The sequence below is a fragment of the Heterodontus francisci genome, chromosome 17 (genome assembly GCF_036365525.1).
Source record: "Heterodontus francisci isolate sHetFra1 chromosome 17, sHetFra1.hap1, whole genome shotgun sequence".
NCBI lineage: Eukaryota > Metazoa > Chordata > Chondrichthyes > Heterodontiformes > Heterodontidae > Heterodontus > Heterodontus francisci.
Window position 1 is genome coordinate 27,118,249 of NC_090387.1, and position 215,595 is coordinate 27,333,843.

Here is a 215,595-nt window from a genome sequence, read left to right on the forward strand (position 1 = left end):
TGGGTGCAGCTCCAACAACACTCAAGAAGCTCGACATCATCCAGGACAAAGCAGCCCACTTGACTGGCACACCATCCACAAACATTCACTCCCTCCACCACCGATGCACAGTGACAGCAGTGTGTACCATCTACAAGACGCACTGCAGCAATGCACCAAGGCTCCCGAGACCACACCTTCCAAACCCACGATCTCAACCAACTAGAAGGGCAAGGGCAGCAAATTTATGGGAACACCACCACCTGCAAGTTCCCCTCCAAGGCACACACCATCCTGACTTGGAACTCTATCGCCGTTCCTTCACTGTCGCTGAGTCAAAATCCTGGAACTCCCATCCTAACAGCAGTGTGTGTGTACCTACCTCACATGGACTGCAGTGGTTCAAGGCGGCAACTCACCACCATCTTCTCAAGGGCAATTAGGGATGGGCAACAAATGCAGGCCTGGCCAGCGACGCCCAAAGTCCATGAATGAATAAAAGAAAATCAAAGAATTTAAAATAATAAAGGGATTTAATAGGGTAGATACAAAAAAATCTATTTTATTTGGTGAGGGAAATCAGAACAAGAGGGCATAATCTTATTAGAGTAAGGCTGTTTAGGGGTGAAATGAAGAGGCTGTTTTTCACAAAAAAGCTAACAGAAATTTGAAACTCGCTTTCCCAAATGTCAGCGGGAAATTTTCAAAACTGAAATTGACAGATGTCTGTTAGGCAAAAGTATCAAGGGATTATGGAACAAAGGTAGGTAAATGGAGTTGAGGTGTAGATCAGCCATGATCTAATTGAATGGCCGACTCCTCCATTCTTTTAGATATAAGGAAAGGGACAAATAATTTACCTTATAGCAGTTTATTAGAGAGTGTGGTATTTGTGCAGGGCTCTTAAGTGCAACTTAATAGTTTAATAGTAAACATTTTTGTGAAGCCCAGCAATGTCTTGGGAATAACCCTATATGTTAATGGACAATTTTTAGGTATTTCATTTTAATGCAGAGATTTTACTATGGTATCCATCTAATTAACAAATGACCTTTATTGCTATGACAAATACAATCCTTACTTTCTAGATTGGAAAGTCTCCATCCCCCGGATTTGCATTCTGTTGCATTTTTGGAAAACGCAGAGATTCTTTAAACTTCCTTAATTGAAGGGAACATCGACAATTCTACAAGATACTCAGTTTCCATCTATCGTGATCAGTGTTTAATCAAAAAAATTGATTTATAATACAGCACAATTCTGTCTGAAGACATATACGGTTTACTCTGCACAATCCCCACTGCCCTTTCAATACAGAAATGCATTTCCTTTATTAAGCAAATATGTTGACGTGCGAGCAACTACATACTTTGTGGGACAAAACTGGATACCCTCATCAGTTTGTCACAGCAAATTAATGCAAATCCCACAAAACTGGGCACCTGTGGACAGCTGGCATACATTTAGGTTAATTCAACAGTAACCAACTCCTGTGCAGAAACACTTTTGCACATTTCTGATCTTTATTATGGATATTATTTCGAATCCTAGATTTAAAATCTCAAATAGTGGAAATTGTATGTTTAATACCTATTTGTGCACACACATCTCCCCTCCTCCCCCATGCAAAAAAAACCTGAGGATTTCAGTTTTCATATGCCAAATGAGTAATATTCTGGCTGTAGTTATTCTATCTGCAGAATCAACCTTACAATATGGAGCAGTCCTACTTCTTTATTCTGGAACAAAGCCTATCAAACTCTTCATTTGACATTTTAAATGAAAAGCAAAAATCATATCTCGAAACATGGAAATGAGATACAAATCATAATAAAATTGCTGTACATATTGTAATTACCCACATACTATATGTTACTTGTGTAATTCTCTATAAACATTTGTAATCTCAAAATGGCAGATATCCAAATTGGCACTTTACAAATATGAAGTATTGCATTATAGAAACTGAATGAACCAAGACCATTTACCTTTATAAAATCAACAAGTGTAGACTTTGTATTAACTATACAATGTAGGTAGAACCACAAAATACAACAGCTGAGGGGTTTTCCAGTTAGGTCAGTTTTATTATCAATTAGCCGCCCATCATTAAATTGTGGTTTAATCTGTAGAAAAATAGCTACAACTGAGGCCATTTTAAAAGTGAATGTCATGGCTTTCAAGAGAACAAAATAACCTGAAAATAAAAAAAACTTCACAACATAATATCATTGGTCAAAAACAGACCTTGTCATGATTTCAATGCCATAGTGACCAACTTTATACATTATTGACTAGTTCCATTGTATCAAGTAAAAATTTGAACTTCATTACAACCTATTGTCGAGTGTTAAAAATTTACGGCCAATATAGTGTTCATCTTTCAATTGCCGAGATATTGCAAAACCAGGAGGATTGTGTAGGTTAATTGTCATTGTAAGAAATCTCATCTATTTCCATTATGACTAATTTAAGAGGATCACATTGGACTGCACTCCTTATAAATTTCATTTGCTTGTTAAACCAGAAGTCTCGGTACACAACCCATCACTCTCACTGCTATAGTACACAGGAACAGACGTGTAATATTTATTGCTAGGAATGAAGAGTGGCTCAATCTTCAATGGACTTTAGGAATTTCTCATAACCCTCTTCATCCATCAGTTCATCAACTTCAGCAGGATTATCAATTGTCATTTTTATAAGCCAACCTGTCAAGAAAAACCGCCAGGTCACGACATGAAAAATTTTACACAGGTTGCTATTTTCACAATAAAAAAAGCCTCATATAAAAATGAAATATGCAGTTAGTAATATTAGTAATATCCAGACATTTCACTTCCTAAGTTACTTGAGAGCTGGATGTTAAGGAGATTTTGGAATTTTTGTGAAAGAAATACCAAAGGGATCAAGGGATATGGGGAGAAAGCAGGAACAGGGTACTGAATTAGACAATCAGCCATGATCTTTTTTGAATGGCAGTGCAGGCCTGAAGGGCTGAATAGCCTACTCCTGCTCCTATTTTTTATGTTTCCATGTAAATTTAGGGATTTAAATTAGATTAACTTCAGATCTATTTAAATCAAATACTTTTTTTCTTGCAGAAAATATGTTTTAAGAGTCCCCAAAATGATTGTTAAGGAAAAGAATATTCATTCAATTTCTTGTAAATAAAATACAGACCAAAATCTGGAGTTACTTGAAAGACTTATCTACAAAAATAAGCACTTTTAATACTGCATGGTTACACTATTTTTCTGAAACAATCCCATCTAATCTGGCTGAAAAAAAACATTTAAGTTGTTCTGGGGAGATCAATGTCTACAGGAATCACTTTTATTCATTACCAATGTGCTGTTTTACAACTACTGGATTATAGGCTTCTCTAGTTCCTACTTTTGTCTGACGTTTTATTAGTATCAATAAATAATTCATTAGGGTGATAATATATTAGAAAAACATATAACTTACATCTTTATAGCATTACTCAAACAGAACAAGGAGAGTACTTTACGGGGGTAGAAAATACAAGCAGTCTTCAGATAAGAGAAACAAATAAAGTAGCAAGACAAGGGACTTTGGGGAGGGAGCTTTAGATGGCAGGGACAGTGTAGCTGAAAAACAGGCTTCTGAAGGTGCAGCAGGGAGCAAAGAGTAAGTTAGTGTTGCACAGTGGAGGTTACATCCAGAAACAGCCAATAGAGGAAATCACTGAGCCGAAGACTGGAGCATTGGGATTCTGAAATCAATTTAGCAGGGCACAGGGAACCAATGGAGCTCAGCAAAAATCAGGATGATGGGAGTGTGGGATTTTGTGCAGGTGAACATATGGGTTATAGAATTCTGAATGAGTTGGAGTTTGGGGAGGGTAGAGGTTGAGAGATCAAAGAAAGCAGAGCAAATCATGGAATGATGACATGATGATTAAGGGGACAGTGGGGCAAAGAGGTACAGCAGAGAAAGACAGTCTTTTGGAGGTAGAATGGGATTGGATATGGGTTGAGCAATGTGTCAAGGTTCTACATCTCAGGCAGTCAGGGATGTTAAGGAGACAAGTTGAAGGCATGTGGATGCTGGTAGAATCTGAAGGGGATAGAGTTAGGCAAGTCATTATTAAGCTGAAGGAAATTTCAGCTCACGCAGGATTGAATCTTGATTAGGTAGTTAGAGTGTAGCTACAGCTTTGGGATTGATAGAGGAGGCAGCAAGATAGACAGGAGTCACCATATGTATGGAAGCTGATCCTCTGCTTCGTGGATGGAAAACATAAATGATAGAAAAAAGGGATCAAGTATGGAACCCCAAATTATGCAAGAGATTACCACGCGCAGTGAAATAGTAGCCAATTTCTCTAGTTTGCGTGACTGGTGAAGGGGTCTTCCACATTCATCATGCATAATGGGAAATAGTAGGCATGCTTGTCCATTAAGCCTCCCCGCCAATTACAGGAATTCAGAAAATTATCCCTAAACTGCTTACAATGAGTTATAAATACAGCCTTGAGAAAATAATTTATATAGCGCCTTTAATGTAATAAAATGTTCCAAGGCACTTCACAGGAGCATTATAAAACAAAGTATGACACCGAGCTACAAAAGGAGAGAATAGGTCAAATGACCAAAAGCTTGGTCAAAGAAATAGATTTTAAGGAGTGTCTTATAACAAGAACGCAAGGAGAGAGGTATAGGGAGGGTATTCCAGAGCTTGGAGCCTATACAATTGAAGGCGCAGCCACCAATGGTGGCGCGATTAAATTCAGAAATGCACAAGTGGCCAAAATTAGAGAAGCGCAGATATCTTGGAGGGTTGTGCAAGAGAGTACAGAGATAGGGAAGAGAAAGGCTATGGAGGGATTTGAAAACAAGGATGAGAATTTTCAAATCAAGACAGTGCTTGAGTGGGAGCCAACGTTGGCCAGCGAGCACAGGCGTGATAGGGGAACAGGATTTGGTGAGAGTGAAGACATAGATAGCAGAGTTTTGGATGACAAGTTTAAGAGGAGTGTAATGTGGGAGACCAGCCAGCAGCACATTGGAAGAGTCAAGTCTAGGGGATACTAAGGCATGAATGAAGATTTCAGCAGATGGGCTGAGACGGGGTGAAGTCAGGAGACGTTACAGAGGTGGAACTAGGCGGTCTTAGTCATGGCATGAATGAGGTCAGAAGCTCATCTCGGGGTCAAATGTGATACCAAGTTGTAAACAGATTGACTTGACCTCAGACTGTTGCAAGGGAGAGGGATGGAATCAGTTGCTATGGAATGGAGTTTGAAGCAGCGACTGAAAACAATGGCTTCAGTCTTCCCAATATTTAATTGGAGGACATTTCTGCGCATCCAGCACTAGATGTCGGATAAGCAGTCTGATAATTTACCAACAGTAGAGGGGTTGGAGAAGTAGTGGTGAGGTAGAGCTGAGTGTCATTTGCATGCATGTCAAAACTAAGGCCGAGCTTTCAGATGATGTCAACGAGGGGCAGCATATAGACAAGAAATAGGAGGGGGCCAAGCATAGAGCCTTGGAGGACACCAGAGGTAACGATGCAGGAGCAGGAAGAGATGCCATTGCAAGTGATTCTCTGGCTACGACTGGACGACAGTGGAGATGCGTTGGAGGGTTTCGGTGTAGTCAACCGTGTCAAAAACTGCAGTCAGGTCTAGGAGGAGTAACAGAGGATGTCATTTGTGACTTCCATAAGAGCTGTTTCAGTAATGTGGCAGGGGCGGAAACCCAATTGGAGGGATTCAACCAGAGTTCTGGGAAAGATAGGATTTGGGAGGTGACAACACATTCAAGGACTTTGGAGAAGGGAGATTGGAGACGATTTGCAAGGGTGATGGGGTCAAGGGTTGATTTTTTGAGGAAAGGGCTAATGATGGCAGATTTAAATGAGAGAGGAGTAACACCTGAAGAGTGAGAACCATTTACGATATCAGATAACATGGGGACCAGAAGGAGAGGTTGGTGATGAGCAGTTTAGTGGGAATAGGATCAAGGGAGCAGGAGGTGGGTCTAATGGACAAGATGAGCTCAGAGAGGGCATGAGGGGAGATAGGAGAGAAACTACAGAAAGATGTGAGCTCAGGGTCTGGGCAGGGGGGAGCATTATAGGAAGTTTGGTCAGGGAGGCTTGTCAGGGAGAGACGCATCAGAGACAATTTTGTCATCTCGATCTTAGTGACAAAGGAGTCCATGAGTTCCTCTCCTTATTGTTGGAGGTCAAGGTGGAGGGGACAGGAGAGAGGGGTTTAGGAAGATAGTCTGCAGTAGAGGAAAGAAGCTGGGGGTTATCTTTGCATTCCAAGTTGATCCTAGAATAGTAAGCAGTTTTAACAGAAGAGAGCAGGACCTGTTAGTGTTTTATGTGATCCAGCAAGATCTGAAGGTGGATGGCTAAATTAGTTGTCCAGCATATCCATTCAAGTCTTTGTCCCTTGGACTTAAGGGAGCAGTAATGAGGGCTGTACCGGGGCAAGAGCCAGGGTGAGAGAGACTGATTTTTTTTAATGGGGATTAGGGCAAAGATGGCAGTGAGGGTGCGGTTGAACAAATCAGTAACTGCAGAAATGCTGTGGCAAACGGAGGGTTAAAGACTAGATGGCTGAGATTTTGTAGTTGTAAGTGAATTGGGAGTTTTATTCTCCAGGGACGGACACCAAATGAGGTAGGGTTGGGACATGGAAGAGTATTTGGGTGCAGAGTGACACGTGGTCAGAAATGGCCTTATCTGTAATTGATATGGTGGACTAGCAAGACCACGTTAAGTGGCAAGAATGGCCATGAATATGGGTTGGGGAGTTTACATGCATGGAGAAATTTAGGGAGGATAAGAAGGCAGGGAACTCAGAGGAGAGGGGAACATGAGTTGAGATGGAGATTGCAATTACAGAGAATGAGAAGTCGTTCAGTGCAGAGGCTGAGGGAGGAAAGCAGTGACGATATCTCCGTGATAAAATTTTTATCGTACTTGGGAGGGCGATAGCAGATAATAATTTTGAATGGGAGATGAGGGGGTGGAACAAGGTGGGATGCTTGAAGGAGGAGAAAGTGCCAGAGGAGTAGAGGGTCAGGCCAAAGTGAGATCTGGTGATAAGCGTCACACCGCCACCACAATGGTCCTGGACAGGCGAGTGATGATCGATGTAGCCAAACAGGGAGGCTTCATTAAGTGGCAAGGTGTCATTACTCTTCAGCCAGGTTTCCATTAAAGGCATGATGTCGATGCAATCATTCACATATGTTCACTGATGGCAAGGGCCTTGGTCACAAGTGAATGGACTTTCTTGAGACAATAGAAGTGAACTGTAGGGGGGATTTGAGTGATTGATAGTCCCAAAGGCAGCAGAAAATGTTTAAACCTCCATGCTTCTGAAAGCTTATTGCAAAAATTCACATACCTTCACCATAGCAAGATTTATTGACAAGTCCTGGATTGTCACCAAGAGCCTTATTTACATCAGTTACTTCTCCAGTCAGGGGTGAATACAATTCACTAGCAGCTTTCACACTTTCCAGAGCACCAAACTCATCTGAGAAAAGAATGTTTAATATATAAAGAAACTTCCACACACTAAACTCAGTACTGTAGTGACAGCTGCTTCTGAAAACATTCAACTCTAACAACTGACAACTATCAGCAATAACTTTGTATCAAGCTAAAAAGTTCAACATTTTATTTGTGTCATGGAAGTGGCTGGCAATAATACTTATTAGTTTGAGTAAAACGCTTTGACTTCATGCTTACTTGGAGTGAATGGAAGGCTATCTTGGTATCTGCACAATGGAGAAAGGATGAAAACAATACATGGCTGCTACATGACTGTGAATTAAAGCTGCTTTCATCATGCTGACTGGACTGTTTACCTTGTACAATAAAAAATATTGGTTCAGTCCTCATTCAACATAGGTTGAATACTGATTTGTTTGTCAAGAAGGTGTAATAATCTTACACAACAGTTGTATAAAGCCACTCGCATTTCCTCTGTTAATATCAAAGCAAAATATATTAGTATGCTATAAATTTCCAGCACCTGGACAATTTACTTCAACGAGTACTTGTTTCAAGGAAGTGCAGATTATGTTTGACAATGCATTCCGACAAATGCGACTGCATCTGTTTACTGATAGCTTCCTTTGGTTACACCGTCTAGTTACAATCACTTGATACTAACTCGATGTGCCAACTCATTATTGATTACTCGTGCCTTGTATATTCAATAAAATGGCAGTCAACGTAAAACAGAACCCAAACATCATCTACTGGTATCTAAATAGTAAGTGAATAGCAAGAGGAGGAGTGGGGCCCATTAGGGACAGAGAGGGTAACAGATGCCAAGAGACACAGGGCAAGGCTAATATACTTAATTAGTATTTTGTATCAACATTTACTAAGGAAATGGAGGCTGACAAAATAAGAAGCAGAGTAGAGGCAATGGATAGGATAAAAATCGACAGGGGGGAGGTACTAAAAAAGGTTGGCTATGCTTAGGGTTGATAAGTCACCTTGTCCGGATGGTTTGCATCCCAAGTTGCTAAAGGAAGTGGGGATGGAGATAGCAGATGGGCTTGCCATAACCTTCCAATCTTCCCTGGATATGGGGGAGGTGCCAGAGGATTGGAGAGTGGCAAATGCAACACCCTTATTCAAGAAAGGGTGTAAGGACAGTCCGAGCAACTATAGTCCAGTTAGTTTAACATTAGTGGTGTGCAAGGGTTTGGAAATAATAATCAGGGAAAATATCAACGGACACTTAGAAAGGTTCAATTTAATTAAGGATAGCCAGTATGGATTTGTAAAAAATTTGATGAAGGGAATGCAGTGGATGTTGTTCACATGGATTTGAAGGAAGCATTTGATAAGGTACCACAAAAAAAAGGCTGGTTAGCAGAATTGAGGCTCATGGAATAGGAGTGTCAGTGTCCAATTGGACAAAAAAATTGGCTTAAGGTCAGAAAACAGCAAGTCGTAGCAAATGGTTGCTTTTCAGACTGGAGGATGGTAGACAGTGGTGTTCCTCGAGGGTCAATACTGGGTGGCACCAGTGCTTTATCTGCGATATTTAAATGACTTGGATCTTAAAATACAGAGTAGAATCTCAAAATTTGCTGACGACACCAGCGACAAACAGTAAGGATCATATGAATCACCTGCAACAGGACATAGCAGAATGGGCAGAGAGGTGGCAGATGGAATTTAATACTGACAAACGTGAGTTGATGCATTTTGGCAGAATAGGGATTGGTAATATATACTTAACGGCACAGTTCTAAAGAGTGTGCAGGAACAGAGGGTCCTGGCTTTGCATGTGCATCAATCTTTGAAGGTGGCGGGACATACTGAGAGAGTGGTTAGTAAAGCATATGGGATCTTGGGCTTCATAAATAGAGGCATAAGAGTACAAAAGCAGGGAAGTTATGCTGAACCTTGATAAAGCTCTGCTTAGGCTCCAACTGGAGTATTGCGTCCTGTTCTGGTCACCACACTTCAGGAAGGATGTGTGTGTCCTTGAGAGGGTGCAGAGGAGATTTACCAGAATGATTCCAATGATGGACGATTTTAGTTGCAAGGTTAGGTTGAAAAGGCTGGGTTTGTTCTCCTCAGAACAAAGGAGATTGAGGGGAGATTTAGTAGAAGCGTACATGATTATGATAGGCTTAATTAAGTTAGACAATAAAAAACTGCTCCTATTAACAAATTGAAATAGGACAAGGAGACCAATTGAAAAATTTTGGGCAAAAGATGCAGGGGGAATAAGAGGAAGCACTTTTTTTGTTTCTACGCAGCAGGTGGTAATGACCTGGAACTCACTGCTCACAAGGGTGGTGGAAGCAGAGATGATCAAGGACTTCAAGAGGAAGTTAGATGACCAACTGACAGAAATAGACTTGCAGGGTTACGGGGATCAAGCCGGTGAGTAAGACTGACTGCATAGCTCTGTGGAGAGCTGGCATGGACTTGATGAGCCGAATGGCCTCTTTCCTTGCTATAAATTACTGTTATATTCCTTTCAAACAGGCTTCCTATGCCATGCACCTGCCACAAGCCAAGGGGAGAGACCAAAGATGTTTTGCCAAGCCTCTATCAATGTTGCTTTTGAATCAGACAGTCAGACGTGCTAGAGCGCACTCCAGAATGACTGGCCGAGTGCCTTGCTTGGTACGGGCAATGCTCCACATTCATCCAACCCAATCAATTGATTTTTTTAAAAAAACAAATTTGTTCAGATTATGCGCTTAAGATAATGTAAAATAAAGTCAAGACTCACCCAATTGGTTCAACTTTGTGCCAATCTCTGGCAATCCACAATATACAACATCTCCTAATGCTTCCTAAAGACAAAAACAATCTGAATTACTGTACATCAAGATCTTGAGCACTCATTTCGTAATGTTAATCCTCAATTGTTCAACAGGCTGACAGATGCACTTCTGTAACTTCAGAACTGTAGAGCATGAAAATATTTCAAAAAATATCTAATATTAAAAATCTTACACCTTTCAACATTTTCTGTCAATATCTTCCATCATAAATTCCTACGTGCACAGTTAATGAAAATAGCCTATGTAAACTGGTTACACTAATTGCACTCTTCAATCAATGGAGATGCCTCATTCCAACAATGGCAAACACGAGAATGAAAATTTTAAATTGGAGGCGTTGGAGGGCTGGGAGCTTATGTACATCATCAAGGACAGGAGTGATGGTTGAGCAAGACTAGGTACAGGATTGGATATTGCAGAGTTTTGGATGAGCTACAATTTACAGGCCTTGGAGGATCAAAGGTTGACCAGGAAAACATTACAGTAATAGTCTGGAGATGACAAAGCCAAAAAATGTATGACAGTTTCAGCAAAAGATGGCTTAAGCAGGGGAGGAGAGGAGCAGGCATGGTTAGAGATGCAAGTAAGTGGTCTTAGCAATGGAAATTATATGGGGTCAGAAGCTCAACTCGGGGTCAAATAAGATACCAAGGTTCAGATGTCTGGTTTGACCAAAGATAGAAGCCATGGAAAGGGAATGGAATTAGTTCCCACGGAACTGAATTTGTGGGGGAACCAAAGAGAATGGCTTCGATCTTCCCAATGTTTAACTGGAAAAAATTGAAGCTCGTTCAACACAGTATGTTGGCCAAGCTGCAGAGGCATTGTGGGATGTTACAAAGTAAAATTAAAGTTATTGATGCTGCCAATATTGCCAAGAGATTCAAACATGAAGATAAGGGGAAGATGGGAGGAGACAAGTTCAAGGACTTCAGAGGAAAACGATTGGGGATGGGGCAGTGATTTGAAAGGACAAAGGCATCAATGGTGGTTTTTTTTGAGGAATGTGATGATGGTGGATTTGAAAGAGAAGGGGTACAGCGCCTGGGGAAAAGGGAACCATTTACAATGTTAGCGAAGATGGGAGCCAGTAAGGCAGATTGGGTGGTTAGCAATTTAGTGGGAAAGGGGTTTAAAGAGCAAAGGGTAATCTTACGGACAAGATGAACTCAAGAGAGGGCATGAAGCGAACGGAGGGGAAACTGGAGAAAGAAGCAGCTTCAGGGCTAAGGCAGCAGAGAGCCTGGGGGGGGGGGGGGGGGGGGAGAGGGGAAATGGGAGTGTGTAAATGGTTTTACTGAGAATAAGTGCATCAATGGTGGACATGAGGGAGTGACAGAGCAGATCCAGTTAGCACAAATCAGTGAATAATAAGCGATCATAGAAACTTGTGTGTCTGATTTTAAACACCCAGATCCATGACCAAAACCCAATAATATTTGAACAGGTATTTTGCAAAGCATATACCCCATAGCATACATTTGAGAATATTTACTGATACATAGACCAACCACTAAAAGTAAAACATTTGGAGAATTCAATATATCAAACTGAGAATTAAAAGTACAATATACAATACAAAGTTTCTTTCCAAGTTCATCTAAATATGTAGCTAGGCACAGATGGCAAACAACATAATGAATATTGAAGTACCCTTTGCATTTCATTAATATATATGAAACAAAGGAAAAATATATTATTTGTATAAACAGGCATTCTGGACCAAATGACCACCATGTGCTGTCATTTCACTTAATCAATGGCAAATGCAACAACTAACTACAAGTATAATAAAACCCCTCCTTGTTTGTAGTTAAAACAGCAATCACTGTAAAACATCTTCGATAAAAAATCTGGGTGTTTGATTTCAAAATAGAAATGAGCACAAAGTCCTGCACACAACCCAAATCTAAAATCAAGATCCAGGAACAAAGTCTTTAGCTATTTAAAATGCCCTGCTTTAGATACTACTGCTTTTAACATACCTGTGCCCAACAAAAAGCACATTTTTCATTGTTTTACTTTGCTGTCCAAAGTTAAGCTTTAAGTCAACAGTCAGAACCTGGCTCTGTTCCTCCATAATCACAAAAAAACCCAACATTAATTGCCCACCCCTAATTGCCATTGAGAAGGTGGTGTTGAGCTACCCTCTCAAACTGCTGCAGTTCATGTGGTGTAGGTGCCGCCATAACACTGTTAGGTAGGGAGTTCCACGATTTTGACCCAGGAACGATGAAGGAACAGCGATACGTTTCCAAGTCAGGGGTGTGATTTGGGATGGGGAACTTGCAGGTGGTGGTGTTTCCTTGCACCTGCTGCCCTGGTCCTTTTACAAGAGGTTGCGGGTTTGTTTAGTTTTTAGTTTAGAGATACAGCACTGAAACAGGCCCTTCGGCCCACCGAGTCTGTGCCGACCATCAACCACCCATTTTTATACTAATCCTACACTAATTCCATATCCCTACCACATCCCCACCTGTCCCTATATTTCCCTACCACCTACCTATACTAGGGGCAATTTATAATGGCCAATTTACCTATCAACCAGCAAGTCTTTGGCATGAGAGAGGAAACCAGAGCACCCGGAGGAAACCCACGCAGACACAGGGAGAACTTGCAAACTCCACACAGGCAGTACCCAGAATTGAACCCGGGTCACTGGAGCTGTGAGGCGGCGGTGCTAACCACTGCGCCGCCCTTTTTTGGGAACAGCTGTTGAAGAAGCCTTGACAAAGTGCTGCAGTGCTTCTTGTAAATGGTACACAGCGCATCAGTGGTGGAGGGAGTAAATGTTTCAGGTGCTGAATAGGGTGCCAATCAAGAGTGATGCTTTGTCTTGCATGGTGTCAAGCTTCGTTCAGTGGAATAGCTGACTTGCTGTACTGTGCTATACTTAATGCCATGTTTAAAACTTTGGTGTTGAAGGTATAAATTTTTCCATCCTAGATATTTTTGCAGCTGAGTGATAAGATCCACCTTGCAAAACTAATTTTTTGAAGTCACATATTGTTTTAAATAGAGTGCTCATATAGGCGCAATATTTAACACAACGAAACTGATGCAAGAAATTCAGATTTCAACCACCCATAAATAAAGATCATAGAATTTTTGCAAAAACATAAACTTTAAAAAAGTTCAGCAAGTCTGATTTTTATTTTTTAAGGATTACAGTGCTTGCCCACATTCATGTGTTCATGCCAACAAAGTTTATTCAGTGTTTTCCCACATTCATGCCAACAGGGTTTATTCACAATGGCCAATTACAACAATTTTACTTGTAAGAGCCACAAAAGCTTATACCACTGATACTGAAGTGAACCTTGGTCCCATTGATAATAAACACCAGGACTAAAACTTGATTAGGAAAAGCTGATCCTGCAACACCAAACTGAACAATGGACTAAGTCCAAGAACATTCAAGCAGAGCTTGTGCACTTAAAACCACCACAGCTAACATCACCGAGTTCAAAAGTGATGGACCAATACAAGAATTATACTCAGTAACAAAAAAAAGTACCCACCTGAGCGTAATTGCTAATGCCCACTGTACCAATTCCATTTTCAACTGTTACCCATTCATGTTTGTCTGTAAACTTGCGAGCTGGAATACATTATCAACCAACATCAAATATGATTAAAATATTTTAATGTTTGTCAATCTATATAACACTGATGTTTACATATCACATACAACTTGATCCTTATTAAAGCTACAAACTCCTGAGCAAGAAATCTACCTCAAATACTGCTACATATCTAATAATGCATAAATTAAAGTAGTTAAATGGTGCTACACATTAGCCTAGTGGCAGGGCTGAAATAAAAGTACATTTTCTTTTACACAAGAAAAAAACTTCTCAATGTCCTTGATTTGCTTGCATATGTTTAATAAGTGTGACATTTTTAGCCCCGTATATGTAAATGCTCCTTGGTTCCATAGTCCCATTCTGGAATTTACATCCATCAAAACTCAACTCCCAAACTGCAGAATGGCATTGCAATGTAACAGTTGAGGTATTATGTTAACAAGTACAAAACACCATTAATCCCAATAAGCAGGGGCAATGAACATAGACAGGACTATCAATTACTTTTAAAAAGTAGTGTCCACTTATCAGATGTGATTTGAATTTAGCTTTTGCTCTTCCTTCATTCTTAATGTAATCATTTCTATTTTAAAACAGAAAAAGGTAACCTAGATTACATAATGCCCAGCAAGTTACAACAGGTTATGATGGATTCAAAGACAATGTGAAATTGATTAACACAAGACAAATTATATTATGTACACAGTAGGAACGTTTTCAACCCTTAGCCTTCAGCATATGCTCCAATATTCACTGTGCACATCCTCATATTCAATACACTCCTGATTAGAGAAAACAGACCATTTCTAATTCTTGATTCATTTTTAATGTATGGATGAACAGCAGTCACAATATATAAAGACCCCTGAAGGCATTATATGCAATTAGGTATTCTTATTACATTTCTTGCATCTTAAGCTGGTGAACCAGAGTTGCTAGTTTGATTAGCATAACCTGAAAGCCCTCAATGAACAACAAAGAACAGTACAGCACAGGAACAGGCCATTCGGCCCTCCAAGCCTGCACCGATCTTGATGCCTGCCTCAACTAAAACCTTCTGCACTTCCGGGGACCGTATCCCTCTATTCCCATCCAATTCATGTATTTGTCAAGATGCCTCTTAAACGTCATTATCATACCTGCTTCCACCACCTCCCCCGGCAGCAAGTTCCAGGCACTCACCACCCTCTGTGTAAAAAACTTGCCTCGCACATCCCCTCTAAACTTTGCCCCTCTCACCTTAAACCTATGTCCCCTAGTAACTGACTCTTCCACCCTGGGAAAAAGCTTCTGACTATCCACTCTGTCCATGCCTCTCATAACTTTGTAAACCTCTATCATGTCACCCCTCCACCTCCGTCGTTCCAGTGAAAACAATCCGAATTTATCCAACCTCTTCTCATAGCTAATGCCCTCCAGACCAGGCAACATCCTGGTAAACCTCTTCTGTACCCTCTCCAAAGCCTCCACGTCCTTCTGGTAGTGTGGCGACCAGAATTGCACGCAATATTCTAAGTGTGGCCTAACTAAAGTTCTGTACAGCTGCAGCATGACTTGCCAATTTTTATACACTATGCCCCGACCGATGAAGGTAAGCATGCCGTATGCCTTCTTGACTACCTTATCCACCTGCGTTGCCACTTTCAGTGACCTGTGGACCTGTACGCCCAGATCTCTCTGCCTGTCAATACTCCAAAGGGTTCTGCCATTTACTGTATACCTCCCACCTGCATTAGATCTTCCAAAATGCATTACCTCACATTTGTCCAGATTAAACTCCATCTGCCATTTCTCCGCCCAAGTCTCCAACCGATCTATATCCTGCTGTATCCTCTGACAATCCTCATCACTGTCCGCAACTCCACCAACCTTTGTGTCATCCGCAAACTTACTAATCAGACCAGCTACATTTTCCTCCAAATCATTTATATATACTACAAACAGCAAAGGTCCCAGCACTGATCCCTGCGGAACACCACTAGTCACATCCCTCCATTCAGAAAAGCACCCTTCCACTGCTACCCTCTGTCTTCTATGACAGAGCCAGTTCTGTATCCATCTTGCCAGCTCACCTCTGATCCCGTGTGACTTCACCTTTTGTACCAGTCTGCCATGAGGGACCTTGTCAAAGGCCTTACTGAAGTCCATATAGATAACATCCACTGCCCTTCCTTCATCAATCATCTTCGTCACTTCCTCAAAAAACTCAATCAAATTAGTGAGACACGACCTCCCCTTCACAAAACCATGCTGCCTCTCGCTAATCAGTTTGTTTGTTTCCAAATGGGAGTAAATCCTGTCCCGAAGAATCCTCTCTAATAGTTTCCCTACCACTGACGTAAGGCTCGCCGGCCTATAATTTCCTGGATTATCCTTGCTACCCTTCTCAAACAAAGGAACAACATTGGCTATTCTCCAGTCCTCTGGGACCTCACCTGTAGCCAATGAGGATGAAAAGATTTCTGTCAAGGCCCCAGCAATTGCCTTAGTATTCTGGGGTAGATCCCATCAGGCCCTGGGGACTTATCTACCTTAATGCTTTGCAAGACACCCAACACCTCCTCCTTTTTGATAATGAGATGACTGAGACTATCTACACTCCCTTCCCTAGGCTCATCATCCACGAAGTCCTTCTCTTTGGTGAATACTGATGCAAAGTACTCATTTAGCACCTCACCCATTTCCTCTGGCTCCATGCATAGATTCCCTTCTCTGTCCTTGAGCGGGCCAACCCTTTCCCTAGTTACCCTCTTGCTCTTTATATATGTATAAAAAGTCTTGGGATTATCCTTAATTCTGTTTGCCAATGACTTTTCATGACCCCTTTTAGCCCTCCTGACTCCTTGCTTAAGTTCCTTTGTACTGTCTTTATATTCCTCAAGGGATTCGTCTGTTCCTAGCCTTCCAGCCCGTACAAATGCAGCAACTTAATTGGGGTCCCCGCATTTATGTATCTGTCTCTGTGTTCTTAACTGTCTTTCTATATTTTGTTTATTAACTGCACCACTGTCAACACTTTTTGTCTATCCTACAGCTATCTTTTTTGCTTAATGTTTCCATTTCTCCTCTGTAGCTCTTTTCTCTTCCGGTATTTGACTATTGGCCTTCTATCCAGATAAGTAGTTTTACCACTTTGGGGCCAACATCTATTCAGAAACATCAGAAGCAGTACTCCTGCAGACCTAGTGAAATTTCCCTCTATGTTTTTCCACCAACTGACCCAAGGATCTAGTTCCAGTGGGTGGCCATTCAGTAATATAACACTTTTTATCGTTATTTTTTCAAACACACAGGTTTGTTCAGAAATAATGACATATGATTTGAATATACTTGCCCGACCACCCCCACCACCCCCCTCCAATCCCTATCAAACCTCCTCTGCTGTCTTGATCACCTGGCAGTGTCCCAGACTTCAGTTTCCTTTGAAATAAGCCCACTGCTCCTCCCTTGCATCTCCCAGCATTCTTCAATAGGTACCCACTGAGTAGCAACCCTAACCACATTTTTCTCCTCTTTCAAGCGCATCAACCTGTTCAGTAATCCAGAGGCTCAGGCTCATGTCCTGGGGACACGGGTTCAAATGCCACCATGGCAGCTGGTGGAATTTAGATTCAAATAATTAATAAATACAGTTAATTAAATAAAAACCTTGAATTGAAAGCTAGCTTCATGGCACCATAGATCGTCATAAAAAACAAACCCAACTGGTTCACTAATGTCCTTTAGGGAAGGAAATCTGCTGTCTTTACTCAGTCATGTGACTCCAGACCCACAGCAATGTGGTTGACTCTTAACTGCCCTCTGAAATGGCCTAGCAAGCCATGCAGTTAAGGGCAATTAAGGATGGGCCAGAAATTCTGGCCTTGCCAGCGATGCCCACATTCCATGCAAGAATCAAAAAAACTTTCATCTTTCCTTTCAAATACCAGTTTGTCCACCCCACCTAGCAAGCCTCAGCCAAGTTTCTCACTAAGTTCTGTACATTAATGAAATTCTTGTTGCCAGAATATATGCGACTACTTAGGAAAGGCTAATGCATTTAATGTACAAACATTTACCGTTTATCGTTCTGTTTCTTTCGACTAATAGCAGTAATGGTGGCTTCGTGTTCCACGTGGAATTGGAATAGGATGCACAGACATGCTCGTTGATAACTGGTTAAACTACAGTTAATGGTTTCGGTGTTTGCTTAGGCCAGAATGTTGACAAGAGTAACTGGTACCCTATCCATGGCAGGACACAAGGACACCATTATTGTCTAGGATTACATTTCAGACATTTATATATCCATTTATTATTACAACTGCACATACCTCCTACTATCATTTTCCATTAGAAACTCCCATATCTACATTTAAAATGGAGATGGTCTATGTAAGCTTGCCATATTAGAATTGCACATTCCCTGTAGTAGAGGCACTGGAGCATCACCACTGATGAGAAGGCATCATTACCATGCGAGTAAGTTTACATCAACAGCTTCCATTATAAATGTGGATGCAGCAATTTATATTTCCATAGTACACACTTTCAGAAAATGTCAAACTCAGTTCCCATCACTTACATTCTTCAGAAATCATACTTTACTGCATCCTCTGACAATCAATACCACCACGAGAGATCTGCTAGTTATGCATAAGAGGTGCACAAGTACTTTATGTAAATATCACACTTATTACTGTAGCATTTTCTCAACATGCTTACTTGTCCTAATTAAACCTGGCCTATGTATGCCCACCTCATTCAGTCCTTGCAGATCAGTTTCTAAACTGGATGCCATTTTTCTCCAGTGCCATTCACTTAGCGACTCACCTCTTACCCTGCCTCGGATTTCCTTCCCACTCTTGCAGAAAAAAAATCAATGTCTTTGCCAGTCAATTCTTTGGCATTCTGGCCCCTTCTCCGATGCTCCCAATACCACTTCCAACACGAAGACACCTCTGCCACTTGCCCACATTCCTACTCACCTCCAACCCCTAGTTACAAGCTGGAACATCTTCCAATACAACAGATAATAGATAGATGGTTCTGATCATTGTTATTTACATGCTTATCCTCTGACTCAGTGAGCAATGCAACAGGATAGCTATTAATATGGCATTTAGGCTACCTCAGTCTGAAGGTTGCATCAGCTTTAAAAATCACATCCTTTGTTAGCTCATCAACAAGTGGAAATTATTCAATTTGTCTGTCTCCGCAATTTAACAAAGGCTTCACAATTCATTCTCCAGCAATTGTGTGGTCCTCCAACAAGGACGTTAAACAACTCGTGAGTAAACATGCATGCTATCATCCAAATGATCAGATCCTTATTTAAAATGGACAGCACCTTACAGACTATTAGTGACACTGAACACACTAAAAAGACTTGCTGAGACATGGAAATGTTTGAGCTTTATCCCTACTATAGCAGGACATCCAAAACTCCTCATACTAAGTTCCCAATTTTATTTATACAACTGTGAGGAATTACTGGGCAGAGGCCAGTCATCGCCACAAAATGATGCAAGGAAAAATTGGAGGAAGGCTGCTCTTAAACAGCACCCAACAGGTGGGTTAGCACAGACCTTGGAGCAGATCATGCACCTGCTCCCTCAACCAATGACAATAAATGGCACAGAAAACCCAAGCAAATGACTCAAGAAACTATCTAAGACAGCTTCGTCACGCACAAATAGAGCATATGGTCAAAATCAAAAGAGGGAGAAATGCACCAACAAACAGCAAGCAGATTAGAGACACGATCACATTTTATTCATCAGATCAAGTGGGCACCCAATAGGAACATAGGACTTAGGAGCAGGAGTAGGCTATTCAGCTCTTTGAGCCTGCTCCACCATTCGATAAGATCATGGCTGATCTAGTAGTGGTCTCATCTCCACTTTCCCGTCTGCCCCCCATAATGCTTGACTCTCTTGTCTATCAAAAATCTATCTAACTCAGCCTTGAATAAATTCAATGACCCAGCCTCCATTGCTTTCTGGGGAAGAGAATTCCATAGACTAACAACCCTTTGAAGAAAAAAAATCTCCTTATTTTCATCTTAAAAGGGAGACCTCTTATTCTTAAATTGTGTCCCCTAGTCCTAGTCTCCCCCACAACAGGAATCATCCTCCCAGTATCCACTCTATCAAGTCCCCTCAGGATCTTATGTTTCAATAAGATCACCTCTAATTCTTCTGAACTCCAACAGATAAAGGCCCAACCTGTTCAATCCTTCTTCATAAGAGAAGCCTTTCATCCCCAGAATCAGTCAAGTAAACCTTTTGAACTGCTTCTAATGCAATTATATCCTTTTTCAAATAAGGAGACCAAAACTGTGCAGTACTCCAAGGTCCTGTACACTACAGTAAAACTGTCCTACTTTTATACTCTATTCCCCTTGCAATAAATGTCAACATTCCAGTTGCCTTTCTAATACTTAGGTTATACTATACCACTGATCCCAGATACTTTCCCAAAAAATTGTACATTTGGACCAGAATCTCAAATTGGTGAACTACCTCCAGTAACAATCTCCAACTAGTTGCTAAACTAATCAAGATTGATTTGCCCAATCATTTCCTCTCCTGTCCACTGCTGCTTTTCTGAAATTCCCAAGTTACTACTTTCCTTATGAATTAGGATGCATCTATATTCTACCAAGATCATTGCAGCATCAAGCTATACTGTCGCACCACTTGAAGTCAGACGTTTGAGGTTAGGATCAGGATATTTGTGCTCAAGAGCTAGCATCAGGAATTCTACATAATACAACTGAAAGGGAATTACTTTGATACATTTTACATATTTATCTAAAGTAAACAGTATTTTCTTTCTCCAGCATGTTTAAAGAAAATAAGTCATTTCTATCGACTGTGGGTTGCACCACTTGTGTTAATTTAAATCATTTTCACAATAAAAGATGTCAGGATAGACCTTTAATAGAGGACTGTAACATTCTGTTATGTCATGCTCAATGTATTATTCTGCTATTAAAGCACAGCAGTGTGTAGCTAAGAATGTCACTATCATATGGCATCATTGCTGTATCCTTCCTGGGTCATTAGAAACTCATTACATGTCGACAGATCAATTAGAGGTTAGAGCAAAAATATTTTTTTTAAAATGTGCAAATCCTAATTTAGTCAGAAAGTACTTGTTCGCAAAATTTCTTTATACTTTGGTCACAACCTCTCAAAACTTTTGCTAAATATCCCAGTGCTTTAATACGAAACTTCCATTTTCACACCAATCACACAAGGTACAAATAAAAAGTGTTATTAAAATACGCCGGGTGTGAAAGTCCATGCAACTGTGGAGGGAGGGATCTAGACTGAAGGAGGCATTCGGATCAGAGGGCAATTGGAAGGACACAGTGCGTAACAATCCTTTAGAGGGTAACGTAGCAAGCAAACTGCCTTAAAAGTACACATTAAAGTCGATGACATTTGATTTTAAAAAATGCATTTCAACAAACTCTTCCCTAGGTCACAGAAAATTTTATGTGAGAAGCATTACGATACGTTTACTTGTAAAAAAAAATTAAACATAGCAGCAAACAGCCCCAACCTGGCCAACAGCGTCTGACCTTTTAGTTGCTCCTCACCTTAATCCTTCTGGTCGCTCACCAGCTCTAATTAGGAAAACCGCTCCAACCATTTACACATGAAATAAAAAGACATTAAACCAGGACCGGCTTATTGCAAATATAGAGCTGTCGGTTTATGATTTTAAAACGCTAATTGCTGTGTTGCATTCAATGACCTGAAGCTGACTTTGCTCTCAAAAACCGTTGCTCTGCTCAACTTACTGTTGCCCTCTCACCCAACACCCCCCCTCCCCACAAAACAGAGGCTTGCATGAGGCAGACGCACCGGAGAGGGCCGGTCTGCCGGTGTTCAGGCTCCGCAGCGGCCAGATGATCCGTAGCGTCCTGTGCGGAGACCGCCAGGTGGCTGGGGAGTGGAGACAGAGTGAAGCCGCCACTCGCAAGTTGGACACGGTGCACCTCCACGCCATCTTTACAAAGCAGCAAGTAAGCGCGAGCGGATGGGGCGGCGCGAGAGGAAGTGCCCGGGAGCCGGCACAGCTGTCACTCAGCGAGGAGAGAATCGAACGGTGCCCGGGAGCTGCGCCGCGAGGGCGGAGCTCTCACTCAGAAAGGGGAGAATGGAACGGTCCCCGAGAGCCGGCGCGCGAGGGTACAGCTGTCACTCAGAAAGGGGAGAATGGAACGGTCCCTGAGAGCCGGCGCGAGGGTAAAGCTGTCACTCAGAAAGGGGATAATGGAACGCTTCCCAGGAGCCGGAGCTGTCACTCAGCGGGAGGGAGAATGGCTAGGTGCCCCGGCACTCTGGCAGTATGGTTGGCTGCCCTTATTGGGTAGGGAGGGGTAAATGCACTGCTGGGACTGTCAGTACTGCTGGGTAGGGTGCATTAGGATGCGACCACCTCTCACCACTCCTCCACTGTTGCTAAATTATCAGACTGCTTATCCCACATCCAGTCCTGGATAAGCAGAAATTTCGTCCAGTTAAGTACTGGAAAGACTAAAGTCTTGTTTTTGGTCCCGGAACCAAAATCCATTCCCTAGCTACCGACTCCATCCCTTGCCCTGGCAAAATTCTGAGATTAAGCCAGTCTATTAGCAGTCTTGGTGTTGCATTTGGCCTAAGATAAGCTTCCAACCTCATATTCATGCCATCACGAAGACCATCTGTTTCCACCTCCGTAACATCAACCAACTTCATCTTGTCCCAGCTCATTTGCTGCTGAAACACTCATTCATGCCTCCCTTACTTTGAAGACTTGGCTATGCTGGTGCACTCCTGGCTGCTGTCCCATATTCTACCCTCCGTAACCTTGAGATCATCCAAAACTCTGCTGTCGATGTCTTAACTCATGCCTAGTCCTGTTCACCCCGTGCTCACTGACCTACACTTGCTTTCGGTCAAGAAATGTCTTAATATTAAATTATTAATCTTATTAACATTTTCATTCTTGTTTTAAAATGCCCGCACCCTCTAAGATAGCTGTGCTCCTCTAATTCTGGCCTCTTGAACATCCCCGGTTTTATTCACTGCACCAATGGTGGCCGTGCCTTCTGTTGCTTTGGTCCTAAGCTCTGGAAGACCCTACCTACACCTCTCCAGCTCACTTTCCTCCTTTAAGACCCTGCTTAAAACCTGCCTCTTTGACTAAGGTCATCTGACCTAATATCTCCTTATATGGCTCAGTGTCATTTTATTTAAAATACTCCTGTGAAGTGCCTTGGGACGTTTTATTACGTTAAAGGTGCTATATAAATATAAGTTGTTACATGTGGGGCAGTGGTCCCCCTGCATTGGGACTCAGTGAGTGGGATGCTGTTGCTGCACACTGAGACTGGATGGGGTTTCAGTCCGCAATACACAGATTTAAGCACACAATCAAGCACATTTCAATGCTGTACTGAGGGAGAGCTGCTCTGTGTGTGGTGCTGTGTTTCGGATGAGATGTTAAAGAGATTTTTCTTCTATTTGAAGAAGAAGAGGGGAGTTGATTCCTGCGTCCTGGCCGATATTTATCACTCAACCAATTGATTATAAAATTGCAGTTTGTGGGACCTTGCTGTGTACAAATTGGCTGCCTCACTTTAAGGGTTGGAACAGTACTGGGAGGAATGCTGGGCTTGGAAGTAGGGTTGCCAATTCTGGTTGGCCATATTCTCAGAGGTGTCATCATATGACTTCCTGCCACCAGTCATCACCCTATGCTCCTGCTATTCGTCACCCGACACGTCCATCCTCACAGTGATCCATCTTCACAAACCATTTGGAAAGCGAATAGACTCTTGGTTACCCTATTGGATGATTGTGGAATGTCATCAAACAGCCTTTTTTCCACATGTCTATTGTTTTTATAATTAGTAAAGAAGAGTTTTCAAAGAAAATTTAAAAAAAAAATTGTTTTAATGCCTGTGTGATTTTTCTGCAGTGCAGCAGTGTCCTGGAGATTACTGTTTGGTTCCTGGAGATTCTAAGGCAATCCTGAAGGGTTGGTAACCCTAGATGGAAGACTGAAGAACTTGGAGGAAGGGGGGTGGGGGTGACATCAAAGGCAGAACCAGGAGAGCCGTTGAGCTGGTAAACAGGGGCATAGATAAGTGTGTTAGTCAGGATTTTGAAGGAGGTGGATATCTTTACCAGGAGCAAAAGTTGACGGTGCTACGGAGAAGGGCAGAGAGATGTAGATAGTGAGGCAGGTAAAAAAATAATCTGAAGCCTTGTCAATGACAAAAAACTCAGAGGTTGATTGAGTGGTAATAGGTGTAGGTGGGAAGAAAACGCACACAATAAGGCATTTTGAGAATAGGCAAATCAAAGGAGAAGGGCCAGTGAATTTAGTTGAAGATTTAGATCATTGAGGATGAAAAATCATTTGGTGCAAAGGCTAAAGGGAAGAGAGGAAAAGCACATTGAGGCTTGGCAGGGTGGTTTGGGAAGAGGGGTACTGGAAAAAGAAAGAGAAGGTTACAGAGATTAACCCCTGGGGAATGAATATTTGCCAGCTGAGGGGGATGAGGCAGTTGGGGTTGTTGTTGTGGGATACCCAGCAATGGGTGAAACAAAGCATACTTAAGGTGGATCAGAGGGATAGGCTCATCCACTAAGGGCTGATGGAAGGAGATAAGTCAGCTGGGGATTAGCATCAGGTGTGGTGGGAACCTGAGAGGGATGTGTTGCTGTAGATGGGGAGTAGGGGTGTCAGTGGCTGAACCTGATAGGTGCTGAAGAGAGAGTGGAGTAGGGCTTGGTGGTGGCTGACAATAGGAGTGTTTGGGTGTGGAGTCCATACATGCATGATCAACAACGTAAAGGCGGACTGTAAAAGTGACTTTAGGTCTGTGAAAAGGAAACGATTAGCAAGGACGAATGTGGGTCCATTGCAGGCTGACACAGGAGAGTCTGTGGTGGAGAACTAAACAATTACTTTGTGTTGTTCTTCACAGAGGAAGACACAGAAAATCTCCCAGAAATACTAGGGAACCAGGGGACTTGTAAAAATGAGGAACTGAAAGTAATTAGTATCAATAAAGAGGTAGTACTCGAAAAATTAATTGGATTGAAAGTTGATAAATGCCCTGGACCAGATGAGCTACATCCCAGAGTATTGAAGGAGATGGCTATCGAGATAGTGGATGCTTTGGTGATTAGCTTTAAAATTTCTATAGATTCTGGAAGGGTTCCTGCAGACTGAAAAGCAGCAAATGCAACCCCACTATTTAAGAAGGGAGCGAGAGAGAAAAATGAGAACTACAGACCTGTTAGTTTGACATCAGTAGTAGGGAAAATGTTAGAATCTATTATAAAGGATGAGATAACTGGACACTTGGAAAATAATGATATGATCGGGCAGAGTCAACATGGATTTGTGAAAGGGAAATCATGTTTGACAAACCTGTTGGAGCTTTCTGAGGATGTTACTTTTAGCATAGATAAAGGAGAACCAGTGGATGTGGTGTATTTGGATTTACAGAAGGCTTTTGAGAAGGTTAGGAAATAAAATTAGAGCACATGGAATTGGGAGTAATTTACTGCAATGGATTGAGAATTGGTTAACAGACAGAAAGCAGAGAGTAGGAATAAATGGGTCATTCTCAGGATGGCAGGCTGCTACCAGTGGGGTGCTGCAAGGATCAGTGCTTGGGTCATAGCTGTTTACAATCTATATAAATGATTTGGATATGGGGACCAAATGTAATATTTCCAGATTTGTGGATGACACAAAACTAGGAGGGAATGTAAATTGTGAGGAGGATGCAAGGTGGCTTTAAGGGGATTTGGACAGACTAAGTGAGAGCAAGAACGTGGCAGATGGAATACAATGTTTGAAGTGATCCACTTTGGTAGAAAAAACAGAAAGGCAGAGTATTTCTTAAATGGTGAGAGGTAGGGAAGTGTTGATGTCCAAAGAGACCTGGGTGTCCTTGTTCATGAGTCACGAAAAGCTAGTATGCAGGTGTAGCAAGCAATTAAGAAGGCAAATGGTATGTTGGCCTTCATTGCAAGCGGATTTGAGTGCAGGAGTAAAGATGTATTGCTTCAATTGTGTAAAGCCTTGGTGAGACCACACCTGGAGTATTGTGTACAATTTTGGTCTCCTTATCTAAGAAAGGATATACTTGCCATAGGGGGAGTGCAATAGAGGTTCACCAGACTATCCCTGGGATGGCGGGATTGTTTTATGAGGAGAGATAGCAGAAACTGGGCACTTATTCTGTAGAGTTTCGAAGAATGAGAGGTGATCTCATTGAAACTTATAAAATTCTTACAGGGCGTGACAGGGTAGATGTGGATAAGATGGTTCCCCTGGCTGGTGAGGCTAGAACAAGAGGACAGTCTCAGAATAAGGGGCAGCCCATTTAAGACTGAGATGAGGAAGAATTTCTTTATTCAGAGGGTGATGAACTTGTGGAATTCTATAGCCCAGTGGGCTGTGGAAGCTCAAGCATTGAGCATGTTCAAGACAGAAATCAATAGATTTCTGAATACTAACAGCATCAAGGGATATGGGTATAGTGGAGAAAAATGGCATAGAGGTAGATGATTAGCCATGATCTGTTTGAATAGAAGAGCAGGCTCGATGGGCCGAATGGCCTACTCCTACTTCCTATGATCCTATGAACAGAGAAAAGCTTTGTTTTCTTTGAAGTCACAGAAAAGGCTAAATAGATGCTTTGGAATGTCCTGAGATTGTGAAAAGCACTATATAAAATACGTTCTTCACTTTCTATTTTCCACACCAGCATCTTTATGGACTCAGTGAGATTGAGACAAATGGTGGACTGTTTTGTGTTCAAGATGTGTTGCTACTAATAACTGGTTTAGGACCCAGTGAAGGTTCTGGAGTGGATTTGAGCACTACTGGAGAAAGGATTATGTTTTAATCTAACCCGTCACCTAGTTCCCAGTAGTAAATGCTGTAAGCATGCAACAATAATTAGCATGACACATAGAAAGTAGGAATAATAAAGCCTACGCTAGATGATTGAATGCTTTTCATTATACTTTATTTAGGCACACTGATGCAATACAGCAAAACTAACATGCAGAGGAGCCAGTTTACTTCGAATAATAAGTGGTAATATGCCATGTTACATTTACTTATATTGACATTCTTAAAATCAATCTACTGTATTACTCATTACCAAAGAAATTGCACACTGTAGAATGTCAACTGCTATTAGCTGCTAGGTAGCAATCAAAGGCATTGGCTTGAATCAACCTCCTGACTGGCAGGAACCCTTCTTATTTTTAATCCCCAAGAAGCTGCACAATTTTGTCAGCATTAGATCAACTATTTCTTCCTCTTCGGAAGCCTGAAAGGAAAAAACATAAATGTTCCTTATTACATTCAAATATTTTCCTAAAAATATTCTCTTAAATCAACTTAACTTTTAATTTGAAAGAGAGTTTTAACTCACTCAGTTTGCATTTTCACAGTACAAAATCAAACATTTAGAACTTTCTAGGTCAGCTGCGAAACCTTTTAAGAATCAATATTGTTGTGGTCTGCCTGCAATGGGGTCAAGAAGAGCGAAGCAGCCAAGTTTAAGCTCTAAATACATTGTCCATTTACATAATCAAACTGAGCAGAAAGTTTGATTTAAAAGTTCAAATCCACAGCAGAATCTCCGTTGTATCCTAACTAGTTTTTAGTGTACTACTGTTACGACCAAGGTGGGAGGAGTGCACTCTTTTCCAGTCCACTTCTCCACAGGTCACAACATATATTTAAATGTTTATCCAGTTACTGATATGGTCAATCATATACTTTACTCTTTATCCCAGAATAAAATATACCAACCAGGTTTCTTTAGTAAACAAAAAAATTATCAGATATTATGAAACAAGGCTTATCCAGTAATGATGCAAAGAATTAACGCACAGATTGAAATATGAAAGTTCCCTTTTTAAATACCTTAACCCCACACACACACACACACACTGGTTAACTGAAACGGCTTGTACTTTGCCCGTGTGATGCTAGGTATATAGGCCGTACATCCCAAAGACTGGCGGATTGTATCAAACAACATGTCCCTTCCGCTGTTTGCAACAGGCAAGGTACAAGCCGTACCCAACCAGCTCGTGCTTGCAATATTCAAAACAGTGTCAAACGTTAGATGTGATTCCGCGATTGGACAATACTTGCTAAATAATCCTCAGTGTGCTAAGAACTATACTGACAACCAATTTAAGATTGTCAGTCGGGCTTGCAGTATGGCACATTTGCGCGTACTGGAAGCTACATATATTGATACACAGAGCCCTGTTCCTTGCCGACAGAAAGAACATGTACACACATTGCGCCTGTTTCAGCTAAACAAAATAAGTGACAGCCATTCGCTGGTTCCACAGGGCAATGCCTTGATCAATCAGAGTCAAGCTGCCTGGGTTAGATTTCAAATAAAGCTTGGCAGTTAACTGTCAGTCACCATAAAGTGGTGCATTCTCCATGGCAATATCTCGACCAATCAGAGTCCACTTGCCAAATAATCAGCACTCTCTTCTCATGCAGTATAAATTTGTTGCTTCTCTTACATTGGTATTCTTGTGAATTGTTCCGATGAGTGCAAGACGAAAAGCTTCGACAAAATGTCTCTGTTTTGAGCAATACTCAAGTCGTTGTTAATTTTGAAGAAAAAAGAGAAGATATGGAGGGATGTCAGTTGTCCCTTTTGGTCTGGCATCCGGGTATGCAGAGACAGATCTTTTCTGGAGCAGTTCATTCTGACCATGTCAAGAAGTAGCCTGGCAGGCTTTCCAGGAGAATTGTGGCATCATGGGTTTCAGTTATCCCACTTTGGATTCGTAGGTTTTTCAAAGAGGTAGAGAAACAGGAGCTGACACACTGGATTTCTCTGGGTGTCTTAGAGAGGTGCAGGAAAGATGAGCTGGGTGGTTCTCCCTTGGCAGATTGATCTCCAACTGCTTTTCAACACAGTCCAAACCCCAACCAGAAAGTCAAAACAATATCTCAGAAGTGAAACAAACTCCTCCCTCATTAATCTTGTCATGTCGCTTCTCTGTAAACAATTTCCCAAGTCACTATGGTTGTTTATTGAGCTTAAGGCATGTGACAGCCAGGAAAGGTTTGTTTTCAAACAAGACCTCTCAGTGATCCTTGTAAAAAAAAAATTATTGGAGTCTTTTCAGTTTTCCCAAATAAACCAATGTCCATGATTCTAAAATAGGAATCCTCTAAAAAAAAATTTAAAAATAGAAACACTTTCATAACACCTCCATCCTTGGTGGAATGAAACACCATTTTTAAATGTGTTTCATTCCAAAGTATTGAAAAACAGAAGATGAAAAAATATTCAAACACATTAACACACTCATTCTCATTCGCTCTTTACCTGTTGCTGATACAGTTCTGCTTTGTACCATCTTTGCACTTAAGATAACTCAAAGTAGATTTAAATCCTAGACAAAGCATCTGCAATTACATTATGTTGCCCGGCAATGTGGGTAATCTTTAAGTTACAAGGTTGCAATAGTAAACTCCATTGGAATAGTCTGGGATTCTGGTTTTTGAATTTTTCTACAAAGGCTAGGGGGGTTATGATCAGTATATACCAATGTGTCTCTGTACTCATGGTGGACATGTACTTCAAAATGCTTAAGAGCTAGTAATAAGCCCCTGGTTTCTTTTTCCACTGTTGAGCATCTCTTTTGGTGTCGATTTAGCTTTTTGAAAAAGTATTCCACTGGCCTTCCTATGAGTGATTCATCATCTTGTAACAGGACTGCACCAGCCCCCAGGTCACTAGCATCAATTGCTACCTTTAAGGGCTTCGTGAAATCTGGGCAGCCAACACTGGTTCATTAATCAAAATGGATTTCAGCCTCTCAAAAGATGTTTGGCACACCCCTGACCACACGACTTTGTTTATTTTTATTTGTAGAAAATCTGTCAGTGGAGGAATTATAGAATTAAAATTTGGTACAAACTTGTGGTAGAAACCACATATCCGCAAAAACCTCATGATTTCTCACTTGGTCTTAGGGGTAGGGAAATCCATCAATGCTTGTACTTTTGCTGTTCTTGGCAACACTTGTCTTTGCCCTACTATATGCACAAGGTAGGTTACCCTCACTTTTGCGAATTCCCTTTTGACCAGGTTTATCAGTAAATCAGCCAATTGTAATTTTCTAAACAGAATTTCTAGTTGTTCCAAGTGGTCCTTCCAAATGTCACTTTATACCAGCACATCATCAAGATAAACCACACAGTTGGGAACACTGGCTATCACTTGCTTCATTAGCCTCTGAAAAGTGGCTGGGGCATTTTTTTTTAGCTCGAATGGCATCACTCGGCATTGGAAAAGACTGTCTGGTGTGACAAAGGCCGATATTTCTTTAGCTCAGCATGTTAAAGGAATCTGCCAGTATCCCTTTAACAAATCTATTTTTGTAAGAAACGTGGCACTGTCCACTCTGTCAAATATAGACTTCCAAGCGAGGAATTGGGTAGGAGTTTGCCTTTGTTACTGCATTCTGTAGTCTGTCCAAAATCTAGTTGAACCGTCAGGTTTAGGCACTAACTTGACTGGGGAACTCCAGCTGTTTTGACTGGGTTCAATTAGGTGGTTTTCCAATATGTTTTGGATTTCTGCTTCTCCCTGGGCCTGTTTCTCTGGACTGAAGCAATAAGGATGCTGTTTTATCGGAAAGGATTCCCCTACATCCACATCATGTATGGCTAAGGTTGTACATCTTGGTTTGTCCCTACAGGCTCCTTTAAATGCTGTGAGTAGCCTTGTTAGGTCTTCTCATTGCTCTGCAACTAAGTATGAAAGCTAACCGGATAGTAGGAGGTTCAAGTTGAGAATTGTCTAGGTCTCCTTCTGCCTCATCCTCACTACCCCTTTCATCCTTCACTGTCCCGACTGCCTGACATACCTGTGTTTGCTTATCCTCCTCCTGGCAATGATATTTCAACATATTGATATGACACAGCCGATTCTTTTTCCAGCGATTTGGGGTGTCAAGCATTTGTAACAAGATAATGAGTTGACGGCACAAATAGAAATAAATGAATATGACTTGATAGCTATTACAGATACGTGGTTGCAGGGTGACCAAAACTGGGAACTCAATATTCAAGGGTATTCGACGTTCCGGAAAAATAGGCAAAAAGGAAAAGGAGGTGGGGTAGCTTTGTTAATAAAGGAAGGTAACAGTGCAGTGATGAGTAGTGATATAGGTGCAATAGATCATGATGTGGAATCAGTTTGGGTGGAAATAAGGAATAGCAAGCGGAAGAAGTCATGGGTGGGAGTCGTCTCTAGGCCCCCAAAGAGTTCCTCATTGTAGGACAAAGTATAAATCGAGAAATAATGGAGGCGTGTAAGAAGAGCGCTATAATTGTCATGGGTGATTTTAATCTGCATATTGACTGGACAAATCAGATTTACAGAGGTAACATGGAAGACAAATTTGTAGAGTGCATCAGGGTTTGTTACTTAGAGCAATACGTTGCAGAACCTACCCGGGAACAGGCTATTTTAGATCTAATAATGTGTAATGAGGTAGGATTAATAAGAGATATTGTAGTTAAGGAACCTCAAGGGGGTAGCGATCACAGCATGGTAGAATTTCAAATTCAGTTTGAGGGCGAGCAACTCGGGCCTCAAACCAGTGTCCTCAACTTAAACAAGGGCAATTACAGAGGTATGAAGAAAGAGTTGTCTAAAACGGGCTGGGAAGATAGACTAAAGGGAAGGTCAGTGGATGAGCAGTGGCAAACATTTAAGCAGATCTTTCACAACACTCAGCAAAAATTTATCCCGGTCAAAAAGAAAGATTCGATGAGAAGGATGAACCACCCGTGGTTAACAAAGGCTGTCAAGGAGAGTATCCAATCAAAAACTGAGGCATACAAAATGGCGAAAACTAGTGGTAGGCCAGAGGATTGGGAATTTTTTTTAGCAACCAGCAGCAGATGACTAAAAAGCTAATAAAGAGGGAGAAAGTTGATTATGAAAGTAAATTGGCAAGAAATATAAAATCAAACAGCAAGAGCTTCTACAGGTATATAAAAAGGAGAGTAGCTAAAGTGAGCATGGCACCCTTGGAGGATGCGACTGGAGAATTGATAACGGGGAACAGGGAAATGGCAGAAAAATTCAACCAATATTTTGCATTGGTCTTCACGGTGGAGGACACTATAAACATCCCACAGATATCAGATAAGCAGGGAGCTAATGGGAGGAAAGATCTTGTAACAATCTCTATCACGAGGGACAAAGTATTTGACAAACTAATGGGACTAAAGGCAGAGAAGTCACCAGGACCTGTTGGCCTACATCCAAAGGTGATAAAGGAAGTGGCTGAAGAGATAGTGGAGGCATTGGTCGAAATATTCCAGAACTCACTGGATTCTGGGAGGGTCCCAGCAGATTGGAAAACGACTAATGTGACGCCCCTGTTCAAGAGGGCAAAGAGACAAAAAGTAGGAAACTATATGCCTGTCAGCCTAACATCGGTCATTGGGAAAATAATAGTCCATTATTAAGGAAGAAATAGCAGGAACATATAGAAAAGCATAATGCAATCAAACAGAGTCAACATGGTTTTGTGAAAGGGAAATCATGTTTGACAAATTTGCTAGAGTTCTTTGAGGATATAACAAGCAGAGTTGATAAAGGGGAACCGGTAGATGTAGTGTATTTGGATTTCTAGAAGGCATTCGATAAGGTGCCACATAAAAGATTATTGCACAAGATAGGAGCTCACGGTATTGGGGGTAATGTATTAGCATGGATTGAGGATTGGTTAACACACAGAAGATAGAGAGTTGGGATTAATGGGTCTTTTTCAGGTTGGAAAGATGTATCTAGTGGAGTGCCACAAGGATCAGTGCTAGGGACTCAATTCTTTACTATCTATATTAATGACTTGAAGGAAGGGGCAGAGTGTAATATATCCAAATTTGCTGATGATACAAAAATAGGTGAGAGGGCACGTTGTGATGAGGACATAAGGAATCTGTAAGGGGATATAGATTGGTTGAGTGAGTGGGCAAAAACTGGGCAGATGGAGTTTAATGTAGGAAAGTGTGAGGTCATGCACTTTGGTAGGAAGAATCAAAAGGCAGACTATTATTTAAATGGAGAGAGACTCCAGAAAAGTGCAGCACAGAGGGATCTGGGTGTTGTTGTGCATGAAACACAAAACGTTAGCATGCAGGTGCAGCAAGTAATTAAGAAGGCAAATGGAATTTTGGCCTTTATTGCTAGGGGGTTGGAGTTTAAAAATAGGGAAGTCTTGTTACAACTATACAGGGTGTTGGTGAGGCCATACCTGGAGTACTGTGTACCGTTCTGGTCCCCATATTTAAGAAAGGATATACTGGCATTGGAGGCAGTTCAAAAGAGATTCACTAGGCTGATTCCTGGGATGAAGGGGTTGACTTATCAAGAACGGCTAAACAGGTTAGGCCTTTAATCATTAGGGTTTAGAAGAATGAGGGGTGATCTTATTGAAACGTACAAGATTCTGAGGGGGCTTGACAGGGTAGATGTTGAGAAGATGTTCCCACTAGTGGGGGAATCTCGAACTAGGAACATAGTTACAGAATAATGGGACACTCATTTAAAACTGAGATGCAAAGGAATTTCTTCTCTCAGAGGGTAGTGAATGTCTGGAATTCTCTACCCCAGAGAGTTGTGGAGGCTAGATTCACTGAAAGTATTTAAAGAGGGGGTAGATAGATTTTTGAAATATCGGGGAATTGAGGGCTGTGAGGAGCTGGTACGAAAGAGGAGTTGAGGTCTGGCGCAGATCAGCCATGATTTTATTGAATGGCGGGGCAGGCGTGAGCAGCCGAATGGCTTACTCCTGCTCCTATTTCTTATGTTCTTATGTAATGAAATAATTTACTTTACCAATTCTTTTGACCATTTTATATGGACCACTGAACCGTGCCTTCAGCAGTTTACCCTGTAAAGGGAATAATACTAACACCTTACCCCCCTGGTTGAAATGTTCGGTTCTTGGACTGCTTGTTGCCCATTTCTTCATGGTTATTTGGGAAGCTTTCAGGTGTTCCTGAGCCACTTTGCAGGCTCTCGTGAGCTGCTCCCGGAATACAGATATATAATCTAAAACAGAAAATTTGTCCCTCTATTCTAAAAACGTTTCTTTGATTAGTTTTAAAGGTCCTCTTATCTCCTGTCCATAAACTAATTCAAAAGGACTAAAACCAGTAGATTCATTAGGTGAATCCCTAGTGGCAAACAAAAGAAATTCTAGCCCTTTATGCCAATCATGGGAATATTCAGGACAATATGCCCTGATCATCGTTTCTAAAGCTCCTTGTGTCTGTGGGTGGTATACTGAACACTTTAACTGTTATACCCAAATTACCCAAAACTTGCTGAAAAATTTTAGACATAAAATTGGAACCTTGATCTGACTGAATCTCAATCGGTAATCCATATCTAGTGAAGAACTGGGTTAACTTCTCTACCACTACCTTAGCAGAAATTGTTCTCAAGGAATGACCTCTGGGAACTGTATAGCCATATCCATGGTAGTGAGTATATATTGTTGTCCCGCTTTTGTCTTCGGTAAAGGTCCCACAGAGTCTTCCAACACCCTACTGAATGGTTCCCCAAAAACTGGTATGGCAATCAGAGGTGCCAGTTTATGGCAGGTTGTGGTTTTCCCACAATCTGGCAGATATGGCATGTTTTACAAAACTGCACCACATCTTTGGAAAGACCTGGCCAGTAAAAATGTCGACTTTTGTGTGATTTGGTCTTTCGGATCCCCACATGGCCTGCCAGAGGAATTTCATGGGCTATCCTTAATATTTACCAGTGGTACCACTATCTGGTGAACAACCCTCCAGTCTTCGTCCACAGGTCTGTGAGGAGGTCTCCACTTCCTCATCAGAATCCCATTTTTAATATAGTAGCCTTCTGGAACTCCCTTTGCCTCAGCTTCAGTTACAGCTGATTGTGCCTCTTTACTTAACTCTGGATCGGCTTGCTGAGTCTTGACAGGAGAAGTCTTACTGAACATTTCCTTTGGATTATCCAAATCCCCAAAGAAAGTTTCAGATATTCGGCTATCTGTCTGTGGTGCCAATCTGACCTCCAACAATGGAACTTGTTTAGTCACTGTTCGGGTCACTACACATGAAGGAAGGTTGGGCACTGAGGACCATCAGTGCATAAACCGAGAGGAGGAGCAAAGGCAAAGATGCCAGAGCTTTGTGGACCCCTGTGGCATAATGTAGTGCCACCGATGGAGGGAGGGCCAAGAGGCAAGGGGCAGTCTTATACTTACTGCTTCCACCCACCATACTTGTCTCTCAGAGTGAAAGCAATAAAAACTTACCTAAAAGCATTCAGTTTGTCGCCTCCTTTCTGTTAAGGTCCCGTATCAAGCACCCAGATCACACTCGCGCTCTGGCACATCAGAGGCATTTATCAAAGCAGGGTTGAGCCTAAATTATTCTCCAAATAAAAGGTGTTGCTATGTGTACCTGCAGAATCCTAGTTATGACTGTCTTTTTGTGGGATATGTGGAATATCCCTTGTTCCAGTCCTACTCAGGCCCCCTCCTTCAACTCTTTTTCCGATACATTGATGACTGTATCATTGCTGTTTCCTGCTCTCGCTTGAAACTGGAAAACTTCATCAACTTTGCTTCCAATTTCCACTCTTCTCTTACCTTTACATGGCCCATCTCCGACACTTCCATTCACTTCTTTGACTTCTCTGTCTCCATTTCTCAGGATAGGCTGTCTACTAATATTCATTATAAACCCACCGATTCCCACAGCTACCTCAAATAAACTTCCATACACCCTGCCTCCTGTAAGGACTCCATTCCATTCTCCCAGTTTCTCCACCTCCATCATATCTGCTCCACAACATGTCTTCCTTTTTCCTCAACCAAAGATTCTCCCCCACTGTGGTTGACAGGGCCTTCGACTGTGTCCAACCTATTTCCTTCACTTCTGGTTTTACCCCTTCCCCTCCCTCTCAGAACCCCGATAGGGTTCTCCTTGTCCTCAATTTCCACCCCACCAGCCTCTACATCCAAAGGATCATCCTCTGCTATTACTGCCAACTCCAACATGATGCTACCACCAAACACATCTTCCCCTCCCCTCCCCGTCAGCATTCTGAAGGAATCATTCCCTCCGCGCCACCCTGGTCCACTCCTCCATCACCCCCGATACCTCGTCCCCTTCCCACGGCACCTTCCTATGCAATCACAGGAGGTGCAACACCTGCCCTTTTACCCCCTCTCTCTTCACCATCCAAGGCCCCAATCACTCCTTCCTGGTGAAGCAGCGATTTACTTGTTCTTCTTTCAATTTAGTATATTGTATTCAGTGCTTACAATGTGGTCTCCTCTACATTGGGGAGATCAAACGCAGATTGGGTGACCGTTTCGCAGAACAGCTCCGCTCGGTTCACAAGCATGACCCCGAGCTTCTGGTTGCTTGCCATTTTAATTCACCACGTTGCTCTCAGGCCCACATTTCTGTCCTTGGCCTGGCTGCAGTGTTCTAGTGAAGCTCAATGCTAGCTCGAGGAACAGCACCTCATCTTCTGATTAGGCACTTTGCAGGCTGCTGGACTCAACCATGATCTCCATCTTGATAGTAAAAAACATAATGTGCCAGTCTTATACCTGTTTTTCATGATTTTGCTTTCAGACAAAGCTGTTCATTATTTTGGCATTTACACTCTCTCTTGACAAATGCCTTGTCTTTTACTACAACTATTACCACTCCCTTTGACTTTTATTTCCTGACATCTTTGTCATTTAATCTTTCCTGCCCTCCAGCCCTATCACAGTCCTTCCGTTTTGTTCTTCTTCGCCCTTCCCCCCTTTCAGTTGCTCAAAACATTTCTAACCTTTGCCAATTCTGATGAAGAGTCGTCAACCTGGAATCTTAACTCTATTTCTCTCTCATAGATGCTGCCAGACCTGCTGAGTATTTCCAACACTTTCTGTGTCTATTTCAGATTTCCAGCATCTGCAATATTTTTCTTCTATTATTAGGGCTGAGCCTAGACTGGCAGCCCACTATGGAAAAAGGGTGAAGTCAAAATCTTACAATAAGACATGAAGAAATAAGCATTGTCCACAATGAATGTTAACTTCAAAAACAAATAAACTTTGTAGCAGGAAACAGATGGCAAATTGCAAGCACTTGTGAAAACGCAAACATGCCCAAGTGTTTTTTTTTTAAAACACATTTTTGAGTGCTTCTATGCAGCGTGATCCCTGTGCTAGCAGCTGGGCTGCAGACAGGCTGATGATCCTTTGGGATGATTTCGGCAGGCGTCCTCTGGCTGTCTGAGGTCTGGAGGGCCCCGTCTTGCTTGAGGATTTTCTGCACTGATGCTGGACTCTCCTCAGGCATCGCAGCTGCTGGAGCTAGGCTCACTGGTGGAGGGGCCGAGGAGCTGCTGTCCACACTCAGACCACCCTGAGGGAAGCCCCCTGCTGTGGAGATCAGCCTCTCCTCCTCCCTTTCAAGGCTCACTTGAACCTCCCTGCTCGCCAGAAGAGGATTTGGACCTGGAGAAGACTCCAAGCGCCTTGACCCTCTCTTCCCTTGCCACTGCTGCGGCAAGGCAATGGTGCACCAGTCTGCATGCATCTGTGGGATCTGGCTCTCCATGAGGGTCACCAAACTCACAATGGAGGACACTATGCTCACATGCTTGAGACGTGGCAGCACTCATGGCATGGATGGATTCCACCATTGTTCGCTTATGGCTGTGCATGGCCTCTGGCAGCTCCGCCTGGGTCCCCGCCACCTCCAGTGCTTCACTCTCAGCTGCTGAGAGAGGCTGTATGTCAGCAATTCCTCCACCAGTCCACGTGGTCTCCCTGTTATTATGGGCCCGCTTGTCCTGCAAGTGGAAAGAGGTAGCTAGTCATATTTCACAGGAAGAGCTACAGGACAGGTGGCTAATGGCAGCCCCTTGTCCCCTGTGGGGGTTTCCTATGTGGCTCATCCACACGTAAGCTCTCAAGGGAGGTAATGGGGATGATCTGGGAAGGAAGGTGGCCTGTGACTGAAATACTGCCATTCATCTGGCAAGATGTGTTGATGCCTAACCCTCTTTGTGGTTTTTCCCTTCCCATGTTGTGCACCCTCCCACGTATCACATGCAATTCCCAAAAAGGAGAGTGGTATGTAGCACTAACCTTGGCAGACCGAATGAGGTCGCTGACTCTCTTCCTGCACAGGACCCATGTTTGGTGGGGGTGGGGTGGGGGGGCGTGGTGATCTCACAGCTGCTGATCTCCTCAGCGATCTCCATCCAGACTTGCTTGGTCAGGCGGGAGGACCTCTTCTTGAGATCACTGGGAGAATCTCCAGGGAGGCATCGCTAAACCGAGGGGCCACCCAGTGTGTTGCCTGAGCCATCCTGCAGTTTCCTTGACAGAGAGCTGGGGGATCCATGAGTTACTGCAATACCAGTCTCAGCAGCAAATAATGATTGACTCTAAGGCAGTAATGAAAGCAGGGCTGGCAGGGCTTTAAATATGGTGCCAGCTCCTGCTCCAGAGTCATCTGATGCTGCATTTGATGCCTCGAATTGGCAGGGTCCCGCGCCTCCATTATTATAATTGCACGCCCACCATGTGATTGCAGTGGGCTGGCCACACACATGCTGAGCAGCGACAGTGCCCACTTCCAGGTTTACAATCAGAAGCTGTGATGCGAACATTAAATCCTGCCCAAGGAGTGCACTTGCCACTGCTGGCTGAAGTCAGGGCCTATGAGAGCCAGCACTGAAGTCAGTAGCAAGGAGAATGCTTGCAGATCAGCATTTAATAGGGATGTGACACTTTTGTTGAGCCAAACCAATGCAGACAATACAGCTCTGCTAGTGCCAAGTTAGGAGAGAGGAGCAGAAGTAGGGAATGCACACTGAACAGGAATTAAAAACTGATACAAAAAGGGGAATGGCATAAGAAATCAGCCATAGCATATCACCAGTGGTTCTGATGAAACCTCAGGTGGAAATGCTACCTCCAAATATCGCTGCTTTTTAATGTCGCATGTTACTCGTATTGCTGCCACCAATCTCATACAAAGGAAGGGAAGAAATACCAAGCTCTTTTTTTTACTTCTTTTCTCCCCTTTTTTTGCCAAGAATATCCACTTCACTTCGTACAACAAAAACAGCTTGTATTTATAAAGAGCCTTAAACGTACTAAAACATCCCAAGACACTTCACAGCGATAATATAAAATAAACAATGACACCAAGCCATATAACAACACATAAATACAATGCACTGGTTAACAAAATGTTCAAACGGAACCAAATTGCATCACGAGCCCTAGCTTGTAAAGCATCCAAAGAATTCAGCTGCACACAGCCATTAGCACTGCACACAAAAACATTTGGTTATTTCCTGCTTAATATGGCCCAAAAGCCCCATCTAACGTGCCCATAAAGCTTTAGCGCCCCCCCCACCCCCCAACCCTTGCAGCCGACTCTCTCTACACATTTTGCATTTAACTTCAGTTATGCTATTTTTCCCAGGGAATAGTGAGTCTCTGGGTTAGGTTGCCAGCTGGTGTGCTGGATGCTGACTCTCTGCATGTGTTCGCAAGGCAGCTGGACTGGTTCTTGACTGGGGCAGCAATCACATCATACAAAAGGTAAGTATCTTTATAGATCACACTTGGTCCAAGTGTTTAGTCATGATGTTCCAAACAGAATGAGGTAAGGGGCAGACTGTGATCGGCCACAAAAGTCACCCGTTGATCCGTGGAAGGCCCCACGAGCAAAAGAAATTGAGTGCAGCAGTAACCTTGAGGGCAACTGGCATGGGATTCTCACCAAACACATGACATCCTTAGGTGTCTCTGACATTGCCTCTCTGACATTTGAAGGTAATTTGTCCTTGTCCTGAGGATGCGATGCCGTTCCTGGATGTTATCATTCTGATAATCCTCACCTCCTTGTTCTGCCTGTTGCTGGTGTTCTGGCATCATGCATTGAGGGAAAAGAGCCCTCCTTAGTCGCTCCCTCTGCTCTTCTTCCCATGGTAGTAGACAAATTGGGTGTATGAGACACATGTCATTGCAGCTTTGAAAATAATGAAATGAGCAGAGCGTTCTACTTCATTTTTCTGTTGCCAGTCAGCTGAACCATCGGGGCAATGAACAGTTCACTTTTATGTGCCTTAAAATTGCATCCAGCAGGAAATCCCACCCACCATAATTGGTCTCCTCCCACACGACTTGCAATCCTTGCGTGGCTATGTGGTTTGCATTATTGTTCAAGAAAATGGTGCATGTACAATTTAAGGCAAGTTTCCCCACCTTCCAACCTCCTCCTGCCACCTTCCAGCCTGTACCCATCACCCTTGATCCACCCAATGTAACCTTACACCTTCCCTCTGTTAACATTGAATCTTCCCCCATTATCTTGGACAGCGTCACAATCAATTTATTCATGCCATCCATCCCTGTTCCTACTTCTGTTACCATCCAAATGCTGACTCTGACCCTTGAGCCTCCTCAAGTCCACCTTAATGTTATTGCCGAGTCCCGTTCCCATCCCTATGATGCCATTGAGAACTTGACCCTAAGTCTCGACCTGCTCCCCTACAGAATCCAATTGGCTCCCTCTGCCAAACAGTACCCTGAATTCGTCCCACAGGCTCCCAATGTTGACAGTGCTCATCCCTCCCTTTAGGCCGCTCATGACCTCATTGACTGTAATGCTCAAATCAACCCCCCACGCCCGCAGCCACCCACAGCCAACTTCAGCAGCAACAAGAAACACTACACACCCTGTCCACCCTTCCTCCCTTCTCTGCTCCTCCCTGCACCCAATAACCCCATCATGTCCTCCCCTCCTCCCTCCCCTGCTCCTCCATGCAAAGCCCCCATGCCTGCGCTGCCATCCCCTGAGAAGAATTGTCCTTGCTGGTGCCAAGCCTGAAGCCAAACATCCATTCTAATGTTGGCCTTCCTTGTGCCGATGAGTTCAAGACATGCAACCACTACACAAAGCTGACTGGTGTATGCCACATTTAAACCAACGTGAACTGGGTGGCATGGGAAAACCGCTCGCCATTAACTAGCAGATAGGACTTACTTTGAACGAAGTGCAGGTTAATGAGTATTCATGGTATGGAAAAGAATGCAAAGCTGCAATCCACCGCAAACATGCTGCTGACTTAATTGTGATAAAAAACGCCACTGTCGGAAATCCAAAAAATAACTTACGCCTAATTAAATCGAACTGCATGCCACTCTTGCAGGCCACATAAAATCCCACCCCACCCAACCTGTTTAAATTTGGCATGATTGTCTGTTTGGAAAGGTCTGTTCTCACAGTTCCTCTCACATGGTTAGATAAATCTCAAATCCTTTCCAAACCAACCAGTTTGAACAGCTGATTCCAAGCAGCTAAATTTAAGTGGATCCAGTGGCCAAATTCAAACTGGGAAATCCAATGGCGTTAAAACCTCCTGAAATTTGGCTTGTGGTCTGCCTATTTAGATTGGTGTATGTTGCATCTCCCAAATTAAGTGGGAGATCAGGCTAATCCCTGATGCACCCATGGCTGAATAGATGACCCACAATCACTGTCTATGTTCACACATGCAGAATAGCCACATGTGTAAAGTGCAGGGAGAAACCCTCTTGTTGCCCATAGAACTGAGCCCTTCAGGAAAGGAGAGGGAATTGGCAAAACAAATCCTGAGTCAAGCATAAACAGTCCACAGTGATTTAGTGGAAAAAAATATTGTAAGTAAAAGCAAAGCATCAATTTATTGAATAATTGAAGTTATTAAAATATTTTAATATACTAAAATACTGCCAAATCTTCATGTAATTGAAGAATAGTATAGAGATGAATAAAATAAGCTTAAGAGGAATTATAATGCAAACCTTGTAATTCTTCTGCTCCTCACTAAATGCCACAAGTATAACAGAAATGAAGAGGTTCAGGACAACAAATGTCATAAAAATGATGCATGACCCAATCAGAAATGAACCCAGAATCGGATTATAGTCCAATACCTGCTCAAGTAAAGACAAAAATATGTTCAAATCCAACTAAGCTATTTCATAAATAGATTTAACTGACTTATGTTAAACAATTAACTATTTGTGAAAATGGTCAAAATTAAAAGATCATTTGACAAGCGCTGATTGTGTGCGAGTCCCCACTTGGGTGACACAGGGCCTCACAAAATATACCTCTTATATCCAGACTTAAAAAAAAATGATTTTTGATTCTTTTATCATTATAGCCATAGTGGATGATTATTTAATGCAATGTTATGTAGAAGTGAATCTAGAACCACACTGATGGGAAAGGTCTTTGTGTTAAATGGAATGCAGCCATAGCTATTGTATTCAAGGGTTTAAAATGATGATAGTTAAACTGTTTTCTCAAACAAGCTGTCTGAAGAATGCCATTGCCACTATTAAGGTATGAATTGAAAGGTGCAGCTATACTGTCACTTTTGTGTTGCAATTTTCACTTCACAGCAATAAAATTGTGATAGTATAACTCTAGGGTCAGACAATAATATCAAGCTGGATTGCAGTGTGATGATACCCCCTTGGGGAGGCTATTCCAAATGATTTGGATTCTATACTACATGAGGTATAGTGTTAAACCAGTCTTTAAAATATCAGGCAATGCCATATTGAGCAGATTTAAAATGTGTTCAGCATGTTTGTTGGCACTTCTTATACTGAAACAAAACTCTTTTCTAACTCTTGATGCTCCCAATCAACTCTCAAAAGATTCAAAAATGTCCCACAAGGAGCAGATAAATGTGCATGCATGCATGTAAGCACACATGCACAGAGTTATCTGGTCACCAGCAGTACAATCCACAGCTGTAGTAGTCTAAAGTATGACACAGATGTTGCTGGTTTGCGAATTATACCAGGCAGCTCCTTGGCTCAAACGGGTAATGCAGTATAACCACACCTTGCACATTTACAACTGTTTTAGGAAACTAGACTTTTTAACTAACAAGTCAGAAGATTTTTTGTTAATTTGTACTTTCTTGTTTTGTTCAAACACGGAAAAACAAATAAAATGCTATAATGTCTGTGCTTTATTTTGTAAATATGGATTGGAATAGCAGAATGTGTCCATTTTCTGTTCAACGGCATCTAAAATTTAGATTTGTGTTCAACATACAAAATGAAGGTGTTATGCGTTAATTGAATTTGGGTGGATTTGGTCCAAACTGTACTCCATTTCAATAATATTACATAAAGAGTTCCCAGAAACAGTCACTTAATGCTATCGTGATGTATATAGCACAATGTTATGGCATATAAGAAACGGGTCTATGTATTATCTCAAATCGGTGTAGAACTGCACTGAAAAGTAGATTAAAATGTATGCACCCATATGAAGTAGTATAAAACCATTGGCTGCTCTAGTTTTCTTTGAAACCTGAAGTGCTGCTGCATGTGTACAAACCTATACATGCAACATCTCTGTGCCTGGGTCATGGTACCAAAGGAAATCAAATTATCATCTCTGCCAAATATAACCTACCAACATGAATGAGGCACCTTACTTATTCCAATGCCAATGGGTGGTTTATTCCAACAGGTGGCTCAGCTGCACAGGAGGGGAGGAAAAGGAGCGGAAGAGCTAGAGTGATAGGGGATTCTATCGTAAGGGGTACAGATAGATGTTTCTGTGGCCTCAAATGTGACTCCAGGATGGTATATTGCCTCCCTGGTGCTAGGGTCAAGGATGTCATGGAGCAGCTGCAGGACATTCTGAAGGGGGAGGGTGAACAGTCAGAGGTCGTGGTACACATTGGTACCAATGACAGTTAGAAAGAGGGATGAGGTCCTGCAACAAGAATTTAGGGAGTTAGGTAGCAGATTAAAAAGCAGGACCTCAAAGGTTGTAATCTCTGGATTACTCCCGGTGCCACGTGCTAGTGAGTATAGGAATAGGAGGATAGAGCAGATGAATGCGTGGCTGCAGAGATGGTGCAGGAGGGAGGGCTTTAGTCTCCTGGATCACTAGGTCTGTTTCTGGCAAAGGTGGGACCTGTACAAGTTGGACGGGTTGCACCTGAACCGGAACGGGACCAACATCCTTGCTGGGAGGTTTGTTAGCTCTGTTGGGGGGGGGGGGGGGGGGGGTTTAAACTAATTTGGCAAGGGGATGGGATACAGAGTGGAGGTACAGTAGGGGTGATGCAGAGTCAAATATAGAAGAGAAATTGAGTCAGTCTGGAAGGCAGAGCTATTAACGCACAAGTGAAAAATGCAAGGCTGGATTGCATCTATTTTAATGCAAGGAGTCTTACTAGTAAGGCAGATGAATTGAGGGTTTTGATTAGCACATGGGATTATGATATTATTGCTATCACAGAGATATGGTTGAGGGAGGGGCAGGACTGGCAGCTCAATATTCCAGGGTATAGAATCTTCAGGCGAGACAGGAGAGGGGATAAAAGAGGAGGTGGCATTGCACTGTTGATCAAGGAGTCAATTACTGCAGTAAGGAAGGATGATATCTTAGAAGGTTCCTCAAATGAGGCCATATGGGTAGAACATAAAAATAAAAAGGGGGCTATCACTTGGCTGGGAGTGTACTACAGGTCTCCAAACAGTATGACAGGATATGATAAAACATGATCTGGCTAAAGTGGACTGGGAGCAGCTACTTGTAGGAAAGTCTACATCAGACCAGTGGGACACATTCAAAGAGGAAATAATAAGAGTTCAGAGCCAACATGTGCCCGTTAAGGTGAAGGGTAGGACCAACAAGTCCAGGGAAACCTGGATATCAAGGGATATCGAGGATTGGATCAGAACAAAAGAGGCTTATGGCAGATTCAGAGCGCTGAAAACAGCGGAGGCCCTAGAGGAGTATAGAAAGTGTAGGGGAGTACTTAAAAAGGTAATTAGGAGACTGAAGAGGGGACATGAAAAAACACTGGCGGGCAAGATAAAGGAAAATCCTGAGGCATTTTATAAGTATATTAAGAGCAAGAGGATAACCAGGGAAAGAGTAGGGCCCATGAAGGACCAAAGTGGCAATCTGTGTGTGGAGCCGGAGGACATAGGTGAGGTTTTAAATGATTACTTTTTATCTGTGTTCACTATGGAGAAGGACGATGTAGGTGTAGAGATCAGGGAGGAGGATTGTGGTATACTGGAACATATTAGCATTGAAAGGGAGGAAGTATTGGCTGTATTAGCGGGTTTAAAAGTGGATAAATCCCCAGGCCCAGATGAAATGTATCCCAGGCTGTTATGTCAGGCAAGGGAGGAGATAGCAGGGGCTCTGACATAAATTTCCAAATCCTCTCTGGCCACAGGAGAGGTAGCAGAGGATTGGAGGACAGCGAATGTGATACCATTATTCAAGAAGGGTAGCAGGGATAAACCAGGTAATTATAGGCCGGTGAGTCTAACATCAGTGGTTGGGAAACTATTGGAAAAAATTCTGAGGGACAGGATTAATCTCCACTTGGAGAGGCAGGGATTAATCAGGGATAGTCAGCATGGCTTTGTCAGGGGGAGATCGTGTCTAACTAACTTGATTGAATTTTTCGAGGTGGTGCCTAAATGTGTCGATGAGGGTAAAGCAGTTGATGTAGTCCACAAGGACTTCAGTAAGGCTTTTGATAAGGTCCCGCATGGGAGATTGGTTAAGAAGGTAAGAGCCCATGGGATCCAGGGCAATTTGGCAAATTGGATCCAAAATTGGCTTAGTGGCAGGTAGCAGAGGGTAATGGTGGAGGGTTGTTTTTGCGATTGGAAGCCTGTGACCAGTGGTATCCCGCAGGGATCGGTGCTGGGACCCTTGCTAATTGTAGTGTACATTGATGATTTAGATGTGAATATAGGAGGTATGATCAGTAAGTTCGCAGAAGACACGAAAATTGGTGGTGTCGTAAATAGTGAGGAGGAAAGCCTTAGATTACAGGGTGATATAGATGGGCTGGTAAGATGGACGGAGCAGTGGCAAATGGAATTAATCCTGAGAAGTGTGAGGTGAAGCATTTTGGGAGGACTAACAAGGCAAGGGAATATACAATGGTTGGTAGAACCCTAGGAAGTACACAGGGTCAGAGGGACCTTGGTGTACTTGTCCATAAATCACTGAAGGCAGCAGCACAGGTAGGTAAGGTGGTTAGGAAGACAAATGGGATACTTGCCTTTATTAGCCGAGGCAGAGAGTATAAGAACAGGGAGGTTATGATGGAGCTGTATAAAATGCTGATTAGGCCACAGCTGGAGTACTGTGTACAGTTCTGGGCACCACACTATAGGAAGGACGTGATTGCACTGGAGAGGGTGCAGAGGAGATTCACCAGGATGTTGCCTGGGCTGCAGCATTTCAGCTATGAAGAGAAACTGAAAAGGCTAGGGTTGTTTTCCTTGGAACAGAGAAGGCTGAGGGGGGACATGATTGAGGTACACAAAATTATGAGGGGTATTGATAGGTTAGATAGGAAGAAACTTTTTCCCTTAGCAGACGGGTCAATACCCAGGGGGCATAGATTTAAGGTAAGGGGCAGGAGGTTTAGACGGGATGAGGAAAAGTTTTTTCACTCAGAGGATGGTTGGAATCTGGAACGCACTGCCTGAAAACGTGGTAGGGACAGGAACCCTCACAACATTTAAGAAGTATTTAGATGAGGACTTGAGACACCATAGCATACAAGGCTATGGGCCAAGTGCTGGAAAATGGGATTAGAATAGATAGTGCTTGATTGCCGGCACTGACACGATGGGCCGAAGGGCCTGTTTCTGTGCTGTATAACTCTATGACTCTATGACTCAATGCCTGCAATGTAACTACAGCAATAAACTGTGTATCCTGCTGGAGCAGGTTTAAACACATCAGCTATAAATTAGATAAAAATCAAACTCCTGTTCTGAAGAGTTATTCTTGCAATAAGCTTTTGCTTTCCTTACCTCTTCGTAGTTGAAGATCCCCAATTGAAGACTGACCATTGTCTCTGCAGCATCAAATATGGTTTTATAAGAGGACATACTCCAGCCAAACATTATATTTGTCTGTAGACAGAGATACAGTTGCATTAATGATGATTTTCTAATTAAAGGTACTGGATACTGGATTAAATGATCAACTTTGGAAGTCCAAGGAATCCTGAAAGCTAAATCTGCTTTCACATCATTTAAAGGATAATTGGGGAAGACTATTAAAAACCTGAAAATACAATGGTTCAGGTTGATGGAACACAAAGCCAAAAAGTGGTGTTAAAATTATGATGCAGCATTATTGCCGAAGATAATATCCTTCTGCATCCAAGACTTATGCAAGTGATCAGTCAAACAGGTAGAGAATGTTAATGGAAATTGTACCAATGGTGTCTTCAGAGTGTTCAACTTGTCTCGCTCTCTCCCTTTTGAGTTCACTACCCTCCTTTCTTCCCTATATCTCTCCTTTCCATATTCACGGCCAACCCCTTGACCTCACCATTTCACATGGCCTCGCTACTCCCATCGGCACTATTAAAGTTAAGGCCATCTCTGATCACTCCCTTATTTCGTTCTCCATCTACATCCCCATTCCCCCTCCCAACGCATTTCCTTCCATCTCCACTCCCGAAAAAATTCTCCCTCAAGTCACTTACCATAGCACTTTCAAATTCCCAAACTACCTGGACTTTGACTCTATTCATCATGACTTACGACCAGGTGAGAAAGGTGTCTAACTGTCTTCTGCTGGTCTTAGAATTAGAATTAGAATTAGAATTAGAATTAGAATTAGAACATTACAGCGCAGTACAGGCCCTTCGGCCCTCGATGTTGCGCCGACCATCTGACCTACACTATTCCATTTTCATCCATATGTCTATCCAATGACCACTTAAATGCCCTTAAAGTTGGCGAGTCTACTACTGTTGCAGGCAGGGCGTTCCACGCCCCTACTACTCTCTGCGTAAAGAAACTACCTCTGACATCTGTCCTATATCTTTCACCACTCAACTTAAAGCTATGTCCCCTCGTGTTTGCCATTATCATCCGAGGAAAAAGACTCTCACTATCCACCCTATCTAACCCTCTGATTATCTTGTATGTCTCTATTAAGTCACCTCTCCTCCTCTTTCTCTCTAACGAAAACAACCCCAAGTCCCTCAGCCTTTCCTCGTAAGACCTTCCCTCCATACCAGGCAACATCCTAGTAAATCTCCTCTGCACCCTTTCCAAAGCTTCCACATCCTTCCTATAATGCGGTGACCAGAACTGCACGCAATACTCAAGGTGCGGCCTCACCAGAGTTTTGTACAGCTGCATCATGACCTCGTGGCTCCGAAACTCGATCCCCCTACTAATAAAAGCTAACACACCATATGCCTTCTTAACAGCCCTATTAACCTGGGTAGCAACTTTCAGGGATTTATGTACCTGGACACCAAGATCTTTCTGCTCATCTACACTACCAAGAATCTTCCCATTAGCCCAGTACTCTGCATTCCTGTTACTCCTTCCAAAGTGAATCACCTCACACTTCTCCGCATTAAACTCCATTTGCCATCTCTCAGCCCAGCTCTGCAGCCTATCTATGTCCCTCTGTACCCTACAACACCCTTCGACACTATCCACAACTCCACCGACCTTCGTGTCATCCGCAAATTTACTAACCCACCCTTCTACACCCTCATCCAGGTCATTTATAAAAATGACAAACAGCAGTGGCCCCAAAACAGAACCTTGCGGTACACCACTAGTAACTAAACTCCAGGATGAACATTTGCCATCAACCACCACCCTCTGTCTTCTTTCAGCTAGCCAATTTCTGATCCAAAGCTCTAAATCACCTTCAACCCCATACTTCCTTATTTTCTGCAATAGCCTACCGTGGGGAACCTTATCAAACGCCTTACTGAAATCCATATACACCACATCCACGGCTTTACCCTCACCCACCTGTTTGGTCACCTTCTCGAAAAACTCAATAAGGTTTGTGAGGCACGACCTACCTTTCACAAAACCGTGCTGACTATCGCAAATGAACTTATTCTTTTCAAGATGATTATAAATCCTATCTCTTATAACCTTTTCCAACATTTTACCCACAACCGAAGTAAGGCTCACAGGTCTATAATTACCAGGGCTGTCTCTACTCCCCTTCTTGAACAAGGGGACAACATTTGCTATCCTCCAGTCTTCCGGCACTACTCCTGTTGACAATGACGACATAAAGATCAACAACAACGGCTCTGCAATCTCCTCCCTGGCTTCCCAGAGAATCCCAGGATAAATCCCATCTGGCCCAGGGGACTTATCTATTTTCACTCTTTCCAAAATTGCTAACACCTCCTCCTTGTGAATCTCAATCCCATCTAGCCTAGTAGGCTGTATCTCAGTAATCTCCTCGACAACATTTTCTTTCTCTACTGTAAATACTGACGAAAAATATTCATTTAACGCTTCCCCTATCTCCTCTGATTCCGCACACAACTTCCCACTACTATCCTTGATTGGCCCTGTTCTAACTCTTATCATTCTTTTATTCCTGATATACCTATAGAAAGCCTTAGGGTTTTCTTTGATCCTATCCGCCAATGACTTCTCGTGTCCTCTCCTTGCTCTTCTTAGCCCTCCCTTTAGATCCTTCCTGGCTAGCTTGTAACTCTCAAGCGCCCTAACTGAGCCTTCACGTCTCATCCTAACATAAGCCGCCCTCTTCCTCTTGACAAGCGCTTCAACTTCTTGAGTAAACCACGGCTCCCTCACTCGACAACTTCCTCCCTGCCTGACAGGTACATACTTATCAAGGACACGCATTAGCTGCTCCTTGAATAAGCTCCACATTTCGTTTGTGCCCATCCCCTGCAGTTTCCTTCCCCATCCTACACATCCTAAATCTTGCCTAATCGCGTCATAATTTCCTTTTCCCCAGCTATAATTCTTGCCCTGCGGTATATACCTGTCCCTGCCCATCGCTAAGGTAAACCTAACCGAATTGTGATCACTATCGCCAAAGTGCTCACCTACATCTAAATCAAACACCTGGCCGGGTTCATTACCCAGTACCAAATCCAATGTGGCATCGCCCCTGGTTGGCCTGTCCACATACTGTGTCAGAAAACCCTCCTGCACACACTGGACAAAAACAGACCCATCTAAAGTACTCGAACTATAGTATTTCCAGTCAATATTTGGAAAGTTAAAGTCCCCCATAACCACTACCCTGTTACTCTCGCTCCTGTCGAGAATCATCTTCGCTATCCTTTCCTCTACATCTCTGGAACTATTCGGAGGTCTATAGAAAACTCCCAACAGGGTGACCTCTCCTCTCCTGTTTCTAACCTCGGCCCAGACTACCTCAGTAGTATTATTGTAATGGTTTAATTTTAAACACACTGTGTTTTGAGCTCCCCATTTGGTGAATCCTTCTTCACCACTTTCCAATTATAAGGCGAAGAAATGAGCATAAACAGGCTTTCCTAGGTTTAAAGAAGTAAAGTAAAATTTATTAAACCTTAAATTTAAACTCTAATAAGGTTAACGCCTATGGATATATGCTGCACCCCATGCTATACGCATATGCAAATAGAGACAGAAAAAGAGAAAAAAAATAAAATGGAGAGGTGTGAGGCAATATCAGAAGAGTTTCTTGTTTACTGTGCTTCGAGCTCACTGTAGTCCTTTTGCAGGTAGGTCTTGCTTTTTGTTGGGGCCCAATATTCTTCTTTAACCTTTTTCACTGCAGGAGACTTTTCTCTCTTGTGGTTCATGTGTCTTCAATGGTTCCCGAAGCTGCTGAGAGCGAAATGAGAGCAGACAGGAGAGAGGTCTTTTCCAGTCCAGGAGCAATCAGCTTTCTGATTTCAAATTCCTTGTCGGACACCATTTCTGCTTCTTCAGATTCAAGGAAAAAATGATTGGCCACTAGCCGTAGGAATTCAGACTTCCTAGTCTTTCCACGTACAGTGATCCCACACTGCTCAGCCATTTTCCTCAACTCCTCCATAGACAGTTCTTTCAACTTATCCCAAGTTACTTCACCCTGGCTTGGAGAGCTACTCGCTTCAGTTGCAGACATGTTAATATTCAATCACACACAACCACAAGAAAACCTGTATTAATCTTGCTCTTTTTTGATTGGGAACAATTTGGCTTCCCACTTCCAATTTCTTTTGTTCGTCTGTGGGTAAAATTCCAGATGCTAGCACCCAAATTTCAATTACGACCAAGTGAGAAAGGTATCTAGGGGTCTTTTACTGTCTTCACTTGGTCTTATTGTAACAGGGTTTAATGTTAAACACACTGGGCTAAATTTTATCGGGACGCCGTGCTCCACGGTGGCACCCTTTGAACTTGGCAGCACGGCTGCATTTGCCGGCCGCCACCGAGCCCTCACAATATTAATCGTGGGGGCTCATTTCCATAGAGGCCACGCACCGCAACCCCGCTCCCCCCCTCCCCCCGCATATTACATGGGGAGATGCAGGACATTTGGCGCAGAGAGAGAGTTTTTGACAGTTGTGTAGCAGGTGTTGGGGCCCTATTTTAAGCGCCCCAGCTTCCTGCTTCCTGACAGCCGTCAAAGAATACTTACCTGACTGCTGAAGCGTGGGGCTGCTGTCAATCTGACAGCAAAGCAGAAAGTGCTGCAGAAATCCAGCAGGTCAGGTAGCATCTGTGGAGAGACAAGAGTTAACTTGTCCAAGTTCAAAGACCTGAAAGTTAACTCTGCTTTGTGACCCCAGCACTTTCTGCTTTGCTGCCACCTAATTACCCTGCTGTGTCCCAGTGTGGCATCAGGTGGCAGGACCGTATCTCCAACACAGAATCCCTCGAGGCGGCCAACATCCCCAGCTTATACACACTGCTGAGTCAGCGGCGCTTGAGATGGCTTGGCCATGTGAGCCGCATGGAAGATGGCAGGATCCCCAAAGACACATTGTACAGCGAGCTCGCCACTATTATCAGACCCACCGGCCGTACATGTCTCCGCTTTAAAGACATCTGCAAACGCGACATGAAGTCCTGTGACATTGATCACAAGTCGTGGGAGTCATTTGCCACCGTTCGCCAGAGCTGGCGGGCAGCCATAAAGGCGGGGCTAAAGTGTGGCGAGTCGAAGAGACTTAGCAGTTGGCAGGAAAAAAGACAAAAGCGCAAGGGGAGAGCCAACTGTGTAACAGCCCCGACAAACAAACTTTTCTGCAGTGCCTGTGGAAGAGCCTGTCACTCTAGAATTGGCCTTTATAGCCACTCCAGGCGCTGCTCCACACATCACTGACCACCTCCAGGCACTTACCCATTGTTTAGAGATACAGCACTTTAACAGGCCCTTCGGCCCACCGAGTCTGTGCCGACCATCAACCACCCATTTATACTAATCCTACACTAATCCCGTATTCCTATCACATCCCCACCTGTCCCTATATATTTCCCTACCACCTACCTATACTAGGGGCAATTTATGATGGCCAATTAACCTATCAACCTGCAAGTCTTTGGCATGTGGGAGGAAACCGGAGCACCCGGAGGAAACCCACACAGACACAGGGAGAACTTGCAAACTCCGCACAGGCAGTACCCAGAATCGAACCAGGGTCCCTGGAGCTGTGAGGCTGCGGTGCTAACCACTGCGCCAATGTGCTCTCGAGATAAGGAGGCCAAAGGAGACTGCAGATGTGGACTGGTGCAGAGCAGGCGAGTGAGAGTGATGTGTCGCTTGCAGGGCTTATGTCGGTTCCTTTGGTACAGAGAGCCTTTGTCTGATAAGCCACTTCCGTACAACCCTAGCTCACTGCTAGCCCTGCATGGAGAGCCTGGGTGCCATCTGCCCTCCCAGGCGTCTTTCATGTTGTAGGTCATCAGCATCCTCATTGTCTGAGGAGGAATCCTGTTGACGTCTCTTCTCATCATGCCAGGCCTGGTCCCTATTGGGTGTGTAGTTTTGCAGAGCAGCAAAGAAAGGAGCTGGCCTTTTTGGGCCGTAGTACAGTGCATCACACTATCCATACAGACATTGGAGGCGTGTTTTCAGCAGCTCGACCTCCTGCTCAATGGTGGCTCATGTAGCTCAGTGGCTGGCATATCTCTCCTCTGCAGCAGTGGTGGGGTCTCTCACTGGTGGCGGCAGCCATGTCTGCAAAGGATAGCCCTTATCTCCAAGAAGCCACCCCTCCATCTGAGCCAGTTCAATGAACAGCGTTGGCAGCCAGGATTGGCACAAGACCCAGGTGTCATGGCAGCTGCCTGAGAAGCGGTCACACATTCGCAGCAAGCATCTGCGGTGATCATATACCAGCTTCACCTAGATTGAGAGGGCTCCTTTAATGGTGACGTCTGTAGGTGGTAGCCTGGCGAGAATGGCCACATGATTGCAGTCTATGAACATTACAACCTATGGTTCTCCGACAATGGTGCCAGAACCAAAGGCCCTCTGGGCCTGGCTGTGAGAGCCTGTTCTAAAGCGGACATCCTCAATGGTCCTCCGGTGCAGGGCATTGGTGACCTCCCTGATGCAGCGGTGCACTGCTGACTGTGTGACCCCACAAGGTCTCTGGTGGGCCACTAAAAAGGTGCAGAGGCGTCAGGCTTGAGAACCGCTGCCACTATGAGGAACAAAGGCATGGGATGTCCACCAGAGCCCACGGGCTGCAGGTCATCCTTGAGCAGGGCACAGAGACGTATCACCACCCTCACTACATGCACAATCCCCTCTGACACTGGTGCTCTGACATCTGGTGGCATGTTATGTGGGGACTGTAGATGCAAGGCAAACGTAATGGCGAGCTCCCCTTGGGGGCTGCTGCTCATGACCAGGAGCCTCTACGTGGATTGCACCTGCTTGTTGATATTGCCTCTGGCGCATATGGATCCTCACGAGCAGAGGATCACACAATGTAGGATCAGCCATACCTATTTCCATGTGATAAATAAAGTTGAACCCTTCATGTATTCCAAGTTTGGTGTTGATGGGTACATCAACTGCTTTCCTGGATCAACTATGTGGCGTGCCATGGCATTGCCCATCTTGGCCAACATTCAGAGTGGCACAGCATGACCACATCAAGAACCTACCAGCTGAATCGATTGCCTCCACCATCCATATAACCTTAATACCCTCCCCACACACATGGTGCCTAGTGTGCCATTGCTCCCTCACAAACACGAACAAACACAGAGCGTACACTGTTAATGGAAGGATGGTACACAGTACCTCCCTTCCTGTCAACAGAGCTTGCCCACCAGTAATCCCAGACCCCTTCCCTTTAAGAATGCAGAGTGAGACCCCTGTAATGCCCCCTCCCTCCTCCCTTTAGGAATGCAGAGTGAGACCCCTGAAAAGAAACTTACCTTCTGCTGCGAAACCTTCTGCCTCTGTGGACCCGTCGGCTTTTCCAATCTTGAACGGGACAGCACGTGATGGCTGCCCGTTCATCGAAAAATCTGGAAGTGTCAGTGGAGAGGTGGCGGGCCGCATAATCAGCAAAGGTAAGTACTGTTTACCATATGCTAATTGTGGTGCAGCCGCCGTGCGGTGGGTGGGCCGCATTGAGGTCCTGCCGCTGTGCAGCGGGGAGACCGCATTGAGGACCCGCCATCACCAACAATATGTGGCGGGCCCTTCGCGACGTCACGGGTCGAGGCAGGCCACTTCCTGCAGCATTTTACTGGCCCCCGCGCCGCGACCCACGGCGTGGAGGGGCTGGTAAAATTCAGCCCACAGTGTTTTGAGCTCCCCCTTTGATGAATCCTTGTTCACCACTTTCCAGTTATAAGACAAAGAAATGAGCATAAACAGGCTTTCTTAGGTTTAAAGAAGAAAAGTGAAATTTATTAAACCTTAAATTTAAACTCTAATACAGTTAACGCCTATGGATATACCCCACGCTAGCATGCATACATGATACACACATGCAAATAGGGACTGAAAAGAGAAAAAAATAAAATTGAGAGGTGTGAGGCAATATCAGAAGAGTTTCTTGTTTACTGTGCTTCGAGCTCACTGTAGTCCTTTTGTATGTAGTCTTGCTTTTCATTGGGCCCAGTATTCTTCTTAAACCTTGTTCACTGCAGGAGACTTTTCTCTCTTGGAGTTCATGTGACTTCAATGGTTCCCGAAGCTGCTGAGAGCAAGATGAGAGTAGACAGGAGAGAGGTCTTTTCCAGTCCAGGAGCAATCAGTTTTCTGATTTCAAATTCCTTGTTGGAAGTTCAAATTCAAAAAAACTCCAACAGTCAGTTGGTGTTGTGACCCAAACTGGTCCGCCATGTGTATTTGTGTATTCGGCCATCTTAGCAGTTAACTTGGAATGCTAACATTTCCACCTTCAACGTCTGGTAATCAAAAGTCCATTGTGGATTAATTTGGAGCAGGGAATAGCTCCTTTGTCCTTTGAAGTACTGTCTGTTGATATGGAACTGTCTCCCACCAGCCAAAGTCTCCAATTGTTTTTTTAAAAACAAGGTCTTTCTTCAACAACTGTTTAAAATTAATGTTCATGTGACAAAATTAATTTTCTTCAATCTTGGCAGGTGGGGGGCTTGCCTGACAATGACGTTGCTTCAGCTACCGATCTGCTCAATCTTCCATCTTTGATGCTCTTGTCCCTATTAAAATCATTGGTCTCTCTCACATTATTTCCCTAATATACCCCTCATATCTGCTTCCATAAGTCCAAGGAATACAGATTTTAATGTCTATCGCAGACAACTGGTTTAACACTCCATCACCAGAGCTGATTTGGACCACATAAAACACGATCAGGTCCTGCTCTCCCTTGCTAAACCGCTCATTATTCAAAAATCATCCTGGAATGCAAAGATAACTCCCAGCTTCTCTTCTCCACCACAAACTATTTTCTTAAAACGCCTTCCCATGCCTCCTCTATCCTCATCTCCAATAACCAGTACAATGAGCTCATGGACTTCTTTGTTCCCTCTCCTCAGGTATGGTCCCCCTCCTCAGATACTGTCCCCCTCCCCTTTAAAATTTCCATCACCCTCCCTCCCTCAAAAAACAGCTCTTGACACCAACATCCTTGTAAACTAACCAATATCTGGTTATGGACAAGATGAAAATTATAAGAAGTAGAGGTGTCTTTTGATTCAAATACTCTGTGGAACCCAATACAGGTGGCACTAGAGGGATAATACCTGTACAAATGGTCAGAGTTGAATTATGTGAATTGCAATATTAGAGTGATAGTTCATCATTTTCCTACTTTATGTCACAGGGATTAGAGCTTTTATCTTCGGGAAGTTCTACCTTTGGAGACTCATGGTGTAAGTAAAACATTTATTTGTATCGCCACACCGTATGTACGTATAAATATATAGCTTGCCAGACTGGGAATGCAGGTCAGTGAGCACAAGGGTGACGGGTGAACAGGACTTACATAGAATTACATAGAGTGTACGACACAGTAACAGGCCATTCAGGCCAACTCATCTATGCCGGCATTTATGCTCCACACGAATCTGCTCCCAGGCTCCCACCCCTCTTCATCTAGTGCTATCAGCATATCCTTCTATTTCTTTCTCTCTCATGTACTTATCTAGCTTTCCCTTAAATGTACCTATGCTATTTGCCTCAACTACTCCATAAGGTAGTGAGTTCCACATTCTCACCACTCTTTGGTAAAGAAGTTTCTCCTGAATCCCTATTGGTGCAAATTAGCATACGGACAGCAGAGTTTTGGATGAGCTGAGGTTTATGGGGGTTGGAAGGTGCGAGGCCTAGAGGACTCTAGAAACTAGGGCCAGAGGATATAAATGGGAATGATTACAAAGTAAATTTAAAGCAGATGTTATGAAAAATATATTTATTCATAGAATAATAAATGTTTGGAATAATCTAAATGACCAGAAAAACTAGTCCTATAATTCTTTTTACACCATAAACTTCATATGAACTTGGGCTAAAAGTCTATGAGGTATATACTTTAAAGGAACAAGTTGAGGAAAAATGCACTATTATTAAATATTTATTAAAAAAATGGCACATTAGCAATATATTGTGTTACTCTATCAATAGTAACCACTTACTGCAATAGAATAGGCCAGAAACATGATTAAAATGACAGTCAGAAAGCCTGAGATGTCACCCCATGCCCTTCTTAAGGTAGACGTAATCATGTTGAGCTTGGGGTTAAGGCGCAGCAGATGCCAAAGTTTGATGGTTGCTAGGAGAACCAAGAAGGCAATCAGGTAGCCCATGATTGCATCTGCCATTGCAGTCTCATAGAAACTTACAAACCTGTAAGAAACACAGCAAATTGGAGATGAAACATCTCCTCATTAACAATGCTTATCAATACAAATGTCATTATTTTAGTCATGGTTGTGTCATTTTGTGTTCAGATATACTAAGGTTCTCAGAAAATGATCAGAATTTTACTGTAAACTGTATATTATTTCAGTATTCTCTTGGTAGTTAGAGAGTGGTTTCATCTGTGGTCAGGATGGAAAATTCTGCTTCATCGCTTTCATAACTCAGCCTCACCAAGAAGAATCGGGTGAATCAATGACTGTATGTGGGCACGCTGGTAACAGGTAGAATATGAAGCTGTGTTTCAGAGAGAGAGAGAGAATGGGGCCATATACCATGATGAAAGAGGAATTGAAAACTGAATTGGAAAATTGCATAGAAAATACACAGCAAAACTTTGGGGAGTAGCAGTATGTAGGTACATGTTATTTATATATATATATATATATATATATATATATATGTGTGTGTACATATAATGATGGAGCATAATTGCTATCTTGGAGTCACTCAAGATGACAAACCATGACTGCAGTGCTTTAGTGGCTTATATCTGGCACCTGAACCTCAAGATTAACTACGAGGACTGATACTGCTCTGTCGTATCTATTATTTATTATAATACTCGTGTACATTTGTATTCAGGTGCTGAGCTTTTGTGTCTGTTTTACTGATTGCCAATTCACTCTCTGCCCTGAATGCATGTTAATGTCCACAGGTTATTATTAATTTGATGCCGGTGTGCTGAGAAATAATCGACAGTTGATACTAGAAAATCATGTGGGTCCAGAATGTATATTAATACAGTAATTAAAAGCTTCTGCTTTTTATAAATTATCAATGCTAAACTATGGAGTACCCCTTTCTGTGATTTTGATAGTATTCGATGTCTCGCTTTCCCAGAATGGTTCTCTTTATGAATACAGAAAGTGTGCTCCAACTGATCATTATAATGGCTGTCTCCAGAAGATTCCATTTGCTTTTGAAATAATTCCATTTCTGCTCCTTCAATAGTTTTCCCTGGGAAAGACATACAAAGTAAATTATAAATAAAAGAGGAAAAACATCACAAATGCTGGAAGCCTGAAATTAAAATAGAAAAACCTGGAGCTATGCAACAAGTCAGTCAGCACCTGTAAAAAGAAAACATAGGTCTTCGATGAACCTTCATATTTGGGCTTTAGAATACTTAACTTACTGGATCTTATAATCAGAAGAAGGGAGTTGGTGTGAGGAGTATTGGACGGGAAACCCGGACTTATGAGTTTCCTGAATGTTCTCTTAACTGCAGAACATCTTTTAATTTTTTTCTGCAGGTTTTCTGCCTGGCAGCCAGCCTGATTGACAAGCTGGTTGACTGTTAGGCAGGAAAGCCTGCAGCAGAAAGACACAGCAGAGCAGCAGGTAGGGTGAGATTGCTGTCTAGTGGCTGGGTGGGAAAGAACAGGGATGGATCCACTCGCAGGGTCAGGGGAGATGGATATTGGGGATTCCGATCAGGAGGGAGCTGATGGTAGGCGGGGGAAAGCAAATGGTGGTGAGGTCTGATGATGGGGTGGGGTGAGGAGGGGGTGAAGCAGACTGATCATGGGTGGGATATTTCCTGGGTAGCTTGTTGGACCTGAAGGAAACAATCCTCCTCCTCCTGACAGTGTAATAAAGGCACTTACTGTAATGAGAAGCTTTTTAAGTTGTTTGTTGCAGCATAAATGAGATGTGTGGAGTTCAGTTGATTAAAGATCTCAAACAGGTTTATTAACAGCTAACAAGTATATACAGTGCAGAGCTAACTATTTACAGGACTTGCCTCTTGGTTTTACAGTTACAGAGTACGACTGGCAAGTAGTCACATGACTACATCCTGGTACTTGGCTCATTAGCATACTAAGATGTTAAAGGGATATCACTCTTAAAGGCAATCACACAACACTTATCTTATGGATTCAGCGCTTCTAGTCTCCTTTTACCCGCTGGGTTTCCCAAGACCTAAAATCACTATTAAAATGAAGTTATGCAGCTTCCTTAAAAGGTTTCAACGTCCGACCTGCCTGCAAGTGGATTGGCTGCCTGCTACGCATCCCGCCTGCATTAAAACCACAAGTGGGCATGTTCAGGTCCTTGTGCGGAAGTAAATTTGTAATGGAGTAGGTCTACCAGCCTCCAGCATTCTCCCATCACATCCAAGACTTTTTGGAAGTAACATGGGACGTGGCATTTCAATGAGACGCAAGTGGTGTGAATATGCTACATGATATACTTTGCATTATAGCAGCCCTAGGCACTGCAATGCATTCCGAGCAACCAGGGTTGCTAAAGACATGGGAGAAAGGTGATCAGTGTGTTCCTGATATCCAGGGTTTGTGTGGGTTGGAGGAAGTTATTTATTACATAGGCTAAGACAGTGTTTTTAACGAATTTAAAAATAGCTATGGGGACTGGAGTTTATTGCCATTCTGGAATGGGAATTTTACCAGAGTGCTACTGACAATATACTGAGTAACCTTACATTGGAAAATCAGTTGGGGTCACAAGTAGAACAGTACAGCAGGAGGATCTACTGTCCTGCCAACTATATCATAGGGTTCCAGCAGAGCAGAAAATCCAAGCCCACTAGTTCAGTTTTGCTGCCTAGCATTTCACAAAGACAGCGCCAGTTACTTGTTGAAGTAGTCACAGCTGGAGTACTGGCTGCTGTTGCACCAATTATGTGAATAGGCTGGAAAAGCTGGGGTTGTTCTCCTTCGGGCAGAGAAGGTTAAGATGAGATTTGATAGAGCTGTTCAAAATCATGAATGGTTCCGATATGGAGAAACTGTTTCCACTGGTAGGAGGATCAGTTAACCAGAGGACACAGATTTAAGGTGATTGGCAAAGGAACCAGAGACGTCATGGGGAAACTGTTTTTAATGCTGCCTGATGAGGTGGTGTAAAGCCGATTCAATTGTTAATCAATTAAAAGAGAACTGTATACATATTTGAAGAGAAAAAAATTACAGGGTTATGAGGAACGAGCAGGGGACTAGGGTTAATTAGATAGCTCTGCCAAAGAGCCAGCACAGGCATGGTGGACTAAATGACCTCCGTCTGTTGAGTCCCACTTAATTTTTGCCTCACACCAGTGAACGTATTTTTTGTGATTATAGCACCACAAATCTTTAGTTATGTTTGTGTGGGTGTCAGAATGCAGAGTAAGAACAAAATCTTCGCCTATTGTGTGATTAAATTTTACGAGAACAGTGGCCGGGATGTCACATTGGGCGGGTGGGAGCCGGCCACCGACTGAAAATTTGGTGGCGCAACCGGTTCTGCCTTGCTTGGGGATCCGACCCGCATTTTACAGGTCCCCAGACTTTAACTGTTCCGAGGCAGGACTTACACCCGCTTGAGGGAGGAAATCCCGCCTCATTGCGCTGCCGGCCAATCAGTGGGCCGGCAGCTCTTCGTCCCAGCAGCACCACTGGGAGCAGTGGTCATTGCTGGGACTGCAGTCGAGCCGAAGACATGGAGCCGGGAAGACAGGTATGTTTTGGTTCCCTCACCGGGGGGTAATTGGTCGGGCCCCGACGAGGCAAGGGTGGTCGGTTGGGGGAAAGGAGGGCATGTTGTGTGCTGGGGGCGGTTAGGGTAGTGGGGGCGGCCCTCCATCGGACACCCTGTGCCCGATGATCAGGCGTTCTTTCCGGCTCCAGGACACCCGCTTGTCATGCGTAAAATCTGCGTGGACGCAGGCGAAGGCCCTTAAGTGGCCATTAAGTGGCCAATTAAGGGCCTTGATTGCCCTGGGGCAGTCGAGCTATTTTTCGCCCCCCCCCCCCCCCCCGCCCTACGTAAAGTGGGGTGGAGGCGGGAGCGGGTTGGGAAACCCTCCGGAGCCTCCCACTCCATTTTATGCCACCCCCCCCCCGCCACCATCCGACTTGTTGGGATGGCGTAAAACTCCGGCCAGTGTTTCTTAATCCTGGTCGTTCGTCACTTATTTCACAGTTTCTAGTAATGTTTACTTTCCTGCAGACTTACTTGAATCACCATGTAATAAATGAGGAAGAGGAAGTATGCCACTTCAGCTGCAACAACAAAAATGTGTAGCCCATCTGTGTACTGATAGAGAAGGATACTCTGAAGAATAGCGTGTGTAAAGAAGGCCCCTGCAAAATATAATAGTAAACAGTGAGTTGCTTGACAGGACACTTGCATTTTAATGGTAGTGCAGTTGAGCGCAAGGGAATGCAGACATGGGCTCGGATGCCTGTCTCTGTTTATAGACTCGGGTCTAGAAATTGCTGGGACCCTACTCAGCCAGCAGGAAGCACCATGCGCCCATGCTCAAGGCCAGAGACCCCATCCCAAAATCCAGGGAAAAAGTCATTTGCATAGCTGGGGTCGGCAGCTAAAACCTACAAGAGTATATCAGTGGCAGCTTTCCCTACCCAAGCAGGCCAAACCCAACCCACACATGGCCTCGTTTTCTCCCCCATATTGAAAGGAGAATACTGATTTCAAATCCAGTTTGTTTCATTGCGAGATTCAACATTTTTTATTCTTTCACAGGATGTGGACGTCACTGACAAAGCCAGCATTTGTTGTCCATCCCTAACTGTCCTTGACAACTGAGTGGCTTGCTGGACCATTTCAGAGGGCAGTTAAGAATCAACCACATTGCTATAGGTCTGGAGTCACATGTAGGCCAGACCAGGAGAGGATGGCAGATTTCCTTCCCTAAAGGAGATTAGTGAACCAGATGGGGCTTTAATGACAATCAATGACACCATTACCGAGACTAGCTTTCAATTCCAGATTTTTATTAATCATTGAATTTAAACTCCATCAGCTGCCATTGTGGGATTTGAACTTGTGTCCCCAGGGCGTTAGCCTGGGCCTCTGGATTACTAGTTCAGTGACATTACCACTGCGCCACCCTCTCCCCAAACTAACTTTAGTTGAAATTGAATATGTGCATTTAATATGAGAAAAAGTGTCAGGCGAATGAGCAACTCAGCTGCAGTCCTTTAACAGCCAATAGTGCAGAACATCTTCTCCCAAGTGGTTGTATAATATAAATATTTAGCTTATTGCTGTTTGCCTCCAGCTGTTACTTCTCATATTGTCACCAATCTGACAAGAGAAAAGGAAAAGCAGTAGGTCCAGGTACCAGTGCCTCCCAGGTGCCAGATGTGGGATGTTACAATAACCTTCATGCACCAATCTCCCTCACTTATAACACTTGCCTGGTAACATTCTTCACAGGCCATAGTGAAATATAGAAACGTCACCCAATGTTCATAATGGATATCAGATTTCGACTGACAACATTACAAAATAATTGTCACCTGTGGATTTTCTGAACCATTAAGTCTTGTAAACTGCTTTTAATTCCACCATTTTAAAGAAGTTTTTTTCCTTAAGTTTCCGCTCAAACTCATTTGTATATTGCAGAACGCAAAATCGGCCGCAATCGAGCAGTGTTTTAATAAATAATTTTTTATAAATTGCTTGAAGAAATATTACTTGATATATTTAAGTGTGCAAACTTATAATTCTCTGCAGTTTGATTAATACAGCTGAAAATGGGTTTATCGCAGCAAAATCAGCATTTTTAATCACGGTGCCGATCCACCACCAGTGAGTCACCCAATTTTAAATTACTGAAAATGATTTTTAAAAAATGTACGGACACATTTGCTAGTTTTAGTGGTGTACCACAGTCAGTTTCTTTGTAATTTTTAAAAGAAAACATTCAAAAGTTTATAAAATTTGCCTGTTTGTATCCTTGTCCCAAAAGAATCAGGCATGCAAACGAGCGCAATTAGTGAAATCTCCCAATGCCAAGTCACTTGATCTGGAGGTGTGGCCTGTTTTGTGGGCAGGGCCAGCTTCCAGCATGGTTTCTTTTTTAAACTAGTACAAAAGATCACGGAAACTCAATTTGTGCTGAATACAATTTGCTCTGAAAATTCTGCCATCTTTTGCGTTGGTTACACCAATTTCAGGCAAGTTGCAATGAAAAAAGCGGAGTAACTGAGGGGAAACTCTGCACCAGTATTCTAAATAAGACTAACCAAGGTCGAACAAGAACAAAATAGTATGTCTCATTTTAAATTGATTAATTCTGTGAATACAGCCTCATATCTGAATTACTTTATCACTTTGGTGAAAACCTACGCCATTGATCATGAACCTTTGAGAATTATGACTGTGGTACCAAGATTTTTTTCTTGCTTCAAGCTTCAGTTTGTTTGCTGTAGGGTATATGTACACTTAGCATTGGTCCTACTCACGAGCATCACAATGCATTTATCCATGTTAAGTGCCATTTGCCAAGCACAGGCTGACTCCCCGATACATTGAGAGCTTCTTGTCGTAATTTACTCTCTGTCATAGTGCTAACAGTTGCACAAATTATGGATCGCTCTCCAAACACCTACATCTACTTCATTAACAAACATTGTAACACTGATCCCTGTGGGATACCACTTATACCTCCCAGTTGTCAGAAGTGGTATGTTAAAACAATCTGCATGTGCCAACTCGCTGGTGGCAGAACTCTGGACCCACAATAAAATTGGGTCTATGTTACTGATGAAAGACTGTAGCCTGAGCTGTTTATATTAGCGAGTCCTGTCAGTAACTGAGATATACAATATCTTTAATACTAGCACAGGTTTCCTTTTTGTAAGTCAGGGGCATAACTAGAAGATGCAGCTGGAGACAACGGTAAGTTAATAACCAATTTATATTGTAGAACCCACTTGAAATGTTTGCATTTTTGATGCTGATGACTTTCCAACAAGGTAACAATAGGCCTCTATTCTTACCTACAGCATTACTTTCTAAAATTAGCGTGGCAATACAGAAAAGATTCACATTTGCATTATAGACTGTGAATTCCACAAAAATGGCTCTAGTGTAAGTGTCCAGCCAAGTGTTGTCAAATATATATTGGAGAACTCTGTAGAAAGAAGGAAAAAAAAGTCACTGAATATGTCATGTAACGGCACTGGTTGTTACATATCCCACTCACATAATTTAAACTGCCTTGGTGAAAAGGTGATCCATTCGTTTATTTAATTTATTTGTTACATGGGATGTGGGCATCGCTGGCAAGGACAGCATTTGTTACCCATCCCTAATTGCCCATGACAACTGAATTCAGAGGACAGTTAAGAGTCAACCACATTGCTGTGGGTCTGGCATCACATGTAGTCCAGACCAGGTAAGGATGGCAGATTTCCTTTCCTAAAGGGATATTAGTGAACCAGATGGGTTTTTACAACAATCAATGGTAGTTTCATGATCACCATTACTGAAGCTAGCTTTCAATTTTAGATTTTTAAAATTAGTTGATTGAATTTAAATTCCACCAGCTGCCATGGTGGGATTTGAACTCACGTCCCCAGAGTATTAGCTTGGGTCTCTGGATTACTAGTTCAGTGACATTACCACGATGCCACCATCTCCCCATTGCAGTCAGTGCATCCAGAAATATTCCTTGATATATTTAAGTGTGCTAACTTATAATTCTCTGCAGTTTGATTAATACAGCTGAAAATGGGTTTATCACAAAAAAATCATTTTTAATCACGGTGTCAATCCACCACCTGTGAATAACCCAATTTTAAATGACTGAAAATGATTTTAAAAAAATGTACAGACACATTTGCTAGTTTTAGTGGTGTGCCGCAGTTAATTTCTTGGTACTTTTTTCAGAAAAATACATTCAAAAGCTTATAAAATGTGCCTATTCATATCCTTGTCCCAAAAAAATCAGGCCTGCAAACAAGTGCAATTAGCAAAAACTCCCAATGGCAAGTCATTTGATCTGGAGGCGTGGTCTGTTTTGTGGGCAGAGCCAGCTTCTAGCATGGTGTTTTAAACTAGTGCAAAGGATCACGGAAACTCGATTTGCGCTGAATGCAATTTGCTCTGATCTCATCTCCTCTGGATATCTTCCCTCCATGGCCTCCAATCTCATAGTTCCCCAATCCCATAGAGCACGCTTCTACCTCCTTCTAAAATCCACAAACAGGACTGCCCTGGAAGACCCATCATTTCAGCCTGTTCCTGCCCACTGAACTGATTTCTTCCTATCGTGACTGTATTTTTTCTCCCTTATCCAGTCTCTTCCCACCTACATCCGTGACTCTTCCAGTGCTCTCCGTCACTTCAACAGTTTCCAGTTACCTGGCCCTCAGCATCTCCTTTAGATATTCCAATCCCTTTGCACATCCATCCCCCACCAAGATGATCTGAGAGCTCTCCACTTCTTCCTTGAACAGAGGCCCAGCCAGTCCCCATCCATCACCACCCTCCTCTGCCTGGCTGAATTTGTTCTCACTTCTCCTTCAACTCCACTCACTTCCTCCAAATAAAAGGTGGTGATATGGGTACCTGCATGGGTCCTAGCTATACCTGCCTTTTTGTGGGATACGTGGAACATTTCTTGTTCCAGTCCTACTCAGGCGCCCCCTCCCTCACCTCTTCTTTCAATACGTTGATGACTGTATCGGTGCTGCTTCCTGCTCTTGCCCTAAACTGGAAAATTTCATTGACTTGAAAAAAGCAATGATAGAAACACCCAATGAAAAGGTGAGAAAACGGAAGAAATTGAAAAAACAGAAAGCCTGCAAATCAGGTCTGAAAACAGAAAATGTTGGCAAAACACAGGATTCTCCACCCCAGTGCCCTGTTGAATATCAACAGTGCACACTGGGAAATCTCACACTTCGAGCCTGCGACCACATGAAAACACGGAATTGCTGGATGAGGAAAGTCTAAGGTCCATCGAGTTCACCTTCTGCAATCCTGGCAGTTGTATGGTACAACAAAAATGGCTGATCATGACTAGTCACGGCAATCAATCTCTGTTAGTCAATAATCACTAATTCAAAAGGTTGGAAAATCATGGGCCACTAACACATGGCAGAAACACTGAAGTGAAAAACAACAACTGGTTGTTTAAGGGATATATTTTGGCCATGACAATGGGTAGAACTCCTCTGATCTTCTTCACATAGTACCAAGGGATCATTTACATCCAGCTGAGACAGCAGAGGAGGCCCTTAGTTTAATGTCTCATCTGAAAGACAGCATCTCTGAAAATGCAGCACTCCTTCATTATACGTACAGAAACCAGGTAATGAAATGACGTGAAATAAATTAATTTCAGAACCATACAGTTACAACTAGAAAATGGTTGACTTTCTTAAACATAGTAGCTACTCTGAAAATGTAGATTATGTTGCAGTGGAGAGGCTCTGACTGAAGAGAAGGTGCTTCAAGGAGGGCCTGGGTTGTAGGGAAAGGAGAAGCTGGAGTGAAAACTGGAGGGCAAGTCAAATTATATATTTCTTCACAAATTTCACGCATTTACCACACTTCCCAGCAACTGAGTCTTAGGCACTTTTGGCAGATGTTTTGTTACAGGTCACCGCACCTAACCTTTCAATGAGAAAATTGTGCATGGTGCTTTAGAGGGGGCTTAAATATAAGGAAGAAAACAATGTACAAAATGAATAAAAACCAAATAAGCTGCATTATTGTATGAATGCTTAGAGTGTGAGTATCACACGCTAAGTATCAAACTTCTCTCTCTGTTAAGTTAGCTTCTACCAGCCCCAAGTCCTCCGAGCAGCATTATCCCCTCACTCAGTATCTCTGCAATCCATTATAATCTATATTTTCAGTGACTATTTTGATTAAGAAAAGTAACCATTTTTTATGATAGCTGTAATAACACATTAAATATGAGAACAGTAATATCTATATTCATATCTTTAATTGCGATCTGAGTATCAGAATTGAACATTAGCACTGTACACTGGAGCTCCAACAAGCTTCACCACTGAGCACCACCTGCAACTCTCTGCAATGGTGCGACTGCAATTTTAGCTGTGCTGCCTTGAGGAGAAATAGACCTTAAATAACCTCAACTCCATCCATGCCAAAATTACACCAAAACTTACACCAGTTTCTATGCCAATCTTGCCCACCAGAACTTACGTGCCAATTTCCTGTGGGACTCATTAGCCTACCCCAGAATATAAAAATCAGTGAACAGGAAGCACGATTACAACACCACCAATGAACTAATAGTGATTTTGCTGTTGCCTTCTGCCATGGCACCTCACACTCAGAGCCTCTTAACTTTATACTTCTCTTCTCCTTCCATTATTCCGCAGAATAGTCCATTGGAAGGCCATTCCAGCTCTTAATCCATCTGAAAGCATGTGGGGGAGTTGTGGGGGAGTTGGGGGGTGGGGGTGGTGGTTTCTGAAAAATTTCAATGCACTGAAGCTGACAGTACTTTGGTTAAGCATAGTGCAGGTCTCAAAACAATTTAAAAAAACCACAAAAAAGTTACCAAAATTACCATGAAACTCCAGAAATCTCAGGTAGGCTGATATCAGGGACATTAGTGAACCAGATGAGTTTTTACAATGGTTTCATGGTCACCATTAGACTAGCTTTTAATTCCAGGCTTTTATTAATTGAATTCAAATTTCACCATCTGCCGTGTCCCCAGAGCATCAGCCTAGGCATCTGGATTACTAGTCCAGTGACATTACCACTATACCATCACCTCCCTAATGCTCCCATCTACATGATTTAATATACCATCAATCTTTATGTCATTGGGAAACTTGGATATATAGCTCTCTATTGCGTTATCTAAGACATTAATAAATCTAGTGAATAGTTGAGGCTGACTTACTACATTGATGGCTCAGTATGGTTACCTAAGGAACAGCAGAGCTATGTAAGCCATAGAAATTCAGGTGTAATGCCTAGCTTATGTTGAGTTAGCTGAACTCAGTTGCACAGCGACATGGTAGAACAACTGACGCTGATGCATTTTGGTTGGGGCAGGGAAATGAACCAATGTTCCATCTGTTGACTTCTACTGTCCTTGCATATAATGGAATTGTACATGTGAAAGCAGAATCAAGTTCAGTTTTGGTGCTCACAATACAGCAGTCTGCAAACGCTCACTGTCCACAATCATAGGTGGACATAAGTTACATGCCCAGGCTACTTCTCATACTCCCTGTAGAAATACCCAGTTGATAGCACACTCAGCCTCTCTTAGAAGCATGCATGTTCAAGTGTCATTCTAGGACTTCAGCATGTAATCTAGGCTCACACTTATTATTAATGGAGGTGTAATTATTTGGATGAGATGGTAAACTGGGAGACCGAGAGCAGCGACACGTTCAACGCACTCCAGTTCCAGGAAGCTGGGAGCAGCAACATCCTCGAGGAGGAACAGAGGGGAAAGACACCACCAGCAGAGGACAGTCCAAACCTTGCTGCCGACAAGATCCTCCCGATATCATCCCAGTAGATCAAAGCCCCCATGAGTGACCAGAAAGGTTATCTGTTCCCAACTACTGTGCAACAGCTTGTGCACACTAAGGGTATGCAGGAAAATATCCAAGGACTGGGACTAGTTCGGACACCTGGTGTGGTAAGCATCACCCAACTTTAAAATGGGTATAAAGATTGCTTCCATTAACGTCCGTAGCGTTAAATCCACTACGCGATGTGTTTCGAACTAGGATTACCTTGCCAAGGTCAAAGTTGACCTACTGTTTCTGCAGGAGTGTGGGATACCGCACTTTAGCAGTTACAGGCAATGGTCGCGATGGTGGTCTCACAGCCCATCAATCTGGTCAGGGGGAATTGATTCCTGTTCCTCTGGTCTGGGTATTCTTCTGCAAGGAGGCAACTTCACCATTTCCGAAGTTAAGGAGGTGGTGGGCGGTCGCCTCCTCGTAGCAGATGTAATGTCCATACAGTCATAGAGTTTTACAGCACAGAAACAGGCCCTTCAGCTCATCGTGTCTGTGCCGGCCATCCAGCATGCCTTGTATGCTATAGCATTTCAAGTGCTCATCTAAATACTTCTTAAATATTGTTAGGATTCCTCCCACCACCACCTCTTCAGGCAATGCATTTCAGATTCCAACCACCCGCTGGGTGAAAAACTTTTCCTCAAATCCCCTCTAAACCTCCTACCCCTTACCCTAAATGTATGCCCCCTGGTTCATGACCCCTCCGCTAAGGGAAAAAGTTTCCTCTGATCTAACCTATCAACGTCCCTCATAATTTTGTATACCTCAATAATCTCCCCCACAGCCTTCACTGCTCCAAGGAAAACAATCCTAGCCTTTTCAGTCTCTCTTCATAGCTGAAATGCTCCAGCCCAGGCAACATCCTGGTGAATCTCCTCTGCACCCTCTCCAGTGCAATCACATCCTTCCTATTGTGTGGTGCCCAGAACTGTACACAGTACTCCAGCTGTGGCCTAAGCAGCATTTTATACAGCTCCATCATAACCTCCCTGTTCTTATATTCTATGCCTCGGCTAATAAAGGCAAGTATTCCATTTTCCTTCCTAATCACCTTATCTACCTGTGCTGCTGCCTTCAGTGATTTATGAACAAGTACACCAAGGTCCCTCTGACCCTCTGTACTTCCGAGAGTCCTACCATCCATTGTATATTCCCTTGCCTTGTTAGTCCTCCCAAAATGCTTCACCTCACACTTCTCAGGATTAATTCCATTTGCCACTGCTCCGCCCATCTTACCAGCCCATCTATATCATCCTGTAATCTAAGGCTTTCCTCCTCACTATTTACGACACCACCAATTTTCGTGTCTTCTGCGAACTTACTGATCATACCTCCGATATTCACGCCTAAATCATTAATGTACACTCCAAACAACAAGGGTCCCAGCACCAATCCCTGTGGTACACTACTGGTCACAGGCTTCCACTCGCAAAAACAACCCTCGACCATCACCCTCTGCCTCCTGCCACTAAGCCAATTTTGGATCCCTGCTCTTATATTCTATGTTTCAGTTAATAAAGGCAAGTATCCCATATGCCTTCCTAACCACCTTATCTACCTGTGCTGCTGCCTTCAGTGATCTACAACAATGCTCCGCTCCAGTTAATCAACGTGTATGCCCCGATCCAATACAGCGAGCGGCTGACTGTCCTCCAGCAGCTCCCACTGCTGCTGGTGATGTTCAGGCTGGTCATTCAATGTGGTGATTTCAACTGCATCATTGATACAGCTGGACGATCCAGCAGTGACGACAGCAAACTGGACGCTACGCCCAGATTCCTAATGGAAACAGTAAAAGATGCCAAGCTGCACGACGTCTTCAGCAACCCTGCAGATGGAGCGCAGCATAGATACACCTGGTCAAGACTGGACGGGTCTGCCTGTTCCAGGATTGATTTCCTGTTTGTGTCCCGTGCTTTCAAGATCAGACCCACTGATGTCAAGCCAGTGTTCTTCTCTGACCACTGCCTCCTACTAGCTGACTGTCACTTACAGGATGACCAGTGAGTTGGCAGGGGGACATTGAAGCTGAATATAAAACTGCTGACCCCAGAGAGCATTGAGGAACTCAAAAGGGATTACAAAGGTTGGAGAACCGTGAAACCCCTCTTTGAGTCTCCGGTGCACTGGTGGGAAGTGATTACGGGGAACATCAAGAGGTTCTTTATCCTCAAAAGTGTTCAGAAGGCGAGAGAGAGAGACAGAGAGAAATGTCCCGACTTCAGAAAAGAATGCAAAATCTGCTCCGGCTGCAGTCGATGGGGGTCGAGGTCAAGGAGGATCTGCAAGAGGTGAAGAGCCAGCAGGTCTCGCTCTTTGCCACGGAGGCCTCCAAGATCATCTTCCAGTCCAGAGTCCGCTCCGTTGAACAAGATGCGATGTGCTCGTGTTTCTTCTTCCAAAAGGTACACAGAGAAAGCTCTGCGATCAGCAACCTGAAGGAAGAGGACAGCTCGGTAACGCCATCGCAGTCTGATATACTAAGGATTAGCAAATCTATTTATGCTGGGCTGTATGACGTGAAGCCCATGGACAGCACGGCCTCCCAGTCCTTCCTGTCGTCTATCACGGAGGTCTTAGATGACAGTACGCGGGAGAGTCTGGACAAACTGCTAACTCTGGACGAGCTGACAAAGGCCGTCAGGTCCTTTGAGACGAGTAAAGCTCCCGGAAGCGACGGCTTACCGGTTGAGTTGTCTTCGACGCTGCGGGAATGGATCAGCGCAGATGTGCTAGAAGTGTATGCTTCTGGCCAGCAGCATGTCTGAATCCATGAGGAAAGGCATCATCATCCTCATCGACAAGTGGAAGGGGAAGAGGGCGGAAATCATAAATCGGCAGCCCATTTCACTGCTTAATGTAGGCTACAAAATTCTGTCCAAGTCATCACTGGTCGGATCAAGTCTGCTCTGGAGTGATTCACCCTGACCAGACCTGCACTGTACCTGGCAGGAAGATCTCTGATAGCCTCGCGCTACTCAGGGATACGATCGCCTATGTGCAGGACACGGGGGGTGGACACCTGCCTCATCAGCTTGGACCAGGAGAAGGCTTTTGACAGGATATTGCACACCTATATGATAGACGTGCTTTCCAAAATGGGGTTTGGGGACAGAATCTGCAATTGGATCCAACTGCTGTACACAAACATCAGTAGCGCAGTCTCAATCAATGGGTGGGAATCAGAAAGTTTCCCGATCAAATTTAGAGTCAGGCAGGGCTGTCCTTTCTCCCTTGTGTTGTTTGTTTGCTGGATCGAACCCTTTGCTTTGTCTATCAGGAAGGATGCAGGCATAAGAGGGCTAACATTCCGAGGCAACGGAGGCACTTGGGTCAAAGCCTCCCTTACATGGACGACATCGCCATTTTCTGCTTGGATCCACTGTCCATTCCCAGGCTGACGAGCATCTGCGACCAGTTCGATCTGGCCTCGGGGGCCAAAGTAAATCAAGGCAAGAGCGTAGCCATGTAAAGGCCTGCTCGGTTCTCCAAAAAAAACCCGACCTGAGCCCGACAAAACCACATCCGACCCGAGCCCGACCCGACACTTGTCCTTCCATTTTTACCCGCGCCCAACCCGACCATCAGTTAACTTAGCTTCTGTTTTTCACTTTGTTGCTGATCTGCACAAGCTTAAAATAACTGTAACAAAATCAAGTTTCTAGTCCAAAAATTAAATTAACATTGGAGCCACTTACCTGTGATAGAGCGTGTCTGACCCGGCCCGACCTGAGCCCGAATACCAGACCCGGAAGTGCAACCCGACCCGAACCAAACCCTGGGTCCTGTCAGGTTTGGGTCGGGTAGCAGGCCTTTAAGGCCATGTTCTTTGGTAAGTGGGCTGACCGATCCTTTGTTGCCTTCACCATCAGGTCAGACTACCTGAATGTGCTGGGGATATGGTTCAGAGGGGCCGCGGCGTGCGCCAAAAACTGGAAGGTGCGTACAGCCAGGGTAAAACATAAACTGAGCATGTGGGAGCAGGGTTCTCTCTCCATTGTGGGGAAGAACCTGGTCATCAGATGTGAGGTGCTCACGTTGTTTCTGTACGTGGCGCAGGTCTGGCCCATACCCCACTCCTGCTCCATGGCGGTCACCCGAGCCATCTTCCACTTTATCTGGAGATCCAAAATGGATCGTGTCCGGAGGGACACGATGTTCAAACCTCTGGATAGAGGTGAAAAAATGTACCCAACGTCGCCCTCATCCTGATGGCCACTTTTGTGCGCGCGGCTGCATCAAGCTGTGCATAGAACCCCAGTACGCAAACACCAAGTGTCACTACATGCTGAGGTTCTATCTGTCTCCAGTGTTGTGAAGATGGGTCTGGCCACATTGCCGCAGAATGCTCTATCCAGTTGGACTGTGCTGTACCACCTATCCTTCGTGGAAAGGTTTGTGCAGAAAAACACCTTTGACCACCAATCCAACAAGCAGTGGTCTGCACAGAATTTCCTATGGGAAAAGGAAATGGTGGATCCTGTCAGATGGTTCCCTGAGCAGACTGCCAAAGTCATTTGGCAGAATGCCTCATCACCAGATCTTTCAAACAAGCACTAAGACATAACTTGGCTGGTGGTGAGATCCTTCCTGCATGCCTGGAATGTCACCGCCTCAGCACACTGCCCTCGAGGTGGCTGTGTGGAGAAGAGACTGTTGCCCACTTCCTTCTGGAATGTGCCTTTGCAAAGCAGGTGTGGAAAGAGATGCAGTGGTTTTTGTCGAGGTTCATCCTGAGCAGCTCAGTAACACAGGAATCTGTGCTCGATAGGCTGTTCCCAGGAATGCACACAGAGATAAACATCAACTATTGCTGGAGGACCATCAACTCGGTGAAGGACGCACTTTGGTCTGCCCGAAACCTGCTGGTCTTCCAGTGCAAAGAGTTGTCCATGACTGAGTGTTGCAGACTGGCACATTTCAAAGTCCAGGACTACATGCTGAGGGACGTACTAAAGCTTGGGGCAGCCCCTGCAAAGGCTCAATGGGGAAAGACCACTAGGTAAGGTCTTCCCGCCATAGTGAACCGAGGGACTGGAACCCTTCGGGCTTTATGCACGAAAATGTTTCTTTACTATGTAATGCTAATGTCCATTGCATTTAAAATGGAAAGGCAAGAATTGTGAGGCACTTCATGTTTTCTGTATCGAAGAAATCTGATCTCTATTGTACTTCCCGAAATGTGAAATTTTAAGTTTTGAACTATTTTGTAATGTAATTTTTGCAAATTTTTATGAATAAAGCATATTTTTGAAAAAAAAAAATGAGATGGTAAACCATGTCTGTTCAAGTGGGAAAAAAAATCCCAAGGCACTATTTGAAGAAAGGTAGGGAGCTCTTCCAGTGCCCTGACCATGTTTCTCCTGCAAGCAATATCAGTAATAACAAATTAACTGGCCATTCATCTGATGCTATTTGTGAGATATTGATGTTCGCAAATTGGTTGCCATTGTGCAAAGTTGATTAATTGGATGTTCAGAGGAAGATAAAACTTTTACTGGTGACAGCTGTGAGTGTTGCAGCGTGAATAAAACTAAGTTCAGCAGGTCTAATCATTCACAAAATTGAATGAAGAAATGATAATGAAAAAACAGATTTCTATTCCATTGATAAGGTACCTTATCATTTCACGGTTTCACCCAAATTTTCTCATAATGCTTTTATACTTGAAAGTACCTCAATGCTGTCCTTTTAAAATTCCCTCCTATTTCAGGAGACAGTCAGAGCAAATTACTGAACACCGTTAAACGTTAAAATTCTTGCAGTTATTTGGTATGATCTGTAAACATGTTGTACACAGTAAAGGAAATGGCACCTGAAGAGTTCAAAGCAGTCAATTAAAGCCAGTCACCTGTAAGCATCCTGCGCATCTGTACCCAACTCTGCAATATAGCCACCTCCTCTGTACATGGCAAGTTTGCCCCAGATGGGATAACTACGCAATTTAATTTGGCTCTGGTATTGCCAGACGTAATCCAGGTCTGAGGAATTCTGAGACTCAGTCAAATTCCACTGAGGACTGTAGTCAGAGAGGTCTTCATTATCCAAGGAATACTGAACATGGCATTCTTTTATGGAACTCCTCAGCTTTGTTGGTATGTGACAAATATTGTTCTTTACTCTCAGTTGTCGAATACGGGCAGACCCAACCAGCTTAGAGTTGCCATCAGTGACAAAGCCTGAAATTTAAGACAAATATTTATCTGCTTACGATTTAATCTTATCGCTTCTTTCCAACAATAATAAATATACCTTGCATGAATTGCCTGTTCGTCTCCTCACAGCGTGCTTCAGATTAGGTGGAATGGGGTGTGAGAGAGAGGGACATAACGAGGAGAATTTTAACCCAAAAATGGGTGGTTTTGGGTCAGGTGGGATGTTAAAATTTTAAAAATCTCAAATCCAAACCCAACCCGGTTTTAAACGAGGTGGGACAGGGGTGGAATGAGGGGGCAGGCAACCAACCCACTCCCAGGAGCCATGCTCCATGCCTCATAGTTTATCTCTCGTCCACAGTTAAACCTTGCCGGCCGAGTTTTGTGGGCCTCGGGAAACCTGGCAGCTAAATGGAGGTGACAACTGTGTGTGGAAGGGGTAAATACTTTTTCAGCACTACTTGTGGTTCAGAAGGAACAGAAATGCTTCCTCCTGGCTCTCCAAGCTAATCTGCTTCCTTCCCTGCAATTGGAACCCACCCTCCTGTGATTGAACCCCCTCTCAAATGATTGATCACACCTGTCTACAATCGGATTCCCCCCCCACCCACCCCCAACTCTGTCATTGCCCTTCCAGCTACCCCTGATCTGTTTCCATACCACTGGGATCACACCCTGCCCCTCCAAGCCATGCTGTCCCCACCCACTCTACCTCGCGATCACTACCCCACAATCTCTATCCAGAAACAGGAAACCTGCCTGCTCTGGGGCTGCAGTCCCTTCTGTAGCATTCCCCCCAACCCCCCACCCCAGCATGGAGCCCAACCTGTCAGTCAGGCTGCTTTCTGGGTGGGAATCCTGTTGAAAAAAAACATGCAGGCTGTGGTATGGAGATCGTAACTCCATTCCCCCACCATCCACGTGAAAATCTCGTCCTAGTAAAGTTCAAGGCCTACAGATCACAAACTTCTTCACATCCATTACTATTACTTTTGCTAAACTGTGCAGCTGAAAGAAGGTACTTTTTTACTAAGGAAAATGGGCAAATCTAATTTTATCTTCCTTCATGGGTAAAATAGTTATGGTCATGACTTGTTCTACCCATTGGCTTAGCATTAACCTCACAGACTTCCCTGAAAGTTGTGTTACAATTTGAATATACCTCACTCAGGATTGCTTGATGCTGACACATGGTTAAAAAAAAGGAAAAATGTTCTAATTCCAACCTTTATCACCAGAAAAGAAAAAGTGCTATTTAAAGAAAAATGCCACATGTTCATTTTCAGCTGCTGATTTCTCCATAAACGTTATTGATGGCATTCAGTTATCTGATGCTGTGTGGTTTAATTCAGGCAGTGAGAGTTTTAATAAATTTAGTCTTTCTGTTCACTATGGGCAGAAAAGAAGATATTAATGTTTCTATATTTTGGAACATGTACTGTTTGCCTCACCTGGGTAGAAGCCAAATAAATTTGAGATAAGCGTACTGTTTGCCCATTTGAAGAAATCATTGTAACCCAAGATGTCATCAAAACCATTGGTGAAGCTGTTTTCAATGGCTTTATTTAGATAATAGGAATTTGGATCACGTTGACCATAAGCAACCAGCAGCAACATCCACAGAAATCCCAAATAGGCTGCAACAAACAAAATCTAATATCAAAACAGTAAAAATGTGGCATTGAGCTATTGTTGTCGGCAAACATCACAGATAATTTAAATTTGTTAAAACATCAATTAATCAAATCAAGAATTATAGAAATACAATGTAAAAATGTGGCTATTTACATAATACTCCTTATTTGATTATTGTCTGTATTGGATTCTATCAAGTACATTTGCGTCATATATCACACTGTCTTGATTATACTGTTACGACCAAGGCAGGAGTAATGCACTGTTAATTCAGTCCCGTTACTCCACTGGTCACAGTATATCAAGAAAGATTCCCACCTAGCGAAGAATAGACAAATTGGCCACTCGATTTGTCCCCTAGAATAAAGCACACCAAACCAGGTTTCTTTAAACAACAACAACATTAACTATTTATTAGAAAAGAAATAATAAGTCTTAACTACTAACGAGATAAATCTGTATTTATGGAAAGCTCCTGAGTTCCTTAGCCCTCAAGCACACATAAAAAAAAAACGGTTAACCGGGGAAAAGGATTTTGGTTTACAGCTGTTTCTTGGGAATAAAAAGGAAAAAATAAAATGATTGAGATTAGCATGTTCTGGTAAGGCGTTTTTGGTATGGTGAGGTGTCCCAGAGTCGAATAGTCAGATGCCACTCAAAGTCTCTCCAGGGGAGGCTGATGAACAGTCTGTGATGGGTAGGCATTCAAGGCGATTTGTCTGTTGCAGGCGTCACACAGGTCTTTCAGCAGAGGTGCAGCAACTGGTCTGCTCAGTACTCATAGCAGCAACACAGCAGTAGATGCTTTCTGTAGGTTCCAGGATGCAGGAATTCTTCATAGACAGGAGGCAATAGGAATATGCCACCTTTCAAATGCAGGATTTCTTTTCAAAAATGCAGGTTTCCTTTACAGAGAGAGACCTTTTTCTCTAGTTTCCAGGCAGGCCACAGCCAAATTTCAAATGCCTACTCCTTGTCCAACTCACTGGTCCTTTTCAATCCAAAAGTGAAACTAACTTCAACAAGTAAGTCACATGAGAACCATAAATCTTGACCTGTCATTCCCCTGCTGTTTGGAAACAGGTGCCTTGCAGTCTGCGTATTTCATTCAGTCCAAACCCCAAAGTTTCAGCAATCCAAATCTACAGAAAAATCTTTTCCTCAGTTTTTAAAAACACACAGAATTCTAAGTTTTCAATGCAAAAACAAACCACTTGTAACAATACATAGTTAAAAAAAAGAGAAACAATTGGGAATATTAAACAGAAAATGATCCTATTTCGGAAGTAAAGAATATAATAGGTAAATGTTGATTAATTTTGTATTTGTGGGGGACCTTTATCAAAAAGTAAAATCCAGAAAACGAATAGGACAATATAACAGTAATATATAATCATTAACACTTTGACTGAGTACACTGGTAATGTTGGAGGAGTAATTTCACATTGTATTGCCCTTTTTACCAATATAAAATAAACACAACAATGTTGAATGTAGCAGTGTGATGGCCCACAGCGAATCTGTATATTTGAAGGGCTGCTAAATTTGTCAGGGCCTTTTTTGAGGTGACTCTGGTAGCCACCTAAAATGGACGTGAGCCCACTTGAATACATTAATGAGGAACATAACGCCTGTTTAAAGACTCCTTGGAGAAATTGGTCAGTGGTGAGTGGAGCAAGCACCATTCCTGCTCTGCCCAGGATTTCAGCAGTTTTCTGCAGCCTAACTGATTTTAATGTGGAGCCAGGAGAAACAGGAGTGTTATGCTAAGATAGGTAGGTCTGTTTGGTCGATCCAAATGCAAGACTTAGGCTGAGCCAAATAGTAATTTCCTGTTCCTAACATTTCTATTATTTCAAATATGATATGAAACTAAAACAATGTGATGACTGAATCATAAGATGTTAAAAGCTAATTTAAAAGTTTCTGCATCACTGATTCAATCCATGATAAAACCATGTCATCTCCATTAATTATAGGATCTTCACTTGGGAACATCCTGACAGAGCCGCAGTTAACATTAAAAACATTTAAAAATAAGTAACTTTTTAGCTTAATGGTGTATATCTTTTGACTGCTGACTTCAGAATATCAGAAAAGTAGTTTTTTATCAACCTTGTTTATTATGCATCTGAACTGATTTTTTTCATAATTCTCCTTTCTAGGGATGCTACACTCCATAGCGTTGTGATTCAATGAGGACAGGAGCCAGGCAAATCAGATTTCTACACATCTTGGATTCTAGTGCCCTGCTGGCTCTGTTAACAGAAGGTACAATTACTGCAGACCAGTCAATTTGTTCCTTTTCTTGTTACAGTCATCTTATCCTTAACACTTCAGAGAAAATTGAGATGATAGAACAAATAGCACTTGAGAGGTTATTCGCTTACCAAGTATTTCCCTGATCAAGCCAAATACTTTCTGCTCTTTTATGAAATTTTTCTTCATACGCTCGACTTCGATTCGAGGTGGCGGCTGGTAGATATTGCTGCTGCTGTCCCTACGTGTTGCTAGCAGAGTGTTGGGGTCTCCTGCAGAAAACCATAAGTTATAAAAATGTATCTGATTGGGAATGTAGATTTGAAGACATTTTTGCCATCTTTGCGATGCCTATTACCTTCTTCTAATATCTTTCCACCTGCACCCTGCCCTCCCTCAGCTGCAATGATGTAAGCCACAGACTCCAACATACCAGATCTATGAAACTGCATTTGGCATGAGGAAGGGCACTTTGTTCCCCTTCCCCTTTAAAACAAAATTCTCTGCTACTGAGAAACGGTCCATCAAATAGCCAAGTTGAGGAAAGGTGAAATATATCTAAAAGACATAAGAAGAGTAGCTATTTTCTTTCTTTTGCTGATTTTACTAAAAGGTATAGAAGGTCACATTGACCTTTTAGTTTTAGATGTGATTGTGTCTCTATGAATGATATATTTCCATGAAGCACTGGAATTACAGAATAAATCTAAAATATATATGCCTCGTCTTGTGGCTGAGACATTTAAGCCTTGATTTTGTGAGACTCATTTGAACAAGCCAGATCATAAAATTGATCATGGACCATTTTATATTGCTGAGCGCAGCCATATAAAAGAGAGAGGAAAAAATTAGGTATTTGCCTATTTTTAATGATGTTTCACCTGACATGCAGCACAGCCTCTCCCACAACCATAAAGCAAGGTGCATCTTTCCCTCAAGCACCAGTACTGTGGGTGTACCAATACCACATGGACTGTAGCAGTTCAAGAAGGTAGCTCACTACGACCTTCTCAAGGGCAATGCAGGCCCGGCAACAAATGCTGGCCATACCAGCACTGCTCACATCCCTTGAGTGAACAAAAAAAAATGGCATGTAGGCCCATTTTTTATGATTTGATTTGCATGCTGGAAGGGGAGCCTGGTAAAATCAGTTCTGTAGTATCAAAAGTCCGAGTGTATCAAGCCTGTGTCCTCAGTACCTTGCTCTATGGCAGCGAGGCCTGGACAACATATGTCAGCCAAGAGCGACGTCTCAACTCATTCCATCTTCGCTTCCTCCTGAGAATACTTGGCATCAAGTGGCAGGACCGTATCTCCAACACAGAAGTCCTCGAGGTGGCCAACATCCCCAGCTTATACACACTACTGAGTCAGCGGCGCTTGAGATGGCTTGGCCATGTGAGCCGCATGGAAGATGGCAGGATCCCCAAAGACACATTGTACAGCGAGCTCTCCACTGGTATCAGACCCACCGGCCGTCCATGTCTCCACTTTAAAGATGTCTGCAAACGCGACATGAAGTCCTGTGACATTGATCACAAGTCGTGGGAGTCAGTTGCCAGCGTTCGCCAGAGCTGGCGGGCAGCCATAAAGGCGGGGCTAAAGTGTGGCGAGTCGAAGCACTTAGCAGTTGGCAGGAAAAAAGACAGAGGCGCAAGGGGAAAGCCAACTGTGTAACAGCCCCGACAAACAAATTTTTCTGCAGCACCTGTGGAAGAGCTTGTCACTCTAGAATTGGCCTTTATAGCCACTCCAGGCGCTGCTCCACACACCACTGACCACATCCAGGCGCTTACCCATTGTCTCTCGAGATAAGGAGGCCAAAGAAGTATCAATATAGTACACAAAAGTTCAAAGGGAAAGAGAAGACGACTGAACCACACATTTAGATTAGAGAAGTCACCTGAAGTAGATAATGAGCTGTCAATTGGACCTTCCCCATCATCTTCCTGTTCTACTTTCTTTAAAACCAAAGCAAAGAAAGCAGCAAAACCCAACACCTGAAAAGGCAAATAAAAAGTTTTATAGAAAGAAAAACATTTATTCCTGTCTACTGATTATTTTTAACTACGAACTGAACCTTTTGCTTTGATTATGTATTGCAATGCGTTCACAATTTCAGTTAAGTTCAGCTGTGCTCTACATTTCTAGAGCTAGTAAATCTTTCCTAAATATTCAAAAATTAAGTTAGGAAAAGAAAGACTTGCATTTATAAAATGCTTTTCATGACCACCAGATGTCTTAAAGTGTACTTTCATGCAGTGTAGTCACTGTTGTAATGTAGGACATGTGGCAACCAATTTGCACACAGCAAGATCCCACAAATGGCAATGTGATAATAACCAGATAATCTATTTTTTTGTGATGTTAATTGAGGGATGAATATTGGCCAGGATACTGGGGATAACTTCCCTCTTCTTCCTTGAAATAGCGCCATGGGATCTTTTCCAATGACCTGAGAGGGCACACAGGACTTCGGTTTAGTAATAGAGAGTCATAGAGTCACTACGACACAGAAGGAGGCCATTTGGTTCTTCAAGTCTTTACCAGCTCTCTGTAGAGTGATCTAGTCAGTCTCATTCCTCTGCTCCATCCCCGGAGACATGGTTGCAAAATGACCAAGGATGGGAACGGAACTGAACATCCAGGGGTATTCAATATTTAGGAAGGACAGGCAAAAAAGGAAAGGAGGTGGAGTAGCGTTATTAGTAAAAGCGGAAATCAATACAATAGTGAGGAAGGATATTAGCTCAGAGAATCCTGATGTGGAATCTGTATGGGTGGAGCTTAGAAACACCAAGAGGCAGAAAACATTGGTGGGGGTTGTATATAGACCCCAAACAGCAGTGGTGATGTAGAGGATGGCATTAAACAGGAAATTAGATAAGCATGCAATAAGGGTGCAACTGTAATTATGGGTGAGTTTAATCAACATATAGATTGGGCAAACCAAATTAGCAATAATACTGTAGAGGAGGAATTCCTGGAATGCATACGTGATGGTTTTTTGGACTAATACGTTGAGGAACCAACTAGAGAACAGGCCATCCTAGATTGGGTATTGTGTAATGAGAAAGGATTAGTTAACAATCTTGTTGTGCGGGATCCTTTGGGGAAGAGTGACCATAACATGATAGAATTCTTCATTAAGATGGAGAGTGAGAGAGTTGATTGAGAGACTAGGGTCCTGAGTCTAAATAAAGCAAACTATGAAGGTATGAGGTGCGAGTTGGCTATGATAGATTGGGGAATTTTACTTAAAGGGTTGACAGTGGATAGACAATGGCTAGCATTTAAAGAGTGCATGGATGAATTACAACAATTTGTTCATTCCTGTCTGGCACAAAAATAAAACAGGAAGGGTGGCTCAACCGTGACTTACAAAAGAAATTCGGGATAGTGTTAGATCCAAGGAGCAGAAATATAAAATGGCCAGAACAAGCAGCAAACCTGAGGATTGGGAGCAGTTTAGAATTAAGCAAAGGAGGACAAAGGGGTTGATTAAGAAGGGGAAAATAGAGTATGAGAGTAAGCTTGCAGAGAACATAAAAACTGACTGTAAAAGCTTCTATAGATATGTGAAGAGAAAAAGATTAGTGAAGACAAACGGGGAAATTTATAATGAGGAACAAAGAAATGGTAGACCGATTAATTACATACTTTGGTTCTGTCTTCACAAAGGAGGACACAAATTACCTCCTAGAAATGTTGGGGAACATGGAGTCTAGTGAGAAGGAGAAACTGTATGAAATCAGTATTTGTAGGGAAATGGTGTTAGGGAAATTGATGGGATTGAAGGACGATAAATCCCCAGGGCCTGATAATCTATATCCCAGAGTACTTAAGGAAGTGGCCCTAGAAATAGTAGATGCATTGCTGGTCATTTTTCAAAATTCTATAGATTCTTGAACGGTTCCAATGGATTGGAGGGTAGCTAATGTAACCCCACTATTTAAAAAAGGAGGCAGAGGGAAAACAAGGAATTATAGACCAGTTAGCCTGACATCAGTAATGGAGAAAATGCTAGAGTCCATTATAAAAGGTGTAGTCGAGCACTTGGAAAACAATGACAGGATCGGACAAAGCCAACATGGATTTACGAAAGGGAAATCATGCTTGACAAATCTACTGGAATTTTTTGTGGATTTAACTAGTAGAATAGATAAGGGAGAACCAGTGGATGTGGTGTATTTGGACTTTCAGAAGGCTTTCGATAAGATCCAACATAAGAGATTAGCATGCAAAATTAAAGCACATGGGATTGGGGGTAAGGTACTGACATGGATAGAGAATTGGTAGGCAGACAGGAAACAAAGAGTAGGAATAAACGGATCTTTTTCCAAGTGGCAGGCAGTGACTAGTGGGGTACCGCAGGGATCAGTGCTAGGACCCCAGCTATTCACAATATATATTAATGATATAGATGAGGGAATTAAATGTAATATATCCAAGTTTGCAGATGACACAAAGCTGGGTGGGAGTGTGAGCTGTGAGGAGGATGCAGAGAAGCTCCAGTGTAATTTGGACTGGTTGAGTGAGTGGGCAAATACATGGCAGATGCAGTATAACATGGATAAATGTAAGGTTATCCATTCTGGTGGCAAAAACAGAAAGGCAGATTATTATCTGAACGGCGATAGATTGGGAAAGGGGGAGGTGCAGCGAGACCTGGGTGTCCTTGTACACCCGTCGCTGAAAGTAAGCATGCAGGTGCAGCAGGATGTTAAGAAGGTAAATGGTATGTTGGCCTTCATAGTGAGAGGATTCGAGTACAGGAGCAAGGATGTCTTGCTGCAATTATACAAGGCCTTGGTGAGACCACATCTGGAATATTGTGTGCAGTTTTGGTCTCCTTATCTGAGGAAGGATGTGCTTGCTCTAGAGGGAGTGCAGCGAAGGTTCACCAGACTGATTCCTTGGGATGGCAGGACTGATGTATGAAGAGAGATTGGGTCGATTAGGCTTGTATTCACTAGAGTTTAGAAGAATGAGAGGGGATCGCATAGAAACCTACAAAATTCTAACAGGACTGGAGACTAGATGCAGGAAGGATGGTGGGGGAGTCCAGGACAGGGGGGGTCACAATCTAAGGATAAGGGGTAAGCCATTTAGGGCTGAGATGAAGAGGGATTTCTTCACCCAGAGAGCGGTGAACCTGTGGAATTCTCTACCACGGAAAGCAGTTGAGGCCAAATCATTAAATATATTCAATAAAGAGTTAGATATAGTTCTTAGGGCTAAAGGGGTCAAGGGATACGGGGAGAAAGCGGGAACAAGGTACTGAGTTTGGATAATCAGCCATGATTGTATTGAATGGTGGTGTAGGCTCAAAGGGCCGAATGGCCTACTCCTGCTCCTATTTTCTATGTTTCTCTAGCCTGCAAGTTTAATTCACTCAAGTGCCTATCCAATTTCTTTTTGAAATCATCGATTATTTCTGCTTTTACCACCTGAGTAGGCAACCAGTTCCAGGTCATTACCACGCACTGTGTAAAAAAGTTTTTCCTCACATCATCCCCATATCTTTTACCCAAAATCTTATATCTGTGCCCCCTAGTCCTTGTACCATCAGCCAATGGGAACAGTTTGTCTTTGTCTACCTTACCTAAACCTGTCATCATCTTGCACACCTCTGTCAAATCTCCTGTCAATCTCCTTTGCTCCAAGAACAACCCCAAGTTCTCCAACCTAACCTTGCAGCCAAATTCCCTCATTCCAGGAACCATTCTGGTAAATCTCCTCTGCACTCTCTCAAGGATCCTTACATCCTTCCTAAAATGTGGTGACCAGAACTGGATGCAGTACTCTAGTGCGGTCTAGCCAGAGCTTTATAAAGCATAACTTCCCTGCTTTTATACTCAATACCTCTATTTATGAAGCCCAAGATCCCATATGCTTTGCTAACTATGCTAACTATGCTCTCAGTATGTCCCACCCCCTCAAAGATCTATGCACATGAACCCACAGGTGCCTCTGTCCCTGCACACTGTTTAGAAGTGTGTCATTAAGTCTATATTGCCTATCCCTTTCCCTTCTGCCAAAATGCATCACCTCACAATTCTCTGTATTAAATTCCATCTGCCATTAGTCTGCTTTTTCTGCTTGCTTATCTATGTCCTGTGCAGTCAATTGCTATCATCCTCACTGTTTGTCATACCTCCAACTTTGATCTCATCAGCAAATTTTGAAATTTTACTCTGTGTTACAATATCCAAGTCATTTGTATATAATTATATATAAAGCAGTGGTCCCAGCACTGACCCTTAGGGAACACCACTGTCGACCATCCTCCAGTTTGAAATACAACCATTTACGATGAGTCGCTGTTTTCTGTCCTTAAGCCAATTTTTTACCCAAGCTGACACTGACCATCCTAATTCATGAGCCCCAATTTTGTTAACCAGTCTTTTATTTGGTACTTTGGTAATTCTTTCTTAAAATCCATATAGACAACATACACTGCATTGCGTTCGTCAACCTTCTTTGTTACTTCATCAAAAAATTCAATTTGATTAGTCAAGCACGATCTGCCTTTTACAAATTTGAGCTGGCTCTCCTTAATTAACGCAAACCTTTCCAAGTGCCTGTTAATTTTTTCCCTGATTATTGTTTCTAAAACCTTACCCACCACTGATTTTAAATGGACCAGCCTGTCGTTGCTAGGAATGTCCTTACACCCTTTCCTGAATAAGTGTGTCACATTTGCCACTTTCCAATCCTCTGGAACCAGCACCGTATCTCGAGAAGATTGGAAGATTATGGCAAGCCCTTCCGCTATCTCCACTCCCACTTCCCTTAGCAACTTGAGATGCAAACCATCTGGAGCACGCTCCACTCTGAACATAGCCAGCTTTTCCAGTATATCCTGCCTATCAATTTTCATCCCATCCACTACCTCTACAATTTCTGCTTCTACTGATATTTTGCCAGTGTCCTCTTCCTTAGTAAACACCGATACAAAGTTCACATTAAGCATTCTAGCCTTGCCCTGCGCTTCTAAACATACGTCACCTTCTTTGCCCCTAAAAGGCCCCACCCCACCTCTTACTACCCACTTACTATTTATGTGCCAATAGAAGATTTTGGGGTTCCCTTTTCTGTGAACAGCCATTCTATTCTCATATTCTCTCTTTGCCAGTCTTATTTTCCTCTGCACTTCCACCCTCTCAACTTATTGTATTTGTCTCGGTTCTCGCTTGGAAAATTCACCTGACATGCACCATACACCCTCTTTTTTTTGTTTCATCATGTTCTCTATTTCCCTCATCAGTCACAGAACCCTGGCTTTGGTTCCCTTGTCCTTTGCCCTTGTTGGAATGTACCTGGCTTGTACCTGAAACGTCTCTGCTTAAAGATCAGCCATTGTTCTGTTACCGTTTTCCCTGTCAGTCTTTGGTTCCATTTTACCCTGGCTAGATCCCTCTCATCCTATTGAAGTTAGTCCTCTTCCAATTTAAATGTTCTGCTTTAGAAATTAATGTTTTAATGGCTCAGCCAAAAGATGGCACTTTCCCAGTGTCAGCCTTGAATTTTAAAAAGTATAAAAAGTTTGATGCTTTATTACTAGTTTCTCTGAGCTTGGTGAACCTGTTGGGTTTTTGAAGGGGGTACAGTGGTAGTATTTGAATAGTAATTAGGCTTTCTTCATACATTTATACAACTACCTCATTATTTAATATGGGGTTATGTGAGTTCAATTTGGAAGTTGAGTTAATTTGATCCAAACAGTCTCAAGCTCATTGAATTTGAGCCCACACCTCAGTCATTGAGCTAAAGAGCCAAAGCTCTGACATAAATAAAAATGTGCCTCGATTGCCAATTCTTTTGAAGCTGATGTGATTTAGTGTTGACTGGCAAATTGAAACACGTATTTAAAGAAATCCGAATGATCTTAGTAAAATGTGCTGATACAAGGCTGTAATTCATGGGAATGGGGACAATATATTAGCTTGGATTGAGGATTAGTTAACAAACAGAAAACAGAGAGTATGAATAAGCAGGTCATTTTCAGGATGGCAGGGTGTAATTAGTGGAGTGCAGCAAGGATTGTGTTTGGGGTCCTTAGCTATTTATCATCTATATCAATGATTTAGATGAAGGGATGCCAGTAATCTATCCAAATTTGCTAACAAAGCAAATCTAGGTGGGAAAGTAAGCTGTTAGGAGGATGAAAAGAGGCTGCAAAAGGATATAGTTAAATGAATGGGCAAGAAGATGGAAGATAGAGTACAATGTAAGAAATGTGAAAATTAGCTGCTTTAGTAGCAAACGGGAAAAGCAGAATGTTTTTAAAAAGTGAGACACTAGTAAATGTTAGTATGCAGAGGGATTTGGAGGTCCTTGCACATGAATCACAGGAAGTAAACATGCAGGTACAGCAAGCAATTAGCAAGGCAAATTCTATGTTGGCCTTTATTGCAAGGGGGTTGGAATATAACAGAAAGGAAGCCTTGCTACAATTGTACAGGGCTTTGGCGAGATCACACCTGGAGTACTGTGTACAATTTTGGTCCTTTTACCTGAGGAACAATATGCTTGCCTTGGAGGGGGAGGCAATAAAGGTTCACTAGATTGATCCATGGGATGAAGTGAGGGCTGTCCTATGAGGACAGATGGAGTGGAATGGGCCTTTATTCTCTGGGGTTTAGAAGAATTAAAGGTGACCTCATTAAAACATATAAAATGCTTTTAAAGCTTGACAGGATAGAGTCTAGAACTCGGGGTCGTAGTCTCAGGATAAGAAGTTTGGGACTGAGATGAGGAGAAGTTTTGTCACTCAGAGTCGTAAATCATTGGAATTCTCTACTCCAGAGGGCTGTGGATGCTCAGTCAATAAGCACATTCAAGACTGAGATTTTTGGGCACTAAGAGAATTAAAGGTATGAAGGTAGGTTAGAAAAGTGGAGTCATAGATTCATAGTCATAGAATTATACAGCACAGAAACAGGCCCTTCAGCCCATCGTGAATCGATGTAAAAGTTCATCTATGATCTTGAATGGCAGAGCAGATTTGAGGACCCATCTGGCCTACACCTGCTCGTATTTCTTAAGTCCTTATGTGGCCCTAACTAGATTAAATGTTTTAGTAGAGTCCCTGACACACAGTGAGTTATGCAGTTTGTGGAAGCAACCAGTTTGACAGACATTTTTTCATTCTATGCTTCTTTATATGCTTAACAATTCTTCAGTGTACCCATGATCTCATAGGCCTACTAGCATTGTACACTTGAAGAAACCTTATATTGTTATGTTGTGTTTTTTTTCCCCCTGTACCAGAAGTTCATTCTTTGTTCTAGGAATTCTATTCAATATGTTTGAGTTGTTTGATTCATTATTTAAGATAAAAAAAGTGTTCTTTATGTCTGAAAGATGATTTTGTTCGTGCAATTCACAAACAAAATTAACTATTTTGGTCAATGTCTACAAGATGTTGACAGGAGCAGCAAGATTTTCCATTTGGGGTCAGCTCCGACATCTGGTTCAAATATGGGTCCCAGCCCCACACTGTGTCGGGAATAGTCTCCCGACACAATTTTTGCAGAATTGGCCAATTAATGGCTAGGGAGCACACTCGCCATCAAATTAAGGATGGTGGGTGGGCTCCCGAGGCTGGAAAGCCAATCGGAGGCCCTCCAATAATGACACATCAGCAGACACACCATCCGAGGTGGGAGCTGCTGATGCTTGCCGAGAGAGAGAGAGAGAGAGAGAGAGAGAGGGGGATCACCTCACAATGGAGGCATCTTCTGAAGACCAGGTGAAATTTCTTTTTCAAAGAAGCTGCTGGCCATGATGCAGGCAGGAATATGTTAAAAAGTTAATGTAACTGTGGCCAATCAGTATGCAATCTTTTATCTCACTAAAGTCATTTATAAAATCATGGAAATTTTACCACACAAAAGGCCATTGAGGCCACAGAGCCTTTGCTAGCTCTCTGAAAGAAAAATCCACTTACTTTCTTTCCCCTTCCGATACTTTTTAAAAAAACTTTTTTTTCAAATATTTACTTAATTCCCTTTATAAATCCAATGCGGATTCCACTTTCACCACTCTTTCTGGCAATTCTGTGTCCTATCAATTAAATAAACATCCAGATCTCTGCCCTTGTTCTTTTCTGATGATCTTCAATTTATGCCCTCTATTTAGTGACTCACCGACATTACAACAGTAACTACACTTCAAATGTACTTCATTAGCTGTAATGTTTTTCGACACAAAAGGACATGGGGGACTGAACGGGAAAGTGGTAGAAGGTCAGCCATGAGCTCACTGAATGGCAGAGCAAGCTTGAGAGAGCTACTCCTGCCCCTATTTCGTATGTTCTTTTAAACATTTTGAGATGTCCTGAGTTTGTGAAGGACATTATATAAATGCGTTCTTTCTTTTGCAGCCAGTGGAAATAATGGGGGTAATTTTTAAGTTGGGTAGGAACAGAAAACCAGCAGTTGTAGATCAGTCACCTGTTTACAGCCTGTCTGATTTCCTTTCTATTGACTACAATGGGTGGCCAAGCCACTGTGGCCAATTTTGCATCCCCACTAAAGTTGAAAATTACCCCCTGGTTTTCCTGATTTACCATAGCAATATAATTTGACAATAACTGTTACCATTAAGTACTCATTTTGGTAATTTTACATTGATATTCTATAAATACAATTTTCAAATAAAGCTTTTATAAGGATATACAGTCAGATATTTCATTCTATCCATTCCTGCTTTTCAAATGGCCATTTGAATGCATATGCAAAGCATACTTAGGCATGAGTGGAATAATTTGAATAAGAAACACATTTGGGGTTGCAATTCTTCCCACCAAAAGTTTTAGTGGGAGTAAAACCAAGAAATGTGGGTACTCAGCAACCTTTGTGCTATAATTATCAACAGAGTAAATTTCACCATTCCACACCAATATATTATTATTGCACATGTATGTTAGTGTAGTTTTTCATGACATGGGAGGAAGTTGTGGAAATACAGAACAATCCTGGAGATTCATGAATTGGTGGCCCTCTGTAATCATTAATACAAAGGGAGGCAAATCTATCTGCAAATTATGCCCAATAATTCACCCTAACCATGGTAACCCAGCTGGATATCTGGATGAAACTTTTTTTTTAGAGAATAACACTGTACTAACATCATATTTTATGATGCACCTAGATTCAAGAATGCACCATTAACTGTGTCCACTCATTACCTTTAAAGGTTGTGTAATCAGAACACTCTCAAAGAAAGAGATTGCCATGGAGATGAGCCATTTGATAGAACTGCCTTTGCCATAGTGTAATCCGTAGAGCATGGTAAAGAAGGCAGATACACCACTGGTGGCTGCAACCAAAATCCATCCAATGAAGACAAACCACCAGGGTAACCCTTTAGAACAATATCTCTTTTTGCTGTCTCCAGAAAGACTAGGGGTCGGAGAGAACCTGCAGAAAAAAACAATCAGAGGTTATAGTTTGGTGCAGTTATTTAGACACCCTCAAAAGCCAGAGCCACGAGAATATTTCCAGTGACTTTCCTACACTATCAATTTCTACTCTGAGAATAGTAAAAGAACATATGCATTTAAAATTTAAAAGAAATAGATTTATGTTTTCCCTTTCCCTTCTTAAGGCCTCTCAGAAAGTGTAGGTTTGATTGGCATAGCTCTGGAATTAGATGCCAAAAGATGTGTGGGAGCAGCTTGAGAATTCACCCTCCAAGTTTTCCCTTCCTGGAGCCACATGTTTAGCAAATACTTATTGGAAAAACCACGAGCCGAACCTCAGTACAGGTAAGATCTGTGGAAATCACTGTGCATTATTTAGCATAGCGTGGCTTAGAACTGCAATGTGGAAGTAATCTTGATTTAACAGGTTAATCCCTCTGTCTCCCACAGGCACTTTGTTAACATTTGAAAAAATAGTATAAGCAATAATCCTGCATAGAAGGATATGGGTTCAAGTCTCACCTGGGAGTAATCACAAAAAGTACTACCATTACAATACATTATTAAAGAGTTACTCCTTTCCTGGGAATATAAAAAGATACTACCTTTCTGAAACAGAACTGGAGCAGAGGATAGCATTTTCCAGAAGGTCCTTCATATGCTGCACCTGGCGGACAGCTCGAGTGTAGCTCTGTGGATTCTGGAATTTGCTCGATCCCAGAAAATCCAGTTCATTCTCCACATGCTGGAGCTGCAGGTACAGATAGCGATTATAATCACTTCGCCTCTGTTTATCAATAACACACTTCTCAGAATCAGAGCCCGTGGTGTGTTCTGAAAGTAACAAGGGAGAATTAGTAACCAAGGATGAAAGGGAAATGAATGTAAATCTATTTTACCATCGATCACTCTCTGGCGCAGTTTGTATTGCTTCTAAGCACTGTTTTCAGTGCAGTTGGATCATAGGAAATAGGAGCAGGAGTAGGCCATTCAGCCCGTCGAGCCTGTTCCACCATTTAAACAGATCTTGGTTGATTATCAACCTCTATGCCATTTTTCCCCACTATCACCGTATCCCTTGATCTCATTAGTATTCAGAAATCTATCAATTTCTGTCTTGAACATGCTCAATGATTGAGCTTCCACTGCCCTCTGGGGTAAAGAATTCCACAGATTCACCACCCTCTGAGTAAAGAAATTCCTCCTTATCTCAGTATGAAATGGCCTGTCCCCTTGCTCTAGACTCACCAGCCAGAGGAAACATCCTCTCCATATCTACCCTGTCACGCCCTGTAAGAATTTTGTAAGTTTCAATGAGATCACCTCTCATTCTGCAAAAGTCTAGAGATCCAAGCTGTTGTAATATTTGTAACGTGATGGGTATCAATTCTGACTGGTTCCCTAATGAGGAGGTCTGCCAGCAAGCGGGCAAGATTAAAAGCAAACTGCTTGTAACTCAAAGCCTGTGGAAACTAGCTTCTGCGTAACATATTCTGCCAGTGGCCAGTACTGTTTTAGCAATAATTAGAATGATTACTGCGAATGGGAAGAGCAATGAGAATGTCTTACCCAGCAGCGAAGCACAGATTTGACTGGAAAATATAATTTTTATTAACCCCTCCATAATTTGAAGTCAAGCCCAGGTTAAAACACTGTCCACAAGTTGTTAATCATTTCAAAATGGTGCCAGCTTGGCTCAATAGCAGCATCCTTGCCTGAGTCAAAAGTTTGTGGGTTCCAACATCACTGCACGAATTGAGCACATAATGGCCCGGATTTTGTGATGGTAATAATTGTGAAACTCTGTGTTCATTATCTCATTACTCCACTAAAACTGACAGAAACGTCTGGAGACTGCACACACACAGTTAAACATAATTCTATGCCTCTCTGAAGGGTGCGTTGTGATGTACAGACCCTTAGCGCTTGTGGATATTAAAATGCTAAACTAGGCTAAAAGACTTTTTGAAGTAAAATGAAGTTTCTGAATGTAACAAGCTGCCTTTCACTGATTCAAAAGGAGTCTTTAAGTCTTGTTCTGAGGATTTAATGGAGATGGATATCAAACTTTGATGAGCAAAGGCCAAGAACACAACCAAATTCACCAGCATGCTTTGAGAAGCATTAAGCAGTGCTGATGGGTAAATTTCTTTTGGAAAACTTGCTGGACTGCTAAGCTGTGATACATTAACCTCAGGTGGAATTTTATGCTCTCCCCCGGGGTGGATTTGGAGGTGGGGAGAGCATAAAATCATGTGGGATGGTGGCGGGGGCCTGGGGGTAGCTGCCACCATCATCTCGGCCGAAATTTAGTCTGGGGTGGGAAGGCCTGTAAATGGCCTTCCTGCCCCACTGCCAATTCAGACCCTAACGGGGCAATTAGCCCCCAAATAAGGGCCTCTTCCCGCCACGGCCTTAATTACCCGTGCTACGGGCAGCCCTGTCACCACATGGGATGCAGAGTAGGAAAAACTGTGTGGGCTGCTTCACAGCTCCAGGGAGGTGGGGGGGTCCATTGTTCAAAGGCACTTAGTGCTTGAACAAGGGACCTGGCATTGGGAAGGGTGGATCCCGCTGAGGGCCACCCCCCTGCCCCTGCTGTTGACCACCCTCCCCCCTCCTCCCTCCTCCCCCAAGAGCCACAGCCCACGAGACCCCTGCCACCCTAACCCACCTGAGGCTTGGCTCTAGCAACGCTCCTCAGCCTCTAGTAGGTGCAGCAATTGGTCAGCTGCTCTGCAAGGCTGGGACTTCCAGTGATGGGGCCCTAAATCCAATGGAAGGCCCGTTGCTGTCGACTTAAGTGCCTGATTGGCACTAAATTCAGCGGGTCATCCGGAAAAGTGGTGACACGGGGATCTCAGCATCGGTTTCCCCCGACGTTGAGACCCCGCCGCCAGCATAAAATTCCCTCTCATTTTCTATATGGTTGATAAAGCCAGATAATGTAAGCAGTTCAGAGCTGATAAAGTTAGACAATGCAAACAGCTTGGATGGCACCAAAAGGGGCACAGTGGCGCAGTGGTTAGCACCGCAGCCTCACAGCTCCAGTGACCCGGGTTCAATTCTGGGTACTGCCTGTGTGGAGTTTGCAAGTTCTCCCTGTGTCTGCGTGGGTTTCCTCCGGGTGCTCCGGTTTCCTCCCACATGCCAAAGACTTGCAGGTGATAGGTAAATTGGCTATTATAAAAATTGCCCCTAGTATAGGTAGGTGGTAGGGAAATATAGACAGGTGGGGATGTGGTAGGAATATGGAATTAGTGTAGGATTAGTATGAATGGGTGATTGATGGTCGGCACAGACTCGGTGGGCCGAAGGGCCTGTTTCAGTGCTGTATCTCTAAACTAAGACATCTACAGCTGAGAGAAGTTCTGAAACACAGGACACAAGTTAATGAGTTTTCACAATGTGTATTGTGACTGAGCAACTCAGGGTCTGATAAGGCCAGCTAGCAAATAACAACCATCGGTATACACTGAATATGTATGTTTGAAATATTGACAACATGAAACTCAAGCTGAACATTGTGGGGGAGGTGGGGAATGACAGAGGGAATCCCCTCACACCCTCTGTGTAATTGGAATTTACTGAGCAGGACAAGAACTATAGAGAAAAAAACCACAAAGGGATATTAGCACTGCAGTCAGAAGAGGTGGCCTGGTGTGTTGTCTCGTCTACGAGGACCGACAACTCAGCAAGACAGATCATCCAAGCAATAAAAGCAAAATACTGCGGATGCTGGAAATCTGAAATAAAAACAAGAAATGCTGGAACCACTCAGCAGGTCTGGCAGCATCTGCAAAAAGAGAAGCAGAGTTAACGTTTCGGGTCAGTGACCCTTCTTCGGAACTGACAAATATTAGAAAAGTCACAAGGTTATAAGCAAGTGAGGTGGGGGTGGGGCAAGAGATAACAAAGGAGGTGTAGATTGGACCAGGCCACATAGCTGACCAAAAGGTCATGGAGCAAAGGCAAACAATATGTTAATGGTGTGTTGAAAGACAAAGCATTAGTACAGATTAGGTGTTAATGCACTGAATATTGAACAGTAGCAAGTGCAAACCTGAAAAAAAAACAGTGGGTAAGCAAACTGAACAAACTAAGATGAAATGAAATAAATGCAAAAAAAAAAGATTGTAAAAAAGAATGTAAAAAAAAAGAAGAAAAAATAACTAAAAATGAAAGTAAAATGGGGGGCTGTCATGCTCTGAAATTATTGAACTCAATGATCAGTCCGGCAGGCTGTAGTGTGCCGAATCGGTAAATGAGATGCTGTTCCTCGAGCTTGTGTTGATGTTCACTGGAACACTGTAGCAATCCCAGGACAGAGATGTGAGCATGAGAGCAGGGGGGAGTGTTGCAATGGCAAGCAACCGGAAGCTCAGGGTCCTGTTTGCGGACTGAGCGGAGATGTTCCGCAAAGCGGTCACCCTGTCTGCGCTTGGTCTCCCCAGTGTAGAGGAGACCACACTGTGAGCAGCAAATACAGTATACTACATTGAAAGAAGTACAAGTAAATCACTGCTTCACCTGAAAGGAGTGTTTGGGGCCTGGGATAGTGAGGAGAGAGGAGGTAAATGGGCAGGTATTACACCTCCTGCGATTGCAGGGGAAGGTGCCATGGGACGGGGACAAGGTGGTGGGGGTAATGGAGGAGTGGACCAGGGTGTCGCGGAGGGAACGATCCCTTCGGAATGCTGACAGGGGAAGGGAGCGGAAGATGTGACTGGTAGTGGCATCACGCTGGAGGTGGCGGAAATGGCGGAGGATGATCCTTTGGATATGGAGGCTGATGGGGTGGAAAGTGAGGACAAGGGGAACCCTGTCACGGTTCTGGGAGGGAGGGGAAGGGGTGAGGGTAGAGGTGCGGGGAATGGGCCGGACACGGTTGAGGGCCCTGTCAACCACAGTGGGGGGAAATCCTCGGTTGAGGAAAAAGGAGGTCATATCAGAAGCACCATCATGGAAGGTAGCATCATCAGAGCAGATGCGTCGGAGACGGAGAAACTGGGAGAATGGAATGGATCATCCAAGCAGTTATTGTATGCATAAATCTCTTGCAACATTATTGGTGCAATACTCAATTTCATGGCAATAGTAATAGGGGTTGTAAACGTGTCGTAAGGACAAGAAAATCTTAACGACGGAACTCGGGTGTTATGTGTAATTTCTCATAAATCTCAAGTACAAATCAGTAACCTGTAGGTCTCAGGAGTGAGGCCTTACAGTTGTTAAGGCACCCACAGACTGCAATCAATTAGAAATCATTGAACTGATGAGAAGTTCCACTCTTATGCTGTTAGTCTTACTGTAAAAACCCTTGAAAAAGGTATAACTTGTTGAATGCGGTGTAACTGGCTTTTCAACAGTGTACTAAGTTCATAACCACTACTAAACACCCTCACTGGCCCTGAATGAGTACTTTTGTATTTGTTGAAAGTCAAATTTCTCCAGTGTGATAAGAAATTTGACACATTTTTAATTTTTTTAAATGTTTGTTTATATTATGACTTCTATCTCAACCCCATGTGTGTGTCCCAAACATTTATTTCGCTATCTGTAAAATTAAAAAATTAAAATACAAAGGATTTGTGGTTTGTACTTCCTGATTTGGTGTCTTTGAGCATACTTCAATGTGATTGGTTGCTTCCCCTGCTTGGTGATATCACTGTTGCTGGATACTTGGAGATTTCTTGACTTGAAACTGATGAAAGGAAAATTTAGGATAGATTTCAGGAAGAACTTCTTTCAGAAAGTAATCAGTGCTTGAAATGATTTTGGTGTCATCCAGCAGCTAAACCTTTGTGGAACAGGCTCGAGGGGGTGAATGGCCTATTCTGTTCTGATGCTATAGGCAATAACCTACGATTCATTCAAGAGAGTGTTAAGTGACAGGATAGGAGTAGGGAAACTTTTCTTCATCTGGATGGAAGGGCTAAGGTAAGCTGAGTGGCTTCCCTCATCGGTACCTATCTTATGATTGCGTAAAAAACATTACAGCTCCAATTCCTGTAACTGTATAATGCTGTCAGTGTTCTGTCACATTGTTACTGCAAACCTTCAAACTCACCTTGTAAATCAACTGATCCCAGGCTGAGAATAAGAGTATCCTCTTTTTTATGGCTCTCATTGTTAAACTCATGGTCGACCTTATTTTGCTCCCGGATTATATTTTCAACTAATGCCAAAAGTTTGTTGATATCTGTTGTTTTTTTGAAATCCTGATCCAGTGTTGGTAGTGGGTTCTTCAGTGTTTTAGTCAACGAGTTAGCAATCCTCTGGATATCCTTAAGTGCACAATATAATTTACTAATATTAGTCTTTTACCATAATGATAAATGTTCTGAAGACACTGCAACATATTATTTCCATTTCATCATAACCATTCTACTATTTCCATTGCTTTTATTGTTAAATTAACAAGTTCATTTTACGTTGCCAATGGCTTTGTTTCCAGTCTCGGAGCCAGTAATCCATTTGCTTTTAAAGTTAAAAAACTCAATTTTATTCCAAAAAATAAGAATGAGAAGAAATTGTGTAATTGAATGCTGGATTGACAATTTCGTTTCTAAGACCTACTTAAAAATATATATTATGGCCGGAATTTTACAGCCCCCAAACAAGCAGGCTGGTGGAGGGGGGATGGGGGAGGGGGGAGCATAAGAGCCATTTCCAACCCCCTCCCGCCCCCACTGCAATTTTACACCCCAGGCCAATCAAGGCCCTTAAGTGGCCAATTAACTGGCACTTAAGGGCCTCCTCCCACATCCACGGGTATTTAACGTTGGCAGTCGGACAGCAAAAGTCTCAAAAACCCCGCCTGATAAAACCAGACGGCCTTCTTGCGGGCCTGTGGGGGGAGGCCCTCCTGATCAGGCACCGTGCCCCATGGAGGGCCGCCCCCAAGGCCCCAACTGCCCCCAACGCACAATATTCCCCTTGCCCCCCCCAACCGACCCCCTTTGCCTTGCCGGTTGTCCCAGGCGAGGCCCTAAAAACTTATCTGTCTTCCGGGGCTGCCCTTCACCTTGCTTGCGTTGGCTGGGTGTAGTCCCAGCAGCGGCCACCACTCCCGGTGGAACCGCAGGGACTAAGAGCTGCCGGCCCGCTGATTGACCGGCAGCTCCATTAGGCGGGATTTCCTACCTCAAGGAGGTGGAATTCCCGTCCAAGACCAATTAAGGGCCTGGGGAGCGAAAAATCCCGGCCTGGCTCCCCAGGCCTGATGGAGGCGGGCTCGCCACTGTCTTTTCAGCTGGTGAGTGGGGCCTCTCATCCAACGAAAAATTTCAGCCCATGACTCCATTCCGTTAACTCTGGTATATAGTACTTCCCCCTTCTCTTCATCCTACTATTGGTGGTAGGGCTTTCAGTCGCCTGCATCCTGTTCTATGTAATGCCCCCTCTAAATCTCTGACTCCCACCTAATTTAAAAACCTTCTCAATCTGTTTTGTTTGCCAAGCCTTCAGTCCCTTTGCTAACCTCTCCCTTCTGGCTCATCATTTTCCTTATATGTTTCTGTGAAATGTCTATTGATGTTCTTTAGATTAAAATGCGATATAAATATGAATTATAGCATTATTCATTGAAAGGTGTAACTGTTGATTAATGATGGCATCAATGAATCTAATGTGAAAAAGTTGAAATACAGATACTTTGATCTGTTTTTTGACAACCTTTATAACAGCTTCAGGTGTGAGGGAGCAAGTTTGTAGACATTGGGAAGAAGCTGGCAAAGAAGGTGATATGCGGCCATGTTTGCCCTGCTTCTTTTCCACCTGACTTCCCCTTGATCTCGGTTGGATATTTCTGAAAATCTGGACGATAAGAAGATTGATGGGGAACATTAGCAGTGAGCTCTCAAAACCAATCACCACTTCCTGCCAGGTAAATTCAATCTTACCTGTGTGGGAAGAAAAAACATTGAATCAAATGAGAATGAAAGTGCCATAAAAGTTTGTGTGCAAAATAATTCACTGTGCTCTTCGTAAATAGGTATTTTAGGTATAACTGATTTCTACAAGCATCTATGCTAACAAATGATTGTATTAGCAAAACAACAGAACACAAGGAATATATTTTTAAAAAACGAATAAAAGGTTAAAAGCCTTTCAGTGTGACTGTGGCACAACTGGGATGATATTTTACTCTTTTATCATCAGTCTATCCTCAATTCAACAGGACTAGTTTCATTCAAAATTGAGACAGGAAACTGGCTAATCAAGATGGCTGTTGATAGCCCACAGCATGGACTATGTATCCATTTTAGGTATTTCATAGTCCTTTCAAAGAATTTACATTTAAATTACATTTATTTCATCATCAAGTATCATAATTTTCAGGGAAAAATGTTTTTTCATAAGCGCACGGTGACATGATAGAAATCACATACTGTAATGCATCATCACATCATTTGTACATGATGTTGTCACAGTGTAAATGACACTTTAGCCTTCTGGCTTTCTTTCCAACACAAAGAAACAGTTTGCCACTTAAAAAAAAAATGGAAACAGTACTCCTTTACCTGAGAAAACAACTAAAGATTAACAAAAGGATTTGGTCATTTATGCAAATAAGCAAATAGGTGGCAAATTTAGTATGACATTTCTCCTTATTTCCCTATTTGGATTTATTAGTATCAATCCTGTATTCATGGCTCCTAGTTTTGAATTGTCCTACAAATGGAAATATTCTCCCCACATCTACACTGTCCAACCCATTCATAATAAAGACCTCTAACAAGTTTTCTCTTTTCTAAAGAAATAACCTCCACCTGATCAATCTTTCCCACTAGCTGTAATCTCTCAGTTCTGGTACCATCTACTTTGCACTTCTCAAGTGCTTCTGTGTCATGTTTATATTATGGAGACCAAAACTGTGCACAGTACTCCAAGTGCAACCTAATTGGTCTGATTAAATATTTAACAGTATTTCTGTTGAAAGGTGAACATTTTTATTACAGTGTAAAATGCAAAGAATTATTGACTTTACCCAGATCCATTTTTTGCTGGGCAGGATCCTTCGGCACTCCCCAAAATATAATACTAGTCAGCATTGTGCAGAGCAGCAAGGAAAAACAGCATGATACACGCTGCACCCTTGTGAAGGGACTCCTTGGTGGGCGGTTTAGCACCGAATACCAAATGTGTCCATCTCGGAAATCCTTAGCAGTCTTCATGAAGAACAGATTACTGTTGGTTACAAGAAGAGGAATTTGGTTTGGTTTTAGTGAGGGAAATGTGAATTGGAAAGAATAAAAGATTGCAGAACACACAGTTGATGAAAAACTGTTCCAGAAATCAATGCTGTTTACTAACATCTAGAGGTCAGAAGGCAGTCAAAAGTATAATAATCACATCTTAAACGAGCTGGAGGAAGGTTTGTAGTGCAGTTTCCCAGGGGTCAGTGTTGGGACCCTTGCTTTACCTCATACATATTAATGATCTAGACCTTAGTGTACAGGGCACAATTTCAAAGTTTGCGGATGATACGAAACTTGGAAGCATTGTGAACTGTGAGGAGAATAATGTAGAACTTCAAAGGACTTGGGCAAGAATGGGCAGACAGATGGCAGATAAAGTTCAATGTGGAGAAATGTGAAGTGATTCGTTTTGGTAGGAAGAACATGGAGAGACAATATAAAATAAAGGGTACAATTCTAAAGAGGGTGCAGGAGCAGAGGGACCTGGGTGTATACGTGCATAATTCATTGAAGGTGGTAGGACAGGTTGAGAGAGTAGTTAATAAAACATGCAGTGTCCTGGGCTTTATTAATAGGGGCATAGAGTACAACAGCAAGGAGGTTGTGTTGAACTTGTATAAAACACAAGTTTGGCTTCAGCTGGAGTATTGCATTGTATTTAAGGAAAGGTGTTAAAGCACTGGAGAAAGTGCAGAAAAGATTCTTGAGAATGATTCCAGGGATGAGGAATTTCAGTTATGAAGATAGATTGGAGAAGTTAGGACTGTTTTCCTTAGAGAAGAGAAGGCTGAGAGGAGATTTGATAAAGGTATTCAAAACATGAGGGGTCTGGACAGAGTAGAGAGAGAGAAACTGTTCCCACTCATGAAAGGATCAAGAACAAGGGGACACAGATGAAAAGTAACTAGTAAAAGAAGCAAAAGTGACATGAGGAAAAACTTTGTCACACAGCGAGTGGTTATAGTCTGGAATGCACTGCCTGAGCATGTGGTGGAGGTAGGTTCAATTAAAGCATTCAAAAAGGGAATAACTGTTATATGAGGAGGAATGTACAGGGTTACGGGGAGTAGGCGGGGGAATGGCACTAAGTGAATTGCTCATTTTTGGAGAGCTGGTGCAGACACAATGGGCCGAATGGCCTCCTTCTGTGCTGTAACAATCTGTGATTCTGAAAAAAAACTACTGCATTATCCAGTAATAAATTGTATTAGTTCAAATTTGTATTCAATCTGGATTGATATATTTAACATAGATAAATACATCACAACTTTACTATTATTCAATATTTACCAATGCTTTATCTACACAGCAACAGTCACTGCATTTCATAGCAATCCACTATGTTTATGAAGTACTTTGAGATATTCTGAGAAATGTGATCAGGTCCTAGATATGTAAGTGCACATTTTTTTTATTCAGCTTTATAAGAATTTAACAGCAGTCTTATTCTAATACTGTATATGCTAAACATTTATTGCGTTCTCATCTTTTACTGCATGACTGAGTTTAAATCTACTGCACTCTTTTTAATCCAATTTCTCTCTGCAGGAATGAATCATTTGGCATCTAGCTTCCTTTATCAGCCAAAAGGGTGACTTACCTCAGCCTGATAATAATCACCAGCAGAGCTGCTTTCTGATTATCTAAAAGTAAAATTTATTTTTCGAATTAGTTTCTCCCAGCAATTTAGCACTGCATATCCAGCTACACCTAGGATGACAGATTGCACTGGATTGCAGACAGTTACAAACCCTCCATCGATGCTACCTCATGGTCAGTTGGTAAGATTTAAATCTGATTCAGATGGGGGCATCTTGGCCTACTAGAATTTTTCTTCAGGTGAATGTGCCTATAAGAATTTTTTTTCTCCTCACTCAGGTTCCAGTGTTTGTGAAGCAAATAATGAACTTATTAATTTCTCTATTTAGTAAAGTGAGTTGCCTTTGCATACTTACGTACCTATCTATCTGTTTCATTCTCAACAGTTTCCTGGTGTAAAAAGGCATTCTATTGTGGCAGGTTGCGTTGATCAACCATCTTCTTCTTCTTCTTTGGCCTCCTTGTCTCGAGAGACAATGGGTAAGCGCCTGGAGGTGGTCAGTGGTTTGTGAAGCAGCGCCTGGAGTGGCTATAAAGGCCAATTCTAGAGTGACAGACTCTTCCACAAGCGCTACAGATAAAATTGGTTGTCGGGGCTGTTACACAGTTGGTTCTCTCCTTGCGCTTCTGTCTTTTTTCCTGCCAACTGCTAAGTCTCTTCGACTCACCACACTTTAGCCCCGCCTTTATGGTTGCCTGCCAGCTCTGGCGATCACTGGCAACTGACTCCCACGACTTGTGATCAATGTCACAGGACTTCATGTCGCGTTTGCAGATGTCTTTAAAGCGGAGACAAGGACGGCCGGTGGGTCTGATACCAGTGACGAGCTCGCTGTACAATGTGTCCTTGGGGATCCTGCCATCTTCCATGCGGCTCACATGGCCAAGCCATCTCAGGCGCTGCTGGCTTACTAGGGTGTATATGCTGGGGATGTTGGCTGCCTCGAGGACTTCAGTGTTGGAGATACGGTCCTGCCACCTGATGCCAAGGATTCTCCGGAGGCAGCGAAGATGGAATGAATTGAGACGTCGCTCTTGGCTGGCGTACGTTGTCCAGGCCTTGCTGCCGTAGAGCAAGGTACTGAGGACACAGGCTTGATACACTTGGACTTTTGTGTTCCATGTCAGTGCGCCATTTTCCCAGACTCTCTTGGCCAGTCTGGACATAGCAGTGGAAGCCTTTCCCATGCGCTTGTTGATTTCTGCATCGAGAGACAGGTTACTGGTGATAGTTGAGCCTAGGTAGGTGAACTCTTGAACCACTTCCAGAGTGTGGTCCCTGATATTTATGGATGGGGCATTTCTGACATCCTGTCCCATGATGTTCGTTTTCTTGAGGCTGATGGTTAGGCCAAATTTGGTGCAGGCAGCCGCAAACCTGTCGATGAGTCTCTGCAGACACTCGTCAGTGTGAGATGTTAATGCAGCATCGTCAGCAAAGAGGAGTTCCCTGATGAGGACTTTCCGTACTTTGGTCTTCGCTTTTAGATGGGCAAGGTTGAACAACCTGCCATCTGATCTTGTGTGGAGGAAAATTCCTTCTTCTGAAGACTTGAACACATGAGAGAGCAGCAGGGAGACGAAGATCCCAAACAGTGTAGGTGCGAGAACACAGCCCTGTTTCACACCACTCAGGATAGGAAAGGGGTCTGATGAGGCACTGCTATGCTGAATTGTGCCTTCCATATTGTCATGGAATGAGGTGATGATACTTAGTAGCTTTGGTGGGTATCCAATCTTTTCTAGCAGTCTGAAGAGACCACGTCTGCTGACAGACCATTGTACCATAGTTGGTACAATAAGTGGCTAGCTCTAATGATTATTTTTTTGTCACTTTTAAGTTATAAAAGAAGGAATGTCCATTTACAATGTACCTTTTCCAATGCACTTTACAACGAATGAAGTACCTTTGAAGTGTCGTTACCGTTGCAATGTAGAGTGCATGACAACCAATTTGCGCATTGCAAGGTCCCACAAACGGCAACAAAATAACAATCAGATAATCTGCTTTACTGATAATAGTTCTTTAGCACATAGGAGAACTCTCCTGTTCTTTTTGAATGGTGCCCTGGGATCTTTTACATCCACTTAAGAGGGCAGACAGAGCCTTGGTTTAACATTGCATCCCAAAGGTCACACCTCCGACAGTGCAGCACTCATTCAGTCCTGTACTGAGATAGCATCCTAGATTTTATGCTTAAGTCGCTGGAGTGGGACTTGATCTCACCACCTTCTGACTCAGAAATAAGAGTATTACCATGCAGCCAAAGCTGACACCAGAGTGAATTTATTATCACAAAGGTAGGGAGCCATATTTATAGAATAATAAAACAACAATAGGTTGGATAGTTCGCTAGCTCAAACTCCATGTTTGTATTAACTTCTGGTACCTAAAACGTTTCAGGTCCATCTCAGTTGCCACGGAAAAGACTTTGTCCAAGAGACAATCTCCTACATCAATAGCTAACCAGGAGTTACACAGGAAACACCATCGCTGATCTGTTTCTAAGTCAAGAACTGTTACACGATTCACATACCTGGAAAGTAAATCAAATAGCAAAACTCAGTTTCACACATGTCTAAGTAGCAATCATTTTTAGTCAAACAATTGAAATCTGCAAAATAATTGTTATGATCCCCATATTGTAGCCGCTCTGGCTGATAGTTGTTTCAATAAATTTCTTCCTTCACTCAGTCAATCTATAATGCTTTGAACTTTGGAGATGCACAAGAGCTGTGCAGGTTTACTCTTGCATTTTTATATCAAAGTAAGTGTCTTGCTCAGCCCTATCAGTCTGCTTGAGATAGAGGGCTCACTGTGTGGTATGCTGTGGGCAATAGGCCATGTCCTACCATTCAGTGTGTTAAATTGTCTGTACACCAAGGGGCCGCATCTACCATGAGAGATCCAGGCGAGTAAATTTCAGGAACTAGAAACTTAGACACCAGGGATGAAGGTCTTCAGTTGTGTGGAGAGATTGGAAAAGTTGGGATTGTTCTCCTGAGAGCAGAGAAGGTTAAGGGATAATAGAGATATTCAAAATTATGAGGGATTTTGTTAGAGCAAGTAATGAGAAGTAGTTTCCTCTGGTAAGTGTGTTGGTAATCAGAAGTCATAGATTTAAAACAATTGACAAAAGAACTAGAGGGGAAATGCGGAGACATTTTTTTACAAGAGGGTTCTTTGATCTGGAACACACCACTTGAAAGGAGGGTAGAATCAGATTCCATCGGAACTTTCAAAGGGCAATTGGATATTTTCTTGAAGGGGACTCATTTACTGGGTTATGGGTAAAAAGCCGGGTGTGGAACTAAATTGGACAGCTCTTTCAAAGGGCCGGCACAGGCATGATTGGCTGAATGGCCGCCTGTGGTGGTGTAAGATTTTATGTTTCTCTGCTTTGAAGCTGTATATGAAAGGTAGGAGATTTCAGGTCAGACAGTCAATGGCCCATTCCAACTGTTAGTTCCCTTGGAAAGCCTAATGCAGGTTAAAACAAAGGACAAAGGTTATCCAGTTTTAGTGATTCAGCTGATCAGAAAATGTTAGTTACTATACAGATTATACTGCGTCATTATTTTTCAGATAAATACATTTGTCACTTTCTGGTTTAGATAGTTCAGTATTTCAGTGCAACACAACCAGAGAAAGAAACTGCCTTTGGAAATAATAGGTGCAGCATTATCTTGCATTTATACTGACAACAGGGAAATCGCCTGGGTTTCCAATATTATCAACCAAAATGCCAGTTTGGCATTTCCTGGATTTAAAGATGTTGCTAATGTGGATTTTCTTCTCTTTAATTTCAGTTTATCATTCAGTTATTTCAACAACAACTTGCACTTAAAACACTTTCATTCCATTGGGTGCAGTAAGTTAATATCTGAACAATGCCCAAGCTCTTACTTTCCCATTACTATCCCCACTACACACAAAAAAATCCTCTATTCTACCTGAATTGCCCAGACAGGCTTACCAGGATGGGCTGGATCCCGAGTTGTTATGCCATAGTCGAATGCTCTGGAGATCCCCAAGTGGGAAAAGAGTTGTTAGGAGATATCCATCAACCCCTCCTCTCTCAAAGATAGGTTTCTCAAGATCAGTAAGGAAATGTGGGTCACTCTCTCCCTCCGAGCCATACAAAGTAATAGTCACCTGAATAACAAAAGATACCAGAATGTAAAGTATGTAAAGAAATACATTTATATAAACCCATAGAAACTTCAGACATCAGGGGAGCTCATTATTTTAAAATATAGCTCATTTCCCTTCAACAAATTCAGTTCTTCAAGCAAAACCAAATTCTATTTAAGAGCTATATTGAATCTTACACAAATTCTCCCTCTCACTTCTATAGGACTTCTTAAGTCCAGGTTTTTCTCCTCACTTGTCTGTGTTTGCATGCATTTGTGCCTGCATGTGCACGTGTTTATCCTAAACCAGTTTCATCGCACACCAAGGGCTGAATTTTATTCTCCCACCACTGGGAGCAGCGGTGGACGAAGAAAATGGCGGACCGCATACACAGGCTGCGCTCCGCCACGCCGCCGCAGTCTAGTGCATGGCGGTTCATTTGAGTACGCAGGGCGGACTGCCCCCTCCCCCCCAGTCACATGGTGAGGGCATCCTCAGTGATGCCATAAACTGAGTCAGCTTGCTCCGTGCAGGGGCTGGCGCCATTTTTAAAATGCTGCCAAAGCTGCACAGAAACTATAGAGTTGAACTCCGTATGCCCCCTCCACTACACAGTAAATAAATTTCTGACCTGTCCCCCCCACCACCAATACACCACCACCCCATTCCCCCCCCCCCAAAACACTTACATTGAAGATTTGACCTCTTCCCCACACAACTGCACAAAGTGCAAAGGTCACCCTTTCCCCCCCTTGCCCTACACTAGAAATGCAGAATTGACCCTATTCCCACCAACCCCCCCCCCACCTCACTAAAAATCCTAAGATCCCCCCTTCCCCACCTCAGTGGCGCCAGCTTTCCCTGGACGGGAAATTGAAGGCGCAAGAGTGCCACCCGTCACACTGAAGATCCCAGACAACTGGTAAGAATTATAGGTAAATGTACTCATGAGGTTCATGTAAATATTTAAAGTCGGGTCCCGTCACCGAGCGATGGGGGGCTGCCACAGAGCCTTTCCGCAGCTGGGAAGATCGGGCCCGGCAATCCTGTGGTGGGGCTTTGTGGTGGGCTGCTGCCGTTGTGATCTTCTGGTCCACCCTGCCACAGGGCCCAAAGTCGAGAGCTCAACAAAATTCAGCCCCAATATTTTGTGGTGGCTGTTTACCTGTGTTACATAGTTTGTCTCATTATTGACCCAGTCACAATATAGAAGCACTAATGATATAGTATTTTATTAATCTGGCCTCAAAGGTGAGACAAAGATAGTGCATTGAACTGTGCCACCTTCTCAAACTGGACCTACAGCTGCAAAGCAGGGGAAGGATGGCACTGCCAGTGGCTGTCAAGGTCACTGTAGCCCTCAATTTGTATGACATTGAATCCTTCCAGGCTGGAGCCAATGCCATCACCAACATTTCTCACTTCATTGTCCATTGTTGTCTCCGGGAGGTCACCAAGGCCATGTAAGCCAGGGGGACTGGACACGTGGCTTTGCCAAGATAGTGGGCTTCCCCATACTGCAGGGAGCCATTGACTGCATGCATGTGGGTCTGTGGGCACCACATCTCAATGTGAATCAACTCTGTGAAAATGCACGTGGCATGCAACCATGCCCAACCGTCATGTTGGTGCATTCCCCCACGAGCAGTTACTGTGCTTTCATCCTGTGCAAGTCAGCCATTTCAGCCATCTTTGAGTCACCATGTGACCATCATCAGAACAACTGAGATGTCTGAAGAGGGGTCACTGACCTGAAACGTTAAGTCTGCTTCTGTCTCCACAGATACTGCCAGACCTGCTGAGTATTTCCAGCATTTCTTGTTTTTATTTCAGATTTCCAGCATCTGCAGTATTTTGCTTTGATATTTAATTATCATTTTATTGTGCAAAGCACAAAAGCAACCTCTGAACAGTCGATTCGACATCTCAATTTAAAATCTGCAGTGGAAAATTACACAGAACCTTTAATGGTTACAAACCTTAGATGTAGTAGCTGCTCCTCTGCGATGTCCTGTAAAAACTGTCACCAGATAGCGGTATTGGGCAAATGGGTCATTATCAGCAAGTAGTGTTATCTTCACCTTTTTTAAAGTTGAAGAGAAGAGAATTGGATAAATATGACAGTGCTGTAAATATGCTTCACTTTAAAGTATTAGCAAAGTCTTATCTTAAGAAAGCTGCATTGAGAGTCATATCATTTTGACAATGAGAATGTATTAGCTCCTCCCAGGTCTCAGAGCATTGTTCCTTATGCCATCTATTTCTAAGTTAAGTTTTCTACTGATTGTGTACTCTCATTCCTTTCCACTGATTGTACCTTTGTGATTGACAGGATCATGGGAAAGTGAAGAGCCAGAGGGTAAATTTAAGAGTGTTATGAGTGCACAAATCACATTATAACAGATTTGACCTCTGCTGAAAAAAATAAATTATTTAGAATAAATGATAAAAGAGCCCCAGTTTCTTATAATGTAACTAATTACAACCCCCAAGTAAGGACAGTTATATTTTTAACCTGTTCCATCTAAATTATATGTCGTCGTCCTTATAGTTTTTCTGATACCCCATTGCTTATTTTCTGCTTTGGGTAATTCACCAGTCACAAAAGACAACAAAACACATTGCAGAAAATCAACAAATCACATTCTAGAACCACTCACATCCTGCAAAACATAAGTAATCACTGTCACAAATCCATCTGAGGCGACCACCATGATAGTTGCTCCCAGCTCTCAGGCATCAGCCTCAATGCACACTCCTGGGCGAGCATGGCACCATGCTTAACTTTCTCTCCTGGCCCAATGTAGCTGTGAAGTCAGCTCTTTCTGCTAGACTGGGACAGCTGCAGTCTCATTGTTCTCTACTGTCCCACTGCAGACCAGCCTCAACTTTCAGGCTTCATTGATCTCCCATCCCATTACAATCTTAATTTCCAGCCTCAACATTTTTTCCAACAGGGTCACCTAGGGACAAATTGTAATGCTTGGCTTGATTGAGGAAATTCTTTAGCTGTGAGGTACAAATGGATATGTTGTGTGTAAAATAAATGAACTGTTTAAAATGCGAATATCTTGTTTGCCTTCTGTTTTAACAGAGAAACACACATTGAGAGAAAATGGACAAGAGACATAGGTGAGAGATAAAGATATTGGAAGTGGAGATTTAGAAACTAACTGACTGAATTAGCAACTCACCTTGGTCATGTCTTGTTTATCTTTTCTTCTTGCCCAAACAACAGCAAGAATATAGAGCCCGAAAATGCAGGCAACAGTTGTGACAACCACTGGGTTGTCCACAAATGTGGCAAACAGTTCTGCTGTTTTGCTGACATCTACTGCATTAGGCATTACAAAGAATGAGCTGCTGAAGAAGGTGAGGTGGTTGCACAGGCACTGAGTACTGGTGGCAGTTGTTAAAGGGCCTACCTGAAATACAGAACAGAAACATGTAGAAACATGCATTACATGCATTCACAAACATGCATTTTCCTACTGAGTTTTTTGTAGAAAGACTCCTTAAAACTACTGTGGAAGGAAGTGAGTAGAAGAGAACTAAAGCAATGGATAAGTTTTTTAAAAAAAACAACAAATGGTTCTAAAAATTTGTTGTATAATCATTTTCTTCCTGATTTTCATTATTTTAATTCAGTTCTTACATTTGGAAACATCTTTATGACTAATCTGATTGGTTAATTATTATGCATTAATAATGCTCAAATCATCCAGATGCCAGAGAATATAACAATTAGGTCATTATTTGTTGAGAAAAAAGATGATAGAGTTATTAAAAGCGTGGCTTGAATTTTTTCAGGAGAGGTAGGGTGACAGGAGGATAGATTTTTGTTAGGCAATGGTATTAAGGGTCACTGAACCAAAGCAGGTAGATGGTGTTAAAATACAAATTAACCATGATCTAACTGATTGGCAGAATAGGCTCAGGGGGCTAAATGACGTTTTGGCACTCCAGGCATTGTGTTCTTCTAACTCCATTGCTCGTGATCTGACAAAAGTAATTAGATGTAGGTACCTAACAATCTGAACACTCCACACCACCAAGCCTTTATATATTTCTGTTGAACACGATAAAGAGAACCAGTAAATTAATTTCACAGTAACTGTTACGAAGGTTCCTTCAAAATTACTGAGAAAAGAATATTGGCACTATAAACTAGATAAGCAGTGCCATCTACATTTGCCTTCTATGCAAAGCCTCAACTATGCAAAGAAGCACTCCCTGTTCCACTGGCTTATTCAGTCAGTCATAAAGCTGTGATCGACTTACACAACGTTGTGGGCTAAAGTATGTGATTTGGCTAAGAATGTAGCTAGCTCATGTGTCAACTATGATGTTTTTAACAGTCATTAATGTGAAATTGTGGCATGTAAATTCATATGGATACCATTGCTGTACAATGTCAGCAGAGCCTGAGTTAGCTGTTACATTCAAGAATGATATTTAATAACTTACGGGGTGCTTTCTTGCATAATGTAATTTGAACAAGTCATAGGGACTGCTGCAACACAAAGTAAGGGTACTCACACGACATCCAGATGAACTCCAGTTGCTGTTAACTTCATCCCAGTATACACACTGGGATACAAAGGAAGTGAAGGCCACAGTTATGTTAGTTGGTTGTGAAGAGTTTAGGTCTGGGGCAGGCTTCACAGCTAAATAGTACGTTCCTACTCCATACAACAGCTCAGTGGGAGAAATAAGCCAGGTATATCTTGCAGCTTATTGGAAAAGATGGTGAAAAATATAAACACAGTAAAGAACAGTGCGATTTTCAACAAAAAAAATGTTCACATTTGAATAACATTTCTGTTGTACAAACGTGTTTGAGTTTGAACAAAGTTCAGATTTTTTCATTAAGTGCACAATATAAAGATGCAAGTATTTGTAAATGAATGCGGCAAAGAAATAAATTAAACTATCAAAATAATCTATGTATATGCTAATCATAACTTCCCAACAGAAGCACAATAGAATAACCAGGGATGTTAATACTACAGTACCAAACCCACCCCAGTTTGAATTGAACAAGTTTAGTTTAAGAACATAAGAAATAGGAGCAGGAGTTGACCATATGGCCTGTCGAACCTGCCCTGCCATTCAATATGATCATGGCTGATCTTCGGCTTCAACTCCACTTTTCCACCTGCTTCCATATCCCTTAATTCCCTGAGAGAGCAAGAATCTGTCTATTAGTAAACTATAGCACATGCAAATGTTCTTTGGTGTGCTGTTAGTGAGGCCTAAATGTCAACCTACAACACTTAGAAACTCTGACGTAGCCCCGAAAAAACTGACAATTCAAAATACAGTTGAAATATAGGCCTGAATAAAAAGCCTATAACCAAGACCACTGCTTCAAGGTGACTGAATAAGTTAAATTTCTATGTATCATATTTTTTGATTTCAGTTAAGTTAAAAAGTGTTGTCCATTTTGGCTATATTTAACCAAGACTTGAAATACTGAATATTGATTATTTGTTTTAATCTTTTGAAGGATTAAAGAGTTTTTCGACTGATTCTTCTGTGGCTGTGACTTTGAGAAATTATAAATATCACAGTCACTAGTCTTTTTGTTTTATTGCACAATCTATTCTAAATGTTGTATTCCAGACACTAATACAGTAATCGGGTATCTGAGTTTTAGTTGCCACTTCCCAAAGGTTCAGTAGTTTGGATGTGATGGTATATTTTATTTCAGAAAAAATTAGTGCTTGGGACAGGTAATGTATAAGCTGTGCAATCCTGGAAATGCTCTTTTAAATAAATGCTGTTTAAGATTTGTTCAGCAATTAATTGCTGACTATGTAAACTTTCTAAGGGTACCTGAGTATATTCAGAAGAGGAAAATCACTGTGATTTATAGAGCATGCTCAACCGGACTCAGAAATGTTATTTTCACAGCCATGGTGGAAACAGCAAAAACAAGGGCCCAAACAGCTGATGCTCTAAGCATGTGCAGTTGGCAATTATGATGAGGTGACAGTATGGCAGCCAGTTCTAGGCACCACACTGGAGGGAGGATGTTAAGGCCTTGGAGAGGGTGCAGAGGACATTTACTAGAATGGTACGAGGGATGAGAGAGTTCAGTTATTTGGAGAGGCTAGAAAAGATGGGATTATTCTCCTTAGAGCAGAAAAGGTCATTGGGAGATTTGATAGAAGTGTTCAAAATCATGAAGGGTTTTGATGCAGTAAATAAGGGGAAACTGATTCCAGTGACAGAAGGGTTGGAGCTCAGTGCCAGCAGACTTTAACTTAATTGGCAAACAACCAGAGGTGACATGAGGATAAGAATGTTTACACAATGAATTGTTATGATCTGAAATGCATTCCATGAAAAGATGATGAAAGCAGATGAAATTGTATCAGGGAATTGAATAACACTGAAAGAGGCAAAAAATTGCCAAGTTAGGGAGAAAGAGCAGGGGAGTGGAACTAAATGGATCACTCTTTCAAAGAGTCAGCACAGCCACAATGGGCCGAATGGCCACCTGCTGTGCTGTATCTTCCACCACTTGCCCTGTCAAGACCGTCACGGTGGTGGTGTGGTGCTTATCATCAGATCTCACCTTAGACTGACCCTCTACTCTCCTCTGGGGCACTTTCTCCTCCTTTGAGCTTCTCACCATGTTCCACTGCTGTCATCTCTCATTCTAAATTATCATTCTATCCCCCCTGCCAAGTACGATAAAAATTTTCTCACTGAGATTTCTTCACTTCTTTCCTCCCTTATCCTCTGCACCGAATGCCTTCTCATCTTCAGTGATTTAAATTTCCATCTCAACCCATCATGTTCTCTCTCCTCTGAGTTCATGTAAACTCCCCAACCCATATTCACGACCACCCCCTTTGCCATCTCATGTGGTCTTGCCAGAACCATCGTATCAATTACAGATAAGGACATCTCTGATCACTTCCTTGTATCACTCAGCATCCACATTCCCCCTTCCACACTCCAATCCTACCTCATTCTGAATCCGTCCCTGGAATAAACTATTCCCCAATTCACTTACAACTGCACCGTCAAAGTCCCAACTGTCTAGTCTTTGGCCTCCACTCAGTACAACATTTTTTTCAGCTAACAATCTGCTCAACTGCACCCTCATCTCCATCTAAGATTCCCTTGTTTCCATTAAAACCATTAATCTCTCTTACCCTGGACATTCCCCTAGTAAGGTCCATCTCTGCTCCCTTAAGTCTGGGGGATGCAGACTTTAAAGGATATGGTGGACAACTGGCTTAGCCATCGACTGCCAGATCTGGCTGGGTCCCAGAATGCAAAGATAAACCCTGCCTTCTTTTCTCGACAGCAAACCATCTTCTTAAACCCCTCTCCCCTGTTTCCTCCACCCTCACCTCGAACAATGGGTGCGAAGAGCTCATGGACGTTTTTGCCACTAAGATCGAGACCATCCAATCAGCTGCCTCTGCCATGTCCCACTCTTCCACTAACCCACTGGGCCAAACTTCCTATCATGCTCCCCCTTGCCCCAGCCCTGAACTCTTATATTTCTCTAGTTTCTCTCCTATCTTCCCCGATGTCTTCTCTGAGTTTATCTTTTCCATGAGCCCAACTCCAGCTCCCTTGACCCTATTCCCACTAAACTGCTGACCACCCAACTTACCCTCCTGGTCCCCATGTTAGTCGATATTTTTAATGGTTCTCTCTCTTTAGCTGTTGTCTCTCTCTCCTTTAAATCTGCTGTCATCAGCCACTCCTCCAAAACCAACCCTGACCCCAATGTCCTCGCAAACTACCATTCCATCTCCAACCCACCATTCCCCTCCATAGTCCTTGGAATGTGTTGTTGCCTCCTGAATTTGTGCTCAACTTTCACAGAATTCCATGTTTGGATCCCTCCAATTAGGTTTCCTCCTCTGCCACTGTACCGAAACGGCCATTATCAAAGTCATCAATGGCATTCCATGCGACTGTAACAAAGGTAAACTAAACCTCCTAATCTTCTCGACCTGTCTGCAGCCTTTGACGTGGTTGACCACACCATCCTCCTCCAACACCTCTCCACTGCCATCCACCCACATGGGACTGCTCTGACTTGGTTCCATTCTTAAATATCTTATCACAGCTGGAGTATCACTTGCAATAGCTTCTCTTCCTGCTCCTGCATCGTTTTTTCTGGTGTCCCCCAAGGATCTATCCTTGGCCCCCTTCTGTTTCTCACCTACATGCTGCCCCTCAGTGACATCATCTGAAAGCACAGCGTTAGTTTTTACATGTACGCTGATGACACCCAACTCTCCCTCACCACCACCCCTCTCGTCTCCTCCACTGTTGGTAAATAATCAAACTGCTTATCTGATATCCAGTACTGGATGAGCAGAAATTTCCTCCAATTAAATATTGGGAATACTGAAGCCATTATTTTTGGTCCCTGCTCCAAACTCCATTCCTTAGCTACTGAGTCATCCCACTCTATGGTAACAGTCTGAGACTAAAGCAGTTTGTTTTCAACTAAGGTGTCATATTTGACTCCGAGATGAACTTCCGAACTCATATTCAGGCAATCACTAAGACTGCCTTTTTCCTCCTCTGTAACATCACCCAACTTCGCCCCTGTTTCAGCTTTTCTGCTGCTGAAGCCCTCATTCATGCCCACATTCCACCCTCCATAAACCTGAGGTCATCCAAAACTCTGTCACCTATGTCTTAATTCGCACCAAACCCCTTTCACCTATCACCCCTGTGCTCGCTGACTGACATTGGCTGCCAGTCATGCAAAATCTTGATTTTAAAATTCTCATTCTTGTTTTTAAACCCCTCCATGGCCTCACACGCTCCCTATCTCTGTAATGTCCTCAAATCCCAAAACCTTCCTAGATATCTGCACTCATCTAATTCTGGCCTCTTGAGTATCTCTGATTTTAATCGCTCCACCATTGGTGGCCATCCTTTCAGCTGCCTAAGCTCTGGAATTCCCCCCCCGCCAAACCTATCCACCTCTGTCCCTCACTTTCCTGCTTTAAAACTCTCCTTAAAACATACCTCTTTGACCATGTTTTTGGTCATCCAACTTAATATCTCTTTATGTGGCTTATTTTGTTTTATATTTCTCCTGTGAAGCACCTTGGGATGCTTTATGACATCAAGGGTGTTGTATAAATATAAGTTGTTGTTGTTGTGATATGATTCAATGGCATGCGAGAAGAAAGAAGGGCTTATTGTATAAAAGAAACTTATGCAAAGCCCCATGACGAAAAGGAAACTTGTAATGTTGGTTGGTGCTCTGCTATACTACTTCTCACATTTTAATGATGGAAAATACTGGACTCTGTCAGCAGTTCCTTCTCATCATCAGATCCAAGTGGAGTGAGGTGGGAATGATTTGAGTACATGTGGATGGTGCTGCTCTTTCCCCAACCTCACAATAATGAAATCAGCCAGTTAGGAAAGAGGTTAGGAGACATTTTTTTACAGAGCAGGTTATTGGAACCTGGGATATTCGATTAAAAATGGTGCTGCAAAGAGAATGCATAATAAAATTTAAGAGGAAAGCGAATAAATATTTGAAAACAAATTAAAGATTAGGGAAATGGGACTGAGGAGATAGCTCTTTCAGAAAGCTGGCATGGGTGGAATGGACTGAATGGTCTCCTTCTGTACTGTAAAACTCTATGATGTTATGGAAATGTAGCACCCCGCATGCATATCTACAAAAATCGAGCTGATACTGGACCCTTTAATGCAGAATGAAAGTACTGTTTCTTGTCGCCTCTCCTCTTGGTAGAGATTTGCTGATGCTGCTATTTGTTATTTCTTTACTCTTTCTCTTGCTCTTACCTCCAGTGTACTTAGTATTAGGTAGCTGTGTAGAAACTAGAAAGCTGGTCTCATTGGGTTCACCTCCATAGTTGAAGTACAGGAGCAAGGAAATGCTTTCCTCAGGTTCCAGATGAAATAGCAGAGTGCCGCTGTCTGAGGTTACATTCACTTGAATAGTGGTAAGATTATTTACCAGCTTAAATTCAGTCCCATTCTCACGCATCCCATTAGATCTAGGAAGTATTATCTGTGATAGAAACAAGCTATTTTACAACGTAAAAGTTATGGAAATGTGATCCCAAGATTTCACAGTCCACCTTATTCTCAGTTATTTTTAGAGTATTCTGGTAGAGTTTGATACGACTTGGAAGGGAACTTGCAGTGGGCGGTGTTCCCACACATCTGTTGCCCTTGTTCTTCTAGGTGGCAGAGGTTGTGGGTTTGTAAGCTGCTGTCAAAGGAGTTGCTACAGTGCTGCCACTGTGTTGGGGGTGGAGGGGGTGAATGAATGTTTAAGGTGATGGATTGGTGCAGATCAAGTGGGCTGCTTTGTCTTGGATAGCGTTGAGCTTCTTGGAACTGCACTCATCCAGGGAGGTGGAGAGTATTCCATCATACTGTTGACTTTTAGATGGTGAGCAGGCTCTGGGAATCAGGAGGTAAGTTACTCGCCTCACAATTATCAGCCTCTGACCTACTCTTGGAGCCAAAGTATTTATATGGCTGGTCCAGTTACGTTTCTGGTCAATAGCAACCCCAGGAAGTTGATGGTGGGTTATTCAATGATGGTAATGCCGTTCAATGTCAAGGGGAGATGGTTAGATTCTCTCTTTTTTGAGATGGTCATTGCCTGGCACTGATGTGGTGTAAATGTTACTTGCCACTTATCAGCCCAAGCCTGAATATTGTCCAGGTCTTGCTGCATGTGGCCATGGACTACTTCAGTATCTGAGGAGTTGGGAATGGTACTGAATGCTGTGCAATCATCAGCGAACATCCCTATTTCTATGTTGGAGAGGAGGTCATTGATGAAGCAGCTGAAGATGGTTGTGCCTAGGACACGACCCTGAGGAACTCCTGCAGGGATGTCCTGGGGCTCAGACGATTGACCTCCAACAATGAAAACTTTTGTGCTAGGTTTGACTCCAACCAGTGGAGAGTTTTCCTCCTGATTCCCATTGACTTCAATTATGCTAGAGCTCCTTGATGCCACACTCAGTCAAATGCTGCCTTAATGTCAAGGGCTGGTTCATACGGCTGGTTCTGAAGCACAAGTCTTTAGGTCTAATGCTGGGATGTTGTCAAGGACCATAAACCTTTGTTTACAATTTCCAGAAATACCATTGGTTAGAAAGGCCTCAGCTGTGGTACATAAGCCTGAAAATTATTATCAGTGATGCTATTTAACCATTAAAACCTGAAGTGGGCAGATTGGACACAGTTGAGAGATTTAACATTCTTTTTTTCTGCCCAACCCTCCCCAATGCACTCGTCCTTGAGTGTTAATATTCCTCCCAAAGTGTCAAGTCCTTTTCATCGTTGATGCAGAAAAAAGGAAGCAGTTTGCAGATTTACCTCAATGTCCTCTGACAGATTCTTGACAGGATGGATTGTGCCATCTACTGACGTCAGTGTCAGGCCGCTCACAGCTCCTGACACTTCATTCTTCCTTGTCCACATGAAAGGATTCACTGAAAAACTCACCATCTGAACAAAGATAAAGCTTTAGTTCTTGCTCAATTTTGAATATTATCAAAGTCCCTGGCTTGTGATTGTCAGTGAAAAATGGAGAATAGCAAAATGTGATACCTAAAACACCAGTAAAATTCTTGGAATTTATGTAGTAAAAATGGAGATGACATTTACCTCAAGCAGTAGCATAAAGCTGCTGATAGTGAATCAGCAGCCTGTTTTACACTCTGTCCAGTTTTCTTTTCCATTTACATTGACTTGGTCTAACTAATATTAATGAACATAATGAAGCAGAAATAGCCAGGACCATTCAGTGCACCTGGAATAAATTTATAACAATGGTGAAACCAGAGTGTCTTCCTAAAAGCTTTGGGAAATGTAAAGCTGATTGTAATTACTATTGTAAATTGGAGGTGACTAGATGTGTAGATGAGGGTAAAGCAGTTGATGTAGTCAACATGGACTTCAGTAAGGCTTTTAATAACGTCCCACATGAGAGATTGGTCAAGAAGGTAAGAGCCCATGGGATCCAGCGCAATTTGGCAAATTGGATCCAAAATTGGCTTAGTGGCAGGAGGCAGAGGGTAATGGTCGAGGGTTGTTTTTGCGAGTGGAAGCCTGTGACCAGTGGTGTACCGCAGGGATCGGTGTTGGGATCCTTACTGTTTGTAGTGTACATTAATAATTTAGACATGAATATAGGAGGTATGATCAGTACGTTTGCAGATGACATGGAAATTGGTGTTGTAAATAGTGAGGAGGAAAGCCTTAGATTACAGGAGGATATAGATGGGCTGGTAAGATGGGCAGAGCAGTGGCAAATGGAATTTAATTCTGAGAAGTGTGAGGTAATGCATTTTGGGAGGACTAACAAGGCAAGGGAATATATAATGGATGGTAGGACCCTAGGAAGTACAGAGGGTCAGAAGGACCTTGGTGTACTTGTCCATAGATCACTGAAGGCAGCAGCACAGGTAGAGAAGGTGGTTAGGAAGGCATATGGGATACTTACCTTTATTAGCCGAGGCATAGAATATAAGAGCAGGGAGGTTATGATGGAGCTATATAAAATGCTGGAGTACTGCGTACAGGCCACAGCTGGAGTACTGTATACAGTTCTGGTCGCCACACTATAGGAAGGATGTGATTGCACTGGAGAGGGTGCAGAGGAGATTCACCAGGATGTTGCCTGGCTGGAGCATTTCAGCTATGATGCGATAGTGGATAGGCTAGGGTTGTTTTCCTTAGAGCAGAGAAGGCTGATGGGGGACCTGATTGAGTTATTCAAAATTATGAGGGGCATTGATAGGATAGATAGGAAGAAACCTTTTCCCTTAGCAGAGGGATCAATAACCAGTGGGCATAGATTTAAGGCAAGGGGCAGGAGGTTTAGAGGGGATTTGAGGAAAATTTTTTTCACCTTGATGGTGGTTGGAATCTGGGACACACTGCCTGAAGGGTTGGTAGAGGCAGGAACTCACAACTTTTAAGAAGTATTTAGATGAGCACTTGAAATACCATAGCATACAAGGCTACAGGCCAAGTGCTGGAAAATGGGATTAGAACAGACAGGTGCTTGACGGCTGGCACGGACACGATTGGCCGAAGGACCTGTTTCTGTGCTGCATAACTCTATGAATCTACCCTGAGGAACTCCTGCAATGATGTCCTGGGACTGAGATGATTGACCTCCAACAACCACAACCATCTTCCTTTGTGCTAGGTATGATTCCAACCAGCGGAGAGTTTTCCCTCTGATTCCTATTGGCTCCAATTTTGCTAGGGCTCCTTGATGCTGTACTTGGTTAAATGCTGCCTTGATATCAAGGGCAGTCACTCTCACCTCACCTCTGGAGTTCAGCTCTTTTGTCCATGTATGGACAAAGGCTGTAATGAGGTCAGGAGCTGAGTGGTCCTGGTGGAACCCAAACTGAGTGTCAGTGAGCAGGTTAATGTTGAGCAAGTGCCACTTGATAGCACTGTCAACGACACCTTCTATCACTTTGCTGATGATCGAGAGTAGACTGGTAGGGTGGTAATTGGCTGGGTTGGATTTACCTGCTTTTTGTGTACAGGACATACTTGGGCAATTTTCCAGATTGCTGGGTAGATACCAGTGTTGTCGCGCATTGGAACAGGTCTAGGGGCGCAGCTAGTTCTGGAGCATAAGTCTTCAGCTATTCAACTATTGCTGGAATGTTGTCAGGGCCCATTGCCTTTGCAGTATCCAGTGCCTTCAGCCGTTTCTTGATATCACGTGGAGCGAATTGGATTGGCTGAAGTCTGACATCTGTGATGCTGGGGAACTCAGGAGGAGACCGAGATGGATCATCCACTCGGTACCTCTGGCTGAAGATGGATACAAATACATCAGCCTAGTCTTTCGCACTGATGTGCTGGGCTCCCCCATTGTTGAGGATGGGGATATTTGTGGAGCCACCTCCTGTTAGTTGTTTAATTGTCCACCACCATTCACAACTGGATATGGCAGAATTGGAGAGCTTGGATCTGATGGTTGGTTGTGGGATCGCTTAGCCCTGTCTATCACATGCTGCTTCTGCTGTTTGGCATCCAAGTAGTCCTGTGTTGTAGTTTCACCAGACTGACACTTCATTTTGAGGTATGCCTGGTGCTGCTCCTGGCATGAACCTCCTTCACTCTTCATTGAGCCACGGTTGGTCCCCTGGCTTGATGGTGATGGTAGCGTGGGGATATGCCGAGCCATGAGGTTACAGATTGTGGTTGAATACAATTCTACTGCTGCTGATGGGCCACAGCGCCTCATGGGTGCCCAGTTTTGAGTTGCTAGATCTGTTCAAAATCTATCCCATTTAGCACATTGGTAGTGCCACACAACACGATGGTAGCTATCCTCAATGTGAAGACAGGACTTCATCTCCACAAGGACTGTGTGGTGGTCACTCCTACCAATACTGTCCTGGACAGATGCACCTGCAACAGGTAGATTGATAAGGAAGACATCAAGTAGGTTTTTTCCCTCTTGTTGGTTCCCTCATCACCTGCCGCAGACCCAGTCTAGCAGTTATGTCCTTTAGGACTCGGCCAGCTCGGTCAGTAGTCGTGCTACTGGCATTGAAGTCCCCCACCCAGAGTACATTCTGTGCCCTTGCTATCCTCAGTGCTTCTTTCAATTGGTGTTCAACATGGAAAAGTGCTGATTCATCAGCCAAGGTGGGGGGGGGGGTGGGGGCGGGGTGGTGGTGGGTGGGTAGGTGGGGGGGGGGGGGTGATGGCGGTGGGTGGGCAGGTGATAATGGGCAGGAGGTTTCCTTGCCCATGTTTGACCTGATGTAATGAAATTTCATGGGCTCCAGAGACAATGTTGAGGACTCCCAGGACAACTCCCTCCCGACTGTATACCACTGTGCTACCACCTCTGGTGGGTCAGGACATACCCAGGGATGGTGATGGTGGTGTCAGGGACATTGTCTGCAAAGCATGATTCCGTGAGTATGAATACATCAGGCTGTTGCTTGACTAGTCTGTGGGACAGCTCTCCCAACTTTGGCACAAACCCCCAGACGTTAGTAAGGAGGATTTTCCAGCGTCGACAGGGCTGGGTTTACCGTTGTTTCCGGTGCCTAGGTCGATGCTGATAGTCCTTGCAGTTTTTCCCTTTTGTTAGACTTGGTAGCAGTTTGATACAACTGAGTGGCTAGCTCATTGCTATGGGTCTGGAGTAACATGTAGGCCAGAACAGATAAGGACAGCAAATTTCCTTCTCTGAAGGGCATTAGTGAACCAGATGTGTTTTTACAATAATTGACAGTGGTTTCATGGTCACCATTAGACTAATTTTTAATTCCAGATTTATGAATTGAATTCAAATTCCACCATCTGCCATGATGGGATTCGAACATATGTCCCCAGAACATTAGCCTAGGCCTCTGGATCACTAGCCAAGTGACATTACCACTATGCCACCACCTCCCCAGGATGGTAATATGATGAAGTAAAAGTCCTATCTGCCCATGGTCAAGCCTGAAGACCCTTCTAAGATGGAACAGTGTCCCCTGGAGGCCCAAGTGGCTGAAAAATGTTTTGCTTTATAAAACTCTTCAACTCCCTCTAGAGCCACTCCAACTAGAGAATCTCATTGATAGCTCTAGAATTTATTACTTTATCCGAATGAAGCCTTTGAAGGGTGTACTGCGAGGATGTTCCCAATGAAGTCTGGAAACATCCCTTTGATGCCCCTTACCATGGTGGGGAAACAGGTAAAAGATACACCCACAATCCCTCAACTGGTCTAAATGGAAAATAAACATGGCAGAGTCAGGATCCAACCTATAGCCCAGGCACCCACCCTAGGGTCTAAAAGCAACTTACACCCTCTTCAGCCCTGGAAATTTTGAGTTCAATTTTCTCACTGACAGGGGTTTTTCATGCTGATCAGAAAGTTGATAACTTTTACCAAAACCTAAAAAAAAGTTCACATGTTTATTTTCTTCGATAAAGTGGGGCAGCACTTTGAACAAAAGGTAATCTTTTAGACATTCATTTCTGCTCTTACAAAAGAATTACAGATTTGAGTTGAAACACCACTAAAATCTTTCTCCTTTAGTTGATTAAGGATTGCAATTTCCATATTAATATAAAGTGGTATTTGGTGAGCATAACATAAGAGACTACATAGTGCACTGAAGCCACAAGGTATGGGACTCAACAGGTGACTGCCTCACACCAGCTTGAGCTCACACAGAATACAGTATAATTCCAGCCCTGATCACATTTTTTAAATAATGCCATTCTTTTTGCTGATTGTCTTAATGAAGTAGTAAAATGTACTGCTACAGTGACATAACAGCTCATGCATCATTGAGCAAATTGAAAGACCTTGCTGATACATATTTCTTCAGCTTGACACTGGTTGTATCCTGTTTTCATGAACTCCACCTCACTCAGGACACTACTTTCACAAAGGGAAATTGTGTCTCTATAATTCCAATAATGGTGTAGTGACATGAAGGTACTTTGCAAACTGTAGTGTGATATAACGATGGACTAAATGCAGGAAGATAGGCTATCAAATATAGATGGTGAATTCATATGATAAATTGAATATAAATAAAGTAAGACGATATTATTCTGTATTTCTACTGTATTATCACCAGTTACTGATTTATATAAAACAAATATTGTGTTCAGAATATAACAAAGGGCTGCCCAAGATTTGCAGGTACTGCACTGGATATTCAATAAATAACTCTGAAGAATAGTTTAATTCCACGGTTGAGTACTGTACTCAGTTCATGGGTTATGTGAATATTGAAAGTATGGGGATGAATTTTGTCCCAGTTTTCAGGTGGGAATGGAGGTCCAAAAATCGTGGAACTGAATTCACTGCCCCGCTTGTGCTGGCTATCCGCCTGCTGGCATTTTCATTGGGGCTATCACATGGGCAAGCCAGATTCTCTGCTGTTTTATGTGGGACCCCATTTATAATATGCAAATTGGAGGTCCCACACCAGTTTTCGGACCCTAGTACAGTACACACATTCACCACTAGTACTAAGTGTCAAGCAGCCTACCCAGCAATCATGAAAGGGCTGCTGCAGGCCACTTGTAAACCAAATAAGTTTTGCATCCATGCATTTTAAAAGAATCTAGGGAAGAGATAGCAGAGGTATTACTGCACACACAGTGGAGCATAAAAGCCAGCATGACAGGCTGGGCCTATTGGCTTGTTTCTGTGCTGTATATCCTATGTGTTTTTTCTTTTATAGATTTATAAGGGGCCAGGAAAGAGCATGTGTAGCTTGTTTGCTGATAGAATTAACAAAGTAATTTTTTCAAAATATCACTTTTCATCTTGTGAGCTCCAATTTGCTTATCCAGTGTAGTTATTTTCCATTCAAACAGGCACAAGAGTTACGTAACCGGTAGTTTCATTTATAGCACATTGTACCTACCCGGACGTCAACTGTGTCCATATCATCTTTCACATCCAGGGATGGGAATGCTGGGAGAGTGAAGCTTGTCATAGTAGAACCAGAGAGAATGATGGAATTTCCTTCATTGCTGTCCGCTGGGAGCCTTCAAACACAAGAAACAGCAATTCACTTTATGCCAGGCTTTAATTGATAAAAGTTCCCTACATGATCAATGCAAAAAGCAAAATTCATAAACTTCATCAATGAAACAATAATAATTTCCAGGTTTTGAATAATACCATTTGCCTTCGTGATCCTCCATAGCCAGTATTAGGTGTAAATTTGATTACAATTTGTGCCTCTTTCATATGGTGGACTGCCAACTCACATTGGTAGAAATTATTTTGTGTAGAATTCAGTTTTCCATGGTAGTGAGAACATGCGATATCATATTGACTTCAATAGAACTTAATATCAAATGTAGTGCATACAGATGGCCAATGTGATACCGTCTGTTTCCCGCTACCACACCAGAAAAATTTCTTCCCTGTTATGTTCTTAATTCATCCATTAAATCCACATTGTTAAAAGTTTGTTCAGACATATGCATTAATGCTCCAGTAATTAGATTAGAGATACAGCACTGAAACAGGCCCTTCGGCCCACCGAGTCTGTGCCGAACATCAACCACCCATTTATACTAATCCTACACTAATCCCATATTCCTACCAAACATCCACACCTGTCCCTATATTTCCCTACCACCTACCTATACTAGTGACAATTTATAATGGCCAATTTACCTATCAACCTGCAAGTCTTTTGGCTTGTGGGAGGAAACCGGAGCACCCGGAGAAAACCCACGCAGACACAGGGAGAACTTGCAAACTCCACACAGGCAGTACCCAGAATTGAACCCGGGTCCCTGGAGCTGTGAGGCTGCGGTGCTAACCACTGCGCCACTGTGCCACCCTAATATTTCTGCACCAACTTTAAACAGAATTCCCCTTCTTTTTAAATTTCACTGAGTTGCATTAAAGGTCCCCTATGCTTTCAAAGAACAAAGAACAAAGAACAGTACAGCACAGGAACAGGCCATTCGGCCCTCCAAGCCTGTGCCGATCTTGATGCCTGCCTTAACTAAAACTTTCTGCACTTCCGGGGTCCGTATCCCTCTATTCCCTTCCTATTCATGTATTTGTCAAGATGCCTCTTAAACGTCTCTATGGTACCTGCTTCCACCACCTCCCCCGGCAACAAGTTCCAGGCACTCACCACCCTCTGTGTAAAGAACTTGCCTCGCACATCCCCTCTAAACTTTGCCCCTCTCACCTTAAACCTATGTCCCCTAATAACTGACTCTTCCACCCTGGGAAAAAGCTTTTGACTATCCACTCTGTCCATGCCGCTTATAATTTTGTAAACCTCTATCATGTCGCCCCTCCACCTCCGTCGTTCCAGTGAAAACAATCCGAGTCTATACTACCTCTCCTCATAGCTAATGCCCTCCAGACCAGGCAACATCCTGGTAAACCTCTTCTGTACCCTCTCCAAAGCCTCCACGTCCTTCTGGTAGTGTGGCGACCAGAATTGCACACAATATTCTAAGTGTGGCCGAACTAAAATTCTGAACAGCTGCAGCATGATTTGCCAATTTTTATACTCTATGCCCCGACCGATGAAGGCAAGCATGCCGTATGCCTTCTTGACTACCTTATCCACCTGCTTTGCCACTTTCAGTGACCTGTGGACCTGTACGCCCAGATCTCTCTGCCTGTCAATACTCCAAAGGGTTCTGCCATTTACTGTATACTTCCCACCTGCATTAGACGTTCCAAAATGCATTACCTCACATTTGTCCGGATTAAACTCCATCTGCCATTTCTCCGCCCAAGTTCCCAACCGATCTCTATCCTGCTGTATCCTCTGACAATCCTAACCATTATCCGCAACTCCACCAACCTTTGTGTCGTCTGCAAACTTACTAATCAGACCAGCTACATTTTCCTCCAAATCATTTATATATACTACAAACAGCAAAGGTCTCAGCACTGATCCCTACGGAACATCTTGTTTAATATCTCACCTGCTGCAATTTCTATGAGGCCATAAGTTTAGATTCTTTTAAAGGTCTCATTTCTAGCTTGTTACAAATTTTAAGCAAGTCCTTAAAATCTATAAAAATCTATGAAAGTTACAAATCTGCCAGAATAACGTGATAATACTTGGAAAATATCATGAAAATGTTACCTGCACATCAAAAGAGTAGGGTAGTGTTTTTACTTTGGATATAATCAGGAAATTGCATCTAAAATGCATTCAAAATTGTGATGCTAAGGGCTGCACTTCAAGTTTCAATACAAATCTTTTAAGTAAACACAAATGTAAAATCTTCCATGAACCACTGCAATCGGACAGCATGATAGAACATAATTGTTACTTACTTTTACTTTCCATTAAAAAAAATTCCTTGATGTATTTAAGTGATAACTTGGTACTGTTTTATTATTATTGCTAATAATGGGTTTATCAGCAAAATAAGCATTTTTATTAAGTATCCAGTTTTATGTCTAAGTTAGAAGGTTTTGGGTTCAAGCCCCACTGCTGGATTTGCATACATACTGAGACTTCAGAGTAGTACATAGGAAGATGCCTTCTTATTGATGAGACATTAAACCAAGGCCCTGGGGCATAATTCCTTTTGGCCCGTTTTTGGGCCTGAAATGGCTGCCTTGCACAAAGTGCCTGGCCCGATCAGGAATAGGGTTCCCAATGCTCCCGGGATGAGGCAGATTTTCACTGAATTGGGTGTTCCTATCCCAAGTGCTGGCTCCAGCAGCTGGGAAGATCACTGATTTAATTTTACCGCCACATGCGCACTTATGGCCAACAGACATATGTATGAGGTATTATAAATAATGATTAATTGTTAGCCTAGCTTTGGGAGTCAGAAGTAGGTTAAACTGAATTATTTTTAAACAAAATCATTACCCAGCCTTTTCCATGGAGCTCGTCACTGGTTGCTGCTAAAAGCTGTCAACCCTAGAGAGCTGCAATCAGACAGGATGGGTTGGGGGAATCAGGAATCAGGAAGGCTCTGAAATCAGGGGGCTCTGAAATCAGCAGTGGGAGAGCCTTGAGAGTTGCGGGAGGAATTGAGGGAGACTGGGGAGGGGGCTCCAGGGAATTGGTGCTCAGAGGGACTAAAAGACTGAGGAAAGGGGCCCAGCATTTCACGTAGAACTGGGAGCAGAGCAGTAGCATCAAGATGGCGGAGCAGGAGTGACACTGAGAGAGGAGCAGCCAGTAAAGGAGTGAGTGAAACATGGAGATCTTACTGTGGGTAAATAGTGAAAGATTGTTTCCACTGGTGGGCGAATGGGGCTAAAATGAACAGAAACCGAGGATTCTCACTAGAGGAAACCAACGGGAAAGGAAGGAAAGGAAAGGTTGTTGAACTGAGTGCTATTAGACCATGGGAGCCTTCATCATATGTGACTGTTGAGATAAAGACTAAAACTTCATTTCAAAAGGAATGGGATGGATATTTGATACTTAATCTGGTGTCATGTGGTCGGAGAATCACATGGTCAAAGTGTAACATAATTACCTCCAGGAATGCCTCGAACCAAGTTGGTAATACTGACTGGGAGGCTACAGGCCAATCTGAAATTAGCCCTGAGCCTCATTAGCATAATTTGGGCAAACTACCGGCACTTGTTGCATCTCCAAACTAATTTAACCATAAAAATAATCTTGAGAGAGCGATGGGATGGCAATAGAGGCACTATTGTGGAATCAGGGGAATACCCCTGCCCCTTCTGGGTCCACTGGGATGAATTTTGTAATAAAGAAAACAAGAAAGCCCAGCTTTTGTTGGCAGTATCCAATTTCAAAAGCATGCCTAAAGCTAGCATTAGGCCCCTCAATTACATATGTAAGAGCCCAATGCCTTTTTTAGCCTCCCACCAGCGACATCATAAAAATGGCCTGGGACAATATTGGTAAATTTTTTATTTTATTTTAATTTTAATTTATATATATATATATATATATATATCCTTATTTTTAAATTTTATTTTTTTATTTTTAACCATGTGCTAATCTTAAACTTATTTTTCATGTTTTTGCTTTTGTATGACCTGTTCATTATTCTGCCATTAGCACTCTCTCTGGTCTCATGCTTTGTCTTTTGTTACAACTATTTAGCACTCCATTTTCATTCTGTTCCATGACATCTATCATTTAACCTCTCCCCCTTCCATCCTATCACAATCCTTCTTTCTTGTTCTACTTCCCCCCCTCCCCCTCTCACTTGCTCAAAGACTGTTACATTTCTAACTTTTAGCCAGTTCTGATGAAGGTTCTCAGACCTGAAATATTAACTCTGTTTCTCTCTCCACAGATGCTACCAGACCTGCTGAGTATTTCCAGCACTTTCTGTTCTCAGCTTGGGTTGGATATCTTCCAAGGGTACTTTGAGAGGGGATATTGATCCCTGAAATTGACCCTTGTTGTACCTGTGTTTTGCACCTGCACAAAGGGTGCAATGAGGTCCAATCTCTACCCTGCTGTCTGCCTGTTCAAATGGATATAAAAGATGCCGTGATAGAAGAATAGGGAATTCTCCTAATGCCCAGAGTGACATTTATCCCTGAGTCATAACCAGATTACCTGGATATTCATCTCATTTCTGTTTGTGGGACCTTATTGCTGTGCACAAATTAGCTGCTGTGTTTGCATACCTAACAACAGTGAGTGTGCTTCAAAAGATTGTGTAGTGGTTTGTGACATCCTGAGGATGTGCAAAGTGCTACATAAATGTACGTTCTTTCTTCTTTCTACTTGATAACTACACAGATGGGCAGATATTCCGACACAGATTTCTAAATTTTGTGTTGATTCTAATAGACCAAGATGAATATTCAATTTATAAAGTCCAGCAGGTGGTGCTGATTCAAATAGGCTTTGGCAATATTTTTATAAACAATGCTAGCACTGAATCCCAGAAGTGCTGTGATGAAAAACAAACTGTGTAAGTTTCTAGGTATAAATCTATTGAAACTTCTGTAAAAAAACAGAAGTTTCTTTGAAGTTTACACTTTGCATACATTATTTGTATTTGAAAGTCCCTTTGAAGAAATCTTACTGGGAATAGCTTTGAACATGGACGGTATCACACTCTCAGTTAGAATTGTGTTGCCAAAAGAGGGAGTATTACTATTCAGAAACAAACAGAAGCATTCTCTTCTGCTTCTGATTTGAAGATACAGAGATAAACAAATATCTGTGGGGAAATTCAACAAGGTTTAATGGTTATGTGCTCCTGAGAGAGGGACTTCTCCATGGATCACTTGATGTACAAAACCTAGTTGGCAGGAAAAAAAACAGAAGCGCAAGGGGAGAGCCAACTGTGTAACAGCCCCGACAAACAAATTTCTCTGCAGCACCTGTGGAAGAGCCTGTCACTCTAGAATTGGCCTTTATAGCCACTCCAGGCACTGCTTCACAAACCACTGACCACCTCCAGGCGCTTAGCCATTGTCTCTTGAGATAAGGAGGCCAAAGAAGAGATGCAGTTCAATACACTGAATATATAATTTCCACTCTGCCTTTTTTTAACCCGTTTTTTCCTCAGCTGGGAGCCTCTCCCCATCATCCTGGCAAAAGGACATGATCACACAATCTGTTCCAGGCCTCAGTCAGTGTTGGATTGGAATGATAGATGAGAATCATTTCTCTTGATTTACTTTCCAAATTTCTCTAATTGTCTCTATAAGAAATTTTTGCTGTCATCTTTTGGGACACGAAGTACTTTGGCAAGGCTAAAGGAAAACTAAGAATCCAAAATGAAATTCTCACAAATTTAATGACAAAAATACCTCCTGTGCCTATTTTTTAAAAACATTATTAAGCTTGTAAAGGTTTGTTTTTTCATGGCTGGCTTTTCAATTGATCCTGTTACTTTTACTTCATTCTCAAGGCTTTCTGTGAATGTTTCGATGATATCGGTTGCTTTACCTTAACCTTTGGTTGTTTACAAATACACAATTTGATGATGCAGATCTCATCAAAATGCATCACTGTGTCCATTGTGCTTGTTATACTAACATGTTGGGCTCACAAGCTTCTGGCAATGTTCCCTTCTAAACCAAAAGGACGTTTGCCAAATGATTTTGCTCTAAACAACATTTAAAAAGTACTCTGTTAGAGCCCGAACATAATTCCTTAAGAGGGGGTAAAAACCACAAAATATTTGTGCAATTTTAAAGCAAGATTGGAGTAGATTAGTCACACATATTTTTAAGATTAGGTACAGATTTTGCTATCAGCAGTGAACATACTGTGCTCGCCGTTCATTACACTTATCCACAGAATTTCAGTGGGCTTTTGCATTGAGATTTGTGGTCATCAGCCAAAACAGTGCAATGCACTTGAAAGAGGATCTATGACCTATGTGAACAAGGCAAGTAATTGTGTATCTCCTTAACCAGTCAGATTGAAGAATCCTTACTGAGACACAAAGGGCAGAATCTTATCAGGCCATTGGAGGTGGGGAGTGCAGGGAATTTTCGAAAGTTGCACATCGGGTTGGCTCTCTGATCCATTCCCACCCCTGTGCGATCTTGCTGGAGACAGGTTGGCATGGTAACAGGCAACCTGCTCCAAGGAGGTGGGCAGCCAATTAGGGCAAGTAAGGCCCCACTTAGGGGCCTTTTCCAGAACCTTCCCGGCATCGGACCTCCCCCCCACCACTCCCCACAAACCCCACCCCCCCCACCCCGAGTCCAGATTCCAGCAGCTGCCTGGAGGCAGCCTCCCCGCAGCAGGCCAGAGGACCATTGGAGTCTACTCTCAATCCTCCAATCACAGATCCTCTGGGGTGAGAAGGCCATAGTTGTGGCCACAAGGAATCCATACTGTGAACCCTGGCATTTTTACATTTTCAGCACGCTTCAGAGAGTGCCTCCACGTTGAGGCACTCTTATGGTCTCCTACCTGCCTCAACAGTGCCCAACTATCCTGATGGGGCTGCCAGCCGTTCAGTACTGCGGGCCCTCTGATTAGGCCTCCTTCCTCGGGAACCTATCCACTATCCTTAATTGGACAGCAAATGCAGAGAAGGCTTGTTAATTGGCCTCCTCCCAAAAGATCCCAACTGTCAGGGCACATCTGACATGTGCAGGGCCAGGATCTGGATTTGGTTCAATCTCTATCATTCTTGTGAATGTTTATTGTACTTTCTCTCGTGCCTGTATATCGTTTTTATCATATGGAGATCAGAATTATGCACAGTACTCCAAGTTTGATCTAACCAAGATTTTGGACATGTTTAGCTCTTCTTTTGAATTCTATCATTCTGGAAATGAGCCTCTGGTTGCTTTTTTAATGACCTTATTAACCTGCATAACTACTTTTAGTGATTTGTGTATCTGTACGCCCAGATCTCTCTCCTTTTCTACCCCATTTACACACTTGCTTTCCAAGAGGTATGTAGCCTCCTTATTCCTCCAATCAAAATGTCCCACCTTACACTTATCTATATTGAAGTTCATTTGCCAATTACATGACCATTCTGAAAGTTTATCAATTTCTTCCTATATTTTGCGATCGTCCTCCTCTGTATTATCTGTATCACCCCAATTTGGTGACATCTACAAATTTTGAAATTGTACTTCCAATTCCAAATTGTTTATGAAAATTGTGAACAATGGTATCCCGGCACCAGTCCTTGCAGAACACCAGTTCACACCTTTTGCAAGCCGGGATAACTACCTTTAACCATTACTCTTTGTTTTCTGTTTTGGAGCCAGCTTGCTATCCCTGACTCCACAGGCAGAAACTTTGATCACATGAGGAGGTGGGAACAAAGGCATGCAGGCGTCCAATTTCCCAACACTGGCTAGCATGCTGGTTTGCCAGCATGTTCCCACCTCCAGACCATATGGAACATGCCGGTTCGGGTGGGAAACAGCTACCTGCCCATAAATGGTGAGTAGCCAATTAGACATATTAAGGGGCCTTAACCACTGACTGGAAATTTCCAGATGGCAGACGGGCCCCCCACGGTGACCAGAACTGGCTGGGGATGGAGGCTGCCCCCTGGCATCAGACCTGGGACCAGTACTCCTGTTGGCTTTTTAAATTCCACACACAGCCGCTTCTTATAAATGGCCACAGCTGGAGCCAAAGGTCACCCTATGGAGGGGTGGACAATTTCTATTGCAGAAATTTTATAAGCTTTGAGAGGCGCCTCCATCTTGAGGCTCCCTCTCTCTCTCTTTCCTGTATTGGCCGCACCCACCTCTCAAGGTGGAGCTGCCACTCAGTGCTGGAGGGCCTCCTATTGGCCCTCTCACTTCAGGAGCCCAACTGCTGTCAACACTTGGATGGTGAGCACACATCCTGGCCACTAATTAGTCATCCCTTCAAAAATCACGTCGGACATCCAACGCCAATGCAGTGCGAGGTCAGGATCTGGAAATTTTCCTGATGTCGAGGTCCCTATCCCAGAACTAAAATCCAGCCCCACATGCTTTAACTTTAGACATGAGTCTACCATGTGGTAACTTATCGAAGGCCTTTTGAAAGTTCATCCACTGCATTACCCTTGTCTACCCTAACTGTTACTTCAAAGAATTCAATAAGGTTGATCAAGCATGACCTTTTTGAAATCCGTGCTGACTATTTTTTATTACATTTCCAGTTCCTGGATGTTTTTCTTTTACGTTTTTGAGTAATGATTCCATAATCTATTCTACCATCAATATTAAGCTAAATGGTCTATAGTTTTCTGGATTTTCTCCCCTTTCTAATATAGGAATCACATTAGCTGTCCACCAGTCCTCTAGCACTCTTCCCTTTTCTAATCACAGAATTGTTACAGTGCAATAGGAGGCCATTCGGCCCATTGTGTCTGCACCAGCTCTCCGAATGAGCAATTCCTATTGTGCCACTCCCCCACCTTCTCCCTATAACCCTGCACAATCTACCTTTTCATAGAACAGTCTAAATTCCTTTTGAATGCTTCAGTTGAACCTGTCTTCACCATACTCTCAGGCAGGGCATTCCGGATCTTAACCACACGTTGTGTGAAAAAGTTTTTCCTCATGTCGTTTTTGCTTCTCTTACCAAATACTTGAAATCTGTGCCCTCTCGTTCTCGATCCTTTCACGAGTGGGAACAGTTTCTCCCTATCTATGCTGTCCAGACCCCTCATGATTTTGAATACCTCTATCAGATCTCCTCAGCCTTCTCTTCTCCAAGAAAGCGTATTTAGTATATTGCGAAAGATTTACCATGGTCCCATAATAGTATAGTAAATTATACAGTATAATTTCCTCTACTCACTAATGTTAGCAACAAAGTTGATTTGAAGGTAAAATCTGTTTTAAACATGCCTAACAACAAGAAGAACTTGCAGATGAAAGCAAAATACCGCGGATGCTGGAAATTTGAATAATATATTCTATTAGAAGAACTTTAATGATGGCTACAACACATTAAACTGCAAGTTGAGAAACAGAACATTAACAGACATTATTAGCTAAAAATTTGATAGCCCCCGTTTTCGGGCACATTCGTGACCTTCCTGCTCACTGTCCCATTGGAGCAGGAAGCATGCACACTTCGTGCTGCGCCCTCATTTCAATGATTGTAGTGTACAGCCAGGCACAAACCATGTTTCTAGTTGGCCTTACGCTCAACAGTGGGCCTGGCAGCACGCGTGGCTAGTACATATTCCAGCTAGCCTCCAGTTCTTAAAGGCAGCCTTTTAAGGGGAGCTGCAGGCATCACAGGAAAGCTGCTGCTGACTGCCTGTAGTGCAATTGCCTGCAAGTTGAGGCTAAACAAATGAAGCAACAGGGATGAGAGAGGACCCCCAGGTTCACAGATCCAGCCTCAGCTACCTTCCATAAAGCAAACAGCACACCCACCTCTTGCAGTCTCCACATACATGCAGCTATTCAGCTGTGGCAAGCACAGCACCCAAATACAGTGCAACACCGTCACTGGCATTCCTCCCTCTCTCTTGCAGGACACGGTCTCACATAATCGCAGGGAGCAGAGTGAACCAGTGGGGGACATGTACCCCTACATCCCCTGAGCCCTACAGAAGAGATGGTTCTCCCCATCACGGGGCCAGCTGTGACAGAATCCATTGTATTCAGCATTGCCGAAAACATTGAGGATGATGGTATGTTACTGCTTTATGTCTCTTCTCAACTCCCACCTCACTCTCATCCCGCTATCAGGCATGAAGTTCAAGCTGCAGATGGTGTGACCATGGATCTTTTGCTTTCCACCCACCCCCTTCCCTCACCTCAATCCTCCCCTTCTGATTTTCTGCTTTCAGACATCCAAGAACTGTCACCTGCCTAGCCGCAACAAACCCAGAAGAGAGAGCAACAGCTCAGCACTGATGAAGATGCCCCATCACTTGGTAAGACACTCGCAGCCACCAACTGAGATACTGGCACTGCACGTACTTTGGAGGCCAGTACAGACCTGGGATCTGCATGTGGTGAGTGACTGGGCATGAGTGGGCTGCAGCAAGGCCAGGGGAAAAGGATGGTTCGTATGCCAGCCCAACAGAGGGTGAAATTTCAGATGAGTTCTGCTACCGGAGACTCAGATGAGGACTTTGATGGGGCAGACTGCAGGAGAACGCTGATGGGCAGGCACATTGAGATGCCTGGTTCATTGGCAGGCCATCCAGACAATCTCCTGTGACTGTCAAGGAGAACGGAAGAGTCTGGTTCCAATGTGGCACAGGGCATTGCCCAGAGCGTAGAGCTCATCCTTTCCAACATGGAAGTGGTGGCCAACTCCATCACATCACATGTGGATACAATGTCTGGTGACCACTGTCTCAGCTTCCATTGTAGCACAAGCAGAAGCCACCCAATATCTGACTGCTGCAGTGGAATCTCAGACGGAGGTCTTTAAATCTCCGTTTGTTGCCATGCATTGTGCAAGGAGCACTAGGCTAGACAAAGGCACCCACAAGACAGGCACTAGGGGAATGCACAGGGTGAATAGTTCATTTTGTATAATTGGATATGTTGCTAGATAAAGATGTTATGGAAAGATTATTGTGGTTCTCTTATTGCAGGCCAAGAGGACGCTATGATGGAACAACACAAATGGATGGGAAGGTGGGGAATAGTGGAGCAATGGCAGTGAAGGGATGATCTCCTCAGGGAACCGGAGTCTGAGTCGGCACGCACGGACAGCATATCAGGAACAAAGGGGCCCCCAATGTCTCCTTCGTGCCTCCTGCCTTTCCTCCTCCTACTGAGGTGGCCTCCATATGCCTGTGCCTCATAATATCTTGGTTCTGGAGGACGCTGCAGACCACCATGAACATGGAGACATGCTCCAAAGAGTATTGAAGGGTTCACCCCACCGCCGAGTGGTCCAGGCAGTGGAACCATTGCTTAAGAATGCTGTTAGTCTGCTCCACTGTATTTCTAGTGGTATCATGGCTCTCATTGTACACCTCTTGTCCTCACATGGTTGGGTAGTGAGGTAAAGTCATCATCATGTGTAGAAGGGGTATCCCCTGTCTCCAAGCTGCCAGCCTCTGGTAGCCCAAAGAAGGTGGGAATGGCAAAATGGCTCAGGATAAAGGAATCTTGGCTGCTGCCAGGATAGCAGGCATTCCCCGACATAATGGTTTGGGAATGTTCACACACCATCTGCATATTGATGGAGTGGAACCTCCCTGTTAATGTATAGCCAGCAGAGCCACATGTGTGCAGTTTATGGCTCCCTGCACCATTGGGAATCCCGCTGCCCTGGAAAAGTCATGTGTCCGCTCATCATGCTTCTCTCTAGTTAGAGAGAAAACAATGACATCGCCTCTCCTCGCCTACAGTCTTGTGAATCTTACAATAGCTCACATACCAAAGAGACAAGTCATATTCCACCCTCCTGGAAGGATCCAGCTATGCAGAAGTTTAGAGCGTTGGCAGTGAAGTCCTCACCTTGGTGTGAGGCTGCAGCTCCTGTGATCACGTGCCTTGGTGAATCTCAAGCAGCTCAGGCATTGCTCTTGGCTGAGGTGGAAGTAGGGGAATTGCTCCCTGAAACCCATGGTGGGTATGACCTGCTGTGGAGAGCCCTCTTCCTCCTCCCCCTGTGCAGAGCTTCCCCTCTCTGTAGCCACTGCTCCATCTCCGGCTGTTGTGTTGCAGACCCAGAGGCACTGCAACGACAGCCCCTATAACTGTTGCAGCCTTTGTATGAAAAGATCACAAAACTCCTCTGCCCTCCCTGTGAGGATGCAGCAACGCTCCCTGCCAAATCCAGGGACTCAGCAAAACAACTCCAAAAACACTCCACAGTACAAACTCTGAATGAGCAGAAGTAAATCAAAATCACCTCAGCTGCAGGTTGGATGGCTGCCCTTTTAAATAGTGCTAATAAATTGGGTTGCGGGGGTGGGGGGCGGGGGGGAACACTTGTGCAGCTGAACACAGTTCAGCTGTGAGAGATTAGCACAGATGTTAAGTGGATTGGCACAGTCAAAATTTCTAGAATGTGCATCAAAGCAGCCAGAACGCCTGACGGATGTCACGATCTGTCCACTGCAAAAGCTTCAGCTGCATGCACGGCACACCCGCACTCACACCCTCCCCAGCATGGGCTGCTATGTGGGCCATGCCAGGAGTGGCCAAAAGTGCAGCGTGTGCCATTTTCTCACTTTGAGGCTTTGGTGCTATAGAGTCGAATTTCACAGCCTATTTGTCAGACAAATGCAGCTGGTAACCATGGACAAATCTTGGGTTGCTATGAAATCAACAGAATGGAGGGGGCGGGGGCAATACAGTCTTGAGATAAGACACCATTAGACTGCAACAAATGAAGCACATGATGAAGTAACCCCACTGAATTTTGAACGAACCCTGAACAATAAGGGGTATAGGCATGCCTGAAGAAACCAATCATGGTAATGTGCCTGGGAGACTTGCAAAAGAAATGTGAACACAAAAAATATAAGAATGAATACAATATCTAGCTTTTTCACTGGAGTCGGCTAGGACAGGAGGGTCCAAGTCTAATGGAAAGAAGTTGTCTAAAAATTCACCAGACTTCAAATGATTATCAGTTTGGCCAACGTGGCACTTGAAGACTCCAGGTTGTGTTTATTATTTAATCCATGTATAAATGGTTAAAGAAAAATAATCTCTGTGAAATAATGTATCCATGCATTTCTGTTAAGGCAGATTCAAGTCCACAAACCTCACCCTCACAACCAATGTGGGAGGTGTAAAAGCCATAAATAATTCCTACAGGACAATTAGATTTTTACTCACCATTGCTTCACTAACAAAGAATGAAGAAAAACTAATTAGTTTATTGTTAAAATACAATGAATACCTACAGTTGTGTATCTTTGCTTTGTCAGTTTTAATATTATGTTGTGCATATTATTTGCTGTGCTTCTGCATGTGTTTTTTTTAGCTCTTATTGATTGGTCGTCCTGGCATAAAGAATAAACTAAAACTTGACTTTGAACTTTGCCTTCCAGAATTTTGTTTACCAGATAAGTGATGCTTATCACTACAGCAACTGTTAACCACACTCACGCATATTTTCCATAAACTAACACTTACTACTGCAAGTAATGGTAGGAATGTGATCTAGAGCTGGTATGTCTCATATTTAATGCAAATGTATTATCTTTTCAACAACAAAAGCTTGTATCTATGAAGTGCCTTTAACGTAGTAAAATGTCCCAAGGTGCTTTGCAGGAGCGTTAGCAAACAAAAGTTGACACTAAAATTTGGATAAACATCCACACACTCCATCACTGGCATTCTGTGGCCGCAGTGGGTCCAAGTCAGGATGGTGCGTAATTGCAGGGGAACCTTGGGGCAATCATGTTCCCACATACCTGCTCCCTTGTCTTTCGAGTTGGTGGAGATCATGGGTTTGGGATGAGCTGGTGAAAAAGTCTTGGTGAGTTGTTACTGTGTTTCCTGTTGATGATAGGTACTGCCTCTATGGTATGCCAGTAGGGGAGGTAGCAGTGGCCAATGGGTGGGGTGGGGGTGTGAGGGGGTGGTCAGCGGATGTGCCCAGGATTGGGGATGCTGGGAACTGGCCTGTCATCTTTTGGGGTTGGGAGAAGCACTCCATATCCAGTTAAGTAGGAGAGGGCCTTCCTGCCGGTAAATGCCATCTTGTGCAGTGCCAATTCATTTTGCAGTGAATGAAGCACTGGGTGGCATAGGGCCTTCATTTAAAAAAATATTTCCCCCTTTAACTATTGCTGCTATTCGCTCCTACTGCCAATGCAAACTCCTTTCCCAATATGGTGGATAGTGCACTTCCAGCCAGAAATGTGCGCACATTTCCTGGCCACCGTTTTGGGAGCTGAGTAGGATGGTTCCTGCCCGGAAAATGGGCACCAAGTGGCAAAATGGGGGCAGAGTTGAGGGTTCTTTACTCTGCATCTGGCTATGATACAATCGACCTGGGAAAACCTGACTGGATACCTTGGAAGTCAAAAGAATTCTGTTCCCCAACATCCACACATCCTTTCTACAAATATCTGACGGTAAATATAGCTTTAGATGTCATCAGTCAATCTGATAGAATGATGCCCATCGGTGCAGTATTTTATTAACTTCTTGGACTAATTAATCATACAAAAGATGGTATAAGTTTTCTATTTACCTCTGTAGGTACATGCTAACTGAGGGCATCATCATTAAAACAGGTTCCTCATCTGCTATTGCTTCATTTAACACCACAGCCTGCAAAAGGTCTATTGTGTCCAATAACTTCTCTGATATCACTCTTTGCTGAAAGGTAAAAATGTATCTTTAAAATGTTGACCAGCACAGTTCCTTTAACTTTTAATAGTGTTATGATGTAATTGTGAAAAGTCTGAGTTCATTCCATTGTAAATTGAGTTATATTTACTGTGTCTGTGGCCAAATCGTCCTGTGCATCATTTTCTACTGAAGCTTCCAGAACATTGTTAACCACATTAAAGAGGGTATTTGCTGCAATGGTTCTTTTCTCAGGGTCTTCATCATCCACAACACCGAGAGTCAGCAACGTTTCACCCATATTCAGAAGGGTTGAACTGGCTTCCAACTGAACAGCAGATAGGAAAGAGATTCACATAGTGCAATATACAGCCTTGACATAATGGAGCAGACAAATAATTTAAGCACATTTCCCCTCTTTACTTCATCTTGCTTGTCAATTTTGTTTTCAATCAAGAAAAAGTGTTAATAATTGAAGGTTAATATCACTTTGAAGATGAATACTTTGAGATAGATTTTTTTTTAACCTCTACCTTCTTGTTACTGAATTGTATGTCCAGTGCAGAAACTTCCAGACAGAAGGCAACAGAACTTTTATTGGGGAATCATTGGAGAAATTTGGGTGGGGGAGGGGAAGAGATTAGAATAGTAATTGAGCATTACTGTAGGTACCTGTGATATAGAGGTAAGTTCATCAGATCTGTGGGTCAGCTGTTTTAAAACTTCTGAAACTTCTACAGCCTTGTGCAGTGATGAGACATCCACAGCAGACAAGTTCAAAAGCATTGTTTCCCTCAGCTTGGGGATGTTTTTTTGGCAGCAGGAAACAGGAATAATTGCATTACTGTTCAGTGAATACTTCTTTGCACAATGAACACATATTTCTATTAGGAAATTACTCAAATTTGAACTGATGTCTGCATTCACTTGAACTAGGATGGTTGAACGGAGTTAATTCAAGTGACATGGATTAGAGTTAAACTCTGTTTAAGAAAGCAACTTGAGATTTTTACTTTTTTCCCTTTATTATATGATCAATGGGAGGAACTGTGGTTATTATACAATATACAGCCTCAGGAACAATAATTAAGGAAACTGGTAGCCACAAGTTAGTTAGGCGACCCAACGCTCAAAAATGATATGTACATTAAAGCATCATGTATATATGAATAAATTCAAACCTAATTTTCATGGATGTCATTAGCAATATCACAGGGATATTGATATCAGACGATCAAAACAGATAACTAACTGATCTTCCAGCATTTCAATGTTATTATAAAAGCAAAATACTGCGGATGCTGGAAATCTGAAATAAAAACAAGAAATGCTGGAAATACTCAACAGGTCTGGCAGTATCTGTGGAGAGAGAAGCAGAGTTAACGTTTCAGGTCAGTGACCCTTCTTCAGAACAGGTAAATATTAGAAATGTAAAAGGTTATAAGCAAGTAAAGCGGGGTGGGGCAAGAGATAACAAAGGAGGTCTCCTTTGGTGCTTTAGTCATTTGTTTAATAGCCATATTTTTAAAAATGTTACCTGTTTCTTGTCATCTAGAGCCAGTTTGCTTGTGACTCCTGCCCTGACCTCCTGATTCAGTACAGAAGAGACTGATTCAAATAGTTGGATTAGTAAAGAACTGTTTGTTGGTACACCTGATATATCTTCTAAATTTTCTGATAAGAGTGTTGCTAGATCCTTGTCATTACCAGTGTTTGAAAACTCATGAACCTGCAGGTAGAATAGAGAAAAAGTAAATGGAACAAGGTTACTGTTCGTGCAGCTTGTCCCTTTTTAAATAATTGTTTCTTCGATGACTCAAACCTGCTGTCAGCGCATGACAACGTTTACTGGTTAGGAACGCACACCAAATTGACATGAAGGAATTAGCCAATTTCAATTGCAACAATTGAACAGAAGTTCAAATCCCAGCATGGCAGTTTGGAAATTTGAATTCAGTTTTTAAAAAATCTGACATTAGAAGACTGGTGTCAGTAAAAGTGACCATGACGTGGCAGATTGTCATAAAAATCCAACTGGTTCCTTTAAGGAAGGAAACCAACCGTCCTTACCCATTCTGGTCTATATGTAATTCCAGCCTCACACCAATATGGTTAACTTTTAACAGCTCTCCAAAGTAAGCCAGACCGTTGTATCAAACCAGGGCAACTAGCGATGAGTAACAAATGTCAGAATTGCCAGCGATAGTTCGGGAATGAATTAAAAAAACTCCTATGACGCTTATGGATGAAGGTGGTCATTCAGCCCATCTTAGGACATCCTTCCAGATGAACTTGTACTCACACCATCTAAAGCCCCAGATTTAACCCAGGGTGATAAGGTGACAGCCGAGGTGACAAAATCGGCAGAATCAAGTCTGGGAAATTTTAACTCTCAGGCCTCATCTGCATGCCCTGCGGCCAGTTTCCCACCCAAAACCAGTGAGAAACAGCATCTAGCATAAACATTCCGATTGTGCTCCATAGGAAAGTTAAAAAACTAACCTCCTGAGCCTTTTTGGACCCAGCACCTCTACCCACTAGGTTGGGCTGGTGGAAAAGTCACAACCATTTCCCTGTTCTTGACCACGACTAAACTAAAAGTAATGATAACAATAATTGTCAATCCCATCCACAAACATTCATTTCCCCCACCATCGACGCACAGTGGCAGCAGTGTGTACCCTCTAGAAGATGCACTGCAGCAACGCACCAAGGCTCCTTCGACAGCACCTTCCAAACCCATGACCTCTACCAACTGGAAGGACAAGGACAGCAAAGGCATGGGAACACCACCACCTGCAAGTTCCCCTCCAAGTCACACGCCATCCTGACTTGGAACTATATTGCCATTTCTTCACTGTCGCTGGATCAAAATCCTGGAACTCCCTTCACTGTGGGTGTACCTACCTCACATGGACTGCAGCGGTTCAAGAAGGCAGCTCACCACCACCTTCAAGGGCAAGTAGGGATGGGCAATAAATGCTGGCCTAGCCAGCGATGCCCACATTCCATGAATGAATTTTTTTTAAATGCCTCACAAATCCCGTCACTAGCCTCTCTCAACACTGGGATAAATACCAACTAACCCCGAGGATTAACTACTCGCTCATTTCAAATTGGGTTTGTGACTCATATGCAATAGAATTACTGGAAATGAAAATATAAATGGTGAGTTCATACCAAAATCCATGATATGACAAAAACCCAATACAGCGAGAAAATTCTGATAATGAGCAACTACTCCAAAAGAAACAAGGGATGAATTGCAATCAGCACATCAAATCCGATCTTTTTTCTTCAAATATAAAAGCAGAAAATGCTGGAAAAACTCAGCAGGTCAAGCAGCATCCGTGGAGAGCGAAGCAGAGTTAATGTTTCAGGTTGATGACCTTTCATCAAAACTGGGAATGTTTCCAGCATTTTTTGTTTTCCAGCATCTATGGTTGACCATACCTGATGTGTTTTTATAGTCGCTTCTATTTTATTCATGATTCCAAGGTAAAAAGGCAGAGTAAACAACATACCGTCACTGTAACAATAACACTGGTAAAGGAGCCCACATTGTTTCTGATAGTGACTGTGATATTCAACTGGTTATCATTCTTTGAGTCTCCCAGTGGTAGGTACGTAGGTGGTAATATTGGCTGTGATCCACAGTGTAAAGGAACATCTGAAAAGACACCAAGCACATTATGATCTGGAGTGCTCTGTCTGAATGGATAGAGGAAGCAAATTCAATAGGAACTTTCAAAAACTGTCTTAATGGGGAAAAAAATGACAGGGTTATGGGGAAAGAGCAGTGGAGTGGGCACAAGCCTCCTCATTTAAGATCCTATGAATCTACAATTAAGTCAACTTCTGTCTAGGTAACACACTAAATGAAGCAACCTCCCCAGTTGAAACATACTTGTTGAGGACACAAAGATAGGTAGGAAAGTAAGTTGTGAAGGGGACATGAGGAGGCCACCAAGGTTAAGTGAATGGGCAAACATATGGCAAATGGTGTATAATGTGGGAAATGTGAAATTGTCTATTTTGGCAGGAAGAATAAAGAAGAAGCATATTATCTAAATGGTGAGAAATTGCAGAGCTCTGAGATGTAGAGGGATCTGGGTATCCTAGTGCATGAATTGCAAAAGATTAGTATGCAGGTTCAGCAAGTAATTTCTTTTGGGCCTCCTTATCTCGAGAGACAATGGATACGCGCCTGGAGGTGGTCAGTGGTTTGTGAAGCAGCGCCTGGAGTGGCTATAAAGGCCAATTCTGGAGTGACAGGCTCTTCCACAGGTGCTGCAGAGAAATTTGTTTGTTGGGGCTGTTGCACAGTTGGCTCTCCCCTTGCGCCTCTGTCTTTTTTCCTGCCAACTACTAAGTCTCTTCGACTCGCCACAATTTAGCCCTGTCTTTATGGCTGCCCGCCAGCTCTGGCGAATGCTGGCAACTGACTCCCACGACTTGTGATCAATGTCACACGATTTCATGTCGCGTTTGCAGACGTCTTTATAACGGAGACATGGACAGCCGGTGGGTCTGATACCAGTGGCGAGCTCGCTGTACAATGTGTCTTTGGGGATCCTGCCATCTTCCATGCGGCTCACATGGCCAAGCCATCTCAAGCGCCGCTGACTCAGTAGTGTGTATAAGCTGGGGGTGTTGGCCGCTTCAAGGACTTCTGTGTTGGAGATATAGTCCTGCCACCTGATGCCAAGTATTCTCCGAAGGCAGCGAAGATGGAATGAATTGAGACGTCGCTCTTGGCTGGCATACGTTGTCCAGGCCTCGCTGCCGTAGAGCAAGGTACTGAGGACACAGGCCTGATACACTCGGACTTTTGTGTTCCGTGTCAGTGCGCCATTTTCCCACACTCTCTTGGCCAGTCTGGACATAGCAGTGGAAGCCTTACCCATGCGCTTGTTGATTTCTGCATCTAGAGACAGGTTACTGGTGATAGTTGAGCCTAGGTAGGTGAACTCTTGAACCACTTCCAGAGCGTGGTCGCCAATATTGATGGATGGAGCATTTCTGACATCCTGCCCCATGATGTTCGTTTTCTTGAGGCTGATGGTTAGGCCAAATTCATTGCAGGCAGACGCAAACCTGTCGATGAGACTCTGCAGGCATTCTTCAGTGAGATGTTAAAGCAGCATCGTCAGCAAAGAGGAGTTCTCTGATGAGGACTTTCCGTACTTTGGACTTCGCTCTTAGACGGGCAAGGTTGAACAACCTGCCCCCTGATCTTGTGTGGAGGAAAATTCCTTCTTCAGAGGATTTGAACGCATGTGAAAGCAGCAGGGAGAAGAAAATCCCAAAAAGTGTGGGTGCGAGAACACAGCCCTGTTTCACACCACTCAGGATAGGAAAGGGCTCTGATGAGGAGCCACCATGTTGAATTGTGCCTTTCATATTGTCATGGAATGAGGTGATGATACTTAGTAGCTTTGGTGGACATCCGATCTTTTCTAGTAGTCTGAAGAGACCACGTCTGCTGACGAGGTCAAAGGCTTTGGTGAGATCAATGAAAGCAATGTAGAGGGGCATCTGTTGTTCACGGCATTTCTCCTGTATCTGACGAAGGGAGAACAGCATGTCAATAGTCAATCTCTCTGCACGAAAGCCACACTGTGCCTCAGGGTAGACGCGCTCGGCCAGCTTCTGGAGCCTGTTCAGAGCGACTCGAGCAAAGACTTTTGTAATTAGGAAAGCTAATAGAATGTTATTGTTTATTGCGTAGGGAAGTGAATACAGAAGTAGGGAGGTTATGCTTCAGTTGTACAGGGCATTGGTGAGACTACACTGGAGTTCTGTGTACAGTATTGATCTCCTTATTTAAGGAAGGATGTAAATGCGTTGGAAGCAGTTCAGAGAAGGTTTACTAGACTAATATCTGGAATGGACAGGTTGTCTTATGAGGAAAGGTTGGATAGGCTAGGCTGGTATCTGCTGAAGTTTAGAAGAGTAAGAGTCAACTTGATTGAAACATATAAGATTCTGAGGGGTCTTGACAGGGTGGCAGTGGAAAGGATGTTTCCTCTTGTGGGAGAATCTAGAACTAGGGGTCACTATTTAAAAATAAGGGGTCCCCCATTTAAGACAGAGATGAGGAAAAATTTTTTCTCAGAGGGTTGTGGGTCTTTGGAATTCACTTCCTCACAAGGCAGTGGAAGCAGAGTTTTTAAATATTTTTAAGGCAGAGGTAGGTAGATTGTTGATAAGCAAGGGGGTTATCGGGGGTAGGTGGGAATGTGGAGTCGAGGTTACAATCAGATCAGCCATGATCTTGTTGAATGGTGCAGCAGGCTCGAGGGGCCTGCTCTGAATTCCTATGTTTGTATGTTGTTAAATTCTAACAGTAAATGGTAACTATCATTAATATCCAGGTTTAGAAGTTCTAATTCCATGTTTTTTATGTTATTAACAGGTCATGTTGCTCTTGTTTCAATCATTACTCTTGGTAATTTGCTGATCCTTTTAAAAATAACTTTCTCTCTTGGCAGTGTAATGGAAATTTAAATATGTTAATCAGCCAGCAACGTCTCCATAATTCAGCATTCATATATGATTGTTGCTGGCTGTCGTGATAGTCAAAGAGCCATTTTATTTTTCAGATTTTATGGGAGGAATTTTCACCCCCCAGAGTGGGTGGAAGGTGAGTTAATAATAAAAATATGGGCAAACCAACCCCGGCTCACCTCCAACCCGCCCCCTTTCAGTTTTAATGGAGCCAGGCTCGGGGAGGACGGGGCATGATCAGGTGACTAACCACTGTCAGGAGGCAAATTGAGCCACTAAAATATTTTAAGGAGGCTGCATGCCTCCATTTTATCTTGTTTTATTTTTAATACTTGCAGGCCAGGTTTCTCAGGCCTTCGGAATCTCTGCAGCTGAAGGGAGATGTGAACGGCCAGGTCTCTCAGGTAAGTGTCTGTACAGCACTGCTTCTGGGCCAGGAGGAGCAAGAATGCTTCCCCCCAGCCCACCAATCCTCCATGTTCGTTCCTAGCAATGGGATCCCCATGACCTGCCAAACCCTACCCATGCGATGCCCGATTCCCCCCAGCCCCTTGCAATGACTCTCCCCACATCCCCGCTGTTCGATTTCTCCCACCTGCTGCAATGTCAGACTTACCTCCAATCTGCAACCTGGCTGCTTTCCAGCCTGACAGCCAACCAGCCTGTCAAGATGGCTAAATATTGGGTTGGAAACCTACTGAAAAAAATTTAAGACAGGCCTGTCTGCTAAACTCAACAGGATCTATAGGAAACGTTTACTTCTGGGATTCCCATCCCCTCAACAACTCCCCCCGCCCCCCTCCCCCCGCAAAGCCTGGCTCGGGTATAAAATTAAAAGCTGACCCAGGCCCGACCCGACAACAGCCAACCCGAACCCGACCCGGGCCCGAGTCCTTTAATTTTTTTTAAATGCCGGACCCGACCCAAACACGACACATGCAGTTGGGTTTGGTTGGGTAGCCAGGCTTTACTGTAGAGTGCGGAGTCTCGACTGCACGTTTCCCGCCTTGACGTCCTGAATGTTCATTTCAAGATTACTTCCCGGACCAAGGCAGCACTGTTCACGTCCAGCCCGACCTGACCCGAGCCCGAATGCTGGACCCAGAAGAGAGACCTGACCCGAACCCAACACATGTCGTCGGGTCTGGTCAAATTTGGGTTGGGTAACCACACTTTACCCCCACCCCCCCCAACTTCACCTATGCTCTCTTTCCATGCTGGGGCCAAAGTGTCTTAAAAAAAATACTCAAAAGGTGATGTTCAAACCAGCAGCACCAAAGTTGACTGTTGTCATTATCAGCCAGACATCCAATTGTCCAATGTATGTTTGACATTCCAATCAAATATTACAGAAAGAAATTATGTGAACAAATTGTCAATAGTATAAAATTAAAGGTTGATCATCTATTGATGTGTAGGCAATGATATCACCAGCGCATTTAGTAAATTAGCGTTACAATAAATTCCTCTCATTTGTCTCATTGATTCCTGAAAACTGGGCATGAAAATCTGAATGGGCTCCTCCTGTGATTTGCTATGTTTAGTTTTAAAAAGACGAGCAATTGCTGGAAATATAAAGAAGGTCCATCAGCATCTGTAAGTGAAAAGACAGATCAATATTTCAGATATAGACCCTTCGTCCATATACAAAACATGAATTCATCTTTTCTCGTTACAGATGTTAATGTACTTGCTCTGTGTTTTCAACACTTTTTCCCAGTGTTTGCCTTTTTTTCCTTTTTATACCGAGCTACAATTGCTTTTTTCTAAACAGAGTTTCCTTCCAAAATATTGGGCTGAAGCGATTAAAATTGCAGCCCGCCCGTGCGGGCCGCATACCAAAGAGCTGCCACAATTCCAAGCATGTTGGCTCATTTAATTAGCCAGGGCAGGTTGCCCCCCCACTCCACGATCACGTCGAGGGGGCGGTCTGTCCGTCCCTGGCAATGGTGTTAACTCGCTGTGCGCAGGCGCTGACGCCATATTAAAAGGGCTGTTAGCCATACCGGCTTATTTAAATATTTAAAGAAAGATTGAATTAAATTAATAAATACATCTATTTTGCCCCCTCCCACCCCCAATAACAATTAAATTAATTATTTGCCCTTCCTCCCCAAACACTAACCTTTACTATTCGACCTTCACCACCCCCCCCACAAAACTGCACAAACTTTAAACTTCAACCCTTCCCACCATCCCCTACACCCATGACCCCACGCCACCCCCCCCCCCCCCACTGAGAAACTTACCTCCTCCCCTTCCCCACCAGTGTTGTGCCTCGTTTCCCAGGATGGGGATCTGAAGGCACAGGAGTGCCAGCCGCTGAGCTGAAGATTGCAGCGGGAGACCAAGATTAATGGTAAGTACAAGAAAATCTATTAATTTATTTTATTTAGATATGGTGATTGTGCTCCCATCGCCGAGCGGCTGGGGGGGGGGGGTGGAGGGGGGGGTGGGAAATGCCCCACCACTGCCAGGACGATTGGTCCAGGCCCTGCCGGCGTTGAGGTCCGTGGCGGGCGTCATCCGGGGCCATCTTCAGGACCCCCCGCCATGGACCCCGACGTCGAGGGCTCCTTAAAATCCAGCCAATCAAGTGCCTCATATTCCTGTCTGTGGTTGCAAAAACAAAGAAGAAAAATTAAATACCACTACAATAAGTGCTGACACTTTGCCTCTTGCACTGGATATAGATTTGTCACGGTAAACATTCATTTTAACATTCTTACAATAGTCGCTTGGTAGTATAGAACTTGAGTATTGCTGAAAGCAGAATCATGCTGTCAAAGCTTTTCGTCTTGCACCGATCAGGACAGACTCAAGAATGCCAAATTTCAAAAGGAGCAACAATTTATTCCATGTGAGAAAAGGGTACTGATTGGTTGGCAAGTTGACTCTAATTGGTTGAGGTATTGCCACAGAGAATGCACCTTTTTTGAATTAAACAAAAGCATGGGGGACAATAGTTCCTGGTAGATTTTATTAAAACCTTGGGGGACAATAGTTCCTGGTAGATTTTATTAAAACCTTGGGGGACAATAGTTCCTGGTAGATTGGCAACACATCTCATCTTTCAGCAATATTCTTAGTGGCTTGGTGGCTTTCTGACAGTTAGGAGACACTTTTGTAACCTTCATGTATACTGACAGACTCATTCTTTAGTCCGGAGAGTGGTGAGAGTGTGGAACTGACTACCATATGAAGTAGTTTTGGCAAATAGCAGAAATGCATTTAAGGGGAAGCTCGATAAGTACATGAGGGAGAAAGGACTAGAAGGATTATGCTGATAGGGTGAGATGAAGTAGGATGGGAGGAGGTTTATGTGGAGCAAAATCACTGACACAGACCAGTTGGGCTGAATGGCCTGTTTCTGTGCTGTATTTTCTATGCAATTCTATGGACTTTGAATTGCAATCTTCACTCCAGGTGCTTCAAAGTCCAAATAAATTTAAACACCCAAAGACATGACTTAAATACAACAATACTCTATTTTTAGAATGAAACAAAAAGGTATTACCTTGTTTTACAAAGAAACAGTATGTAAGACCTGAAGAACTGCAGGATGAGTTCAAGCTGCAGTTGACAGTGCATTTGATGCTGAATTTTGTTGAGACTGTTGATCCTTCTTTGGGAGAAACATTGCAGGATGGCACTGGTAGTGGAGGCATCATGCTAACAATGTAATCTTTGTATTTATAATCACCATTATCACTTATCCCTAAAATAAAAAAACACAAGGTAACAAGTATACAATTTTATCCCACTCCTGCAGTAGGTTCTAATGGTAACAGAAAAGTAATTATGTGCCTCAACCTTCAGAAGTATTTTTTCTGCATGTCTTTCGAGCAATACCTCTCAATCTGTGACCAGACTCCCAAGAACCAAACCCAGAAAAATCAGTGTCAATTGATAAAACTCAGGTACACTTGTTTTTGACTGGGCACCTCAGCAACATAGCCCTCCTTTGACCAGTCATACAAAGCATGCCATTGCATACAGCCAGTGCACATGATCCACATTTTACAACTAGAACAAATACAGGATCTATCCCTGTTGGGGAAACAGAATCATCATGTAATACGCCAAAAAAGTAGAAAACTTCACAAAATCAGAAACATTTGTTGGGGCTTCCATCAGTCTTTTTCACTGCTCTTGGGGTCTAAATGGATTAGCTAAAAGGAGATTTAATAACTATACATTTTCTACCTCAGGTAATTATAATTAACATTTGAAGAAGACACGAGTGATGGCAAAAAAATTGCACGCCGATTAAATTTAAAGTGATGGGGATGATTAAAGGAGAGTGCCCAGGAGGAGACAAATACTCAGCAAGCTTTTTGGAGAGCCTTAAAAGGCAACTCAACCCATCAGCAACCTTTGTCAAAGCTGAAGGGACAGGACATCAAAATGTGGCAGGAACAAATGAAGGGAAAGGAACCCTAGGTGCAGACATAAGTCTGATTGACATGAGCGAGCAAGCAAGCCTGTCACTTACTCCTGTTTTATGTCTGCTAAAGTCACAGCAGCACTGCATGGGGTGTGTGCAAGGAAGGATCACCTCTGTGCCACTCCACAGTACTATTCCCATCAATCAGCAGTGTAGCTTTTCTATAAAGAGATTGTAGCCAAATTTCAGGTGACAGCTGACCATTACTGTCTTGGTACATGGCAGCCCTTTAGTCTGTTGTAATAGTACAGCTCTCCATCTTTGTCTCCTGCAAATCCAGACCTTGGAGTTGTGAGTAATTATTCAAATTAGCTTCGGCCAGAGAATTTAATGCTATTTCCACTTGACCATTCAGGTGGGATTAACACCAGTTCTAAGCCATTTAGAACTGAATTAGAGAAATATTTTCTCAGTTGGGTCGTCAACACAACTGGCCTATAATGTACAACAACAACTTGTGTGTGTATGGATGTATATATATATATAAAAACACCTTTAATGTAATAAAATGTCCCAAACTACTTCACAGGAGCACAATAAACAAACTTTTGACCAGATTTTGACAAAAGGTGATATTAGCACAGATGGCCAAAAGTTTGGTCAAAGAGTTAATTTTAAGGAGCATCTTCGAGGAAGAAAGAGCAGTGGAGAGGTTTATGGAGGGAATTCCAGTGTTTAGGGCCTAGGCAGCCGAAGGCACAGCCACCAATGGTGAAGCAATTAAAATCTAGGATGCTCAAGAAGCCGGAATGCAAGGAGTGTGATATCTAGAAGGGTTCTAGGGCAAGGTTGGGGAAAAGGCTGTATGCTGTTCAAAGCCATTTAAAAATATAACTCACACAGCAGCAGATCAGAGACAGCAGCTGAATTTTACAGTGTAGTCCAACGCAGAAGTGTAGTCTTGATATCTAGAGAAGTCTAGGAATTTGGAAGCCAAATTTGAGAGAAGGTCCAGAGCTCACAAATAAAGAGCAGGCATGGCCAGGAGTGAGGGTTTAAACTAGCAGTCAGAGACGGTTTAAATTAGCAGTCAACTTGTCATTTGAACTAAAATGCATCCACTATTACAGTCAATGGAACTTAAACAGTGGAAGAGAGGAGACGGGGACAGAAAGGGCAAAGGATTGCAGTGGATGGCCAGTGGATAGATGTGCACAGTGAGGAGATCCCAAGGGAACTAACTGCCCAGGAGCCACCTTGAAGAAGTTTTGTAGGTCTTTGGCTGATTCATTTTTTAACTGTTTGCTATGAATCAAATAATCATTAATCTCAACATTTTCCAAAGGCAGGGCTGGTTGTTCAAGAAATCCATCTGACTTACCTACTGCCCTCACTTTTAATACTGGGGCAAACTTATCTAGTTCCTCATTTCCCAAGATCAACACATTTGTGTTTTCCTTCATTAATATCAGTGATTCCTGAGCAATGTGTTGCTGTTTGATATTACAAGCAGAAGGCAGGTTGATCTAAAGTAGAAAATATATATATTACTATATTGCCCAAAGTAAAGTAAAATAAATTGGGATGTTTAAAAGTGATCTCTTTATGCCAATATTTTAATAAATTAAGTAATCTGATTTTTTTTCCTTTACCTGTCTCTTTGAAGGATTCATTCTATACCAATTATATTTGACTGAATTCTTGCAGTCCTGACAATCAATAGTCAATGTAACATTTTCTGAAGGATCAACTGGATTGCAGTTGTTCTTGCATCTAAAATATAGCACAAGGTAACTCAAGTTTCATCTTCAACTTAATAACTACTACATTTAGGCAATTAATTATTTTTACATTTTGGGGATATCGAATGCAGTTTCCTAATGAATGAGAAGTCATACTTAGATTATACATTTTTCATTGTTAATAAGTCACCAGACGAGATTTCATTGCTCAGCTGCTGTTACACACTTTGTTGTGTCTGCTGGAGTCACCAAAAGAGATTTTCCTGAACCGAGTCACTCAACCAGAGTTGCCTAGCTTAGTTCAGCAACAAAGCATTCCTACCCAATTTCTTCATTGTCTACAATGAATACTGAACATACATATCGAGATAAAATTCAGATAAAAATCCATTCTTAGCCCAATTAGATTGTGTCTGCCCCTTTAAAAACTATATAACGTACATCTGTAAAGAAACATTATAGCAGTTTGTTCCATCTATGCAGGTCCCACATCATTTTAGATGCCAAAAGATTTGGGGATAAGGTCAGTGATGCCTTGATTGATGAGACTATAAGCAGGAGCGAGTGCATTTTAAAATATATTCTTATACATTTTCCATTTGAGATTTGAGTTCTTCTGGAGTTTGGGAAGGTGTGGAAAATTGGAGATGTTTCAGAATTCCCTGGATATAGTGAAGGATTGCTCCATTAGTTTTCCAGTGGTAGTGAAGAGACCTCTGAGTTTCTTGGAGAAGAGTCTGTTTCAGAGTTAGCTGACAGTGGATGTGTCTATTTCTTAGTGTTGTTGGGGTGGTTATCTCTTCCCTTATAGACAAGTGAGGCTATACTTGTTTGAATGGGCTTCAGATTTCTGTATCTGACTTTTGGCTGGCCGAAAGGCAAATCAAATCTGATTGTGGTCCCATCCGTAGTATAGCATGCACCCTGCACTATCTTCTGAGATGACAAATCCTTATAATGTCAGAGGACAAAATTACTTTATTTGAAAATTTAGCCAAGAGCGGATTCTAAAATATCACAATCTCTGGTGTGGTGTCACTATCCCCATTCTATTCAGATTACCTTAACTTTGTTGCTTATGCCTGTGCTCATCATTATCATCATCAATCCAGGACAAAATATAGAGAAAATGCTTTTTGACTAGAAAACACTTTGATGATTTCAATGGGAAACTATAAACCATCAAGTACACAAGTCTAATGATGTTCATTAATATTTCAGTATGAATTCAACTCTAAACCAAACTGGTCGTCTAAGTGCTGGTGACGATAATAAGATGCAGTCTAGAACTGGGAGCCTCTAAAGTCTATGATTCTGGATGAGGCACATTCCAAATAATGACCATCTAGTAGGAGGCTGGAATTTCAATGGTGACAAGTGCAGAGAATGTTGAAAGGTAATAAAGACATAAATCTGTAAGGAAATATTATCGCTGGGTTCAGAACAACTACACAATAGCAATATGTTGGGAATCTATGTCTGGAACTATGATTAGACCAGATATATATTTATCGAAAGTCTACTATATTAAGCATGTGATACTATTATTGAATATGGCCTGCAGACACATATATAATTGGAGCTCTGCTATCATTTGTACTGGAACAGCATATAAAAATGACCTAGCTCATGAATTAACCATCCTGCACAGAGTAATCTTCAATCCAAATGTATTCCCATACCTGATATTCATGCCCTTTTTGCTCTTCTTGGTGAAGATCAGACATTTCTCTGCTGTACTGTTCATTGTGCCAGGATAACTTACAGTTAGTCTGATTGAAATGAAAGAATTGGGTGGAGGTAGGCAGGACGGATTGATGGTCAGATCCTGGTGAACGGTATCAATTTGATTGTTTCGTGTACAAATGTCCCACAATGGCCAGCATACACCTTCACAAGGCACAGAGAGATAATAATGTAGCAAATAATAATGTGACTCAGTTGCAAGTTGCATTTCCAGCTGAAAAATTATCAGTGCTAATTTTAGAAAACATTTTTAAAATTTGTTTCATGGGATGTGGGCATCGCTGGCCAGGCCAGCATTTATTGCCCATCCCTAATTGCCCATGAGAAGGTGGTAAGCTACCTTCTTAAACCGCTGCCGTCCACGTGGGGTAGGTACACCCACAGTGCTATTAGGAAGGGAGATCCAGGGTTTTAACCCAGTGACAGTGAAGGAATGGCGATATAGTTCCAAGTCAGGATGGTGTGTGGCTTGGAGGGGAACTTGCAGGTGATGGTGTTCCCACACATCTGCTGCCCTTGTCCTTCTAGGTGGTAGAGGTTGTGGATTTGGAAGGTGTTGCCTGAGTAGCCTTGGTGAGTTGCTGCAGTGCATCTTGTAATATTCTATATCCTAAGGTTGGAGACACTCATTTAACCACCACCATTTTATATCACAAGGACAATGCTGTTCAACTCATCAGAGTCAGTTCTAGCCTTAACGCCTGATTTACACTATACAACTTTAACATCAGCACAAAGCCAAAATTACTTCACACGAATGCTTCAGTTCTAGTGTAAATGCACCCTACTGTAAATAATTACAGCCCAGGGTGTATCGCTTTGCTCCCTGAGATTCTTGCTGCTTAAATAAAATTAGTTGATCTTCCTGGTGTTGAACATGGGAAGTCAAGATCAAGACACCTTTTAGATCAAGAAGCTTTAGGGACAACAAGGTAATTGAAGTAAGGAGGGAGAAAAGAGAAGGCAGTCGAGAGGGAGATGGTGAGGGAGGAAGAGAGGAGAGGGAAAGGGTGGGGGGGGGGGGGGGGTGCGGGGGGGAGGTCTAGAGATCCCCTGCCCACTCCATCATTAAATATTTCCCTTCCAACCTACAGCTGGAAAATAGGTTTTCACTGGCACTGCTGGGTGGAAGCAGGATGATGGTGCATTTAAAATGATGCAAAAAAGCATTAGTGCCCCATTCCCGTTCCAGAACCAGCCAATCCCAACTTTGGTCATAGTGTCATTTACAGTATAGAAGGAGGACATTCAGCCTATCGAGTCCATGCCAGCTTTCCGCAGAGCAATCCAGTTGGTCCCACTCCCTCGCTCAATCCCCGTAGCCCTGTAAGTTTATTTCCTTCATGTACCCATCCAATTTCCTTTTGAAATCATTGATTGTCTCTGCTTCCACCACCCTCATGGGCAGTGAGTTCCAGGTTTGCTGTGTAAAACAGTTCTTCCTCATATTCCCTCTAGTCCTTGTACCATCAGTTAATGGGAATAGTTTTTCCTGGTCTAACTTAACTAAACCTGTCATAATCTTGTGCATTTTCTATTAAATCTCCCCGTAATCTCCTTTGTTCTAAGGAGAACAAACCCAGCTTTTCCAACTTAACTTTATAACTAAAATCCCCCATCCCTGGAACCATTCTGGTAAATCTCCTCTGCACCCTCTCAAGGACCCTCACATCTTTCCTAAAGTGTGGTGACCAGAACTGAATGCAATACTCTAGTTGGGGACTAATTAAAGCTTTATAAAAGTTCAGCAAAAGTGCTTTTGCACTCTGTGGGCTGGATTTTAAAATCCCACTGCTGATCTCAGCGACGGTCACAAAAAATGGTGGCCTGCCCGTGTGGGATGCGTGTCAATGAGGCACCAAGATCTTAAGCGCGGCGGCTCATTTAAATAGCCGGGGTGGGCTGCCAATCCCCCCCGCCCCCAATCTCGTGGAGGGGGCGGGCTGTCCATTCCCAGCAATGGTGTCAGGCGCTTGTGCGCAGATGTTGGTGCCATTTTGAAAGGGCTGCCAGCCCTGCTGCCTAATTTAAATTTTTAAAGACAGATTCCCTAAAATTAAATAAATAAATTTATTTTGCCCCTTTCCCACCTTCTCCCTTTATCATCTTGCCTTTATCCCCCCACCCCCCACCAAACTGCACAAAATTTACTGTTCAACCCTTCCCACTATCCCCTACACCCATTACGTGTTTTTGACCCTGTTCTCCAACCCCCGCACTAAAAATCTTTTCTCCCTCCACTCTCGCCACCAGTGTAGCGCCGCCTTTCCTCGGACAGGGATTTTAAGACACGGGAGTGCCGGCCACCGCGCCAAAGATCGCGGCTGGCCCTCAAGATCGCAGGTAAGTGTATGTTAATTCATTTATTTTATTGATTCAATTGTGGTCCCATCACCCAGCAACAGGGCAGCCACCACCAAGCCTCGCTGCCGCCGGGAGGATTGGGCCGAGCCAGGCCCTTACGACATCGAAATCTATGGCGGGCCTCATCCGGAGCCATCTTCAGGCCCTCTCTGCCACAGAACTCGATGACTGGGGGAGAACAAGATCCAGCCCTATGCCTCTATTTATGTGGCCCAAGATCCCATATGCTTTGCCAACCACTCTCTCAATATGTCCTGCCACCTTCAAAGATCGTTGCACATGCACTTCCAGGTCCCGCTGTTCCTGCACACTCTTTAGAACTGTGCCATTAAGTTTATATTGCCTCACCCTATTCCTTCAGCCAAAATGCATCACCTCACCTTTATCTGAATGAAATTTCGTCTGCCACCTCTCTGCCTATTCTGCTCTTCTATCTATGTCCTCTTGCAGGTGATTCGTATCATCCTCACTGTTTACAACTCCTCGAAGTTTGATATCATCAGCAAATTTTGAAATTCTACTCCATATTCAGGAGCCAAGTTATTTATATAGTGCAAAAAAACCAGGGTCCCAGCACTGACCCTTGGGGAACACCACTGTCTACCATCCTCCAGACTGAAAAACAAGCAATTACAACAACTCGCTGGTCTCTGTCCTTCAGACAATTTTTTATCCAATTGGACACTGACCATCCTATTTCATGAACCTCAATTTTGTTCTCCAGCCTTTTTATGTGGTACTTCATCGAGTGCTTTCTTAAAATCCACATAGACAACATCCATCGCATTCCCTTCATCAATCTTCTCCGTTACTTCATCAAAAAACTCAATTAGATTAGCCAAGCATGATCTGCATTTTACAAATCCATGCTGGCTATCCCTAATTAACTCAAACCTCTTCAAGTACCTGTTGATCTTTTTTCTCTGATTATTGTTTATAAAACCTTACCCACCACTGATGTTCAACTAGCTGGTCTGTAGTTGCTAAGACAGTCTTTACACCCTTTCTTGAATAAGGGTGTCACATTTGCCACTCTCCAATCCTCTGGCACCTCCCCATATCAAAGGAAGATTGGAAGATTATGGCAAGCCCTTCTGTTATCTCCACTCCTAACTCCTTTAGCAACCTGAGATGCAAGCCATCTGAACCAGGTGACTTATCTACGTTAAACATTGATAACCTTTTCAGTACCTCCTCACTTTCAATTTTTACCCTGTCCATTGCCCCTACTCTCTCTGTTTATACCATTATTTTGTCAGATTCCTCTTCCTGAGAAAACACCGATACAAAATATTCGTTAAGTGTTTTAACCTTGCCTTGTTCCCTAAAGCATATTTATTTATTTATTTATTTAGAGATACAGCACTGAAACAGGCCCTTTCATATTACCCTCTTTGTCCCTAATAGGCTGCACTCCACCTCTTACTACCTGCTTACTATTTACACACTGGTAGAAGATTTTTGGGTCCCCTTTTATGTTGACTGCCATTCTATTTTCATATTCTCTCCTTGCCAGTCTTATTTTTCTCTTCACCTCCCCTCTTAACTTAGTGTATCTCTATCTCCCTTGTCATCCAAGGAGCCCTGTTTTTGGTTCCCCTATATTCTGCCCTTGCTACAATGTACCTAGCCTGTACCTGAAGCATCTCTTCCTTAAATATAACCCAATGTTCTGTTACAGTTTTGCCGGTCAGTCTTTGGTTCCATTTTATCCTGGCTAGATCCCTTCTCCTCGCATTAAAATAAGTCGTCTTCCAATCTAACCGTTCTACCTTATATCGTTCCTTGCTTCTCTGCATTATGGAGTCTGAACCTGATGATACAATGATCACTCTTACCCAAGTGTTCCCCCACAGACACTTGGTCCACTTGGTAGGGCATTCTGCTGGATGGCTGGAGAGCCTGCCTAGCTCAGACAGGGAAGGACTTGTCAATATGCAAATTGGGGTCCACAGATGTACATAGCACCACAGTTGCCATTTTAGGACACTACTAAGCACAGTATGCATTGTACACACTCTGCGCAGAATCAGCTGGCAGTCCAGAGCAGTCCCTGCTGCATTGGCCAAAAACATGCACTGGCAACATAACTGAGGCCCCCGCCCAACCCTTCTTCCAGCCCATAGGCCAGTTGGCTGACCCAGATCACTCATTTTCCACCCATGCTATGATGTCAGCTATGGCTTTGTTGATAGCTCTCTTGCTTCTGAGTCAGAAGGTTGTGGATTCAAGTTCTATTTGAGAGACTTAAGCACAAGAATCTGGGTGCCACTCTAGTGCAGTACTGAGGGAGTGCTGCACTATCAATGGTGCTGTCTTTCAGATGGGACCTGCTCTCTCGACTGGCACTTTTTCGAAGAAGAGCCGGGAAGTTATCCCCGGTGTCCTGGCAAATATTTATCCCTTAATCAACATCATTAAATCAGATTATATGGAGTATCACATTGCTGTTTGGGGTACATCTTTGTGCTTTTTGTGGTGTATGTTAACGATTTGGAAGTAAATGTAGGGGGCATGATTAAGAAGTTTGCACATGACACAAAGATTGGCCCTGTGGGAGATAACGAGGAGGATAGCTGTAGGCTGCAGGAAGATATTGATGATCTGGTCAGATGGGCAGAAAAGTGGCAAATGGAATTCAACCTGGAGAAGTGTGAGATGATGCATTTGGGGAGGTCAAACAAGGCAAAGGATTACACGATTAATGGGAAAATACTGAGAAGTGTAGAGGAAGTGAGGGACCTTGGAGTGAATGTTCATAGATCCCTGAAGGTAGCAGGACAGGTCGATAAGGTGGTTAAGAAGGCTTATGGAATCCTTTCCTTTATTAGCTGAAGTATATATAAGAGCAGGGAGGTTACTCTGGAACTGTATAATTCATTGATTAGGCCACAACTTGAGTACTGTTTGCCGTTCTGGTCACCTCATTACAGAAAGGATGTAATTGCACTAGATGGGGTGCAGAGGAGATTTATGAGGATGTTGCCAGGACTGGAAAAATGCAGCTATGAGGAAAGATTGGATAGGCTGGGGTTGTTCCCCTTGGAACAGAGAAGGCTGATCTGACTGAAATGTACAAAATTTTGAGGGGCCTGGATAGAGTGGAGGTGAAGGGTCTATTCACCTTAGCAGAGTGGTCAGTGACGAGAGGGCATAGATTTAAAGTGATTGGTAGAAAAATTAGAGGGGAGATGAGGAAAATCTTTGTCACTCGGAGGATGGTGAGGGTCTGGAACCCACTGCCTGAAAGGGTAGTTGAGGCAGAAACCTTCAACCCATTCAAAAGGAATCTGGATATGCACCTCAAGTGCCATCAGTTGCAGGGCTACGGATCAAATGCTGGAAGGTGGGATGAGAATAGGTGGATCGTTTTCCGGCCAGCACAGACACAATGGGCCAAGTGGCCTCTTTCTGTGCCATAAACTTTCTATTATTCTATGATCTTGTTTTGCCCAAAATGACTGCTACATTTTCTTACATTAGAAGAGTGACTATACTTGAAAAGTACTTGATTGTCTGTAAAGCGCTATGGGATGCCGAGGTCATGAAAGACGCTATCGAAATGCAAGCCTTTCTTTCTTTTCTTTTAATGAGGCTTATGGACTGTGTCTCCTGTCGGGAGATTCAGGTATCTGACCAGCATTCTCTGCCAGTCAACTGTACACACACCTAAAATCTACACCCAATCTCCAAGATCTATTTAATTTGATCCTCATATATTCTATACCTCGGCTAATAAAGGAAAGGATTCCATATGCCTTTGATCGGGGAGTTGAGGGCTATGAGGAGCTGGCAAGAAAGAGGAGTTGAGGTCTGGGGCAGATGAGCCATGATCTTATTTAGTGGCTGGGCAGGCTTGAGGGGCCAAATGGCCAACTCCTGCTCCTATTTCTTATGTTCTTATGTTCATCTCTTAAAAACTCACCTCTGACTCTTTTCCTTCTCTCATCCTTACATTCATTTTTTTCCTCCATCAATACTGTCACGCATTAAGGGGGTAGTAGTGAAGAACTGGAGTGCAGCAAAGGTGTGCGGTTATTTATAAAGGGATCTGGAGATGATATAGGTAACTACAAACAATCAGTTTAGATCACTAAGAAGGCAAATTCTAGAATCAGTTATCAAAGATGAGGTTGTGACATAGGTACTTAGAAAGATGCAAAAAAGATTGTAACAGTCATGTATAGATTTAAAAAAGGATAGTTATGCCAGAGTAATTTAATAACACTTTTTAATAAGTAACAAAAGATGTACATAAAGTTAAGAAAATAGATGCGATATACTCAGATTTTAATAAACTCTTGATGGCTCATAGAAACTAGTCTTATGTATCAGGGTATTGATGGCGGCACGTTGGGATGGATTGAATTGTCGTTGGGAAACAGAGGCTCTGTGTGGATGGAAGGTGCTCTGGATGGAGGGTGTGAAAAGTGGAATCCCGTGTAAGTAAGTGCTGGATCAGTGCTCTTCAACAGACACCGCCATCACCATCCCCGGCTATGTCCTGTCCCACCGGTAGGACAGGCCCAGCAGAGATGGCGGCACAGTGGTATACAGTCAGGAGGGAGTTGCCCTGGAAGTCCTCAACATTGACTCCGGACCCTATGAAGTACCATGGCATCAGGTCAAACATTGGCAAGGAAACCTCCTGCTGATTACCAGCTACTGCACCGCCCCTCCGCTGATGAATCAGCACTCCTTCATGTTGACCACAACTTGGAGGAAGCTCTGAGGGTGGCAAGGGTGCAGAATGTACTCTGGGTGGGAGACTTCAATGTCCATCACCCAGCGTGGCTTGGTAGCACCATTACTGACTGAGCTGGCCGAGTCCTAAAGGACATAACTGCTAGATTGGGCATGCGGCAGGTGGTGAGGGAACCAACAAGAGGGAAAAACCTACTTGACCTCATCCTCACCATTCTGCCTGCTGCAGATGCATCTGTCCATGACAGTATTGGTAGAAGTGATCATGGCAGTCCTTCTGGAGACAAATTCCCGTCTTCACATTGAGGATACCCTCCATTGTGTTGTGTGGCACTGCCGCCATGCTAAATGGGATAGATTTCAAACAGATCAAGCAATGCAAAACTGGCATCCATGAGGCACTGTGGGCCATCAGCAGCAGCAGAATTGTACTTAACCACAATCTGTAACCTCATGGCCCGGCATATCCCCCACTCTACCATTACCATCAAGCCAGGAGACCAACCCTGGTTCAATGAAGAGTGCAGGAGGGCATGCCAGGAGCAGCACAAGGCATACCTCAAGATGAGGTGTCAAGCTAGTGAAGTGACAACCCAGGACTACTTGCGTGCCAAACTGCGTAAGCAGCATGAGATAGACAGAGCTAAGCGATCCCATAACCAACGGATCAGATCTAAGCTCTGCAGTCCTGCCACAATCAGCCGTGAATGGTGGTGGACAATTAAACAACTAACTGGAGGATAAGGCTCCACAAATATCCCCATCCTCAATGATGGGGGAGTCCCGCACATCAGTGCAAAAGATAAGGCTGAAGCATTTGCAACAATCTTCAGCTAGAAGTGCTGAGTTGATGATCCATCTTGGCCTCCTCCTGAAGTCCCAGCATCACATATGCCAGTCTTCAGTCAATTTGATTCACTCCGCGTGATATCAAGAAATGACTGACTACATTGAATACTGCAAAGGGTATGGGCTCTGACAACATTCTGGCAATAGTACTCAAGACCTGTGCTCCAGTTGTGGTTGTTGGAGGTCAGTCTTCTCAGCTCCAGGACAACAGAGCAGGAGTTCCTCATGGTAGTGTCCTCGGCCCAACCATCTTCAGCTGCTTCATCAATGACCTTCCTTCAATCATAAGGTCAGAAGTGGGGATGTTCGATGATGATTGCACAATGTTCAGCACCATTCACGACTCCTCAGATACTGAAGCAGTTGTGTAGAAATGCAGCAAGACCTGGACAATATCCAGGCTTGGGCTGATAAGTGGCAAGTAACATACGTGCCACACAAGTGCCAGACTATGACCATCTCCAACAAGAGAGAATCTAACCATCTCCCCTTGACATTCAATAGCATTACAAGCGCTGAATCCCCCACTATCAACATCCTGGGGATTACCATTGAACAGAAACTGTACTGGAGTAGCCATATGAATACCGTGGTTACAAGAGCAGGTCAGAGGCTAGGAATCCTGTGGCGAGTAACTCACCTCCTGATTCCCCACAGCCTGTCCACCATCTACAAGGCACAAGTCAGGAGTGTGATGGAATACTCTCCACTTGCCTGGAATGGTGCAGCTCCAACAACACTCAAGAAGCTCTACTCCATCCATGACAAAGCAGCCCGCTTGATTGGCACTCCATCTACAAACATTCACTCCCTCCACCACTGATACACAGTGGCAGCAGTGTGTACCATCTACAAGATGCACTGCAGCAACGCACCAAGCTTCCTTAGGCAGCACCTCCAAACCCACGACATCTACCACCTAGAAGGACAAGGGCAGCAGATGCATGGGAACATCACCACCTGCAAGTTCCCCTCCAAGCCACACACCATCCTGACTTGGAACTATATCGCCGTTCCTTCACTGTCGCTGGGTCAAACTCCTGGAACTCCCTTCCTAACAGCACTGTGGGTGTACCTACCCCACAAGGACTGCAGCGGTTCAAGAAGGCAGCCCACCACCAACCTTCTCAAGGGCAATTAGGAATGGGCAATAAATACTGGCCTGGCCACCATTGCCTACATCCCATGAACAGATAAAAAAATCTTCAGAAATTAGCTGGAAGTGGATAAAGGTACTTTCACTGACAAGTTCATGGATGACACCAAACTGGCACTGGTATTTTATACAGTACTAGATATTACAGGGGGACAAAATATTTGGGAAGGTGGACAGACAACTCAATGATACAATTTAATGTAGATAACTGTAAGTCATGGAGAGTAAATTTCCACAGGAATTCTCCCAATTGACTGCTGTAATTTCAATCCCCAGAGAAATGCCATCAGTGGTGTCTATATCATTTCTCTGGGGTTTCTGCAGATGCACTGCTAAAGCTACAGTGAAAATTCTCACTCATGCACTTAGGGGTATGGAATAGGCAGAGGGATTAAATGATTAATGTGACTGATACAGATTACGTAACAAAAGCAGACCAACAAAAAGAATTTGGGAGTTAGAGCTGATGGACCCTACGGACATCAAACCAACATCCAATGGCTGTCAAAAAAGCTAATTAAATGTTCGGTTAAATGAGAAAAATGGTATTGTAGATCAAAGGAAATAATCAATTAGGCCACAGCTGGAGCATTGTTTGTAGTTCAGGAAGCTTCACTGGAAAAAGTTCTTTGGTCAATTTTACTGAAATATTTAAGCGCAGTTTAGTGCAGTTGCATAAATGAAAATAGGTGGTGATTACTATAATACTATTTTCCTCTTTTTGCCAAGATTAACTAAGACGTTTTAGAATCAATAGGATTGCCATTCAAATAGTTTAACAAAATGAGCATCCTTAAATTCCAGGTGCCTAAGTAACATACCACAAGACCACTGGAAAGCCATTTTACTATGGTTGTTCATGTCATGATTCTTTGATTTTCTCCCACTCAAAACAAGCTGGGAAAAGGGATTCGCCACCTCTAGTTGGCCACCATTAATTTTAGCCTGAAGTTTTTCTAGTTGTAGTTTTTCATCCGGTTCGCTTTTCGGAAGTGACTGAAAAAGAAAAAGGGGCAAACTTTGGTTTTGGTCAAGTTGAGAAATGGATCGTATGATGACTCAGCGTTTAATTTGAAGGACAATGCTATTGTCCAGGAACTCAGAGCTGCCCCCACTCCTCTGCCATAACTCCAGCAGGAATCCCTGTTTATGCGAGAAGCTATGCAGCAGAATGGGAGCAGCTCTGAAGATATTCCCAACAGTACATGCAGAGTCAATAACTCCACGTATATAACCATATCAGTTACTAGATTAAAACATATCCCAATGGAGTTGTGTAATTGTTTACTATATAGTGACTAGGAATGTAATGTTATAGATTATCAAGAAATATATCTAAAATTATGAAATGCTGCATAACATGACTTGATATCCTTGTTTATCTTTACAATCTGATGAGATACGATATTTCAGTTTGAGAAAATCTAGGTACAAACGGGTTTTATTAACATCACTGTAATTGCATCAACAATCAATTCTGTGGCAGATCCCACAGGTGAGGAATTTTAGATTTCCAACTGTTGAAAGGAACAGTAGAAAAGGGAAAGTCAGGCCAACCTAAGAGATTTTTATTTTCTTTCTGCCACAAATTTTAAATGACAGCAAATAGAATTTTAAATATAAATTACTTACCTTTGTTGGAGACATTTTGGCTCTGTCCTTGATTTTACTGTGTGAGAAAGCTGTTGGAACACAAGTAAAGGAAGTTAAGTTAATTCTCATTGATTACAACAACAGCAACAACAACAACTTGTACAGAGGAACATAGGTGCAGGTGTCGGCCATTCAGCCCATCGAACCTGCTCCGCTATTCAATATGATCATGGCTGATCATCCACTTCAATGCCTTTTTTTCACACTATCCCCATATCCCTTTATATCATTGGTATTGAGAAATCTGTCAATCTCTACTTTAAACATGCTCAATGACGGAGCTTCCACAGCCCTCTGGGGTGGAGAATTTCTAAGATTCATAACCCTCTGAGTAAAGAAATTTTTCCTCATCTCTGTTTGAAGTGGCTTCCCCCTTATTCTGAAATTGTGTCCCTTGGTTCTCGACTCCCCAACCAGGAGGAACATCTTAGCTGCATCTACCTTGTCTATCCCCTTAAGTATTTTGTAGGTTTCAATGAAATCACCTCTCATTCTTCGAAACTCTAGAGAATACAGGCCCAGTTTCCCTAATCTCTCTTCATAGGACAGTCCCGCCATCCCCAGAACAAGTCTGGTGAACCTTTGTTGCACTCCCTCTATGGCAATAATATCCTTCCTAAGGTAAGGAGACCAAAACTGCACACAATACTCCAAGTGCGGTCTAACCAAGGTTCTATACAAGATTAGATTAGAGATACAGCACTGAAACAGGCCCTTCGGCCCACCGAGTCTGTGCCGAACATCAACCACCCATTTATACTAATCCTATACTAATCCCATATTCCTACCAAACATCCCCACCTGTCCCTATATTTCCCTACCACCTACCTATACTAGTGACAATTTATAATGGCCAATTTACCTATCAACCTGCAAGTCTTTTGGCTTGTGGGAGGAAACCGGAGCACCCGGAGAAAACCCACGCAGACACAGGGAGAACTTGCAAACTCCACACAGGCAGTACCCGGAATCGAACCCGGGTCCCTGGAGCTGTGAGGCTGCAGTGCTAACCACTGCGCCACTGTGCCGCCCTGAAGCAAGATTTCACTACTCCTGTACTCAAATCCTCTTGCGATAAAGGCTAACATACCATGAGCCTTCCTAATTGCTTGCTGATTTATATTGCACCATTCCTATTATAAAACGTCCCAAGGCGCTTCACGGGACATTGGACAGCACAGTGGCGCAGTGGTTGGCACCGCAGCCTCACAGCTCCAGGGACCCGGGTTCGATTCTGGGTACTGCCTGTGCGGAGTTTGCAAGTTCTCCCTGTGACCGCGTGGGTTTTCGCCGGGTGCTCCGGGTTCCTCCCACAGCCAAGGACTTGCAGGTGATAGGTAAATTGGCTGTTGTAAATTGCCCCTAGTGTAGGTAGGTGGTAGGGAATATGGGATTACTGTAGGGTTAGTATAAATGGGTGGTTGTTGGTCAGCACAGACTCGGTGGGCCGAAGGGCCTGTTTCAGTGCTGTATCTCTAAGAAAAAAACAAAATATGACACTGAGCCACATCAGGAGATTTTCGAGCAGATAACAAAAAGGTAGGTTTTAAGGAGGAAAGAGAGTTGGGGAGGGAATTCCAGAGCTTAGGGCCTAGGCAGCTGAAGGCACAACCAGCAATGGTGAAGTGATTAAAACCAGGGACACTCAAGATGCCAGAGTCAGAAGAGAGCAGAAATATTGGTGGGTTGTAGAGCTGGGGGAGATTACATGGGTAGGGAGGGGCCAGGCTATGGAGGAAATGGAAAACAAGGATGAGCATTTTAAAATTGAGGTGTTGCTTAACCAGGAGCCAGTGTAGGTCAGTAAGCACAGGAGTGATGGGTTAATGGGATTTGGTGTGAGTTAGGACATGGGCAGCAGAGTTTTGGATGGCCTCAAGTTGATGCAGGGTAGAATGTGGGAGGCCGGTCACGGGTGCAATAGAATAGTCAAGTCTGGAGGTAACAAAAGCATGTTTGAGGGCTTCAGCAGCAGGTGATGTTTAAGAGATGGAAGTAGGTGGTGTCAGTGACGGTGCAGATATGTGGTGGAAAGCTCATCTTGGGGTCAAATATAAGTTGTGAACAGTCTGGCTCAGCTTCAGACAGTTACCAAGGATGGAGTCGGTAGCTAGGGAGCGGAGTTTGTCGTGAGGGCCAAAGACAATGGCCTCAGTGATTACAAAAAGAAAAAGATAATCTTTCTGCATTTTGTAAAGCACATCATGGAGAAAAGATTACTTTGGTTATAATGGGATCATTTTGCTAGGCTCTGCTCACAGTGAGGAGCCCGACAAGTGGTTAGTAACACTGGCAACATTGTAGCCCATATCTGCGAGAGGTTTTATGTTGGGAGGAGAATTATAAATGTATCCAAATAGAACTTGTTCACATCTTGTTATACATGATAACTAGAGTAATTCTTTCCCTCGTGAATTCAATGAGTGCAATTCTTCTTTTGAATTCAATAAGTTAATTTTTAATCTATAAATAGGCTTCAGAATTGGGTGGGAGATTAATCAGTACCCAAATTTTGCATTGAGAACATTTTAAAAATTAAAATCTCCAAATAAAATGTTGAAGCTCAAATTTAAAATAAAATTGCAGATTGAGATTCTTCAATGTCCCCAATAGTTGAAGACATTTATCCAAAACAGACACAGATGGCTCCTGTGATCCTGTTGTTTATCAAGATGAATGACTAAAAATGGGCAAATGATGTTATCTGTATTTATTTGAGAAGGTGTGATTGCAAAATAAAGTTTCTAAACTTTATAAGATGCTTTTTGAATCGCATATTAATTTAGAATTACATACAGATTACAACATGGTGGCAGGTTGTTCAGCCCAGCCAGTCCATTTTTGTGTATATTTTCCACATGAGCAGTAGTCCTGGCCCCATTTTCTTTTATTCCCCTTTGCTTCGATCACCTTTTTAAAAATAAATTAATTTCTGGCTTTAATTGGTCTCATGATACAGAGAGGGGAGAGACAAAGTTACATTTGATCTCAACAAAGTAAGTTCAGGGGGAAAATGAAGTCACCAGGGCTGATTCCTTGATCAGGTGCTTAACATTCACATTTTCCTGAGGAGAGTTCCTTTGTGAGCACTGATCCATCCTGGGACAACCCGTTTGGGGAATCAGCGCTATCATTCGAAATATCAAAGCATGGAAATTAAAATGTGTGATATTAACGACAATTTTCTTAACATTTAGCATGTCCACATGACAATTTTCAGCGCGATCACCTCCATTGAAATAATGCACAAAGGAATGTTTTATGAACATGCTAAGTGTCTGTATACTGATAACAAAAACAACGATTTTTCAGCTTGAAAACTTTTGCACATTGCATTCAGTAACACTAAGCATGCAGCAACATCATGTGGGATTAGTGCTGCGTGTACAATATAGCCAATACATTTTCAATAGTGAAATCAAACTGATGCATTAAATGAACCTTTGCAATGTACTAATACCAAATTAGGTTCAAATTTTCAAAAGAGTTTTTTTTCCCCCAAAAGCGGGCACATGTTTGTCATAACTCAAAGGATCGCCTATTAGCATTAATAGTTAGCAGTGGAACATCTTAAAAAAGGGAATATTTGAAATCATTGTCTTCATCTGCCGACGAACAAACAACCATTTCGATGTTTCAGTGAGGGTATTTAACGTAATTATTTATACATTTGAACTGCACATAAGAATGAATTCTAGCTGTGAATTTGCATTTTATAGCAACCACAATTTCTTTTGCAACAGAAGAAAAAAAATATAAGAATCTTATGCAGCATTACCGAGTAGGGATGGCAAGAGTCAGGCAGTGATCACTGTTTGTTGGGCAATAAAGAAAAAGGAAGTATATTCTCCCCAATGAACAACAGGATGCACTGACTACAGGTTTCAATACAAATCAGACATTGTGGCTGGGATTTTGTCTTGGCAAAAGTGCCAATGAGAGCCCCACATCTCCTCCTCTGGGAGGGGGGGGGTTTAGTGGGGTTGGCAGCAAGGCAGAGGGGTGGCTCTCAGCAGGTCCACCCCCAGCCCCTCCCCCCTCCACCTCCCCCTCCCCCTTCCCGATTGCCAGATCCCTCATTCAGGCACTAAGTGTTTGCTTGGCGGTGGGGCAGGAAGGTCGTTCACAGGCCTTCCTGCGCAGACTGAATTTGGAGGCGGGAAGGTGGCAGGGATCCCCGCCCCACCACCAACCCACCTGATTATATGCTTTCCCTGCCTCCAAACTCGGTGTGGGGGAGAGCCTAAAATGCCCCCTATGGGAGTGAAATGGGACATGTGCAGGGATGCAAAACAGACGGTATCACATCAGTTGCCTGTTGTACACTTTGCCCAATTTTCAGTTCCACTGAGTTCAACAGAAGTTGTATAACAGCCGGCAGAAGTAATTCCAGGTGTTTTGCATATACAGTTTTACCCCATACATATGGTTGGGGGCTGGGGGATTGTTGCAGGGGGCAAAGTTTGTTTAGTAACAGAGTACACCAAAGGTATGCTCAAGTCTCTGAAGTGGAACTTGAATTTGCAACTTTCTGACTTAGAAGCAAGAATGTTACCACTGAGTCAAGGTTGGCATCCAATATTTATAATATATTTATATTTATACTTATATCCAATATTTATATTGGCTGAGTGTAGGATAAGTAGATATCAGAATTATAATTCTATGATACATTGATTATCCTGCAAGCTGAGAGAAGCTACAAGGAGGTGAAAATAGTAGGGTGCACCAATGTTATTTTTAAGCAAATAAAATGTAAAAGTGTTTACCTCCATTGTCCATATCATGCTCTGTCAGTGCTGAAGTATTTGCCACAACAGTGATATTCCCAACATTAAAACTAATACTAGAAAATGCATTGACAGCTTTCCCTCTAACCAGAAAAGTACCTGCAGATAGGTGGAAAGTAAAGGTGAAATCAGTGTAATGAGAAGTAGTAGGTGAAACTCAACAGTGATTTCTAGATTTCACCTACCTTATGATGGTGAATGACCAGTTGAATAAGCATTTGTGGTTTCATCAGGACTAAGTAAGAAAAATTATTCCATCAAAATCATTCTAGTGATAACACATTAAAGATGATGGTAGAACCCCCAAAGAATAGATCGATATAAGTGGCTGAATATGGCTGCCTACATCGCTTCCCCGGGGTTTCTGCTGGTCTCCCTCTGGACCGCTGGCACAATTTGGGGCCAAAGATTTTATAATTTATTAGATATAAATGCACCTGTGGTCATTGCTAACTTTTCTATTTCATATAAATCTTGGTGTCTTGATTTCATGACTCAAGTCATTTCATGTATAATCATAGAAACAAGTAATAATTTAGTTCACAACAGTTCAGTAAATGCAGACATTCTAGTAAACTATTCTGGTAAAAGGCAAGAAAAATGTATTACCTTCAGAAATCATTGGAATGCTGTAAGCCCCCAGTTTTCCATCAGGATTTTCAATGGCTTCAGAAAAGGTCTCATTAGGACCAATAAATTCAAACTGTAACTCAATTGGGGCACCACAGGATACTGAGATGTTAATAGTGAGATCATTTCCCACCTCCAGAACAGCAGAGTTTACCATAGCCTCCAGACCCTTGATTGGTTCCACCAATTGAACTGTAATGTTCTGAGATACCTCTTGAGTTGTCACATTATTCTTGGCAAGAATGGTTAGCTGATGTATGCCAGGGCCTATCAGTTGCTGGGCAGCACTTCCCATCGTGGCATTTTGAGGAATACTTCCTCTGAACACAGTGGATGTGTGAAGGGTGACAGCTCCAGCTAATATAACATAAGTCACATTTGTACCTATGAAAGCAGAAAGTTGTGGACAATTACTCTTACCTTATTTAATCAGGTATCACTTTACATTGTATACATATTATGGGACATTTTGCAGGGTCTCCCTATCTCTTGCTGTAAGTTTGGCAGAAGATCAGTAGAGCTCTGAAGAAATGGTCACTTCTATTAATGCAGCAGTTCTAAGGGTTCTGCTCATCTTCGCTGAAGTCACAGCTGTAGATCAGGAGACCTAAGCAGAACTTCCAGGTGACAGTGTATTGTATATCTGTATTATTTCAAGTAGAACTGATTTTCTAACAACCATTAATTGTTGTAGTTGTATCCAATGCTGCTGAACTTGCTCCCGAAACAAACTTGGCTGGTCTGGTTTTAGACAGCCCTATCCCAAAGATACCATAGGGCTTCTTTTAATTTTCACTGGTCACAGCTTGTTCACCAGGGATCAATCTCTAACCTCCTCTCCATAATCTTATTGTTATCCACTCTCATCTTCTGTGCTTCCTCTGATAAAATCCCCAAACTCTGGCCCACTCCATGTTACTATCGAAAATGATTCCTCTCCTGCAAAGGCCCTCTTCATCTTAGCTGAATCTATCACTATCTGGGCCTGACAGAAACCTGGCTGACAAACTGTTACTTTATCCCACTCCCGACCCCAGCCTCTCACTTTTACTGAAGTCATCATCATGTCCAATCTGAGCCACTCTCGTGCAACTCTAGCATCTTTTTCTCGTTTAAGGACATAACTGTCTCCTATCTCCCCTTTAAAATCCTTGTCATCTCCCATCTTCCCAATCCTCATGGTGATTTCTTTACACAAATCTCCTCCCTATTCTTCTTCTCTGGCCTTTTTGACTTCTCATCAACAGTGATGCCATTGAAGGTTAGGAGGTTGTTGGAGATGTTTGTTGCTTGATGTGATATTGATGTGACACAGATGTTATCCATTACTTATCAGCCCAAGCCTGAACGTTATCCAGGTCCTGCAACAGGCCGCTATGGGCTACTTTTCTGTACAGTATTTCTTTCATTATGACCTACACTGCTCATATTTTATGAAGTGTGAGTTATTTTATATCACAGGATAAACAGCTACATAAATTATGCATATGTTCACTCTACTACACATGAAAAATAAACTGTACCTTCTTCAACTTGAAGCTGAATCCACAATGGGTCTCCATACAGAACTCTGCAGTTATCAACATCTTCTGATTGATTAACATTGTAACACTTGATGATTCTAAAACCACTGATTGGTTGTTGGATTGACACAGTTTCCTGGGCTGTCACATGCCATTCGCTAGTTGTACATTCAACATTGATAGTGAAGAGTCCAGGGGTCCTGTACCTGTATGTCACATTGCTAGGAGACCTTTAAAAAACAGCAAAAATAATCCAGTTGAAATATACATTAGGTAAGTGTAAGGGGAATCATTTTCTTATAATAATTACTGTGTTAGTTAAGTCAAAGCTTACCCCATAAATATTTTTGCTACATATCCTTAGGTAAAGATATTTGGAATGTATTGTTGCCATTGTGAAGTCTTTTGCAAAGAAACTAAGTTTACCGAAAGGCTTTGTTTGACTCTGGTTATCTGCTTAGTTTGCATTGAGACAGATTTTTATATTTGGAATAAGTAAACAAGCGGCGACAGGGAGAGCGAGGTGGCAGCTGGGTAAGTGAGTTTACAACTTATATAAACTTACCTTGTTGTTTTGGCGGTTTCTTTTTGCAGCGGCGACAGGGAGAGCGAGGTGGCAGCTGGGTAAGTGAGTCCTATATATTTGGGCGGCGGCTGAACCCGAGACACTACACCTGTAGTGTCTCCCACCCGCCCTCCTCCTCTAACCAAAATAAAAGGACTCTGTGGTGTGCAGATAAGGTAAGGCTTTTTCTATTTATTTTTTCCTGTGATTGGTGAAAACTTTTCGTTCCTTTTTCGTTTATCTAAATTAAGACTAACTTAAGCTTAAGATTGAAAATGGCAGGAGATCTCAGACCCGTGTTATGCTCCCCTTGCTCAATGTGGGAGCTCAGGGACACGGCTGATGTCCCTGACTCCTTCACGTGCTGGAGGTGTGTCCAGCTGCAGCTCTTGTTAGACCACATGACGGCTCTGGAGCTGTGGATGGACTCACTTTGGAGCATCCGCAATGCTGAGGAGGTCGTGGATAGCACGTTTAGTGAATTGGTCACACCGCAGATAAAGATTGCTGAGGGTGAAAGGGAATGGGTGACCAAAAGGCAGAGAAAGAGCAGGAAGGCGGCGCAGGAGTCCCCTGCGGTCATCTCCCTCCAAAACAGGTATACCGTTTTGGATACTGTTGAGGGAGATGGCTCACCAGGGGAAGGCAGCAGTAGCCAGGTTCATGGCACCGTTGCTGGCTCTGCTGTTCGGAAGGGCGGGAAAAAGAGTGGAAGGGCTATAGTTATCGGAGATTCGATTGTAAGGGGAGTAGATAGGCAGTTCTGTGGTCGAAAACGAGACTCCCGAATGGTATGTTGCCTCCCAGGTGCACGGGTCAGGGATGTCTCAGATCGGCTGCAGAACATTCTGAAAGGGGGAGGGTGAACAGCCAGTTGTCGTTGTGCACATAGGCACCAATGATATAGGTAAAAAATGGGATGAGGTCCTACAAGCAGAATTTAGGGAGTTGGGAGCCAAGTTAAAAAGTAGGACCTCAGAGGTAGTAATCTCAGGATTGCTACCAGTGCCACGTGATAGTCAGAGTAGAAATGAAAGAATAGTCAGGATGAATGCGTGGCTTGAGAGATGGTGCAGGAGGGAGGGGTTCAGGTTTTTGGGACATTGGGACCGGTTCTGGGGGAGGTGGGGCTATTAAAAATTGGACGGTCTACACCTCGGCCGGACTGGAACCAATGTCCTTGGGGGTGCTTTTGCTAATGCTGTTGGGGAGGGTTTAAACTAATGTGGCAGGGGGATGGGAACCAAATGAGGAGGTCAGTGGACAGTAAGGAGGTAGTAATTAAAGCCTGTAAGGAACTAGATAATGAAGTCAGCGTGACTAAGGAAAAGAGTAGACAGGGAGCAGATGATGAACGCAAAGGGACTGGTGGTCTGAGGTGCATTTGTTTTAATGCAAGAAGTGTAGTAGGTAAGGCAGATGAACTTAGGGCCTGGATTAGTACCTGAGAGTATGATGTTATTGCTATTACTGAGACTTGGTTGAGGGAAGGGCATGATTGGCAACTAAATATCCCAGGATATCGATGCTTCCGGCGGGATAGAGAGGGAGGTAAAAGGGGTGGAGGAGTTGCAGTACTGGTCAAAGAGGATATCACAGCTGTGCTGAAGGAGGGCACTATGGAGGACTCGAGCAGTGAGGCAATATGGGCAGAACTCAGAAATAGGAAGGGTGCGGTAACAATGTTGGGGCTGTACTACAGGCCTCCCAACAGCGAGCGTGAGATAGAGGTACAAATATGTAAACAGATTATGGAAAGATGTAGGAGCAACAGGGTGGTGGTGATAGGAGATTTTAATTTTCCCAACATTGACTGGGATTCACTTAGTGTTAGTGGTCCAGATGGAGCAGAATTTGTAAGTAGCAGAATCAATTGAAAGATGGCTACAAAACAAAAAATAAAGAGTCAGAGTTAAGGGAGCTTCCTGGGATTGCCAGAAAGTGGGAAATGCTGTTCAACAGGGATCTTTTGCTGAGACCATGGTTGTTCACTATATCCATAAATTAATTGGACTCAGAAATTGGAGGTATGCTGTTGAATTTTGAAGACACCAAGTTGGGGTGTAGAGCTAATAATGTGGAGAATTGAACCAAAATGCAGGAAGATATAAACACGCTTTCAGAGTGGGTGAATACATGGCAAATGAAGTTCAATATAATGAAGTGTGAGGTAGTTCATTTTGGTAGGCAGAATAAGGAAGCTACTTATTCCTGAGGAGGTAAGAATCTAAGTGGGCTAGAGGAGTAAAGAGATCTGGGTATATACATAAATCACTAAAAGTAGCAATTGCAAGTTGATAAGGCCATACCGAATGCAAAAAAACTTTTATAGAACTTTGGTGACACCACACTTGGAGTACCGTGTGCAGTTCTGATCTCCATAATTACAAAAAGGGATATCGAAGCATCGGAGAAAGTGCAGAATATATTTCCAAAGGTGTTACCAGAATTGAGGAGATACAACTTTCATGGGAGATTAAGCAGGCCAGAGCGCATTTCTTGGAAAAAAGACCTGATAGCAATCTTTAAAATTATGAAGGGGTTCGTAATAGGAACAAGGGGTAATAAATATCAAGTGTCCACTAAATGATCAAATCAAGAATTTAGGAGGAATTGCTTTTCACAGAGAGTGGCAAGAATGTGGAACTCACTGCCACATGGAGTGATTAAAGCAGATAGTATTGATGCATTTAAGGATGCATACATGTGGGAGAAGGGAATAGATGGGTAGAGTGGGAAGAGGTAATTAGAGTGACAGGAGTCTTGTGTGGAGTATAAAGACTAGCATAGATCAGCTGGGCCAAATGGCCTGTTTCTATGCTGTAGTTTATATGTAATTCAGTCATTTGTTGTGAGAAACACTCATGTTCTCTTGGCTACAATGTTATCATGAATGGTGGAGGGAGGATTTAAAGAATTGAAAGGGCTAAAAAAAATTAAATGCATAGACTAATCAGTTTTTTTAAAAAAATTGTTGGGGCCCAACCCAAGACAGGAACACAATTCTTTCTGCAGCCATACTCTGGCTTCTCTCTGCTGGGCAGAGGCTAAACTGAGGTAAAATAGCCTGACCTTATAGTTGAGGTCACACCACTATGACAGGTACAACTCAGCCCACAGCCAAAATATGCCAAGACTCTGTAGAAAATCCTAAGCAGGCATTAACTCTGATTATCTTCAGACCTTGAGGAGGGCTAAAAGGGGTCATGAAAAGTCATTGGCAAACAGGATTAAGGAAAATCCCAAGGCTTTTTATACATATATAAAGAGTAAGAGGGTAACCAGGGAAAGGGTTGGCCCACTCAAGAACAGAGATGGGAATCTATGCGTGGAGCCAGAGGAAATGGGTGAGGTGCTAAATGAGTACTTTGCATCAGTATTCACCAAGGAGAATGATGATGGTGGATGATGAGCCTAGGGAAGGGAGTGCAGATAGTCTCAGTCATCTCATTATCAAAAAGGAGGAGGTGTTGGGTGTCTTGCAAAGCATTAAGGTAGATAAGTCCCCAGGGCCTGATGGGATCTACCCCAGAATACTGAGGGAGGCAAGGGAAGAAATTGCTGGGGCCTTGACAGAAATCTTTGCATCCTCATTGGCTACAGGTGAGGTCCCAGAGGACTGGAGAATAGCCAATGTTGTTCCTTTGTTTAAGAAGGGTGGTAAGGATAATCCAGGAAATTATAGGCCGGTGAGCCTTACGTCAGTGGTAGGGAAACTATTAGAGAGGATTCTTCGGGAGAGGATTTACTCCCATTTGGAAACAAACGAACTTATTAGCGAGAGACAGCATGGTTTTGTGAAGGGGAGGTCGTGTCTTACTAATTTGATTGAGTTTTTTGAGGAAGTGACGAAGATGATTGATGAGGGAAGGGCGGTGGATGTTGTCGATATGGACTTTAGTAAAGCCTTTAACAAGGCTTTGCCCGCATGGCAGACTGGTGCAAAAGGTGAAGTCACACGGGATCAGAGGTGAGCTGGCAAGATGGATACAGAACTGGCTCAGTCACAGAAGACAGAGGGTAACAGTGGATGGGTGTTTTTCTGAATGGAGGGTTGTGACTAGTGGTGTTCCGCAGGGATCAGTGCTGGGACCTTTGCTGTTTGCAGTATATATAAATGATTTGGAGGAAAATGTAGCTGATCTGATTAGTAAGTTTGTGGACGACACAAAGGTTGGTGGAGTTGCGGATAATGATGAGGATTGTCAGAGGATACAGCAGGATATGGATCGGTTGGAGACTTGGGCGGAGAAATGGCAGATGGAGTTTAATCCGGACAAATGTGAGGTAATGCATTTTGGAAGGTCTAATGCAGGTGGGAGGTATACAGTAAATGGCAGAACCCTTAGGAGTATTGACAGGCAGAGAGATCTGGGCGTACAGGTCCACAGGTCACTGAAAGTGGCAACGCAGGTGGATAAGGTAGTCAAGAAGGCATACGGCATGCTTGCCTTCATCGGTCGGGGCACAGAGTATAAAAATTGGCAAGTCATGTTGCAGCTGTAGAGAACCTTAGTTAGGCCACACTTAGAATATTGCGTGCAATTCTGGTCGCCACACTACCAGAAGGACGTGGAGGCTTTGGAGAGGGTACAGAGGAGGTTTACCAGGATGTTGCCTGGTCTGGAGGGCATTAGCTATGAGGAGAGGTTGGAAAAACTCGGATTGTTTTCACTGGAACGACGGAGGTGGAAGGGCGACATGATAGAGGTTTACAAAGTTATGAGCAGCATGGACAGAGTGGATAGTCAGAAGTTTTTTCCCAGGGTGGAAGAGTCAGTTACTAGGGGACATAGGTTTAAGGTGCGAGGGGCAAAGTTTAGAGGGGATGTGCGAGGCAAGTTTTTTGCACAGAGGGTGGTGAGTGCCTGGAACATGCTGCCAGGGGAGGTGGTGGAAGCAGACACGATAGCGACGTTTAAGAGACATCTTGACAAATATATGAATAGGAAGGGAATAGAGGGATATGGGTCCCGGAAGTGCAGAAGGTGTTAGTTTCGGCAGGCATCAAGATCGGCGCAGGCTTGGAGGGCCAAATGGCCTGTTCCTGTGCTGTACTGTTCTTTGTTCTTTGTTCTGATTTAGGATTTTTACACCACTGAGGCAAAAAAGCTAAATGGAGGTCCCTTCACCACCGTGCTAAATTTCGAACAGATTTAGCAATGCAAAACTGGGCATCCATGAGGCGCTGTGGGCCATCAGCAGCAGCAGAATTGTACTCAACCATAATCAACGGTATATCCCCCACTCTACCATTACCATCAAGCCGGAATAACAACCCTGGTTCAATGAAGAGTGCAGGAGGGCATGCCAAGAGCAGCACCAGGCATACTCAAAATGAGGTGTCAACCTGGTGAAGCTACAAGCCAGGACTACCTGCGTGCTAAACTGCATAAGCAGCATGCAATATACAGAGCTAAGTGATCCCATAACCAATGGACCAGATCTAAGCTCTGCAGTCCTGCCACATCCAGCCGTGAATGGTGGTGGACAATTAAACAACTAACTGGAGGAGGTGGCTCCACAAATATCCTCATCCTCAATGATGGAGTAGCCCAGCAGATCAGTGCAAAAGATAAGGCTGAAGCATTTGCAACAATCTTCAGCCAGAAGTGCTGAGTTGATGATCCATCTCGGCCTCCTCCTGAAGTCCCCAGCATCACAGGTGCCAGTCTTCAGCCAATTTGATTCATTCAGCGTGATATTAAGAAACGACTGACAGCACTGGATACTGCAAAGGCTATGGGCCCTGACAACATTCTGGCAATAGTACTGAAGACCTGTGCTCCAGAACTTGCCGTGCCCACAGCCAAGCTGTTCCAGTACAGCTACGACACTGGTATCTACCCAGCAATCTGGAAAATTGCCCAGGTATGTTCTGTAAACAAAAAACAGGACAAGTCCAACCCGGCCAATTACCGCCCCATCAGTCTACTCTCAATCATCGTTAAAGTGATGGAAGGTGTCGTCAACAGTGCTATAAAGCAGCACTTGATTTGATTTTTGATTTCGATTTGATTTAGAGATACAGCACTGAAACAGGCCCTTCGGCCCACCGAGTCTGTGCCGACCATTAACCACCCAGCAATAACCTGCTCAGTGACGCTCAGTTTGGGTTCTGCCATGGCCACTCAGCTCCTGACCTCATTACAGCCTTGGTTCAAACATGGACAAAAGAGCTGAACTCAAGAGATGAGGTGAGAGTGACTGCCCTAGACATCAAGGCAGTATTTGACCGGGTATGGCATCAAGGAACCCTAGCAAAGCTGAAGTCAATGAGAATCAGGGGGAAAACTTTCTGTTGGTTGGAGTCATCCCTCGCGCAAAGGAAGATGGTTGTGGTTGTTGGAGGTTAATCATCTGAGCTCCAGGACAACCCTGCAGGAGTTCCTCAGGACAGTGTCCTAGGCTCAACCATCTTCAGCCGCTTCATCAATGACCTTCCTTCAATCATAAGGTCAGAAGTGGGGATGTTTGCTGATGATTGCACAATGTTCAGCACCATTTGCGACTCCTCAGATACTGAAGCAGTTCGTGTAAAAATGCAGCAGGACCTGGACAATATCCAGACTTGGGCTGATAAGTGGCAAGTAACATTCACACCACACAAGTGCCAAGCAATGACCATCTCCAACAAAAGAGAATCTAACCATCTCCCCTTGACATTCAAAGGCATTACCATCACTGAATCCCCAGTATCTGGGGGTTACCATTAATCAGAAACTGAACTGGAGCAGCTATATAAATACCATGGCTACAAGAGCAGGTCAGAGGCTAGGAATCCTGCAGCGAGTAACTCACCTCCTGACTCCCTAAAGCCTGTCCATTATCTACAAGGCACAGGCCAGGAGTGTGATGGAATACTCTCCACTTGCCTGGATGGGTGCAGCTCCAACAACACACAAGAAGCTCAACACCATCCAGGACAAAGCAGCCTGCTTGATTGGCATCCCATCCACAAACATTCACTCCCTCCACCACCGTCGTTCAGTGGCAGCAGTGTGTACCATCTACAAGATGCACTGCAACAACGCACCAAGGCTCCTTTGACAGCACCTTCCAAACCCGCGACCTCTACCTAGAAGGACAAGGTAAGCAGAGACATGGAAACACCACAACCTGCAAGTTCCCTCCAAGCCACACATCATCCTGATTTGGAACTATATCGCCATTCCTTCACTGTCGCTGGGTCAAAATCCTGGAACTCCCTTCCTAACAGCACCATGGGTGTACCTACCCCACATGGACTGCAGCGGTTCAAGAAGGCAGCTCATCAACACCTTCTCAAGGGCAATTAGGGATGGGCAATAAATGCTGGCATAGCCAGTGACGCCACATCCCATGAATGAATTTTTTAAAAATTCAGTGTGCACAGCCATTTCTTGATATTATTTGAAGTGAATTGAATTGGCTGAAGACTGGCATCTGTGATGCCTCAGGAGGTCATTGAGATGGATCATCTATGTGGTATTTCTGGCTGAAGATTGTTGCAAATATTTCAGCCTTGTCTTTTACACCTGTGCTGGGATCTGCCAGTATTGAGGATGGAATATTTGTGGAGCCTCCTCCTCCTGTTCGTTGCTAATTGTCCACCACCATTCACGACTGGATGTGGCAGGACTGCAGAGCTTCTATTTAATTCATTGGTTGTGGGATTGTTTAACTCTGTCTATAGCATGCTGCTTCTGCTGTTTATCATGCATGTGGTCCTGTTTTGGAGCTTCAACAGGTTGGCACCTTATTTTTAGGTAAGCTTGGTGCTGCTCCTGGCATGCTCTCCTACACTCCTCATTGAACCAGGGTTGGTCCCCTAGCTTGATGGCAATGGTGAAGTGAGAAATATGCCTGGTCATGAGGTTATAGATTATGGTGGAATATAATTCTGCTGCTACTGATGGCCCACTGCACCTCATAGACACCCATTTTTTAGCTGCTGGATCTGTTCTGAATCTATCCCATTTAGCACAACGATAGTGCCATACAACACAATGGAGTGTGTCCTCAGTGTGAAGAAGGGACTTTGTTTCCACAAGGACTATGTGGTGGTCACTCTACCAATACTGTCTTGGACAGATGCATGCATGTAGATTGGTGGGAACAAGGACAAGTAGGTTTTTTCCTCGTGTCGGTTCTCTCACCACCTGCTGCTGGCTCAGTCTGGCAGATATGCCCTTCAGGACTTGGCCAACTTGGTCAGTAGTGAAGCTACTGAGCCACTCTTGGTGATTGGCATTGAAGTGTCCCCCCCCAACCCCCCCCCCCCCACCCCCCCCACGTGCCCCAGAGTACATTCTGAGCCCTTGCAACCCACAGCACTTCTTCCAAGTGGCATTCATGTTAAGTCTCTGGCTGGGGTGTCTTTCCCTTTGCTGGGGTGTCTAGAGCCAGAGGACACAGTCTCAGAATAAGTGGCAGGCCATTCAGGACTGAAATGAGGCAGAATTTCGTCACTCAGAGTGTGGTGAATCTTCGGAATTCTCTGCCCCAGAGGGCTGTGGAGGCTCAGTCGTTGTGTATGTTCAAGACTGAGATCAATAGATTTCTACATATTGAAAACATCAAGGGATACGGGGCTAGTGCAGGAAAATGGTGCTGAAGTCGAAGATCAGCCATGATCTCATTGAATGGTGGAGTGGGCTCGAAGGGCTGAATGGCTTACTCCTGCTCCTATTTCTTATGTTCTTATTTTCTTATGTTGTTAAATAAAATTAAATGAGTGTGTATCTATAGATGTATAGATGACTGTTATTTGCTGAAAGAAAAAATGCAACATTTGAGAATCCTGATTATAGAGATGTCTTTCAAATGCTGTGTCTCACTCCAGAATTTATCCCTCCTGATTAATCAGGAGACTTAAAAGTAGCCCAAACAACTCCCACTTGAAAAACTCCACAACATCCCTCCTGATAAGGATAAAATAGATGTGTGCACAGTCACTGTGGAGTTTTTCAAGTGGGAGTTGTTTGGGCTACTTTTAAGTAAAACAAAAGATTTACAGAACTCTATACGACTAATATATACTGCTATTATTTCTGTCAATCTAATTTTCAAGCAATACTCACTGCAGTGGATTGTAGGGATCAAGTACAAAGCCATCACCAGTATTAAGTATGCAGGTGAGGTTTCCAGAATATGGATGGAGCAACCACTTTGGAGAGATTGTGACATTTTCTAGAACTGAGTATACATCATCAACCAGCAAACGGAGACCTAAGTAAAACATCAAGTCAAGTGAGTATTTTATGTTCAGAACAAATTCACTGAGGTGGGTTGTCTACTTGCTGGCAGTAAAGAGCAATGTGTAGCATTTCACTTCCAAATTGCAAAATATGTTACCAGAAAAACATCGTGCTACCTCAAAAATCACCATTCTCCCGATTGTACAAAGTATTAACCAAGTAGAAATGTGAATGACATTTGTGACCGACACCCAACACTGCCCCCAATGTTGAATTTTTTTTATTCATTTATGGGATGTGGGCGTCGCTGGCCAGGCCAGCATTTATTGCCCATCCTTAATTGCCCTTGAGAAGGTGGTGATGAGCTGCCTTCTTGAACTGTTGCAGTCCATGGGGTGTTGGTACATCAACAGTACTGTTAGGAAGGAGTTCTGGGATTTTCCGGAATTAAATTCTTTGGGTTGCACAGCTACACATCCATGGGCTTTTCGGCAAATGAATAAGTTTAAAAGTATTTAAAGGGGAAAGTATTGTACTAAATCAGTGGTGAGAGCCGGCTCAGAGTAAGGTACTGTCTTTCTGGACAGTTCTACACCTGGAACCGCCTTCGATTCCTTTCCATTGACTCTACAAGTTGCAGAAACTGCTGCAGAGTGCAGAGTCAATAGCTGGGTCACCTCAATCCAGCTGAGAGCAGTAAAGGATATTCCAGGCTCAAGAATCATCAACTGATGTTGAACATGCAGCTGAGTTACTCACTTCAGTCACCAGAAGAGCACATAGAAGGAGGTTTAAACTAAGTTCAAGAACACATAAAAGATATGTAGCTTCACTAAAGGGACAACCGTAGAGCTACACACACAAAACGCTTATATGTAGTAGTTATAAATCCAGATGTTCTTGCTATTGATTGTTTTGGGTAATGATTCATCTGGAGTGAAGGAAGGAGATAAGTAGGAATTGAGTGCAGCATTTGTCAATATTGGGTAGGCGGAGTTGGCCATCGTAAGTGGAAATGACTGTTTATGTATTGCTGACTATGAAGTTCATGGCTTCATTTTTGAGAGCCTGCCTAACATATTTGACAATATTTACAGCTTCTTCAATGATCATTTTGTCCATGACCTCCTTCTAATGGAGGTCTTTTCCTGATTCCTGTGAGTTTTGATCCACCTACAAAGTCTGAATACCTCCATTAAAATAGCAAAGGAATTTCATGCAAACATCTAAGGTTTATTAAACTAATTTCACACACTGTGGTTTAATGCTACTAATGTTTTTGAGAATGTTGCCATTAGACATTTTGCTGTAGCATTTCTCACCTTCTTTGCAATGATAGTCTATAACGAGGTAATTGCCCAGATTTGGACAAAGATCTCCAAAGGTTGCCTTATCTGCTGTAGCTTGGCAAGCCTGTAGTCCATGGCACTGACCTTAAAGATAAAATTATTGATTATCTTTGCACCTTAAACAACTATGGTACTTTCCTGTTTCCCAATATGAAAATTCTACCAATCAAGCCAACAATTGTGATGTGGAAGATCATTAATGATCTTAGTTCCACATATAATGATGCATCAGATTTAACCATACTTTTCCTAAGGCTGCAAAGAAAATCAAAAGAGTAAATCAATCGATGTCTCTTTTGTGCACCACTTAGTGACTGGTACGAGAGTGGCATTGGCACAGACCTCAGGGCAGATCATTTAACTGTAGTCTCAACCAGGGGGTGGTTCGTGGTACAGAAGATCATAAAGAACAGAGAAAAAGTCACTTGCAGAATGAGAAGCATGGAGGAAGGAGAAAATTTACTATTCTAATTATATTCCAAGGATATCAGTACTGGCTATATATAACTCCAACTCTTAGCCTAAACGAACAGGAATACCAGAAACAAAAATCAGAATAGGAAATTCTGAGCAATTCCACACAGGGTATTTAATGTCTAGAGAGTTGTCACAAAAAAATTACCTGCCACTTTCTCTCTCGCATCAATCCAGCTGCATTCTTGTGACTTGGTTGAAGTTACAGCTTCCAAGGAACAGTAAGAGAGTGATTTACGACCGTAAAAGCTGCTATTAATTTCAATCACCTTCCCGGACTCACACTGTAGAGTGGCATTAAAGTGATCACAGGCAAATGCTCGGCCAGACTCTAATACAAAGATAATACAACTCAAGATAAATAAAATTGTGATATCTTTTAGAAAACTAAGGCAACACATTATTAATCGTCAGCTCCCACCGGTCTTTATTACACCATGTTGCTTTCCCACCCACCTCACTATATACCACTAGAAGTAAGATCGATAACATAATAAAATGAAAATTCTGAAACTCACCCAATCCATCCTTCAAGACCTACAACAATTTACCTGTGATGGACCCCCAAGTGTCTAGACACATATGTTTTATGCAGCTCTATCTTACCTTTTCAATTGTACTGAATTGCTAAAGAGTTCTAAGAGATTTTCATTGGGCACACATACTCTCACTCTGATTTTTGTTTTCCAATTCCCACACTCAGAACAAGTCTTCACTTGACGGGCTGAATTTTATTCTGGTGACAGGGGTCCTGGTAGCGGATCAAAAAGCTGGGGGGAGACCCTGCCTTGGCGATCCACCAGACCACCAGCTCCCACCTCCAGAGCTTCTGGCCAATCAGAAGACTCTGTAGTAAAAACAAGAAATGCTGGAAATACTCAGCAAGTCTGGCAGCATCTGTGGAGAGAGAAGCAGAGTTAATATTTCAGCTCAGTGATCCTTCATCAGAAGACTCTGTAGTACTGGCAGCGCCACTGGGAGCAGTGGCCACTGCCGGTACAGCAGGAGGCCCTGCAGTGTGAGGAGAGAGAAAGAGTGATGAAGGCCAGGGACAGGTGAGTGGGGTTGGAATCACCTGGGTCAGTCAGGCAGGCCCCGGTGACAGGGTAGTTGTGGGGGGTGTAGTGAGGGTGGGGGGAGGTCATCCCAGGGGGCAATCATCACCGCTGGTGGGATTGCCCCCAAAGGAGGGACCCCCACCCATTACCCCACTAGGAGGCCACCAGGTTTTACTTTGTGGCATCTCCCGACGGTGGTAGGCCCCTTGGCTTTCAATTAAATGGGGGCAAGAAGAGGCCCTTAAGTGGTCATTAATTGGCCACTTAGGGGCCTCAATTAGTCTGGGACAGGAAGGCCTGCCCTGTCCCGGTCTAAATTGGAAGGCATCGGGAAGGCGACTGGCACTCCTCCCCCCAACCTTCCCATGCAATTCTATGGGCCTTCCCTTGTGTGTTGTTGTTGTAGTTGTAGCATAGTTAGGGCATTGTTGATAAAGTCTCGGAGTCTGGATAAGGTCAACTAATAACTCTTTTATTACTTTCACAACTCTATTTACACTGTCCACAAGCCTCTCTAGCTAGCATCCTTTGTGCTGCTACTCTCTTCTTCCAAAGCTCATTAACATGTGACTATTACATCATCATCGCTACAGTGAGAGGGGTTACTCCCACTGTCTCCAGCATTAACCCTTTCAGGTCGTTATACAATATACATCCCCACCAACCCACCCCCCCACCACCCCACCCCACACTCCCCCCTTCCCTCCCCCCACGCCTCTGTTCCTGTCTCTCGGGGACGCATAAAGTTTAGCCCGATGAATCTGTCACTGATGCACAGGAACCTCATTTTCATGCACCCGTTTCGAGCGGGGACCCTGGGTGCCTACACAGGATCCTTTACCAAAATTGTGTGCGGCGCCCACTGCCTATCATATTGGAGGCTTAGGTGCCCATTTTACACCTGTTAAACTGGTGCAGCATCAACAAATTTTGTCGGCCTTCAGTAAAAGTAAAACACAGAAAATGAGTTTGACAGTAAAAGGAGCATGTCTGTTAGAAATAAAGAGAAACCTATTCATTTTTTTAATTTAGAGATAAAGCACTGAAACAGGCCCTTTATGCAAACCGAGCCTGTGCCAACCATCAACCACCCATTTATACTAATCCTACATTAATCCCATATTCCTACCACATCCCCATCTTCCCCCAATCTATACTAGGGGCAATTTATAATGGCCAATTTATCTATCAACCTGCAAGTTTTTGGCTTTGGGAGGAAACCAGAGCACCCGGCGAAAACCCACATGCTCAGAGGGAGAACTTGCAAACTCCGCACAGGCAATACCCAGAATTGAACCTGGGTCGCTGGAGCTGTGAGGCTGCAGTGCTAACCACTGAACCACTGTGCTGACATAGCAGGCAAGGAGAAGGAAAGACTTAAAAAAAATGATGGAGAGTGAGAAGAAGACACCCTGTAAACTGAGAACAAATACCACATGAAAACTGTGTATGAACCATGCAGGGAAAGATTGGAACACCAACAGAAAGGTGGAGAGAACAAAACTGAGCTAGCTACGGGAAGATATTCTTTTGTCTGCATGCAGCACCATACAAGATAAACTCATAATACTGTGCCACACTGGACTATGCTATCCCAGGATCTACATCATCACTGAAGAAATGGGAAATAAACAGTGCTTACCAAATTCACAAATGAAGTAATGCTCTTGCTTGCAGTTGTTTGTACTCATCCAGTGGTACCTGGAGTTCTTGAGAATGTAAGCGCATGATGCTGATGGAGAAGACAGGTGTCCTGGGGACCAGCTATTGTATGTCACATTGGTACCATCCAGCCAGGCCAGGAATGCTGGACAGGAGACATTTTTAGACTAAATTAGTACAAGCTGAAAATGTAACTTAATTTTTAAATTTGTATATTTGGCAAAATATTATGGTGCTAAGAACGCTAAACTTTGTAACATGATTATGTTTTTAAAAACTGTGATTTTTATTGATGGAAAGTGAGAAGACACCATGTAAACTGAGAACAAATACCATATGAAAACTGTATATGAACCATGCAGAGAAAGACCATGTTCTCAGTTTAAATGGTGTTAAAGATGGAATCAGAGAAGTCAAGTGATCTCGCATCAAATCTGTTTAAAGACAAGACAGGAATTTTGGTTACCAGGACAACAAGGATCCCAGATCAAAGACTTTTTTTTTGAAAAGTAGAGACCACAGGGGAATGACACCTGAAGAACAATGTTTTTCACCCTCCAAGACTTTCAGATCGTGAACAAGGAGGCAGTGACTCTGAGAATGTAAATGAATGGCAGTTGCTAACACCTGGACACAATGGAAAGTCTGGGTGGCTCTGCTGTAGCCAGACTTGTGGACTTTGTATCTTGGAAAAGGACAATTGGCTATCGACTTTTGATTCCAGACACATTCAACAGATCTTCTGAAGTCAGACAGGATGGAAGAAAGGAATGCCAGCAGTTGAAGCCTCAAGGGAGAGAGAGAGAGAGAGGGAACACCTGCTCTCAGAAGACTGATACAGCAAAAGGCTGCGAAGACTTGAACCCATTTTGAACGTTGATGTTAGCGGAGAAGTAGAAGACCAACAGAATCACCAGGGATCACCTTTTTCACAGACATTCAGGTCGAAAGTACTTGGAGAAGTGAGCAAACAGTACAATGTCTTTGAGCAAGCTCTGGAACAACCAATCCATTGCAATGGGGAGGAGCTTGGGACTTTTAACTGCAAAGAGTTTGCCATCAAGGAGGACCTTAGTGCTATTGATCCACAAATAAAAGTGATTAAATCGAAATAACCAAGTAGCAAATGATGATTTTCATTTGACTCATGTTCAGGTCATTCCTGTCCATTTCCTCACTGCTCCATTTGGATATGTATAAAACAGCTTCACAGTTTTCAATGAACAAGCACTTAACCTTGGTTAAGGACTTCCGGCTTCAATTCGCAGATTTATATAGGAAAACCTAAGGTTAGGACTCTTAGGGCTGAAACCACCCCCAGCCTCCACTATATTGCTTGTAATTGGGCAGTACAATCAGAGGATTGCTGCCCTGCCAGGGTTTCCATTTAAATTTGCAGTATTAATTGGAGGCAAAAGGCAAGCAGAGCTAGCAAATCTTTCTGAGTGAAGCAATGATGCAATAGTGGATAAAATCCCCACCATTCACTGATGCAGCTATGGAGCTGCTGTTTTATGAAGTAGAAAAGGAGGGATGTCCTTTTTGGCACAGCATGTAGAAACATAAAAATCAGAGCAGGAGTAGGCCATTCGGCCCTTCGAGCCTGCGCCGTCATTCAATACGATCACGGCTGATCATCCAAACTCAGTACCCTGTTCCGCTTTCTCCCCATATCCCTTGATCCCTTTAGCCCTAAGAACTATATCTAACTCTTTCTTGAATATATTTAATGATTTGGCCTCAACTGCTTTCTGTGGCAGAGAATTCCACAGGTTCACCACTCTCTGGGTGAAGAAATCCCTCCTCATCTCAGCCCTAAATGGCTTACCCCTTATCCTTAGATTGTGACCCCCTTGTCCTGGACTCCCCCACCATCCTTCCTGCATCTAGTCTCCAGTCCTGTTAGAATTTTGTAGGTTTCTATGCGATCCCCTCTCATTCTTCTAAACTCTAGCGAATACAAGACTAATCAACCCAATCTCTCTTCATACGTCAGTCCTACCATCCCAGGAATCAGTCTGGTGATCCTTCACTGCACTCCCTCCATAGTAAAAACAATGTAACCTCACAGAAAAACAGACCAGGCAGTGTGGCAGAAAGCATACATGCAGCATCAAACATTCGGACAACGTTGTAGCAGATCAGAAAGATATTTGGCAGCTTGATTTTTCTTTTCATTGACTTCAATCTAATTTTAACACTACCTCCAAAAGTCAAAGTTACCCTCACTGTCTGCTCTGAGGATTTTGGAATTGATTAATGGAAAACTGTCCACCAATTAAAATGAGTGAAAGTCCTTTTCCTACATTTTTATATATTTGTAAAGAATTTTGTTAATGTTCCGAAACAATGAACTGAATTGAATTCAGCATCACTGTGACTGATTTCCAAAGACTACACAAACACGGGTGAACAAGTTAACCAGTCTGTGGCTCTGTTGCTGAAAAGTCTTGGCATAAAGATGATGCCGAAAAATTCAAAGTGAAGTCTATTTATGCAGTGATTATTTGACCCAGTGACTCCCATGGACAAACATTGCACAAATCGTGGCATAAGACAATATTGGTAAAAGTTCTGCCTCTTTGCTCCTGGCACACACGGAAAGTACATATTGGGGAAGAATTGGACAGCAGGCAAAGGGATCATGATGCACAATTAACCCGTGCCTGTTCCTTCTGCTGCAGGCAGCATGCAAACTTAGTGCTTCCTGCTCATTGCCATGATTGCAGTGTGTAGCCAGCACAAACTGTGCTGTGGAGTGGCTGCACACCTCAGCAGGGGGATCTAAGTTCATGCAAGGTTAAATTAAAGTTAGCCTGCACTACTTAAAGCCAACCTGTACCTCTGACGAGGAGGTGCATTCAGGCTGCAGCAGGTACTGGAAGTATATGGGAATGAGCGTCTGAGCAGAAAGAACTCAGAATGGTGGCAAACCATGCTTCAAGTTTCTGCAACTTAACATTGGATGCCTTGCATAGGTAAGGGAGAACTTACAAACTCCGCACAGACAGTACCCAGAATCGAACCTGGGTCGCTGGAGCTATGAGGCTGCAGTGCTAACCACTGCGCCACCCCATTAAAATGATTGGACAAATGATCACAGGAACTTCACACTGCGATTTCATGGCATGCAGAAGGGCCAAAAAAATTTACTCCAATGAGTGCAAATATAAACCAAATTTGCATTTTCAATTTATTCTCATCAAGAAGTAAATATTTCTAAAGTTAATTAAACATAATGCTGCTGTATTTTTCCTTCATCCAACATAATTAAAACAGATTAACTGGTCTTTATCTCATAGCTGTTTGGAACCTTGTGTTCTGTGTTCAAATTGACTGCTGCATTTCCCTACATTACAAGAGTGACCATTTATTATTTCGTAGTAGGATGTACTATTATCAATTCACGTACCTATTGAATTTTTCACACACATTTTCTGTGACTCATTTGGCACCCTCCTGCTGTAAGTATGGAGGTGCTCAGAATCAGGCCGTGTGTTCCATACACTGGGTCCCAGTCTTCTCCATCAGTTTCCAGGGACCCTTGTTTGGGACTGAATCACCATCCACCTCAAACGTAGTCCCCCACATCAAAGGGGACATAGTGAAGGAGACACCCAGGCCAGTTTTTGCTTCATTCCATTATAAAAGCAAAATACTGTGGATGCTGGAAATCTGAAATAAAAACAAGAAATGCTGGAAATACTCCGCAGGTCTGGCAGCATCTGTGGAGATCGAAGCAGAGTTAACGTTTCAGGGTCAGTGACCCTTCTTCAGAACTGGCAAATATAAAAAATGTAAAAGATTTTAAGCAAGTAAAGCAGGGGTGGGGCAAGAGATAACAAAAGAGAAGGTGTTGATCGGACAAGGTCACAGAGAATAACTGACCAGAAGGTCATGGAGCAAAGGCAAGCAATATGTTAATGATGTGCTGAAAGACAAAGCATTAGTACAGATAGGGTGTTAATGGACTGAAAACTGAACAGCCACAAGCACAAACATGAAAAAAAAGCAGTGGGTTGGCACAGTAGAAACAAACTGAACAAACTAAAATAAAATAAACACAAAAAAGAAAAAATAACTAAAAATAAAAGTAAAATGGGGGGCCCGTCATGCTCTGAAATGATTGAACTCAATGTTCAGTCCGACAGGCTGTAGCATGCTTAATCGGTAAATGAGATGCTGTTCCTCAAGCTTGCGTTGATGTTCACTGGAACACTGCAGCAATTCCAGGACAGGAATGTGAGCATGAGAGCAGCGGGGTGTGTTGAAATGGCAAGCAACCGGAGGCTCGGGGTCATGCTTTTGGACTGAGCGGAGGTGTTCCACAAAGTGGTCACCCAGTCTGCATTTGGTCTCCCCAATGTTGAGGAAACCACATTGTGAGCAGCGAATACAGTATACTACATTGAAAGAAGTACAAGTAAATCACTGATTCACCTGAAAGGAGTGTTTGGGGCCTTGGATAGTGAGGAGAGAGGAGGTAAATGGGCAGGTATTACACCTCCTGCAATTGCAGGAGATTGTGCCGTGGGAAGCGGATGAGGTGGTGGGGGTAATGGAGTTGTGGACTAGTTTTCAGTCCATTAACACCCTATCTGTACTAATGCTTTGTCTTTCAGAACATCATTAACATATTGTTTGCCTTTGCTCCATGACCTTCTGGTCAGTTATTCTCTGTGACCTTGTCCAATCAACACCTCTTTTGTTATCTCTTGCCCCATCCCCGCTTTACTTGCTTATAACATTTACACTTTACATTTCTTATATCTGCCAGTTCTGAAGAAGGTTCACTGACCTGAAACGTTAACTCTGCTTCTATCTCCATCGATGCTGCCAGACCTGCTGAGTATTTCCAGCGTTTCTTGTATTTATTTGCCTCCTTCCAATTTGGGAGTCTGCCATTGTGCCAGTTGGCCTAATAAAAGCAATCTCACTGGTCTCTTGGCCAACAGAAATATGCCCCGCCTGTGGTCCAGGTTTAGATGGCAACCTGGACTTGTTCAGGCCTGTGTTAAATTCCCATATGAGTCCTGATTAACGTAATTAAACCCTGATCAACATATGCCATTTAGGACTCCGTCGGCTTCAGGTGGGTGCTTGGCCACCTGCTCGGAAGAGCTGGTTAAAATCAGACCTGGTGGAATCCAGCTCTCTTTCCAGTGGGTCCGTAACCCAGGCACCCTCCCAGTTTCCTTCATTTTCCTGTGCCTATGCTTCCTGCACACCCCAGCAAAACCTGGCATAGGGCCTGCTATTTGGGCACAGTCAACTGAAGGTCAGCTGGGGTACCAGGGGCAGGTCGAAAATAGGCAGGTAAATTTTATCTTAAAACGTCCCATCAAGATACTTTGAGGCTACTGGGGCCTTTTGGCTGCTGATCTCCATCCACAGCCAGAAGACCTTGATCTCATGCCATTGCCTGCCTGAGAACTCAAATTTGCATTTTTGTTAGATGCAAGACGCAGACAAGGATGGGTCTGCTTTTGGAGTTCTCCTGAGTCATTCAGTTGGCCTGGGAAGAGGGAAAATGCATACACCCTCTTTCTCTCAGGCACAACACACTCAAATCTCTCTGAACTGGTAGAAAACTTCACATTGAAAAACCATAAAGCTCAGGCTAAAAGTGGTACGTCAAAATAATCATCAGACAAAAAAAGAGAAAAGAGACAAAAATAACTTTTAACTGTAATAAATATCACATGGATGTTTTCCACACAGGAAAATACAAACTATCAATTGTGAATGAAAAACCACTGAAGTTCTTATGTACTGTTTGGGAACTATTCATAGATATAAAATTAGTTTAATTCAGCCAACTTTGTCTATAATCCACATGCTTCTAATCAGCTTGGGCCTTGGTACGATGAGCATGCAGAATTGAACAGTAATGAAATGATTGAAAACAGTAAAGAAGCCCATTAGTCCCTAAATAACTCACCGGTGACAAAGAAATAGCAGTGCCCCTAGAAATTATCATTTTGGATTCTGTTCAGAGCGAATGTGTCGAAGGATTGGAGAGAAGTCAATGTAATAACCATTTGCAAAATGAGAGGCAGAGTGAAATCAAACAGACCAGCTCATTTAATGTGATGGGGAAAATTTTAGAATCTTGATTTGAAGATGAAATGACTAAACATCTGGATGCAAAAAGAAGCAGCCAACATGGATTTCAGATAGGAAGATTGTGTTTGACAACCTGATGGAGATCTTTGTGCAGGTGACATATATAGTGGATGGGGGTTGTCAGGCAAGCCCGCAACCTGCCATGAATAAGGGACATTAATTTCGTCATATGGACATTGATTTTAAACTATTGATGGTGAAGAAAGAACTTGCTTTAAAAAACAATTGGAGACGTTGGCTGGAGAGAGACATTAGCATATCAAGAGACAGTACTTCAAAGGACAAAGGAGCTATTCCATGCTCCAATTTACTCCACAATGGACTTTTGATGACCAGACTTTGAAGCATTCCAAGTTAACTACTAAGATGGCCGAATACATAAACAGACGGGGTCAGACCAGTTTAGTCACATGACTGACTGTTGGAGTTTTTTTCCATTTGAACTTCCAACAGGGAATTTGAAATCAGAAGGCTGTTAGCTCCTGGACTGAGAACACCTCTCTCCTGTCTGCTCTCATCTCGCTGTCACCAGCTTCGGAAACCATTGAAGACACATGAACCCCAAGAGAGAAAAGTCTCCGACAGTGAACAAGATTTCAAAAGAATACTGGGCCCCAACAAAAAGTAAGAGCTGTCTACAATCAAGGACTCTACGGTGAGCTGGAAACACAGAAATAGTCACAAAAAACCCCCTTTTAGAGACTGCCTCAAACCTCTCCATTTTATTTTTCTTCTGCTCCTTTCTGTCCCTATTTGCATATATGTATCACGTATGCATGCTAGCGTGGGCGCGTTGTATATCCGTAGGCGTGAACCGTATTAGAGTTTAAGTTTAAGGTTTAATAAATTTCACTTTCTTTCTTTAAACCTAAGGAAGCCTGTTTATGCTCATTTCTTTGCCTTATAATTGGAAAGCTGTGAACAAGGATTCACAAAGGGGGAGCTCAAAACACAGTGTGTTTAAAAATTAAACCCTGTTACAATAAGACCAGGTGAAGACAGCAAAAGACCCTTAGATATCTTTCTCACCTGGTCATAACTCAAATTTGGGGGCTCGTCTGAGATTTTTATTCACAGACGAACGAGTGAAATTGGAAGTGGGAAGCCAAATTGTTCCCAATCAAAAAGAGCAAAATTTCACGACAGGTTTTCTTGTGGTTGTGTGTGATTGAATACTAACATGTCTGCAACTGAAGCGAGTAGCTCTCCAAGCCAAGGTGAAGTAACTTGGGATAAGTTGAAGGCACTGTCAATGGAGGAGTTGAGGAAAATGGCTGAGCAGTGTGGGATCATTGTTTGTGGCAAGACTAGGAAGTCTGAACTCCGAAAGCTAGTAGCCCACCATTTTTCCCTTGAATCTGAAAAAGCAGAAGCAGTGTTAGAAACATAATCCGACAGGGTAGTTTCAGCAAAGATACAATTGGAACAAAAGAAACTTGAATTTGAGGAAAGAGAGAGGGAGAAAGAGAGAGCCTTCCAAAAGGAACGTGAAGAAAATGAAAGGCAGGAGAGAACAAAGAGAACAAAGAAAATTACAGCACAGGAACAGGCCCTTCGGCCCTCCAAGCCTGCGCCGATCCAGATCCTCTATCTAAACATGTCGCCCATTTTCTTAGGGTCTGTATCTCTTTGCTTCCTGCCCATTCATGTATCTGTCTAGATACATCTTAAAAGACGCTATCGTGCCCGCGTCTACCACCTCCGCTGGCAACGCGTTCCAGGCACCCACCACCCTCTGCGTAAAGAACTTTCCACGCATATCCCCCCTAAACTTTTCCCCTCTCACTTTGAACTCGTGAAACCTAGTAATTGAATCCCCCACTCTGGGAAAAAGTTTCTTGCTATCCACCCTGTCTATACCTCTCATGATTTTGTACACCTCAATCAGGTCCCCCCTCAACCTTCGTCTTTCTAATGAAAATAATCCTAATCTACTCAACCTCTCTTCATAGCTAGTGCCCTCCATACCAGGCAACATCCTGGTGAACCTCCTCTGCACCCTCTCCAAAGCATCTACATCCTTTTGGTAATGTGGCGACCAGAACTGCATGCAGTATTCCAAACGTGGCCGAACCAAAGTCTTATACAACTGTAACATGACCTGCCAACCCTTGTACTCAATACCCCGTCCGATGAAGGAAAGCATGCCGTATGCCTTCTTGACCACTCTATTGACCTGCGTTGCCACCTTCAGGGAACAATGGACCTGAACACCCAAATCTCTCTGGACATCAATTTTCCCCAGGACTTTTCCATTTACTGTATAGTTCACTCTTGAATTGGATCTTCCAAAATGCATCACCTCGCATTTGCCCTGATTGAACTCCATCTGCCATTTCTCTGCCCAACTCTCCAATCTATCTATATTCTGCTGTATTCTCTGACAGTCCCCTTCACTATCTGCTACTCCACCAATCTTAGTGTCGTCTGCAAACTTGCTAATCAGACCACCTATACTTTCCTCCAAATCATTTATGTATATCACAAACAACAGTGGTCCCAGCACGGATCCCTGTAGAAAGAAAGACAGGAGAAGGAATGAGAGAGAGAGAGGAGAGAGAGAGAAAGAAAATTCCAGAAAGAATGTGAAGAAAGAGAGTTAAGGAGGCTTGAGTTAGCTAGGGGGTAACAGAGTAACCCCAGTGGAGCTGGAGCAGAATTTGTAAGGAACATCCAGGAGGGTTTTCTAGAGCAGTATGTAAATAGTCCAACTCGGGAAGGGGCCATACTGGACCTGGTGTTGGGAAATGAGCCCGGCCAGGTGGTTGAAGTTTCAGTAGGGGACTACTTTGGGGATAGTGATCACAATTCCGTAAGTTTTAGAATACTCATGGACAAAGACGAGAGTGGTCATAAAGGAAGAGTGCTAAATTGGGGGAAGGCCAACTATACCAAAATTCGGCAGGAGCTGGGGAATGTAGATTGGGAGCAGCTGTTTGAAGATAAATCCCCATTTGATATGTGGGAGGCTTTTAAAGAGAGGTTGATTAGCGTGCAGGAGAGACATGTTCCTGTGAAAATGAGGGATAGAAATGGCAAGATTAGGGAACCATGGATGACAGGTGAAATTGTGAAACTAGCTAAGAGGAAAAAGGAAGCATACATAAGGTCTAGGTGGCTGAAGAAAGTCGAAGCTTTGGAAGAATATCGGGAACGTAGGACCAATCTGAAACGAGGAATTAAGAGGGCTAAAAGGGGTCATGAAATATCTTTAGCAAACAGGGTTAAGGAAAATCCCAAAGCCTTTTATTCATATATAAAGAGCAAGAGGGTAACTAGAGAAAGGATTGGCCTACTCAAGGACAAAGGAGGAAAATTATGCGTGGAGTCAGAGAAAATGGGTGAGATTCTAAATGAGTACTTTGCATCGGTATTCACCGAGGAGAGGGACATGACGGATGTTGAGGTTAGGGATAGATGTTTGATTATTCTAGGTCAAGTCGGCATAAGGATGGAGGAAGTGTTGGGTATTCTAAAAGGCATTAAGGTGGACAAGTCCCCAGGTCCGGATGGGATCTATCCCAGGTTACTGAGGGAAGCGAGAGAGGAAATAGCTGGGGCCTTAACAGATATCTTTGCAACATCCTTAAACAGGGGTGAGGTCCCGGAGGACTGGAGAATTGCTAATGTTGTCCCCTTGTTTAAGAAGGGTAGCAGGGATAATCCAGGTAATTATAGACCGGTGAGCCTGACGTCAGTGGTAGGGAAGCTGCTGGAGAAGATACTGAGGGATAGGATCTATTCCCATTTGGAAGAAAATGGGCTTATCAGTGATAGGCAACATGGTTTTGTGCAGGGAAGGTCATCTCTTACCAACTTAATAGAACTCTTTGAGGAAGTGACAAAGTTGATTGATGAGGGAAGGGCTGTAGATGTCATATACATGGACTTCAGTAAGGCGTTTGATAAGGTTCCCCATGGTAGGTTGATAGAGAAAGTGAAGTCGCATGGGGTCCAGGGTGTACGAGCTAGATGGATAAAGAACTGGCTGGGCAACAGAAGACAGAGAGTAGCAGTGGAAGGGAGTTTCTCAAAATGGAGATGTGTGACCAGTGGTGTTCCACAGGGATCCGTGCTGGGACCACTGTTGTTTGTGATATACATAAATGATTTGGAGGAAAGTATAGGTGGTCTGATTAGCAAGTTTGCAGACGACACTGAGATTGGTGGAGTAGCAGATAGTGAAGGGGACTGTCAGAGAATACAGCAGAATATAGATAGATTGGAGAGTTGGGCAGAGAAATGGCAGATGGAGTTCAATCCGGGCAAATGCGAGGTGATGCATTTTGGAAGATCCAATTCAAGAGTGAACTATACAGTAAATGGAAAAGTCCTGGGGAAAATTGATGTACAGAGAGATTTGGGTGTCCATTGTTCCCTGAAGGTGGCAACGCAGGTCAATAGAGTGGTCAAGAAGGCATACGGCACGCTTTCCTTCATCGGACGGGGTATTGAGTACAAGAGTTGGCAGGTCAGGTTACATTGTATAAGACTTTGGTTTGGCCACATTTGGAATACTGCGTGCAGTTCTGGTCGCCACATTACCAAAAGGATGTAGATGCTTTGGAGAGGGTGCAGAGGAGGTTCACCAGGATGTTGCCTGGTATGGAGGGCGCTAGCTATGAAGAGAGGTTGAGTAGATTAGGATTATTTTCATTAGAAAGACGGAGGTTGAGGGGGGACCTGATTGAGGTGTACAAAATCATGAGAGGTATAGACAGGGTGGATAGCAAGAAGCTTTTTCCCAGAGTGGGGGATTCAATTACTTGGGGTCACGGGTTCAAAGTGAGAGGGGAAAAGTTTAGGGGGGATATGCGTGGAAAGTTCTTTACGCAGAGGGTGGTGGGTGCCTGGAACGCGTTGCCAGCGGAGGTGGTAGACGCGGGCACGATAGCGTCTTTTAAGATGTATCTAGACAGATACATGAATGGGCAGGAAGCAAAGAGATACAGACCCTTAGAAAATAGGCGACAGGTTTAGATAGAGGATCTGGATCGGCGCAGGCTTGGAGGGCCGAAGGGCCTGTTCCTGTGCTGTAATTTTCTTTGTTCTTTGTTCTTTGTTGTTCAGTGAAAGCATGGCCAATATGGAGGAGCACAATTCAGGGCTGGGTTCAAGGTTGCTAAAACTCGCTCAATTAATTCCGAAATTCAATGAGGAAGATGTGAAAGTGTTTTTTGTGTCTTTTGAGAAACTGGCAAGGCAGCTAAAATGGCCAGCTGAGACCTGGTCTCTTTAATGCAAAGCAAACTAACCATAAAAGCCCATGAGGTTTATTCTTTGTTGCCAGATAAGAGTTCATCAAATTATAAACTGACCAAAAATGCTATCCTCGGGGCATACGAATTAGGATCCGAAGCCTATCACCAAAAGTTTAGAACACTCAAAATGCAAGCCACTCAAACTTATCTGGAGTTTGAAAGAAGTTAGCAGCTGGCTTTTGACCAATGGCTGAGGGCTTTGAAAATACAGCTCAGTTATAAGACTTTCAGAGAAGTAATCCTGTTCAAGGAATTTAAAAACTCTCTCCCATTCTCAATAAAGACCCATGTAGAGAAACAGCGGGTTCAAAGAGCCCGGCAATTGGGCCATTCTGGCCAATGAGTTTGCTTTAAATTATAAGTTGGTTTCCCCGGGGAGAATCTTTCCTAATCATAAATCTGAAAAGGCCAAAGGGTGAGAAGGTGATATCTGCCCACGGAGTCCTGGAAGAGAAAGGAAAGGAGGAGACACAGGGGGCCCTCCTCCAGTCAAAAAGGAAGGTGCCGAGAGCAAAAGTGAGACCCAGAGATCTGTGTGCTTCCATTGTAATAAAGCAGGTCTTTTAAAAGCTGACTCCTGGAAACTAAAGGGAAAACCGGTAGGGTTAATCAGGGCACACTGCTCAGTGCAGAAGGGACTCTGATGGAAAGCACAGAGCAGGTGGTGGCTTTAACTGTAGTAAGAGTGCAACCCAGGAAGCTTACTACGGCCAGTGCAGGAAAAGTTATTAGGATTCCTTAAGGTTATCAGGGTTTTGTGTTTAAAGGGAAAGTAACTCCATATCCCTTGAGTGGGGCAAGCAAGCTCATAGTAATTCTCAGGGACACAGGGGCCACTAGATCCTCTTTACTGGGAAAAGGCCTGACCTTTCCCCCAGAGAGTGCAGTGAACACCAGAATGGTGGTGAATGGTATTGGAGGGCAGTGTATGCCTGTACCTGTCTTCCGGGTGCACCTGGAGCGCGACCTAGTTTCGGGACCAGTGACCATAGGGATTGTCCCTCGTTTGCCTGTGGACGGGTTGACCTGCTCCTCGGTAACAATCTGGCTGGGGTGAAGGTGGTAGCCCCCCGAGTAGTGAAAGAAAGACTGCAGGAGGTCAGAGAGACAGGGCAGTGGCGGGAGACGGTCCCCTGCAGAGTCCCTGAATGTGTAGTGGATCAGGCCATGATCAAACCAGCTCCCCCAGAGGAGACTGAATTGACACTGCAGGCAAATGACCATGAGGTCTGCCTGTCCGAGACTTTCTATGGAAAGTTAGGAAACCCAGGGAATGAGTTAAATGGATTTTCCCTCGGTGAGGCTCAGTGAGCCGACTCAGTATTGCGAGAGTTCGCACAGGCTGCCCAGTCTGAAAGTTAAACAGAGAGAGTCTCTGATTGCTACTATTTTAAGAATGAGGCACTGATGAGGAAATGGAGTCCTCCTCACAGAGCTCAGGGTAAGGAATGGACAATACTCCACCAGTTAGTGGTGCCACAGAGGTACCGGGGAGAAATATGAAGAAGGGCCCACGAGACTACAGGGGCTGTACATGCCGGTATACGAAAGACCATAGCCAGCATATGACAGCACTTTGACTGGCCAAAACGCCACAAAGATGTGGTGGAGTACTGCAGGAATTGCCACATGTGCCAGGTTGAGGGGAAACCCCAACCTACAGTGAAACCTGCACCCCTAAGTCCTGAGAATACCTCTCTCCTGTCTGCTCTCATCTCGCTCTCACCAGCTTCGGAAACCAGTGAAGACACATGAACCCCAGAGGGAAAAGTCTCCAACAGTGAACAAGGTTTCATAAGAATACTGGGCCCCAAAGAAAAGTAAGAGCTGTCTACAATCAAGGACTCTACGGCGAGCTGGAAACACAGAAACAGTAACAAGAAACCCCCTTTTAGAGACTGCCTCAAACCTCTCCATTTTATTTTTCTTCTGCTCTTTTCTGTCCCTATTTTCATGTATGTATCGCATGTGCATGCTAGCGTGGACACGTCGAATATCCATAGGCGTGAACTGTATTAGAGTTTAAGTTTAAGGTTTAATAAATTTCACTTTCTTTCTTTAAACCTATGGAAGCCTGTTTGTGCTCATTTCTTTGCCTTATAATTAGAAAACTGTGAACAAGGATTCACAAAGGGGGAGCACAAAACACAGTGTGTTGAAAAATTAAACCCTGTTACAGCAAGACCAGGTGAAGACAGCAAAAGACCCCTGGACACCTTTCTCACCTGTTCATAACAGGGTAATTCAGTGGATGTAATGCACACTCGGACCTTGGGACGTTTTGTTAATATTAAAGGCAACATGTAAAATATCGGCCAATGTTTCAGGCCTATGGCTTTTCATCAGAACATGGGTAATGTTCACTTTCACCAGTTGGGTGGTAAACTGACGTCTGAAAATGAAAATCAGGTCTGTCCGATAATGGTCTAGTGCTCCACTGGTCAGATTACCATTTAAACAATGAAGGTGAAGGTGTGGAGGATAAATGTTTCTGTAATTCTATGAGAGTAAGTTATGGTCTATTGTGGAACTGGGAATAAAAATTGTGTTTAGCCATTTTCCATGTATTCCAGTTAAGGTATTAATTTAGCTTAAAACAACTCATACTTGTCAGTTGTCTAATGCCTATCTAGTAACTATGCTCCTTGGGAGGAAGAAGAGATATAGATGAGGTCTCTTTGGAAGATGTCATGTCTGCCAATGAAAGTTGTGAACCAAGTAAAACTCTATGGCGATTCAGTGAACTGACACCTGGAGCAGTAGGCCTGCAGTGGTCCAGGGCTCTCTTCCTGATTAGTCAGCTAGTCTGGCTCACTAACGAAACCCAGAGGGGTAGATCTGTCAGGGAGGTTCAGATTCTTTCCATTCAGCTCCAGATAAACCTGCAAGCCAATGCCTTAGCAGGCAGCACGGTCCTAGAATTAAAGGGTGTGGGTGGAAGGGGGTTGATGGGGAGTTACCATTCCAGAAAGAAAATAAACTCAAAACTACCTACAAGAATCAAACAGAAGGACTGATCCATCAGGATACAAAATGGGTTCTCATACTCAACATCAATAACCCAAACCTCAAGAAAATATAAAACTAACTGACAGCTTTACTTCTTCATCCACATTTCCGCAAAGGACTTACTGATATTGAAGAGTTCCTGTTTATATCTAAATGCGGGACTTTCGATTCAAACTTCCCCTCCTTACTTGAATAATGTTAAGGTGCTTCCAGGTATTCCTGTTTTTAAATTAACCCTTGCTTTTGCGTTCTCTCTCGGATACACATTGATACATGTGAATGAACTTCAATTGTCTCAATAACTCAACCAGTTGCAAAATAAACAATCAATACATAATTTCAAATGCAGAGGTTCACGAGCTAGATCAGAAGCAGGAAACCGTGCTATGTGCAGTTTATGCTGATTAAACAACACTACCCCAGCACAAACTTAGGAGTCCCTAAGGCTTGGCTCTGTCAATCTGGGCCTAAGCACTTAAGTAAATGGGGCATGTCCCTATAGGTTGAGAGTATCCATTTTATTTAAGAGAAACAAGAACTTTATCTGTGTGGAATTTTCAATAGTTTGTTTTGAAGATCGTTAAACAAATTAATAGGTTTCCACATTTGTCAGACACCCTTCACCAAGAAGCATTGAGGAGTGCAGCACTGTCAGAGGTGCTATCCAGATGAGATGTTAATCTGAAGCACTATTGACTTGGTCAGATGGGCGTTAAAGATAACTTTGCACTATTTTAAAGAAAAGCAGTATTTTGGCCAGTTCTCCTTTAAACAGTACTACTGAAAACATAGGGGAACTGGCCATATATCCCATTGCTGTTTATGAAATGTTGCTGTGTGCAAAATGTTTACCAGCTTCACCTACATTACAGCAGTAAATGCATTTCAAAAGTAGTCCATGTGTAGCACTTTAAGACATTTCTGAGAGATGCAATATGGTTGTATATGAATGCAACTCTTTCCTACTTCATTTCCAAGGTAATTTATGGCTATCACGAAAATTCACTAAGTACTGATTTCCAGAAGCAAAAATCAGCCATAAATAACATTTGTCTCACCAACATCAGTCGCGCTGGTGTGGAATCTAAACTCACAAATTCACAAAAACAAATATAATACAATTCAATGGGCACTCGTTTAATAGGAAGAAAAGGCATATGTTCTGCACTAAGTCTGAAAAGGTAACTGTAATTGTCCTTCTAGACATCTGTCACATAGAATACACATAGGTATGAACATACGAATCAGGAGCAGGAGTAGACCACTCAGCCGCTTGAGCCTGCTCTGCCATTTAATAAGATCATGGCTGATCTGATTGTAACCTCAATTCCACATTCCCACCTACCCCCTTGCTTATCAAGAATGCTTCCACTGCCTTTTGAGGAAGAGAGTTCCAAAGACTCACAACCCTCTGAGAGAAAAAACCTTCTCCTCATCTCTGTCTTAAATGGGCGACCCCTTATTTTTAAATAGTGACCCCTAGTTCGAGATTCTCCCACAAGGGGAAACATCCTTTCCACATCCACCCTTTGAAGACCGTTCAGGATCTTATATGTTTCAATCAAGTCGCCTCTTACTCTCCTAAACTCCAGCGGATACAAGCCTAGCCTGTCCAACCTTGCCTCATAAGACAACCCACCCATTCCAGGTATCAGTCTAGTAAACCTTCTCTGAACTGCTTCCAACGCATTTACATCCTTCCTTAAATAAGGACCGGACACAACAGGCTGAATGGCCTCCTTCTGTGCCGTAATTTTTCTATTCTATGGTTCTGGGAGACCAATACAGTACACAGTGCTCCAGATGTGGTCTCACTAATGCCCTGTATAGTTGAAGCATAACCTCTTGACTTTTGAATTCAATTCCCCTCGCAATAAACAATAACATTCTATTAGCTTTTCTAATTACGTTCTGTACCTGTATACTAACCTTTTGCAATTCATGCACTAGGACACCCAGTTCCCTCTGCGTCTCAGAGCTCTGCAATCTCTCACCATTTAGATAACAGAAGGACAAAGGCAGCAGACTCATTGGAACTCCACCACCTCCAAGCTCCCCTCCAAGTCACACAGCATCCTGACGAACATCTATCACTGTTCCTTCATCATTGCTAGGTCAAAATCCTGGAATTCCCTCCATAACAGCACTGTGGGAGAACCTTCACTGCCAGACTACAATGGTTCAAGGGCAAATATGGATGAGGAATAAATACTGGCCTCGCCAGCAATGCTCATACCCCAAGAAATAATTTCAAAAAAAATTCTGCTGGAAAGCATCTGGAACAGTAAAAACAGTCAAGCTCGATTTCACTTCATGCTCAAAATGTTTCATTTGGACAAAGCACCATTATACTGATAGTGGAAATCACATTTTCTTTATTAATGATTAAAGAATCTGGGGATAGGTAGTGTAGTGGGTGAGCTGTAGTCTGCAACTTACCTTATGGACCTGGCTTCAATTCCATCCCACTACTTTTAGAGCAAACACTTTCACTTCTGATCGCATATTATTTACTTTTGAGTAAGAACATTCAAAAAATGACCACTGTTTAATCTGTACCCACTTGAAAGATTCAGACCAAATCTTCCCTCTGAAACTAGCAAAAATTCCAGACACATTATTTTATGAACTTATGTTTTTAGTTTTGCTTTGAATGCCACAGTTGTGTATGGAATCGACTGAAAAGTGAAAAGCAGTCAATGGGTGTAATTACTGGTAACGAAGCACCTAGAGATAGGAAAATCACACCTAAACTTCGAAGGATGTGTGAAATTAAGGGCAGAATAATATTTCAGGTTTATATTTGGATGGCCAAAGACTGAAATGCTCAGAATCCAAGTATAAAGTTCAAATTCTCAATCGGAAATCTCAAGTTTCTGCCTACGCTGAAAACAATTACAAATCTTGCACACGCGCCTAGAGTCACATCATCTTTTGGATGCACTGCAGCTACTCACCAAGCTTACTTCGACAGCCCAATGACGTCTATCACTGAGAGTGATAAAGGCAGCACCTCCAATCTGTCCTCCATATCGCACACCATCCTGACTTGAATATATATTACCATTCCTTCATCATCACTGGGTCAAGATTGTGCCCTCCTCTACCATCATGGTAGCACCATGGTTCAAGACGGCAGTCCACCATCACATTTTCAAGGTAACTAAGGTGAGCAATAAATGCAGTCTTGCCAGTATAGTCCACATATGTGAACTAAAAAAGAGGCAGATACTAACAGACACAAACATTTTTTACTTAAATTCATATTTTCCTTCATTCTGTTTATTTATTTCTTCCTTGATGCCTCCTTCAATCCTCACACTGTTCACGGACTGGAAGGGTGGATAAATGGCCTACTCTTGGGTCTTTATTAATGGAATTATTGAGCCAACCCTCCACTTTCAGTCACGCTTCCCCTCCCATTCCTAGACACCCCAGCTGAGATAGGGAACACACTCTGTGAAGTGTCACGGAAATGAGCCATAAACAGACTATTCTGTGTTGGAACTGTGCCATTGGAAAACCTACAGGCCGAACTGAATTCAAAATGATCTGAATCGTGCAACATTCAAAATGCTTCAAATCTGTACTTTGGGTCTAAGGTTTCTCCTTAGTGAGTAATGTTCCTGCTAAGTTGTACAGCTGTGCACTGAGCAGTGGTCTGAAAGGTGCCATGCAGGCCTTTGTCTGTGAGAAATAATGCGTTTGCCGGCCTGTGCAACAAAATTTAAAGGGATTGTTTGCTGGAAAAAAAGGCCGTGCTCAACAATTACATTTTAAAGGTTATTCTGACCTAAGCATCATAAAAATAGAAGTCCAAAGATCACGTGATTTCAGCATGAAAGATGATATCAAAAAGAGATTGTAGAATTTAAACATCAAGCAGAACAAAGATAACCTCAATTAAACTAAAATTACTACAGGGTCCAATATGCATCCTTAGAAAAAAAATTATAAAGCAAATGCCATATTGTGCCATGCAACATTGTGGTGAAGGAAGGGAAAGAGTGTTTATCCCAATCCTACACTTGTTTTTCTCATTCTAATTCTCATGCACTTTCACTTACCATCTGTGACCATTTCATCCTGGGTTAAGTTCTGTTTCCATGGAGCGAGGCCGATCCACCAGTCTTTGTCTGCTGCCAAGTGCTTCTGTATAAACTGTTGAGTTTCCTCATTTAGGATGAAAGCAAGATGTCCCCCGCCGCGCTCACACCATCCTTGAGCACCCTGAAAACTACGCTGCAACTGAACAATCTCATAGCAGCTCCCTTGAAAGGACAGCTGCTGCTCTAAGCATGGACCTGCATCCGCTTGGGGACTTAAAGTAAAGGCAAAAACTAAAGAAAGGAGAACTTTCAAATGCAGCCTCATGCTAGACTAACCTACCTACTGTCACATTAAGCTTTGAAATGCCTTTCAGTGGAGGCGTGCTCTTTGTACCACACCACACTTCAAACTGACTCCAGCTGCATACTGTTCTTCTAAAAATCTGAATTACACATAAACTGAGGGTAATTGATCTATCTGGCTTGTTTAGAACATATTGATGAATTATCAGCCCCATACAACAGACAAGATGTTAAAAGGCACAATCCTATTAAAAACCATTTAAAGCATTGTATAAATTTACCACAATTCTGTGTGGCAATTCATTAACGTTTCGTGTTGCCTCCATGCCCAGTGAAAATCAAAGATAACAAACACAGATGTCATTCCTTCTTTATTAGGACATGTGTAGGGTTGAGATAATAGCCCTACAATTAAAAAGAAAAACTATCACAAGCAGTCTTGTTTACATGATAAGAGACGGCATCATTATAATAGGCACTGCCAAAGGATCAGATACAATCTTATTATAAATGAAGGTACGCTCATCATTCTGCCACTTTGATTGCTCGTTCTGGAAACTAGCTCCATTCAACCTTATCTGGTGTCTATTCTCCATTACATTACTGCTTTAGCTCTCCTTCTGCCACTATGCTCTAGCACAATATTTCTTTCACTGATCTCCTCTACAGACAATTCCCCAGCTCTATCGAACAACATATTAACCCTGTGGAGTCTATTCAAGGGTGTAACTCATGAAAACTCAGAAGATTTCTCCAGTGTCCCCATTTCATTCCAAGAATCCTGAGTCCTTTCAGGGAAACTACTCTTCCTGCCCTTATTTCTACATTCAAAAATATTCCCAACCTAATAATTGGCCTTTATAGCCACTCCAGGCACTGCTTCACAAACCACTGACCACCTCCACACCCATTGTCTCTCAAGACAAGAAGGCCAAAGAAGAAAGTTTTTGAAGGAATGACGATCAACTTCTACAGTTGGGATTCAGTCCTACATACTCACTTGAGACTTTGGAGACTGTGTTTGGAGTTGTTCTCATTTATAAAACATGCACAGTGGCGCAGTGGTTAGCACCGCAACTTCACAGCTCCAGGGACCCAGGTTCAATTCTGGGTACTGCCTGTGCGGAGTTTGCAAGTTCTCCCTGTGACCACGTGGGTTTTCGCCAGGTGCTCCGGTTTCCTCCCTGAACCACAGACTTGCAGGTGATAGGTAAATTGGCTGTTGTAAATTGCTCCTAGTGTAGGTAGGTGGTAGGGAATATGGGATTACTGTATAAATGGTATACAACCTAATAATTGGCCTTTATAGTGGCCTTTATAGCCACTCCAGGCACTGCTTCACAAACCACTGACCACCTCCAGGCGCTTACCCATTGTCTCCCGAGACAAGGAGGCCAAAGAAGAAAAGAAGAGTATAAATGGGTGGTTGTTGGTCGGCACAGATTCGGTGGGCAAAAAGGGCCTGTTTCAGTGCTGTATCTCTAAATAAAATAAATATGTTGGATTTCTACAGGGAAAAAGTAAAGTTAATAAAGTTAAATCAATGTGGCTGATTGAGAAGTCTTGGATTTACTTCAAAAAGAATAATTTGCATTTGTATAACACTTGTCACCACCACAGGTTGTCTCAAAGTGTTTTACAGCCAATGAAGTACTTTTAAAATGTAGGAGACATGCCAGCCAATTCCACGCAGCAAGATACCACAAACAGCAATATGATAATGACCAGATAACCTGTTTTAGTGATGTTGATTGAAGGATAAATATTGGCCAGGACACCAGGGATAACTCTCCTGCTCTTCTAGATCATGCCTGAGAGGGAAAATAGGGTCTTGGCATAAAGTCTCATCCAACAGTGCAGTATTCCCTCATAACTGCACTGAGTGCCCACCTCAAATTTTGCGCTCGAGTCCTGGAGTGAGACTTGAATCCACAACCTTATGGCTCAAAGATTATTTCAAGCCAGACTGCTAGACAAAGCAGTACACAAAACTTCTGTTCAAACTGGCAGGAGTAATGCTTAAGTGCTGCCTTAAATGTTGATAGCAGCATATTGTGTTTCCTCATCTCCAACCTTTTCTATTGTTATATTCGAAATGTCCCTTTAAGAATTAATTAAGGAATAAGTGGTTTGGACCAAATTACAGAAGCAACTCATCAGCAAAATGAAATTTGCAAGCTAGCAGCTATTTGCTTAATGTTGCCCTGTAAAATTGTTTAAAACAGAGGTAAATATAGAAGCGCAAAATACTGCAGGTGCTTGAAATCTGAAATAAAATCTGGCAGCATTTGTGGAGAAAAAAACAAAGTTAATATTTCAGGCTGATGGCCTTTCATCAGAACAGTGTAGTAGATAAGCTTGTTTTCATTCATCATTCACTGCTGGATAATTAAATACCTCCCAAAAAATTTACATAAGAACCACACACTCTTGGTGAACATATCCTCCATTTTTTAGTGATTAAACATTGGTTGTCTTTGCATAATACATTGACTTGGGGACTAAAATGAGGGGTGAGATTTATTCCGGCCCTTGGAGACAGGCTGGGAGGTGGGGGGCAAACAAATGGTGTGGGGTGGCATCAGGTGGCGTACCCAATGTTGTCCTGCTCCCTTGCCATTTTGTCTGTGGCGATGGGAGTCCACTGGGAAGCCAATAAGAGCTACTTAAGAGCCTCCTCCCGCTTCCACTGACATTTAGCCAACATTGGAGGGGCCCGCCACTGCGTGGAGACACCGCCTGGTAAGAGCTGGCAGCCTGCTAGCAGGCTTGGGAGGGGGTCCCTCCTCTGGGGGAAATTCATGGCCCATGGAGGGCCCCTGGCAGTGATGGTTACCCCTGTGATAAACACCCCCCCCCTTGCTCTCACCAAGCCCCCCACCAACCCCCCGCCCCCCCCCCCCCCAGCCACCCCCTCGCTGGGGTTTGCCTGACTGGCCCCGGCGACCCCACTTATCTTGATCCCGGGACTCCTCCATCTTCACTGCACTGGGCCTCCTGCAGTACCAGCAGTGGCTACTGCTCCCAGTGATACTGCTGATACTGCTGCATTGCCGGCCCTTTGATTGGCCGGCAGCTCCTGGGGCCAGACCTTGTCCCTTAAAGGAGATGGTATCCCTGACAGTGGGAAGTTAATTACCTGCCTGTCATTGAATTTGGCCGAGGGTCTGATAGAGGGCCGAAACCCCCCACCACCACCCACCCCGTCTTCCAACCTGTTGCTAGGATCGCTGTCACCAAAATAAAATTCAGCCCGAGATGAGTCATTTTTGTAAACCAATCCGTGAAGCACAGCAGCTTTAAATTCTCAACCCTTATTGTCAAGCTTTGCACTGTTCAATATCAGGAGATCTGTGAAATTAGCTTATGTAGTGTTTCAGTGAAAGAACCTTTACACTTATCTACAGGCTGTTCTCCAAATTCTGACACTCCTAGATTACATGAAAGTTGCTATTAAATGCAAGCTCCTCTTTCTTCCTATTTGATAACATAAGTGCAAACAAATTTCAGACAATTACTGTTTCTCTTCATTCCCTTGACCAGAAGGGGCAAGTAGAGAGTAAAACAAGAGCCAAAGATGTATGTAATTCGTAACGCTGAAAGCCAAACAAATTCAGTCCAGATTCGTTCATTGAAAGATTATGCTATAAATTTGTAATAGTCATATGTAAAATGAGTTTAAGCAACTTTGGGCTAAAAATTGATCTGCACCCATTTTCAGCCATGGTGGGAGGGACAATGGGTGGGGGGGTGGCAGTCACAGTTAGCAACCCCTCCTTGCCCGATCCAGCTGAGGTAGGCAGAACGCAAACTTTGTGCTGCCTCCTCATTTGCCTGATTGTAGCATACAGCCGAGTGCAACCCACACTCTTAGCTGTCTGTATGCTCCACGGGGGACCTAACAGCATGCGAGGCGAGCACATGTTCTTGATAGACTTCAGCTGTTAAAGGCAGTCTGTCCCTCCTAAAGGAGCGCGACACTGACTGAAAAGAAGCTGCTGATGACTGCCAATACTGCAATTGGCTGCAATTGGAAACAAAGAAAATGGAGCACCAGAGCAGAGAGAGGGCGCTAGGTCCATGGACACAGGTCGACAAGAGGACAGAGGCCATGTTTCTGGGTGGGTGGGTAGAAGTAGGCCATCCAGGATCACCCTCCCAACAGAGGTGACCAGGGAGGTCAATGCAACGGGTCTGGCACCAAGAACCTAGCAGCAGTGCTGGAAAAACCAGTGACCTCACACAGGTGGTTAAGGTCAGTGAATGCATCTTTAAATGACATCTTCTATTCACCATACAACTCAACCTCTCACACTGCTCAATGCACCACACTTCCATCACTCACCAACAGCAGTCCCTAGCAATCAGGGCTCAGGCCTAACATTCACACGCATCAATGATGCTCGCCTCACACCCACCTCTCACTGCCTCCACATACCTCCAACTATTCAGCTATGGCAGGCACATCAACCAAACACAGTGTAACATATTCACTGAAATTGTTCCCTCTCTTTTACAGGCCACCTGCACAGCCACAGCGTCTTCAGGAAGAAGAGAGACAGCAGCAGTAATATCATTTCATCTTACACTCCTCGCCACCAGCTCAGATACTGAACTTTGGAGGCTAGTATAGAGTCGATGGGCTGGCTTCTATAGAGCCCTTGACGCTGGGATCCATGGTGGGGGGGGGCCTAAAGATGGCCTTGGATGAGGCCTGCCACGGACCTCAATGCTGGCAGGGCCCGGCCCAACATTGCCAGCGGCGGCGAGGCCTCGTGGCGGCCCCCCCCCCCACCCCCCACCAATCAGCGATGGGACTGCAATTTAAATATTTAAATAAATTAAAATATCTGCATTAATTACTCTCCCGTTGCCTCCTGGAGTCTCGCTGCAGTCTTCTCCACATCGGCCGGCACTGCCGCGCTTTCGGATCCCCGTCCGAGGAAGCAAGGCACAACACTAGTGGGGAGGGGGTAGGAGGTAAGTTTCTCAGTGCAGGAATTGGGAGACAGGGTCAGATTAACGTCGTGGGTGTAGGGATGGTGGGAAGGGTTATAGTTGAAAGTTTGTGCAGTTGTGGGGGGTGGGGAGCGTAAGGTCAGATGGTTTTGGGAGGAAAAGGGCAAATAATTTAATTCTTATTGCGGGGTGGGGGTGGGAGAGGGGCAAAGTGAGGTTTTTTTTTAATGCCACTTAACTTTGAATATTTAAATTAGCCGGTGGGACTGACAGCGCTTTAAAAATGACATCAGCGCCTGCGCACAGACGGCTGAAGTTATTGTCGGGTATGGACAGCCTGCCCCCTCCACATGATTAGGGGGAATTGTGGTGGCTCTTTGGTGGGCACAGGCCGCCATTTTTTCGTCCGCTGCCGATTCTGGTGGCAGGCTTGTAGAATTCTGCCTGATATCTGCATGTGATGAGTCACCAGGCGTGAGTAGGCCACAACCAGGCTAGGGAGAAAGAATAGCAGGTGCACCAGCTCACCGGAGGCCGAGGTCACAGATCTGTTCTGCTACAGATGATTTTGATAAGGAATTTGATGACAAGGCCTACAGGTGAATGGTGATGAACATGCACACCAAGATGCTTGGTGCATTGGCACACCTGCCAGACAGCCTCCTGTCATTCTGAAGGAGCCTGGAGGAGTCCAGCAGAAGGCTTTCTGTAGATTTTGGAGCCCCTCCTTTCCAGCATGGAAGTGATGACCAACTCCAAGTCAACACTTGCAGAGCCTGCCGTGATGCAACATCTGATAGCCGATGTCTCAGCTTCCATTGCAGCACAGACGAACTGTGCTGCAGTGGAAGTTTTGATGGAAATCATGAGATCTATGCTTGCTGCCATGCAGGCTCAGTGTGTTGCCATCGTAGCTGTGGATCTGAGTGCTGAAAGAGGCATGCAGGGTCTCACCGCAGTCCAGCAAACTGACCTCCAACAGATTACCAGGATTGCTGAGGTGCTGCCCCCTGGGAGTGGCAATGGCATCGTGGAGTAAAGGCCTGCTACCCAACCCGAACCCAACGGGACCCGACAACATCTGTTGGGTTCGGTTCAGGTTGGACCCCTCTTCCGGGTCCGGCTTTCAGGCTTGGGCCGGGTCGGGCCGAGTCCGGGTCGTGCTTGGGTCGGGTCGGGCCGGACACACACGGTAAGTGCTCTGCTGGTAAATATCAAACATTTAAAAATTGCCTGAGCTGGGAGACTGGGACAAAACTGAATCTGCGCAGTGAGCGAGTAACACCACTGTGACATCATCACGCATGTGCTGCAGCTTCGTGAAGCTTCGCAGTTGGAAGGTAAGTAAAGGGATGGTCGGGTCGGGCTCGGGTGGGGTCGAGTTTGGTCGGGCTCGGGTCGGGTTCTTTTTCCTGACCTAAGCAGGCCTTTATCATGGAGCACAAACCTGCTTCCCTCTCTCAGGATGCCAGTGCCATTCCACCAGTACCCTTGCTGTTGCCTGTCAGTCAGCCAGCCCAGATTGCTGCTACCCATGCCAAGACAATGCAGTCCAAAGTTGTGTCCTCAAGACCCAAAGCTGCTCGAGTGTGACCTGCAAAGGTCATCTGCAGTCTGCCCCAGTGAAAGTCAGCAGTCTTCCACCAGACATGCTGTAGTCACTGGGTAAAGATAGGCATAAAGGAGTGAAAAGTTCATTTCTGTTTTTAGAAATGACGTGCTTTTGGATTGAGAACTGGTTGACGGACAGAAAACAGAGAGTAGGAATAAATGGCAGGCTGTGAATATTAGGGTAGGGTACCACAAGGATCAGTGCTTGGGTCCCAGCTATTCACAATCGATATCAATGATTTGGATGTGGGGATTAAATATATTTCCAAGTTTGCAGATGACACAAAACTGGGAGGAAGTGTGAGTTGTGAGGAGGATGCAAAGACACTTCAAGGGGATTTGGAGATAGTAAGCGAGTGGGCAAAAATTTGGCAGATGGAATACACTATAGAGAAATGTGAAGTTATCCACTTTGGTAGGAAAAACAGAAATACCGAGTATTTCTTAAATGGTAAGAAGCTGGAAAGTGTTGAACGTAAAAGGGACTTGAGTGTCCTTGTTCATGAATCACCGAAAGCTAACATGCAGGTACAGCAAGCAATTAAGAAGGCAAATGGTATGTTGCCTTTATTACAAGAGGAATTGAGTACAGGAGTAAAGATGTCTTACTGCAATTATATAGAGTGTTTGGTGAGACCACACCTGGAGTATTGTGTGCAGTTTTGGTCTCCTTACCCAAGGAAAGATATACTTGCCATAGAGGGAGTGCAACAAAGGTTCACCAAACTATTTCATGGGAATTCCCATGAGGAAAGATTAAATAGATTGGGCCTTTATTCTCTGGAGTTTAGAAGAATGAGAGGTGATCTCATTCGAACATACAAAATTCTTACAGGGTTCAACAGAGTAGGTGCAGTAAGGATGTTTCCCCTGGCTGGGGAGTCTATAACCAAGGATCTCAGAATAAGGGGCAGGCCATTTAGGACTGAGATGAGGAGGAATTTCTTCACTCAGAGGGTGGTGAATCTTTGGAATTCTCTACCCCAGAGGGCTGTGGAAGTTCAGTCATTGAGTATGCTCAAGACAGAGATCAATAGATTTCTACGCATTAAAAACATAAAGGGTATGGGGATAATGCAGGAAGTTGATAGTGTTGAAGTAGAAGATTAGCCGTGAAGTTGTTGAACTGTGAAGCAGGCTCGAAGGGCTGAATGGCCCACTCCTGCTCCTATTTCTTATGTTATTATGTTCTTAATATGCTATGGTAAGGTTCCTGGTGGTGGACTTTATTGCTTGGCCAAGGGGACTCGGCGATGGGGGTGTCCCAGATGAATGGTAAGGTGGGGAATGGTGGTAAAGGGATATTCCTCTAAGCGAAGCAAAGTCTGTGCAGGCATTCTCAGACAGCCCGTCCAGATGAAAGGGGTCCAGGCTGCAGCCTCCCTTCCTCCTCCTCCTCCCCCTCCCAAGGTGGCCTCCAGAATCCTGGTGGCAATGGCTGCGGCCTCATGATGGTGATGTTATGAAAGATGCAGTAGACCACTATGAACTTATAGACACACTCTGGTGTGTACCAGAGGGCTCCCCCTGTGAGATCCAGGCATCTGAAGAGTTGTGCTAGCACGTCAATGGTCTGCTCCACGACGTTTCTGGTGTTTGCATGGCTTTCATTATATGCTCATCGTCCATACTTGGTCGGGTGGTGAAGGGGAGGGTCAGCAAGCACGTATCACCCATACACACCAGGGCATATCCCTTGTCTCTGAGCAGCCATCCTCTGGTTTTTCTTGGAGGCCTGAAGACGGCAGGAACAGCAAACTGCCTCATGTTGAAGGCACTGTGGCTGCTACCAGGATAGCAGGCATTCAGCAACATGATGTACTGTGCACGGTCGCTCAGCAACTGCACATTGATGGAATAGTAGCCCTTGCAGTTCCCATAATACTCACTGTTGACAAGGGAGGCCCAAACGCCACGTACACTCTTATCCTGTGTCTCCCTTCTTAGAGAGAACACAATGTAATCGTCTCTTTTCGCATATGTGGCCTCCATCACCTTTCGAGTGCAGCGATGGATAGAGTATTGGGAAATAAAAACAAGAAATGCCGGAAATACTCAACAACTCTGGCAGCATCTGTGGAGAGAGGTCACTGACCTGAAAAGTTAACTCTGCTTCTCTCTCCACAGATGCTGCCAGACCTGCTGAGTATTTCCAACATATCTTGTTTATATTTCAGATTTTCAGCATCTGCAGTATTTTCCTTTTATATTAGAGTATTGGGAAATGTTTGATATGTCACCTACTTCCACCTGGAATGATCCAGTCGCATAGAAGTTTAAGGAGACTGTGACCTTTCTGGCCAATGGCAGCGCTGTCCTGGTGGGATGCTGCAGATCCTGTTGAAGGAGATGGCATAGTTCAGTGACCACCTGCTTGTTGAATCTGAGTCACCTCAGGTATTGCTCCTTATTGAGGTGAAGGTCAGAAAAGTGCTCCCTGAAAACCTGTAATGGGTAGGGCCTCCTCCTCCTCCCTCTTGACAGGGCTTCCCCTCTGTGCAGCCTTTGCTCCATTTCTCAGTCATATTGCCGACTCAGAGATGTCCAACTACAGCCCGATACCTGCTACAGACTTTGGTGTGTACAGGTGACCAAATCCTCTGGCCTCCTTGAATGGATGCATTAGCTCAGCAGCAGACCTACAAAAATAATCCACAGCACTTCCACTAATTTTGCCACAGCAAAGGTAAGTCAAAAGCACCTCATCTGCAAGTTGAATGGCTTTCCTACAAATAACACTAGTCAGGGGAGAGGACCCTTGTGCAGAGTGATTAGCACATGTGACACTCAACCTGCCCGGTCATAATTATGAAAACTTGCATCAAATCAACTGGAATGGCTGATTGACATCACTATCAGACCTCTCCTGATACTTCCAGGCTGGGGCTGATATGTTTGTTCTCCAACAACTGCAATCATCTTCCTTTATGCTAGATATGACACCAACCAATGGAGAGTTTTCCCCCGATTCCCATTGACTTCAATTTTGCAAGGGCTCCTTGATGCCTCACACTGTCAAGTGCAAGTGGAGATAGCAGCATAGTGGTAATGTCATTGGACTAGTAATCCAGAAGCCCAGACTAATGATCCAGAGATATGAGTTCAAATCCCACTCAGCAGCTGGTGGAATTTAAATTCAATTAATAAATCTGGAATAAAATGCCAATGTCACGAAACATGAGCTGTTAGATCTATTCTGAATTTATCCCATTTAGCACGGTGCTAGTGCCACACAACACGATGTAGGATGTCCTCAGTTTGAAGACAGGATTTCATCTCCACAAAGACTGTGTGGTGGTCACTCCTACCAATACTTCCATAGAAAGATGCATCAGTGACAGGTAGATTGGTGAAGATGAAGTCAAGCAGGTTTTTCTCTTGTGTTGATTTTTTTAACCACCTGCCCCAGGCCTAGTCTGGAAGACATGTCTTTCAGGACTCAACCAGCTCGGTCAGTAATGGTGCTACCGAGCCATTCTTGGTCATGGATGTTGAAGATTTCCACCCAGAGTACATTCTGTGCCCTTGTTACCCATAGCACTTCTTCCAAGTGGTGTTCAACATGGAGGTGTACTGATTCTCCAGCTGAGGGAGGGTGGTAGGTGGTAACCAGCAGAAGCTTTTCTTGCTATGTTTAACCTGATGCCACGAGACGTCATGGAGTCTAGAGTCAATGTTCAGGACTCCCAGGGCCACTCCCTCCTGACTGTATACAACTGTGCCGCTGAAGCCTCTGGTGGGCTTGTCCTGCCGGCGGGACAGGACATAACCAGGGATGGTGATGGAGGAGACTGGGACATTAGCTGTAAGCCAATATCATCTGGTCTTACTTTCTGGCTGAATTTTAAACAATGCCCTTGTTTTACCCTGTGTATATAATTAAGGCAGACCTTAAGGGAGCTTGGTACATTGTTGAAATGTTTTGATTAATAAATCACGGGGACAGGGGAAAGAATCGCTGATGTGTACAAGTGTCTGTATGAATTATGGAAATGAATTAGGCACAAGTCCAATATTTGCACATTGAAAATTAATTGCTTAGAGAAAACAATAAAGGCTTTCTTTTTATTTAGCGGTAATTAAATTCCAGTATGAAAGGGTTCCCTTTCTATGTCGGCTGAAGTTGGGCATCATTATTGCTGGTTTGCAGGCCGACCTATAATGTTACACATGTCTGCAAAAAGCAGATAAAAGATTCAGTGGTTAGCCTAGTTAGTAGCTCTACAGTTTTCAGGTGGGTGTCATAATCAGGAAGGTTGAATTTCCGCCCTGTTTGTAGTATGTTTGAATCATCCAAACTATGAGAACAAGATATTAATAACCCAGATATTACACTATGACTACAAAAGAGGAAGTAATTTCCTCACATGATCTGTCGCATGGACATTTTGAATGTGCTTTTCCTAAACATAAAATATTTAGGCCAAATGTTTTAAGCAAAAAACTAACTTATAAATATTATTTTATTGCTATTTTTGTTCTACTAAACCTCGAACCAGAGATCCCTTCGATATTATATCATCCTGTGTTCTCCCACTGTTCTGTAACATGGAGCACACATGATGCACCATTACAATCGAAGGGATAATTTTAACCTAACTGACCCAGTGGGAAATTGATGAGTTCAGACTGGCTGCCCATTTCCCACTGAAAGTAAAATCGGGCAGTGAGTAAAACAGACAGTCGATCTGATTGTGTTAGTTTCCCACTGGTTGACTTAGAGGTTAAAATTACTCCTTTATTTTAAAACTCAAACCTACATTTATAATTGTTTATCCTCAGCATGCAGTTGGACACAGAGGGCAGAATCCACATGGTCCCGCCTAGGTGGGTTGTAAGCGGGACCGAGCAAACTTGTAGATTAGGGCGACGGATCACTGGGCCAACACGTTCCTCCCTTGCTGGAGGCAGGTGAACAACAACAGCGGCTACTGGCCCAGCAGCTCTGTGGAGGCGGTCACTCAGCAACAGACCAGGGGCCAGTGAGGCCTGCTTTACTACCCCTCTCTGGAGCAGCAGATGCCAGAACCCACCGCTGCAGTTCCCCCTCCACACTGATGGATTGGCAGCTGTGGCCACACAGATTTTTTAAAAACATCATAACTCTTCAGAGGGCACCTCCATCTTGAGGTCTCCTTGCAGCCTCCTGCCTGCCTGAGCAGTCATAGAGTCATAGAGTTATACAGCACAGAAACAGGCCCTTCAGCCCATCGTGTCTGTGCCAGCCATCAAGCACCTAACTATTCTAATCCCATTTTCCAGCATTTGGCCCATCTCTCTTGGTGGAGCTGCTGGCAGGACATCACTACTGGCCCTCTGATTGGGCTGCAGCCTCAAGAAGCCGCCTGCTGTCCTTAATTGGACAGCAGACATGGAGGCTGCCAATTAGGAGGCGGCCTCCCAGAAGGTCATGCCGGAGTGCACCCAGAAAGGTACCAACTCCTGAAAATATTCAATCTGCACAAGATTCTCAGAGACGGCAACTTGCAGCAGTTTTAGTGCCTTATCTTACTATTAAATTTCGCACCTTTACAACAGATACTAAAACAAACTGCCCCACGAATGTTGTGTAAGGTATTCTCTTATTGTCCTGCATTTATCATTCAACATCACTAAACTATCTGCTTCTTTATCTCCTTTGTGAAACCTTGCTGCGTGCAAATTTGTTCCTGTGTTTCCCGACATCTCCACAGTGATCACACTTCAAAAGCACTTCATTGGCTGTGAAATACATCGAGACATCCTGAAGTCAGCGAGGTGCTATCTTACCCACACTCACACTTACATAGAATTATGTATTTAAACTCCTACATCTCTGTTTATCCAGCATTTTGACCACCTGTCTTTTTCTTTACTGGAAACAAAATCTGTGCTGATATCTTGCTTTAACTTCCTTTTCTTGGCACATGTGATTCTGTACTGATTTGTGCAATTTTTGCTAGTGTCTTGCGAAAGAGCAACAATATTTTGTTTACTTATGAAACACTGATGATTACTTACACTGCCATCCTATGTTGTAAAGCTGTGTTTGTGTTTGAATTTCAGTTATGATCCTCAGTGTTGTTCCATTGACTTTGGCTAGACTTTTGAACAGGACACAGCCACATTCCACAGTAATTGCACAAATGTAAAATTCAAACGTGCTGACAATCAACATTGGAGAGACATGTATGTTAAGCTTAAAGGTCCATTTATTTCAGTGAAACATGGTTAGATCAGAAACAAGAAATGCTGGAAATACTCAGCAGGTCTGACAGCATCTGTGGAGAGAGAAGCAGAGTTAATGTTGCAGGTCAGTGACCTTTCATCAATAACCTGCTCAGTGATGCTCAGTTTGGGTTCCGCCAGTGTCACTCAACTCCTGACCTCATAACAGCTTTGGTTCAAACATGGACAAAGGAGCTGAACTCAAGAGGTGAGGTGAGAGTCACTGCCCTTGGCATCAAGGAGCATTTGATCCAATATGACATCAAGAAGCCAGAGCAAAACTGGAGTCAGCGGGAATTGGGGAACACTCTCCGCTGGTTGCAGTCGTACCTAGCGCAAAGTAAGATGGTTGTGGTTGTTGGAGGTCAATCATCTCAGTCCCAGGACATCACTGCAGGAGTTCCTCAGGGTCGTGTCCTCAGCCCAACCACCTTCAGCTGCTTCATCAATGACCTTCCTTCAATCATAAGGTCAGAAGTGGGGATGTTCGCCGATGATTGCACAATGTTCAGCACCATTCGCAACTCCTCAAATACTGAAGCAGTCCGTATAGAAATGCAGCAAGACCTGGACAGTATCCAGGCTTGGGCTGATAAGTAGCAAGTAACATTCGTGCCATACAAGTGCCAGGCAATGACCATCTCAAACAAGG

General features: G+C 43.3%; 2 protein-coding genes across 2 annotated transcripts; both read right to left on the minus strand.

The window, feature by feature from the left end:
• Positions 1 to 1,176: 1,176 nt before the first annotated feature.
• Positions 1,177 to 21,937, minus strand: LOC137379165 (glycine cleavage system H protein, mitochondrial-like). The gene is made up of 5 exons (XM_068049874.1): positions 21,742 to 21,937; positions 13,820 to 13,899; positions 10,244 to 10,307; positions 7,376 to 7,507; positions 1,177 to 2,690 (listed from the first exon to the last, which is right to left on the minus strand). Exons 1-5 carry the CDS (start codon positions 21,884 to 21,886, stop codon positions 2,593 to 2,595), a joined length of 519 nt encoding a protein of 172 aa, XP_067905975.1. The 5' UTR covers positions 21,887 to 21,937; the 3' UTR covers positions 1,177 to 2,592.
• Positions 21,938 to 27,128: 5,191 nt separating this feature from the next.
• Positions 27,129 to 202,762, minus strand: LOC137378579 (polycystin-1-like protein 2). The gene is made up of 43 exons (XM_068048884.1): positions 202,614 to 202,762; positions 201,882 to 202,135; positions 183,399 to 183,563; positions 180,847 to 181,029; positions 180,198 to 180,308; positions 178,759 to 178,906; positions 169,132 to 169,361; positions 167,588 to 167,992; positions 166,958 to 167,077; positions 162,168 to 162,217; positions 161,357 to 161,531; positions 156,112 to 156,229; positions 149,627 to 149,747; positions 149,356 to 149,500; positions 147,105 to 147,305; positions 140,602 to 140,747; positions 138,615 to 138,806; positions 137,229 to 137,405; positions 136,980 to 137,107; positions 122,331 to 122,454; positions 116,281 to 116,412; positions 114,724 to 114,952; positions 109,450 to 109,643; positions 108,105 to 108,335; positions 106,890 to 106,991; positions 104,753 to 104,931; positions 103,166 to 103,312; positions 98,966 to 99,165; positions 97,651 to 97,877; positions 96,044 to 96,260; positions 90,579 to 90,807; positions 89,740 to 89,971; positions 80,446 to 80,542; positions 78,674 to 78,814; positions 76,100 to 76,285; positions 74,345 to 74,672; positions 63,958 to 64,091; positions 61,163 to 61,290; positions 58,005 to 58,165; positions 56,923 to 57,133; positions 46,855 to 46,956; positions 41,821 to 41,952; positions 27,129 to 27,227 (listed from the first exon to the last, which is right to left on the minus strand). Exons 1-43 carry the CDS (start codon positions 202,760 to 202,762, stop codon positions 27,129 to 27,131), a joined length of 7,380 nt encoding a protein of 2,459 aa, XP_067904985.1.
• Positions 202,763 to 215,595: the final 12,833 nt, after the last annotated feature.

Bases quoted from the DNA above. Each gene is read 5' to 3' on its own strand.
- LOC137379165 (XM_068049874.1), bottom strand. From the start codon at position 21,886: ATGGCGTGGAGGTGCACCGTGTCCAACTTGCGAGTGGCGGCTTCACTC. The intron at 7,508-10,243 runs GTGAGTCTTGAC...TTCTTTTCTCAG, and splicing joins CACAAAGTTGAACCAATTGG to ATGAGTTTGGTGCTCTGGAA. The intron at 2,691-7,375 runs GTATGTGAATTT...TTTTCTTGACAG, and splicing joins TAAATCTTGCTATGGTGAAG to GTTGGCTTATAAAAATGACA.
- LOC137378579 (XM_068048884.1), bottom strand. From the start codon at position 202,762: ATGGAGAATAGACACCAGATAAGGTTGAATGGAGCTAGTTTCCAGAAC. The intron at 162,218-166,957 runs GTAAACACTTTT...GTGTTCCAACAG, and splicing joins GCATGATATGGACAATGGAG to CTTTCTCACACAGTAAAATC. The intron at 122,455-136,979 runs GTAAATAGAAAA...TTGTGTTTGAAG, and splicing joins GTTAGCATGTACCTACAGAG to GCTCCCAGCGGACAGCAATG.